Source organism: Dysidea avara, chromosome 4 (genome assembly GCF_963678975.1).
Source record: "Dysidea avara chromosome 4, odDysAvar1.4, whole genome shotgun sequence".
NCBI classification, from domain to species: domain Eukaryota; kingdom Metazoa; phylum Porifera; class Demospongiae; order Dictyoceratida; family Dysideidae; genus Dysidea; species Dysidea avara.
In genome coordinates, this window is record NC_089275.1 from 46,588,947 (window position 1) to 46,798,286 (window position 209,340).

Consider the following 209,340-nt stretch of genomic DNA (forward strand, 5'->3'; position numbering starts at 1 on the left):
AAATAGGATTTTATTTTACATAACAGACGTGATATAGTTGGTAAGTATAACTAGCTATTATTGTTGTGACCTTTTTTTTTTTTTTTTTTTTTTTTTTTTGGTCTTCAACTGGTTTTCAGCAAGTTTTTTTGGTCTTCAACTGTTTTTCAGAAAGGTGCCCCCCTCTTTCCAAACTCTGGATCCGCCCCTGTATTGATCAAATATGGTTTAAATGTGAACTTAGGGGGGTGGACAGATGGGCTTCAACCCCCATAGCCCCCCCCCACATTCACCCCTGGTAATAAGGAAATCAACTTTAACTGGAATCTCAGATAGGAAGATATCTGTAGTGGCAGTGCCAAGGATTGAAATTGGGCTTCCTTCTGCACCCACTAACTTGTGGCCAGGCCAAGTAGATAAACTTCTACCTTCTGTCACCTTCACCACACATCATCCTGTAAGAGGCTTACAGAGGCCCCCGTATCTAATATAAAGTGTACATTACTTCCATTTACCTGTCTTGTAATGTGGTATACATGGGTGGGGTTAACAGCAAGCAGCTTCACAGATTCGCTTGTGCTGTCAGAAGACACTAATTCTACTGAACCCACTTTAACGTCTTCCTCAATGCTACCACTAGAGCATTTACTTGTCTATTTATCATAGCCTCCAGTACTGCTAGCTCTTTCAGCTGTGCAAAATTGGTCTTGGACCACGTAATTCAATGAAGCCAGACTGATTTGCACTTGCAAGGCCTCACCTTTATTGCGCTCTTCAAGCATACCAATTGCTTTATTCAGCTTATCAACATGTTTGCTTAATGTATGTAGCATCTCACTATATGGCTTGTGCACTGCTTACTGCTTGACTGTAGATCATTGCTCTGGTGTCATACTGGATAGTAGTCATTCGCATGTGATCCACAAGAGGAAAGTAACAGGTTGGTCTTGATCTCCAAACTACGTGTAACTACATCTTCAAGTGTGACTGGGCATTGCTACCTCACAGCAAACACAATTTTTGGGTTGTCTAACAGGCTGAGTAAACAGTCTAGAGTGAGCTGATCCTTTGCGTTTGCTTGGTTGTTTAGTTCTGGAAATGCTTTGTCAGCTAGAATCCGCAGATCATTTGCAACTTCTGCAACTGCAACTTCATCAAAAACACTAGAATAGTGCACTGTCAGCATGACCCCTTCATGTAACTTTCCTGGTTCCATGCTGCATTGTCAGTACGACTCTTTTCATGTAAGTTTTACGGTTTCATGCTGCACTGTCTGCACAGCTATTTTCAATAGACTTTTCACTATTTTTAACCAAGTTACAACATCATTACAGCTGTACTAATGCATTATAAGTGTTTTTTTTCTGGAAAAATGTATTGCAAAGCTGTTTTATAAAGTTTACTGATCCCTACTACAGCTGTACTTAATGATATGTATACATGTGTCAACAGTGTGTAATAATAATTTGAAAATGAGCATACAACTTTTTAAGTACTGTCACAATGTCATTACCTATACAGTAGGACCTCCATTGCAGAAACAAATATAACAGTTGGTCACTGGACATGTGCTGTCCAAATAGCCTCTGTGTCTGACTTTAACTCAGTTTACTCAGACATAATGTCCTAGCTATCAAAAGAAAAGGGATGGAGCCTAAGGAATACAGTTTATCTGTTTGGTTTATGGCTTATACTGCTAATCATAACTACCACTTGGTTGCTAAGAGACACTATATTCTTACAACCCAAGGGGGGTGGCCATGAATGTGCTAGGCCTACTCCCATTCAATTAGCAATGTTACAGTAGCTCACAACATGAGCAATGAATGATGTGAACTGCTGATACCAGAATTAACCATAAACTTAGTCGAAATTTCCCACTCTGTCTTACCATGACCGATCAAGCCTGCACATGACAGGACATCATGACTAGTCTACTGTAAAACATTATATTTGTCTCTGCTCCATTGTCCAAACACCTGTGTGCCAAAAGGGTTCAGATAAATGGAGCCCCATTCATTTATATACAGAGTACTGTTCATAGTTCATGTAACAATGAAATACTCTAATAGAGCAGTCACTTATATAATTGAGATTTGGATAATTGAGAAAACTCAACCATAGCATTATTTTTTTTGCCAACAATTGAATTTCCAAGAGTATCCTATTGATTTAGTTTTCTCTTGCAAGTATAGACACTTCCCATTCTGGTGGTAGTTTGGGGATCATAGTCACAATGTATAACAGCCATGTATCCTAGTGTAGCTTTACAAGGCTGCAAAGAAGAAAAAATAAAATGTATTTAAGAAAAAGTAATGGTATTGTGTTTTTCTTTCACTGACTACCCAGTTATCTTGCCAAAACCTGCATCTCCCATAGCACATTTTTGTGAAACTGTTGTCCCTCAAATGTTTCTGTCTCTACAATACATATAATTTGTTTAGTGATATCAGGAGTTAGTATTAATTCTTGGTGATATTCATACATAGCAACATTTGACCAATCACTGGAGGGTATGATCACTGAGTTAGGTGACTGTCTCAAGGTAGGGTTGCCTTCTGTGACTACATGAGATGACGAGCTAGTTCTGCAGCAGCTCACAGCGCCTGCCACCATCCCAGCACTAGCAGCACTACTAGTGATAATGTATCACAAGTTTAGGAGTTACTATCAACATTTGTCAGAGCTAGAGAATACATGAAAAAAAAGTTAGTACAGGGGGTGTGTCATGTGAAATGTCTTATTTTCTGTGGACTATTGGAGTGTGTATACATACATGCTATGATACATTACAAGTGTTGTCATTCCTGTACCAGCTATCCTGACTTCTACCTCAGTGCTTTAGTGACATAGTTTAGGTCCCAGACATTGTATTTATGAGTACGAGTGGATTGGTCTTATGACCAAGCGAGCCATCCTGTAAATGGGCATTTGCCCATGATAATACTGTCATTACAAATCCCCATAGGCATTTATGTACATTCTGTGTTTTAGCTTTTAATCGATAGCTACAGATTTTCCAAAGGGATCAGGCGATGCGAAAAGTACACTACTACGGTATCAAGCAAGACTTGAGGCTAGTTGTTATGACAACATAGCTGAAGCCAGGTTGCTATGGCAGGAGGGGATGAAATCACACGGTCGCCATGCCAACTATTGGCTGGAGTATGCCAACATGGAATGACCAAATACTAACCAAGTGTAGAGGGCCAGTGACACAGCAGAGTGTTGTAAAGTGTTTCAACAATTCAGTCACTCAGTGATGATGTCAAGTTATTGTATGACTCCTTGTTGCAGCTGGAGCAGAATAAAGGTCTGTGTGTACATGTGTATACACACGGATGTGTGTGGTCCACTTGTACATGTACTTACATTGTATTAGAAAAATAACTTGCTGCAGTTGAGATTGAGTAGTTAAGCAGTGGTAAAATTCCTATCATGAATACCAGCAATGCATATTAGTATATGTAATAGGATGGATGGCTGTGGTATTCAGGATTAATAGTGCGAGCATTGTAAACAGGAAGGAGTAGAATAGTGCAAGGCGAAGCCGAGCACTATTTCCTTCCTGTTTACAGTGTGAGAACTATTAATCCTGAATACCACAACAATCTGTCCTATTGCAAATTAATCCGACAACCACAGCAACTGTTACTAGGCAACAAAAATAACCACTGCAAAAGGTCAATCACACTTAGCAAGCATTGCATGCCTAGCAACCATTGCTATAGTCTCAAAATGATGTTTACCTTATCAACCATATCATTGCTATGCTATGGGGCATCTATCACCATGGTAACACTAGTCAAGTTGGACATTTACTTTTAATAGAAACACACCACACTATACTAGCCAATCAAATTAGTATTACGGGTTTTTGTCAATTGCAAGCAACCTTGACAAACAAGTGCAATATTGGCTAATTGCTTGAAGCATTTCAATATAATATGTCAAGGTGCTATTGAAAGTATTATATTGTAACACATTCACTTGTTGGATTATGTATGTATAACAATGAAGCTCGTAGAACTTGTCATACTTCAAGATTTGACTGGTTGCAACTGAAGTAATTCCTAGGGATTACTGAATTACTGGCCATGGGGATGACACATTTATCCTTTTACATTAAATTTACATATGCAATTCAGCACATATCGGCCTACAGTGTAGCATAAATGTGCCCTTACACAAACTTTAACAAGTGTATCTAGCTGGAAACTTACACTGCTGTTTGTGCAGCTTATTGCTATATTATGCTGTTGTAGATCTAGCTTACTATATACGCAATTAACTTTTAACTATTATGAACAATAGAGCTCATTTTCCTTCCTGACTGATCACTACTTGAACAACTACTAGTAACTCCTGTATCACTCCAATAGTGTGGGGACTGGAGTTCAATTCATTCTGTGTCTTCTGGGCGAGGTCTCAATGCGTTGAACTGTAAGAAAGTAATGGTGTTCATAGTTACTAATATTGTTGTATAGGTACACCTGATTTGTGATAATTATAAACTTTTTACTGCCAGTACTTTTCTTTTGTGGTAATGCACCTGACCCTGCCCAACATTAATTTGGTCTATAGAAGTGTGATATCACTTGTTTGCCATGTGTGAATGTGCATGCTGAACTTGAAATTACAGAATCCATATCACATGCACTACCATGCTATGTTTATAGTCTGATTGTTCATTAGAATAGCTTGTGACTGCTCTATTAGGGTATATTGATTTTTCACACTCTGTTTCTTTTATGGATGTGCCAATTTTGTCAGCGAAGCTTTGGAAAAATACATTAGTAAAAGCAAAGCAAAATTCTGGAAAATTAGGTGTAAAAGTGGAAAAATGGGCACCAAGGAATGGCAACTTAGCACGTTTTGTATGAAAAGATCAAGATACTCTAATAGAACAGTCACACATAGTATTAGGACAACATAATTATGTTCATAGGAAATGGTGACTAAAGATCGAGATACTTTAATAGAGCAATCACTATGTACAAAATATCCTAATAGAGCAGTCATACATGCTTGCAAGCTTGAGATATTGCAAATAATTTTTATTGATGCTCAGCAAAGTAGAAAGACTTCGAGCAAAATAGGCGAGAAATAAAAGAATTGCTGGAAAGAAAAATAGGTTGGGAAAAAAGCAAAATAGACTCATCCCTAGTTGCTTTCCTGTTTGAGGCTCAACCTGAGGGATCTTGAGACCCATGGATCCACCCCTGTAGTGCATGTATAATATGTTATTTAATAATTTGGCAGAATCTTTATGAGCATTATTTATCCCAGCTACAAATTCACTAGTTGAAATATAGCTTTTGATAAAATCTTCTAACCAACCAGTGTGCAGTAAACCATAGTAAGCAAAGCATTCCATCTGTATCCGGGTAGTAAACTAACATGTTTGAACAGAAAAGAGTGTCACATTTAATTTGATTTTTGATTCAAAGTCATGACTTTTGGCAGAGCCTTTCTTCCATGTCTGAGCAAAATACATACAACACACAATAATAATACAAAGACACACACACAAACCGTATAAGGACAAGTACAAAACAATTAAAGGCAATATTATATATAGACACGCACATTAATCAGTAATAAGTAATTCTTGTACATTGGATTTTCTCCTTGTATTATTGATGTGTTCAACTTCTCTCTTCACATTATCATTATACTTAAGTCTATAAGGAAGCCACACTCTAGTGATAGAGTTGTTATGGTGTAGGCTCCTCATTATTATCATGGCTGACTGTTCATCTATTGTATCATCACCCCACAGTAACAGTTCTTTAGTGTCTTGTTATTAGTAATTGCTTGAGCAATTGCTGTGGCTCCATCTTCACCTATAGCATTGTTACTCATGTATAGTACCTCCAGTGAGGTGTTGTGTAGTAAACTGTTTGCAATTGCTGTAGCTCCTGTGGCTGTGATTTCACATTTACTAATGTTCAGTTGCTTTAGTGTCTTGTTATTAGTAATGGCTTGAGCAATTGCTGTGGCTCCATCTTCACCTATAGCATTGCAACTCATGTGTAGTTCCTCCAGTGAGGTGTTGTGTAGTAAACTGTTTGCAATTGCTGTAGCTCCTATGGCTGTGATTTCACATATACTAATGTTCAGTTGCTTTAGTGTCTTGTTATTAGTAATGGCTTGAGCAATTGCTGTGGCTCCATCTTGACCAATAGCATTTTGACTCATGTCTAGTTCCTCCAGTGAGGTGTTGTGTAGACTGTTTGCAATTGCTATAGCTCCTGTGGATGTGATGTTATTGTCACTGATGTTCAATACTCTCAGTGTGTTGCTTTTTGTTATTCCTTTTGATATTATAACTGCTCCATCATCACCAAGTTTGTTCCTACTGATGTACAACTCCTCCAAACAGGTCATCATATCAGATATTGCTGATGCTTCTTGTGATGTGAGGTCATTACTCATCATGTATAACACTTTGACTGTGTTAGTGTTTATTACTGCAGTGGAGATGTCCCTCACATTAGTAATATTGTTATGACCTAACTTCAGAGTATGTGATTGAAGGTGAGTGATGATATCACCAATAAGAGGTGATGATGCTCCAGAAAGAAAATTGCCCATAAGATTAATTGTTGTCGCTTCTTGTTTGTTTGTTATATCTCCACAAATGTAGTGGTATAATAGCTTTATGCCATGATCTCTAATGTTACACATAAACAGGTTTAGTTCTTTCCATTTCCTGTGTGATCTTGATAGAAAGAATCCCAGGGACACCACTTGGTGTGAAAGGAGCCTATGGTGATGGAGGTCAATCTTACCACTATCAAATGATTTGGACAAGATATCACATAACTTGTCATCCTGAGCCTCTTGGAAACATTGGAACAAGTAGAGAACCTTCACTGGGACCTTCAAGATGTTTTGTGAGATAGTTAGAGTGTTGGATATTTCCTGATCAGAAGTTGATCCTTGTTGGGAAGGAGCAGTCATCTCTTCTACAGTATTAGCAAACAATAGTGTAGTTTCAGTTGATGATAAGGAAGTACTTGATGATGCTATTAAGGAAGATGATGGTAGGGGATTACCTAGCCAGTGTGACATCACAGGTGTGGTAGATGATGTATCTAGTACTGCAGTTTGTTGTCGATGTGACATCACTGAGTCAGTTGGTGAATATATTGTGTTGTCATCAGATACTTCATCATCACTGAACATCACTAATGAAGATGATGAAATATGTGTTGGAGTTTTGTTTGTTCTAAATGGTGGCAGCACTGTTCTAAATGGTGGCAGCACTGTTCTAAATGGTGACAGCACTGTTTTAATTGGTGAGAGATAAAATCTTAAAGAATTACTTTGTCCACCGCTTATACCACAGTACATGATCCACATGTTGGAGAGGCGGACACTCTCACTATTAGGATGGAAATACCTATCAGTAGCAAGAAATGACTCTTTCATTAGTGTGTACACCTTATCCTCTGGTAAGGTTGCTACATATTTGGCAGCAAAATATTCTTGTATTCCCAAGTGTAGGAAGTTGAAGGATTTGGTTGGTGTACCAATTTCATCTGAACAATAACATTCAACAGATTGTAATAGTCCATAACAAGTGGGATCATCCCTGCACATGTCAGGTAAGTCATCCATTGTGAATACTATTTTGTCCTCTACAAGACCATCAAATGCAACTTTCTGTAGTTGTTGTAGTACTTGTTGGACTGACTGTGGTAAGTGTTCCATTTTATTAATGCGTTCATCCTCAGCAAACTTTCCTGTCCTCTTCAGATAGTGACAAATTGTGTGTAAGACAAAACTGTGATACATTTTAGAAGCAGTTGGTGGCAGGTCCTCTGGTTGACACATACAAAGGAATACAATGATGGACATTATTAAAGGAATATAACAAATGGCATCAATATTTGGATATTGTTGAAAATGATTCTGTAACTTCTCCAGCTTAGGAGTGTTTTGTAGGGCTTCTTTGATATACTCTAATCTGCTTATTTGGTCAAATCCAAGAATTTCAATTCTTCTATCTACAATATCGTGTATACAAGTAGAGACATGGGGACGAGAGGTCACCACCACCCTAGATTTTTGTAAAGTTTTCTTTTGAATTAAATGAACAAAAAATGATTCTTTACGGAGCTTATTACTCAGTTCATCAAAGCCATCAATGATCAAGGTGACATCAGCTCCATGATTGTCTTCTAAATAACTGTGTAGTTGTGTTACCTTACTGGTTGACTGTGTGAAGTGTTCTATCAGTTGCTGTACATTAGTAATTCTCTGTACATTAGGATCTCTTAACAACAGGAGGAGTACCAGTTTGTCAGTGGTGAGTAGCTTACCCTCAGCCCATCCAACACAAATCTCCTTAACAAGAGTTGTCTTTCCTATTCCAGGATGACCCTCAATGAGAATTGTGTTCACCTCCTTACTCGACATAGGAAGGAAAATATCTTCCAAAGTTAGCTCTTTGCAATGAATTGATTGAGGTATATCACTGATATTACCTTTTGTACGTATATGAGTTGCTTCTGCAGTTATTTTACTAGTTTGTAAATTTTTCTGATACATCAGTGCCAGGCTGACATAAGATTTCACTATAGTTGGTGGCCATGTATCCTTTTCTTCAGGAGATTTTTTAATTCCCATATTAGAATATGTAGCCTTCATCCCAGCAGCTAACCAGTCCACTAGTAAATGGAACATATAAGTTAGTACTTTTGATTGTTTCAGCAAAACCTGTACATTAACCAATTACATCAAGTGTAATTTTGGAACAAGTATAAGGAAAAATTAAGAATTTTAAGTTTGATTAGGAATCATAGGAAAAGTGGGGAAACAATGGAGATCGCCTACACCTGCAGATATACTAGTGGACGTTTAATCCGTAATAGGTAGGTAGACTAAATTAAGGATTAAATGTCCACTAGCAGTAAATCTTCACTTCTAGGCCCAGACATGGTCTTCATGTAGTGCTTATCCATTTATAAGCACATGTGCTAAGGATTGGCTAGCAACTACAAGTATTATAGATGATGTACTGTTGTACAAGTGTTCTAGAAATCTAATGAAGTTATGTAATAATAGAGATCCACCCTAGTTTACTGTCCTTACGCCAGATCTTGGAGCTCTCAGCTTTCAGTGTAAGCTGCAGGCGTTTATACCTACTAAGGTACTGGCTTGTAAGGCAAAGTTGGGGCATGCCAGCTGAATCTCTGTGAGTATGCATTAGATTACTGTAGCATGTGTACAACAGTACAAATAAGCGCTACTCAAAGCCTATCTTAGTGTCTGGAAGTGAAGTCTCTGTGTCTAGAAATGAAAACAACTGTACAGAACAATGTTAGGTATGAAAATTAAATGTTGTATAAATGTAAAAGTGTATTTCGAAAATGTCCATGTCCGTGTCCGTGTCCGACCATATCCGCCTTTTCCAATTAGAGTGGAAATTTGATTATCTGAACACTGATCACCGATTAACCAAACTCTTGATTATCTGAACACCAAATTGACTGCTCAATTAGAGTATTTTGTTAACAAGTGTATGCTTTATTAGAGTAGTTGAGCAAGCTCTGTATACAAATGTATGGAAGTTCGATTTTACATACTATTCGATTATATGAACACCCTTTCCCCAATTAATTCGGATAATTGAGGTTTCACTGTACCCTTCATTGTAACCTGAACTTCACAGCTTACTTCCATGTCCGCTTAACAAGCAATATGGGCCTAATAACTGGAGTTTATGACACTTGAAAATGAATACCTTTGTACTGGTTTGGTGGTAACATAGTGGTCTAGCACACTAGTCAGTGGGTCACCTGGGTCAGTAGTAGTAGTGACTTGGATATACAAATGTGTCATATTTTTTTCTCTGAAGTGCTTTGTTAGCAAAATAAGTAAAAAATAGATTGGATGTCTATATCTAGTATTTTGATTGGACAAAATATCACCTGTGTGACCTGACCCTGTTTTAATGCTGAATACATATTTGGCATTGATGATACTCATTGTCTTAATGCCAACTGTATAGTTCCCATTCAAATATTGCTGGAAGCAACTCGAAATGTCATCATTGTATATAGTTGTAGATAATGTACTATACAGTACGTATATCAACCAAAAGGGAATTCCACAAATTTATTAGAAGAATAGCCCATATATATATGCTAAAAAATTTTCCACTTGAGGATACAGTGAATATTTTAGAAATGATGTTTACAGAAGGTTTTAAGAATTGATTTAAGGTTGAGGGTATATTACTAGCGAAATTAAAGACTAGTTATAGATATTCCTCAAAGGAAAGTTGATAAGATGGTATGTTAACCTTGGTCACAAAACAAATTGGATCAAATGCTGTGATGTGGTCTGTAAGTTATATTTCACAGTTATACAGTCTGGGAGATTCCTTACATAGTGCCCCTATGAATCCTGATTCGCACTGTTAACTTTCGATATGCTAATAAAAACTAGGGCTGAAATGATCATGGTTTTTTAGACTCTCTAGAGTTAACGATTGAGTATTCGTTCACCAATACTAGCTACTTGTAGTCATACCCATGTGACAAGTTTTATACTGACTTTAAGCAGTAAATCCTTAACCAGTACTTGAGTATTTACAGTATTTGTTTTAGCCCTAAAAAAATCCCAGTGCTTCAGTATACCAATCCTGGTGTTGTGTTATTTTTAAAACCTTCTGTAAGGACTGTTTCTAATATATTCTTGGAAATTCTCCTCAAGTGGGAAATTTACGGGTTAGTATGTAGCTTCTTATATAATCACAGAAACCCCTATCCAGGTATACAGAACTGCAATTTCTATTACATACCTGCCTGACTGTTTTGTGATGCTGGACTGAGTTCACTTGTTAATTGTGATTTATGTTTCTTCCTCAGCCTAGTGTCTGTGTCAATACCTATTATAGTAACACAAGTCACTATCATATTATGAGCTAATTACTGGTACCACACAAAGCAAAGGAGTAAGGGAGGAGTTGTATAGTGTCTCCACAATTGGTTACGTGGCTTTGTACAGCATACAATTAACTAGCTGTCCTATTTTGTGATGGTATGTACTTGTGAGTATAAATGTTGTTGGGCAAGGGGTTGGTGGCCTTGAACCTGGGGTGGATAATAGGGATCTTTAATTCTGTCAATGCCCTGAGGTGGCATTTGCCTGCCTCTATTGGGGAGATAGGGAGGGTTGTTCGTCAGTGGGTGGATGGGAATGTGTCTCCACACAATCGGCTATGTGGCTTTGTACAGCATGCAATTAATTAACCATGCAATTTTGTGATGATGTAATTTATTGTAAGTATAAACATATGGAAACTCATAAGCTACAAATCGAATAGACAAATTCCATAATAAGGCTTTATAGCGCATAATAATAACTGTTGCCTCTCCTCTAGCAACCTGAATTTCCCATTATTTTTTGATGATAATGTCTAAAGTAACTTCTCCAAATTTTGAAAAGATAGCATATGTGACCGTCTCAGTGAAAACCCGTCTAGTTCGCACAAGCATGCATTGAGAAAAACAAAATTTAAAGAAAATGATGAAATTACGTGTGTTACAAAGAAAACTTTATGCAAGTTTTATTCGAGCCGTTACTCAGAGAAGGAAGACTCAAATCAATTAAACCTATACACCATCTTATTCGCCTACTCATGGGGAGTTTGACAACCTTTGTTTAATTTCTGTAGCCCCAATGGTTTACGTGTCACGTGTGTTTGTTTACGATGAGGTAGATGTAAACAAAATCATTGCTGTTTCTTCAATAAAACTGACTTCATACACCTATGTGCAAGTAACTGCTGGGCAAAAACTAATCCTTGGTCAATCTGCCAATCCATGGTGAACATTGTAAGTCAAATCCCAACTCTTTAGACTAATCCAAACGGAAGTTATGGCTGCGAATGTAAGCACCTGTAGTTTATTTTTAGTGTAGTCACTGTACAAATTGGTTTCCTTGCACTTCCTACTGTCTAGTGCTGTAATTCCTAAACTACTCACCATAATCGACTGAAACTTGGTGAACCATTCCTTGAACAATGCAGATAATGCTGAGAAAATAAAAAGAAATTTGGAAGTTGTGCAAACTATACGAGTTTTCACTGAGATGGTCACATATATATGTCATAAGATATAGCATTATAAAATTGGTGGTTTTCCCATATATATATCTATGTGAGGGGGCATGTGATTACCAAGAAGGGGCAATTGGTGTCCCTCTCATATACAATTAATGTATGGGAAAATTACAACTTCAAAAAGTCATATCTCGTGACTTATATGTGCTATCCTTTAAGAGACATTGACACCTACAAAAATTGTAAAATTTAGGTTGCTAGGGACAACAGTTAATTTTTTTTCTTATGAAATTTGTCTATTACTGCAGACCATACAGCTGAGTATCGCACACATATGTCTGACAGAGTTCATTGTAGCTTGAATGTAATTTTCTAAATTTCAGAATTTTTTGAACACCTAAAATTAGAGACCATAGGTTTTTTCAACGGTCCCTATTAAATTTTTAATTTTCTAGTTTATATGTACTTATTTCAAATCCATTTATGGATTATAACTTGCTAGACACATGAGTATAATAGATTCATCAGTTTTAAAGATTACCGAGATTATTAGCTAGATACTTTTATTATATTATTTTTTGGAATCTGTAGTTAGGTATAAATTAAGAGTATTGACACCCTGATTTGTGAATGAATGCACATAGCACACATTCCAATGAGCCAAGCCATTATGAACATACTGTCTCTAGCTGGGCTGATAAGTCACTGACTGCTTTGCTTAACTTACGCTCATCAGAGTTTTTGTGACAAGTATGTAGCTAGCTCAGTATAGCATATTCTGTACATGTGTATTCAGTAAGGACACAAAGTGTGACAACAATGATTGAGACCATAATCATGTACTGTAGTACAGGTGTATGGTCTATGTGGCACCACATGGTGGCACCCACAAAATGACAAGATTAGCTTATACAGAACAACGGTAAGATTGGAGGAAATGAGCTATTGAAACAGAGGTAGAAAGAAAGCTCTTTTAACACTGTAGCAAATAATTATGGTAGTTTAATCAAATCTGTTGTATTAAGCTCAAATAAGCCAGGAAGCTTAACCCCAAGGCTTGCTCCTAGATGTTTTTTCTTGGCGTGATTAGTGTACTAACAAAAATCTGAGCAAAGCTAACTCTTCATACTTTTGATTATATATGGCTATGGCGTCTGAGCAAGAAAATACGACCCAGTTTGATCTTAAAACAAAATAAAAAATAGGTCATGGACATGGGGAAGGACTCAGTAAGCATGGTTGTATACTTTTTATCGTGAAAGAGTTGATAACTTTTGCTGCACATGAGTGAAGCAAAATAATGTTATGAATAATATGAACCAAACAGCAAATTTCAGTTGTGTCACAAATACACATACTGTTTCCTTTTTGCTTGATACTCACTAGTGGACTAATACTCATTGCAAAGAACCACCAAATAATTGTTTTGAGTTAAAGGATGCTTTTCAAGGTGGTGTTTAGGTGTGCAATCTATTAGGATTTTTGCAAAAGACATGGGCAATCCCTATTATGAGCCCCACTATCATGATTCATGACAAAGTAATATGGTTGCAGACTTAATATTATTTTATTAGTGTTCCACCGATAATTGGATCGGTATCAAATTGGAGCAGATATTAGGCATTTTGGTATCGACCGGTATCGATTGTTTAGGTATTCCGATACTGATTAATTGCCACTCATGCCGATCGTCATCATTATAACTATCATCATAAATGCTATGCTAGCAAAACGTGGGGTATAACAGGCTGGAAATAGTGTTGAGCATAATTCTAGAAAGATGCAGGAATTCCTTTGTTAAACATTGAGCAACTGCTACTTACTATGTTTGCATGAAAAAGATCGAAATACTCTAATAGAACAGTCACTGTGCACAATAAAAATTCTAATAGAGCAGTCACACATAGCTAACTTGAGAGGTGTGTAAATTGTATGGCAATTATCGGTATCTGTATCGGTGAAATTTACTGTTAGGCATTGGTGTCAAATCAGTAGGTATTTTTCTGTGTCGGTGGAACCCTAATTTTTATTGTATAAAAAATAACCTGATTCAGTACTGACTGATCTCTTCCTCCTTTTAGTTCCTCCCTTCTTGGATTTAGTCCTCTTCCTTTCTCTCTTAGTAGCTACTGGTTCATCAGTTGAGTCATCAGTAGATGATGAATGGTTATCAGCTGGTATGGAAAATGATAAACTAACAGTAATTTCATCTTCCACACTGTACATATACCAGACATGGGGCCAAGTACATGAGTACTTACACTTAAGTACACTTAAGTACAGATTTGAAAGTACTTGTACTTTACTTAAATACTTCCTTAATTTCCCCAGTGTACTTGTACTTATACTCAAGTACTTTGCTAAGTACTTGTATGCACTTGAGTACTTAAGTACTTGTAAGTACTGCAAACATTGTACGTAGTTTGTACACAGTGGGTACTTAACAAAATTGCATGAAGGTGCATTGTACAATTCTTCTAGTGCCTTCACTAACCTTACTATGTATTATGTAGCCACGATTAATGATGTCATAGAATTCTGGCAAATAAAAACAATGCTGCTGCTAAAGTTAGTGCATTTAAATGTTTAAGAGAGTGAATAGTTGACAAAAACCTGAAAGTACCAACCCCACTAGGTACACTTACATACTACAATACACTGAATAAGTGTATATTTTGCTACTGCAAAATGTACTTGTACTTTACTTGAGTACTTCCAGCATGTACTTGTACTTTACTTAAGTACTCTCTTGATTGTCGCCAGAGTACTTGTACTTATACTTGGAAAATTCAAAAGTACTTGTACTTTACTTAAGTACTTTCAAATGTACTTGGCCCCATGTCTGACATATACCACCAATACAGAATTTCTATCTGTTTTTTATGGTCAGCTAAGATTTATATAGTTTATCATGACTTGTAATGTCATAGTGTTTGTTGTATAGTGTATGTGAAATTGGGAGTCAGTTAGTGGATGCTTGTGCACTGTGCATAACTAAGTGGAGGGGAAGAAGGTGCTTCTCCTCAATTATTTTGAAGAGTAAGGATAAAGGGAGAAAGAAAGTGAAGGAGAGAGAGACTATAAAGTATGACAACTATTTTGTCACACATACGTACAGTAGTACTGTATATTAGGCATCATCATTTTCTCACTACAAATTGACCAGAAACCAGCCTTGATAGTCCCTTGATATTAGTTAATTGTAATCAACTTGAAAAGTATGAGACTGGAAATGCTCATTCAGATAACCTTTCTACTGACTGACTAACTAATGCCTTCAGACAATCGATAACAACTAAGGCTACAGGCTTAATTCCCTCACTGAGATGTCGCTTTAGCCCAACAGGTGCCTTTTGATATACTGCAGAAACACCACGGACTTATGTTTGTCCTCCTTTGTGTCCCATTTCCTTTTGCTGACAACCCAAGGTGTCAATTCATGGTAGCTTCCCTGTGCTGACCATCACGTTTAAGTTGGGAATTGTCTGTATTCATTTACAACTGATAGCTGAAAATGAAGCATAATGGCCAATAATCAGTATCAGGCCGATATTGGCTAGTAGCCAATTAATCGGTTTTTTTAAATTAAGTCAAAGTTGATGTTAATCTCCACTGCAGTGTGTAGTGTAATGATGTGGGGGAGACTATAGACATAAGTTATTTGGCATTTTAATTGCATAATGTGTAGATGGTTTAGCAGTGACTCCAAGCCATGCCCATAGTAAACTGTCAGGTTTTAGGCCATGCCCTGAGGTTTTAGGCTTCTATGTAGTACCAGCCACTTGTCTCAACTGTATAGCAGCAGTAAAATGTACTTAAACCTTAAACCCGCATAATCCAGAAAAGTGGATTTGATAAAAAATCCAGAAAACTGGATTTGATAAAAAAATGCACAATACTTTTGCCAATTTACATAGGTGGTTACAAACAGGCATATCTCATGAAGCGCATTCATCCTATTGCTTAGAAAAACAGATTTTATTAATTGGCAAAGAGTAAGCTATCTATCCGTACATAAACTTTCAACATACAAACAAGGAACTCACCCACTACAATGCGCTCAATCATTTTGCATCCTTCCGCATTCGTATTGTCATTGTGCTCATCCGACATTGATGTTGTCACGTGATATCAATATATCAACTGAATTGCCATCATGTGAGGAGTAATATGACACCAAACAAAAGTCAATACGATGAAGTACAACCGAGTTATGGCCTTTTGTACATCATTATGTGAAGAAGGAAGACGGACGGATAGTTCTTTTACTCATTCAAAGTGGAGTGAGTATCTCTGGGTTGGATGGACGCAATGAAGTATGGGACCATTCAAACCAAAATTTAACGGTGAGTAAGATGGTGTTTGTTGTTGTTAGATAGCTTTAGCAGTTTTTGTGTTATAGAATTTAGTTTCACAAGGCATGCATGCAATCCAGATTACTGGATTATGCGTTTTCAGTGCTTGCGTTTTATAAAACAGCTGCGGGTTTAAGGGTTAACTTTTACTTGTGGTATATATCTAACTTTACATTTTAGCCTAGAATAAGCTGTATATCAATGCTTATGTCACTAATATGAGTCATTTAATAATGATGAGGATGAGTGTTAGTGTTATTACTGTATATCGGATCAGTTATCAGTACTGGCTAATTCTGTTGCTTATATCGATGCATTTTACACATCAAATATTTAGTTACAAAATAAGGCATGTATAGCATGTATAATGTAGAAATCTACCTATTGTTGGGTGGAATTAACCATAGGCACCAGCCTATTATGCCAGCATAATTTTGAGCATTATTATATAATAGGTGCTTTGAAATATCAAGCCAGCATAATAGGCAGAAAATTGTCTGTGAATCCCTCCCTCCACTGCCTCAAAGAAGTGGATTCGTGCTAACACATGGTGATTTCAATGCAAAAGTTTTCCTCACCCTTGTTGTTATACAGCATTGCCTGGTATGAGAAGTGTTCATAATTCTTGTATTGACTGGATTGATTGCAGCAGTGTTTATTGTACTGTTCTTCATTTACAATGCTGTATAACAGGTAGAACAAAGCTGAAAAAGAAGCAAAATGGCAACAACGCTTTCCAGTAATTAATAGTTGAAGTGTGCAAAATCATAAAAAAACAAGGGTGAGGAAAACTTTTATGCTTGGGTAGGGAAACAGGGGAGATCATCTACACCTGCAGTGGATATTTTAATTCCTACTTCAATCATAATACAAAGCCATGACTAAAGTAGGGATTACATATCCACTTGTATAACTGCAGGTGTAGACAACCTTCCTTGTTTCCTTGCTTTATGATCCCTATACTCAAATGTAAAATTTCTGATTTTCCTTACACATGTTTTGTTTACTTTCTATAACTGGCGAACCAATGCATACTGCATCAAAAAAAAAAAGAATGGTGTCAACCTGATATAATGCAGAGTTATGTACTTTTATATATGTAGGTGGACCCCAGAGTTTAGGATAATTGAAGTTCCACCGCATATGTAAAGAAGGGCATAAGAAATAGTGAGGTGTGAACTTTACTTTGCATTGCATGTAGTAGCTAAGTTGTGTTTTGCAAAATTGATGGAGTGAGAAAATTGAATCTACTATTCACAAGTGACATATAGTGCCATATAGGTCTGACACATCAAGCCATCTTCATCAACCCTTAAACCCGAAAACTAGATTTAAATAAGCATGCCTTGCACAAAGTGCTGTAAATTTTGAAGCAGCTGTCTTAGGGCTCAACAATACATCATTCTACTTGTGATGTAACAAGGATTAAAATGATACTTATCTGGGGGTTTTACTCTAACACTAAATGATGAGGCCAAAAGTAGCCATGTAAGCAAATGTTTGGTAAGGAAACAGAAACACAAAAAAAACTTTACATGCCTTAAATTTATAAAATTCATACTGTAACTTGATGGTGGTTGCTCCTAACATCTTGCAACAAGTTCCGTTTGCTCTGCCATTAAATTTTCTATCAGTCTTGGGCTCGGTCTGGCCGTACATGAGTAAGCCCACAATCAAAATTGAACACAGGGCAAGAATTTGAAACACGGAGATGCGACTCACTGTCGTTCATTGTAGTTACAGTGTTCATTTAACCTAGCCCAGTGAACAGACTTTCGATCAATGTTAGTTTTAGGCTATAAAGAATTAAGTTACCCCACCTAATGTCGCATAGTCTAGCAGTGTGGCTGCTCTTCTGATTAGAAACTTATTTCTAATCAAAGGTACAGCTGCGCCAGATTAAATGTTGCCATGCGTGCCCATATTGTGTAAACATACGGGTGCAACAATATGTTATAGTTATATCCTGTTCTGAGTGTAATAACAATGATATCATCCGAGTATACGGGATATAACTATTTTATATCCCAGTGCGTGGGAGTGCGCAGAAGTTTACGGATAGTAAATTAAGTTCCGGTTTGAGTTCCTATCACTGTGCTCAAGATTTCGTCCAAATTGTGTTGAGATTCTACTTCGTAGCTACAAGAGAGACCTTGCATACTGCCTATAAACTGCCGTGAAGGGCGGTGTTATGAAGCAGTAGTTCCAGGTACGATTCGCCTTCGTCAGAAGTTGGTATGGTGGTGTTGCGTGGTGTGCAAGAGAAAAAAATTCCAACAAGTGACTACCGTAGTCTGAGATAGAACAATGAAGCTAGAGGAAGTTAGTTCTTCACCATAGTGACCGTTGGGAGTGATTGCTGGAGCAAAAATCGTCACAGACTGTTCTTGACATTTGTTAAACTATCATATTGGTAACTTGTAGTATTACTGTGTAAAGGATTAACAGTTTTCTTTTAAGATTTAGCTGGTTTAAGTTCTGTATTGGCGTTTTGTATCAATATTTCCTTATTTGGCTCTTTGTTCCATTGGTAAACAATACCATTTGCGGTTATTATGATGTCATGAACGAGACTGAGTGGCTCAGCAACAGGGTGATAAGTTAGTTATCACTGGGTGATAACTAATATATCGTACAGTAGCAGCGCTGCTCTGTCTAGCTGTATGGTAGTTATAACCCAGCGTGGTACTTTGATACTCCCACGCACTGGGATTTATATTGATATATCGATATATTGCAATATTTTCTATCACAATACAATACAATATGTGTGATGAAACATATCGATAAATTGCTTATTGCATAATATTGCAGGGTTGTAATGAGCTGTGGCTTGTGGATAATTAGCCTATTCAGCTGTCACCCTCCTGGAGGACAGGCATCAAAGCCACCAGAATGTAATTGTTGATGTTTTTAGAAGCCACATATCCTAAACAAACAATGCTGGTTGTAGTACTGCCTACTTGTACTGTAATGCCGCTATTTATGGCCATTATAAGCAGCTTTTGACTGGTGGGTATTCACCACATGACACTAATGCTATCTGCTGTATCTTATGAAGCTTAAATCCGTCACAAGTTTAGCACTTTAACATCACCAAAGGCCCTAATCCAAATATTGCAATACAGCATATATTGCAATATTTTTTTAAGGCAATACGCAATATGGTATATACCCATATTGTTGCATCCCTAAAACATACATTCCCCAAAAGTCCTTTACAAGTTAAGGGTTAAAATTGCCCACACAACATAATCATCCCATTCCACCAGTCATTCACCTGTAGTAGAAATAAGTACATGCAATCTACATTAATTATTTTCAAAACAAACAATGCATAGCGTAAGCTCCCAATTATCAGCAGCATTCAATTATCGACACAAGCATTTTAAATCATAGGCATAAGATTATGGTATAGTGCTTCAATAATTTACAGTGTCTCTTGAACAGGTGGTGACGAGCAGTGAAGTGAAATCAAGGTAAAAAGTGTCCTATTAACTCCTGAAATCTATTACTACTTGTTGATATAGGACTGTATTGGTGTTGGGGACACTGGTGAGCATGGTCCAAAGGTGCCATGAAGTGAAAATGTGCCGAGAAAAGGACGGGGAAGGGAAAGACCTTGTTTACGCTCAGCCCCAGCAGTTTTGTCATCAAGCAGCCCCAAGGAAGCGAAAGCAGTGGACAGATGAAAGCATGCACTCCGCCATTGATGTCGTAAAGGGCGGGCAAGAGATCTGGAGAGCAGCAAAAGTACACTGTTCCAAGTCAAATGCTGCAAGATAGAATAAATGACCGTATCGTTCATGGCTGGGCCTAAGCCATATTTATCACATGTTGAAGAGACTGAACTGGCAGAGTTTTTGGTGGATACTGCTAAGGCAGGGTATGGCAAGAGCAGAAAGCAGGTACAGATGATTGCAATAAATGTAGTTCATAACAAGCAAAGGATGTCAGTAAGTAGAAGAATATCAAATGGCTGGCATTACAGGTTTATGCAGAGGCAGAGCCACCTGATGTTGTGTAAAGGTGATCCCATAGCCAACATTAGAATGGATTGCATGAACGAAGAAACCAATGACTGATTATTTTGATAAGTTGATGTATGTCCTGCAGAAGAACAAGTTGATGGATAGCCCAAGTCAGATTTACAATGTCGATGAGATCGGAATGCCGTTAGATCACAGACCACCAAAGATTGTGTCGAAGAGAGGACAGAAGAAGGTGCGTAGTAGAACTTCCGGTAATAAGAGCCAGGTGACTGTTATTGCTTGTGTAGGTGCAACAGGACATGTGATTTCATTTTTGATGCAAAGGACCTCAATTATGAATGGACCAGGGGGCAAGTTCCAGGTACACGATATGGTACAGGTTGGGTTGACACAGAATTGTTTAAAGGGTGGCTGAATAAGCATTTTCTGAAGCATGCTGTTGGAATTAGACCATTGCTTTTAGTGCTGGATGGGAACAGCACACATTATCAACCGAAACTGATCAAGTAATTGCTTAGGCAATGATGTTGTTTTGATGTGCCTTCCACTACATGAAAGCCAACCATTGGATTCTAGTGTCTTCAAGCCACTTAAACAGAATTGGCAAAATGCTTGCCACAAGTTTGTTCAGGAAGAGTTTTTACTACTAAGTATGATTTCTCTCCCCCGCTCCACTTCTTTGTGAAGCATGGAGCGTGCCTAATAATATAATTTCTGGATTCAGGAGGAGTGAGATATATCCATTCAATCCTAATGCTCTTGACAATGGTGCCAATAGTAGCAGCAATGCAAACATTAGTTGTCAGTCTACAAGGAACAGCACTGTCACATCCATTAGAAGTGAAGAGTTACGTCAGAGCAGATTGAATGGTTTGAGAGGAATTTTGTGACTTCCCAGATCCAGAGTATTTACGATGGCTAAAGGAAACTCATCCAACAAGAGCAGCACAATTGTCCCCACCTCCTTTGAATGCCACAAGGTGACACCACACTGGCTACCATGTTTAGCTTGAGTTGTGAAGAGGAACTGATTGGCTAGAACAGTCTGCTGTTGTTGAGCCATGCCGTGTTGGTGAGTCACCCACTGTGCCATTTGATGTTGCCACTGTTGTTGAACCGTGTTCTATTGATGAGTCACCCACTGTGCAAGATAAGATGGCTGACATTGCCACCACTGTTGAGCCATATTGTGTTGATGCTTCTCACGCCACACAAGATGAGACAACTGACACTTCTGATGCTAGAGAACCACCTCAATAATCTTCAACTATTTCAGCTACTGGTAATGCTAGAGAATCACCTCAGTCATTTTCAACTATTTCAGCTCCTGGTAGAAGCGTATCTGGTGTTGCTCCTCCTGATCATGAAGGTGAATTGACTTATATTAGAAAAAGGAAGAAGCAGCGAAGAAGAAAGAGGAAGCAGCAAGAAGGAGGACAGCTGCAAGAAACAAAGGGAGAAACAATGAAGATCAAGCAAGTACCGGTATATCATGTAAGATATGTAACAGTGCTGCTAGTGCTGTCAGCAACAAGAGGCCGCGATGTATTGAAGGTGACAATGACAGTAAATCATCTGATGAAGGGTTAGTTTCCTTTGTCGAATTATTGTGTCCCTTGTTCAGGTACAAGACACAACACAGTAAATGATGACACTGCTACTGGTGATACTGATAACTAGTGTTATTATGTTTTCGGACTTATGAAGAGGATCAAATACAAGAGACTGTATTTCTTTGGGTACAATGTGTTTGTGGAAGGTGGGTGCATGAAGGCTGTTATTCTGAGGTAGTGACGGATAAGAATGAAAGGGAACTGATTTGTCCTTACTGTGTACTGTAGACTCCATATTACATGACTTTAAGCTATCGTACATTTTTATTATTATACATGGCAAGCCATGTTTTTAAAAAAATTGTATCTCCCATGTAAAATGTTTTTCAGCTGTGATTTTTTCAGTGATTGATGGATGTGGTTGATAAAACATGAAGGATTTTTGTAAGGCTTGGAAGATTAGTAAACAGGCAGTTAGTTACGGAAGTGCCAATAATTGAAGCATTAATAATAATGGAGTGACGATAATACAGTACACTTGCTGATAATTGAAATCCTATGTCAGTACTTATGTGCCTGTAATTACCTGCCAGATTTAAGCATGTGCTTGTAACCAGACTATTTTGTAGAGGCGTTCTAAACATTTCTGGTGATATAAAGTTTCAATTGATATGACGCTCCTGCCAGATGTTATGAGGTTAGACAGCTTGTGTGCCGATAATTGGGAGATTACGCTATTTACAATATATGTGAGGCATACCATTACCATGCGAATTTACTAGTTACTGTAACTTAATTAAAGGAGATGGATAACTTCATCTTTCAACAAAATTTCACATGTGTAAGGCAGGGTACATGGAGGTCCCAAATGAACAGGAATGGCATTTGATGGCACTGTCAAGAGCACCTAATATAAGTTACAGTCTCAAACATTGCACCGTATGACTATCCATGGTACCACAACAGTTTTTCATGGGCTAATACAGCTTTGGTTGTATGTATAATTATTTAAATTTAGCACACACTTTGTAATAGATCTCAAAATTTAGTAACAAGATTCAACCTAAACACGCTTCGTAATTAGAGATATGTGTACCTTTAGATATTGCTCAAAATGTATGATATATTAAGCATAGTTTGTTTGGTAGAAAATGTTAACTTTCTCACACATCATCACTCACCGTTATCACTACCAGTGGATGATTGTCCACTGTCCAAAGCAGATCTGATAGTTTTAGCTAATTTCTTTAATAAATCATTACCACTATCTTCCATTACTGTCAGTAACTTCTTAAAAGGTGTAACATCATTGTTCTTAAGGGATGGCTCAATTATCTGATCCAAGAACTCTGTTGCCTTTTTTGCTGGTGTGGGCAGTGACTTTAATGTTGCTTTGATGTCTCCTGGTAGTAGATGTTTAGAATATAATCTTGCTATGAACATGTCATCATTGAGTGGTAAAGACTGTATCAGTGACAAATAGTGCTCTTGGAATACTTGTAGTAATGACATCTCTCATATCCTGGAGGTGTAAACATTCAGTTAGGGTTAACTAACAACAAACAAGTTAATATCTATCATAGAGAGTACAGTAGTGCTGTGTGTATATCAGAAAGTTCAGCCTTACTTTTTTCATATATATTATTACAACGTGGCAATTGGTTAGGTTAGGTATAATCATGCTTTTAGTGCTACCCAAAACACTTCCAATCAATAACTATCAAATATTAAAGTGTTACTAAAATTCTATAACTAACTTCCTGACGGATACTTTCAACTCAATAACGACTAATGCTATGAACTTGATTTCTTCACTATTCAATTTTGCATAGGCAAAAGTTGTGCCTTTTTGTCACTACAATACAGGCTTATTTTTATGCCAAACACCTGCATCTTTTACTTGTTACCCAACCCTAGATATTGATAACAAGATATGTGCGTTTGCCTACTACCGTATTTCTATAAATATAAACTGTGAGAAATTTTCACGAGTTAAATTTTCGTGTTAAAAAATTTTCACCTGTGTCCTCAAGTGACGAAATTTTTTAACAATGAATTATGTAACTTTGTTAATTCTACACGGCCTTTTTGAAGGAGAATGACAAGTACCGAAACTGAAGTGTGGCGTCTCCGTTCCATGGAGACTGCACCCCAGATTCAGAAGTTATCTGTCACAAATCAAGCGATGGACTGTAGTGGAATTGCTGTAGCTAGAAGCTCATTCCATGCAACTTGCATATCTGTGCATAATATATACTTCCTTTAATGTGTCCTGTAGTACGTAGCTGGCTATCACGGAATGGCATCCTACCAATGTGCAACAAAATAAACGAAGACAGCTCCCTCTCTTCTAGAATGAGGGAGATCTTTGTTTTTAAAAGACTGCAGCAAAGACATATGCTTTACATGCTAATGGCCAAGCCTCGATCCAGGTGACCAGAAAGCAGTTAACTGACTTCTTGAATATTACTTTGGTAAAAATTTTTCGCGTAATTAATTTTTGTCGGATGCTAGCTTCGACAAAATATTTTTAACAGTTTATAAATATAGAAATATGGTATCTCACCCTCTTACTGCAACTGTTGTGGGTGTGGTGCAACAGGTTTAGGCGTAACAGTCTCACAGGTGTGGAAGACGTAACAGTCTCACAGGTGTGGAAGGCGTAACAATCTCACAGGTATGATGACCTTTTAGAGACTTTCGGAATGGCACATAATCACCTCGGGCTTCGCCCTCGGTGATTATTGTGCCATTCTGAAGGTCTCTAAAATAGCAAAGATAACGTGGATTTGGGCGATAACCAATTTAGACTATGGCTCGTACAGCTCTGGCCACTGCCTAATGGCAGCTTCCTGATTGAATTAGTGTTAACACACTCACTGGTAGGCTTCCTAGATGAATACAATCATCTCTATTATCCAGCGATGTTTTCTTCACACTCTAGTGATGATTTCTGATGGCTGTTGTGACTGGAATCCAGCAAAATACATGACGCATGTGACAAAAAAATTGTCACGGGTATCTAACCAGTTTAGATACCTACCCGCAGGTATCTATTGGATTTTAAATACCTCATTAACAACAAAACTTCAAAGCATACTATGCGTACCATAGTCTAATTGTCATCAAAAAGAGCGTGTGTTTTAAGATACTGGTGGACTCCTTAGTTTTATCTTATTGAATTATGCTTTGCTTGTGTGAAGTACTTCATTAAGTTCACTTTTGATAAGCCGTCTTTTTCATCTTCACAATCAAGCTATTCGTGTTGTGTTTTGCTAGTGAAAATACAACCATGTCTCCACCTACCTTTCTAAGCTTGGATGGCTGTCACTTGAATCTATTATTCAATATCGATCATTGCTGGCAATGCACAAACAGTTTCTTAAGGACCACTGTCTGTTATTAAATCCTCCATTACAGTTTGGCACTCAGCATTGATACTGTACTAGAACTTTACCTACCTTTGCCAGTATTTATCACTATAAGTTATCTTGTTTAAATAAGTTTTTTTAGAGGAATGGCAACTATGCAACTATGTGGTGAAACAGTCTTCCAGCTGATTTGACAGTCTAGCCCAAATGTTTTCGCGAACTATTTATTTGATTTTTTGATTGCTGATTAATCAATGTTTGTAAAACTTTCATCTTGTAATGTATATGTTATTGTTTTGTTTTAATCGTATTGTTGTTTCTTTTTATACTTATGTCATGTGCCATGTTTCTGTGTATGTATCTGTATTATTGTATGTTGTACATGTAAACTCCGGCATGGAAGAATGGATAGTCCGTATGCTGAGAGTATAATAAACAATCAAAATCAATCATATCACAATAATGGATTACTGTGATACGATTATCATACTACTGATATTATTAATTCATTTTGTACCATAACCAGGACCTAAGGTAGACAACAGTTTCCACCAAACAGCCGGTCAGCAAGTGACCCAGCAGCAGCGTCATCAGCAAACCATACTTGGGTAGCTAGAGAGACCCACAGAGAAATACAATTAGTTACCTGCTTAAATTCTGACCACATTTCCATTTTTGTTGTCACAATTGGTCCAGCTGAACCATTTGTGCAAGATACAATTGGTCCGACCACATTGTTCATGCACTTGGACCAAATATTTCTTTACAGATCTAGATCCTCAACAGCATCTTACACATACTATACAGTTAATGGAAAGGAGACGGGCAAGATAATCAGCTTTCCAACAAGTGATACTTTTCCACTGTATGTTTTCAATTCTTTGTCATGTCTATTTATCATACACTACGATAGTAGTGTATAGTAGGGACTATAAAGGAGTAGGCATGGCTCACGAAATAATATCACCCAAAAAACAGCCTCAATTTCCCCTAACGACGATCAAGCAGTATTGGTTAGGTGAAACTAAGCCCAAAACAAGCTTTCAGATCGACCTGAAATGCTTTCAACAAGTTGATACGGAATTTTAAAAATAATTCATTTAACGGAATTTTCTACTGACTGAGTAAGTAAGTAACTGACTGACTAACTGATGCCTTCAAATAAGCATAACTCGATAACAGCTAAGGCTACGGGTTTGATTTTTTCACTGTTCGACGTCGCTTCGGCCTGACAGGTGCCTTTTGGCATACCGCAATACGCACAATGCATTCTTCATGGACTTACCAGTGTCCTACTTTATGTCCCATTCATCTTTGCTGGCAGCGAAAAGTGTTATTATTATTATTACTATTAGCATAATGGATACACGTACAAGAGTATAATAAAATGTTATTAGGCTGTAAGCCTTTGTTCATATCCATGGCCTGTGCTGTCCCAGTACTTGTCAAGCATTGCCTTGAAGGATGCAACAGTGTTTGTGGAAACTATTTCCTTAGGTAGATTGTTCCAATGATTGATAACTCGTTGAGTAAAGAAATTAGATCGGACATTCAATCTGGAGTGTGGTTTAAACAACTTCATGTGATGGCCTCTAGTGTTGGTACTAACAGCTGGTGTAAAAAATTCATTAGGGTTGACGTTATAAAAATCATTCAGAATTTTAAAGACTTCAATAAGGTCGCCACGTTGTCGACGACGAAAAAAGGTGTACATACCCAAGGACTTTAATCTCTGACAATAAGACAAGTTTCCAATGCCTCTAATCAACCTTGTAGCTCGCATCTGCAATTTCTCTAAAACGTCAATATCTTTAGCAAGATAAGGACTCCAAATAGCTGAACAATATTTCAGAAGAGGCCTTACATATGTTGATTTGGTGATAGCAAGTGATGGCTTCCCTTCGTAATGGAAATCGTCCATATTTGTCATAGTGGCTATTATGATATCAAAGGTGCTTTTCAAACAGTTCTTGATTCATACTGCTGTGTAATGGATTGAACATAGCCGACAACGAAGCATAATGGATACTTCACTTTTCAGACGATAATTGATATAACTGGGGTGCACGGCACCATTTCTTTCGGTAATGCTTGGATTGCAGAGGTGATTTTTGAACAGTTCTTGATTCGAAATGCTGTGTAACAGATTGAACATAGCTGACAACGAAGCATAATGGATACTTCACTTTTCAGACGATAATTGATATAACTGGGGTGCACGGCACCATTTCTTTCGGTAATGCTTGGATAACAGTTCTTGATTCGAAATGCTGTGTAACAGATTGAACATAGCTGACAACGAAGCATAATGGATACTTCACTTTTCAGACGATAATTGGGACATGCGGCGCCATTTCAGATGCGGTATGCATGGGTTCACCAGTCATAATTATTATTTACAAAAAAAGTTAACAAACAGATACACAGAAAAATTAGGAATTTTCAACTAGAGTAGGGACCATAACACACATCAATAAAAAGTACTGAAACAAGCAGGAGTAGTGCACGATATTAATTCACGGTAAAACAATAAGAAGTGTTATATCCCTACTGTGCATTTCCATTATGGTATCGTTTTACTGTGAATTAATATCGTGCACTACTCCAGCTTGTTTCAGTACTTTTTATTGATGTGTGTTATGGTCCCTACTCTAGTTGAAAATTCCTAATTTTTCTGCGTACTTGTTTTAATATGTATGTAGCTGTAAGGAACAACAATTAGAGAGATACACGAGGTGTTGAGGGATCATGGGTCAAACACGTTGTTACGTAGATTAGACAGAGAAGTCCTTGTTTGCGGTGTAAAACTTATGTTTGCTAAGCGACAACAATCATTTATATACTTAAAACTACCTGGAAGTACGGTGGCTAGCAGTGACTTACAACTTAGAATGGCCTGCTGACATGGACACTTCTGCCGCTTCATGCATATATACTAAAGTTACTTTTTTGTCTGATGCACTATAATTGACTAACCACAATAACACTATATAAAATGTACTATATCTACAAAAAAGCAAAATCTGACTAAATCACATGCACCAACCTATCAAGGTTTGATAATAGCCAAGCATTTCAGTGGACCTTTAACAGGTCCTGCAAAGTCAACTTGGTAGTAGTGATGCCACAATATAGATTTTTTTTTTATCACAATATAAATATCACAATCACGATACACATTTGGCCAAAAAAATCCAAACCTCCACAATCCAGTACTACCATACTGTATTATTGTATTTTGGAGGTTCCGGATACAAGGTACAGTGTTAAACAAGTGGTGTTGCCCTTGCTGACAGCACTTTAAAGCAAAATGTATAAAAGTGACTCCCACTTCCAGTTGGTGCTCTTTTCTCTAGCTTGGGCAGCACGTGATACATTCTTCCTCAGAGTGATGGATGACGATACTTTTCAGGGTCTATTTAACAAGCTATCCTCCAACGTATCACTGCATAGACAACTCTTCGAGGCCATCCAACCCGAACGAAATAATAATAATTTGTCAGGAGGATAACCTGGCGACCGACAGGCACCAGCAAGAGAATTTGGTGACCAACAGGCACCAGCCTGTGGAGCAACCACAAAGAGTTGATCCAACCAGGGGGAGTGAGGATGACACAGAGCTGTCCCAGGGAATACAACCACTAGTGAACAACTCTACAAAGGAATACGAAGATGGAAGCCATCTAAGTGGCTCAGGCCTCAGCACCTTTGATCCAAGCTGCCTAGCTACAGGTGATGTTCATGTGTTTGATGCTCCACATATAATTATAATAAATGAATATGTGGAAAAACATTTCTGCGCAGTGCTAGATAAGGAAATGAGTGAGACCCAGCTGCATACAATCCAGACAGCACTTCTGTCAGCAGCTGGACCCCTCACATGTCTGTGGGCGGACCTAATTTCAAACAATACTTTCAGAGGACTCTACAATCAATGTGCACGACATTCTGGGTGTGGTTCAACAAACATTGATGACAATCCCCTTTTCCCTTAATTATAGGTAGTATGCATAGTCTGTAGTCGTAGTAGTTGTTGTAGCTAGATGATGTATGGACTATGTTGTTTTTGGTTTCTTAATCAAGCATTTTACTGCTGCAAAAAAAACAACAAACAAACAAAAAAAAACAACAACGAATATTGGTTCTGTCAGGCAATGTTAACACATTGTTGACCCAGACGTGATGAGATTCCATCCTTCAGGCAGTGGATAGATCGCTTGTAAAACACAGTAAAGATTGTGCGCCAACTGCTGGCGACCACTTATTTGGAAAAGACTTTACATCCTGTAAAAAGGAAGTTGAGCAGGACGAGTCCCTATCGCAAATTGTTGCTTTTACACGTCGCCATCATCCGTATGAAAGACCTCGCCAGTCCACCCTCAGGCATACAAGTGAGCAGTTTTTTCCAAAAGGCCCTGTTGGCAGTCAGGGGTTCCGGCAGGGCTGCTACAACACTCCCTACAACAAACAAAGCTCTCAGAAGCAAGCAACCTTCATCTCAAAGGGTTCAGCACCTCACAATTTTCTCGGGAAATCTGGGAAATTTTAATGAAGCTTCCCCGCCATCAAACACATTCTTGGCCCTACAAATGGATCTGGCTCTACTTTCTCAGCATCCAGTAGGGGGAGAACACTACCTTTTGCCTCCAACTGGGTAGTGTTGTTCCAGTACTCAGTATTGGAACTAAAATAATTACAGTTCCATTTTTATTCCAGTTCTAGAACTAGAACTGGAACTGGAACAATAATTTTGCTTTCCTCAAAACTGGAACTAGAACTATTAAAGAAATTTCATCAACTACTGGAACTAATACTGAAACTGGAATTGGTCATTAAACCATATTGCCAATTAGATTTTATGTTCTTTACAAGACCACGATTTTTTTTCTGATGACAAAAACACACAATGCATAATAGTAGGTAACTGCATAAATAGCTGTATGTATTACAACCATGTATGCTTGAAACAACTGATTAGCTAGAGAATGCCAAAAGCAATGCTGGTTCAGTCACATTGTTATGTCTGGTTCAGTGTTTGATAATTAGCTCTACAGGTCTTTTGTACCATGCCACCATTCAAGTTACCTCAAAGGACTTGAAATAGTGGTGTTATAATAGTTGTTTTTCTAATAATTAGCTGCATACACGAAACGATTAAATCTGGCAAGACTAGCATATAACTTATTACTGAGCATCTGTGCACATAATTCATTATGAGCTTTTGGTAGCTAATACTTTAGTTAAAATAAGTGTTGTTATAGAAATTGAAGAATAATTCTAAAGGTTATGGTTCCAAAACTGGAACTAGAACTGTAATAACTAGCTGATACTGGAACAACACTACAACTGGGGCAGACTGACTCATGACAGCTGGGTACTCGACACAGTCAAGGGCTACCAGCTTCCTCTCAGCAGTTGGCCATATCGTCAGTGGGTTTTCACTCCCCAGTAGAGGACCAGTCACTGATCCTACAAGAGGAAGTGGACAAGCTGCTAGAAAAAGGAGCAGCCAAGATGGCCCTACAATCACAGGTCCTGGTGTCCTTTGTAGTACCCAAAAACGGAGGAGGATACAGGCCAATACTAGACCTGAGATACATCAACTCGTACCTGGAAGCCCCTCATTTCAAGATGGAGGGACTGTTTATACTGCCTATACAGTGGTCCAGCAAGAGTGGGTATTAGGCAAGGTAGACCTAAAGGATGCATACCTGACCAATCAGTAGCCCAGGAGTTTCACCAACTCCTTGCCTTCCAGACAGCAACTCACAGGTTTGTACAGTTCCAATGTCTCCCATTTGAACTCTGCACTGCACCGGCCCTATATCTTCTCAAAACTGACACAGCTAGTGGTGCAGTTCCTGCAACAGCAAGGCATCCACTCCATTCTGTACTTGGACAACCTGTTAGTGGCAGCACCCACTGTTCCAGGATTTATCCACAGTATTGTGGCTTCTGATAGCCCTGGGTTTTGTCATCTACATCCCCAAGAGTGTGACATCGCCCACCCACAGGTTGGAGTTTTTTGGTCACCAGGGAAATGATTATATCCCTACCGGAGTCGAAAGTGAACTTCATCCAGAAGGAAGTCTCCCTCTTCTTGTCTGCAGAGACAGTGCAAATAAGGAAACTGGCTCATGTCATAGGAACACTGGTAGTTACCAAGGCAGTGGTTCGTCCACACAACCCCTCTCCACTTTCGTGCATTACAGCACCTGAAGATCACCTCCCTACACCAGTTACAGTCCTATCAAGCCAGAGTGCAGCTTTCCCAAAAGGCAGTGGCCAACTTGCAATGGTGGAAAGATCACCTTCAGGACAATAGTTCGACCCCAATTTTGAAGCCAAATGCATCTGTGGTAATAGAGTCAGATGCATCGATGCTAGGATGGTAAGCAGTCTGTCAGGAGGTGAGAACTGGAGGGAAGTGGACTGCATAAGAGAGACGGAACTCCACGTCAATGTACTGGAGCTGAAGGCAGCTGCAGTACTTCTTGAAGGGCACGGCGAACATCTCTGTGCTGGTTCGAATGGACAACAGAGCAGTGATAGCACACATAAACAAGATAGTGGGACCAATTTTATTTCCCTTGTCCCGGATGGCCCAGGAGTTCTAGGGTTGGTGCCTGGAACACAATGTGCTTCCCCACGCGAAGCACTTTTCAGGCAAGGAGAATGTCCTTGCCAACTGGGAATCTTATCATCTCAGCAACAGCAATGACCAGCAGCTGCTGCCATCAGCACTTGAATCCATCCAGAGCTTGTTGGGGCCTTTATGTATAGATCTCTTTGTGAGTCAAACCAACCATCAACTGCCAGAGTACTGCAGCTGGAGGCCAGACCCCACAGCCATGGCAGTGGATGCTTTTTCAGTCTCCTGGTCCCTATCTTTTCCCTCCTATCAATCTGGTAGGGAGATCTTTGACCAAGATTCAGATGGAGACAATCACCTACGCTTGCCTAATAGCTCCAGTTTGGCTGGCTCAGAGCTGTTATCCTCGATTGCTAGGCATGCTTATGAAGAAGCCAATCATGCTTCCACCAGAAAAAGATCTTCTTCTGAGCCCAGAACTAACCCTTCACCTTCTGATATATTGGAAGGTCATTTGCTTGGGTTGTCTCAGGCAAACCTACTCTCTGCAGGGTCTTTCAGGCATAGTTATTGACATCCTGCTTCAGTCCTGGTGAAGCAACACACATGCAGCTTACGACTCAGCCTGGGTGAAGTGGTATTGCTGGTGTTGTGAAAGGCAAATCAATCCCCTTTCTGTACCTGTGGGAGATATAATGTAGGTTTTAACTGACCAATTTGACCAAGGCCTTCAGTACTGTACAGTCAACAGCCTGCAATCAGCTATCTCCATGGCCCACCTCAATGTTGATAACCAACCCACGGGATGCCCTACCCTGTTGTCAAGGCTGCTGGAAGGCATGTTTAATGCCCGCCCCCCCTTGTCCCACGCTACTCAATATCATAGGATGTCAGTAAAGTGGTGATTATCTGGGCACATGCCAATCTGATAGTTTGCTCCTATTAGTGTTGGCCAGGAAACTCGTCACTTTGATGGCCATGACAAATGCAGACAGATGTTCTGACCTGGCATCTCTGGACAGAAACTATTTGTAGGAGACCCCTTCGGGAACTGAGTTCACAGTGGTACAGCAGACAAAAACAAGAATATCAGGGCTTCCTAGAACCGTGTGCTACCCAGCCTTCATAGGCAATGTGGAGGTCTCTATGTTCCATGTTTATATCTCAAAGACAGCTAGTCTTGTGGAGTCCCTGGAACACCCTAGACACCATTGTTTATTACCTCCAAAAAGCCATTTAGGAGGCAGGAGTCCTTGGGCTTTGGATGAAGAGTATTCGTCTAGGTTGTTCAAGAGGTTTGTTGTCAAGTTGTGTCTTCCGATCTCACCTTGTAAAACCGAAGTGTGGTGACAGGACGTTGCACCAGTAATGAAACACTATTATCTACTAATAAGAGATCGCATCTAGAAAATCGCCTTTTTGTGAGTTTTACTTTATTCATAGCCATTTTCGAATACTGTTTTTAAGTAATTATGCAACTCCTTGATTCTGATTGGCCAGCCAAAATATTGGCTGGATAGCACTTCCGGGCTCAAGAAACTCGAGCATTGTCACCAGACGGTGTTTGCATATTAGCGCGAGCCCGGCTGGGCACGAGACTAAAGCAGAAGCGCCTTTCCACGTGGGCGCTTATACCGTATAGCCTAAATATTTCGAGTGGGAAAATTTTGGCTGATTTCGTGGTTTTGGGAGTTATCAACAAAAATTTTAGCTTTGAAATATTTAGACCACCATATAGTATAATACTAGGGATTTCCAACTAAATTAAAATATTTACATTCCTTAAATTCTTTGATATGGCAAATATTGTGCTATCTTTTAGAATCATTTTAGTGCAAACCCCACCTCTATTGATGGTTCCTATCAAGAGATATTAGCAAAAGAAGGTGATAGATCGGTGATTTTAGAATACAGCATTTTCAAGGATTTCCTGTACATTATATGGCACCAAGCATGATATCATAAGTGTCATAAAGTTGAATATGAAACTCCTAATGACATGAAATTTTCACCACAGAATCACTTAGTGTAGTAAAATGCACAAGCTAGGTAAAACCTCTCAAGAATGACCACTCCTCTGTAGAATGACCAAACGTAATATGTTTGATTTTGCTAAGAATACTGCATGTTTAGTGCAGAAGTAATAATACACACGTATACCACATTATATTCAGAGATAATTAACAAGTCATATTGTAACTGTGAACAGTGGCTTTCTCTCTAAACTGTTACCGGGAGATGTCGTCCTTGCGGATCGAGGATTTGATATAGAGGAAGATGTTGCCAGAATGCAGGCCACATTACAGATACCTGCATTTACACGAGGATGTACACAGTTGTGTCCGCTAGATGTCGAGAAAACCCGTCAACTGGCGAATGTCAGAATTCACATAGAAAGGGTGATAGGTGCTACAAGACAGAAGTTTTCCATACTCATGAGCTGCATTCCGATAGACTTTGTTAAGCCTAAAGTGCCAGGACAAAGAGCTACTATTGACAAAATCATTATTATTTGTTCTGCATTAAATAATTTATGTAAATCTGTTGTTCCTAGTAATTGATCATTTGTGCACACTACATTCAGACATAATAATTACAATTAACGAAATTACATTATTTTCTCTGTTTCTTTCTTAACTGAGGCAACTTGCGGCAATCCGGGCAATACCACTTGTTTGTACGAGGGGGATTCTTCATTTTAAGGCATTCAAGGTGGAACCATTGTCCATGTTCACATTCTTTGTAGTCACAGCCAACCATATCTCCGCCCTTATCATCCTTGCAATGACAATAAATGTACATATCAGTCGATGTTGAAGCTGCTGCAGTCTGAGCTGGCATGACTTGAACTCGAGAATACCACTTCGCTACTAATTCTACTTTGCTACTAATTCTGGAAGAAGACACAGTTCAAAAACATAAGTGCTTTTGTCAACAATATCTTTGATGAACCCTTCATCCTGACATATTCTTTGTGTTGAGATGTTCACATTTCCACCACAAAAAGTAGCCACAACAAAATCTGCATAATCTGCAGAACACACCAAGAGTTGTGTCTGAACTTGGTAGTAGTAAGTATGTGTTCTTGTTAGAGTCCCATCATCTTGGATGTAGGGAGCTGATGAAGGTTCCCCATTGCGAACACAATAAGGACACTTCACTTCCAGCACTCCTATTCCAGTGCAGCATTCACATTGAATACTACCATCAGACCTTGCCCCAATGAAGGGATGTGTGCTACTGACCACAAGTCCACTGTCCTTGCATACAAATCCAGTGTGAACATCTTTCATATTACCCACATAAGCAGACTTTGCTAAATCTTCATGGTCACACCCCCATTTAGTAGCCTTAGAGAAAAACTTGTTTAACTCAGGGTAACAAATTCGATGAATCAAACTCTGTGATGGATTTCCTGGATCTGTTGCACAGACCTGTTTCATAACAGATGCAGTTATTCTGCCGGCTCGCTGAATAAACCAGGCTGTAGTTTTGCTCTGCTCATGGGTTGCAGCCTCAATTACCCTAGTTTGTTCATCTGAAATGGTTAAACTTACTTGCTCACATACAGCAATTAGTTCAAGGTATGTTAACTCTTCGTTTTCTGGACGGTACAAATCTCTCAAGGAAGGTGGCAGATTGATAGCTGGTGAGCTGGTCTTGAACTTTTCTGAGAGTGGTGGCATAATTGAATTAATGGCAGGATCAAAACTTTCATTCTCTGTTAGGAATTCTAATTTGTCTGCATCAGTAGGGGGAACTTGCAACAATTGTAAAAAACTAAACTCAGCTGAAAATTGCTCATTAGGTGATTGTAAAGCATTATGCTGAGATGACTCTTGCCCTATTTCACTGAAAGGCAGCTCTGTACCCATACCATTTGAATCCGATTCAGATGCAAGTTCAACAACGGAGAAATTTTGTGTCTCCAAGGGTTTTGGCAAATTTGATAATGGCATGGTGTCACTATATAAATGGGCTCCTCTTTTCCTGTTAGAGCTTAAAGTGCCTTTTGGCTTGGTAAAAGGTATATCCATAATCCGGGCATATGGTATTGTCTCAACCAGACGAGGTTGCTTCCATGCACAGTCTGTCTGTGTGCATGTTGTAGTGACACGGGATGCTGATTCAAGATAAAATAGAATGGCTGCAACATGAGAGAAAACTTCACCAAGGCCTGCCATGCAGGTACAGTGGCCTGCCTCAACAGTACCATCAACCTCACACAATACCCAAGTGTTCACTGGTGGATCATTGGCACGCTGGGAATGCCTGACCTACAATATATAATACAAAGTGTAATCGCTATAAAGGATTAGCGTTTAGTGTACCTTTGCTATGGCAGCATACTTTCCATCAAATCTTTTGGAACTTAAGTAATTAACAAATCCACAAAGGAAGTACTTGAAGGCATCCAGGCTTTTGTGAGACTTAAACCGTTGCGAGGTACAGAAACTGTGCCCTAGAACAAGGTAGTTGAATATATCCGTGTTTGTCACAGGTGGGAAATCGCCGTTCCTCAATTCAGAAGCTGGAATCAAGTAAGGGTCTTGGTGAATTCCCGATGATATCTTCTCGAGATATCTCCTCTTATTACTGACTGACAACTCTCGAACATACTCACTCAATGGCAATTCTACAGCTGTCACCTCAGCCATACCTCAAAACCAGAGCAAAACAATGACAACTCGCATTCGAATACTGGTTCAACAATATGGCGTCTGTGGGTGTGCCCATAACGTCATCATTCGTTACTACGGAAATGAAAACGCTCTATTGGACAGCTGTCGATTGCCGCAGGGGTAGGGACGAGAAGCAATGTCAAATCCCCACCTGGGGTGTGGGGATGTCCGGGGGTGGGGAGGTGGGGCATGAAATTGACAAGTGCATAACTAGTCTGGCGCTGCATGCCCACCCTTCGCAAAGATTTGGGCGGCGCCAGACTAACCTTTTTTTTTTTTTTAATTTTTTTTTATTCCGGGCTTGATGGACTGCCCTTGCCTACCACCCCCAGCACATAAATGGCCTGTGCTGGACAAACCAGGACTTTCTTAGTCCACGGCAAACTGAGACTATGCCCGAATCAGCTCCACAATTGGGGGAGACTTAACATAGTGACCGATGGATGAGCGGGCTCCGCGGATGCATTGTATGGAGGACCGCAAGAGAGAAAAAGATAGACAGCACCTTAACCACCCCATGACAACAGAGTAATCATCGCCCCACTTATTTGAAAGTTGATGAGCCAAGCGTTGATAAAAAACAGAAGCCTCATGAGCCAGACCACCAGAGGCAGACATTACCAGGGGGGTAAAAGAGGCATGCTCCTCCTCACGAATTCTCTGAGCATACGCGCGTTTCTTAATGTTCTCGTGCCTCCGATAACAGGAGGCCAGTGATGAGGACGCATTAGTAGCAGCCAGAGGGTTGAACACCCGCACATCCACAAAACATCTTTCACTTCTTCCACCCCAAAAACCATTCATGGCGATGTCAAGACGGGCACCATCTTGGATATTGGCAGAAGCAGGGTAGTCCTGCTGTGAAACCGGCTGGAGCTCTGGTTCAACAGCTACCTGAGAGCATACCTCAGTCAACAGGGTAGCAGTTAGATCTCTGATCTCATTGTGTCGGATAGAAGGTAAGCCACCCTTGGGACAGGATAAAGCATGCTCCACTGAAAAGGAAATCCCACATGCACAGTGAGCAGGAGTCCGCTGAGGAGACCACCCATAACTTAGTGCCAGGGCATCGTGAAACGCGGACTAACCTGGGTCTTCCCTACGAGACTACTGGAGATTCTACGCAGTAACAAACACATTACAATACAAGTGCCTGTACATGCCAAATCTAGTCTTGGCGTCCTACCCTAAAATACTCTTTAGGGTCAGGCACCGCAAGACTACCCGAACACAACCAATGTACGTTACCTTCAATGATCAGAACTTCATTCACGGCTACAAGTAGTGTAGTTCACCGCTGTCTCTCTACATCGAGCTCTACGTAACACCAGAGTGTGGCTATGTAATGATCACTTGTGGGATTGAGTTATGTAATGGCTTCTCCAGTGAAAGACTCGCCTCAGGATGACGAAACGAGTAGTGAAAACGATTCCGACATGGAGGATGAAGATACCGCAAAAGTTGAGACCAGAATTACGACACTAAAAGCTCAGGTTAGTCCATCACGTGTTGTATTAGTCTCGCGTGCCAGACGGTTTGTGTGGGGGCGGTAAATAAACCGTCTGGTCACTGTTGCACACTTCCGTGAACTCACTGGAATGCAATTAGATTACATCACGGTATTGTTTTGCGCCAAGGATGATGTAATAATCGTTCCAATAGCAGACTAAGACGATAATTGCACTGGTAATGTCCTGATGACATATTCGAAACATTGCTGAACGTCATCCTAGACATTTTCGCCGTTTCTCAAATCCGTAGTAAACCATAATCGTTCTTATACCTACGCTTTTAAGAGCCCTGTACTAGGGAAACAAAGATCCTAAGCCCATGCCGTTGTTAAACTTTCGAAAAAGTAATTTGTAGCCGAGATTCAGTTCTTTATTACACTAAGAATTTGAATTATTAGTGTTTGTTTCGTCACAAAGTCCGCGGAGCGATCTGATTGGCTCTGCCAACATTCCGGCAGTGGTCCCGGAATGTGTGCAACAGTTACCAGACGGTTTATTTGCCGCCCCCACACAAACCGTCTGGCACGCGAGACTAGTGTTGTATAAACAATATAACTTTGATGACGTCATAGCTAGAGGAAGACGCTTACCGATATGATGCGCACGTGGAGTGTATCCAGTTGTTGCGTCAACTGGGGGACCTGGAGAGGGTTCGTAGAGCAAGAGAAGAAATGAGTAGGGTATCCCCCCTCAGTGAAGGTGAGTGACATTGCATGCTGACATGCTACATTACTACAAACACTACGTAAACAAAGACTTTGGCTGCCGTATAAATGGTCATGCCTCCTCACTACTTGCACAGTACTGTAGTCAAAATATCCAGACTACATAGTACCAGGCTTAACCATGTAGTTGGGGCTCCCACCATAACGTCAGCCTTTATGTGAGACTTTGGCATTTGCTTCCCATTTAGCACAGCTGGTACATACACACGTACACACAATATGCGCGCACTACACAATGCACATGGCTAAGGTTTACCATCTATACAACTACCTCTGGTAGTGTACCCCCATTTGTTTTTAACCAGGTGGGCACTGGAGGGCCAGAGCCTGTACAAGGTAATGACCGCTAGTCTAGGAGACTAAGTAAATATCTTGAACATATTTGGATAAGTTACCGAGATATGTTTCCCCCGTTACCTACACAACTGCTTACCGACATTGTTTTTTTCCACCAGTACCATCAAACAGTGGAGCAACCTCCCAAACTTGACTTTAGAACAATTCTATAGTTGAGTTTGAGTTGATTGCCTCCTGGATAGTTGTAAGCTAGCTGTGTTTTCAGTATTTTATTGTAAACATAACCTTAGAATGTACATGTGTTCTGGATACAGTCCACCATCTCTAGATACTCCCATTCCTTACCCAGGGATGCTGACTAATGTGTTTGCAACTTTGAATTTAGGCCATACCCCCATAAAGGTAGATGGTCCACAGGTACCACTTGTAGCCTTCTCTTATGCTGTAAAGAAGGCCAACATGCAAGACCAACACGAGGGACCCCTAACTCTGCCTCATCTCCGCTACATTGTATCCAATAAATTGTTTAACAGGTGACCTTTGGACTTTGTTATCACTGATAAGTGAATAGTGGGAAGATTTGTTGAATTATAGGAAAATTATGTATGTATGTATGTACAAGTCGAGCTGGATCCTATAAAACGACTAAAAATTCAAAGTGCATTTTTTTTTTCTAAAGAGAGTTAACATTTCAGCCAACCAGATGATTAGTAGCAACAGCAAAGGTGTCAACAATAGACACATATAGTTTGGCTCCATTACAAGTTTCAGAAAGGGCTGTAATTGACACTGTACTTTCATGGCTTCCCCATAGGAAATATATGATAAAAATTTTGATTGATCATAAATAGCTGCAGCACATGTTGCTGCCAGACCTTCAGTGCTGGTCACTGTAAAGCTTTAATAACCATAACAAATATTATGTCAGGTTTTTTAATGAAAAGATTTTCAAATATTTTTAACGGGTCAAGCAGTACTACACAACGTTGAAACCGGGTCACTACTGCTGACCCGGATGACCCACTGACCTGGATAGCAATTCGGGTCAGACCCGGATTTGACCCGGATTTGACCCGGATTAATTAAAGCCGAGACGTGTTTCGGCTAGTCTCGAGTGAGCGAACGGGTCTACATTTTGAGCTTTCGATTCGTGTTGAGTAAATATTGCAACTTCAGCCTAGCTGTAGGTTGAAGACCAAAAAAAAAAGATCTTCACCTACTGACAATAGCTACCCCTCACCATAGATACCCTCAATTTTGTGCTACATACTACACTTACTAACAAATGAGCGTGGCTGAGCGTATGTTGGTAATGCGATAAGTGGGCGTGGCTCACGAAAGAGCTACGCGATAGCGTTTATAAGTTTCCACGTTGTCAAACGAACAATTTCGTTTCTCACGTGATCCAATCCGGGTCAGACCCGGATAAATTGTAACCCGGATAAATTGTAAACCGGGTCAGACCCGGATGACCCGGAGAAAATGTGACCCGGATGACCCGACCCGGTTTCAACGCTGGTACTACAAATTAGCCAAAATTCTAAATCAATCCATTTTTTACTGTAGCTACAGGTATCCAATGCCTTGTCCTTCCCACATACACCACTGCATATATATCTAATCCAAAACAACCAAGCTGTAAAAAAAGAGTGCGGCCCTGAGAAAGGCTATGGTGAAAAAAGATGTGAAATCCAAGGTGGCGGCCAAGAAATGGCTGTGATGGTAGGTTAATGGTAAAAATTTTAATAACGACAATTCAGGTGAATTTTGTGCCAGGACCAAGTGGCACCAAATTCACCTGAATTGTTGTTATTAAAATTTTTACCATTAACCTACCATCACAGCCATTTCTTGGCCGCCACCTTGGATTTCACATCTTTTTTCACCATAGCCTTTCTCAGGGCCGCACTCTTTTTTTACAGCTTAGCTGTTTTGGATTAGGTTTCACATCTTTTTGTATTTGTATACCCCAAAGCTGGCCTATGGCCGGCTTTAGGGCTTTTTAACCTGTCATTTTTTCTTTACTACAGGAAGAAGAAAAGATGAAGCAGGGTGATTTCTTTGTAGCTGACCTCTCTGCAAGGTGATCTTTCTAGCTGATCTCTCTACCGGATAACTTGTTTGTAGCTGAACTCTCTACAGGGTGATTTGTTTGTAGCTGAACTCTCTACAAGGTAACTTCTTCTAGCTGATCTTTCTACATGGTGATTTGTTTGTAGCTGAATTCTCTACGGGGCGATTTGTTTGCAGCTAAACTGCTGAACTCTCTACAATGTAACTTCTTCTAGCTGAACTCTCTACAGGGTGACTTGTTTCTAGCTGAACTCTCTACAGGGTGATTTTGTTTGTAGCTGAACTCTCTACAAAGTAACTCCTTCTAGCTGATCTTTCTACAGGGTGATTTGTTTGTAGCTGAATTCTCTACAGGGCAATTTGTTTGCAGCTGAACTCTGTACATGGTAGTTTCTTTGTAGCTGAACTCTCTACAATGTAACTTCTTCTAGCTGAACTCTCTACAGGGTGACTTGTTTCTAGCTGATCTCTCTACAGGGTGACTTGTTTCTAGCTGAACTCTCTACAGGGTGATTTGTTTGTAGCTAAACTCTCTACAAGGTAACTTCTTCTAGCTGATCTTTCTACAAGGTGATTTGTCTGTAGCTGAATTCTCTACAGGGCAATTTGTTTGCTGCTGAACTCTCTACATGGTAGTTTCTTTGTAGCTGAACTCTCTACATTGTAACTTCTTCTAGCTGAACTCTCTACAGGGTGACTTGTTTGTAGCTGAACCCTCTACAGGGTGATTTGTTTGTAGCTGAACTTTCTACAAGGTAACTTCTTCTAGCTGATCTTTCTACAGGGTGATTTGTTTGTAGCTGAATTCTCTACAGGGCGATTTGTTTGCAACTGAACTCTGTACATGGTAGTTTCTTTGTAGCTGAACTCTCTACAATGTAACTTCTTCTAGCTGAACTCTCTACGGGTGACTTGTTTCTAGCTGATCTCTCTACAGGGTGATTTGTTTCTAGCTGAACTCTCTACAGGGTGATTTGTTTCTAGCTGAACTCTCTACAAGGTAACTTCTTCTAGCTGATCTTTCTACAGGGTGATTTGTTTGTAGCTGAATTCTCTACAGGGCGATTTGTTTGCAGCTGAACTCTGTACATGGTAGTTTCTTTGTAGCTGAACTTTCTACAATGTAACTTCTTCTAGCTGAACTCTCTATAGGATGACTTGTTTCTAGCTGATCTCTGTACAGGGTGACTTGTTCCTAGCTGAACTCTCTACAGGTGATTTGTTTGCAGCTGAACTCTCTTACATGGTGGTTTCTTTGTAGCTGAACTCTCTACAAAGTGACTTCTAGCTGATCTATCTACAGGATGACTTGTTTCTAACTGAACTCTCTACAGTGTGATCTGTTCATAGCGGAACTTTCTACTAAGTGATTTGTTTGCAGCTAAACTCTTTGCATGATTGTTTCTTTGTAACTGAACTCTCTACAATGTGACTTCTTCTAGCTGATCTCTCTACAGGATGACTTGTTTCTAACTGAACTCTCTATAGTGTGATCTGTTCATAGCGGAACTTTCTACATGATGGCTTCTTTGTAGCTGAACTCTCTATTAGGTACCTTCTTCTAGCTGATCTGACTACAGGGTGACTTGTTTGTAGCTGAATTCTCTACAGGGTGATTTATTTGAGCTGAACTCTCTACATGATGGCTTCTTTGTAGCTGAACTGTCTATTAGGTACCTTCTTCTAGCTGATCTGACTACAGGGTGACTTGTTTGTAGCTGAATTCTCTACAGGGTGATTTATTTGAGCTGAACTCTCTACATGATGGCTTCTTTGTAGCTGAACTGTCTATTAGGTACCTTCTTCTAGCTGATCTGACTACAGGGTGACTTGTTTGTAGCTGAATTCTCTACAGGGTGATTTATTTGAGCTGAACTCTCTACATGATGGCTTCTTTGTAGCTGAACTCTCTATTAGGTACCTTCTTCTAGCTGATCTGACTACAGGGTGACTTGTTTGTAGCTGAATTCTCTATAGAATAACTTGCAATGTAATATAGCTGAGTAAATTATAAATGCAGCTGAATGCTTTATTAGGGTGACTGTTCTATTAGAGTATCTCGATCTCGCATTTGCTGCACGTAGTTACCTTTCGAATCATAACTCAGTGATTTGTAATCCGATTCTTCTGTACTACTGCAAGAACTTTCTATGATGATTATTCCAGCTACATACTGATTTTCAGCTCGTTGCTCTAAGTGGTTTGCCTGGTAGACACGAAAACTAATAGTTTTTTTTATTCGTAAAATTCGATCGCGCAATTTTGACACAGGTTGGGTTTTGTGTCATATCTCCATGGTCTTTATCCCGATTCCTTTCAAACCACAAAAGGCACTCCTACGATGGTTGCTCCATCTACATATCAATTTGCAACTGATTCCTCCAAGGGGTTTACCCTGTAGGCGTGACAGACCTTCGACCTTATTTTACGCAAATAATTGGTCATAACTCCGTGAATGTTCATCGGATTCCTACCAAAGTTGGTACGGAGATCCGCCTTAATGAGCCCTTTAAGTGTGCCAAATTTCAGCCCCATCCGAGCATGCATTGGTGTTTTATGGCGAATTTTGCGAAGTGTGCGAAATGAAGATGAAGAAGAAGAAAAAAACGAAGAAATTAAAACGAAATTTTGTTCGCTCGTATCTCGGAAATGGCTGGAGTGATTTTCTTCAAATATTGTATGTAGACTCCCCTAACTGGGCGGCATGTCTCTAGCAAATTTTGTTCCAATCGGATAAGGGATCACAGAGCTACATAGGTGTGAAAATTGCGTTTTCTTTCTTCCTGTTAATGTACTCACGGTGTGGCACGCCGGCTTCTTGGGCTGCACGACACACTATCGTGTGTCTTGATACATGTAATAGTTGTAACATGGGTATGAGGGCTTTGCTTGATATGTATGCCCGAGGGCTGCAGGTCCGAGGGCGTACATATCAGGCAAAGCCCGAATGCCCGTGTTACAGCTAATATGTAACACTTATTAGGCTGATAGCCTGATCAATCACCCAAGCCAATACGAGTGCAGCCACTTGATGTATTATATATGCATACCTAAAATTTTCTATTGTGGATTACCAGCTAGTACATTCTGGTTACGTTCAGTTATGATAAACAGACATATCCTAGAGATATCACAGAGAATTTCTGTTACGCGAGTTTGATGTTTTAATCAGTGCTATTGAATCGTTTATGGGAAAACTACGCAGTTCACTAAAGGCCTAGACAGGTAAGCTTGCTTGTAGAGTGGTTACTCCATGCAGAGTGGTAACTTCATGATGGGGGTGTGTCCATATTCAAAAACGTGCGGAAACCATCGAATGAATAAGTTATAGTGCTAGTTCTCACCTTAGACCAACATTTTTCAACTCGTAGGATGGCGAGGATAACAAAACGCTCTCCGTCTGAGTAGTTTTCATGGCGAAATCCAAGTCGTGCATCCTAATCACGTGAGTATTAATCGATCCCCACAATCGATTTCAGCGTCTACGTCTATATAATCACTGCCCAGTTGTAGCCCAGTCTACATTTCGTATGTAGCCCGGCTAGCTGGGCTACATACAAAATGTAGCCCGGGCGGCTCCTTTGATCTGAGGTGTCAAAGTGTTACATATATATATATATGTACTGTACTACCCATTATGATGTTGTATCCTAGAGCACTGGTCGTCATGGCTACAAGATGAGATCCCATTGGCTAGTGTGGAAGAGGCATGTCTCAACCTGAGGATATTGTTTGATAGAGCAGTGGAGGATTACCTGTGTAAGAAAAGGGTGTGGTTAAGTTGGCATTGTTTAGGTGTGTGGGTGGTTGAAGCCATACAGGTGTGGGTGCTGTATTGTCAGTTTGCTGTTGACAAGATGGAAGTGTTTGAAGTAGGAGTGGAATTTGTAAGGGGCGTGTTTGAACGTGTGGTCACTGCATGTGGACAACATGTTGCCACGGTAACCAACTAGTTGGGATGCCCTAATGCGTGTTATTGTGGTGGCTAATAGGGGAGCATTATTGGGATGCATATCGTGAGTTTGAGGCTGCTGTGTTGACATCACCACAAGTGAGCTGGATCATGTGATGTCATGTGATGATATTGTTGTCATAGGAACTACAAGAACCAGAAAGCATCGATACTGTGTTACAAGAACAAACGTTAGTATCGCAGTGTACCCTGTGTATGCGAGTGTGTGTGTGTGTGTGTGTGTGTGTGTGTGTGTGTGATGTGTGTGTGTGATGTGTGTGTGTGTAATGTGTGTGTGTGTGTGTAGTGTGTGTATGTGTGTGTGTAATGTGTGTGTGTAATGTGTGTGTGTAATGTGTGTGTGTAGTGTGTGTGTGTGTGTGTGTGTGTGTGTGTGTGTGTGTGTGTGTGTGTGTGTGTGTGTGTGTGTGTGTGTTAGGGATCTGAAATAAATATCAATACGGCAATATATCGATACAGGAAATAAGTATCACAATACGATACTGTACTTAGGAAATATCAATATGTCAAACTTTTCAAGTAGAACAGTTGGTATTATTGTAACAGCTAGTGATCTAAATACTCTAATAGAAAGCCTACCTGTGCTATAAAATGCAGTATTACGAGAATCCATACAAATATGCATTAATAAGTGCTGCTGTTACTGTGTTATGGCTAAGATATTCTTACCCAGGTCTTCTAAAAACAATAGCTGTTACACTTTAAGTATAAAGAACTAGCAGTAAACAATCTGCTGTGTATACTAGCCATCTTGACAACACAGAGAAATCCGGACAAGCCTTTGTGGGAGCATGTATTAAAATGTTTGTGGTAGCTTTCCAAACTGCCAAATTTTCTGGCTATACGGTATAAGACTTATTAATTATATCAACAGATCAACTACATCCCATGACGCTGAAGCCTGAGCATTAAATATCCCGTACGAACAAGAGAAGACAACACAAGTTACCTGCTGAAGTATAAAATGTATTGTACTCTACAGTAGATGGCACACGTTAAAGTTCTGAACAAAAAGCTGCAAAACAAAGTCATGACACCAAGTGTATCTCCCTTGATCAAATGCAATGGAACAACCAGTTAAAACATGCAGAGTGACAAAGGGTACAAGCTGGACTAATTATATTCCAGCGAACTAGACTCAATGGTGTGGGTAATTATAAGGTGTCACAACCGACTTGCAATAAGAAAGTTGATTTTCAGGTAATCCATACATAGATATACTAACCCCAGGTTATAGTATGTTCACGTTGAGCGTGAATCCTGAAAAACAGCTAAAAATTAAAAGATTTTTTTCTCAATAGAGTTAACATTTCAGCCAATTTTGAAATATTTTTAGCAGGTCAAGCAGTGCTACAAATGAGCCTAATTTCAAGATCGTGTGTAATTGCATCCATGAGTTATTAAATATTTTTTGAGGATTCAGCTCAACGTGAACATACTATAGTACATCTGTGGTGTAATAGAGGCAGGTATCCAGGTAGAGATGTTTTTTAACAGCAGCTCTGTTTTTCCATACTAAAAATCATACCAGAACACACTAGCTATTTGTCACATCATGATCAGTATAATTATTACTGTAGTTTAGCAGCATTCATTGAATAAAGAAATTGTATACACAATGAATGTAGAATCAGTGTCGGCTCTTTAAGGCACAAATAAATTGGATATTGTTACAACTATTAGCTAATATGCCAGTCATAACTAGCCATGACCACTTTATTATAGTATCATGATACAGTATTGTATCGAACAGTTTATTAGTGGCAGTACATGATACACTGTATCGCAGAACACATGTGTGTGTGTGGTGTGTGTCATGTCCTTACCCCATGCATGCCCCTAATTAGTATGACTCAGCACAGTAAAGTGAACAGTTTGTATCGACGACAACTAGCCATACCTCTGATAGGTGAGTATCTGAATTGTGGTCAGATAGTACCACTATTCCTATTAATGCCCACTACAGGTATGGAGGATGCATTCAAGGAGTATCAGGAGTGGAGTGATGAGGTTGTCATGGAGACCAACCTACCACAATACTCTACTGCATTACACATGTTAAATAAGTTGATACCTTGTGAAACCAGTTTGGTAAGCTGCCTAGCAACTGTTACTATCCACCATATTTTTGACATAGCAACAGACCAATCAAGCTAGTGTAGAGTTATATCATTCATATCTGGCTGTTGTCAAGGGTGACAAATTGTTGGACAATCCAACACGTATCACCAGTTTGTACCAGCGAGCTGTTGCTGACAACTGTCTCCATGACAACCTGTGGTTGGAGTATGCTAATTATGTGGTTAGCATTAAATAAAACACAATATATGTCAGGTGGATATATGATAGGTTGGACTGAAAATGGATCATGTGAGCTGTAGTGTATTCAAGCAGGCAGTACATAACTGTCCTTGGTCATATGATCTCCAGATAGGTTATTGTAGAGCATTAGAGAGAAACCATGTTAGTCATCAAGAAATCACTGGTGAGTAGCGGAGGTGTAAAGTTAGGGGCATATATGTATGTAGTAGTATACACTGTACTCTAGTGTACTCAAATAAAACATTCGATTGCTTTTTCATTTATTACATGTACTTATAATTATGCATGTGTCAACAGTGTGTGATAATAATTGAAAACGACCATATAAGTAATAATGTGTTTATAAGTATTGTCACATTGTCATTGCCTATACAGTAGGACCTCCACTATCCGAATGCCTGTGTGCCAGTTCAAGCATAGAAGTGTTCAGATAAGTAAATTTGTTCAAATATATTAAGCCCATTCATTTATATAGAGTTCTGTTTAACTACTCTAATAGAACATACACTTTCTCTAATAGAATGTTCATCTTATGACTAAATACTATAATAGAGTAGTCACTTAGAATAATTGAGATTCAGGTACCAAACTTTTACTGTGCAACTCAACTATACCTTGTATATAACTTTTAACCAACAATTGAATTCCCAAGACTGACCTATAGCTACCAATTTAGGTTGATATGTTTTCTCTTCCAAGTATAGGCCCTTCCCATTGTGGTGGTACAGTAGTTAGAGGAATAATAGTCACATGTATATGTGATAGCAGCCATGCATGATAGCATCCTAGTGTAGCTTTACAAGTCTACAAAGAAGAAAAATTAGAATGTTCAGGTAACAGCTTTGTGTTTTCTTATCCAGTTACCTCGTGTCTCCCATGGCACATTTTTGTGAAATCATTGTCCCTCAAATATTTCTGCAGTATATTTGTTTGGTGATATTCTTCCATAGCAACATTTGACCAATCACTGGAGGGTATGATCACTGAGTCAGGTGACTGTCTGAAGATATGGGTTGCCTTTTGTGACTACATGAGACGACGAGCTAGTTCTGCATCAGCTCACAGCCCCTCCCACCCCAGCACTAGCAGCACTACTAGTGATAATGTATCACAAGTTGAGGAGTTACGATTAACATTTGTGACCGGATTTGCAAAAAGGTACCTTTTTCACACATAAAATTTGACCCATATTTTGAACTTTAAAGCTTCATAACATTTTGATCATGGCATATAATTGCTTGAAATTTTCAATGAATGTAGCAACAGTATCTGGCTACATATTGATACTAAGAGTAAGTTAATCAGTATAAGGAGTCAAGTGTTACATAATTTTGTTTGCTGGTATGTCAAATGTGTGGAAAAGGTACCTTTTCGCAAATCCGGTCACATTTGTTAGAGCCAGAGAATACATGAAAAAAAGTAAATATCATGTGATGTGTCTACTTAAACATTAATATCATTTTAAACAACAGACAATAGAAGTTATGACAGGAATTTGCAATGATGATGTCATTGTTGTAGTCTGAAAATGCTATTTGATAGCCATAGCCAATAGTTTTAGTGGCTTTTTCTAGTTGTAATGTCTTGTTGATTTGTGTACGCAATATCTTGATTTTCCTGAATGATACAGTGCCAAGTTGTGCGGATTATATTGGGGTGTGTTTACATTCTGTGGTGTTACAATGTTGTCATTCCTGTACAGGTGATCCAAAAAGTACACTACTATGATATTAAGCAAGACTTGAGGCTAGTTGTTATGACAACATAACTGAAGCCAGGTCACTATGGCAGGAGGTGATGAAGTCACATGGTCGCCATGCCAACTACTGGCAGGAGTATGCCAACATTGAACGGTAATAATCACCAAATAGTAACCAGGTGTATTATCACACACACCCTCAGGGCATACGGTGACATAGCGGAGTGTTGTAAAGTGTTGCAGCAAGCAATTAATTCAGTCAGTGGTGATGTAGAGTTATTATACGACTCATTGTTGCAGCTGGAGCAGGACAAAGGTCTGTCAGTGTGTATGTGCATATACGTAGATGTACACTGTAGATATGTGTGGTCCACTTGTAGTGGAAAAATTCTGCTGCAAGAGTATAATAATATTTGTATGGGGAAACAATTGTTATGAACTATTGCTATCAGACATGCCAGTAAAGCATATATGTGTACACTAAAGAACTCTTTATACTTCAAGGCTTGATGGGTTGCAACTGAAATACCCCAAGTAATTTAGTAAATTCCTTGGGATTACTGAATTACTGGGAGTGAAATGCTTCGCAAACATTCTGCATAACACCTATCCACTAAAAGATGGTAATTGAGAATAGCTGCTACTTGCAAGAAATTTGCTTGTACATCCATCACAGATTATATGTCCGTTTGTTGGGATGATCAATTTAATTATGCAATAATTCAGTTAGGTATCAAACACTACTTCTATATACAGTAGGACCTCCATTATCCAAACACCTGCGTGCCAGTTAAATCATAAAAGTGTTCAGATAAGTGAATTTGTTCAGATAAATGAAGACCATTCATTTATATACAGTGTAAATACCTTTCCAAGTAATACACCTTCTAGAGCAGACTAACTTCTTTGACATTAAAATTACGCTGAGCATTGTACATAAAATTACAGCTTTTTTTATAGCATTACATTATGTCATTGTTTATTGTTTAATTATCTGGTAAGTTCATTGTTTAATTAGTATGCAGTCTGGTAAGTTCTAGAACATTCTTCTCATCTTCCTCCCCTTTTTCTGACAGTTATTCGTTTGCTTGGTTTAGTTTTATTATGTCCTAGCCACATTTGATCAGTTGGAATACTTTCTTTACATCTGGAAACCTTCTGTAGGGAGACGCATCTTGCTTCACTGCCCGGTTCAGTCACTGGTTAACTTTGACAGTGGTATCAGTAACTTCATACACTCAATATTGTCCATGGTAGGATCTATCTAGCTTAAACTTGGGTTACTCATTACCAACCTGAATTGTTACCGGACAGGTAGACTTGTCATACTGTTTTTTTCTGAGATAGTTGAGCCTGCTGAATATTTTCCTAGCAATTTCACGAATAAACATTAATTCCTTATAAATAACTGCGCTATAGTCTCGAGTAAATAACAGGAGTCTTTGGACGAGGAGAATGGAAATCCAATGCTGACGGTAGCTTAGCATCTCTACCATATAGTAGGAAAAAAGGTGTTTCTCCTGTGGAAGAATGTACCATTGTTCGATAAGTAAACAACAATGGACCAAGTAACTTGTCCCAGTCACGTCCTTTGTTAGTTATTACCTTTGCTAGCATAGATTTCAGTGTGTGGTTGAAACATTTGATTAAGCCATCACATTGTGGGTGTCCTGGGGTGGTGGGGAGTTGTTTGATACCCAGAACAAAAGACGTATCTTGCAAAACATCTGCAAGGAATTCTGGAGCACGATCATGAATCAAAGAGGTAGGCACACCATGTCTGTATATCTGCTACTAGGCATTTAGCAACAGTTGCTGTAGTCCAGTCTGCCACTGCATATACCTCTGGCCATTTTGTTAAATAGTCTTGAAAGACTAAAGCATAGCGATTCTTATCAAAACTCTCATCCATTTCTTTAAACTCCATGCCAACAATGACAAAAGGTTCACCAACTGGGATGCTATGCAGCAGAGTTCTGTCTTCTCTCTTGTCCTTGCACTGTTGCACAGGTAAGACATTACTCTCACTTCTTAAAAACTGAAGAACTCATACCGGGCCAATAAAAATACAATTTCAATTTCTGTAGGGTCTTCTTTACTGAAAAGTGTCCAGCAAACAACAACTCATCATGGTGTTCTGCTACTACTTGATCTCTGAGTATCTCTGGAACTACAAGACGTCTTCGCCCTTGCACATCACTGCTTTCATAATACAGCACATTATCTAAAACAAAGTATCCTTTCTTAGCTACACTTAAAATTCTATGTGCTACTTCCCAGTCTTCTGGTAACTTCTTTTTTTCTAAATAATCAATGATACTGACTATCTCCTGAGCCTTTGTCACGAATTTGCTGAATTAACTGCTCTTTAGGACTAAAGGAAACTATCAGTACTCTACTATCAAATGACTCTTCATTCAGCATGGGTGCTCGTGATAGCGCATCGGCAGCCTCATTTAACTTCCCTGGCTTATGTTCAAGCACAAGGTCTGGTAGGAACTGAGCAATTTTCAGGTACCATCTCAACAATAATCCCTTTGATTGACCTTTCATAAAAGACAAATAATTGGATACAAGCGCTTGGTGGTCTGTGTAAACTGCATGTTGTCTTATGTCCAAGTAAATATACTTCAAAGTGATTTAAAGCAAACACAATTGTTGCCATCTCTAACTTTGTAGGAGGATATTTCTTCTCAGTGTCATTGGTAGCCCAACTAACAAAAGCTACTGGATGTCGCTCATTGTCATCACCAACTTGTTCTAATACAGCTCCAAAGCCATTCTCGCAAGCATCAACCCATAGAAAAAACTCCTTGTCAAGATCTGGTGACATTAGAACTGGTGTAGATATCAGTACCGTATATGACCGTATAGAAGCCCGGGCGTTTATTTCCTATAAATCATTTTTGACCCAGCGTTTAAACGAGACCGGCGTTAATTTGGACCCGGGCGTTTATTTCTTACTAGCCACTCGTTGAGAATGACAGGTGTCAGTACAAGTACTTACGAAATACGAAATCCATAGCCCATTACATACATAAACCCATTTGGACTCCTCTGCTGGGTGAAACATTGGAAGTCTGGTGGAAAGATGACAATGACCACGATAAATACGCTATGGCCATCACCAGAAGAGAAGGCATAGTTGAACAAGACAAGACATCATAAGAGTGGTGATGAGACATCACTGTATAGTTAGCAGCTGACACGGGTTTAGAACCCCTTTCAGTGCATATCATTAGCACCCCGGCATTTAAATTAGCCCCGGCGTTTATTATGACAGTCTCCTAGCTGTACCCGGCGTATATTTGAGCCCCTGCGTGTATTTGAGCCCGGCTTTAATACGGTCATATACGGTACTTACTTTATAGTCTGGAAGGCTTCCTCACACTGCTCATTCCATTCAAATGGTACAAGTTGACCAGATTGTTTGTCTTTCTTTGTTAAAGCTGTTAAAGGTTTACTGATCATTCCCATGTTTCTGACATACCTCTGGTAGAAATTGGCTAACCCTAGAAATAGTTTGACTTCCTTCACTGTGGATGGCCTAGAAATAAGTTTGATGGCTTCAATATTCTTCTCTGTAGGACTTACTCCTTTTGATGACAACACAAAACCTAGGTACTCAACCTTGTGCTCAGTAATAGCGCACTTTGAGGGCTTTACTCTGAGTCCTGCTTGCTGAAGCCTCTGCAATACTTTCTTCAAATGAGTGATGTGTTCAGAAAAGGTTTTAGAGGCAATGAGAATATCATCTAAATAAATGAATACAAAATCCCACCCAGCAAATAATTTATCCATTAATCTTTGAAACGTTGCTGGTGAGTTTGTAAGGCCAAACGGCATTCTACAGTATTGAAACAATCCATGATGACAAAAGAATGCTGTCTTTGCCTTAGACTTATTTTCCATTTTGACCTGATGGTATCCACGCATCAGATCAAGGGTTGAAAATTACTTTGCATTTTGGTTCTCAATAGCATCTATCAGCTCATCCACACGAGGTAATGGATAGCAATCTGGAACTGTATCCTTATTGATACTTCGATAGTCAACGCAAAGTTGAGGAGTGCCATCCTTCTTTTTAACTAGTACTATTGGTGAAGCATAGGGACTATTTGCCGGTTCTACACAATTGATTTGCAACAACTCATCTAGCTCCTCCTCTAGTTGCTTTCTCAAGGTGTATGGTAAACTTCTTGGAGCTTCTCTTACAGGATTTGCACCTGCAGTGTCTATTGAATGTTCTACTACATCAGTTTCTCCTAACTCTTCCATCACACAAAGCAAAAACTTGCTCATGCTCTAATAAACTGTCCAGTAACTGCCTTTGTTCAGTATCAGAACATTGATCATTGATCTTGAATTCTTTCACCAATTGATTCAATCGATCACTAACTTGACACATTCTAACTGACTGCTCTTCGGCACTTTTGGGTGGTTCTTCCCATTGGCTGTTCCACAATGGATCACCATGTTCTACTAGACTAGCCTCTTCCAACTGTCCAATGACTGTTCCTTTCTTGAACACTTGTGGTTGTGTTCCCCAATTCACCAAAGGGATTCTGCACAGAGTTTGACTTCCACAAATTCCATCAGCAAAATCACATTGTGCCTCACACATAATGTTTTCATTTGGAACAATAATCTGTAGACTATTGGGACCAGTGCTAGTGCTGGAATGCACTACATCAGCAATGGGTTTATATGTAGATTTCACAGTAAGTCGTGATTGTGCTGGCACAAGTTCAGTACACTCTTCAGGCATTGTAGCGTAATTTGTACACAGATGATTTTGTACACTGAAAAGTCAACAGCCACTTGTTTCTGTGATTGGCCTACCACATTAATCCACACAGTGTGTCCAGGCATTAGTTGCACAGTATGTTTCAAAACCATTGGAAGAACTTTTATAGATCTGCTTGACTGCTGTGTTGTAGTAACTCTTGCAATATCGAAGAAGCCACTGGTTTGGCTAATGACTCCCAAATAGGCCATCACATAGCAGGGAATTTGTAAGCTTAACCCAGTGATTTCAACAACATGTAACTTTACCAAAGCCTTGGCACCAAGTGGGGACCCCTCTGCTCCAATGGGCTGAGTATCAAGGGCTAAATGTCGGGCCAAACAATTAGAGACACTCCAATTTTGTTTTTCTTTAATGTAGGGAAGTAATTGTTTTCTGACAATACACACTTGTGAACCTGAATCAATAAATTCTCTTGTTGGAATACCTCAAACTATTACATCAACCTTGTAAACTGAACCAACCACATTAGTATTACAGCATGTAGATGATTTACTTACAGATAATATATGTCTCCATACCTCTGACACTGACAGGCTTTCACTGTTTTCATCAACTGGTTGATTCACAAGCTGGATGAATGTTTGTTCTCTGTCAATTAACTGGTCACATGATTGTTGACTGCTCTGCTGTTTAATATCAGCTGACTCATCATGTAACTGTTTACTGTTATGCTGTTTACTATATCAGCTGACCTTCTGTTACAAGTTTCACTACGCGACATGACCTTGCAAGATGACCCTTTTGCCACACTTAAAACACTTGACTGTTGACATACTGGTACTGCCAGGCTCTTGGCGGGACTGTGGGTAATTTACTTTTCCATCATACCTGTAACTAGACCTGCTTTGAAACTTTCTCCCTTCTGAACCTTTGTAATTAAATCTTCTCTTTCTTTAACTGTTTCTTCATGCAGCCTTCAACACCTTTTGAAACAATTCCTGCAAGGAACCTTCATTCATCTGGCCAACTTCATTCTGTAACTTAATTGTTCCACAATATGGACTCCAAATTGGCAGATAACTTTTGAGGTGCCATCCTCTGATAGTCTCTCATTGATTCTAAAAGTCCTTGCACTGAGCCAATTTGTCATATTGTAACTCATGACAGCGTTGATAGGCGGTTCTTGGGTCCATGTGCACTCCATAATAACCTCTAAAGACCTCAACTATCCTCTGCCATGATGCTCTGTCTTCTGTTGTATCAGTTCTTTGCCAGGTAACCTTTGCAGAGTCAGACAAAACCGTGAGAACCAATGAGTTCTGTCATCATCTGTCCACATGCAGTCAGTTGTGGCTTCTATGAAATCAACTAGCCAGACTTCAAAATCATTTTCACTGCTCTTTCCAGATAATTTATCAACTCGTTTCTGTGATTCTCTAAAACCTGGGGGACACTTGAAAGCAGGCACATTACCCTCACTTTCACTACTATCAGTATGATAGTCTTCTAAAGGAACAAACTGCTGCTGTACTGGGTGGTCAGAAGGCGGTGGCTGTTCAGCTTGCTGTGACTTTCCTCCCTTCTTCCCATCCAGCTTTTTTTTGTAAATTCATTTTTTGTTTCTCAAGTGACTGGAGTATCCTGTCTCTGTCTGTTTTTGCTTCCAGGCGTTCTTTCTCTTGTAGTGATAGTTCACTAGTATGTAGTCGCTCTTCCAGAACAAGTTTTTTGACACCAACTCTTTGTTACAGAACCTTGACTACGACAAATTGAACATACTACCCATAGAGCATTACATTGTGACTGACATAGAAGAGTATATAGTTCCTCTGAAGGCTTATCAGGTTCTCTCATACATGAAAGATGTTCCCATAGCCCACACAACTCACACTGTAGGGCTTGGTCCACGTTTTTAACATTATTCCTACTAGCACAGGGAGCTTGGGCCATGACTGAAAAGTCTAAAGTTATGACACTGACTAATTTATACCTGTACTATATCATTGACTATGATGACACACACTCTAAACTAGTCTTAGGAAACTAAACCACTATAAACTACTCTTACACTGAAGTGTTCCAATCTTCTTGAAGAGACTTGACAAGTTTCTAGTTCACCTTCCTTCAGTGTACTCAGGCTCTTCTGGCTCAGTGAATGTCTCAGTAGGACCTCCAAAAGTTGTAAACACCTTCCCAAGTGATGCACCTTTTAGAGCAGACTAACTTCTTTGACATTAAAATTACACTGAGCAATGTACATAAAATTACAGCTGTTTTTATAGCACTACATTATGTCATTGTTTATTGTTTAATTAGTATGCAGTCTGATAAGTTCTAGAACATTCTTCTCATATACATTTATTGTTAATGGAAATTTTGTTAACATTCTCCATTGAATGGATTCAATACTAATGGGAATTACCCAAGGTTTGGCTTGGATAAATCTGCTACCTGCAATCCTGCAATCTCCACTACATGAATATTACTGATCTCTTTTTGTGCTGTCGGCATCGGTTTTGTCACATAGTTTGTGTGGCACATTTACTAGGTGGTTTAGTAGAAAATTCTGCTCCACAATATCCCATGTGATCATTCAGCGAAGGAAAAATACTTTGTGTGTCATGGGAATTGTCCTTGTAAGTCCTTGTCAGTCAGAGTTATGCACTTGTCTCGAATTGCTTTATATGCCAATGCTAGTTGGCTGTCACCTTTTTGTTTAATATTCACTTTGGTGCTTGGAGTAGATCGAGTCATTGTTTGTGGATACATCTTCACACTGTGGTACCGCAGTTTCCCTAGCTTTAGCAACAATTTCTTTAAGATTAACAGCCTTTGGCAGAAATGGAATTAAACTAGAATCACGCTGCAGATATGAGAATTCTGCAAAAGCCCCAGTTGCCCCCCTCCCTCTCTTGTTGGCGGCCCTGTGTACATGTAGCTAGAGTAAGCCACCAATGTTCAACCACCATCGGTTCGGACGTGATTTTTCTTTAAACCCGCAACGAAAATTTCTCCTCTTGCTATGTCTTTGGAGAGGTCTAGGCCATAAACTCATGCATGCAAAATTTCAGACCTGCAGCTTTCTTCGTCTGGCTGTAGGAGCTGCAAAAGTGACCTGTCTCCGAATGTTCTCAATTCTTGGACAAAAAAATGTATTATCGGTCGAGTGGCACTACTCGTAATGCTTGAAGCTGATCAAGTCTTTCTGTACTTTATATGAAAGAGCAACTCTTATACTCTCAAAATATATGCAGATATTTGGCTCAGTCCTTATTGGCTGTGAATTACAAAGCTCCAAAGTCACCTCTGTCGTGCAATTTTAAATTCGGCCATGCATGAAGCTCGTGCAAGTCAAATAGTTACCTATATCGAATTCAAAGCTATTTGTATGAACATTGAGAGCATCAGCTACTGTTCAATAGTAAATAGATACATGCACAATGACCACACCTTGATTTTTGCCTGAATAGCTACATGCATTTAGGCTTCTCTGACAGTAGCGGCCTAGCTACTGCACCCAGCTCACATATACACCCATTTAAATGGGGACCCCTGTCTTAAAAATGGGTCATTCCATACCAAATCAACAAAAAAAATCCAGACCCCTTTCAATTTTCATGAAATTTGGCACAAACGTGGATCCTATCAAGAAACTTTCTCACACCAAAAGTTGGCTCATTTCATTGGTCTCCCTTTAAATTATGACCACTCAAAGTTTCTGCTGAAAATTTTATTTTGCTTACACATTTTCAATAAAATGGCCATAAGTTTGCTTGTGATTCACGTAGAAACTTCTGGTTTGGATTTTTGAACTCCTTATTAAAGTTTCGTTAAGGTGATATATAATGTTTTATAATTGCTAAAAGGAAAGGTCAAACCACAAAAATGTAACTTTTTCCTTTGATCTTAATTTTCAAAAATATATATTCTTTACTTAAATTTATTTTTGGTCAACATGTTGCTCTAATACCTATCATTCATCACTGTGAGTTTAAAGTTGGGACCAATAGTAGATCATGAGTTATAAGTGTTAATGTGTAGCCTTGTAATCACTGCTGTTTGTATGATATTTTTACAGTGTAATTTCTAATACCAATTGCAAGTAGCCTTATACTGGTATGTCAAAAATCATTTTATGCATTAAAATAGTTAGGGTTTGTACTGGCAAGGACTCACTACAGTGAAACCATATTAACAGAGCCACTATTAAAGCTAAGAAAGTTGGAGCAATAATAAGGCTGCCTAATAAAGGAATCACTGATTATGTTTTTGGTGTAAGTACAGTGTCCTATAAAATAGAGGTGGCCACTATAACAAGGTGGTCTTATTATAGAGGTAGCTATATTTATAAGGGATTTACTGTACAATTAATGATATTCCAATCTATTCTTTCAATTTTACTTACTGTATAATAATAATATTCGGCCACAGATTATGATGATAGTTTCCAATCTTATACATGTGTATAATGGATGCAAACTACACAGTTATTCATACTTAGGTACATGTAAAGTGGAATCGAAATGCCATGTCTTAGTGATATCCAAAGCTTCTTGGTCTTATTACCTAGATAGCTGCTTCATATAGTTGCATTAGAGTAGTTTTAAATTGGCCCTTATAAAAAGGTGGCCTATAAGGTAGCCGCTAAGATATGTTACACTGTATATCACTTTTGAATCATACTTTGAAAGGGCACGCCTACTACTGACCACTTTTATATGTTTGTACCTATAAACAATGCCTTTGCTGGAATAATGTACACTTCTAAAACCACTTACTCATCAAAACTTTGATGGAATAGAGTGGAAAGTAGCCACCTGTATAGAAAGGCCACCACTCCGTAAGGGCCAATTTTAAATTGTTGCTATACACTTATGCAAATGTATTAAGCAGCTACCTGCACAATAAGGCCCAGAAATTTTGGCCCTAAGGTAACTGGCTTAAACTCCATACATCATGATGAAAATAGCAATGTAGCTCTTCTATAATTGAGAATCGTAGAATCATAGAAATGTTCCATAGGAATTACATTGTACAAAGGTTCACTACAGCAATTGCACACTGATACATATCTATAGCTTTAAGTGAAATACATCAAGAATTGATTAAAGAAAGGGTCAAGGCAATTAACTTCAAAGTTAAATCAGAGCGTTATAGTAAAAGTTGAGACTGAAAGTGGTACATATTACATGACGGTCTCTACAATTATTCACATGTAACTTTGATATGCAATGAAATCTGATGCATTGATATCAGTACACAATAGAATTTTTGAAGGTGTAAGTTGAAAAGACTGTTAATACTGCATCAGTCATTCATTACTAGTTAGAAAATCCCTATAATATTGAAACATTCATACCTGTGTTAAGAACAAAGAATGCAGCTACATAACATTATGTTTTATTTGTAAGTGTTTCAAATTACAGTGGAACTAGTCTTAGCAGCCACCTGTACATAATGAAAGGCCACCTTTCTATTAAGGGCCAATTTTAAATTCTTCTAGTAAGACATGTATACACATCAAACTATATAAATAGCCACCTGTATATTAAGGTCAAAAAAATCGGCCCTGACTGGCTTAGACAGTTTTCACTATAGCTACATTTGTGTATCAAAATACATACTTGCATATCAACAATCAGCATTAAATGCTAACAGTAGCAGTAGCAGTTACTGTAGCTAGTGAAAAGGTCATCAAGTTCAATATTTCACTACTATATAAAATAGACTTGGCATCATAATCAGGAACAATATATACAAGCTTGATAAGGGGTGAGTTACTTGAGTATATATCAAGACTCACGGTAGTGAGTCACGCAGCCAGTAAAGCAGAAACGCGCGTCGCAGGCAATATAGCGTAGCGACCACTACCGTGAGGATTTTACAGGAACGAACGTTGTCAAATTTGGCTTGTCTATAACTCGCCCGTCTTTTACGCTATCGCTCTGAAACTCTAGAGTTAAACTCATCATGTCACTAGTAACTACCACACAAGCAGTGAAGCAAATCCATGCCGACTGTTTCGTGATCGAGATTGCCGACATGAAAGGGGATGTTTCATTTTTTTTGTTTTTTTTCGCATGCGGTTAGACACAACCGCAGGTGCATGCATTGCGTTCCTTTGTACATTCCGAACATTGATTGCCCTGCTATCGCTTCAGTACTATCTCGATCGCCTCAAGATTCACATCTTTGATTTCACCAGACATCATTACCCTACAGTCGTAATTTCAGCACCAAACGAAGTTTCAGTCGTCCTCAGTCGACCTAGAGGCCAAATACAAGCCCCATATTGTTGTTTTCCGAAATACTCGCTTGGCATGTAGGGCAATGTGTCTTTAAACTGTTCTAAAAATTTCGTTGAGATTGAATCATATGTTTTCGAGAATGGCTAGTTTGAAATTTGAATTTATAGTCGCCCCCACGTAATCTGCTCTCTGTAAGAATTTAACTCGGAATTTAAAGAATGACGTAGAGCACAACTGCGGTCACTGGTTATTGATGAACTGGCACTGTGTGTAGTTAATCAGTGCATGTTGCCACAAAGAGAAGTATGCTGCCATACTGGATTATAGTCTATAATCTATGGTGCTGCATACCATCATTCGATTTTGAAATTAGTGGCCCCCACATAATTTGCTCTCTAAGGGCGCGGCTTAAAGAATGGCACAAAGCACAACTGCGGTTACCAGTTGTTGACACAAGCTGTAAGTAATTAGCACCTGTAGCTGAAGGAAGTATGCAAAACCACCTGAAAAATTTACAATTGTCACCATGCATTTTATAGCACCCCCACACAAAATTACACATGAGATTACAACATACAGAGGACACATGAATAGCTACCAAATAGTTTTCACAACAATAATGTAAGAATTGTACAACAATGACTGTGATATAACTGCTATGAAACTCTTCTCCAGTGGCCCGCCATGGTAGCAAGTCTCACACGACGGCATGTATATTCATCCAAACACAGTGGGAGTAACGAGTAATAAGCGCAGTCACAAGTTGGTATGACTCCATTTGTAGAATCCAGATGAGTGGGTGTGGCTCCAGTATGTCTAAACAGTTAACAAACATTTCTGTTATAAATAAGTGCTAGAGTTGCAATATAATAGTATAGTTTACAACAATACATAGTCTCCATTGTATCACTATCAAACGACACTAAGTGGAGGATATTGTTGCATCTCTAGTATGTCGCATCAGTACAACCTGTCTTAATGGGTCACCAGTATAGAAATACAACCTCTCTTGAAAGGCCAATTCCAAATTGAGAATTTATACACTGCTACCTGCTTATTGAGTGAAGGTGGTAATAAACAAGTTCCGCCGTAATTTATGCAGTGATCTGATCTTGTATATTCTGTCAGTGGATGAGATCCACTTAGCCAGGACAAAATGTGACCCAAATGTCCTGGATGATCCATACTCAACCCATTTATGACCCAGTGGCACAATGGAACTGAGTATTTATAGAGAATACAGTTATAATTATTTCTAAGATGTGTGGACACATTACAACACATTACAACATGTGCATACAAGACATGCTACGTACGTACCATTTTAGCATTTCAAGTCACCACATTATGTACGGACCAGTCAACAATACTTCATAGTGCCCATCAGTAAACCTGAAGAAAAGTTACAAAAAATAAAAATGCACATATATACAGTGAAACCTCATTTATAGGGCCAGCTCTGGGACCAAAAAAATTTGGCCTGAATAACAAGGTGGCCTTATTAATGAGGTCATAAACTACTGTTTATCTATATTTTGAACCTTCCATAGGTGGCCAATATAATGAGGTGGTCTTATTGAAGAGGTGGACACTAAGTGAGGTTTCACTATACATAATATGGTTAACAATGGTGAACAATATTAATGGTTAACAATAATACGCTGAAACCTTACTCAGGTCACTTCTTGTTGCAGATTGCTCTGTACACAAAATGACACATTCAGGGATAGTATTTAGATGGATGATAAAGTAACGTATTATGACTTAAATACTCATGATGTGTCACTGCTAGGCAGTATCTGATATGGTTACCATATACACAGCACTGCCAAAGCACAACATCGCACTCGCTTGCACGCACAATTTTGCTCAAAATTTTAAAAATTTATAATTAAGGGTATGGAAACTGTTTCGCTTGCAAGACTGTGTGGCAGCTGTTCCTCTTCTGTACAGGTGGCCACCAAGACAGGTCCACTGTGGATGAAAGCCAGGCATTAGATAGTTGGTATTTCATGTGTTCAAGGCATTCCAGGGCTTCTGGTAGTCTCAAATCTCACCAGTTTAACTCAGGCAGTGTTGTGGTCACCACTAAACCACTGGAATGCTGTGTTATGTTCATCTTATGCTTGGCTACTCACTGTCTCATACACTGTTCACACTAAATCCATCTCTATAACCAGTTAGAACAGCATGCTTAAGGCTTCTTACCATTTTAAGGCCGCAAAATGCAGCCACCTCCTTAATAAGCTAGGTCAGAAAATTTTGTCTGTACCTGAATAATGACCAGTTTTCACTGTATTATTAGTGATTAGTGATCATGGAGGATTATTTATTAAGATACTAGATATACAAATGCTACAACCTCTAAATATAGCAGTAAAATTTTTATCCTGGTCCAATAGGGTGATAACTTTTACGTCACAAAATTATGTTAAAATGTGTAACCGCAACTTCCGCAGGGCAAAACGTGGGGCAAATTCAATGGCGGAGCACCTTCAAGAGGCTGCAATTGGCTTCTGGTGCTCCATTCGGCATGAAACTTACTCAGGACATAGATGAGAAACATGATGAAAAACATCACTTGGGCATCAGGTTGGTTTAAAAGGTAGCTAGTAGCTTTGATAATAATATAAATCAATAATAAATGCTCACAGTGGGCACAGAGACAAACTCTGCCCAATCTTGTTGTCAGGTTGGTTTTACCCAGGTTAAAAGGATAAAACGGCTTCCCACACAATTATCAGCCATAACTCGCCCAGCACGGATCAAACTAACCTGCACTACTTAAATATCTGTTATACTACTCTCTTCTTTGTTCCTGACAACGTGGTTTCATTTAGAAAGACAGTCTCAACAAACCTCAGGCAAAGTAAACTCGTGCCCCAATGGTATGCGTACATTTTCTGCCCCGGGGAAGTGATTATGTAACGACTGTGACGTCAGGTGTTACTACTCTATCTCTAATAATCGTGAGAGACTCTACTGTACAAACACATGTTTTATCATGCCGGTATGCACTAATCGCCTTTTTACAATTAAGTTTTACAACACAAATACATGTATAGTTAGACTCACCAATTGTGTCTCAGTAGCACTAAATTCCTTCAACACGAAAAGGCAAGCAATGAGGCAACAGCCTCTCAAAGATCACAGCCTATTCTGGTGCACTTATTTAGTAGTAAAATAAATTTTAACAGCGTTTATTTACAACAGGACATAATTACGCGCCCCTCTATTGTCTCTGTACATACTTGCCATTTCTCTACTATTCTTATTTCATTTCACAAGAGTTCCTATTGCAAAGGTGTGGTTTCTCCGCTTGAATTAGTCAATGCGTGAAGTAGATCGAGATACTCTAATAGAGCAGTCAATGACTCTAACAGAACAGTCACGTTTCTACAAGTGCTGTATTTTTATATTGTAAAGTCTGTAAGTAGCTAGTGATTTAAACTATACAATCCAGTGTTAGGAAGAAGTTGTAAATATGCTGTAATATTGATTGCTGTGTTACAGCTGTTTTGTGACTGCTCTATTAGAGTATCTTGATGCAGTACAAGATGAAAGGCAAAGTGTTACTAAGGGTTTACTAGTGTTAGTTGACTGCAGTTGCATGCCACTAAAATTACAGTTGTATTTTAATATTCTATCGCTGTAATCAGGAGTTTCTGTCAAAACCATGGAAACTCACCTATTGTTTTCAACAGTATATGCTTACTCTAACAAAAAGTATTGAAATCCCATCCAAAAACAGCTTGTTGCTGTAAAAAAGTGCGCGTCCAAGTAAAGCAGAGTTAACTGCGACAAAAAGTAATGATATCATAATGCGGCCTTGTGTGAAGTTGTAAAATTAATATTAGCTAATCAGATAATACAATATTATTGTTAAAGTGTTAATGAGAACTATGCGATGCTGCTAGTTTTTAAGTGTGTGAGCATCTTCACATAAATTTGATTCTCAATAAAGCAATGTGTATAGATTCTCTGATAGCAATAAATAGTTTGAGTTTGGCCGCTTTTCCTGTGTACGGCAATGCTATATGTGACTGAATTTGACAAAACAAGGCTTCGACGCACAAAGCTTTGTTAGGAGATATGGCGATTTTAAGGAATCATTGTGTAATAACTTCCCAGTGCCTACAGCTGTGCAAACAAAATTTGCACCAATTGTTCATCTATTCACTAGCTATCACTGAGTGGGTGTATACATTTCTGATACCCAAAATTTGCCCTGTTTTGAGCAGCTTTTTTTGAGCGGGTAATAATGTCACAGGCGGTAGTAATAGGGTGGGAGGGTGGGGGTGGATGGTGGTCTTAATATACGGGTATAAAATGAAGTAAGAAGACGATTGGAATCCAGAGGCCAAGTTTGGGCTCTCCATGGCCCTCCATGGCCCTCAAATTACTCCAAATTGACTGAGAACACTATTGGCGAGCTCTCTGTGAAGTCCCAGCTCACTACACACCATTATCACAAAGCCATGGCCATTTAATGGTGCCAATCTCACACTCGTGGCTTTGACAGGGTCGGAAGAAAGCTGCTACAGAAACCAGACTTGTCAGTGCTGAAGGAAGTACAGTGTGAAATATGATAGTGTATTAGACCAGCAATCCATTTCTGGTAAAATCGTAAGTTTGATTTTGTGTGTGTGGAAGCGTTGTTATGTGAAATCCGGTCACATATGAACAAAGGAAAGGCGGCCAAACTCAAACTATTTATTGCTATCAGAGAATCTATACACATTGCTTTATTGAGAATCAAATTTATGTGGCATTTATGAAGATGCTCACACACTTAAAAACTAGCAGCATCGCATAGTTCTCATTAACACTTTAACAATAATATTGTATTATCTGATTAGCCAATATTAATTTTACAACTTCACACATGGCCGCATTATGATATCATTACTTTTTGTCGCAGTTAACTCTGCTTTACTTGGACGCGCACTTTTTTACAGCTACAAGCTGTTTTTGGATGGGTATATTAATACAACATCAATATCGTGTCCTGTACAAAAACTCCAATAGCAGCTTGTGGTATATTTTTGATATACTACAGCAAACTAGCCAAAAGAATCAGTATATCACTTGTACATTTGATATACGTATCTGATTGGCCAATTTTTTTGATAGTGTTTGGTTGTTTTACCAGTTAGGCATGTCCGACTTGACAGCTACTGGTACCATAGTAACCAATACCTGTTACCTAGCAACAACATTGTTGCCTAGCAACCTTTGCTAGGTTACCACCACTAAGACTAGAAATAATTTTGACACTATAGCAATGGTTGCTAAGCAACCACCAAAAAGCATGTAACTACGTCAGGTTTAAATTTTGTTGCCTAGCAACAGTTGCTATGAATTGTTGGACCAATTTTCAAGAAGATTACAGACTGCAATACATGTGCTTACTCCTTGAGCACACTAATCACAAGGAATTACTTACCAGTACTAATAGCTAATGGTATAAAACAGTAGAAATTGCTGTTACTGCTTCCAAGCGGGAGACGAGATGTTGTATTAACATATAATACTACAGATATCATGGTATTCGAAATATATACCAAAAGATATACAAACTTAGAAAAGATATTATAGTGCGAGGCAAAACCTCGCACTATGGCACCCTTTCCTAAATGTGTATATCTTTTGGTATATATTTCGAATACCATGATATCTGTAGTATAACATTTACGTATATGTTAAAGCATAGCTGCGAGTGCTATATGAAAAATAAAGTACGAGGCGCGCGGCCGAGTACTTTATTTTTCATATAGCACGAGCAAGACTATGCTTTAAATGATTTATGGAACTTTCTAGTCGTGTAGCTTCACCATACACTAGGACTCGTAATTAACAAGCGTTGCACGAACTATTAGCAGCCTGAACGCGCACAAATTAGTTTAACAAAGTAACTCACGCGTATTTCACCATAGTTTGGCATAGTAGACGTTCATCGCGTCTTTTGGCAGGTTTTGCTCGCAACCCACAATCGATTCTATTGCGAGTCACATGGTGAAGTATTTCCGTGATATCTCCAGGACTTGTCCGTTTACATTAACAAACGTAACAGCAACGTTATCTTCTCCCACCCATCATCGAAGCATTTAGGTATGTCTATGAAAGCAATCCAGTGGTGGAACTCGTATCGGCTGGGGTGATTGATCACTCAGCGCGGCGAGGCTATCAGCCTTCACCGGCTTGGGTGATTAGTCGTACTGGCGCAAGCCCCGTAGGCTATTAGCCTACACTAAGGCACGTGGGCAACTGTGCTTTATTGCCCACGAAGAGTGCTTTATTGCACCGCAAAGAGTGCTTTATTAAACGAATAAAGTACTCTTTGCGGTGCAATAAAGCACTCTTTGTGGTCGATGAAGTAGTTGGCCGGCTGAGAGTGTGCTTTATGAAATTTAAAGTACACTTTTTCCTTTGATCTCGCCCACGCAAAGTTCTATAAATATATTTAAGTATAAGCTTTTACTGGGTTTTCTTACAAAACATAAACAAATTAACATTACTTACAAACCAACTATGATTAATTGTGACATAGTATTATACAAGTTACTTGTAATTGGTATTGCATCTTTGCATACTTGAACCATACAAACAACAGTAATTACAAGGCTACACATTAATACTTATAACTTATGATCTACTATTGGTCCCAACTTTAAACTCATAGTGATGAATGATAGGTATTAAAGTAACATGTAAACCAAAAATAAATTTAATTAAAGAATATATATATTTGAAAATTAAGATCAAAGGAAAAAGCTACATTTTTAAGGCTTGACCTTTCCTTTTAGCAATTGTACAATATTATATATCACCTGAAAGAGAATTTAATAACGAGTTCAAAAATCTATGCCAGAAGGTTCTACGTGCATCACAAGCAAAGTTATGGCCATTTTATGGAAGATGTGTAAGCGAAATAAAATTTTCAGCAGACCTTTGAGTGGCCATAATTTAAAGAGAGACCAATAAAATGAGCTAAATTTTGGTGTGAGAAAGTTTCTTGAAAGGGTCCATGTTTGTGCCAAATTTTGCAAAAATCGAAAGGGGTCCGGATTTTTTTTGTTGATTTGGTATGGAATGACCCAAATGTCAAAAGTTTCTCTATGAAATGTCTAGGACATTAGCCAGATCGAAACACTCTAATAGAACAGTCATGTACTATACAGTTGGGGCAGTCAGAAAATCTGAGGGCCACACCCAGGAATATTCACTTCAATAATAAGACTATTATTATGTAGATTTCGTTGATTACAACACTTAAATACTGATTACATGTGATAATACATTGGCTGATCGTTATATTAGAGTAATTGACTGCTCTATTAGAGTATTTTGATCTGGCCAAAGTCTTGGACATTTTAAAGAGAAACTTTAGACATTTTTAAGACAGAGGATAGTAAAACCCCATTTAAGTGGATTTGGATTGTGTATATGTGTGCTGGGTGTAGTAGCTAGGCTGCTACTGTCAGAGAAGCCTAAATACAATGTAGCTATTCGGACAAAAATCAAGGTGCAGTCATTGTGCATGTATCTATTTACTATTGAACTGTAGCTGATGCTCTCAATGTTCATACAAATAGCTTTGAATTCGATATAGGTAACTATTTGATTTGCACGAGCTTGATTGCACGACAGAGGTGACTTTGGAGCTTTGTAATTCACAGCCAATAAGGACTGAGCCAAATATCTGCATATATTTGGAGAGTATAAGAGTTACTCCTTCATATAAAGTATAGTAAGACTTGATCAGCTTCAAGCATTACAAGCAGTGCCACTTGAATGATAATACATATTTTTGTCTGAGAATTGAGAACATTCGCTAATGTCTTTGTATCTAATGTCTTTGAGCAGGCTGTAGGACCAGGTGTCCTACAGACCTTCAACACTTGTACTGTAAAGCTTTAATTTTAAAAAAAAATTTTTTTAATTCGGACAGGTCACTTTTGCAGCTCCTGCAGCCAGACGAAGAAAGCTGCAGGTCTGAAATTTTGCATGCATGCTTTTATGGCCTAGACCTCTCCAAAGGCATAGCAAGAGCAGAAATTTTCATTGCGGGTTTAAAAAAAATCGCATCTGAACCAATGGTGGTCAAACATTGGTGGCTTACTCTATTTGTGGATTTGAAATCAATAACCAATCATTGCTATACATACTGCTATGCAAGCTAGCTGGAAAATGCCTCCTGAAACTGAGTGCACGTGACTGTAGCTATGCATGACGATGAAAGGTGTCCTATTGATCGCTTCATGTTTGTCCCCGTCCCACTTTTACACTTTAATTCCAGATTTAGTCCCGCTTTTACCCCTAGTTTCCCCGTCCCAGTTTATGTCCCTGTCCTGCTTTTACCCCCAGTTTTCTCGTCCCTGTCCCCATCCCGGTTTTACCCCTAATGTCCCCGGTTTCATCCCACCCCACCGTTTTTTTGTGGGTACCACTACGTAATGTTGAGGATGCTTTGAAAATACATGAAAATCACTGTTTTTACACCATTTAAAGTATTTTGGGGGCATGTCCCTTTCAATATTATTGTATTATATTATTATTACAGGGAAAAAAGGCATAAGCCTGTGATTCCTGCTCATGTACAAAAAGAAAATAATCATTAGAGATAATAATTATCCAAATAAAATCTTGAAGTTATTTACAGAGTTAGTTGACACTACTTCGTTAGGTAGATTATTCCAAGCATTTATTGATCTTATAGAGAAGAAATTACTTCGAACAGATCTTTGTGCGTGTGGCTTGAACAATTTGAGACTGTGTCCTCTTGTTACACTAGACAATTGTTGGTGAAAAACATTTCAGACTGTAAGCTGACATTGCCATGCAAAATATTGCACACCATAAATCCCGTACTATGCAACCACAAAATATTTACCTGGAGTTTATTCCTTACACAATACGCGATCGCAGTATGGAATTTCTCAACGGATATGAAGTCCACTGTACTGTTGATTTCAGTTCCGTTTGAACATTTCCATCCATACCGCGAGTTATTCCATGGTGGTTTTTATAATGAACTAGCCACAAGAAGCTTTATGGATCGACTAAAACCACTCACAAGAAGTTACTATGACACTACAGTAATACAGCTTAGCTGAAGAAGGGTTTTAGCTTCACCTCGAACATAACGCGGATGAAATGTTCAAACGGAACTGAAAACAACAGTACAGACTTTTTTGCTTCCGTTTGCGTATTGAGTGGACCAAGTTCAGCTTTTTTCCACGAGTAATCCGTCAGTGGAATGCATTACCAAGTGTCACTGTCAATGCACCAACTCTACAACAATTCTCTACACTTGTACACCAGTGATCTCTTCAATTACTTAATTACTTATACTTAATTAATTAATTTACTTACTTAATTACTTACTTACATTCTGATTTAATTCGTAACTAATCATTGTACTATGCTCGTGCATATGAATCTTACTATAAAATATAATAATATAATAACCACGTGACACGTACATTACCGCAATACGCAAGTGTTCAAACAGAAGCAAAAAACGTCTATAATATATGGGAGACATTTTGCATAGGGTACACAAAATTTCTCCTATAGTATAGAGGGATGCTGCTTGGCGTAGGGGTACGCTATCTCAGTACAAGCACTCCTCTATATATAGGAGACATTTTGCGTAGGGGTAGGCAAAATTACTCCTATATATATAGGGTGCAAATCTAATTAGTGTAAACTTGTACATGACCCTGATTTACCACCTAGAAAATACCAAAACACATGCAACTGATATTCCAGTCATAAATCACACATACATACACGCACGCACACGCACTCATGTATGCATACACACACAATTAATTATCAATTCGCTCAGGTTCGCCCCACGATGTTATAAACATCTGTCTAGTTACAATACATTTGAGTACTCTATTGCAGTTTGCAGATTCCACTGACTGCTCTATTAGGGAGTATCGATCTATTTTAGTGGAATTAAGTTCCATAGTTTAAAATATCCACCTAATATGCTAGCGTTATGCTGGCATAGCACTCCAGCCTATTATGCTTTTTTTAATTATGCTGGCATATTAGATGCAGGCCTAGTGAAGGATATTTTATGTTTAGGACTAAAGAAGCAGTTTGTTTTCTGATCATGAGCTGTACAGTCATGCATGAGTAACTAGTTCAGCCAGGAATGGCATATGAAGGACCATGTGCATTTCATTTGCAAAATCTACTACCCTGGTGCATCCCGCTTGGATCTGCCCCTGCTCTGAGTGTTGGCATTATGAGCACCACATACAGGTAATTACAGCTGTATGTAGCTCGTGAGATATATGTAAATTCATAGAGTACAAAAAGCAAAAAAGTACACAGCATAATGTTTTTAATATGATAACTTGGTAAGGTTTCTTGGCGTTGTTAGTAATCATGGGAAACTACCAGTATAAAACAGTGCATAGAACAAATTAATATTTATGGCTTCCTGACATGGCAAGCAGAATACACTTGTACAATAATTAGCTAGCTGAAACTATACTGTACTCAAAGCTGCTAATTATGGGATGGCTTGTGGTTTTATGAAGTGACTTTACTTTCAATTGCAAACAGCTCAACTTGGCTATGTACTGTATAGCACAATTAAAAGTTCAACAAGAAAACTTTTAATGATTTTAATGTTTTGCAAATAATTATTTGTAAAAATTTCCCTCTTGAAAATTTTCATTTAGTGTACAAAGAAACATGATGCACTTTCAAACAGTTGCCATTTTGCGTTTATGAATCACAATCATGAATTTACTAACAAATCTAAGCTGCTTTGAAGTCTGCTAATGATTGAATCAGTTATGATTCACAGGTAAGTGGAGTATTTAGTTATTGTGCTACGTACATTAGTTTTATCGAAAAGGAATCCTGTATTACTGCATACTTGTGACGTAGCCACTAAAAATATGATTGTGATTTGAACTGGGTCAGATCCTTTTTCTTCTTCCTGCCCAATGCCTGGTCACTCAAGACTACCATGATAATTCAGCTTCTTAATGAGCAGCGGTTATATCATGACTACCCAACTGATATTAAATACAAAACAGCCCTGATAACGACATTAAACTACGTTATATGCGTCTCATACCTGTTTGTACAATCTTCACACACTCTGGCTGAGTTTATGATTGCCTAGATCTCACACATGCTTGTACCCCTCGATTATTTTTAAGGACGCTTAAAGTGATACTTTAAAATTTGCAATTTAAATATTTGCAGGAATTTGTTCCCCATCGATTTTTGGAGGTCGATGCAAAATCATCGATGTTTTTAGACAATGCTAGCGCTGTAACATTGACAACAAAACATCGATCAGATCAATTTAAAACCATTGATGGTGAAAAATCATCGATGTTTTTAGATCAATGCTGTAACCTTGGTTACAAAACATTGATCACATCAATTTAAAAAAACATTGATGTGATGGTTTTTATCGAATTCAAAATATTGATGATAAATAAAAAAATCGCCTGATTTTTGTCACATTTGGCATTCCATACTGCTGGGCACTGGAAGAGTTTCACAGAGGAAGAGCCTGTACAAGATGCATCACAGAAAAGTATAGAGGTGTACCGATATGGGTTTTTGGCATGTACCGATATCCGATATTGATGCAACCAAAGAAGCCGATAACCGATAGTCGATCCAATATTTGAATTAATATTTTAAGTACACGAAAATGTACAATTACCTACCCTATGTACAACATGTGCATGTATTCATTGCTATACTGTACCTGTGGTGGTATACAGCTTGAGTTTCTGTTGTGCAATCCAGACAATTAGGCACCCACAAATATTTTCCCATGAAGCCTAAAACTGATATTTCTGCATTACTCCGCATTCTAATGGCTTGTGAGGAAGCTGATACAGTAAGTTTCCTTGGTTATCCTGTGACCCTTCTTTTATTACAAAGGTACTCTATAACTGCTTCATTTGTAAAGACTGAACACTAGAATCGCGTGCATTTATATGGCTTCTCGTAGCGTAGCGCTTGTTGTTGCAGAGTGAACAATAAGCCACTGGCACTAATGAGCCACATGAATAACGTAGAAAACCAATGCACAATCTGTTTATGTACAAACCATTGCTACTGTATAAATATCGGTAGCGATATCGGTCCTCCTGCTGTTCTGTACCGATACGGATATTGGTTTAAAATGCCATATTGGTGACCGATATTGTAGCCGATTCGATTATCGGTACACCTCTAGAAAAGTATAAACTGTATACTTTATACATGTTGTAGATCTTAATCTTGTTTTGGGATTTGACTCAAGATCCAAATGAATCTTGAGATAGCCATTTTCAAAAAAATTCCATTTTGTGGTCTCCTTGTTGATTAAAAATTGCCTTACAATCCTTAATTTTCTTTCTTACAGTCCACTATAAAATAAAAATCTAGGTTTGCATGTACATATTAATTATATACGTGTGACTGGATCTGGGAAAACTGCACATGCCAGCAGATTTGATTTTTCACCAAGAACACAAGGCTACATGAATAATCTAATTTCACAATCAAAATCAACTAGACTTGAGTATTCTGTTTTTGCTGGCTGCTTTTCCCAAGCCCAGTGGTGATCCGTACGTGTGGTGTGGGCTTGGGAAAAGCAAACCGTACTACATGGACAGGCTTCCTTCAGGTCAGTAATAATGTAAAATTAATAATCACTTAATTGTGAATTTTGCTTATATACTACTAATGTGGGAAACACACATTCCCCAATGGCTTCACACTAAAAATTCTAAATTCCAATACCACATATGTGTACAAAACTGAAATTTATTTTTATATAGTGAAAAGTCCCTTGTGTATAGCTAGTCACTGAAAGGTTTCAAGGTCTTTAATAACAACATGTCACTTTAGGGGGAACCCTAGTATGACCCTACTGTTTGATAGACACCTTCCATTTTCTTACACTTATTATGTGCTTCTTAAGGATTGTTTGAAGGGTGTATATTCAGATGATTACCAAGAAAAGTCAAGGTTGGTAACTCAATTAAGCATATAGCACATATTTCATTACAGTAAATAAATTTTCAGATGCAGCCATGTTATGATAGATCTAGGGATGTGCATTGCACACAAAGAGTCATCTGGTTGTATAGCAAATGTTTGATCAGGCAAGTACAAGTATATTCTTCAATTAACACTTGCCCCACACAGAACTATAGATTCATACAGCAAGATATATTATCACTTCCTGTATTGGTAAGATACCTGTAACAATAATCACATATAGTTTATCAATTTCTTTGTGGTAGCATGTATTCAAAATTCAGCTACAGGAAGGACATTCAGTATTGATAGATATAAGTGTACTAATGACTGCCAGTCTAAGGAGATAACTGAAAGAAAGAAAAGTAACATAAATAAATGTGTTAGATTTGACTGCAGTGACACAGATGACATTTTGCAGCACATGTCACGTATACAGTTTTTTCCTTGTAGTACAGAGTTAATTGTACAATTGCAAAGCATTAAAATATTATTCTGAGGGTGTGTGCAAAAGCAACAACCTGGTTAAAGGGCTGATGGGATGCTAATACGGTGTTTACTAAACACTGGTTAACCGATACATGGGACACCCAAGAGATGTTGCAACTCTCACATTGAAGGTGTATACAGAAGAACTTTAGGGTACCACAATTTACAGAGGTGAAATAACACCCAGGAGTATTTGGTTGACGTTATGGGTAATGCTGTAATTCCCTAAAGGGACAAGCCCATCAGAAAAAAGGCACTAATATACTCAGTCATGTACTACAATTTAGCAGTGAATATTTATATAGTTTTCTCAGGGCCCATATCGGCAGTGATCAGTCTGGGCACTCTTGGCACTAAAAGGCTTCAGGTGGAGAGCTATGCATCATCACATAAACTTACCAGCTGGAAACTGCACCTTCTTCGCACAATGGCTTGCCAGGTGAGGCTTTCTCCCATCCCATACATGAGTGAAGGTACTCTAGTTACGCGAGACTAAAGAAACAAGACTATCAAAGTGTTTTAACCAACACAATCTAACCTCCAGCGATTAGTAGCAACTTCCAATCATACTGTTTATTAAGCAGGTGTAGCAACCACTCATCTTCCAATCGAAAAAGTCGCTGTCGCCCACTTTCAAACACAAATGAACAGTAGATCCATGAGACAGTACCATCCACTACACTACATCTTACCACATGTATCTACCACAGCATACCAAAATAGTTATTTTTCTTATTGAAGTTGTAGATGCTGACATTTTTAGAACTGGACTACAATCATTATTGTAATTGTGTTGCATGTATTTTGGGCAAATCTGAGCACACCAGCAGGGCTGACTGCTCAGTAATAATAATAATCATAATAATCAGTTCGCTTGTCTAGTGGGTGTCACGTGCTAACTGTTTTGATCAGCGTTAAATAGAATCGTCATACATTTCTATCACCTCCACGAAAACACCCGTCCATTATACGATTGTCTCTTCATACAACATGGATTCTATTCCCGGTGAGTGCGAAGCCTTAGGCCTTGTAGTTTTCTCAAACATTATATTATTTATTTAATTCATTATTAATGACGTAATTTTAACTGCATTTTGTATCATCTTGGTTGTATAATTATGATGTAATCTCGACCGCATTTCTTATTATTCTTAGTACTTGGTTGTATAATTATAGTATTTCTGGTGGCCAACAACCTGTGCTGGCAGCCAGAAAAAGTTACTTAATTACAAACCAATCACAAAAAGTTACATTACTGAGAAATTACTGGTTATTCCTAAGTTAGCTATACCAGTTTGAGCATCTACAGCAAAAGTGATAAGTACATGGAATGTCAGAAGAGAAATTGTTCTAAAAATTAATGTTGTTGCAAATAATAATATTGTAAATGGTGGATTTAATGGTTGGTAATGACTGGTTAAGATCAATGAATGGTAGTTTATTCCATAATCTTGGTAATCTGTTAAAGTAAAAGTTTCTAGTATAGTTGGATATGAACAAGTTTGTTGGTGGAGGTTGATCTGGTATTAATGGCACTGAAGGACACATAATGTGGTATGTTGAAATGGTCTGATGGTTGTTTTAGTGCTTTGATGAAAAATTAGATGTCATAGAAATCTAATAATACTATATACATTGAGGGTAGTAAATCCAACTTGAGCAGATGAACTGATCATTATGCCAGTGAAGCTAAAGAATGACCAGATCAAAGTTTATTCTGAGTCTGATTAAGCATCAAGTTCTAAATACTGCAGAGATAGAGCAGCAATTTGGATTTATCTACTGTAGAATAGTCATCATTTACCCATTTAATCATGGAGAATCACACTCATACATGATGATTCACCAAGGTTTACTTGGAAAATGGCAGTGATCAAGAGGAACGTAATATTTACTGTTTTATTAAAGGGCATGCACTGATTTAAGAATTAAATGTTTCCTCTCACCGTATTACAAGAATTCTGATAGAAGAGACAAAGGAAGGTTATCTCAACTAGCATTCCATTGAGATAGTAAGGGCCATGGTAGTGAGCCGGGCCAAAGTGAAAATGTTTGCATTTAGAAACATTAAATTTCAATTGCCACTGCTGCAACCATCTGTGAAGTAGATCATATAGCTAGTTATCCTTATTTCTAATGACACGAAAAAATTTTGTGTCATCAGCAAACATTAGTACAGGGTTTGACACAATTGATACATGGTATCTCATTCACAAACATTCACCATGCAAAACATTTGAAATACATAGGTGTATAACTGATGTATTATTATGATATACACCAAGGATACACATGTGTGGCACATCTGTTATACACCATGGTTGTACCTGTGTATAGATACCATTTACACTACTATGTATAATATATGAGTATAATTGACTTATACACTACTGGTTAACCACATGTATAACCTCTGTTTACATAAGTATAATATGTGCATATGTAAGAAATATGTATTTGATATACTCACCAATGTATAATTGTGGTGTAACTCAATGTAGTATATCTGATGTGAATATCTTTACTATTGTAAGATTAGAGGTTTCATATTAAAAAAATTAAAATTGTACAACATTGAGTAAACAACATGAAATGTGTCCAGTAGTGTCCACTTTGATAAAAGTAGCAGGTACATCATTCTTCTTCTATATAGGTCTCATCATCAAACGATGTCTACAGACAAAAGAAATCACTTAACAATGATTCAAATGCTCTTTTGTGGCCTTACCAATGAAACGAAGCTGATAAATTCACCAGATGTACATGTGTGGACATAATTCTTCTTCCTAGTTCACATCTCCTAAACTCCACACACTGTTCTACAATAGAAAAGGTGTATTCTCCAATAGACAACTATGAAAAGCTATTATACCTGTTCACTGCGTAAACACAGTTAACTCAATCATGATCATGTGCCTGGCATCTACACAATGAAGTATCAGTAGCATGTGATTCTACAATTCAGCCCTACAAAATGAATACTTTAAAATAGTTAGTCAGTAATACGATAACAGACATACCTGTAACTATTGAAATGCTGTGCAATCATAATAAGCAGCAGCAGTTCCATTGCCACTATCATTGAAAAGAAAAATTAAAGCTGGCAAGAAAGAAGCACTACTGCTTACCAAGATATTATTATGTCAGTGCATGATGCAGCAAACTATGCCGCCAAAGCAACTTCCATACAATACCTGCATTGAATCATCAGCCCGTAAAACAGTATAGACAACAAGTAAACTAACAAACCTTTTAAATATGCTTTTGTACCTAAAGACAAAACTACATAAACAGAAACTTTAATGAACCACACGCACAATTCATGTACGCTTACCGTGATACTAGTGGCGCACGACGCCTTGACCTAGTCTTGAGAGCGATACAACTACGCGCGTCTAGCTAACACCTAAAAGATTAATATTTAGTACACTACGGCAATAAGAAGTGAACATTAATACCTACACTGACTCACCTATGGAGGCGGTGCTCACATAAAAGTGCCTCCGACCCGATAGAACAGTGCGCAATGAAACAAAGTATCATCGATAAAAACTCGGATGAAAAGAACTGCGCTAGACTTCACACACTGCTAGTCTGAGCTCTCGGCAAAAGAGGTCTAACCGCATCCGGTTGTAAAACTAGTGTTGCTTATAAATTCGAACACTTACGAATCACGTGATTTGATAATCTCTGCTACGTAACTATTATTTTGCAATCAATAGCTAACATTATTTATTATATTATATCTGTGTATATTCTTCTGTTTGTGAAGTTTTCACAGCAAAATTAAATAATAATAAAGATACTCTGGAAGAGCTCATCGTCCTAGACCACCGCGCAAATAGACTCTTTCCAAAACCACGCCCACTTTTCGACCGCCATTTTGAATGGGGCTACTATGCCATGCGCATGGCGTATTCTCCGGCGTATTCAGTCTTTGCAGTGAAGTTGTTTCGTGTATTTTAAAGAAAAGAAGTAGGAAAAGGGAACCACGGATGCTTCTGACGAAATTTACGACGATGGCCATGATTCTCGGATTCTAACAAGTATAATTTCAGTCAAATTTCCACTCCCCATGGCTTTGTTATGAGCATAAATTGTTACTCGTGACAATCATTGTGAGTAAGGACAAGGAGTGGAATGTACAGACCGTAGATACTACTTTTTGTGAAGTTTCAATCTGGCAGATCAATTCAGTGCAACCCATCTGATCTTACTAGTAAAGGATAGGGACGGAGACCGGGAGCTCCTGATAAGACAGATACTGAGTTGTGCTGTAAACTGAATTTCTGAGACAAAGACAACATCATTTGAGGTGAAACTGCTGCCTCAGCAAACAGTATCGTGGGTACATCATTTCAGATAATATGGCTTGTTAAGTAACTAAGGCATTGTAACTAGTGTGCAGTGGTTAACTGTGCATTTGTAAGAACACATACAGAACTGGTAAATCACATTTCCATGTACGTAGCTTATATAATGTGGCATGATCACCTTATGTGACATCGTTATACATATGTTTGTGAAAGTTTCATACGTTAGTATGTATCTTCCAGCACAGCGGTGGCTGACTAACTAGACTCAGTTACTAGTGCTACAGACATAAAGTCCGATTAGACTGAATAGTTTAGATATCTTTCCTCTCTCAGAATGGATACCCACATTGCACAAATTCTAACCATATAATTATGTTACTCAGTGTTAAGTTTAATCCAAAGAGATATCCAGTGATGTCATCCTTGACATGATACAGTACCATATAGACCTTAAAAACATTTTGATGAGAAAACACTCCACTGGTATTATATTCTTTGATAATATGACTTACTTTTGATAATCAGGGAGCTTGCATGAGTCAGTATGACCAGCATTATATACTTATAGCAGATTTGTAAAGTGTAGTATTTGATAGTTATATAGCACACATTTTAATCGGACATGTGTCTAGCAGTCACATGTGAATGTTGTACTATACAGTGAAAATACTTGGATCTCATTGGCCGCAATTCTTTTCATATGAAGTACTAGGTGTGATTGCATGAACACCTTGGGATGAACTGAACAGAATACAAATGGGACCATGGAAAGGTATCCTTAGTAGAGGTGTATCCTAATTTCTTGAGAGTTTAAATGTGTGTATATACAAATGGGAGTACTGGTAAACATTTTTTTGGTGATTGATACCATTGTAATAGGTTGTACTTCCGCTCAACAATTGTCCAGTGGAGTGTGGCACTTGGCCAGTATCCGAGTGGCCTGCAGATCAAAGTCAGGCTATAGGGATAGATTTTTTAAAACCCCTTCTATGTATTTGTCCCGTTTCACATTAGTCAACAATTTTCGTCTAGGTTCCCTGTCTCATGGTAAACACCTCGTACAGGCTTTGCCTCCAGTGCCTAACTGGTAAAGCAGATAAAAACAAACAATTGTTAAAAGTACAAAGTTTGTTGATTCTGAAACTGTTGTTGCACACCCCTTATAATACTTCTGAAATGAGTATATACATGTGAATTAAAATTTTGCATTTTGACTATATATTCAATAACCACATCACTATGGTAGCTACTTGTATATCAGTAACTAGCTGAAACAGTATAAGCGAAGACCCAAGTGAATTATATTAACCATTTATACTCCTCACTGACTCTTGTACTGATAATAGTGACTGTAGCGGCAGCTGATCATGCAAACTTGATTGTATGGGCTGACAAAACCTCTGACAAAGCAATTACTGTTGTTGACTGCTGTCGATGTCTCATGCCTTGTTCAGCCATGATAACCAGCTGCCTTTAACCAGAAACACTGATTCTGCCACCCCAAAGTTATTGATGGGTTGTCCCTCAACAATACGACTCTGTTCAAGCTGCTGCTAACACCAGATTTCAATGGAGCGCAATCGAGATTATTTACCGTGGCCCCATTCAAAATGGTGGAAAGGTGTTGCCATAGCAATGACGTACTTTTGGAAAGAGTCTATTCCTACAGTTATGTGGCAAACTGGACAGACAGTAACTAGTTAGTTATTAGTGTTGATTTCGCTGTGAATACTACATTCACTACTACATTCCTCTTGGTGAGTGGATATGTTCATATATCCTTAGAGTGTAAAGGATCTATGATATGTTTGTATTGTCCTTTACAGATTACTTAAGCATGTTATACTTTATGTACTAGTCTCACCTGGCTAGACCACTTTATCTTTGTAGGGAGAAAAATGAGTGTGGTCCAGTTTGAATAGTGCACTCATTCTGGACACACCTTTAAGCATGACATCACTGCTTTTGCACGTGTTAGTCCCACTGTGTCATATTATGTGTCTCACTGTGCCATAATTATTGTATGTCTCACTGTGTCATTTTGTATGTCCCACTGTGCCATATTGTATAGCCAGTCACCATCATTGGTACGACGCTTTGATAGACCACCACCATCCGAAGTGTAGGTTAAGAGTGATGTATCAAGTATTATGTACAGATGATTTGGTTTGTATGTATGTTCAGGAGTCCAACAAATCTCGCATAGCTAGACTGACTAAGCCTTTCGCTATTGAGCAACATGCTTGTTTTGTATCCTGTTGTGTTCAAGCAAACACTGTGCCACATTTTAAACTATAATAGTCTCAGAACCTAAACAGTAAGAAGAGAATGGCTTTGCCAATTTGCACCAAGCAGTGGAACTTCCCCTGAAAAAGTTGGTCTAGCTATGTGAGATAGGAGGGTGTCCTGATATTCAAAATGAAATATAAATTCATTACAGTGGAACCTGTGTATTAAAGATCGACACCTTGGGATCAACCAAAAATGTCCTGATTATTAAGATGTCCTGATTTTCCAGGTCAGTTTACATGTAAAAGCTGGTACTTTGGGGCCTCAACTAAGTGTCCAGGTTATGCAGGTGTCCTCTGTAAAACAGTAATTGTATATTCAGTCGAACCTCTCTAATCCAACACCTGCATAATCCAGAATCCTCTCTAATCCGACCGAAATGTCATTTACCAACATTTTGTATAGAAAATAACCTCTGTAATCTGACAACTCTGTACCCCATAATCCGACACAAACTTTGATTCTCTAGACTTGGAAATGCATTGTTTTTGACCTTTGTAATCTGACAGAGAATAATAGCGGCATTAGAATAATCACAGAAAATAATTTTTAAGCAACCAAAGTATTTAATTGGTTGACAGTAATAGAAAAAAGCTGTAATACTTACAAATTCTAAAATTAATTCATGTTAAAAACATTGTGTGATCTGTTTTATCTATTATTTACTGCATGATCTGACATATTGTATAATGTCGGATTACAGAGGTGACTTGATAATCCAACAACCTCCTTTATTCAGCAAAATCTATGGCTCCCATTGAGCATCGCATTAGAGAGGTTTGACTGTATACTGTAAAACAATCATTGTACAAACTGTTTGCTCATGGCTAAAATGACAGCTAACAAGTATGTGCAATATGTTTCTGTAAAATTAATTATTGTGTACAGCCTACTTTGTGTCTGGTAACTTTTCAGGTGTGATATGTGTAGAGCAACCCTCTATGAGCACAATGATCTAATTCATGGAAATTTTGGCACCACAATGACCCAACCAACCTGGTGTAACAAATTTTGTATTGCAAAATGCAATAAAAGACATATCTCATGACACATGATAGATACCTCAGATTTTGTTGGAAAAGTAGTGCATGGCAATTTAAATGAGCTATAGAAGAAGGAAATTGGAGAAAATATTAGTGCATCGATTTTTTAAATTCCACGTAGGGCTACTACAGTAACTGAGTGTCATATGTTTGTACGGGTATGTGTGAAGGTCATCCTAGTTGATTACAGTGTTTATAGGGATTAGTGTGCTGCAAGGATCTATGTATATATGTATTCCTATTCGTAGTGTGGGTGGATACTGAAAGTTTTATGGTGTACTCTTGTTTCTACAGTACCTACACGATGTGATGGAGAAGGCTACACTGCAGGAGAAAACTGTGGTCTCCCCTGGAACTTACATCAGTGATCAAGCTTATCCTTTTTATGAACGAGATAAGTGAGCCTACATGTGTGTATAGGTAGGCTACAGTACATTACACATGCACACACACATATGCATAATAAATAGGGACCCGCCGATTATGCTCATAATTTTACCTATTATGCTATGCTGCACTGCTCAAAAATTCACCTATTATGCTTAAATTAATGCTCAATATTACCCATTATATGCTCGATTATGCTCAATGTTCATGCCTTAGTTCATATGCTTTGCTACTAGTTTAACACTATATAGAAAGAAAAAAATGAGTTGCTGGAACACAAATAATAAATTCTTGCTGCATGCCTGCATGTAAGAGACAAGATCGATATACTCTAATAGAACAGTCAGTTTGATGATTGTTCTATTAGAGTTACTGACTGCTCTATTAGAGTATATCGATCTTATTTTGCAATTGTCATTTTTCCAGCAAGAGTTTACACTATCGTACAAATATTTAACCTATTATGCTGGCATTATGCTCAATGCTTTTAGGTACCTATTATGCTCAAAATTATGCTAGCATAATCGGCGAGTCCCTAATAATAAATATTTATGCTACACAGTACACAAATGCACACACATATATGCATAATAAATATTAATGCTACACAGTACACACATGCAAATGCACACACACACACACACACACACACACACACACACACACACACACACACACACACACACACACACACACACATGCGCGCACACTGTTTTTACACTATGATGACTAAAATACTTGAAGTTGGCATTTTCTGGTTATACCCTGGTGACTAAATGAAACCAGACCAGTGAGTGATATGAAATCAGCCATAATTTGAGACAATTATGATAAATTATTGAAATTCCTCTATAATTCATCCTCAGAGGATCTACGAAATTTTCTTGGAGGAAGCAACAGCAGCCTGTATGTACCTCATAGATTGTCAAGTTTCACTTTGTCATGCTTCACGTTCCAGTGGTGGTCTGGTAAAATGGCAATCATTGCTGTAAACTGGCATTACAATGGATGTTCATGACTGTACACAAACAAAGAATGTTGGGTGTAATCACATACATATAGTTAAAGAATCTGTGAATAATTCTACACTGTGTGTAGTAAGTGACCAATCTACAATGAATCATTTTTATTATAGACTAAAGTCTCTATCACACTATACGAAAGTATGCAGCTTACTTTTTGGTCTCTTGTATGACTTAACTGAAATCATACCCATAGTGCTAAACATTATAGAGTTATGAAGGCGTCAGCAGAAAATTTGGCTAAATAGAAAATTCCATAGAAACGAGTTTGGTCTGGGATGTGCAGACATGTGGTCGCGCCTACCCAGTGAATCAGCATTTGAGACAATTATGATAAATTACTGAAATTTCTCTATAATTCATCCTCGGAGGATCTACAAAATTTTCTTGGAGGAAGCAACAGCAGCCTGTATGTACCTCATAGATTGTCAAGTTTCACTTTGTCATGCTTCACGTTCCAGTGGTGGTCTGGTAAAATGGAAATCATTGCTGTAAACTGGCATTACAATGGATGCTCATGACTGTACACAAACAAAGAATGTTGGGTGTAATCACATACATATAGTTAAAGAATCTGTGAATAATTCTACACTGTGTGTAGTAAGTGACCAATCTACAATGAATCATTTTTATTATAGACTAAAGTCTCTATCACACTATACGAAAGTATGCAGCTTACTTTTTGGTCTCTTGTATGATTTAACTGAAATCATACCCATAGTGCTAAACATTAGAGTTATGAAGGCGTCAGCAGAAAATTTAGCTAAATAGAAAATTCCATAGAAACGAGTTTGGCCTGGGATGTGTAGACATGTGGTCGCGCCTACCCAGTGAATCAGCATTTGAGACAATTATGATAAATTACTGAAATTTCTCTATAATTCATCCTCAGAGGATCTACAAAATTTTCTTGGAGGAAGCAACAGCAGCCTGTATGTACCTCATAGATTGTCAAGTTTCACTTTGTCATGCTTCATGTTCCAGTGGTGGTCTGGTAAAATGGCAATCATTGCTGTAAACTGGCATTACAATGGATGTTCATGATTGTACACAAACAAAGAATGTTGGGTGTAATCACATACATATAGTTAAAGAATCTGTGAATAATTCTACACTGTGTGTAGTAAGTGACCAATCTACAATGAATCATTTTTATTATAGACTAAAGTCTCCATCACACTATACGAAAGTATGCTGCTTACTTTTTGGTCTCTTGTATGACTTAGCTGAAATCATACCCATAGTGCTAAACATTATAGAGTTATGAAGGCGTCAGCAGAAAATTTAGCTAAATAGAAAATTCCATAGAAACGAGTTTGGCCTGGGATGTGTAGACATGTGGTCGCGCCTACCCAGTGAATCAGCATTTGAGACAATTATGATAAATTACTGAAATTTCTCTATAATTCATCCTCAGAGGATCTACAAAATTTTCTTGGAGGAAGCAACAGCAGCCTGTATGTACCTCATAGATTGTCAAGTTTCACTTTGTCATGCTTCACGTTCCAATTGTGGTCTGGTAAAATGGCAATCATTGGTGTAAACTGGCATTACAATGGATGTTCATGACTGTACACAAACAAAGAATGTTGGGTGTAATCACATACATATAGTTAAATAATCTGTGAATAATTCTACACTGTGTGTAGTAAGTGACCAATCTACAATGAATCATTTTTATTATAGACTAAAGTCTCTATCACACTATACGAAAGTATGCAGCTTACTTTTTGGTCTCTTGTATGACTTAACTGAAATCATACCCATAGTGCTAAACATTATAAAGTTATGAAGGCGTCAGCAGAAAATTTGGCTAAATAGAAAATTCCATAGAAACAAGTTTGGTCTGGGATGTGCAGACATGTGGTCGCGCCTACCCAGTGAATCAGCACTGCGGTGCACCATTACTCATGGAAAACAACAGCACTTGCATGTGTCCAGCTCATTAAAATTTTCATTAGAGATAGGTACTATAACCAATCATATCAAAGAGGTGAGCATATGTTCGCTTCCAGTGGTTTTACACGTTTCTCTACGCCTGAATAGTCTGTACTAAATGTATATTATGTAAGGCCTACTTGTTCTTTCAGTGTGTGCTATCAAACGTTTGGGTAGCTGGCCTTTGTAACAAAATTTATTAAGGAACAACAAGTAGCCAGGTGACTAGTGTTACTACAGGTGACTATATTAATATCACAGTCTTGGCCAAATGTATGTATGCTTGTTGCTAGCTACCACTGTGGCTTACATACTGTTCCTAAAAGTTAAATTGACTACCTACCTTATATAAGACTTAATAATAATTTTCAAGTACAGATCCTCCTAATACTTTGTGTATGATATGACGATGAAGCCAATGTTCCCGGTACTGCAGCGGTATAAATGTGGTGTACGACATTACCCAAAAGCATAGATGTTATGTACGCCAACAGTCATGTTCCACCAACAACTGTTAAGTATGCCTAAATACTGTATAATTAAAAAAGCATCGATGAAATGACAACAAATGCAGGAAATTTTTGAGGGATGAAATTCTTGCAAATTTGTGAATATTGACAGTTTTCTATATAATATTATATTGATGAAATCATTGAGGTTATTATAGTGGTCACCTTAGTGAAGTAATGTATAATGTTGCTCTCTAGATTTTTGTGAATTTAAAGTCATGTTTTACACAGTTTTGCAAAGTTTTGTCCCTCATAACTTATGGCCTGTGTGCACTTACTACTGATATTCTTGGTATGGTAGATTCAACCAGTAAAGTGTGCCAGATTCACTCAGTAGGGAGTATTCAAGTTGTACGATGACCTTTGTGCACTAACAACCGATATCCTTGGCAGATTCGGTCAGCAAAGAGTACTGAAGTTATAATGACAGACAATTGGTAAGTATGATCATGGCCTTTGCATACTAATAACAGCTTATAGTCTTGACAGATTCGGTCAGCAAAGTATACTCAAGTTGTTCAATGGACAATAATGACCATGGTCTTTGTATGATGGACAACTTGCAATAGCCTTTTGTGCACTAACAACCAATATCATTCGGCCATCAAGGAGTACCCAAGTTTACGGCAGACAACTGCTAAGTATGACCACGGCCTTTGTATAATAATGACCGATATCCTTGGCAGATTCACTCAACAGAGAGTACCCATGTGTACGATGGACAGCTGGTAAGTTTTCACTAGCATTTGTTCACTAACAACTGATATCCTTTGCAGATTCAGTCAGCGAAGAGAACTGAAGCTGTACGACATACAACTGGTAAGTACTGTATGTCTGAGCATTTACAACTTTGCAACTGTTCTGAGCATTTACAACTTTACAACTGTTCTTTTGCAGTTTCTTTCAGTCAGTTATAAAGTTGTACCATAAATTTTATACTGGTAATTGTAGCCTATAAGCTCTTTAAAATAACTATGTCTTGGCAGATGCAGCCTGGTGAAAATAGTACTACATGTATGGCTTGAATTGGTGTACAACAACCACCAACTGGGTCAGGCCTGGTGTAGATGAAGAAAAGCCACCGCGACAGGGAACATCTTAATGTGTTTTTCTATACAAATGTAATTCTACATAAAGGCAAGCTTAGATTAATGCCACTTGGGATGACAATGGAGCTGTTGTTGTGTGTGTTACAGTTTATTGAATTACATTTTTATACATAAATTCTTTAAAAATAGCACAGAATACATAAGAATTTAATAATAAGTTAGCTGTATGTACTGTGCCCACGTAACTATGCCAACAAGCTGTGGTAAGCTATACTACATTGTGTATATCTATTACATATGTACACATGATGTATACACACCAGTGTATAGCAGCCAATTTGTAATACACAGGAGATACAATAATAGTATACCATATTCATACATACCTGTGTAAATTGAATGTATAATTGAGTTATGCCTACTAGTGTGCACCTGAGTATATCAAACTTTTTGCACAGTGATTGTAAATATATAGTGGGGGCCCTAAATGGACTTAATTGAGGGACACCACTGGGATAGAACAAGACTTATGGCCATTTAGTACAACTTGTTCTTTTCTACCAATTAAAAGGTTACTGAGATTACCATGAATACCAAATGATGTAAGTATTGCAATAAACACTGGTGCGGCAGAACAGTGAAACACCACTTACCCATGACTACATACTTAACAATCACTCTGAATATATTTGATCAACATACTTGGGAGTCATACGCATACTCCATAAATCACTGTCTTGGTCACCACATATTTCTAATATGGTCACCAAAGCATCTAGAACACCTAATTTTCTGAAATGTAATTTAAGCAAATGCTCAAAGCAAGCTAGTCAAGGAATCTCCCTATTTAACAATGGCCAGACCACAACTAGAATACACATCAGATGTCTGGGACCCTCACCATGCTGGAGAAATTATGGATCTAGAGAAAGTACAATGAAGAGCTGCTCAGTGCGTCCTGAATGATCATGGCAGATTTAGTTCAGTTACTTCAATGTTAGATCAGCTATCATGGCCAACTCTCCAAATACATCACAGACTATCTAGCTAGATTGCAAACATTGCACAAGGTATTCTACCACCAATTATCACTTACAATTCCACCATACTATATACTTACCATCAACATGATCAACAAGACAATACCATCCACTACATTACATCCTACCCAACTCATCTACTACATCTTACCTAAATAGTTACTTTTCAAAAACAGTAAATGATTGGAATTTGCTACTGACATATTATCTCATTGAAGTTGAAGATGGAGTAACACTTTTAGAACTAGATTACAATCATTTTTAATGATTGCACAACTTGAGCACACCAGCAGGGCTGACTGCTCAGTAGTAATAATAATAACACTGAAAAAAGCTCAGAATAATAAGGTCTATAACAGTCTTATTATGTTAGTATTGGAATGAAATAGTACAGCATATATTAATAGATTAGGACTTTACTATAACAAGCTTATTGAATACATTTAAGACGGTCATATATTAGAGATTAAATCACTAGTATAGTGCAGTGTATTATCAGACTATACTAAGCCTATTTCAACCATATATTGGCTACTATACTACTGTACTTTTTTACTTTCCTACAATCTGTGGCTACCTTAATTAAATAATTTCTATAATTATATTTGTAATGAATTTAATTCTGTAAATATGTTAAAACCACAATAGGTACAGCTAGTAAATCAATGTCTCCTTGGCCATGACATATCAAATCAATTTCATTATTTATCAGTCTTTATCCAACTGCAGCAGGTAAGACAGTAAATACAATTCACAAGTTCCATTACAAATTACCTGTATTATCATCACTATGTAGAACTCTATGACAATCTGTCAGTTGTCTGGTAGAACTGTCCCACAGCTCTAATACAAAGATGGTAAATATAATATTTATTCTGGACAATCGTTGGACTTACAGTTTGTAACAATAAGAATCTCATAAAACCGAGACCTTGTCTGGAAACCTAGCATTACCATGTAGAACAGCGGCTAGGTCCCACAACTCTATTAAAGATGGTAAATATAATGTGTATACTGAACAATCATTGTACTTACAGTTTGTAACAATCTTTTAAAACTGAGACCGACAATCCATGTACAACTAAGACAAGTCTGATAAGATCAGGTCTCACAACCCTAAACGGAGGCAAACATAATTCATATTCTGGATTACTTAGTGTACTTACAGGTGTTATCAGTGAGTCTAACCAGACATAAAACGGCCACTTAGTATGTGACTTTGTTTGGGCTAACGTGTTACATAAGCTCACAAGAAGCATCTGATACACTTATAACCAAGTCCAAGAATCTTGTAATCACTACGTACAATTGAAACAAGACTAAATATAATATAATTTGCATACTCTCAGTGAACTTACTTTTGTTAGCAATACGAGCATGGTCAGTGAAATAAGGACAAACAAGATGGAACAGGTTCTTGAAAGCACTCAACTCATTTACAGTGCCAGACGAGGTAGCAGCCGTCAGCTGTTGATAAAAGTAGTGAAAAACATGAAGAAATGAGACCGGTTCCCAGAAGAAATGAGACCAGTTTCCACAAACCTAAACGAAGGTAAATATAAATTGTATACTGGACACTCAGTGTACTTACTTACAGATGTTAGCAATACGAAGAATCTCCTAGAACCGAGACCAAGTCTGTAATTCCTACCCTATTGAAAAGAAAATGAATAAAAACATAATCAGGCTTAATGCACTTACAGCTGTAAGTAATTAGAAGATGACGTTGAACAACTCCGTGAAAAAAGAACCAAAAAGTCCACACATGGTCGCTACCAGATTCTTTAACGGAAGCAGCTGCCATTGAAGGAAACTAACACTGCAGATGTTGTACACTGACAGCCTGTAGAACCAAGAGGTTCAACAAGAAACTGTACCTCTGAAGAGATAATATACAAAATCATAAGAGCAGACCATGCATACTCTTACCGCTGATGAACTGTGTCCACTCGTCATCCGCCATAAGCTGAGATAACAGGATATAAAACATGTAATACGTACACAGCAACACCAAAGTTGAATCATTTGCAGGCCATTGTCATACAATACACAATAAACAATTTAATACGGCTAAACCTATCGTACAAGCTATCATTTTAGTCTAATACTTACTCATCTAGAGCTGTTTTTGATGGCTGCCATTGAAGGAATTGTCCACTTGGCCGCGCCACTTCACCACTACCGTGACAGGCCAGCAGGGACAAGCAGGGATGTACAGTTGTGGTCCATAACTATCATCGTGGCTCATTGGACGATGGCGCCGATCGCGCACACTCTCTCCGAGAGATACACCGTCCGAGCGACACCACCATATCACTCACATTTACAACCTATGATACAACAATAGCGACAAAGATGGCGACTTAATTGCATCTAATACGCATGCGCACACCACTGACCCCTTCAATTTTAGAACGAAGTTTTGCAGGTGTGCTAACTGTGCAAGAAAATCTAGATTTGTATGACTCTTAGATTGAATAATTAATTTTTCTGGTATTATATGCTTTGCCATATGAAAATGTGTGCGTATGAAATTATCACAACAAACTGAAGCTAGTTAGCTAGATATAGTGATTAACAGAAGTGTAGCTACTTATTGTAAAATCATCATGACTTTGTTTGGTACGGTAAAAAAAATCTTAAGTCACATGGGATGGTGATAATGAGATGGTGAAGCTAAAAATAAGACAATAATGAGATCTAATGGTGAAGCTAAAAAGTTATCACATTTAGTTAAGTAAACAAAGCCATACAAAGAATGTGTATTAAACTAAAGTATAATCTGTTTCCCATAATATAAGATGGGGTTTATACTAAAGTATAAGATAGTTAGTATAACGCAAGACTATACTGAGATTATTTGTATAGTTTAAGCCATTAGATATACCATCTTATATTCCTCTTTTTTCACAGTGTGACTCGTGGCTTCTAAATTATACACTTATTCTTTTCTATCCTATAGGAAATACCATTGGAGTCTATGTCAGCATCAGTAAATATTAGGATGTCAGCTATTTCGTAAATATACATCAGTGGCATCATACCGAGTTGGGTCAATCTAGTCTAATATGTCAATCCTGTGTGATGTCTAGGAGAAGCTATACAGTAGCGGATCTAGAAATTTTCAGAGGGGGTTTCAGATTCCACTCAACTTCAGCCTGGCTGTAAGTCGAAGACCAAAAAAAAAAGGTCACCTGCTCTTGAACGGTGTAATTGTTATTTCAAAGGCAAAAGTTGAAGTTTCGCCAGTGGAAAGTCCTAGTGTCATAGGCGATTCTAAGGGGGGGGCCATGGCCCCCCCTGTTAAAAAATAACTTTTTAAAAATCTTGGGGAAAAGTTGCTGTATAGATTGGCATTGTTATTTTTAGCATTTTTCATGTTTTTAGAACAAAGTTTAGGCTGTTTTCAAGCCTTTAAATTGCAAAAATCCTGCAGCTTCTGGGAGTTGCACCCCCAGACCCCCCTGAAAATTCTACTTTATACTATAGTCAAACAACAATAGTTATGCTGTTCCCTACTTGGCCCCCCCCTGTAGGTCAGATCTAGAATCGCCACTGCCTAGTGTAACACACTATGTATAACCCGTGGTGATTTTATCACGCACACGACGAGTCGTCAATAAATTTGGGGCGCGCGCTATTCTCAGAGGGGTTTCAGCTGAAACCATTACAGCCCCCCTGTATCCACCACTGCTATATACTTGTATTCCATCTGCATACAAACCGATACCGTGTGAGTCAATGCAACACAGTAAAAAAACCAGTAGCTAGGGGCCCGCCGATTATGCTCATTATTTTGCCTATTATGCTATACTGCACTGCTCAAAATTTTACCTATTATGCTTAGATTAATGCTCAATATTTACCTATTATGCTCAAATTATGCTCAATATTTTTACCTCAGTTCCCATATTTTTCTAATAACTTTGCACTTTATGGAAAAGCAGTAAGTGGTTGAAGCACTGATTGTAAATCCTTGCTTGTCAAAATGCATGTCACAGAAAAGATCGATATACTCTAATAGAACAGTCAGCTACCTGATAATTTTATTAGAGTTACTGACTGTTCTATTAGAGTACATCGATCTTTTTGTCGGATATGTATTTTGATAAGCAAGAATTTATAGCATTGCACAAGTTTTCTGCCTATTATGCTAGCATTATGCTCAATGCTTTCAGGCACCTATTATGCTCATTATTATGCCAGCATAATCGGCGGGTCCCTAAAAACCAGTAGTGAATACTGTTAAAAAAATTTAATATATACTGTGGCAATTAGTGAACGTCACTGCAAATTCTTAGTGGCGGTCACTAAAATGTACAGTATTCGTCACTACTCATTTTTATTGTGAATGCACGTGCGCGGTTTATACACATGCGTTGATCTATACATGTACAGCGGTAGGTTGCAAATAAATATTGTGGTTTTATACATTATAGAAAGTTAATACTAACCGGCCGATCCTTCATGTGTTGAGTGAGTGTACAGGCTAATGTTATCTTCGAGTAAAGTGTGAGTGTGTTGTTATCATTTAAGGTATGTGTGCAGTAGTCTCGCGTATACATATAGCTGGCCAGACCGCCTAATTATCTTTTGTGTGGGGCACTTTTTACCGCTCCCACACAATAGAAAGAAAGTAGCTAGTACTTATTCGTCCGGTTCCGGACACCAACTTATCCAGGTTATTCATCCGGCACTCAGCCATCCAAGCACACTAGTTGTAGCTATGAAGGTATGTTTTTGGTGAGTTCGAGGCGATCATCCGAAGCTGCGTTAGTCTCGCGGCGCCCTACCCTAAATACACGTTGCGGGGGATCAAATCACCACTGGATCTGGGTTTTTTTCTGCATTCTTCACGTTTCAGCCTACATGTTTCTTACTCCCTGTATTCACAGGCTTTAAGCTTTCTCATAGGTCCCTAGTGGGATAACATTCACAGAATAAAGAGGGTCTGGTGAAACTGTGTACAGAAAGTTCGTCGCTGCCTGAATGTTGGCGGTTCCAATCCAGAGGAAGTTGGACGCGCTATAAAATATATTGCTCTTAATTGCATTCTTTTCTTTGGTATTTCACGTGACCATCAATAGTCACAATGCTAAACTGAAGAACTATGGAGTTCACTGGAGTTCGTTAGATATTCAGATCATCTTTCATGTAGGCTTCAAGGCTACGTACTTTGTTTTCTCAAGGTACTTGAGATTCAGGGTGAAATTAATAAATTGTGATTTGATGCATTCAACTTCACCAGACTTGTCACATACAGACATGCCAACTCTCACGCATTAGGCGTGAGTCTCACTCTTTGGCCAGTAATCTCATGCTCTCAACCCTCTGTTTCTCACTCTTTCAGCTTAGTTCTCACGCATTTCACACGCCTGATCAGCTTCACAATTAGCCCTGTGCTTAAAATTGGACAGTCCTGTGCTTATTTATGTGCTTTGTGCATGCAGCGACCTTTTTTTTTGGTGGGGGGGGGGGCCTCACTGTGGAAAATCCCGGAGCTGCACTTGAATTTAGTCCACATTGCTGGTAGTGTTTGAGGTCTCATTCCTAAAATTGTTCAGAGGTTGGCATCTCTGCACATACGTTTTCTATAATGAAACAACAACCCTTCACTGCGTTACACTGATATTACCTTCCTCAATAAAACTGATTTTGCATAATTTATTTTATTGGTGCTTTAAACTCTGGCTTTGTTATCAGCCAAATCAGTGGGGTTCGCTGGGGATTGCCACGCTGTTAGATTTAGAAATACATAAAATTTCAAATGCACTATAGTTTTAATAAAATTGTCTTGAAACAAAGATTTTCCAATGAAAATGCACAGCTCACGTGAATGCGTCCAACCTCCTCTGGCTCAAATCAGATTGCTCCATTTCAAATCAATTGTGTAATGTGTACATCAAATCCATACCGAAACAGATTGTGAAGCTGTAGCCTGCAAAATTAAGTTACCAGACAGTCGCATGTTAATAGTATTAGTTATACAAGTACACAGAAAAATTTGGAATTTTCAACTAGAGTAGGGACCATAGCACATCGATAAATAGTACTGAAACAAGCTGGAGTAGTGCACAATATTAAATCACAGTAAAACAATAAGAAGTGTTATATCCCTACTGTGCATTTCCATAATGGTATCAAGAGCACAGTAGGGATATAACACTTCTTATTGTTTTAATATCGTGCAGTACTCCTGCTTGTTTCAGTACTTATTATCGATGTGTTATGGTCCCTACTCTAGACTAGTTGAAAATTCCAAATTTTTCTGTGTACTTGTTTGTAAACTTTTTTTGTAAGTAATTATTATGTCTGGTGAACCCACGCATATCGCATCCATAGATTATCACCGTGTGCCCCAATTATCGTCTGAAAAGTAAAGTATCCATTATGCTTCATTGTTTGCTATGTTCAACCATAGATACTAGAATACATAATGGATTGGAAATGCAATACATTTTATGGTTACGGGCTCAATAGGATCACGTGATTTATGGCAACGTTACCAAGTGTACAAACTGCAGTTGTTCTTAACACTGAGACTACTATTACAGGTTTTACAAAGCGTTAAATCATTGCTAAAGGATTCAGCTATTTATTGGTTTGTGACTGAAGGTTAGTCGTTTTGTACAACCGAAGGTGTGAAGGAAGGAACGCAAAATTTGTGTTCAAAAACTAGTGTGGGGGTTTTAGTGCATAGGGCGTATTACATATGAAGTTTTAGAAGTGCTGAACAGTTTCACCACATAGTAATGAATACAAAATAATTATTTTTAGCACTGTACAGCAGTTACTTTCCGTAAGCGAAGCGAAAGAATGGCTACATGACGGTAGTGGCTGTGGGGGTTTTCCTGGCTTTGTGAAAACTAGTCTAGCGACAGTGTTGGGCAAGTTACTTTTTAAAAGTAACTAGTTACATATTACATATTACTTGCAACTGAACTATTTAGTTACAGTTACATATTACCCATAAAATAAAGTAACTATAATAATACATATTATATTACTTTGTGTCCACAGCCTTAAGCTGTCACGTGTGAAACTACCACCTTATCACGTGACATGATTTCGTTGTTGGGCAATGTGCAAATCTTGGTTATAAGTAAGAAGCTGGTGAATAAGCTTCATTCAGTAGGCTTCAATACTTCGTTGTGGCTAGGCATTACTCAGTGGATTACTAACGAGATTAATAACTTCGTTACTTGTAGTAATAATATTACGTAATATTAGACTCGTTACAGTAACTATATTACTTAGGTAACGCATTACATTTGTAAGTAAAGTAACTTGAGTTATATTACCTGTTTTTATGGCGTATTTCGTTATATTACTTAGGTACCACAAAAGTAATAATATTATGTAATGCGTTACATAAGTAACGCGTTACTCCCAACACTGTCTAGCGATACATGCTATACTAAAGAAAAGTTCATACCTTCGAGAGTGCTAAAAAAAGTGTGAACGAATTGAACAAGCCACCTGTTTTCGAGAAAACTCTGGGCAAATTCGACAAAAATGTATTGTGCCTATTGAAAATGCTGCTGTGCACCATAAATGTCATCACGTGACCGTATCAAGCCCATAACCGTAAAATGTATTGCGTTTCCATTCCATTATGTATTCTAGTATCTATGGTTCAACCCGTTACACAGCAGTACGAATCAAGATCTGTTTGAAAAGCGCCTCTGCTATAAAAGTAGCCACTATGACAATTACGGACTATTTCCGTTACAAAAGGAAGCCATCATGTGCTATCGCCAAATCGACACTTTTTGCTGTCAGCAAAGATGAATGGGACACAAAGGAGGACACTGGTAAGTCCATGAAGAATGCATTGTACGTACTGCGGTATGCCAAAAGGCACCTGTCGGGCCAAAGCAACATCGAACAGTGAAAAAATCAAGCCCGTAGCCTTAGCCGTTATCGAGTTACGCTTGTCTGAAGGCATCAGTCAGGCAGTCAGTAGAAAATTCCATTGGATAAAAAAAATTAAAAATTCCGTAGCAACTTGTTGAAAGTGTTTCGGGTCGATCTGAAAGCTTGTTTGGGCTTAGGTTTACTTAACCAATACTGCCTCATCGTTGTCTGGGAAAATTGAGGCAGTTTTTTGAGTGATGTTATTTCATGGGCCACGCCTACTCCTTTGTGGTCCCTACTATACACTACCATCGTAGTGTTTGATACAGACCACCAAATAGAGATATACAGTATATGCAAAACGTTTGTAATCTAATTGAACGCTTGTGCTGTGAGTATGAGAATGTTGTGATGTGGATCACAGGTGATTTCAATTTGTCCAATATCAATTGGGACCTTAACTCTGTCATATCCTATTCCTATCCATTAGAGTTATGCAATATGTTACTTAACACTTTTAGCACCTTTGGGATTACACAGTTGACCTTCAAGGGGAAGCAACATACTTAATTTATTTGCTACAAACAGACCTGGATTGATCCAGGAAGTTAAGGTTTCTCCTGGTATTAGTGACCACGAACTAATTGTTATTGAGTCCTCTCTCATTGCAACCTTCACTGAATCTCAACCTCGCATGGTGTATTTATGGAATCAAGCTAACTGGCAAGTACTTAGTGAAAAACTTTCTCATTTCTCAAATAATGTTGTATCTAATTATTCTGCTGTCACCCCAATCCAAGATTTATGGAACATTTTTAAGTAGGAATGTCACAGCTGCTTGGAACTGATACATCAAAGAAAACTTTCTAAATCTCCAAGACATCCCTGGATCAATAACCAAACAAAGCGCCTCTCCAACAAAAAGAAACATTTGTACAATAAGGCTCGCATTTCCTGCCTTGAATCAGATTGGAAAGCTTATAGAGACCTGAAAAAACAAGTTCAAAGAGAATGTCGTAAAGCTCACAATGCCTATGTATCCAAATTAATTGACAGCAATGGCTCATCCAGTAACAAGCGTTTCTGTTCCTATATTAAGTCTAAGAGAAATGACCAGCATGAGATTCCCTCGCTTGAGAAAAATAATCAGATTTATACTCAAAATGCCGACAAAGCTAATTTATTAAATGAACATTTTCATCAGTCTTCACAAAATCCAGTATTCCATCAAATCAATCCCTTCACTTGAGAATAGTCATTATCCTGATATTACTCCCCTTCTAATAGAGGTAAACGGTGTCAGACTTCTTTTACAAAATCTTGACTCCCATAAAGCTCAGGATTCAGATGGTATACCAGCAAGATTTCTTAAGGAAACCTCCAATCATATTGCTCCAGTATTAACTTTAATATTTAATACTTCTATTCAACAGGGAAAGCTTCCAACAGATTGGAAAAAAGCCTTTGTGGTGCCAGTTTTCAAGAAAGGTTCACGCACAGATCCCTCTAATTATAGGCCTATATCTTTAACCTGCATCTGCTACAAAATATTTGAACATATAATAGTATCTAATCCAAAACAGCCAAGCTGTAAAAAAAGTGTGCGGCCCTCAGAAAGGCTATGGTGAAAAAAGATGTGAAATCCAAGGTGGCGGCCAAGAAATGGCTGTGATGGTAGGTTAGTGGTAAAAATTTTAATAATGACAATTCAGGTGAATTTTTGTGCCGCTTCACAAAAATTCACCTGAATTGTCGTTATTAAAATTTTTACCACTAACCTACCATCACAGCCATTTCTTGGCCGCCACCTTGGATTTCACATCTTTTTTCACCATAGCCTTTCTGAGGGCCGCACACTTTTTTTACAGCTTGGCTGTTTTGGATTAGATTTCATTTCTTTTTGTATTTGTATATCCCAAAGCCGGCCTATGGCCAGCTTTGGGACTTTTTTAACCTATGTTTTTTTCTTTACTACAGGAAGAAGAAAAGATGAAGTAGATGTACTTTAAATATTTTATCAGTAAATGTACAAATTATATATACTGTATAATACATATGTGACCGGATTTGCGAAAAGGGGTCCAATTTGCCAACTTTGACAATTGATAACTTCAGATTGGAAAGAGCTATTGCCTTGATATTTGGGCAGTGGTGAGTACCACTATAGCTGAATACATGGTGAAATGTTCAGGTTAATATGTTACTTAAACACTGAGTTATGGTCTCCAACATTTACGGAATTGGATGTGTGTGGAAGACCCCTTTTCGCAAATCCGGTCACATATATTGATTACAGAAATCTCCATGGTGGTTTCTTTGTAACTGAACACTCTACAAGGTGACTTCTTCTAATTGCTCTCTCTACAGGGTGAATTGTTTGTAGCTGAACGATCTACAAGGTAACTTCTTCTAGCTGATCTCTCTACAGGGTGATGTGTTTGTAGCTGAATTTTGTATAGGTGATTTGTTTGCAGCTGAGCTCTTTACAGAATGGTTTCTTTGTAGCTGAACTCTCTAAAAGGTAACTTCTTCTAACTGATCTTTCTACAGGGCAATTTGTTTCTGGCAGAATTTTCTACAGGGTGATTTCTTTGCAGCTGAACTCTCTACATGGTGGTTTCTTTGTAGCTGAACTCTCTACAAGGTAATTTCTTCTAGCTGATCTCTCTACAGGGAGATTTGTTTGTAGCTGAACTATCTACAAGGTAACTTCTTATAGCTGATCTCTACAGGGTGATTTGTTCGTAGTTGAATTCTGTACAGGTGATTTGTTTGCAGCTGAGCTCTTTACAAAATGGTTTCTTTGTAGCTGAACTTTCTCCAAGGTAACTTCTTCTAACTGATCTTTCTACAGGGTGATTTGTTTGTAGCTGAACTATCTACAAGGTAATTTCTTCTAGCTGATCTCTCTACAGGGCGATTTGTTTGTAGCTGAATTCTGTACAGGTGATTTGTTTGCAGCTGAGCTCTTTACAGAATAGTTTCTTTGTAGCTGAACTCTCTACAGGGTGATTTGTTTGTAGCTGAAATCCCTACAAGGTAACTTCTTCTAGCTGATCTCTCTACAGGGTGATTTGTTTGTAGCTGAACTCTCTACAGGTGATTTGTTTGTAGCTGAACTCTACAAGGCGATACTTCTAGGTGATCTCTCTACAGGATTCCTTGTTTCTAACTGAACTCTCAACAGGGTGATCTGTTCATAGCTGAACTTTCTACTGGGTGATTTGTTTGCAGCTGAACTCTCTAAATGGTGGTTTCTTTGTAGCTGAACTCTCTACAATGTGACTTCTTCTAGCTGAACTCTCTACAAGGTGACTTGTTTCTAGCTGATCTCTCTACAGGGTGACTTGTTTCTAGCTGAACTCTCTACAGGTGATTTGTTTGTAGCTGAACTCTCTACATGGTGGTTTCGTTGTAGCTGAACTCTCTACAAGGTAACTTCTTCTAGCTGATCTTTTTCACTGCATATTTGTTTGTAGCTGAGTTCTCTACAGGGTGATTTGTTTGCAGCTGAACTCTCTACATGGGAGTTTCATTGTAGCTGAACTCTCTACAATGTGACTTCTTCTAGCTGAACTCTCTACAGGGTGACTTGTTTCTAGCTGAACTCTCTACAGGTGATTTGTTTGTAGCTGAACTCTCTACAAGGTAACTTCTTCTAGCCGATCTTTCTACAAGGTGATTGAGTTTTTTGCAGCTGAACTCTTTACATGGTGGTTGCTTTGTAGCTGAACTCTCTAAAAGGTGACTTCTTCTAGCTGAACTCTCTACAGGATGATTTGTTTGCAGCTGGATTCTCTACGTGGTAGTTTCTTTGTAGCTGAACTCTCTACAATGTGACTTCTTCTAGCTGAACTCTCTACAGGGTGACTTGTTTTTAGTTGATCTCTCTACAGGGTGACTTGTTTCTAGCTGAACTCTCTACAGGTGATTTGTTTGCAGCTGAACTCTCTACATGGTGGTTTCTTTGTAGCTGAACTCTCTACAAGGTAACTTCTTCTAGCTGATCTTTCTACAGGGTGATTTGTTTGTAGCTGAATTCTCTACAGGGTGATTTATTTGCAGCTTAACTCTCTACAAGGTGACTTCTTCTAGCTGAACTCTCTACAGAGTGATTGATTTTTTTTGCAGCTGAACTCTCTACATGGTGGTTTCTTTGTAACTTAACTCTCTACAGGGTGATTTGTTTGTAGCTGAACTCTCTACAGGGTGATCTGTTCATAGCTGAACTCCCTATAAGGTAACTTCTTCTAGCTAATCTTTCTACAGGGCGATTTGTTTGTAGCTGAGTTCTCTACAGCGTGATTTGTTTGCAGCTGAACTCTACATGGTAGCTTCTTTGTAGCTCTACAATGTTACTTCTTCTAGCTGAACTCTCTACAAGGTGACTTGTTTCTAGCTGATCTCTCTACAGGGTGACTTGTTTCTAGCTGAACTCTCTACAGGTGATTTGTTTGTAGCTGAACTCTCTACATGGTGGTTTCGTTGTAGCTGAACTCTCTACAAGGTAACTTCTTCTAGCTGATCTTTTTCACTGCATATTTGTTTGTAGCTGAGTTCTCTACAGGGTGATTTGTTTGCAGCTGAACTCTCTACATGGGAGTTTCATTGTAGCTGAACTCTCTACAATGTGACTTCTTCTAGCTGAACTCTCTACAGGGTGACTTGTTTCTAGCTGAACTCTCTACAGGTGATTTGTTTGTAGCTGAACTCTCTACAAGGTAACTTCTTCTAGCCGATCTTTCTACAAGGTGATTGAGTTTTTTGCAGCTGAACTCTTTACATGGTGGTTGCTTTGTAGCTGAACTCTCTAAAAGGTGACTTCTTCTAGCTGAACTCTCTACAGGATGATTTGTTTGCAGCTGGATTCTCTACGTGGTAGTTTCTTTGTAGCTGAACTCTCTACAATGTGACTTCTTCTAGCTGAACTCTCTACAGGGTGACTTGTTTTTAGTTGATCTCTCTACAGGGTGACTTGTTTCTAGCTGAACTCTCTACAGGTGATTTGTTTGCAGCTGAACTCTCTACATGGTGGTTTCTTTGTAGCTGAACTCTCTACAAGGTAACTTCTTCTAGCTGATCTTTCTACAGGGTGATTTGTTTGTAGCTGAATTCTCTACAGGGTGATTTATTTGCAGCTTAACTCTCTACAAGGTGACTTCTTCTAGCTGAACTCTCTACAGAGTGATTGATTTTTTTTGCAGCTGAACTCTCTACATGGTGGTTTCTTTGTAACTTAACTCTCTACAGGGTGATTTGTTTGTAGCTGAACTCTCTACAGGGTGATCTGTTCATAGCTGAACTCCCTATAAGGTAACTTCTTCTAGCTAATCTTTCTACAGGGCGATTTGTTTGTAGCTGAGTTCTCTACAGCGTGATTTGTTTGCAGCTGAACTCTACATGGTAGCTTCTTTGTAGCTCTACAATGTTACTTCTTCTAGCTGAACTCTCTACAAGGTGACTTGTTTCTAGCTGATCTCTCTACAGGGTGACTTGTTTCTAGCTGAACTCTCTACAGGTGATTTGTTTGCAGCTGAACTCTCTACATGATTGTTTCTTTGTAGCTGAACTCTCTACAAGGTAATTTCTTCTAGCTGATCTCTCTACAGGCCGATTTGTTTGTAGCTAAACTCTCTACATGATGGTTTCTTTGTAGCTGAACTCTCTACAAGGTGATTTCTTCTATAGCTGATCTTTCTACAGGGTGATTTGTTTGTAGTTAAACTCTCTACACGATAGATTCTTTGTAGCTGAACTCTCTACAAGGTGATTTCTTCTATAGCTGATCTTTCTACAGGGTGATTTGTTTGTACCTGAACTATCTACATGATGGTTTCTTTGTAGCTGAACTCTCTACAAGGTAACTTGTTCTAGCTGATCTCTCTACAGGACAATTTGTTTGTACCTGAACTCTCACATGATTGTTTCTTTGAAGCTGAACTCTCTACGAGGTGATTTCTTCTAGCTGATCTTTCTACAGGGTGATTTGTTTGTAGCAGAACTCTCTACAAGGAAACTTCTTCTAGCTGATCTCTCTACAGGGAGATTTGTTTGTAGCTGAACTCTCTATACATGATTTGTTTGCGGCTGAATTCTCTACATGATGGTTTCTTTGTAGCTGAACTCTCTACAAGGTAACTTCTTCTAGCTGATCTCTTTACAGGGTGAATTGTTTGTAGCAGAACGATCTACAAGGTAACTTCTTCTTACTTATCTTTCTACAGGGTGATTTGTTTGTAGCTGAACTTTTTACAAGGAAACCTCTTTTAACTGAGCTCTGTACAGGGTGAATTGTTTGTAGCTGAACTATCTACAAGGTAACTTCTTCTAGCTGATCTCTCTACAGGATGATTTGTTTGTAGCTGAACTATCTACAAGGTAACTTCTTCTAGCTGATCTCTCTACAGGGTGATTTGTTTGTAGCTGAATTCTGTATAGGTGATTTGTTTGCAGCTGAGCTCTTTACAGAATGGTTTCTTTGTAGCTGAACTCTCTACAAGGTAACTTCTTCTAGCTGATGTATCTACAGGGTCACTAGTTTGTAGCTGAATTCTCTACATGGTGGTTTCTTTGTAACTGAAGTATCTACAAGGTGACATCTTCTAGCTGATCTTTCAACAGGGTGATTTGTTTGTATCTGAACTCTCTACAAGAAATCTTCTTCTAACTGATGTTTTAACAGGGTGAATTGTTTGTAGCTGAACTCTCTACAGGGTGATTTGTTTGTAGCTGATCTCTATACAGGTTACTTATTTCTAACTGATCTCTTGAATTCTGTTCAGGGTGACTGCTCTATTAGGATGACTGCTCTATTAGAGTATCTCGATCTCGCACTTGCTACACCAAGTTGGATTTCGTGTTATAACTCCGTGGCTTTAAGTCTGATTCTTCTACACCATTGAAGAGCCTTTCTAAGATGATAACTCCATCTGTACAGCGATTTTGAAAGCATTACCCCAAGCGGTTTACCTGGTAGGCGTGGCAAGCATAATAATAATAATAATAATAAAATAAAAATATTAAAAATTAGCTAATCTCGATTGCGTAATTGTTACACACTGTTGATTTTTTCGCTGTATCTTCCTGGTTTTTAGCTCGATTTCTTTCAAACCACAAAAGGTTTGAGGTTCAATAGTTAACCTATTCACCCACCGATTTTCAGCTTCTTCCCATACGCGGTTTACCCTGTAGGCGTGACAACATATTGGTGTTATTTTTCGTGCATAATCGCTCATAACTCTTTGTCTGTTTATGGTATTCCAGCCAAAGTTGGTACCGAGATGCGCCTTTATACCCCCCTTCTGTGTGCCAAATTTCAAGGCAATCGGATAACGCGTTCGAGTTTTATAGCAGTTTTTGTAAGTGTGCGACAAGAAAAAGAAAAATAAGAAGAAGAAGAAGAAAAAAAACGAAGAAACTCAGCCAATTTTTGAAGTCGCATATCTCGGGAACGCGCGAAGCGATTTCGCTCAAATTTGGAATGTAGAGTGCTGCAGTTGGGGGGCATGTCCACAGCAAAAATCGTCTTGTTTCATCAAGGAAGCACAGAGCTACGGAGGTGCGAAAATTGCGTTTTCTTTCTTCCTGTCAATATACTCACGGGTGTTACGCGCCGGCTTCTTGGGCCGCACGACACACTACCGTGTGTCTTGATCCTCAATTTCTCAACATGCTAGCAATCTCAACATAATTTGTAATGAACAACATGGCTTTTGTAAAAATCACTCATGCCGTCATGCGAGACTCAACTACTCGAAACTGTTAACAACTTATTTGCATCTCTAAACTTTTATTAGACTTCTCGAAAACTTTTTATAAATTGTCTTATCCACATTTACTGCACAAACTGTCCTACTATGGAATTACAGGTCCTTTACTCAATTGGATAAGTGACTTTTTAAAAGATAGAGTGCAACAAGTATTATTACATAATGACAGAATCCAGTTTTGTAATGTTTTATCAGGGGTGCCGCAAGGCTCAGTATTAGGTCCTTTGCTTTTCCTTCTTATTATAAACAATCTCCCTAGTAATGTTACCTCTAAAATTAGACTCTACGTCAATGACGTAATTTTGTATAGAGAGATTCACAGTGCAGAAGATATTATTAGACTACAGAAAGACTTGGACATCATTGCTCAGTGGGCCCACACGTGGCTAATGAAACTTAATTTGATTAAGTGTGAACACCTGACTATTACAAATAAGAAAAACCCTATAAATTCAACATACAATATCAACAGTCATCATCTCCTCTCTAAAGTCAATTCTACCAAATACTTAAGAGTCATCTTTACTCACAACTTGTATTGGCATGATCACGTTGTTGCCATTTGTAATAAAGCAAACTCTACATGTGCATTTTTGCAAGAAAACCTCAGACAATGCTCTCCTACTATTAAATCGCTTGCTTACCTCACTTACGTATGACCAATTTTGGAGTATGCCTCTACTGTATGGTCCCCTTATGTAAGAACTGATATTGCGAGACTAGAAATGGTCCAACATAAGGCTGCTCGTTTTGTCTTCAACAGATTCTCGGCATACTCCAGTGTGACCTCCATGTTGTCTCAATTAAACTAGCAATCACTTGAAGTAAGAAGAACTAATGCCATCATCACCATGTTTTACAAAGTTATCATTAATCTTATTTGTATTGACTTCTCATGATCTCACAAGATCTCCAACCAGTATTGTCATCTACCCGGGGCTACCTTAAAAGATTCATCAGTTTACTTACTAGTATTATCGTTATTTTCTCCCACATTCAATTTGACTTAGGAAATCACTACCTACTAACTTAACTATAGTGCACCTGACTTAAACACATTTTGTCATGCACTTCATCTTTATAGAGAACAGCAATTTTAAGTTTACATCTTTTCACATGCACACAACACTCAATTATGAGGTATGTGCATTAAACAAATTAAATTAAACCAAAAGATTCACTGCTCATGGTTAATTACATCTGGTAACTTTGCCACTTAAAATTGTTGCGAAAACAGCCATACAATTCTGTTGGGTTTGTTTTTAGTGCTGTACACTGGTGTCCAATTAACTGGTGATTATTGGTGTTTTCTAGGTCAGCCAATAACTGGTGAAGAAACCTTTAAACTGGTTATTGCCCACCCACTTGGTAGACCATAAATTACCCCTGCTGACAAGTGTTAACATCATAACATAACCTCAAAGAATGTGTAAATATGTGATTGTAACAACTGTTATTGCAAGACAGGATGTTGATGGTCACTTTGGTACCACCCTAAACCTTCCAGCAGGCTTGTTGAGTTGTATTATGTCTGCCAATATACAAACAAACCAATTAACTGGTTATTGCCAAGTATTGGTAGGCAATTAACTGGTGACAAAAATTTTGTAGGTGTACAGCACTATTCGTATTAATGTTGTACAAATAAAGTAGCGCCATTAGTTTGGTGATGCTGTAGCTAAGCGGATCTGATTGAATCGATGTTGTGACGTAAACATTGCACTTATGTAACACGTAAACGTCATCCAATAAACATTCCAGAGCTCAAACATTTTGTACAGAGTTTCACCAGACCCTCTTTTAGGGTCGAGTGCGTCGAGCCTAAAGCTACGTACGCCCTTCAGCTACCAAATCAAATCTCGAGCAATTTCACCCACGCAAGTAATACTGATCAGCAGGATAGTACACAATGATTAGGGGAGTCTGTATTCCGCAGAATACGGAATAACGAATTAGCAGAATTACGGAATAAGCAAAAATTACATTCTAAATATTTTGCTATTGATTATAACCTCTATAACATTTTAATATACATTCCTCACCTCGTAGAGAACATAATTACGATGGAACCGATCCTTGGGGCGATCTTTAAATAGGATATGTACAAAGATATTCACTCTAGAACAATCTAACTAAGCCATTTCACTACACAATCGCTAGAAAACTAGAAGTTCTTTGTGCTATACTTACTCATACCAGCTGTCACACACGAGTAACCGCCTGAATTTATTAGAGTGATTTACGAAGTGTTAGAGCCGAGGTTGGGGCTCTAATGTTGGGAGCTGAAAGTAGTATTATTCTCCGAATTTATTTGAAACACTTTAGGAAATGGTAACAGAGTTATAAGAAAGGTCAGATTATTCCATGTATGCAGGGTAGCTACCTAGGGGGTGAATTGTTTTGTCCTAAACTCTTCGGCCAGTTAGCTAGCTGCTCGTGTGTGACAGCTGGTATGAGCAAGTATAGCACAAAGAACTTCTAGTTTTCTAGCGATTCTGTAGTGAAGTGTATTTAACAGTAGTTTAGCTTAGTTAGATTGTTCTAGAGTGATTATCTTTGTACATATCCTATTTAAAGATCGCCCTGAGGATTGGTGCCATCGTGATTGTGTTCTCTACGAGGTGAGGAATGTATATTAAAACGTTATAGAGGCTATAAACCATAACAAAATATTTAGAATGTGATTTTTGCTTATTCCATAATTCCGCTATTCCGTATTCCGCAGAATACAGGCTCCCAACGATTAGCTAGCTAAGGCCTACTCATGCTAATTGTCATCATAATCAGTGCCATGCTAGCAAAACTTGTGACAACAGGCATGAAATCGTATTCTAGCATGGCATTCTCTCAAACATCGGCAATATAATAACAAGATTAAAATTATTCTACAACATTATTTACTCATCATCAGTTCTTAAAATTCCTGGCTATTTATTTATTTATTATTTGCTTTACAGCATACATACAAGTTCCATAGGCGTAGGAAGCGGAGGACTGTGGGGGATATAGCCCCCACAGTAATTTGGCTAGCCATTTGAAGTTAATTCTAAGTGCTCAACAATCTACCTACCACCGGTACCAACAATTCAGATTACTATATAATTATTTTTCTAACCAATCAGCAATCCATCAAGTAGTTATGAAACTATCTACCTGTAGACCCAATTCCTCAGACACTTTAGAGTGACGATTGTGATAAGTGCCTCTAAAATTAATTTTCGTGTTCAGTAGTGTTGTTTGTATGGACATAAAGGTAATCTACACAAGAATGTATACACTACTGGCATGCTAAAAATACTCTGAAATTCAATTTCAGAGCATTAGTTTTAACTTTTTTCTTGGGGCATGCAGACCCCCCAGTTTAGCAGGCTTTCTCACTGCTTTGCATATTCAACCATCATTTTATCTTTACCACTGCCTAGCCCCCTAACCACGAGGTGCTAGCTACGCCTATGACAACAATATATGTGACCGGATCTGCGAAAACCCGACACAATCGTGCAAGCCTAAATTTTCAGTATAAAGCATTGAATACAATGGGTAAAATGCTTGCATATTATTGAAAAAATTCTGTAAATTTTGTGAACACGTCTTTCTTAGTGAAGGAGAGGCCTAACAACAAAACCCTGGGTATCACCTTATTCACCTGCTCAAGAGGAGTTGGAGAATCTTTGTTTCATTGCAGTAGACCCAAGGATACGGAAGTTATGAGCGTTTGTTTACATCATGTCGAAGCGATCGATTTTTCTTCACAGATTTTGCCTTTGTTTACAATGAAGAAGGGTTAGTAAAGGAAAAACCTACCCAGTAATTGATTCCCCTGTTCATGGCGAACATGATGGTGAAAATTGTAGCTCCATACCTTGATTCATTGGTAAGTTACAATCATTTTTGTACTTTGTAGGGCTGTAACTCCTAAAGCTATTGGCATACGACGCTGAAACTTTGCCAGAGGGTACACTTGGCTAAGTAGATTATAAATATTTAATAAACAGGAATTTGAAAAATGCACGATTGTGTCGGGTTTTCGCAGATCCAGTCACATATTATGTACAGTATTATAGTAGTCGTTAAGATCTAGTGTATGCTGAAGGTCTACAGTGCATGGCCAGGAGTAAGTAGTAATATAGTATTTATTAAGATTAGTTATACTGTAGGGCGAATTATTTTCGAGGATAAAAACATTTTGAAGATTTCGCAGATAATTTGTAAATTACGAAAATAAATATCCTAGAAATTCTGTTCTGTTGAAATCTCGGTTGAAACTGCCGCAGCGAAAGTTTTGTTGTCTAGGTGGTGATGAAAATTAATGGCTCTATCAAAATGCTTCGAGTGAAAGGTCAAGACTCCTTTTCCATCACCTACGATAGTTATACTGCTCAAATGCAACGTCGATCGTCTTGTGTGATTTTTTTTGCTAATTAGCTAAAGGGCAGGGCATTCATTTCATTCTCGAGTTTCCAAACGAAACAGGATGGTTCAACGCCCTTTAATTAGCGAGTTTTAAAAATCACTTGCTGATCACATTTCTTTTATTGAATTTGATTTATCTGGTATTGCCACCTTACTAAATGATCTCGATCCCACCAAGTCTTCAGGTCCTGACCGGATCCTTACCAAACTACTAAAAGTTCTAGCAACTGAGGTATCTCCTTATCTCCAGCTACTTTTTTCTGCCTCCTTAAATAAATGTACAGTACCATCAGAATGGAAAAAGACATTAACTGCCCACTGTTCTAAAAGGAAACAGAAAGGATCCATCAAATTATCAGCCAGTGTCTCTTACTAGCATCTGTAATAAAGTCATGGAACATATTATATACGTACAGCAATATCATGTCACACATAGAATCAAATAATATCTTGTCAGACATGCAATTTGGATTTCAGAAACGGCGCTCTGCTGAGTTACGGTTGTTGCAAACAATCCATGATCTAGCTTACGATTTAAATCAAAAAAGCCAAACAGACATGATTTTACTTGATTTCATTAAAGCTTTCGATAAAGTATCGCACCGTCACTTACTTCTAAAAGTAAACTATTATGGAGTTAGAGGTAATATACTAAACTGGATCACGTCTTTCCTGACTGGATGTACTCAGAGTGTTGTGTGTGGTGGATGCACCTCCACCCCCTGTAATGTTTTAAGTGGAGTCCCACAAGGCTCTGTACTAGGTCCTCTGTTATTTCTTATACGTATATGTGACCGAATTTTGGAAAATCACCCACATGGACGCATTTGACACCTAAAATATTGAATGATCAAAAAACAAACTTTATAGTGGAAATCTACTTGTGAATAGTTGTAAGTCATTCTCAATACCTTAAATTACTAGAAAATTATTGAAATATTTTTAAAACTGTGTCCTGCTCTTATTAGCAACTCACTAAACAGGAAAATTCTAACTATTTCATGTGCCCATAAGGGTGATTTTCCAAAATTCAGTCACATATATAAATGATGTTGTACAGGAATTAAGTTCTATTTGTCGCTTATACGCTGATGACTGCATACTATTTAGGAGAATTGACAGTTTTAAGATAATCTGCAAATTTTGGAACTGTGGGAGAAAAAGTGGAAAACGTCTTTCGACATGGATAAATGTATGGTTATATCAATAACAAATCCCAATACTGTAATTACACCCTTCATGGAAAACAACTTACTATGGTCGTGTGTGCCAAATATCTGGGGGTATCAAGTGACTCCAAGCTATCTTTTAACCGGCACATGGACAATGTGTGCAAAAAGGCAAACTCTGTATTAAGTTTTAGTAAGGAGAAATTTCACAAACTGCTCACATAAAATCAAAGAAGATCTGTATCTTACATACGTCAAATCCACTTTGGAATATGCAGCTACAGCTTGGGCACCTTACAGCAGACAGTCAATTAACAAACTGGAGTCTGTACAAAGATGAGCAGCTTGTTTTGTGATGCATGATTATTACCAAACTAGCAGTGTATCAAACATGCTATTACGTCTTAATTGGAATACCATGGAAACACACTTCAAACATCTAAGACTTCTAATGTTGCACAAAATTATTCATAGTAACGTGGATGTCTCACTACGTAGCTATATAACATATAGAACAAGGCATACTAGGGGCAGTGACCTTATACAGCCAGACACAGCTATTGACACATACAAGTACAGCTTCTTTCCTATTTCAATTCGATTATGGAACAATCTACCTAGAGATACTATAAGTTGTAACAATTTAGATACTTTTAAGGAACGTTTAAATAACACTACATTATAACTTAACCTAATTATTACACCTATTGTAACATACTCACTCATGTGAGTTCTACAATTATTACCTATAAATAATAATAATTATGGACTCCGTTAATGATTGCACACTGCTTATAGGGGTCCATACGTAGACGTAGCTAACTGGAATTACTCGTAATAATAATCATAATAATTTTAGTTAGCAGCATTGTAAATGTGGTGCCCTCGGATCACTAGCTACAAAATTGATCACACATCTCGAGAAAGTAGTTGGTACCCGTTACATAGAGTAACTCATCTAATATTGGACAGGCTTCAAAATCGGATGTGATTACTTGAGCTACAACATGAATTTTTGAATAACTTATATCTTCAGATAATTCAAGGCTGTGGGACTTTGGACACCAAGTATCAGCTTTCTCGGCTTCTTTGTCTGCAGGTGGCAGCAGCCCTCCAATGTCATTTCCAATTAATATGTATATTCCGGAAAAAGTCGATTCACGGACACCCACAGTTCACAAATCAGACTTACATCCAATCAACAGTTTTATATGTTCATGTTGTACATCATCTTGTATACTTTCTAAATATCCCCATCCTTTAAATCACGAATTACAAATAAAATAAAATGAGACATCACTGGAGTAATAATTGCACCATGAATTTAAGTTTACGGAAGTATATGGTACACATTTTCCGTATACTTAATCAAGTTTCCGTATACTTAAATTTATGGTGCGATGATTACTCCAGTGACGTCTCATTTTATTTGATTTGTAATTCGTGATTTAAAGAATTTGATTAAATAAACTGGGGATATTTAGAAAGTAGATGAGTTGATATATAACATAAACATATGGGTGGTGATAAGGATCTTGTGCAATATATAACTGTACATTTACTAACAACTTAAGTTCAATGTTAGTAAATGTACAGTGATTTGTTGCACAAGATCCTTATCACCACTCACTCATGACTACACACTACACAGTCACGTCCTAGATATATCTGATCAACATATGTACCTAGGAGTCTTAATTCATAAATCACTGTCTTGGTCACCTCGCATATCAAATGTTGTCACTAAAGCATCTAGAACACTCAATTTGTTAAAACGCAATCTAAACAAATGTTCAAAACAAGTTAAAGAATCATCTTATCTAACAATAGTCATACAACAATTAGAGTATGCATGCATCACCAAATAATTATCTTTTCTATGCAGAATATTAAACATGGGTGCTATTGAATATCAAGTGGATAAAGTGACAAGTAACTATAAAAGGATACTTGAAATACTTTTTGTGAGCTTTGTTTGTGGAATTATCTTCATTTGTTTTTGCATCCCAATCATCATTTATGCTACTAGCAGTGATGTTACTCCAATAGCAGACCTTGAAATCGATGATCTTGACATAGATAACTGTTCTCAACAGGTTAGTAGAGAATATGAATGTGACTATCTAAAAGTTTGTGCCAATTGCCTATATGTATACTACTGACACATTCAGGTTGAGTTAGCTATTTAGTCAATATAATTGGGCACATTTGGACTAATTAAACAAATTAAATGCAAAATTTAGATGCAATAGGCCATTAAATGCAATAGGCCATCATTTTGACAGACACTGGATACTATGAAAATTGCATGGAAATTAGTTTCAGACTGTCAATGTCATGATTATTTTCAGGTCACTTGTTGCTAGATACACAATCCAAACATTTACTTTTGGCCCCAAAGAATCCCTTATAGTACCAGTAGTGCATGTAGCTAGACTTTCAGTAGGGCCTAGCTAGGGCAGCTGCATGGGTTTCATGATATATACTAAGTTTGAACACAAAATGATCAATAAAGCACACCAAAAGTAAAATCTTTATAAAGGCTCCACTTCTTAAATTTCATGACGTAAGGTGTACTAACTATGTGGTGCTATACATAGAGAGTATAGGGTCATGATTCTCCAACACAGTTCACATAGTTATATATAATTATGCTCTAAATACAAACATTAGCTTTTGCTACAGTAAATCTAGGCCTTGCTACCACCTGAGTCTTTTTACAAACATCTAATTATATATACATATATATATATGTGTATGTGTATGTGTACGCTGAAAAGTTGTCTGTCTGTCTGTCATTATTCCTTTGGCATCAAACGATTTTCTTGCCAGCTGATGCCACTATTGAAGCATTTGTTGTACCAAACGAGCACTCATCATCTAAGAATTATCTCACTTTTAAATGAAGCTTCTAACTGCCGTTGTTCATCATTTACAGTGCAATTAGTACAAGGGTGTAGGCAAAAAATTGCTTAAACTTTTTCTGTAAATTGCTTGCATGCAAACCACAAGTAAACACCTATACCAGTCAATGCATACATGCCTTTTATAAAACAGTTTTTATACCTTCCCGTTAATGTTAGAGAGTATTATTACATGCATGGCGTGCATGACAGGTACTATACTACTATAAATTACATCATCATCTGTGTGGTAATACTATTTACCTTAGCTTGCTACACACAGCTCTGCTGTTAGTCCATCATGCACAATACATACATAAAATTAATGGTACTTAAGTCTAATGCTTGATTCCCATTACATTAAATTTATATAGTTAATGTGGAGATGATACACATAGGGCAATTTTAAGCTTAGTGTGTAACATATACATGTACAATATGGCTAGTCCTGCACTGTAAGGCAGGTACCAATGCTATGGTCATTTCTTTTTGATGTCAGTGAGTTAAAAGTCATTAAATAATGTTACAGGTATTGCCTGCATAATATAGGACAAGTAGCTACATGTACACACCTGTGTGGTAACATAATGAATACAGGCTCATGTACTTTAAAAGTGCTATATCACCATGCATGTTGTGTGACTACATGGTGCTGATATTAAATTTTAATGCTTTGACTTTTAGTTAGTGTGGACATGGTCCTGCACGTAGGGCAGGTACCAATGCTAGTATTGACTAAAAGTAACATTAGATACATCAAAAATATATTATTATAGCCATAATCCACCCTGGTTTGTAAAGTGATGACATTTTAATTATAATAAGTACTACCTCAAGTGGTCTACCCCTATACCGTACCACTGGGTTTCCTTTCATGACTCTCTCCCATTGCACATGTACATGTCCTCTGCAGTGCTTAAATGCTTGCTAAATACTTATCAAAACTGAATTAAAGACGAACAGAGAAGTTTCATACTTTTATTACAAAGTGCACAATTCACACTTGTGAATGCATCAAGTAAAAATCAGGAATTATTCACACCCAATATTTTTTCTCTTTATTTAATAATATCACTACACAAGGCATTAGCTACATAGTATTAAGTTTTGATGCAAATTTAATGTAATAATTGATGGCATCAAGTAAAATTTTGACTGCGTACATATTTTTTATTGAAATTCTTTATCAAAATACAAATGGCAACAACTTTCATATGCTATAGTGCACACACTTGAAATAACATTCAACAGCTTTGCTACATCATTTACAGCAAGGTGCCATTTAGTTTTTGTTGATAGGACCAACCATTCCAAAGGTATGAATATGTGAAAACAATGTATGAAAGTCGAGGTAATGAAGGACCAATTAACTTCAAGAACTTGTTCTCGGGATTTCTAATACGTGTTTTATTCCTGAAATTTACTTGATGCGTTCACACTTATGTATTTTTGAGTATGCTGTTCTACAATTATTTAGTACAAAAATTGACTTGAAATACCTGTACACTTTGGTTGTCACGTATGGTTTATGATCACCGGTGATTAATATATGTCATTTCATTATAGCCATTTCATTTGTCAAGATATGATGGGAATTGTTCTCACTATGATGGTGTGTGCAGTCATTCTTTGAAACTCTTAACAAATACTAACAGCACTCTTATCACTATGTCTAACAATGATGTAGAAGAAGAGCAAATCTTGGAGTTTCTTGATTTGTTAAAAATGTTTTCTAGTTCAATTAGTGAAAAATGCTCTGCCACTGTGATGTTATTCATTTGTCAATATGTATACCCTCCATGTGACAGTAATGGTAGTCCACTATTAATAAATAGAGAACAATGTGTTAACATTCGTGATGACGTGTGTGCTATTGAGTGGAAGATTGCTATGAATATGGAGCAGGGGTCATTGTTGCCAGATTGTAAGGGATTTGGAGAGGAGAATAACTCTAGTTCAGTTGGAACAATCAGAAATGATTCTGTGTCTCTTGACTGTCACTACCAATTTGATGAGTACTGTGGTGTATGTCTGCCATTGTGTGGAAAATTTTCACAATATCGTGTCCAGACCAAACTTGCTACAAGAGGCCTTAATATATTTTCTGCTGTATTGGAACTTGTAGGTGGAATCATCTTTTTAATTGCTTCCATAATTAGAAGAAAAGAAATGTAAGTATCATGACTATAAATATATACACTAACCTATGCAACACTTGGGAACACACACACGCACACCCACACACACACCCACACACACACACACACACACACACACACATACACACACACACACACACACACACACACACTCAATTCCATCCTCTTCTGGACATTTCAAAAGCATTTAACAGATTCTCCATGGTCACCATATTTCTATCGGGAGTTCTATAGATTGAACAAACTATTACGGACTGGTGGTTGTTAATGTAAGTTTGCTTGTAACTATTTAATTCAGTAGGAGAGTCTATATGAATATCATTACAGGTGATACCATTTTGACATGCTATAAGTACATCTCCAAAACCATCTGCTCTATCTTTATGAAATATTCTATATCCACTTGGAAAAATTCTGAGTTTAAAATGTCTGGAAAGAGCCATGTTTCAGAAATGATCATAACATCAGGTTGTATATAACTCATCTATCATAGTGCTCAAAATTGCTTTCTTGTTTTTGAAATACTTTGAGTATTTAAGACAATTAAACTAAGAGATTGATTATCAGTGATGTGGGAAGATCTAGTATCACTGAAATTTATATAATCAAAAGTAGTTCTACAAAATAATTCTGATGTACAGATCTGAGGGTCTCTCCTCTGCACCATCTACCTGTGTTTTGTTTTGAATTGATTTCCAGATTAGTTACATTTAGTTAATTCGGAGCACAGTTCCTTCCTTGTTTACTTCCCGTTCCCGTAGGGTAAGATCAGGGGTAATGAATATACGCCTTAAATGTTTTTAAGTAGAGGGTAACTTGAGCTTTTTGACATTTCGCAGTATTGCAGCTTTTTCTTCTTCTGTCTCAACAGTAATCTTCAGGAGTCTCGGTTTTGGGCCACCCTTTTTCCCTAGTGTAATAGCATTAGAAATGTGGGGTTGGAGTTCAAGCTGGGAGCTTAATTAGTGTATCTCGAATGTTAACTATATCTTGCTCCTTGCAGTTTGTGCCTGATCTGCACTATATTCTGCCATGTTATGAACTATAAGGTTCAATCTACGTTTCTGTTTTTCTTTTCCTCATTATTAATGGATGACACTGCATTTCTAAGCTCATCTGGAGTAGGTGGTTGTGTTTGGTCAGGTAATTGTGCCTAGACTGAGTTGTGCAGAGGAGCTCTCTGATGAATGTTGTAAACTGGGGTGGGAAGCTGCTGCATATGTAGGACTTTTGTGCAGATCGTTCAAGAAAGTTGTGACGATTTGATCTGCTTTTGTAGTAAAGATTGTTGTTGGAGATTAAGTCCTTAACTTGAGAGGTTGCACCACTTAACTGGACTTTCAATTCATTACTGGTTGAGGTAAGATTGTAAGAACAAACTGTATTAAACGTATTCTTTATTGATCGGAATCATTTTTCAAGTCCATTATCTAGCTTAGAATAGGTCTGGTAGAGTAATAAAGCTTCCATAACCTGGGGCAAGCAATGACTATAAAAGGCAACATTTTGGTATTCGAATGCCAAATGTTGTTAGGTCAGTTTCATTAATGTTAGCACATGAACTATGTTCCCATTCTAGGCACCAATCACAACAAATACAATTACAATCTTCAGGAACTAATTCACTACATTACACATAAACATATCCAACTTTTGCAGACTTATCTGAAGCCTTTTCAGGCATACTGTTAGGCGACCTTGGGCTCTTCAGCGGCATGCCTCCAGTTAGTGCTCACTGCTCACCCCACCTGACTGAGACGAGTCCTGAGAATAAAACGAGTGACAAAAAAAGCCTTTTTTAAGACGATAATCTCGCCTTGTTGGCTTGTTGGGTACTGTTTCCAGTTCTGAATCAAATGCCATGGTACAACAGTGTAAAAATAAATTTTAGATTTATGTCACTATGAAAATGTATACAGTATATGTTTGATTTGGCTTATCAAACTGTTTCTCAGCCCCAAGCTGTGCCTTTAAATCCCCATATCATGCAAAGGGGTACATCACTTGTATATGTATATATATATATCTAATCAAAAACAGCCAAGCTGTAAAAAAAGGTGTGGCCCCCAAAAAAGCCCATGGTGAAAAAAGATGTGAAATCCAAGGTGGCGGCCAAGAAATGGCTGTGATGGTAGGTTAATGGTAAAAATTTTAATAATGACAATTCAGGTGAATTTTGTGCCAAGACCAGGCAGCACCAAAATTCACCTGAATTGTCGTTATTAAAATTTTTACCATTAACCTACCATCACAGCCATTTCTTGGCCGCCACCTTGGATTTCACATCTTTTTTCACCATGGCCTTTTTGGGGGCTGCACCTTTTTTTACAGCTTGGCTGTTTTTGATTAGATATCACTTCTTTTTGTATTTGTATACTGCAAAGCCGGCCTATGGCTGGCTTTGGAGCTTTTTTAACCAATGTGTTTTTTTATTTACCACAGGAAGAAGAAAAGAACTTACAGAAGATTTTAATACTTCAATTAGTTTTGATTTTATTAGTATTTATACAAATTATATACATATATTTATTACATGCCCATTATTCCCCACAGGATATTTTTTAGCAGCTGATCTCTCTACTGGGTGACTTAAAATATAGCTGAACTATATACAGGATGGTTTCTTTGTAGCTGAACTCTCTACAAGGTGACGTCTTCTAGCTGATTTCTCTACTGGATGATTTGTTTCTAGCTGAACTCTCTACAGGTTATTTGTTTGCAGCTAAACTCTCTACATCCATGGTGGTTTCTTTGTAGCTGAACTCTCTACATGATGGTTTCTTTGTAGCTGAACTCTCTACAAGGTGACTTCTTTTAGCTGATCCCTCTACAGGGTGATTTGTTTGCAGCTGATCTCTTTACGTGGTGATTTCTTTGTAGCTGAACTCTCTCCAAGGTGACCTCCTCTAGCTGATCTCTCTACAGGGTGATTTGTTTCTAGCTGAACTCTCTACAGGTGCTTTGTTTGCAGCTAAACTCTCTACATGGTGCTTTCTTTGTAGCTGAACTCTCTACATGATGGTTTCTTTGTAGTTGAACTCTCTACAAGGTGACTTTTTCTAGCTGAACTCTATACAGAGTGATTTGTTTGCAGCTGAACTCTCTACATGATGGTTTCTTTGTAGCTGATCTCTCTATAAGGTGACCTCTTCTAGCTGAACTCTTTACATTGTGTCTAGTTTCTAGCTGATCTCTCTACAGGGTGATTTGTTTGCAGCTGAAATCCCTACAGCGTGATTTGCTTGTAGCTGAACTCCTTACATTGTGTCTAGTTTCTAGCTGATCTCTCTACAGGGTGATTTGTTTGTAGCTGATCTCTCTACAAGTTGATTTGTGTGTAGCTGATCTCTCTGCAGGTTAATTTGTTTGTAGCCGATCTCTCTACAGGGTAATTTGTTTGTAGCTGAACTATCTATAAGGTGATTTGTTTGTACCTGACCTCTCTGCAGGTTAATTTGTTTCAGCTGAACTCTCTACAGGGTGATTTGCTTGTAGCTGATCTCTCTACAAGTTGATTTGTGTGTAGCTGATCTCTCTGCTGGTTGATTTGTTTGTAACTGATCTCTCTACAGGGCAATTTGTTCGTAGCTGAACTCTCTATAAGGTGATTTGATCTCTCTGCAGGTTGATTTGTTTGTAGCAGAACTCTCTAAAGGGTGATTTGCTTGTAGCTGAACTCCTTACATTGTGTCTAGTTTCTAGCTGATCTCTCTACAGGTTGATTTGTTTGTAACTGAAATCTCAACAGGGTGTATTGCTTGTAGCTGAACTCCTTACATTGTGTCTAGTTTCTAGATGATCTCTCTACAGGGTGATTTGTTTGTAGTTGATCTCTCTGCACGTTGATTTGTTTGTAGCTGAACTCTCTACAGGGTGATTTGTTTGTAGCTGATCTCTCTACAAGTTGATTTGTGTGTAGCTAATCTCTCTGCAAGTTGATTTGTTTGTAGTCGATCTCTCTACAGGGTAATTTGTTTGTAGCTGAAGTGTCTATGAGATGATTTGTTTGTAGCTGATCTCTCTGCAGGTTGATTTGTTTTAGCTGAACTCTCTACAGGGTGATTTGTTTCTAGCTTATCTCTCTACAGGTTGATTTGTGTGTAACTGATCTCTCTACAAGCTGATTTGTTTGTAGCTGATCTCTCTGCAGGTTGATTTGTTTCTAGCTGATCTCTCTACAAGTTGATTTGTTTGTTGCTGATCACATTGATTTGTTTGTAGCTGAACTCTCTGCAAAGTGTTTTGTTTGTAGCTGATCTCTCTACAGGGTAATTTGTTTGTAGCTGAACTCTCTGCACAGTGACTTGTGTGTAGCTGAATTCTCTAGAGAGTGATTTAATTGTAGGTGAACTCTCTATAGGGTGCATGACTCGTTTATAGCTGAACTCTCTTCAGTGTGACTTGTAATGTTCTGAATCTCTACAGTGATATAATTGTAGCTTAACTCTCCACAGGGTGACTTGCTTCTTGCTGAACTGTCTATAAGATTAACTGTTTGCAGCTGAAGTCCCTACAGAATAACTTGTAATGTAATAGAATTCTATAATGGAGTAAATAAATTAGCTGAATGGTCTATTAGGGTGACTGTTCTATTAGAGTATCTCGATCTCGCATTTGCTACACGGAGTTGGCTTTCGAATCATAACTCAGTGGTTTGTACCAATTCTTCTATACTACTGCAAGGACTTTCTATGAAGATTATTCCAGCTATACACCGATTTTCAGCTCATTGCTTTTAGCGGTTTGCCTAGTAGGCGTAAAAACTAATACTTTTTTATTACTAAAAATCGATCCCATAATTGTGACACAGGTTGGGTTTTGTGTCATATCTCCGTGGTCTTAATCTCGATTCCTTTCAAACCACCAAAAGGCATTCCTACGATGGTTACTCCATCTACATAGCAATTTTCAACTCATTCCATGAAGCGGTTTACCCTGTAGGCGTGACAACAAATCGATCTTGTTTTACGCGAATAATCGGTCATAACTCCTGAACCATTCTTCGGATTTGCACCAAATTTGATGCTAGGATTCGCCTTTGGACTTCCTTTCTGTGTGCCAAATTTCAAGGCGATCGGAGCATACATTTGCGTTTTATAGCATTTTTTGCAAGTGTGCGAAAAGACGAAGGGAAAAAAACGAAGAAAAAAAAACTTTGGCCGCTCATATCTCGGAAATGGCTTGAGCGATTTCCTTCAAAATTGGAATGTAGACTCCCCTAGCTGGCGGACAACTCTGCAGCAAATTTGGTTTCAATCGGATAAGGTACCACCGAGATACAAAAGTGTGAAAATGACGTTTTCTTTCTTCCTGTTAATGTTTTTTTTTTCTTCCTGTTAATATACTCACGGTGTGGCGCGCCGGCTTCTTGGGCCGCACGACACACTACCGTGTGTCTTGATATATATTATATATACTGTACATGTATATCACATATTACAGGTTGGTTTATCCTCAAGTGCTAGAAGTGTGTCACGTCATTAGTGCTATGATCCTTTGTAAGTATACGTATATTGATGCTTATACAAATTCAATGTACATCAAGACTCATGGTTGAGTTGTGCCATTATGACAGTTTAAAAGCATGCAACACAGTGTATCCAACCAGACTTCTCCATATATATCCTCTCAAACCAAGACAACTGCTTGCCAACATAGTTACTTTCCTCGAACCATCAAGCAATGGAATAACCTACCAAACTCTATTATTGAAGCAGAATCTTTAGGACAATTTAATAATTATATTCTTGTTGTAACTAACTTTTACTTTCTGAGGGTTTACCCCTCCTGGATGTAACCAGCTGTATTATGCTGTCTTTCCAGTAAATAATCATAATCATAATCATAACCCATACAAACAAATGTGACCATTGTTATGAACTGTTTATGTGTTGCAACAACAGTTTTTCAATCCTCACCACAATTTGTGTAACATTTAGGAAGTTTTGCACCTCAATTCTTGGCTTTACAACAAGCTGTTTACTTGACATCGAGTTGAAAACTTTTCATACATCCATGATCTCAGGTATTTAAAATGGTAAATATCACTTGAATTGTCATATGCATGAAAATTGCAAAACTGTTGCTACATTAAAACAACTTGGCTAATCCTTATTTTTTGTGAGGTGTGCCCATTTTACTTTCTTGCCCCTGCAACTCATTACTGTGAGCCTTGATAACCTACTTGTATAGAACTATTAAATTGTCTCTTGAAAGTACTTAGCATGGAAACTGTGACGGTATAAACACATTTTAAAGGGAGTTTGTTTCATGCAGTTATCAATTACTCTTTGACTAAGTACATAGGCTAGTACGGTAGTACTGTATATTAGCGTTAGGATTTTCTGGCCACCCAGAAACCAGCTTCACTTTTCCTTCAAGATAGTTTGGCAGCATTGGTGAGGTATAAATAAGGATCCCAAACCCTTCCAACAAGTTTTGACATGAAATTTAAATTTTTAATTTTCTACTAACTGACTGCCTGCCTGCCCACCCGCCTGACCGACCGACCGACTGACTGACTGACTGATGCCTCCAGCCAAACTCAACAATGTATAAGGCTACAGGCTTGATTTATTCACTATTTGATGTTGCTTTGTCCCATTCGAGATGTGCCTTTTCACCGACCATAGTAGGTACAATACATGAGTGCATCATGGATTCTTTTCGCTGACAATGCAAGGTGTCAACTCAATTTGTGAAAGTGTGATATGACTTCCCCGTGAATAGCTGCCATGCTTCTCACCTGCATTGTCTGTACATGTAGTGACTGGATTGAGTGCAAAGGCACTTCTCATATGATCTTCATTCGTAATGCTCGGAACACAACTGAAAACAAAGCGTAATAGCCACCTCACTCGACTTTACAGTACATAATCAATTGTGGAGGCACGTGTGTTCCTTATGGCATGCCTGCATGGCATCATTCTTTCTTTTAATGCAGTATGTGCAGTCATAATTAGCTATGTTGCATGAAAGTATACAAGCAAGTAGAAGCAAAAATTTGAGGTTGGATAGAAATCAAAGGAAAAAGGGATGAAACAAGAGAATAACTAAAAGTGGTGAAACAAGGGCCCACAGGTTTCCTATAGCTGCAGATATACTAGTGGACATTTAATCTGTGGTTATAGAATGAAATGATGTCCACTAGTATATCTGCAGGCCCTTCCTTGTTTCACCATTTTTTAATCTATTCCTTTTTTTCACTGCTTTTCTTTTAATCCATCTAATTTTTCTTTCTACTTGTCCTTTAAATTCGCAGAGAACTTTTTGGAAATGTGTGTATGGGTATGCATGGCAGGTGCATGGCAACACTAGGTGGGATAACTTAATTCTTATAGCCTACAACAACACTTTGATTAAAATGTCTGTTCACTGGACAAGGTTAAATGAACAGTGTCAAGGGCGGATTTAGGAGGGTGCTTGGGGTGCTGTAGCACCCTCCTCCAAAATTTTACCATGTGTAAGCCGAAGGAAGCTTCTAGAAGTTACAGTAAAGATGCAATTGCATATTATACGTATGCATGAGCAATGAAAAGATGGAAAGAGAAGAGAGAATGGCTAATCTTTATTTAGAAGTACTAAGAGGAGTTCAAATTATACTTTTGGTGTGAGACGTAACCTAAAAGCCACTAAAAATCGAAATATTCTAATAGAACATCCATCATAATGTTTTTCAAGAAGTTTCCAGTGTGTTTGTGCACTGCTATCTTAACATTGCTTCAAACATCCTGCCATATACTGATCACTTTCTGAGAACAGCTTCTGTCAAATAGTTTAATATTATAGTGGGTATTTTCAGTTGTTGCTACATTGATGCTTGGGTTAACATGCTTATTAATTTTCTTAGCATGTATACAGTTAACAAGGCTGTAGTATCTGGGAACTGTTTGTTTTTGCTTTATCAGTACCAAAGTTCCATGCTGCATTTATCTGAATCTAACATCAATTGAAGCTAATAAAATTTAATCTCATACAGGGTTTGCATGCACTCCCAAATTCCTTGAAGCTCAACTTTATAAGCTCAAAAATGATACTACAGCATTACGCTGTCTCATTATAAGGGGTTAGCTGTGGTCAAAAACTAGTTGTATATGTAAGTGACTTTCAACTCCGGTTGTAAAAAAATAATATGGTGATGGGGCCATATAGTTGAAAAAGTCAGATCGAAATAGTAACAGAACAGTCTGTGGCTATATATACTACAAAGTTGAAGTCATTTTAAATCTCTACAGTGACCTTAAGATCCAATCCCGTGTATGTCTTTGACAATCCACTATTAGGGACCCACCGATTATGCTGGCATAATTATGAACATAATAGGTGCCTGAAAGTATTCAGCATAATGCTAGCATAATAGGTAGAATATTTTGTAAAAGTATGAATTCTTGCTTATAAAAATAGCAATCACAGAAAGATCGATATACTCTAATAGAACAATCACATAGCTGACTGTTCTATTAGAGTATATTGATCTTTTCTGTGATATGCATTTTGACAAGTAAGTTTTTGCTTCAGCCACTTATTATTTATCCATAAACTGGAAATTATTAGCAGAGCATGAGAACTATAATTGGGCATAATTTGAGCATAATTTTGAGCATAAATAGTAAATTTTTGAGCAGTGCAGCATAGCATAATAGGTAAAATTATGAGCATAATCCACTATTATGTATTACCTTATAATCCAATAGCTTTTAAAAGTGTATACTGTAGTTCTGCTTTTCTAAAATTGCTTACAACTGAACTCATCCATCCTGTACCTCCACAATCTTTTAGTACAATAGAGTATTTGGTTAAAAATAGCTTCCAGATTCAATCTTGTGATAGCTATATTCAAAAATTTCCCAAGGAAACATCACCCCAGACCCCCCTAGCTGGAAAATTTTACGTATGCATACTACACACTGCATGGTGAGTGCAAACTTGCCCTCTCAAGCCCTCTCTTCACTTACTGTTTGGATGTTATAGTTTGAGCCGTGAGACTGCAAAGCACACTAGCTATACCTTAAGCCAAGCAATGTACTAAATTTAGCGATTTTGCATATTGATGAATTTACCATATAAATTTTATTAATTCGTGAATTGATGTAATCAATTAGCAAAAAGCCAAACTCTAAAATTGCTAAATTTAATGTACCGCTAAATTAAGGTATTTCAAAAACAAAATTAATGGCAAGTATTGATCATGTATAGCTGCATTCTTCTCCTTCCTGTTCTTTATGTAAAGAATATACTTTTAGTTACTGGCTGTGCCCTTATATGACAGCTAGTATTACCGAATAATGGTATCATTTCATCATTATTACACTTAGGTGACTCACAATGCTTTACAGGCATTGTGAAAGCATTGTGAATCACTTAAACAAAGTGGCATCATTTTTCAGTCAATAATATTGCCAAATTTTTGTAAATTTTAATACTGAATAGGCTACATTTGTAAAAAGTATCTATGGTGGCATGCCCCCAGGACTGTGCTTCACACTCTATAGCTAATTGTATTAACCAGTTGTCACTTTTCTTAACCAATCAACCATTATGTTAGCACCCTCCTTCTGAAATCCTAGATTCGCCCCTGAGTGTAACTACAGTGGCTTACTTGTTATGAAGCGATGAACCACAGCAGCTGCATCTCTGTTTCTAAATTCTAGCCACGTGTTTGCTTTTGATTGTGGGTTTACTCAGTAGTATATGGCCTATTGGAAAATTTAATGGCAAATCAAACAGAGCTTGTTGCAAGGTGATAGGAGCAACCACCATCGAGTTATGGATGATTTTATAAAGGAATATAAAGGGTTTGCGTGTTTTCCTACTGAAAAGTTACTTACATGCAGGGGAGGATCTGGGGAGGGGGGGGGAACTCAAGGTATTAATCTCCCGGGTGGAGGTATGCAAAGTACACCTCCCAGCATGCGAAATGCAAGAACCAGGAGGCCTGGGGCATGCCCCACCCACGAAAAGTTTGAAAAATGGATGCTAAAATACTGCAATTTGGAGGCATTTCCATATAAAATGCTTATAATTATTTCCTGTATAGATACTTTATGTACTGCCCTTATGTTAATGGAAAGGTTTCAGTAGGTTCAGACAACCAACCAAGCACATGTATGATGCATCCTCTCACAATTACACAAAAATAGCTACATGTTAGAATAATAATGTGCAGTAGGTTGCAAAAAAAAGTTTACATTTCATAATTGTAATTACGGTGTGATTACTAAGTAATTACCATGTTTGTACTGTAATTACATTTTGACCGTAATCCGTAATTATGCAAAAAAGTGGTTTTTCACCAGCCATATATACAATATATTCATAGTTACCAATAGAGCATAATTCGTAATTACGCTTTGTAATTACGCTACTACAGCGTAATTACAATTACAAAATGTAAACTTTTTTTTGCAGCCTACTGTAATTGAAACTGGAAAATATTTGAAATTTGAATGATATGGGATTGAATCTGAGAGCATTTTCAGTGGCACATGTATTCTTGAATTAAGTATTGCCATACGCAATAACTACACAAAAGTAGATGAATCAAGCCTTTTAAATAGACCAATACACTTCATTATATGTATGGATACATAGGTGAAGACAGATTCCATAGCAGAACCAACTTTTATGTTTCCGCTAAATGTTCTATTAGAGTAGTTAGGTGACTGCTCTATTAGAGTAGTTAAGTGACTGCTCTATTAGAGTATCTCGACCTTGTACACTTCCAATGCTTATCCAGGTCCTTGTTCCATAACCCTTTAGCATAAAGTGGGTTTATGAGTATTTGTATTATTAGTGATCATATAACTATGCTAAGAAATTTTCAGTATATTAGTCAAGTAAAGTCCAAAAGTAAAGGAGCATAGCTCCCCCCCTCCCGGAATCAACCCCTGATGTGGCTAGTTTTGGCCTTACTGTTTAGCATTAGGGTAAAACCCTGGGTATCATTTTGCTCCTTGTTATGTCACAAGTAGAACGACGCAAATTGCAACAGGTGCTTCGAAAGTTACAGCGATTTGTGCAAGGCAGCCAAGGCTTAAATCCAGTTTTCTGGATTATGCTTATGAAAACTATCTTATTGCCTCTTGAAAGCACCTTAATGTGGGAACTGTGGCTATATACATTAAGTTTAAAGAGAGTTTGTTACAGGTATCGATTGCTTTTTTACTAAATACATGGGTTCTATTGTTACTTGTTGCTTGAATACCTTATATGGATGACCTCTTGTATTGCTGTGGTAATGTGAAATATTTGCTGATGCACAATATCTTGATTATTCAATTATTATATTTAGGGATACACCTTTCTGCACTTTGGTGGTTTCTCCTGTATGCTCACAAATGGTGTGATTTTATACTGTGTTACTGTTGTGTAGCTGGTTTTGTTACTGTTGGTTATGTTGGAGGACAGGAGAGATTATTTTGTAGCCACAGAACTTTGTACTTGTCTGTTCTAGAGCCATCAGTGTTCACTCAAATTATGGGTAAGTGTTATAGAAAGTGTTTACTACAAGATATAATGCATTAAAACTGTATATTAATAATGAATAGGATTGAGCCAATTATGCTTTGAAAATAACCTATTATGCTTTTTGAACAGTGCTCAAAAATCAAGGTTCTCGTGCTCAAAATTATGATTTCAAAACCAAGATTATGCTCAAGAGTTGGCTGTTTTATTAGAGTATATCAGCCTTTCCTGACTGCTGCATTAGAGTAAGTGACTGCTTTATTAGATTTTATTTCCATGGAATGTGAATAATCGGCTGAGAATAATAACAGTACTAAAGTGTAATGTTTTCAAGTTTTGCCATATTTTGGCATGTGAATTGTACATTTTAATTAAAAATCTTTAAAATCATAATGAAGCAATACAGCGTGGTATGGAAATAGCCTGGGATACTGAATATTGTACTTTATGTGGGAGGATCAAAGTACATCGTGTACTGTATTTTCATATAGTGCATAACTGTACTGTATGAGTCATACAGTACAGTTATGCTGCTATTTGGGCAAATATAGTACAGTTATGTGGATGATTGGTCAAATACAGTACAACTATGTGGAAAATTTATATTAAAAATGTTACGAAAACACTCCACTCAGACAGCATAATTGATCACATGCATGGCATTGTAAATCACTAAAACTAACCAATTTGAACCTATGATACCAGTTGTTCTACAACCAGAAATAGATTACACGAACACTTACTGCTAGTCTGATCTCCAAAAGTCGAAGCAACAATCCACAAAGACAGCACAATGGATCACGTACGTGACATTGTCAAATGTTAAAATAATCCTACCAGTTTGTTCTACAACTACTTTATGACAACTTGCTAAAAGAATTGAAGCGATGTGGGCACTCAAGAAAATTGCTCCGAGCTAGGCCTGAGCCTATTATGCTTTTGAAATTGCCTATTATGTTTTTGAGCATTGCTCCAAAATTTCCCCTATTGTGCTCCAATTATGCCCAGTTGTGTACCATTATGCTCCAAATATGCTCATATAAAATTGTGTCTTGACTGCTCTATTAGAGTACCTGATGCATCTGTGAATGTTCTATTAGGATATTTCAATATGCGGTGACTGTTCTATTAGAGTATATCGATCTTCAACTAGTCTTTTCTTCACAACGTAGCTGTAAATCTGATTTTTACCATGTTTGCACACTATCCCATTCTGCATCATGCAAAATAGGCAGAGGTTCGGCTTCTCACATAACCAATGCACAAACATTTTTCCTAATATGCTGGTATTATGCTGATGCTTTTGGCTTCCTAAAATTATGCTGGCATAATCGGTGCAGGCCTACTCCGAGCAAGACAACAATATAACACTTAAAGCACTCTGTGTATATAGAAATTATACAACACTCAGGGGTGCCTTGAGGAAAATACAGCACTCAGCTTAGTCTCATGCTGTATTAGCCTCTCGACACACCCCTTGTGCTGTATTTTCCATTCGCACATGCAGCAATGCTTTAACTATAATGTACAGTATGTTGATGTCTTTACAGCACAACTATTCCAAGATCTATGAGCTACAGGTACTCCAATGCCCAGCTCCTATGTACTGCACCAAAGAAAGGGCTGTACTGGATGCAATTAGGCAATAATAAACTACATCACTCTCCCTTAACACTAATAATTGGAAAGTTGCCTGAATTGTCATTTTAAGCTGCCCATTTCATAGTCTTCAATACATAAATTTTTCACTTACTGAGAATGGAAGGAAAATTATGAATGAGTTGAAATTTGTTGTAAACGATACTGAAGCTTGACACCTTTGCAGTAGAAGTGAAAAAGAAATGTGACACCAGAGGCGTGCTGAGGGGAATTTCAAGGGGTTTCAGGAAACCCCTACTGAAATTGTCAGTAGCAAGCCAAGCCCAGATCATGATCATGCAGTGTGTTGTTACTGATTTGTTGGCAAACGAAACTCAGCACGAGTACATCAGTGTAAATAGTAATATAACATTCATGCATCTACCATAACCTAGGGATCATCCATTGTTTTCAGCATGTTCACAAGAGTACAGAGAGTACACTGGGGGTAGGGGGTAAATTTACCTGTACACTTTTTAAAAATGTTAGCATCATACACAGCAAAAATAGTGTTCCAATACTACCTATTCTAACCCTGTCTTTATTCAGTATTGGAACAACTATTTTAAAAAACTCCGTATAACGAGACAAACTGAATCTCAAATCTATAAATGACTCTAATGTTATTCATTATTGGGGGCTGTGGTCTGTTTTTGTTTGAGCCAAGGTAAAATGTTTGACCATTAGTTCCAACACCTAAACATAGACGGAATAAATACAGTCAGTATTTGTGTATGAATTATGCTGTGATATAAAGTAATTAATCCACAGTAATTTAGTGCTAGTGTTTGGCTAGAATTTTAAGGTGGTGAAAGCTGTGTTGCAGCTGGACTTTAAATGGCTACTTCAGGAGCCGACTATGCAGCCAAGTAGTGTACACAAGGCTATATAGCAGGGTTTCATTTAAGCGGTTGGCACTTGCCCCCTTCACAAATTCTCGGGCCCCCTCCTTAAATTTAATCAACAGAGTGCCTCAGAATGCGCCAGAAGCAATCTACAAGAGTCTAAAATGCAAAGATTTCCTGGAGAAGCACGTTGTTCTCAAGTACCTCAGAATCCACCAGAAACAATCTAAGAGAGTCTAAAATCCAAAATATTTCTGGAGTTGCATGTCACATTCTCAGGTAACTGTGAATGCACTAGAAACAATCTACAAGCTGGAGCAGCACATCATTCTCAAGTATTTCAGAATCCACCAGAAACAATCTAAGAGAGTCCAAAATACTAGAGTTGCATGTCACATTCTCAGGTACCTGAGAATGCACCAGAAGCAATCTATAAGAGTCTAAAATACAAACATTCCCTGCCCCTAGATGCCATGGATGTAAAAGTACAGTACACACACAGATGTTTACACTATCACCACCCCCCTTACTCTAATAAACTGTATTTGCCCCCCCTTGAGTTATTTTCTAAATGAAGGCCTGTATAGATAACAATCAGCATTCTCTCAATGCCTACGTTCTGCAAGTCAGACGATTTAGCAGGTACAGAAAGCCATAAAAATTAACACTGATCATACAATAGCTATCACATCAACATTTTTATAGTACACTTTTGGGTAGGAGGGAGGGGGTAAACAAAAAGAGTACTCTCTGTACGCTTATGAAAATGCTGAAATTTATGGATAATCTCTTACCTTATTATAGCTTTTTCTGCACTCCAATATTTGGCAATCAAAATAAGATGTGTTTTAAAGTGCAAGCAATTTAAATCCAGGTAACAACATTATAGTTACAGTAGTAGCTAACTCCATGTTACTATCTAAGCTACTTGTCTGATTGTTAAATAGCTTATACTAAGCAAAGTATTTTAATGTTAATTGGTAGCTATCTGTCACGTTCACTGGCTAGGTACAGTAGTTAAAGAACTGGATGTATTATACATGTATGATCCTGTAAAAGATTATAGTGTAGATAAAAGAAAAGACGAGGCGCAGAGGGCCTACACTTGTTGGAAGCCCAAAAAGCACATCCCACTGGTGAGCTTGTTATTGTGGCATAAAATGGTGGCTTTGCACTGCTTCGTTTGGCCTTTAGGCTTGCGACTGTGGTCAGACAGGCAGTAAGGCAAGTAGAATATCAAGTTTTTGTGATTTTTTAAACATAATTCTGTATACAGCCACCTGTGTTTTCTCATTTTTATTGCTACATTTGATGTTAGATGGACTAATATTATTCCGTAAAGGTGATTTTCATCGTGTAAGATGTTTCTAAGCTGATTTTTAAAGGCATGCAACATTTTTGGCAGCACACGTTATTTTGGGCGATCCCTACTTACCTTTATCTTTTAGTAAATTGCAATTGCAATTAGCTAGCTAGGTAGTACAAGAAATAAATACTGACATAGGTCAATGATACAAGGTAGCTATGTGTGTAATCAGGCTATATAAAAATTATATAGGCCTGCCTGCTTGCCTGTCCTGCCTGCCTGCCTGCCTGCCTGCCTGCCTGCCTGCCTGCCTGCCTGCCTGCCTGCCTGCCTGCCGCCTGCCTGCCTGCCTGCCTGCCTGCCTGCCTGTCTGCCTGCCTGACTACCGTCATAAGGCTAGGGGCTAAATGATACTTTGTATGCATGCATGGCCACCATATTGCGCCACAATAACAAACTCACTAGTGGCATGTGCCTTTTGGGAATCTGACAAGCGTCTGTCTTCTGCGCCTTGCTATTCCGTTTTTCTTCAGTCAGGCTGTTTGTCATTTTATTCATGTCAGTATACTCAGTATCCCTCTGCTCAATAAAAACTTGTATAACTTCAGTGGCATGCAATCAAGTTCCGAATATGAATTTTTATTGTTGCTGCACTAATATGTAAAGCTGTGGTTGTAACCTTAGGCTGTAGTGAAGTGTACTCTGTAAACAAGATACTGTGTAAACCAAGAAGTTAAAAGGGTTCAATCACAGGTGACATATTAGCTGAGACCTTATAGCAAAATATATTTATAATTATGATTATGAATACTAAAAAGTGCACCTTTATTTTCTACAAAATTAATGAGCATGCCCAGTTTGTTAATGCTGTTCTGAAATTTGCAAACCCACTTGTTCAAATCCCTTGAATCCCCCTAGTTATGGTCCTGAATGACACTATAAATGGATAAAGTCTATAATAGTGGCCTATATGTGACCCAGTTTGGGAAAACCAAGCTTATTGCCTATTTAAAAGTATCGAGAAATGCCAGTTTTGAGTATTTGGTGTGTTATAGCTCGCCAATGATTAAAGCTATTTGTACCAAATTTTCACATGTTTTATACCAATTTCTTACCTTCCAGAGCATCCACTGTACAAGTAGCTAACAGTTAAGTTTCCTACCATTTTAGATAGTTGTAAACCTGTATCAGGCAAGTTCCAAATGGGTTTGGGCCAAGTAGGAGGGCTAGGGGCTGTTCAAAAAAATTGAAGAGGAAGCCGTAGGGATGAATTAGGCCACATTATGGGCCATTCAGGTATCAAAACTGGCTTAAATGAAAGGAAATTTACAGCACAGGTCTTTATTCGACACCACGGAGCTGTACAGCCACATGGTAACATATACACCTATATACATGGTACAGTATAGTATAGGTATACCATGTACCATAGTTTATTCATGAAGCTTTGTTTACTTGGTGAAAAATCAAATCTACAGACACAGGCAATAAGACCGGTTTTCCTAGATCCAGTCACATATAGCAAATCATGAAATCCATTACATAGCTATTAATATACTTACACAATTTCAATTTCACTGAATTTTATGATGTTTCATTACAGGATTTGTTACCCAATTTTGCTTCCTGTTTATGGCTATTACTTGGATTTTCTATGTTTTTCACTTGTTTATGGGATTAACATTTCCATTTTGGTCAGCACGACTTTTTGCTGGTGAGACACGAAAACTGAAAATATGTGCACTGGAAATTTTTGGAGCTTTAATATTCAGTAGTGTTCTACCAACAATAGTTTTATCTATGTCAGAATTCAGACTTGCAAGATTTCCTCCAGTTATAGTGTTTCCAACAAAAGATTTGGCATTGTACACGCTAATATTGCCTATTGTTATTCTGTTAATCATTGGAGTCAACTTGACATTCTTATCCTTCTGGAAAATACATAAGGTATATATAATTTTGCATGTTTTACATAATAATGTTTTCAGGTACATTATTGTCAAGAAATTAGTTTATGTGCTATAAGTAATAGTTATACCATGGTCATGAGTGCTTTACCTGGTGTATACGTATTTGTCCAAGGCCCGCAGACCCTAGGGCAAGTGCGTATATATCAGGCAAAGCACGAGTGCCTGTGGTATAACTAATATGTGCCACACCTACATATGTGGGAAACTGCTGGCATGCTTCACGAGTGTATTATATTGGGCTTTGTGAATATCAATAGTGGACACAGGAAACAACGTAAGAATAACGACAAGGCATTGCTGTGCTAATAGTCCAAATGTACACGCAACAACACAAGCATACTAAAAGATTGATTGTGGGTTTATACAGTGAGCAAAAAACACAGGACATCGAAATGCAACTTGATAATGATGGTTTAATGTTGCTTGTCAGTTTAACCCAGTCAGCAGGTCTTACCCTGTTGTGAGCGGGTTGCCACCGTCAACAGATGGTGGTTGTTTTGGTAGGTGTGCAGGGTTCCATGGATTCTCCTATTAATTCTCAAATAGGCCCCTTTTCAACAATTTTTACATGATGTATACAGCATGTTTTACTACAAAGGCTTGGAGGTAGGAATGCTTGGGGATTCTAACATTCTCCGAAGCCACAAGAATTTCCGCATGCCAAAGAAAGGCAACTGCCTTTCTCTCCAAGCCATAGGAACCATAAAACCTCTGGGATATTCCCTGCACACCCACTGCAAAGAATGTCCTCAAATCAAAACGATTTCCAGGTTGGTGTAAATGTTTACCGCATCGCACTGAACTATGTCGAACTGCTTGTATCAAACTGAACCATGTTGAACCGCTCTGGAGTGGACCTGCTAGGAATGGTTAGATCTAGTTCTACATACCCAATATAAACAGTTGTGACCTTGCAATTCAGCTTAGTTCTAATAAATAGAATAAGATGTGAAAAAAAAATACAGCTAAAATGCATATGGTGACTGTAATGATGAAATGAGGCGAGCAGGAGTTCTCCTGTGCATGTTACTCACTCCTTAACTCAAGTAGTAAAATTATAAGCACTGGTAACAGGGGGTCAGGTTATGCTCCCCTGGTAAAGCTAGACCATCTGAGATTGACTGTGAGAGCAATTTAAGTTGTTAAATTCTATCAAAGTATTGTATTAAAAATTTGCTTGACTGCATGTTGTATCAAGGTGAGTGTTCTGTATTAGGGTGACTGCTCCACTAGAGTATATCGATCTTGCTTGACCAGTTTCTGAAACGTAAACCTCAGTAGCTATCCACTTGGAGCTGCACTGGATGGACTCTTACCATGTACACTATAAGTTGAACTAAATAGCATACAAACCCTGTTAATGGATGCTTTCAATGCATCTAATGGTCCAACATAACTCCCAGTTCAGTGACTTCAGATGCAAATACCTAGTGAGGCGGCTGCCTCACCTGCCTACACTGTAGCTACACCTCAGTAGGGACACAATTAATATGTAACTGATGTTGGATCTACACCTGTAGTAATTAGAAGGTGGATTCATTGTCTGTACTAGCTAGCTCTATAAATGCTTCAAAGAATCTGCTCAAAGTGTGGTGTAAGGAGGTTTGTACTATGCATTATGCTGACTGCAGGATGAATGAAGCTATAGGTTGCCATTGGAGAATAAGTGGACTTCAAGCGTTGTGCCATTGTGATTAAAAATGAAGACTGGTGTTGGGTTATATAGTCTGCATGAGGAATAGTAAACATCAGTGCTGCTCAGCATTATAGCATCTCTCGAGTAGGAGACACTAAACCATTCATGTAGAGTACTGCACAGTTGCCTGGAGTGTGTGTGTATGTCTGTCCCATTTATCCCTCAGACTCTGCAGTCACAGATGAAGTAGTGGAGTTGGCTGGTGGCCGTAAGCAAAAGAACAAATGCAGGTTACCATGGGAGATGTGGTCAGCTGTGCTATTATTGTACACCTGCTTAAGTGTCTACAGGCTACACCAATCTCGAAATTAGTAAAACAAGAACCACAGGCTGCATTACACACAGGAAAAAATGTGGCATTTCCTGTGGCAGGATATGTGCAGGAAATTTACAGGACAGGTGACATTTCCAGCACATATCCGGGAGATGGAAATGTACAGGAAATTTGCAAATTTCCTGTACATTTCCTACTACATGATAGGGCACAATTTCCTGCAGATTTCCTGCACTGGACATATGAAATTTCCTACAGATTTCTTCTATAAGGTATTTATGAAATTTCCAATACATTTCCTCTATACAATATCTATGGAATTTCCTATAGATTTCCCCTATACAATATCTATGAAATTTCCTGTAGATTTCCTCTATACAATATCTATGAAATTTCCTATAGATTTCCCCTATACAATATCTATGAAATTTCCCACAGATTTCCCTTATACAATATCTATGACATTTCCAACAGATTTCTTCTATACAGTATTAATGAAATTTCAAATACATTTCTTGTACAGTATCAATGAAACTTATACATGTGGTAAAAACTGTAAACAATAACATCTACATGATATTACATTATATACATGCACACAGTTACAAGGGTATAGTATAGCTACAAGTTAGTCACGTAGTACAGTACCATATATCAGATTTTGTGACCCATCACGAAATTTCTTTTGCTTGGGACAAAGTGTGATCACCTGGGCTGAACCTGTTTAATTGACTACCATCTTTATCATCATATCAGCATGTTTACTCCTTAAGCTTGAGTTTTAACTTTCATTAGCTCATTGTGTCACTCCTTGCTAGATGTCTCTCTGCTCTCTTGGTGTATCGATGTCACTTAATATCTTCTTGATTGATAGCTACTCCACCTTGCCCTTAAGTTCGGCATATTACAGCTGCTCCACTTTATTGAAGTTTCTGCAAATTGTATAATGTAAATGAATGCACGATATAATACACATTAACAATAAAAATGTAACCTACACTACAATATAACTATTTTTCTTGGACATTTAAGAAAGTTGAACGATGCAAGATTACTGAAAACAGATCCAGTGTAACCATACGAAAAATGTTTGTGGTCAGGGCCAACAAATATGAAAAACTGAATACATTAATACTATGCATAGAAAACACATTAATAGTAGGACCTAATGTATTTCGCAGACTGGACTCGCAGACTGGACTCATGCACTGAACTAAACAGCTTCTTAACAGTTATCCAGGCATTATCTAGCTCCTGTACCACTGGAAACACCATTATCAAGCTAAAACTGTTGAAGCTGCTCTTCCTACAAAGTTACAGAGTTCGCGAATGCACTAAATTAATAGAATGTTTACAAAACATGTGTACTTGTGCATACTAGCAGTGGCGGAGGCTATTGTAGTTGCGTAGGATTAATTCCTTTGCTGCTTTACTGCTTAGTACTAGTGGATAGGCTACTGTGAATGACCAGAAGTAAATACTTAGTGAAGTTGTTAGTATTGCGCTATCTGCGTAATGCTGCCCGCTAAGATAGTGTACATCTAAAAATATGTTGTCACTATATAGACTGTGTAGAAAAGGCTATGTGTAGCCTATATCTAACTATTTATGCACTATTATAATGTCTTGTAAATATTCTAATAAATTAGTGCACGTGCGATATTTGTGACTTTGTAGGAAGAGCAGCTTCAGTAGTTTTAGCTTGACATTAGAGTCTACAGTGGTACAAGAACTAGGAAATTCCTGGATAATTGTTAAGAAGCTGTTTCTAACTTAGTGTGAGTCCACTCCACTAAATACATTAGGCCTATTAGTAGCAGGTTGGTAGCTATTCTTGAAAACTAGCTCCTTAAGTGGCTGAAATACAGCAGAATCAATACCAAAATCTTTGGCTGGCTGTTGAAGGCCACCACCACTGATTCTCATGAAGCGAGGTCCTCGTGTCAAAGCCAGAAAATGTGACTAGAGCCTGACAGGGCACCCAGAAAACATAACCTCAAGAAACCAGTTTTGAGCATCAAAATCGCTGGATAGTTTGATAGTGTAGCTACCCACTAGAGGTGGTCGTTCAATTTTCCCTGGTGTATAATTTGGATCCGCTTTCTACAATCAAGTTACAAATAATGGTAAAGTACTGTGTGGTATTATGTTCAATCCAAATGCACCTGGGAATGCATACATACTACTCAAGGTACTACTTAGCACAATTACTGTAGGCAAGATATGAGCAATGTAGGATATAAGGTTACACATATTTTGAACAGGATGTCTGTTTGTGGCCTTGTTTAATGATACACCACAGAATAAACACATACTACAAACAAATAAACACATAATTACAAATAAGACTTGTAATCACAAAAGAGAACCTCACCTACAGACCAGGTGACACATCAACGACATTCAGTAACAGCTCAAACTCAATTGTAGGTTGGCATCCTGAGGTCCGATGGACTTTTTCAACAGGTGCTATAGTCTTAATGATGTTCACCATCTTGGCAAAGCTACCATTCTCTTAATATATCTGGTGATACATTCTGCTGACGAGTAACACTATATTAATCTCCAGACATACTACTCTATTGATGAGTGCGATTTTGATAACCTGGATATAATAAATATTTGTGTACTGGACTAGGCGACTCTAAATGATGCCTACCTTGTTTTCCTGCACCCGAGTTGTAGTAAGAAGAGTTGTTTGTTTCCTCACATTAGAAGCAGTGGCAATAATACCATTCCTTTTCACATACCCATATGGAATTATAGCTATTAAGGTAGGCGGGTGATGTGCGAGTAGTGACTTGAGTCCAGAACCCCTCGAGTAGAGACGGCCGCTTCACTGGCATTCTTTTATTTCACTACTTGCTTGCGGAGTCTTCTCTTTCTCTATGTCACAGAAGAACGCTTCGATTCTCTCAAACTTTCTGCCAGCACCTGCCAACGTCGCCATTTTTAATGTTCCCGCGCAGCATAACAAACGCCTCAACTTTTGTCAGAAAAAACTATTAAGTTGCGCGCGTAGGTTAAAATCGATCGGTTAAAATTCTTGCTCTTTGCGACCCACCCAACCTTTTACTCTAGAAGAGAAAGAGAGTATTTTCCCTCATATTATGTACAGCTAGCTAAATATTATACGTAGCTATACCATAGATTATATAGAGGACTATAATCTATGGTTTTACTAGTGCACAGACTAACGTACGAGAAGCCATACAATTGCACCTAAGAGTTTGCTACTTGATATTATTTCAGCCCTTCAGTACACTCAGACTTACTTCAAAGATTCTGTTGAGCAGCATGCGACTGTCAGCACCCAACTAAATTACGTTAAAAATGCTTTCAGATTGCTGCATCTCAGGCTTGAGTGATGATTTTAAAAATTTTTCTAGTGGAGGGGGGGGCCTGCCCCCAGACCCCCTTGAAAATATGTTACAATTGCTATGCCCTCAACTGTGATGGCCCACCCACCCCTATTTTGCCAGAGCCAGCCCTGCTTGGTAGTCTTGTTTGGTTACACTTTGGTTCACACTTATCAGATTTGATCAATTTAATTGTTCAGGACAAGTAGTGCAATCTGGATCCAGAGGCAGAGATGGTTTCAGTGCCCACAGGTGATTAGTGCTGTGACCAACTGGAAATCTGGCTCAGTGCGCGAGACATGCTGAAACACGTAGTAGCTACTGTAATACATGAAGGAGTTGATTATATAATTACAGGGGAGGATCCAGACTTTTAAAAGGGGGGTTCCACTTTAAATTGCAACTTCAGTCTAGCTGTAAGTAAAGGTCATTACCTGCTGACAATAGCTGCCCCTCACCATAGATGCCTTCACCAACTACATTTCCTTATTTATAACTGTATACATATAGCTTGCTACACTGCTCCTCAAAAGACTACTGTGACTTCTCTATTAGAGTATCTCGAGTAAGAGAGGCTCTTCTTTCAAAAGGGGGGTTCCATGGAACCCTTTGAAACCCCCCTGGGTCTGCCCCTGAATTCGATACAGAATTTTGCATGTATTATCAGCTTTGGCTACACAGCATGTGCAATTCCCACTGAGTCAAACTGGAAATTGACAAATAGCTACACCAAAATCTTTTAAGTGCATTCTATGTAAGTAATTATGCATCAGATGTAAAGCAAAAGCACACATCACAATGTCGCCCCCATTTGATGTGGTGTCAAACTCATACATTATGTAGAGTCGTTTTTCTACGATAAAGTGTGTGGGAATACTACCTTAAATAGACATATACTTCTTGTAGCCAATATAGCTCCTAATGGTGTTCAGTCCCCTTCATTGACTCATTGTCAATAGTCTCTCAACGGACCACCCTATAGTTTGTGGCTGCTGATAGTAAAATATCTGAGTTGAGTTAGCTACATATACGTATGCTGGTGAGAATTTTATAAATTTATCCCAGAAATTTTATTGTAGTTGTAGTGGCACAATGGATCCTAGCCACTACTGTTATGATCCAGTAGCAGTAGTGGCTACTGGATGGTAGCTTCATTGGTTTCGTATACATGATTATGTGTTGACCTGGTTATAGTGGTACTCCTCTGGTAAGAGTAGAAATGAGTGTGCTGAAGTTCCAACAGGTACTGTAGAAAATGTATGGGAGATGAGTTTCCCAGATCGCTGTGTATAGAAAATTGTTCCAGCTCATCGATAAAATGATTTTTTGCTTATTGTGAGATGACACATAACAGCCTATAATATTATTTAATTTTATGGTGATCCTGTGTAATTCATAATACAAAGTGACGTAATTATGCAAAGGTTGCTTGTTTTCTGTTTTGTGCCATGGTTACCAATGGGGCTCAATAAAGAGTGTCTGGAAAGCCACCCATTTGTTTGTTTAACCATTACTAGCACTTACAAATTGTGGCAAACCTATTATATCAAACAGCATGTAGCATTTTTTGAGCTGTAACAATTTGTTATTACATATATAGGTATATTGATCACGAGATTAAAGTTTGGTGCATGGGTTAATTTCTATATTCTGCAAGACAACAAAAACTGTGAAGTGTGCGATAGAATTTTCAGTGGATGCAGATATATTCATGTAATAATTCTATCTTTAGCTACCAGTTAAACTGCATAGTACAAACTGAAAATAAAATTATTGCAAAATTCTACAGTAATTTGAGCTGAAGTGTAACCATATCAATTTAAAATTCCATAGTAACTTCAAATCAATGACAGTAAAAGTGGCACGTGTCAAACTTATATTACATGCCTAACTGCAAACTACCGTAACAGGTGATATGTACTAATACAGAAAATGCACCAGAAATGTAAACAAAATACCTTGAAATTTCCGCATAACTGGAAATCACCTGGACAGGTGGTATGTACTAGTACAGGAAATGTTCCAGAAATGTGAACAAAGAACTCCTTGACAAAATATGGTTGTGGAATTTCCTGCACAACTGGAAATTAGATGGAAGAGTGATATGTAGAAGTACAGGAAATGTGTCAGAAATGTAAACCAAAAAATTTCCTTGACATTTCCAGTTCCAGGAAATGTGACATTTCCTGCATGAGCGGAAATTGCCTGGAAAGGTGGCATGTATTAGTGCAGGAAATGTGCCAGAAATATGAACAAAATATTCCTTGACATTTTTGAAAGTGGCATTTCCTGCAAAACTGGAAATCACTTGGAAAGGTGATATGTACAAGTACAGGAAATGTGTCAGAAATTCAAACAGAAAATTTCCTGGACATTTCCTGTACCGATATAACCGCCGGAAATGTGGTATTTTTTGCTGTGACAAGTGTGTGGCAACTTTATAGTGTCTATTCACAACAGTGACAACTCTCTCTGTGGAATGGTCAAACTCAAATCGTTCCACAAAGCTCAAACAGTTGGATTTTTCTTTCTAAAATTACTATGACATTATATTTGACCCCATGTAGTGGTAGATGCCATTTTTTTTTTGTTTTACTTGTCAAAACACACCATAATCTGGCACCTCTGTTTGGATCAGATGATTGAGAGTCCGGGCAAATGTATGGTGTATTTGTTTCAAAATTATGCCTATTTTGATGGGTCGATTTTCTACAAAAACCAACCCATTTGCTTGGTGTGCCATTTGTTTCAAAATCATGATGCCTATTTTGATGGGTCAATTTTTGCAAAAACCAACACATTCGTTTGGTGTGCCGTTTGTTTCAAAATTATGCCTCTTTTGATGGGTCGATTGCAAAAATCGACTCGGTTTTTTTATAACATGTATAAAAACTGACTCGGTTTTTGTAAATAACTTGCAAAAATCGACTCGGTTTTTTTGTGACATGCAAAAAATTATAAAACCACGCAAAAACATTGACTCGGTATTTGTAGCTGACATGCAAAAAAATTCAAAGCTGCCTTCTCGCCATGGTACTCTGGTTTCAGTTGATAAAACATTAAAGGTCAGTCAAGGAGAGCCGAAGATGGCAATTGAAGAAGACGAGGTAGTACTAAGCTAGAACCGAAAAAAGATTTAACATTGTGAGGTACGGTTTATAGCTTGCTAGCTTCACTCCTCTAAGGTTCAGTGTGTTAATTAATCGGCCTAAGCAAAATTTTAACTGATACGGTTATTAGCTATATGTCAATATTACAGTATTGTCATGTCTGTTGCAGATGGCTTGCGTACTGGATGATCTCAACTAGCTACGCATTTATTAAGAGACTGCATGTGAGTGGCAAAGTCCAGGGACAAATACCTCAGTATTTAACGACTTCAGTCCTTCTACCAGCAGGGAATACAAGAACTTTTGCCGGGTCATGCATCAAGAGTAAAAGGAGAGACCAGGTATCCATTCCTTCACTTGAGTCCAATTGAAGTTATGGGACAACAATTAGTGACACCCGTTGACCATGCTGACATAAACTGGCCAGCAATTTTAATATGTGTTCACACAAAAGGAAGTATGATCATGTTTCTCAGCATCACAAGTCTTTATCATGGTTACCAGTTGCTGATCACATTCAATGTTGTAGTCTCTAACATACAGTACCATCCCTAAGCCAGAATGCATGGTATCATTCATCTTTATTATGATTACAGTACCTGGTAAAGGCAGAGCCTGTATACCAGAAGGCTTACAAAGGCCTGTGGGACACATGGTCCCACTAAAGATGTTTGTATTAACTTCACTAAGTATGTTTGAAAAGTAGGAGAAAGAAGATAAAATCCATGACTGGACCTGGGCAGCCCCGAACCTGCAGCCATCCAATTAACGCTCGAACGCTTACAGGAGTCTGCCAGGTGGTCAGGATGTTTTCTTCTTACTATTTTCATGTATTTGTATCCATAGGAATCCAGTGTTAGAATTTCTTCAAAGGAACCTCTATCATTGTTTGCAAGACTTAAATATCAAATTAAGCTTATCTAACATACATAGCTATGTCCGTCCGATTGTTGAATATGCTTCTGTCATTTGGTCTCCATGTCAGTACACAGTCACATCCATATCAAGTTGAAACGGTCCAAAGGAGAGCAGCCAGATTTATTTTCTTCAGTTTTTCTAGACACTTTTAAGTCAACTTGACTAGCCATCTCTCCAACTAGGTAGAAATTGGTCCTCCACAATTATGATACTGCTGACATCCCTCACACTTTCCTATGCTCTATGCTACTCCATACTCTAGTCGTGGTGGGCAGTAGAATTCATCCCGTGCATTTATGCACTTGTCAATTTCATGCCCACCCTTGGGCGTCTTCACACCCCAAGTAGGGATTTGACATCGCTTCTTGTCCCCACCCTTGGAGCAATTGACAGTTGTCCAATTCTCTGACCGATTTTCAGTAGTTGCATTTCTAAACAATAAAATCGCATTTTACTAGCCACAGGTGTTTACAAGGTTAATTACTAGTCGCATGCATGAAATATGCGCTTAGTCATTCTTGAGGTGTTGTCAAATCCCCTACTAGGGAGTGGGGATTTGACAGCCGATTTTTTCCCCAGTAGTGGGGAATTTGACACCATGATTTGTCAAATCCCCTGTATTCCCCCACCATCCCTGAGATGGGGGGGAGGGGTGAGGCATGAAATTGACAAGTGTATTAGCTACATGCATATGCAATCAAGAATTGAATCTTTCAAGAATTTATTTTTTCCCGCAACATTAAGGCTATGGAATTTTTATTATTTTTTTATAGCTAGCTAACAAGTACTTTATTTATTTTTTATTGTTTATGATCAATATGCTATGTTAATGTCCAAACTAAGGCTGGAGATGCCCCTCGTGCACAGCCAGGTCAATCATCAAGGGGTCAGGGAGGTGTCCAGGCAAAGCAACCATGCAAAAACAGCTAAGCGCATCAAAGAAAAACCAATATGGCATCGAAGCCAGCAAAGCATGTAACTGTAGGGCTTTCCCTGGCGGGTGGCAATGCAAGAATCCAACCTCTTAAGGACAACATCAACAGTTGGTCCACAGCCACCAGCAGCTGAAAAGACACGTGGTGAGAAACATCCCATCTCCACATCACACACCCGCTGGTCATAAGCCCTTCTCTTCTGCTGTTCATTACGGTGATAACAAGTCAACACTGGTACTGATTGATAAGATGGGGCATAGGGATTGAACAAACGTACATAAAGTAGGCATGCTGGTGTGAAATACCCCAAAAACCATGAGCAGCTATATCCAAGCGAGCACCATCATCTACAACAGCACTACGATAAGAAAGGTTCTCACCAGTCAAAGGCTGAAGGCCCGGCTCAACACAAACATCACGACAAATCCCCTTTAGCAAATGAGCAATAGAATCATGGATTTCATTATGACAGAGAAATAAGAATCCTCCCTGAGGACAACTTAAGGCATGCTCAACAGTAAAGGAGACACCACACACACAGGAAGCTGGTAGTAGAGCTGGCATTCAGCCATATCGCAAGCAGAGGGAATCATGAAAATCACCCTTATGTAGATGAAATTGATGGTCTCTCAGAGGCAAAGCAGACAACCAAGTGGAGGCACCAGGCTCACGGGCAATGTCAATTGAGCGGCTTAAGGCTGAAAGTGCAGATTCTTGAAATTTATGTAGAGGTCAAGCTGCTGCTGATGGTTAAGTGAGCACAGCTTAGCCTTTGCAGAGTGTTGTGAGTCCATAACCTCATGGGTGTAGCAACTGTTACAGGAAATCAGTAGGGAGACAAGAGGATTAGTGACAGCAACTGAAGTTTTGAATTGGACATCACTAACCAACAGAGGATTGATAAGTCCTAACCCTCCTAAATGCAATGAAAAGGCTAGAAGAGAGCGTCCTTGATTCTAACAAGTATTTGCTTATAGGCCCTTAGCTAGCACTAAACTCCAGGCGTGAAGCTCAAGGTGAAGTTAGCAATCTACCATACGCGTACCTCACATTGTTCTACATCTTCTTTCAGTTGTGCTACCTCGTTTTCTTCTTCACTTGCCATCTTTGACTCTCCTTGACTGACTTTTAACGTTTTATCAACTGAAACCAGTGTACCATGGCGAGGAGGCAGCTATTGAAATTTTTGCATGTCAGCTACAAATACCGAGTTGATTTTTTTGCGTGGTTTTATAATACCGAATCTTTTTTTTTTGCGTGTCACAAAAACCGAGTCGATTTTTGCAAGTTATTTACAAAAACCAAGTCAGTTTTTATGCGTGTTATAAAAAACCGAGTCGATTTTTGCAATGGACCCATCAAACGAGATATAATTTTGAAACAAACAGCACACCAAGCAAATGTGTTAGTTTTTGCAAATAATCGACCCATCAAAATAAGTATCATGATTTTGAAACAAGTGGCACACCAAGCGAATGGGTTGATTTTTGCAGAAAATTGACTCATCCAAATAAGCATAATTTTGAAACAAATGGTACACCATGCAAATGGGCCCATCTGGAATGTGCTAATGAAACATTGCACCACCTCTCTGCATGTCATGGGATAGCAGTTTCACACAACTATGAGCTTGTAGCACTTGCCATCCAGCAATTGGTATTGGCACCTAGTGTTCAATGGTTACAGTGATTTGAGGAGATTTTGCTGGTAGGGCTTCAATCCATTTGGAATGAACATCAATGACAATAAGTAAGTAGTGACCTTCAGAGGGTCCAGCGTAATCTATGTGTATTCTTGCCCATGGCCATGACGGCCAGTTCCACGGATTGAGTGGAGCTGTCGGAGGATTAGATTGGCTGAGCTGACATTCATTACACAGGCATACTGATTCTTCTAAATCAGTTTCTAGACCTAGCCACCAGACATACATTCTAGCCAGTGCTTTCATCTTTGTCATGCCTGGGTGCGCACTGAGTAATTCTTGTAAAACTGCATGTAGGCCATTTTCTGGCACCACTACTCTAGACCCCCACAAAATACAACCGTCAAGCACTGAGAGTTCTGTTTTATGAGAAGAGTAAGCTGACAGTGTTGAATCACAATTGTGTGGCCAGCCTTGTTCCACATACTGAAGAACCTGAGCTAGTATAGGATCACGTCTGGTCCAGGTACAGATATCCTCAACTGTCACTGGCGAATTTGTCAAATGATCCAGCAGTAAAACTAGTTCTGGTGCCATTGACACATCCATTGGAGTCGTTGACAATGGTAATCTGCTCAAGGCATCAGCATTACTGTGCTGTTTGGTACCACGGAAAATGACTGTGTACTCATATACAGACAGAGTTAGTGACCAACGTCTGATTCTAGCAGAGGCTTGAGCTGAGGTTGCCTTGTGCTGATGAAACAAAGACAGCAAGGGTTTATGGTCTGTGACCAGTTCAAATGAGTGTCCCAGCAAGTATGAGCGAAGTTTGTTTACACCGAATACACAAGCAAGCCCTTGTTTTTCAATTTGACTATAATTTTTTTCTGCACTATTTAGAGAACGAGATGCATAACCAATTGGTCTCTCAGAGCCATTAGGATATTTGTGGGTTAACACAGCCCCTAACCCGTAGACAGAAGCATCAACTGCAAGAGTGAGCTTGAGCTTTGGGTCAAAGTGAACTAGTCAACTTGATGACAACAACAATTCTTTGGAAGCAACAAATGCTTTGTGTTCAGAATCAGTCCATTTCCATATGGCTGATTTTTGCAACAATTGATACAATGGGGATAACACAGATGAAATGTTTGGAAGAAATCTACTATAATACGTCAACAGACCTAAGTAAGCTCTTAATTGCTGAACATTTGTTGGTGGTCGGGCCTTCTGAACAGCCTCAACTTTATCTGGCAGAGGTTGTAAGCCTTCACTATCAATTTTGTGTCTTAGGTAAGTAACAAAACTTGCAAAACAAATCACACTTCTCTTTTCTAGCTCTTAGTCCAGCTTTTTCAAGCCAATCCAAAACTTGGTCAAGTAATTTCACATGATCTGATTTATTGGCACTTGACAGAAGTATGTTATCTAAATACACTACAACATTTGGTATACCCTGCAACACATTCTCCATGACATGTTGAAAAATGCCTGGTACTGATGAAACACCGGAGGGAAGACAGGTAAAATGAAAAAGGCCTTTGTGTGTATTTATGACAACGTTCTGCTTAGATTCATCAGCCAATGGAAGTTGCTGGTATGCTTGACTGAGGTCACTTTTACTGAAAATTTTCCCCCTGCAAGTGTGGCAAACAGATCCTCAAATTGGATACTTGTCTAATGTGGAGACTGGGTTGACCGTTTGTTTAAAATCTCCACAGATGCGGACATTGATTTCATCAGGTTTTAAAACTGACACAATAGGAGAGACCCATTCAGACACTTCAACAGTTTCTAATGCTCCCTCTTAAATTAAACGATTTAACTATTTCTCAACTTTGTCATGTAAAAAAATAAGGGACTGTACGTGCCTTAAAAAATTTTGGTTGAGCTGAAGGGTCTACCACAATCTTTGCTTGGAAGCCTGTGAGGGTGCCTAAGCCTTCTTCGAAAAGTTTAGCATGTTTGTACAAAATGGATTCATCATTTACAACAAAAATTCTTGCCTGTCTAATTTGAACATTTGAAGCCAATTATGCCCCATTAATGTGATGCCAGAACCCTTAACCACTATCAGTGGCACAGTAAATGATTGATACTTATAAGTAACTTTAACATCAACAGAGCCCAACTTCTTACTCTGGTATTGACTCACCAGAGTAAGAAGATAGTCTGACTTGAGAAGATGAAAGTGTCCTTTGAGGCCAATGTTCTCTGAATGTGGTCTCAGACATGAGATATAGTGAGGCTCCTGTGTCTAACTGCATTGTAACTGCAACACCTTCTATGTCAACATTGACATTCCAGGGCATGAATTTTCCAGGTGAGGCAACATTAAACAATCCATACTCATCAGCTTCTTTGTCAACAACAGTGTGTATTCCTTTCTTAGAGCCTGACTGTTCTGTAGAGTTCTTAGAAATTGGCTGTTCCGTAGGCTTGGTTGGGTTAGTCTTCTTGCTGTGGCAGACTTTTTGCAAATGTCCAACCTTTCCACATTTAGTGCACACAGTTTCTTTATGCTTGCAAGTTGGAACATAATGTCCAGGTTTACCACAACGACAACAAACAACTTGTTTAAAGGTTTTAATCTGATGTACAGGTGCAGTTGATCTTGTGTCGGCAGGACAAGACATCAGTTCTTTGACATTCTGTGCCACTGATTCAATTCCCTGAGCTATTTTTAATGCTTTCTTATACGTAAAATCTTTTTCTGACAACAAGCGGCGTTGAATGACTGCGTCATTGATCCCACAAACAATGCAGTCTCTCAACATGGTCTCAAGAGAGCCCTCAAAATTACTACGCTTCACAATGGAACGTAGTTCAGACACATAGGAAGTGACTGATTCTCCTAGTTTTCAAAACCTTGTGTGAAACTTGAACCGTTCGACAATTTCTGAGGGAGCAGGAGCAAAGTGTTCGGAAATTTTCTCTACCAGTTGAGAATATTCTTTATTGCCAGGCTTATTTTGAGCTATGAGACTAGACAACAGTTTGTAGTTGCTGGCACTGATGACTGACAGAAAAAACTGCTCGCTTCTTGGGTTCTGTGGTAATCCCATTTGCAGTGAAAACATGTCCCAGTCTTTTGACATACAATGCCATTCATCCTGAGTTGGATTGAATGCAGAAACTTTGCCAAATGCTACCACCATCTTCATCGCCAGAAATGTAGTATCGTGATTAAGATTATTAAACAAAGTAAAAGCAGAATCATACAGCGTACAGCAACTATCCCTACACTGGCTATTCAGCAAAACAATTAATCAACATACAGCACTCCAGAATATACATGCGCATGCGTATATATGATCTTGTAAATACAGCCATATAGACTAATAAAGGGGTGCTATCATCGTGTTGGAGTAAATAGATTGTTAAGAAGTGTGGTCTCCACACTCAATTGTTATTAGTCAACTTAGATCGCTAATGGTTGTGGCATTGAATCTATTGTGGGGTTACAGGGTGTCCAGTACATCTTGCAATAGCATAAGTGCTTCAAATAATTTTGTGGCATCTAAATATGCTGCTCAAGAAAGTGTTGATATGGAAAATTAATGCCTCAACTATTATGGTTTTGTTGCATAAAGTAAATGATGGATTGAAGATAAAAGGAAAGGAAATGCACAGAGAGCACACACATGTTGGAACCCCAAAAGGTACATGGGTCATTCCATACCAAATCAACAAAAAAAAATCCGGACCCCTTTCGATTTTCATGAAATTTGGCACAAATATGGACACTATCAAGAAACTTTCTCAAACCAAAATTTAGCTCATTTTATTGGTCTCCCTTTAAGTTATGACCACTCAAAGTTTCTGTTGAAACTTACATGTCTTCAATAAAATGACCATAACTTTGCTTGTGATTGACGTAGACACTTCTGGTTTAGATTTTTGAAATACTTATTAAAGTCTCGTTCAGGTGATATATAACGTTTTATAATTGCTCAAAGGAAAAGGTCAAACCACAAAAATGTAGCTTTTTCCTTTGATCTTAATTTTCAAAAATGTATATTCTTTAATTAAATTTATTTTTGGTTTACATGTTACTCTAATACCCATCATTCACCACTGTGAGTTTAAAGGTGGGACCAATAGTAGATCATGAGTTATAAGTGTTAATGTGTAGCCTTGTAATCATTGCTGTTTGTATGGTTCAAGTATGTAAAGATACAATACCAATTGCAAGTAACTTTATATAATACTATGTCACAATTATTTTATACATTGTTGGTTTGTAAGTAAGGTTAATTTGTTTATGCTTTGTAAGAAAACCCAGACTTAAATATGTAATTTGCCCCTAATCAAGCTTGTATATACTGTTTCTGATTATGACGCCAAGTCTAATATATAGTAGCCTTGGTGACATTTTCACTAGCTACAGCAACTGCTACTGCTACTATTAGCATTTAATGCTGATTATTGATATGCAAGCACGTATTTTGATACACAAATGTAGCTATAGTGGAAACTGTCTAAGCCAGTCAGGACCAAACTTTTTTGGCCTTAATATGCAGGTGGCTATTTATATAGTTCGATGGGTATAGATGTCTTACTAGAACAATTTAAAGTTGGTAGATATTGTAATCTACTAGAACTTTTCTAGCGAGTAGTAATGAATGACTGATGCAGTAGAATGGCTTTAAAGTCTTTTCAACTTGCACCTTCAAAGATTCAATTGTGTACTGATATCAATGCATCAGATTTCGTTGCATGTCAAAGTTACATGTGAATAATTGTAGAGACCATCATGCAATATGCACCACATTCAGTCTCAACTTTTTTCTATGATACTCTTCTATATTACATGATTTAGTGTGCAATTGCTTGAGTGAATCTTTTGTACAATGTAACACATAGCAATTTCTATGGAACATTTCTATGATACTACGATTCTCAATTATAGAATCAAATTATGAGCTACATTGCTATAAATAAGTAGTTTAATCATGATACAGTTAATGTATGGAGTTACCTTAGGGCCAAAATTATTGGGCCTAAATGTACAGGTAGCTGCTTAATACAGTTGCATAAGTGTATCGTATAGCCTAAATATTTTGAGGGGCAAATTTTTCAAGGTTGAGCAATGTTGCTAAAAATAAAAATTTTGCGGATTTGCAAACACTTCCAAAATTTATTAGACTATATGGAGGTCTAAATATTTCAAGCATAAAATTTTCACTGGTAACACCCAAAACTGCAAAACCAGCAAAAAATTTTCCCTTTGAAATATTTAAGCTGTACGGTATATATAGGTAACTGCAATTTAAAATTGGCCCTTATGGAGTGGTGGCCTTTCTATACAGGTGGCCACTAAGACAGGTCATGGGTTCCACTCTATTCCATCAAATTTTTGATGAGTAAGACAATGCATAGTGGTTTTAGAAGTGTACATTTTTCCAGCAAAAACATTGTCTATAGGTACAAACATATAAAGATGGCCTTTAAGTGGTCAGTAGTATGCATGCCCATTCAAAATATGCATGATTCAAAGTGATATACAGTGGAACATATCTTAGTGGCCACCTCTTTATAATTATATATATATATATATATAAAGAACTTTGCGTGGGAGTATCAAAGCAAAAAATTGTTCTATATTCGCCATAAAGGCACAAGTGTTCTATATTGGGCAGTTATAGAACACTTTGGACAGTTATAGAACACTTTAGTAGACCACAGTTCTTTATCAGGCAGTTATAGAACTGCTAGGTCTATTTTGTAGGCTGATAGCCTACCTTGAGTGAGTAGTCACTCATTTTGGTCAGTACAACCAATCAACCAAGCCAGTGTAGGCTGATAGCCTGACTGTGCTGGCTGACCAGTCAACCCAACCAGTAAGATGAAAACCACTGGATTTTATTTATAGACACACTTGAAGATTTCGATGATGGTTTCTTGTGGTCAGCAGCAGTGAACGTTCTTAGTACGTTTTGCTCACATAAATGGACGAGTCCTAGGAATATCACGGAAATATGCTTATTAATATACCACAATCAAAAACTTTACGTATTGAGAATACGGACTAGACTCACAAAACGACTAATGAAGGCGTAGCACAGTGCAACGCAGGCGAAACACAGGCGCAATGCTTATTCTACCGATGATAACACTCCTCCGTGAGTTTCTAATTGTTTCGTGTGTCTTGTGTGTACCTCAAGTTGACAGTTCTCTATACCAGATAAAGCACTGCCTTTCACTCGTGCTATACGTGAAATATAGCACTCAAAGAGTGGTCTATTTCCCGTATAGCACTTGCGGCAGTGCTTTATCTAGTACACATATATATATATATATATATATGTACCACTCTGCGTGGGCAGTTCAAAGGCACCGCCAGTGCCATAATTTGTATATTGCACTGCTGCAGACCGCAGCGAGTGCATTATAACTTATAACGCACTGGTTACGGTTTTTTAGACCACAACGAGTGCATTATAAGTTATAATGCACCGACCGCAGTGCAATATACAGATATTGCACTGGCTGCGGTTTTGTGCAGCATAGCACAAGTGCCGGTGACGAAGACCACTATGACACCTCACCTAATAGGTGGAAAACACTTCACAGATCACTCGAATTCTTTTATAGCCTGACATGTAAAGGTCGATTGTGGGCCATAACGTCACCAATACGTATAATGTTTACAAGCAGCCAATGGCGATCGAAAAATCTGCCAACACGGGTGGCCACAACTCTAGTCTACATATATATATATATATATATATAAGCGTACTTATACACCTTACTAGTCTGGTGCCATCTTAGCCCAGATTAAACTGTAGCCCACTTCGACAATGACTCAATAAAACAAATATATTCTAAATAATACTAACCTTTACGTTCGATTGTGGTAACCAGTTTTGTCATGCCACCTGATTCGAGTTTAGCCAGTGTGAATAGTAAGAATTAGACTAGTAGTTAGGTTTTGTTTACTTAAAACGTCTATTTAGCTACTTTTTTTTTTGCTCGAGAGAATCACTATGGCGATTAGTCTGGCGCTTAGTCTATATGGCGATTGAGTGATCACGCTGGCATGCTGAGCACTACATGATGAGAGTCGAACAGCGAATACAGGTTAGTGATACAAGCGTACTAGCTTTCAATATCTCAGGTGGCTGCAGTACTGCAGGGGGAACGTCATCGCAACGTCCGGCTTGGTTACCCACAATCAATGTTAGAAACCTGGCCTTTATAAGTGTTACAGCTGTCTTGTGAGACTCTCCCCACCTATTAGGTGAGTGGTACATAACAGTTATACAACGTGCACTCGTGCTCTGCCTGTATAAACGCACTTGCCTTCGGGCCTAACGGCCCTCAGGCTCGTGCGTTTATATCAGGCAGAGCACTCGTGGCCGTTGTATAACTATATAATAAGGGCCAACTTTAAATAGGATATATTTCTGAAATTGTTTAATGAAAATGCCATGTCTTAATGGTATCCAAAACTTCTTGGTTTTAATGCCTAGGTAGTTGCTTCATATAGTTGCATTAGAGTAACACATATATACATACAAATGTATAAATAACTGTATCGTTTGCATCCTGCAGTTACTATAACTTATTATACACAATATAAGATTGGAAACTATCATCATAATCTGTGGCAGCATAATTATTATACAGTAAGATTGAAAGAATAGATTGGAATATCATTAGTTATACAGTAAATCCCTATAAATATAGCTACCTCTATAATAAGACCACCTTCTTACAGTGGCCACCTCTTATATAGGACACTGAACTTACAGCAAAAATATAATTAGTGACACCTTTATTTATAGGCAGCCTTATTACTGCACAAACTTTCTTAGCTTTAAAAGTGGCTTTGTTAGTATGGTTTCACTGTAGTGAGCCTTTGACAATACAAACCCTAGCTAATTCATTGCATAAAATGATTTTTGACATACTTTACTTGCAATTGGTATTGGAAATCACTATGCACATAATTATTTATACCATACAAACAGCCATGATTACAAGGCTACACATTAACACTTATAACTCATGATCTACTATTGGTCCCACCTTTAAACTCACAGTGGTGAATGATGGGTATTAGAGTAACATGTAAACCAAAAATAAATTTAATTAAAGAGTATACATTTTTGAAAATTAAGATCAAAGGAAAAAGCTACATTTTTGTGGTTTGACCTTTTCCTTTGAGCAATTATAAAACGTTATATATCACCTGAATGAAACTTTAATAAGCATTTCAAAAATCTAAACCAGAAGTGTCTATGTCAATCACAAGCAAAGTTATGGTCATTTTATTGAAGACATGTAAGTTTTCAACAGAAACTTTGAGTGGTCATAACTTAAAGGGAGACCAATGAAATGAGCTAAATTTTGGTGTGAGAAAGTTTCTTGATAGGGTCCATGTTTGTGCCAAATTTCATGAAAATCGAAAGGGGTCCAGATTTTTTTGTTGATTTGTATAGGTAATCACACACATTTGAGTGCAATTTTGGCTGTTACGAGTACAATTATTCCATAATTGCACAAAAATGTGTGTGATTGCCTACTAATCACATAGTGACCACCCTTCGTGGTTTGTAGTACACATCTATCCAGTTCTATGTGGCCATCAACTTCTACCAGGTGATTGCATCATCCTTCTTTGTATTACATCATTTGTTGTTGCACTTAAAAAGCTTCATGTGTCAGCAATTCTGATTGGCTACTCAAAATGTCTACATATGTTGCACTTAAAAGGCTTCTATTGTCAGCTTCTTTGATTGGCTATTCATTATATCACTTTCTTGTTGCACTTAAAAGGCTTCTGTTATTCCGCTATTTTATTGGCTATTTTACAGTGCAATTACAGAAACAAGGCCATGTGATTTGGGATTAATTGCACTCCTACTATTGAGACTAATGTATGGCAAATTAAATCACTATGTGACTAGGTATGGAATGACCCACATGCCACCAGTGAGTTTACTGTTGTAGCATAAAATAGTGGCCGAGCTCTGCCTTGTTTGGCTTCTAGCCTTGCGACTGTGATCAAGCAGGTTGGCAAACAGGCAGGCTGTGAGACCAACGGTTGAGTTTCGGAAAAAAACTTAAATTCTAGATCCAGCAGCCTATTCATGTTTTCTCAGTTATAACGCTGTATTTGATGTTATATTATTCCGTAAAGGTGATTTTAGTCACATAAGATGTTTCTAGGATGATTGTTAAAGGTGGCATTTTTGGCAGCACTTGTCATTTTGGGCGATCCCTACTTAAACAGTACTAATGTACTATTTGATAAAGTATTTATTTTGTTTTTGTAGTAATGTTGTCTTTGTGTCCTTTATTATAACTTATATTATTTGGTTTTTCAAGCTGGCATGAATAAAAAAATGAAATTAAACAAAAAACATCGAGGTGCACGACACGACTTGATAATGATGGTTTAATGCTGTTATATATGCTTCCAGGTATTTGTGGCCTGCTGAGTGAAAACCTGACTAGTTTGCATTTCTCTAATGATTTCTTTATTGCCTAGAAAGAAAAACCAATAAGCTATTAAAGTTTTAGCCTTACCTGGTGAGTACTTTGGAGTTATAGCAATAGAGTCTAATACAGTATTATAGAGCTCACCTGTATATCAAAGGAACTCCTCAGCATGCTTTGAGAAAGTACAAAGAAAGTTTAAGAAACTTAATCCCACAATCGTTCTCAAGATGTGTGACTATATAGTGGCACAAAGAGATAGTGAAGAACATCAAAGAAGTCTGAGGAATTGGTTAACGTGATATGTGTATACCACTCTGTGTGGGAAGTTCAAAGGCGCCACCAGTGCCATAATTTGTATATGGCACTGCTGCAGACCACAAGTGCATTATAACTTATAACGTACATGTTGCGGTTTTGCAGACCGCAACAAGTGCATTATAAGTTATAATGTACTGACCGCAGTGCAATATCATATAGTACAATAGTACTGTATAGTAGGGACAATGAAGGTGTATGCATAATGTGTACACCCGTGGACACATATTGTAGATGTTGCAGTGCTGGGTGAGCTGTCCAATATCATCAGTGACAAGTGTTTTGTTTTTAGCAAAGTTAACTTAACTACATGCATTTCTGAACATTTGCTGTGACTGTACCGGCAAGGCACTGTTCACTACATGTAGGCGTGCCAGGATGCAGGCTTCTAAAAGGGGAAGCTCCACTCTTAATGGTAGACTTCCCAGCATTGTTTCACTGTTAAATCTTACCATTCAGGCCTTTAGAAATGCAACTGAAGCCTTTAACAGTTGCTTTAGAAGATAAAGACAATAATTATTTTTAGAGGCGCTTATCACAGAAAGATAACCATTCCAAAATGATATTTAAAGTATTATTGCTGTAAACATGCTTTCCTTCATGACTTTCTTTGTGTTTCTTCACATGATGTGTCAAACAAATCACATAGTTATAGCTATAGCGACATAAGTGCTACTATTACCATGTAAACAAAGTTAGTAAGATAACTTTCAAGAACCGTTTACAAAATGCAGACACTAAAATTTTGTTTTTGTACATTAGCAATTTACCCAATGGGTTTTGCTAATCAATAATAAAAAAATTTAAAAATTAAAAAAAAAATTTTTTTTTAAATAAAATTAAAAAAACTTGATGAACTTCTAAGTGAATACAGTTTAGCAATAATAATTATGTGGTGTGTTATACATTTAGTTAACTGGCAAAGATTTGCTGACTACTTGCATATAGCCGTATATAGTGCTGTCATTAACTATAATATGTAATATTGTGACCGGTTTTGTGAAAAGGGGTCTTCTCACGTACACATCCATTTTACCAACTTTAATGATTCATAGCTTCAGACAGATTGAAGGAAACTAATGACATCAAATCTGGTCATGATCAATAGTTAGCACCAACGTTGCTAAATGGATATTCTATATACAGCTCTTATATGGATGAGTGTTAAAAACATGTTTTTAAAAATCCAGTTAGATTAATTTTCACTACTATACAGTGTGTTTAGTGGTCATGAACTTACAGAAAAAGTTTACAAACAAAGTATAAGAAAAATTAGAAAATTTAAACTAACAATGTAGTACCATGATAAAAAGTACTGAAACAAGCTGGATTGGAGTAGTATATATGTAATGTCCAATTGCTGTAAAACAATAAGAAGCAAATATCCCTACTGTGCGTTTCAATCTCCACAGCACAGTAGGGATATTTGCTTCTTATTGTTTTACAGCAATTGGACATTACATACTACTCCAATCCAGGTTGTTTCAGTACTTTTTATCGTGGTACTACATTGTCCCAACTCTAGTTTAAAATTTCTTATACTTGTACAGATATTGCACTGGCTGTAGTTTTGTACAGCATTGCACAAGTGCCAGCAGCCAAGACCACTATGACACCTCACCTAATAGGTGAAAAGATGCTTTACAATTCACTCGAATTCTTATACAGCCTAACATGTAAAAAGCCAATTGTGGGTCCATAACGTCACTAAATGTCACCAGATCAAAGGTCAACCAAGCAGCTAATGGTGATCAAAAAAGCCAAAACTCTAATCTACATATATATATATATAAACGTACTTATGACCTTACTAGTCTGATGCCATCCAAGCCTAGATTAGACCATAGCCCATCATCGACAGTGAGTCATTAAATTTATATTCTAAATGATGCTCACCATTACATTTGTGACCGGATCTGCGAAAAGGGAACATAATCGCACAAGCCTAAATTTACAGTATAAAGCATTGAATACATTGGGTGAAATACTTGCATATTATTGAAAAATTCCGTAAATTTTTTTAACCCCTGTTTGTTAGTGAAGGAAGGGACTAACAATGAAAACCTGGATATCATCGTATTCGCCTGCTGAAGAAGAGTTGGAAAATCTTTGTTTTGTTGCAGTAGACCCAAGGATACGTAGGTTATGAGCGTTTGTTTACGTAATGTCGAAGCAATCGTACGTGATCGATTTTTCTTCACGGATTTCGCCTTTACATGCAGTGAAGAAGGGCGAGTAAAGGACAAACTTACCCAGTAATTGATTCCCCTGTTCATGGCAAACATGATGGTAAAAACTGTAGCTCCGTACCTCAATCCGTTGGTAAGTCACAACGTTTTTGTAAGCGCCTGTAATTTATTTTCCCTATGCTTACTGTACATATCGATTTTTCTGTTGCTGCTACTTTGGAGGGCTGTAACTCCCAAAGCTATTGGCACATGAAGCTGAAACTTTGCCAGTAGGTACACCTGGCTAAGTAGATTATAAATATTTAATAACCAGGAATTCAAAAAATATGCGATTATGTCCTGTTTTCGCAGATCTGGTCACATTTGATTGTGGCAGCCAGTTTTTGTCTTGCCAAGTGTAGATAGTAAGAATTAGACTAGCAGTGATTCAGTAGTAAGGTTTTGTTTACCTTGACCATTTTTAGCTGCTTTTCTTTGAGTGAATAATCACAGGCAATCAAGTTGATCACATATGCTGAGCCGAGTACGAGAGCCAAACAGTGAATTCAGGTTAGTGCTATATCTCATAGTATACTAGTTTGGTCAGTGCAATATCTCAGGTGGCTGAAGTACTGTAGAGGGTGTGGACCACAATATACATCACCGCAACGTCACCGCAACGTTCGGCTCAGCCACCCACAATCGATATTAGAAACCTGACCTTTATGAGAGATGTAGTTGCCTTGTGAGACTCTCTCCACCTATTAGCTGAGTGGTACATAACAGTTATACAACATGTACTCGTGCTCTGCCTGTATAAACACACTCACCTTCAGGCCTAATGGCCCTCAGGTTCACGTGTTTATATCAGGCAGAGCACTCGTACCCGTTACACCTAACTGTGCAATATCTTGAGTTACAAGATATATATGCACTGCCTTTTTTACAGTGCGTATTAACTTTCCTTAACCAGTGCAATATGTGATATCTATTATATGTACGTATATACAGTGAAACCTCAGTTATCTGAACACCACTTATCCGAATTCTAAGTTAACCGAACTACCGAAATGACTGCTCTATTAGAGTAGTGACTGTTCTATTAGGGTAGTCTAAAATACAGAAAATGTCTAATAATTTACCAATGTTTTTTACATTATTTTTGTTTTACACACACAGTTTCAGAGATACAGACTTTTCAGACTAATGAACCACCCCTGGGTCCCAAGAGGTTCGGATAACTGAAGTTCCACTGTGTATCCTTTGATCTGAAGTATGAAAGTGGTACATGGGTACAAACTTTACATTTGTGAAAAATTTGCAAAAGGTACCATTTTCACACAAAAATCAAAATGCATTTAATGTCACAAACAATTAGCTAGGCTACTACACTAACAATTTCCACTGTTATCTTCTGCCAATCTGCTGAGTCCATTTTCTGTGGTTGTTTCTTTGGGGCTCTGTAAATCCACGTTACCAGTCTGACTTTGTTAGAACACCTCTTGTGGACTCAGCTGGACAGCATCAGTATATTGGCTGGATGGTTTTTGGGACTGCAACAAGTGCTCTCAGTGGATACACAGCTTCCTCTGATTTCAAACTGAACCAGGCAATTTCACTCATGTCTCTTGTTTGCCCACCCACTGCCCCCTTCTCATCACCCACTGCTCCCCTCTATTACTACCACCAGAAGCATTATTATAATACCAGATTGGAAAATCCCTTTAAAATTATCTGAATTTCATGTGTTACGTGGTACAAATGTACTCTACCAATGCAATACTGTAGATACCTATGAATGGCTCCACTTGCAGGGGTGACCACAACTTCACTTTAGCCATTGGCAAGCTATGATCAATCAAATACTTTCAAACTGCTATATCTACATATGTGACTGGGCCTGTGAAAATAGGGCATGTGGGAACATGATTTTGCTTACTTTTCCAAACTGTCATCACTCATAACTTTGTATACCATTGTGCTATGGCAATGCACTTTTTAGCTGTTAGGTAGCATTTAATTGGCTTTATTATGCAAGTTACAGAATGCAAATATTCTGATCCAATACTGAGTTATGACCTGTAGAGTGACGTTTTGTAGTTTGTGCCCACATGCCCTGTTTTTGCAGGCCCGGTCACATAGTATACAATGGTGAATAGCGCAGCTTTTATTGGTGCTATCATGAGCATGTATCTAGTAGGAATGCTATCTGGGTCATATACCATTTAGTGTGGGTATTCAAAGGAACCGGCCGCTCACGATTTAACTTGCATATTTACCGGGCAATATCTTGATATTGCATGGGAATTGGGAACACAGTTTACTCATGGCTTTGATGCCCAATCAGTTCAAAGATATGATACACTTTGACACGTTATATTGAGCAACACATGGCATTTAATTGTGGGTTTGAATTTACAAAATAGGCTAGGCTCAATGTAGTTGCTAAGTTTCAACTACTTACTAAACGATGAATGAAAATAACGACATGATCAGTAAAATAATTATTAGGGCAATGCATGAATGCGTATTTCTACCCACCATGTATCAGTCATTGAGCAGACCATGGAACAACACAGAGAACAACTAGATTTAAATAAGTGAGTAACTTATAGTCCTAACTACTTAACTTATTAACTTACTTACCGTCCCAATATTGAATTTAGTAGGCTTAATGTAGTACAAAAATGGTAAAACTAAAAAAAACTGGAACCCACAATCGCATTTTTTCTGGCACTGTGTGTAAAGCATCGTGATGTATAAATAATGTTCTAACGGCTATTAGCCCATGCTATTGACATTAAACCCAATGTTGATCATAAGATACTGATGTATAAAAGAAACAGGGTGGGTGCTCTGTAGTTCTTTCACCTATGTATCAGGTGAATGTACCTAGATTGATATATATCACTTACAACTGCATTGGGTTTTACTGATATATACACTTTTTAGCCCTCACATCTGCGGCCCTTGTGCTTTGGGCAGTGGCGTAGCCAAGGTGGGCCTGGGTGGGCACGTGCCCACCCAAATTTCCCTAGGACAACGGCGCCTGCTCACTATTGCTGTCACGAACAAGAAACAAGTAGTGTATACCTTCACAGCATGATATTTTCGTTTTAAATCAGCAGCTGATATTGAGATAAGTCTAATAGTTACATCACATGACCCAAACGTTTTCTATTTAACACACATCATCACGTGATCCAAATTTTAGCAGGAAAGATAGGAACATGAGGAAGAAGGGGATCCAGTGTATTTTTCACATCCAGAATACTCAGTTGTGATTAACAGCAGACTTTTTTGTGGCAAGGTTAATTGACCTAAGGCCCCTATTTGGTGATTATTAGTTTCTCATCCAGTCTTTCTAATTATTATGATGCGGGCAGGAGGTCATTACCATTAGGCCATTATATATAGTATTTACACACTAATGAATAGACCTTGTCTAAATCGTCTTTCTTTCCTTGCACAAATGTACATTGGTTTTTAGCTGCAATCATGCTCTATCGACTTGATCATAGTGGGATTTCAGTTGACTGTTGAAAAGCAGAATCCACTGCAGTAATTTTCCAAGGAAAACGACGATGCATAGTGCACTGTAGCGTTAATTTTAAAAACGCCATCTAGTTTCAATGCAGATTATGATGGTTTGGTATCACGTGTTCTTCTGAGCATGCACAGAGTAAATAATGGCTTACCATGCGGGTGGCCTAAGAAGGATGTAAGTGGTGGATGTGAAATTAATAATCACCAAATAGGGGCTTAAAGTGATAGAGGAAAACTTACTGAATTCTCTAGTGTTAGGCAAGTTGGGTTGGGAATGAAAATTTGGTGGCTCAATTAAGCCATACGATTATCTGAGGAGTCAGACTGGTGTATAAAGAGTTGTGTACAAGTAAAAAGAGAACAAGACAAAGAGGTGTAATAAGTTAGTTGTCATTTCTAGCTTCTATATCATTCATGCAGTAGCATTATCCAGTGAATAAGCTGCAGGAACAGCAGCATATATAGCTAGCTAGATACATTCACGTACTTTTGAAACAGTTTTGAAACCAAATGCATGTAGAGTCCACAGGGATGGACTCGCATTTTGTGCTAGTTAGTTGCATAGGGTGAAATGTGTGGGTGAGTGTGCCCACCCACTCCTGAAGCCCTGGCTACACCACTGGCTTTGGGTGTATAAATCAGCCTTACAGCAGTGGTATGCCTTGTAAGTATCATATGCATTGTAAGTATCATATGCATTGTAAGTGTGCAATGAAGTCAGAGCTGTGTATATAGTATGTTGTCAACTGAAAATGATGTATATATTATGTATTTGATATGGCAGAATATGGTTGTTCTGCTGAGGTAAGTTCATGGTTAGGGGTTTCAGTTTTACCTTTAGCACTGTGCAGTGTTAATCCGTTGCTGCTTATTATGATGCGTACTTGAAGGGTCATTTTTGTAAGTAAGTTAAGTAATAATTGTACCATGGGCACAAGTGATTTGCCTGATATACACACACAAGCATCAGGGCTGCAGGCCCGAATGCAATGTGTATATTAAGCAGATCACAAGTACTCATGATATAACTAATATATTTCACTTGGGTGACTCACAAGTGTGGGAAACTGCAGGAATGTGCTGCAAATGCATTTATTTTTGCCATGTGAGTGGATAACCCACGTAAGAATAACCACTAGGTATTACTGAGGCAAATGTTAGTTACAATCTTTACCAAGCATGATTCTTACATCAAAGAGCTTAGTTTTTGCAATGATCCATGCAGTAATGTAGTAGGAAGAGTGTCACTATTTGGTGGCCTATAGAATGAGCATATATATAAAGACTCACAGTAGTGAGCCACACAGCCAAGAAAGCAAAAGCGCATAAGCAGGTCAGTACTGGAGTAATTACGTGTAGTAACAGTTTTGCAATCACATCTCAGCTCATGGACATAATGATAAGCTTTCAATTTGATATTATCCATACTACTGTAAATCACATTTTTTTCATGTAAAATAATATCTAAACCAAAACAGCCAAGCTGTAAAAAAAGAGTGTGGCCCCCAAAAATGCCAGGATGAAAAAAGATGTGAAATCCAAAGTGGCGGCCAAGAAATGGCTGTGATGGTAGGTTAATGGCAAACATTTTAATTGGGGCCAGCCTGAGCAAATCCCACACTAGCAGGAGTTTCGTAGCATAGTTCATGCACAAAAAAAGTATGACAAAAATTGGAAAACTTACACGTGTGTCGTTAATAACACAAAGAATAATCGGTTCCATTTACTAATCATCCATATAAGGTACGTACGTCGTTGATAACACAAGATAATAATCGGTGCCATTTACTAATCATCCATATAAGGTACGTACGTCGTTGATAACACAAGATAATAATCGGTGCCATTTACTAATTACTAATCATCCATATAAGGTACGTACGTCGTTGATAACACAAGATAATAATCGGTGTCATTTACTGAACATCCATATAAGGTACATACATCGCTGATAACACAAGATAATAATCGGTGCCATTTACTAATCATCCATATAAGGTATATACGTCGTTGATAACACAAGATAATAATCGGTGTCGTTTACTGAACATCCATATAAGGTATGTATATGTCGTTGATAACACAGAGATAATAATTGGTGCCATTTACTGATCATCCATATAAGGTACGTACGTCGTTGATAACACAAGATAATAATTGGTGTCATTTACTGAACATCCATATAAGGTACGTACATCATTGATAACACAGAGATAATAATCGGTGCCATTTACTGATCATCCATATAAGGTACGTACGTCGTTGATGACACAAGATAATAATTGGTGCCTTTTACTAATCATCCATATAAGGTACATACGTCGTTGATACTTGATAACACAGAGAGTAATCATGAACAGAGAAGACCAGCTTAGAAGAAGAAATGAGCGTGACAGATATAGAAGAATGAGAGAATCTAGATTAGCTAACAGAAGAGAAAAGGACAGAATTAAACGGGGTGCAATCGCTATCAAACAAAGAGATGCCATCGTTAAGTACAGATGGATATCTACGTTTACACAACATTTCTAACATTACACGTTTACAAGAATGACTTTCTGAAGATCAACATTTACAGACTATCCAGAAGGCCTCATCTACATCACAAACCATTACATTACAGTCAACACCTAGCACTAACAATCAACCATCAATATCATCTCACTCTACAATATCATGCTGTACAACACCTATAATGCTACATGATACAACACCGTCTCCCCCTATAATGTCATATACTACAACATCATCTCCTGTAATGTTACATGACATAACAGTAACTCCATCTATGGTGTCAAGCAGCGTTGAAACTGGGTCAGGTCATACGGGTCAACCGGGTCACATTTTCTCCGGGTCATCTGGGTCCGACCCGGTTTACAAATTATCCGGGTCTGACCCAGATTGGATCACGTGAGAAACGAAATTGTTAGTTTGACGACATGGAACTTATAAACGCTATCGCGTAGCTCTTTCATGAGCCACGCCCACTTATCGCATTATAAACATACGTTCAGCCACACCCATTTATTAGTAAATGCAGTATGTAGCACAAAACTGAGGGTATCTATGGTGAGGGGTAGCTATTGTCAGTAGGTGATGACCTTTTTTTTTTTAGTCTTCAACCTACAGCTAGGCTGAAGTTGCAATTCCAAAGTGGAACCCCCTTTTTAAAAGTCTGGATCTACCCCTGTTTACTCAACACGAATTGAACGTTCAAAACGTAGTCTCGCTCACTCGAGACTAGCCAAAACATAGCTCTTATTGCATGCCTCGGCTTTAATTAATCCGGGTCAGTGGGTCATCCGGGTCAGCAGTAGTGACCTGGTTTCAATGCTGGTGTCAAGTAATGACACACCATCCCCCCTTATGATGTTACATGGTCGAACACCATCACCACCCTCGTTAACACACGATACAACACCATCTCTATCACATAAGAACACACCATCACCTCCTATGATCTCACATACTATAACACAGTCACCCTCAGCTCCATTTCTGTGATGACAATATCATAATACTTTAATCAAAAATAACTAGCAGTACAAAAATCACCTCTTCATGTTATGTATACTCACTATAATATATAACCAGTATAATATATATCTTCTAAAGATCTATTTAAATTAAGCAATTTACATTAAAGTACTACACTCAGTGTTAACCATTTCCACCTTATCCAGTATTAATGCACTTGTCAATTTCATGCCCCACCCCCAGGCGTCCCCACACCCCAGGTGGGGATTTGACATTGCTTCTTGTCCCCACCCCTGGGGCAATTGATAGTTGCCCAATTCACGGACTGATTTTCGGTAGTTGCATTTCTAAACTATAAAATCGCACTTGCTATAATTTTACTAGCTACAGCTAGGTGTATACCACATGCAGGTTTATAACTAGTTGTATGCATGAAATATGCGCTTAGTCATCCTTGAGGTGTTGTCAAATCCCCTACTAGGGGTGGGGACATAGTGGGGATTTGACAACCAATTTTGCCCCAGTAGTGGGGAATTTGACACCACGATTTGTCAAATCCCCTGTATTCCCCCACCCTCCCTGGTGGTGGGGGGATGGGGCATGAAATTGACAAGTGCATCAGCATTTAAACACACTACATCCTTTCCAAAATCCATTTAAATGACCTCCCAACTCTCTATTCTTGCTTTCAATTTCTACTTAGTAATACACACATTTTCCACTACCATTTAAATACTATAGTCTCAGTACATATCAAATTATCTTCTTCGCACAATTCAGATCACCACCTACAAAATATCAAAATACATCAATATTATACAACTGCCTATACCCATATAAAATCAGTAAATCACACTCGCCCCATGATGTTATAAACATTTGTCTAGTTACGACAATTCAGGTGAATTTGCATTGCCTCCTCCACTAGGATTCGGCACCAAATTCACCTGAATTGTCGTAACTAACATTTTTGCCATTAACCTACCATCACAGCCATTTCTTGGCCGCCACCTTGGATTTCACATCTTTTTTCATCCTGGCCTTTTTGGGGCCGCACTCTTTTTTTACAGCTTGGTTGTTTTGGTTTAGATATCACTTCTTGTTGTATTGCAAGCCACAACGCTGGCCATTAACTGGCTTTGGTGCTTCCTTCTAACTTGTTTTTTTTTTTCTTTTCTGCAGGAATTGTGGAACAAAGGAAGAAATGTTGTGTACAATTTTTTGTCTGATTAAAAATATTTGTATATTTAACAATGAAAGATAATCATACTGTAGATAATAAGGTGACTTCGTATACATAACTGAGCTGTAGCTAAAACTCCCATTGTTTGTAGCTGAACTCTTTTCAGAGTGACTTGTTTCTAGCTGAACTCTCTACATGGTGATTTGTTTCCAACACATATTTCTACAGGGTGATTTGTTTGTAGCTGATCCCTATAAGGTAACTTGCATCTAGCTGACATCTCTACAGGGTGATTTGTTTGTAGCTGAACTCTCTACATGATGGTTTCTTTGTAGCTGAACTCTCTACAAGGTAACTTCTTCTAGCTGATCTTTCTACAGGGCGATTTATTTGTAGCTGAATTCTGGTTTGTTTGCAGCTGAACTCTCTACATGGTGGTTTCTTTGTAGCTGAACTCACTACAAGGTGACTTCTTATAGCTGAACTATCTACACAGTGATCTTTTCGTAGCTGAACTCTCTACAGGGTGATTTGTTTGTAGCTGAGCTCTCTACAAGATGATTTGTTTCTCACTGATCTCTCTATAGGGCAACTTGTTTGTAGCTGAACACTCTACAGGATGGTTTTTTGTAACTGATCTCTCTACAGGGTGACTTGTTCATAGCTGAACTCTCTACAAGGTGATTTGTTTGCAGTTGAACTCTCTACAGGGTGGTTTTTTTGTAGCTGAACTCTCTACAAAGTGATTTCTTCTAGCTGATCTCTCTACAGGGTGATTTGTTTGTAGCTGAACTCTCTACAGGGTGATTTGTTTGCAGCTGAACTCTCTACATGATGGTTTCTTTGTAGCCAAACTCTATGCAGGTTGATGTGGTTGTAGCTGAACTCTCTACAGGGTGATTTGTTTGTAGCTGAACTCTCTACAGGATGGTTCTTTATAGCTGAACTCTCTGCAAGGTGATTTCTTCTAGCTGATCTCTCTACAATGTAACTTCTTGTAGCTGATCTCTCTACTGGGTGACTTGTGTCTAGTTGTACACTCTACAAGGTGATTTGTTTGTAGCTGAACACTCTACAGGGTGATTTTTGTAGCCAAACTCTCTTCAGAGTGATTTGTTTGTAGCTGAACTCTCTACAGAATGGTTTCTTTGTAGCTAATGTTGCTACAGGTGACTTGTTTCTAGCTGATCTTTCTCCAGGATGGTTTCTTTGTAGCTGAACTCTCTACAAGGTGATTTTTTTCTAGCTGAACTCTCTCTAGGGTGATCACTTCACAGCTGAATCCTGTGGCTTCTTCTATCTGATTTCTCTATAGTGTGATTTGTTTGTCTACAAGGTGACATTTTCTAGCTGAGCTCTCTCTTGTTTCTAGCTGATCTCTGTACAGAGTAACTTGTTAGTAAAGCTGAAGTCTTTACATGGTGGATTTTGGTTGTTAAACTCTCTGCATGAAGACTTGTTTGTAGCAGAACTTCTACAGCATGAATTGTTTGTAGCTGAACTCTCTACTGGGTGCATGACTTGTTTATAGCTGAACTCTCTTCAGTGTGATTTGTAATGTTCTGAATCACTACAGCAATATATTTGTAGCTGAACTCTCTATAGGGTGACTTGCTTCTTGTTGAACTGTCTATAAGATTAACTGTTTGCAGCTGAACTCCCTACAGAATAACTTGTAATGTAATAGAATTCTATAATGGAGTAAATAAATTAGCTGAATGCTCTATTAGGGTGACTGTTCTATTAGAGTATCTCGATCTCGCATTTGCTACATGGGAGTTGGCTTTCAAATCATAACTCAGTGGTTTGTAATCCGATTCTTCTGTACTACTGCAAGGACTTTCTAAAAAGATTATTCCAACTATACGCCGATTTTCAGCATGATTTAATGATTTAATGTAATGATTTAATGATTTGAAGGGAGACTACATCAGTTCTAAGAACTGCTTTTCAGCAGTGCCCTATACAAAGTACACAATATTATACAGCTCATTGCTCTAAGCGGTTTGCCTAGTAGACGTAAAAACTAATACTTTTTAATTCATAAAGATCGATTGCAAAATTGTGACACAGGTTGGGTTTTGTGTCATATCTCCTTTATCTCGATTCCTTTCAAACCACCAAAAGGCACTCCTACGATGGCTACTCCATCTACATAGCAATTTTCAACTCATTCCATGTAGCGGTTTACCCTCCATGTAGCGGTTTACCCTGTAGGCGTGACAACAAATCAATCTTGTTTTACGCGAATAATCGGTCATAACTCCCCAAACCATTCATCGGATTTGCACCAAATTAATTACAGCATACACATGTAAGCTAAAACAATAATTATACTAATTATCTAAACCAAAACAGCCAAGCTGTAAAAAAAAGAGTGCGGCCCCAAAAAGGCCAAGGTGAAAAAAGATGTGAAATCCAAGGTGGCAGCCAAGAAATGGCTGTGATGGAAAAGATTTTAATTACGACAATTCAGGTGAATTTGGTGTCGAATCCTAGTGAAGGAGGCAACACAAATTCACCTGAATTGTCGTAATTAAAATTTTTGCCTACCATCATAGCCATTTCTTGGCTGCCACCTTAGATTTCACATCTTTTTTCACCTTGGCCTTTTTGGGGGTCGCACTCTTTTTTACAGCTTGGCTGTTTTGGTATAGATATCACTTCTTTTTGTATTGCAAGCCACAAAACTGGCCAAATAACTTTGATGCTTCCTTTTAATTTGTTTTTTTTCTTTACTGCAGGAATTGTGGAATAAAGGAAGTAATTTTGTGTATAGCTTTTGTCTGATGAAATATTTGTATATTTAACATTGAATGATGATTATCACATACTGTAGTTAATAAGGTGACTTCTTACATAACTGAGCTGTAGCTGAAACTGTCATTGTTTTTAGCTGAACTCTTTTCAGGGTGATTTGTTTCTAGCTGAACTCTCTACAGGGTGATTTGTTTGCAACTGAACTCTCTACAAGATGATTTGCTTCTAGCTGATCTCTCTATAGTGTAACTTGATTGTAGCTGAACTCTCTACAGGATGGTTTCTTTGTAGCTACAGGGTGACTTGTTTCTAGCTGATCTCTGGATGACTTGTTTCTAGCTGATCTCTCTACATGGTGACTTGTTTCTAGCTGAATTCTCTATAGGATTATCTGTTTGTAATTGAATTCACCTACAGGATGGTTTCTTTGTAGCTGATCTCTCTATAGGGTGACTTGTTTCTAGCTGATCTCCCTACAGGGTGGCTTGTTTCTAGCTTATCTCTGGATGACTTGTTTCTAGCTGATCTCTCTACACGGTGACTTGTTTCTAGCTGAACTCTCTATAGGGTTTTCTGTTTGCAATTGAACTCTCTACAGGATGGTTTCTTTGTAGCTGATCTCTCTACAGGGTGACTTGTTTCTAGCTGATCTCTCTACACAGTGACTTGTTTCTAGCTGAACTCTCTATAGGGTTATCTGTTTGTAATTGAACTCTCTACAGGATGGTTTCTTTGTAGCTGCTCTCTCTACGAGGTGACTTGTTTCTAGCTGATCTCTCTACAGGGTGAACTTGTTTCTGGCTGAACTATCTACACATGATTTGTTTGCAGCTGAACTCTCTACATGGTGGTTTCTTTGTAGCTGAACTCTCTACAAGGTGATTTCTTCAAGGTGACCCTTCTAGCTTATCTCTCTACAGGATGACTTTTTCTAGCTGAACTCTCTACAGGGTGATCTGTTCATAGCTAAACTCTCTACAGGGTGATTTGTTTGCAGCTGAACTCTCTACATGGTGGTTTCTTTGTAACTGAGCTCTCTATAAGGTGATGTCTTGTAGCTGATCTCTCTACTGGATCAGTGACTTGTTTCAGCTGATCTCTCTACAGTGTTATAACTTTCTCTATAGAGTTATAACATGTTTGTATAGCTGAACTCTTTACAGAGTGGTTTTTTTGATTAGTTGCTGAACTCTCCAGCTACATGGTGACTTGTTTGTACTACAGAGTGACTTGTTTGTAGCTGAACTCTCTACAGAGTGACTTACTTGTAGCTGAACATTGCATAAAGTAACTTGTTTGTAGCTGATCTAGATTGAACTCTCTACTTGGCAGTTTTTTTGTAGCTGAACCCTCTACGCAGTGACTTGTTTGTAGCTGAATTCTCTACAGAGTGAATTGTCGTAGCTGAACTCTCTACAAGGTGACTTGTTTATAGCTGAATTCTCTTCAGTGTGACTTATAATGTTCTGAATCTCTACAGCAACATATTTGTAGCTGAACTTTCTACAGGGTGACTTGCTTGTAGCTGAATTGTCTATAAGATTAACTGTTTGTAGCTGAACTCCCTACAGAATAACTTGCAATGTAATATAATTCTATAATGGAGTAAGTTATAAACGTAGCTGAATGCTCTATTAGGGTGACTGTTTTATTAACTCTTTGCCAATAATTGATCATACACAATCACTAACTGTAATAAAACAGAAATTGAAGAAATTTTTATGGAATCATTTCCTAGCTAACTTTGACAATTCACCCTGTTGTTTCCATTACCTTTGTCCCTGTTCCCGTTGTTCCAAGAATCCTGCATCTAACAATTTTAACCACTTGTAACTAAGTATGTAGATGTTAGTGTATAGTTATTTTTTTAATGTATGTTAGGCTATCAGTGTAGGTCACTGGTAGACCCTCAGAATTATTATTCTGTAAAGCATTATTATTATTATTATTATTATTAGAGTATCTCGATCTCGCATATGCCACACGTAGTTGGCTTTGGAATCATAACTCGGCGGTTTGTAATCCGATTCTTCTGTACTACTGCAAGGACTTTCTATGATAATTATTCCAGCTACACACCGATTTTCAGCTCACTGCTCTAAGCGGTTTGCCTGGTAGGCATAAAAACTAATAGTTTTTTATTCATAAAAATCAATCGCGTAATTGTGACACAGGTTGGGTTTTGTGTCATATCTCGATGGTCTTTAACTGGACTCCTTTTAAACTACAAAAAGGCACTCCGACGATAGTTACTCCATCTACATAGCAATTTTCAGCTCATTCCTTCAAGCGGTTTACCCTGTGGGCGTGACAGACCTTCGACCTTATTTTATGCAAATAATCGATTATAACTCCGTGAATGTTCATCGGATTCCTACCAAACTTGGTACAAAGATTCGCCTTAATGAGCCCTTTAAGTGTGCCAAATTTCATCCCGATTGGAGCATGAATTCGTGTTTTATGGCGGATTTTGCAAAGTGTACGAAAAGAAGAAGAAAAAACAAAACTTTGGCTGCTTGTATCTCGGAAATGGCTGGAGCGATTTTCTTCAAATTTGGAATGTGGGCTCCCCTACCTAGCCGGCACTTCTGTAACTACTTTGGTTTTTAATCGGATAAGGAATCACGGAGCTACAAAGGTGTGAAAATCGCGTTTACTTTCTTCCTGTTAATAGAGGAGTTTCATCGCGTGATCAAAATCACGTGTTCAACCGGAAAACGCCATTTTGGTGTGCACAGTAAACGGTATGGTTATATGTGCAGTGATTGGTTGTACGAAGCAAAGTAAGAGAGCTTCCCTTAAAGGCCATGCCTCTAACAGCAAAGTGTCTTTCTACCGATTTCCAGCAGTGACTGATTATTATGGGGAGAAGGATTTCGAACTTCAAAAGAAGCGTTTAGCTGGATATTTAGCGGCTGTCTCCAGGGATGACATAAACCCTTCTTCAATAAAAGAACACGATTATAGAGTTTGTTCACATCATTTCATGTCTGGCCAACCAGCTGATCTCTACAATGTCAACAATCCAGATTGGCTGCCAACAAAAAACATGGGTCACAAAAAGCAGGCTAAGGGAGACCAAGTGAGTACTCAGAATGTTAAGAGGTATGAAGGGGCTGCAGAGAGAGGAAGGAAAAGGAAAGTCTTTGAGGAAATGGTAAATGAGCTACCTGGAATAGTGTCAGAACTAGTTGATGAAATTGTCTCCGAAGAAGCTGAATTGATTGCATCTGAAGAGGTGCAGATTGGCATGCAATACGTTAAAGTTGGGACTCATAGAGAAAGCAGTGAGTGTCCATGTGGTTGTGCAAGTAAGATTGATGATTTACAGAAGGAATTAGCTCAGTGCAAACTTACCATAGAAAGACTGACCAATCAGTTGGATAATCATCCGGCACCTTTCAGTGAGAAAAGCTTTGTGAGCGATGAATATACGAAGTTTTACACTGGGCTGCCAAACTTTAAATTGGTGAAGGCGGTATTTGATCATGTGTCTAAAGGTTTACCACTTAAAGGAGCCACGAAGCTTACTTACTTTCAAGAATTCATGTGTCTGCTAGTCAAGTTGAGGACAAATGTGCAAAACGAAGATCTTGCCTATCGTTTTAATGTTTCTCTGGCCACAATATCAAGAGTAATTTTGAAGTGGCTGAAAAGGATGGACATGCGACTGTCAGGTTTAATTTTCTGGCCAGACAGGAAAGCTTTGAGAAAAACTATGCCAGAATGCTTCAAAACATCCTTTGGGTCCAAAGTAGCTGTCATCATTGACTGTTTTGAAGTTTTTATTGAAAGACCCTCAAATTTGTTGGCAAGGGCAGCCACATGGTCTAACTATAAACACCACAACACAGCCAAGGTACTTCTTGGCATTACACCTCAAGGTGTTGTGTCTTTTGTATCTGATTGTTGGGGTGGATGAGTGAACGATAAACATCTCACTGAGCACAGTGGCTTACTGCAGAAACTACTACCAGGCGATGTTGTACTTGCAGATCGAGGATTTTACATTGGAGAATCTGTAGGGATTGTGCAAGCCAAACTGCATATCCTGCTTTCACCAAGGGGAAAACCCAGCTGACAGCTATAGAGGTAGAAGAAACAAGGAGCATAGCAAATGTTCGTATACATGTCAGCAAGTCATAGGACTTGTTAAGCAAAAATTTCCAGTTCTGCAGAGTACAATACCCATCACATTCTGTAATACTCAGAAAGGTGAAGACACTCCAAGCATTGATCATATTGTGCGGATTTACTGTGCACTGACAAACATGTGTAACTCAGTTGTGCCATTTGAATGATTATGCAACAGAAGTGCCATGCATGTATACTGTGAAAAGAAATCAAGCAACATTACTTTCTGAAGTTGATGCAGCAGTACAGTCCATTGAATCATCAGGAGCACTTGAGGATGTAATTATAGGTCGGGTATACCAATTCCCTAACAGCTCTGGCAACAGGCATGAACGAAAAAAAATTACTAGCCTTAAGCAAACAGGTTTCCTAGAATTCTTCATTCTTTTTGATGCATTCGATATGTGGCAAAGATCCCTCCTCTTTGGGAAAAGTGCAAAGACAGAAGTCACAGTATTCAACACCGCAGACAAACATCTGAGTCTGAACTTGATAATAGTATGAGTATCCAGGATCAAGATGTAGTGCACCATCATCATCTCTCTTTAGACAGAAGTTAGTATCATTTAAGGTAGCAGACAGCACAGTTTCACCACAATAAGAATAAGAGCATTTAATTTCCAATACACATTTACCATGACACATGCATTCCACAATGCCATCTGGAGATGCTCCAATGTATGGCCACTGTGGATTAATCACTAACCCACTGTCTGACACAACTAGATTGTCATGCTGTGGCATGCTTAATTTTATGTACAGCTCTCGGGAACTTTTCTCTTGCTTTTGACCCCAATCAGTTTGTTTACTTGTAAATGCAAGTTCCTTGGGGTAACATATGGATTTTATCAAGCTCTGTGCTGGGTTGGTTGAGTCGGTATGGCACACTGATTTCAAACAGCATAATGTAACTCTGCCAGCTCTGTATTTGTACCATAAAGTTGACTTGTACTGTGATCTGGTTTCCTTTTCGACTGATTCTGACATCTCCGGAGTGAAATCCAATGAAGTAGCTTTACACACTTCCATCAACTCATGACACTTTAAGTGGATAAATGATGGGTCATGAAGACTCTTCAATGGCTTTGGAAATGTTTTCTGCAAGGATTTCGGCACATAATTATCTGAGTAATGATCAACCAGTGATAAAACTGATGGCTTTGTGTTAGCAAGACTTATATTATAAAAAAGCTGACTCAACTCTTCTTCAGTTGATGGTGTACAGTTTTTAACACTTTCATCAGAAACTATCTCTTCTGGAGGCTCTTCACATTCTTCTACTGTTCCTTGTAAGATTTCATCAATCTTCCGTTTCTTTCCAGAAGCAGAAGTGAAATCAATTTTTCTGATTGGTTGATGATCAATTTACTTCATCTAGGATGGAATAATCCACGCACATCGTGATTGGGTACATGTCTTGGAACCCTCTATTCTCACAACAGCTTCCACATAGAAAAAAACAGCTGCAATGTGTGTGCAGGTCTCACCCAGGCCTGCCATACAATTACAGTGGGCGCACAATATCTCTCCACTCTGTTCTGCCACTGTCCAACAACTAAGTGGTGTCTCACTTAGTTTTTGTGAATGTCAAACCTACAGATACAAAATCAAGACACAATATAGCTAAGAGTAACAACAGGTATATAGCTACTTTGTGTAGGCTTAACTTAAAGCACTTACTCGAGCAGTAACCAGGTATTTTTCACAAACTTTACGAGTGCACACCTCCTTTACCCATCCGCATACAGACTGGTTATATGCTTCAAACCCTTTACGAGCCTTATATTGCTTGGCTGTTATATGGTTTGTTTGTAAAACTAAGTAAGACACCAGGTCAGATGAGTCAACATCAGGAAAGCAGTCAACAATCTCGCCAACACTTCCTGGCAGAAAAGTATCCTTCCCACTGATCATCGCCAGCTTTTCTTCATAGTAAGCCTTGGCATCACTGTGCAGATTCTCAGCGTAAGTAGACAACCATGGCATAGGCCACTAAACAAACTTCACGTCTTAAAACAACAATCAGCAGTGCTCAAAACTTGTGCACCAAAATGGCATTTTCCGGTTGAACACGTGATTTTGATCACGCGATGAAACTCCTCTATATACTCACGGTGTGGTGCGCCAGCTTCTTGGGCCGCACGACACACTACCATGTGTCTTGATACGGTCAAGTTGGAAGGGAGACGCTGGGCATAGTGGGGAAGGATGAATACAGGGTAAAGGGGGAAAAGTGGGAACTGGTAGGTACTAGCGGGTTAAATGAGAGATGAATGGATGGTAATCATTAGGATAGTGTGTAGCATTAAAGTCAGAAGTCAGTTCGTCAACAGATAGATCTAGTCCAGAAAGTGCTGAAGGTCTACAACTAACTGTGGGCAGATGATAAAGGGGCAATTCTAATGGGTAGTGAGCTTGATAACTAGAGTGCCTCAATCATGTGGTTACCTATCACACAGAGGTTCAGAAGCAATTCCATCAGCAACAACTAAAGGAGAGTTCACAGTATCTGGGGGTGCTGAAGTTACGAAATGTGAAGTCTTCTGCTCTGCAACAGCAGCAATGGCCTCCTCAAGCAACTCAACATCAGTTGGCCCAATGTTCTCAGTCGTAACAGCTCCTTGAGATGATGCAAAAGGGAACTGAATGTGTGAACCTTCAATACCAACATCTTGAGGAACTGCATCTTCGGGATCCAATGAAGCATATTCAACAGAGAGCAATGAAAACCTGTTGGTGACAGGAAATGCAGAAGGAAAGTTATTATCAGACACTGTGTTGTCCCTGCAGAGGCCAGATGATACTTTTGTCCAACTTTGTTCACTCACATTGGCACAGGGCTGACTGTCATCTCCCTCGACAACATCTTGGGGCAAATCCCCATCCTCCTCCACTGAACAACCCTGCAACCAATCATCTTCAGAGTGGGGGTGAAGTGCCCAAAAACGTAAAATCATTTTGGCATTATAACGGTATAATTGAACACTCAGCCATTCAACAAGGTGGCGAAAAGCCTTGCCTTGTTGAACGGCTAAGTGTTCAATTAAATTGAATCAAATTTGCACCAAATTTGATTCTAGAATTTGCCTTTGGACTCCCTTTCTGTGTGCCAAATTTCAAGGCGATCGGAGTATGCGTTTGCATTTTATAGCAACTTTTGCAAGTGTCAAAAAAATGAAGAAAAAAATCGAAATTTTGGTATATAGCTTGTATCTCGGAGATGGCTGGAGCGATTTCCTTCACATTTGGTATGTAGACTCCCCTGGCTGGCGGGAAACTCTGTAGCGAATTTGGTTCCAATCGGATAAGGGATCACCAAGATACAAAGGTGTGAAAATGACATTTTCTTTCTTCCTGTCAATATACCCACGGTGTGGCGCACCGGCTTCTTGGGCCGCACGACACGTCTTGATTTGTATGCTTGCATGAAACTTTTTTTGCTAAAGATTAAAATACTCTAATAAAGCAGTCATTCATGTAAAATCCAGTATATCGAAAGTATTTTACATGAAAATTTTCAAAATGAAAATAATATTAATGCTGCTGAAATATGCACAGCTGTTTGCAATGATTGACTATATAATACAGTATATAATTATAACTCTGTACACAGCTAGCTACAGCTATGTATGAGCAATAATAACACTACTCAGCCTAACTATAGTGTAGCCAGAAAAAGAAACTGAGGCAAACCTGATTGCTCTGAAGTATTCATTGTTCTATTAGAGTGTCTCAAACTTTTGCTGTCCCAAATTATCCCTCAACTTCTCAACATTTACCAAAGCTTGGTGGCTTTAATGGTAGCTACACTACTAATAATTATACAGTATATATTATGTGACTGGAAATTGGAAAATCACCCATATTGTCACACCTAAAACCAGGGGCGGTGGAGCAGGCCAAAGAGTGAGGGGGCCAGCCAGCTGTAAGTTGGAGACCAAAATATATATTAGAGTATCTAGATCTTGACTGTTCTATTAGAGTATCTCAACCTTTTTTTGCAAACTTTGTCTCCTAAAAGTGGGGGGGGGAGTAGGGGTAGCCCCCCCCCCTCGTCTCCGCCATCTATACATAAAACAATTAGAATTTTCATAACTATAGCACAGTGCTATTACTATCAGAAATCAGTTTCCAAAAATTTTCTAGTAATGCAAGGTATTAACAGTTTATTTCGCCCATAACTTGCTACAAATTGATACTTGAATGCTCTCTTTAGAAGCTAAAATTTAATGCGTCAAATACATCCATATGGGTGATTTTACGAAATTTGGTCACATAGTGTGGCCTATACCAGCCTTCAAGTCAGGGTTATAAAGTTGTGTATATGCCAAAAATCAAGCTACAATGAAGTGAATTTCAATACACTTATTAACAATTGACATTAATCACAATATTACCAGTGCCTGGATTTGAAAACTGGATCTTTTCTTTATAGCTTAAGCTTCACATCACTTTCCTCTTTCTTACCTCAATTATTAGCATTTGTGTAACTTTACTGCAAATACAATACCAGGAAGTAATGTTAGTACATAAGTACAAATAATTCACATGCACCAATGTTTGCTACTCTTTACAGACTTATGGTATATTCAGCAAAGAGAAAGGGAAAAGCTTTTGCAACATCAGATTCAGTGTTCCTCAAATTAAAATACTATTGATACTCAGCTATGTTGTTTTGTTTACAGTAATGGCACTTACAACCTTAACTGTCATTACCAATAAGGCTGATGATCTCATTCATGACGTGTTCAATTATTCTGTATGTAACCTACTTGGTTACGATCCAAAGTGTGAAGATATACGAGATGATTTTGAAAAGCATATATCACCTGCACTGGTAAACTCCACCATACTACTACTGGGATTCCTTTCATGGGTGCATTTATTGTTTGTCTTTCAAATTAAGCACATTCAAAGGGCAGCAAAGTGGATAAAGACATGGAGAGCATACTTATCAAGAATCAATGGCTCCTGAAGTTACTGTACATATAATTTGGAAACAGTGCTTACATACATTATAAGTTGAGTGTGATACTATATACCTGTACTTTAATCAATTACTTTTTCATATATACATACTTTAAACATTTACAACAGTTAGAGAGCATGCGTGGAGCAGGTTAAAGTGTAAGGGGCCAACTTTGGCAGAGTAAGTTACAAAGTGGGATTTGTAGCATACTGCAGATTAGATTGGATTCTGGGAGTCTGAGATTTTATAAGTTCTTATGTTCACTGTGATCTCTACTAGAGTGGTTGCGTGCTGTATTTCAATTGTTGCTTCAAACGTTGACCAATAAAGTGGGGAGCATGATATAAAGTACAATACAACCCAACTTGAATGCTATACATTCAATAATGAAAGATAAACATTGCATTCAAGGTTTACTGGTAACCAATAGGAATAATAGGTTTGATGTATGCCAATGGTCCTGGATTAACATGGCAGAATGAAGTATATATATATTAGCTGCAATGGCTTTGTACCTGGAAAGTTAATTGCAACCTTGGTCACAGGGATGGATTTATGGGGCATTCAACACAGCCCCACACAAACCACAATATTTATACCAGCAACAAACTCCTAAACTACAATTTGTAGGGACCCACAGATTATGCTGGCATAATAATAAGCACAATAGGTGCCTGAAAGCATTGAGCATAATGCTAGCATAATAGGCAGAACACTTGCTTATCAAATACATGATATTGTGACCTGACCTTGGAAAACCTACCTTTTTGGCACATTGGTAAATTTTCTGTTTTATAGCTTAAATGAGGTCTTGGGTGCTCATTTATCTTGTGTTAAAATTTCAGCTTAATATCTTTAAGCATTCCTGAGATATGGACAATTTTCTGTCCTGTAGATTATAAGCTAACTGTTATGGCAATGTATTGAGTTCTGTGTGTGATTAAGGGTGACAAATGGTGATAAATCACTTTGTTTACCAATAATTCCATTCTTACCATCTGAAAGACTTTAAAAGACATTTCTGATAGTTTAATGAAGCATTCTTGATACTTTTCTGCCATGTAACATTGTCTAAGACTAAGTTTTAGCCATTCCAGCAGCTGAACAAATCACCCAATTTTTAAGTTATCCCACACATGTGAAATTACTACATGGTCTGATATAATCATCCATATCTCCTAGGAAAAAGAAGCTATGGTATGAAACTTCACAGTAAGAAGGTTTAATAGTTGCTTTATCCAAATATGCAAAAAAAAATTATTTTAAAAAATGATGAAATTTTCATTTGAGTTTTCCCAAAAAGTTTGCTTGTGCCCAAAAGGTAGATTTTCCAAGATCCGGTCATCACAATAAAAGATCGTTATACTCTAATAGAACAGTCAGTAACTCTAATAAAATAATCAGGTAGCTGACTGTTCTATTAGAGTATATCGATCTTTTCTGTGACATGTATTTTGACTGGAAAGGATTTACAGTCTGTGCTTCAGCCACTTACTGTTTTCCCATAAAGTGCAAAATTATTAGAAAAACATGGGAACTGCATGAGGTATAAAATATTAAACATAATTTGAGTGTAATACATTAATAGGTAAATATCGAACATTAATTTAAGCAAAATAGGTAAATTTTTGAGCAGTGCAGCATAGCATAATAGATAAAATAATGAGCATAATCGGCGGGTCCCTAACAATTTGCATGACTACCTATAGCTATCAATAATTGTGAGAGAAATCTCCGATGTTTCATTTTGCTCTTGGCAGCTACCTCAAAATTAAATTACACTGATAAAATATTCAAGTGACATATAATATATATATATATATAATACTGTAAATATTCAGTCTCTAAAACAAGAATAATCTATACATAAAGTTTGGTTTGCATTTGTATATATACCAAACCATAAATAATTTATAACCTTCCCATTAATAGCAGTGGCGTAGGCAATTGCCCTGGCATCAGACTACTTTGCCCCCACCATCAGCCACCCAGAGTAACTAAAGACGTGGGCTGGATTTAAGTTAGATATTGTACAAGATAGATAGCATAACTTACACAGTACTAGCCAACAGTCCAGATGTCTCTCCAACTGTCCTTAACTCTCTATCTGCTGCTAAGGCTTCAGTTGCCAACGTTCACTCTGCTACATTCAAGAACCATGCACATCATGATTTATGTCATACTCATGTTGATTATTGGGAATCAAAGTTCGAGACATTAACTGTTCAGAATAAATCTTTAGACATTGTCCCTCTGGAGCACGCTTGTCCTTTATGGAAGAGATTGATGTATGGCCTCCCCAAGAAACAGCTGTCCTTGCTACATGCTGGTTGTGATACTCTACCAACTCCTATGGACCTGGCTAGGTGGAACATCATTACTAGCCCTAAATGTGCCCTTTGTCAAGCTTCCCAGCCCACAACAAACCATATCCTGACTGGATGTCCTATTGCTCTTGATCAAGGCAGGTATACCTGGAGACATGATTCAGTCCTACAGGTTCTCGTTCATGGACTCCAACAGCACTCACCTGACAGTATTAAACTATATTATGCTGACCTTCCAGGATATCTTGCTAGTGTCTGCCCTCCCAACACCATTCAAACCGATCTTTCCTCCACCCTTAGCAGACCTGACTTGGTTTTAGTTTCCAATAATTCCATCTGTTTGTTTGAGCTAACTATTCCCACCAATATCCAGCAACATCTTTTGGCTGCTAGAGCTAGGAAGGAAGACCGATATAGCTGTTTACAATATGACCTTCAGCTTTCTGGCTTATCTGTTAATCTCATTTCCATCGAAATTGGTTGTTTAGGCCATTTTATGCCAGACACGATTGCCCAAGTAGCCAATGCTTGTGAAGTGGCAAAGGAGACTATAAGATCAGGCTGCTCGCATTGCTGTCTCCTGCTCATACAGGAATTTTAATTCTAGAGCCTCCCTGGACTGGGGTCTATCAGTTTGCCTAAACTGAACTTTTCTGCATGCTATAATTATTGTTTTTGTATTGTAATTTAATAATGTAAGTATTGCCAGGGCTCCTGCACTGTCCACCCAGTGCATGGTACCCATGAGTCTAGACCCCTATACTTAAGTTGTATTTTGTCTTAACAATACAAGATGTCTCTCTCTCTTTAAAAAAAAAAAACTATTATTTTTGCCAACATTTTTCTTCCAACTAGTCAATGGACAGAGATGGGGTTATCCAAGGAATTTCCCTACAAGTAACTCGATTGTGTACAAATAATAGGAGGCAATAAATAGAAGCACCATCATGTGATTACAAAAGAAAACGTGCAGCATTGTACAAGGAGAGAAGGACAAGAATTGGTATTTAGCTCTTCCACTATAGTGGGATGGACAAGTAAAATTTTGGATTAACCTGTGTAAATATCAGTGTGGTCAAAACTTGGATCAGAGAATAGAGGCGAGGTAGCCTAGGCATTAGCACCTACCTAGCAGTTTAGATACTACTTAGTGATAGTTCAAACGGTATGGAGTACTTGTTCACCAGTTCAGTCAGCAATTGTTTTCTTTTTTGTTTCCAGGCTGACAACTCTAGTGGCACTGGTAGGTCATAGTCATCACGTGATACTACACTAAAAGTGCCTCGTGCTTTAAATCAGGTTTCTTCCTAGTCTGGCGTTAAGACACATACAGAGATTTAGTAAGGAATAAGAAGACCAATATAGCTAGCTAGCATTCACTTAAAGTAAGGTTAGTCATCTTGCATACAATAGTGTAGGTAAAAGTAGTGATGCATACACATTTTTAAAATGCTGTGTTGATGTGTCCATGAAGATAGGCATGTGTATGTGTGTTGCATGGTTGAATGGCTTGTCCAATCAATGCCCTGGCATGGCAAAAAGTCTGGCTATGCCACTGATTAACGTTTCATAATCCATGGTGCTCTTTAAAAGTATACTGTCAGAAACAACTACTTTTAGTGCAAAATGTTAAGATTGATATATTCTTTCTTCACTATATATAAGCTAATTGATTTAAAGAAGCCTGAAGGCTGGTCACGGCTCTGCGGCTATATAACATGTTTCCAATATATTGCTCTTGGAGAAATACCTTGTAGGCTTGACTCATTCTCCAGTGCTGATAATATCATTAAGTGCATGGCCTGTACAAATTTAATTACTGAGTGTGGTTCTTAGCCACTACCCAGCTGCTATAAGCTATAGGGCTGAAACAGATATATCCATATTATCTGGATAGTATTTCAATATCCAAATAGTAATTTGAAGCCATCAGGATAGTTGCTAATAATTTTCATGATTTCTTTGATACAAAGCTTTCACACTAAAATATTAATTCATTGTACAAATGCTAATTTATATGTTTGATTCTGAGGTATGTAAGCAGGTTTATGACAAATTACGTCAGCAAGTGATGATGTCACTATCCGTAGGATATTCGGTAGGCCTGCATCAAATATGCCAGCATAATAAACACCTGCCCTTTTCCTAATATATATCAATGACATAACTACAAACATACATAGTGAGTTGCGACTGTTTGCAGATGATATTTAATTTATAGGCCCATACACTCACCAAGTGATCAGAAGATTCTGTAGGATGACTTAAATACTCTTATAAAATGGGAAAATGAATGGCAGATGGACTTCAACGTATCTAAATGCAACATCTTACAAGTTACCACACATCACACCACCAAAACACTTACATATCAAATGAATGGAGTATCAGTAGAAAAGATTAAATATCTTGGAGTTTACTTGAACAATAAACTACCATGGCACGATCACATTGACTACATATGCACCAAAGCAAATCGATTACTTGGTTTTCTAAGATGAAATTTACATTCCTGTCATAAACACTTCAAAGGGTATGCCTACAAACACTTTCTGCTACCATCTTTTGAATATTGTTGTGCCATGTGGGACCCAAATGACATCTCTAAACTTGAAATGATTCAACATCGAGCTGCTCGTTTGTCTTAAATAAGCCTCGGAACAGACACCACCGTGACAGTATCACAGAAATATTAAATGAAATAAATTGTCCATCTCTTCAAGAACGTAGAAAATAAGCATGCCTCATCCTATTGTACAAAATAGCAAATCACTTATTACTTGGCCAAAATCACTGTCTACCATCATTAAACCAAACTGCTACCCAAGCTCATCATGATCAGAAATTTATTCAAAGGAACTAAGAAAAGGGGTCACTTGGGATTTTTTCAAAATCGTATTTTTGCTGAATCAACATTTATATTTAATGAAGAATTTGTACTACCAAGAGCTCTTATTATTAACTCTTGGTACTACAATATTTAAAGTTATTACTATTAAAAATTTTCAATATACGAAGACTTTTACGACACAGTGTAAAAATCATGCAGCACACATCATTCAGTGTACGTAAGTATACACTTAAATAAAAGAAGTAGTCAATAGTTTATCTTTTACTTTTGTTTTCCTGTAGGAGCTGTACGTATACAGGACAAATTGTACATGTGTACTCTAGTGGGTGACTCAGCAGTCACTTAAATAACAATATTAATGCATGTGAACTTTAACAAAATGATATACTGTGATATCCATGAAAACATCAGGCTTGGCACATTTTGTCCTGAATTTTAACCTTCAAAACATATCGGCAAAAAGTAATAAAACCTCAAAACTTCTCTCACAAATTTTGATGTACATGACCAATGTGTGTACAAGGTACAGCACACCTGAGAAACTTTTAGTCTGTATAGTTTTCAGTGTTACATCTTGAACTTTGACCCCGGTATCTTGATCCTGTATTGCTTGTAGGATGTCCCTAGCCAATGAAACAACATTACATCATGTTGGTGAGATGTTCTCACTTTTGACTGGCAGGTGGGGATGCCGTGTTACATCTCATACTCCCCACTCCACTAGCTTGAAGTGACTGAAACACAGAGAGAGGTATGTATGTAACACAACAAGGCTGGATCTGATCACATATCTATTAAAGGTCTTTCTACTGACAGTAGTGGGCTTTTCCACAGCAAACATTGTCTTGTTTCATAAAGGTAGCACTCGGCTATGAATGCATGAAATAGCATTTTCTTCCTGTCAATATAGGGTCATTCCATGTCAAATCAACAAGGAATTTAGGGTCACCTTTCGGATTTTAATGAAACTTGGTGTGTTTGTAGTACCTGTGGTACTTATCACTCCTGCAGATTTTTAGCTCCATACATTCCATAGTTTCTGATTTATGACCACAAATATTTTGAATATTTCATGAAAATTTGGTCCATCTCTAGTTATAAAATTGACTGCAACTCTGTACTGTGTAAATATTTGTAAACACAATTTTCACTGATAGAAGACTGTTGATTGACCTTTCCAGTGATCCCTAAATTATGGGATATCTACTTAATTATGGTTCAAAGTACTTCATTGAAAACCTTAATCCTTTATATTTTAAAAAATGCTGCTTGAAATTTTTCAAATTCTTTTGTGAATAATGATTGAGTCATAGTCTATGTTTGATAAAATTTTTGTGGTGGGGTCACAATGGTCTCAAGAGATATAATGAACTATGTTGTGGTATGCGGTGGAATTTGCAGGCTATTATTGCTGTATTGTAGTGTACACCTCCAATAACCACTCACAACAAGGCCATGCCAAATTTGTCTTACAGAGTGAAGGTGTCTAGGTACATTGTAACCTGTATTAATGACCACCTGTATTGAAAGACCATCTATATGCTGCAGTTAAGTTATACTTCGTTAATGTATAGCACCAAAGCATCAACCCTTTCAAGCAAATCCATAATGGTCCTTATTAGACAGGTTGACTATAAATTATAGATCTGACCACCATGTGTCCATAAACATCATGTAAATGTTGTACCATCTCTTCACAAGTACCTTCTTTATTAAGTTGAATCTCACTGTAGTTGACTTAGCCATATTTAAGTTCCGTATGTGGCTGCATAGGTACATACAACAGAACTCCTCAGAAGGGATACCTGGATACCTTGATAACCAGGACACCTGTTTATTCACTGTACTCCCACTCTATAGTATGTTCACGTTGAGCTGAATCCTCAAAAACATTTAATAACTCATGGATGCAATTACACTTAATCTTGAAATTTGGCTCATTTGTAGTACTGCTTGACTCGCTAAAAGTATTTCAAAATCTTGTTGTTCAAATGTTTGACATAATATTTATGGCCAATCAAAATTTTCACAATGCATTTCCTATGGGGAAGCCATGTAAGTACAGTGTCCATTACAGCCCTTTCCCGAACTTGTAATGGAGCCAACCCGTACGTGTCTGTTGTTGACAACTTTGCTGTTACCAATAATCATCTGGTTGGCTGAAATGATAACTCTGTTGAGAAAAAATTCACTTTTAATTTTTAGCTGTTTTTCAGGATTCAGCTCAATGTGAACATATTATAGCGGTGCACATACATTTAGACCAAGATACTTCTGTGGCTTCTGTAATATGAGCACTTTATTATAGTCTTAGCAGTGGAGGGGTTTTACCATATACATGCATTAATTGTACCTCAATATGTGAAATTAATTACTAAATTACTTTACATTCACGACCACTTTGAAGATCAAGTCATAAATTCATACACATACTCACGTAGGAAGTAAACATGTTGATCACATATTTAACATTTACCTGTACTGATCTTCAAAAACTTGAACACAAAATACTTTGAAAAACCATTAATTTTAGTAACTACAGTACTATAAATCATGCATTGAGGTGCAAGTAAGTGTTAATAATATAAAAACTCTTGGTACATGTAATCCATCTACTGTATATAGTGTAACTCTTCTATTGCCTGGACCATTGATAAGGTGTTCACTTTTGAGAAACCACAGACTTGTCTTGGGTCCAAAATGTACGTACAATTATAAAGTAAGATCATGAGGCTATCAAGGTACCCAGATATCCTTTTTGAGGAGGTCTGTTGTACCTATGCAGCCATGTATGTAACTTGAATAGTGTAGAGTGGGGATATGTATGTAAGTGCACTACGGCAAGATTTTACTTAATAAATAAGGTATAACTGAAGAGATGGTACACATTAATGTGTTTATGGATGCATGATGATCTCATTTATAGTCAACCTGTCTAATAAGGATTATTTTTGGATTTGTTAGAAAGATTGATGCTTTGGTGCTATATATTAAGATCCAATTAAAGTATAAATTAGCTGCAGCTTATAGATGGTCTTTCAATACAGGTGGTCATTAATACAGGTTGCAATGTACCTAGACACCTTCACTCTGTAAGACAAACTTGGCATGGCCTTGTTGTGAGTGGTTATTGGAGGTGTACACTCCAATACAGCAATAATAGCCTGCAAATTCCACCGCATACCACAACATAGTTCATTATATCTCTTGAGCCCATTGTGGCCCTACCACAAAAATTTTATCAAAAATAGACTATGACCCAATCATTATTCACAAAAGAATTTGAAAAATTTCAAGCAGCATTTTTAAAAATATAAAGGATTAAAGTTTTCAATGAAGTACTTTGAACCATAATTAAGTAGATATCCCATAATTTAGGGATCACTGGAAAGGTTAATCAACAGTCTTCCATCAGTGAAAATTGTGTTTTTAAAATATTTACACAGTACGAAGTTGCAGTCAATTTTATAACTAGAGATGGACCAAATTTTCATGAAATATTCAAAATATTTGTGGTCATAAATCAGAAACTATTGAATGTATGGAGCTAAAAATTTGCAGGAGTGATAAGCACCACAGGTACTACAAACACACCAAGTTTCGTCAAAATCCGAGAGATGACTCTAAATTCCTTGTTGATTTGACATGGAATGACCCTATACTCATAGTGTGGTGTGCCAGCTTCTTGGGCTGCACAACACACTACTGTTTGTCTAAATGTGCAAATCTGCCTATAACGCTTACAACTTAATTATAAAGATTTTGTAGAGCTCCAAAACTGCTAACAGTTCACTACTTACAGGTAATAGGTATATCTTCAACAAACACAATAACACTCAATGGGATAATTGTGTTTGCTGGGCCAACACTATACAAGTATATTTTACTACATTACTGATAAGCACAAAAATTAATAATCCAAAATGATGCACATTAAATAGGGACACACACACACACACACACAATGCATTGCACTAACTTGTATCATTGCAGTTCTTGCTTGCTCTTTACCTTGAACTCCATCTTTAAAGAAACATATTGAGGTAATATCCTACCATAAGGTATAAACCTTTTGTGATAGCTACCCTCTTATAGTGTTGCTATATATATCTAATCCAAAACAGCCAAGCTGTAAAAAAAGTGTGCGGCCCTCAGAAAGGCTATGGTGAAAAAAGATGTGAAATCCAAGGTGGCGGCCAAGAAATGGCTGTGATGGTAGGTTAATGGTAAAAATTTTAATAATGACAATTCAGGTAAATTTTGTGAAGCGGCACAAAAATTCACCTGAATTGTCGTTATTAAAATTTTTACCATTAACCTACCATCACAGCCATTTCTTGGCCGCCACCTTGGATTTCACATCTTTTTTCACCATAGCCTTTCTGAGGGCCGCACACTTTTTTTACAGCTTGGCTGTTTTGGATTAGATTTCATTTCTTTTTGTATTTGTATACCCCAAAGACGGCCTATGGCCAGCTTTGGGACTTTTTAAACCTATGTTTTTTTTCTTTACTACAGGAAGAAGACTGAAAAGATGAAGTAGATGTACGTACTTTAAATATTTTATCAGTAGATGTACAATTATATATATAATACATATGTGACCGGATTTGCGAAAAGGGCCTTCCACACATCCAATTTGCCAACTTTGACAATTGATAACTTCAGATTGGAAAGAGCTATTGCCTTGAAATTTGGGCAGTGGTGATTTCTTTGCAGCTGAACTCTCTACATGATGGTTTCTTTGTAGCTGAACTCTCTACAAGGTAGCTGATCTCTTTACAGGGAGATTTGTTTGTAGCTGAACTCTCTAAAAGGTAACTTCTTCTAGCTGATCTCTCTACAGGGTGATTTGTTCATAGCTGAATTCTGTACAGGTGATTTGTTTGCAGCTGAGCTCTTTACAAAATGGTTTCTTTGTAGCTGAACTCTCTACAAAGTAACTTCTTCTAACTGATCTTTCTACAGGGTGATTTGTTTGTAGCTGAACTATCTACAAGGTAATTTCTTCTAGCTGATCTCTCTACAGGGTGATTTGTTTGTAGCTGAATTCTGTACAGGTGATTTGTTTGCAGCTGAGCTCTTTACAGAATGGTTTCTTTGTAGCTGAACTCTCTACAAGGTAACTTTTCTAGCTGATGTCTCTACAAGGTGGCTAGTTTGTAGCTGAACTCTCTACATGATGGTTTCTTTGTAACTGAACTTTCTACAAGGTGACTTCTTCTAGCTGATCTTTCAATAGGGTGATTTGTTTGTAGCTTCACTCTCTACAAGGTAACTTCTTCTAGCTGATCTCTCTACAGGGAGATTTGTTTGTAGCTGAACTCTCTACAGGTGATTTGTTTGTAGCTAAATTCTGTACAGGTGATTTGTTTGCAGCTGAGCTCTTTACAGAATGGTTTCTTTGTAGCTGAACTCTCTGTAAAAGGTAACTTCTTCTAACTGATCTTTCTACAGGGTGATTTGTTTGTAGCTGAACTATCTACAAGGTAATATCTTCTAGCTGATCTCTGTACAGGGTGATTTGTTTGAAGCTGAATTCTGTACAGGTGATTTGTTTGCAGCTGAGCTCTTTACAGAATGGTTTCTTTGTAGCTGAACTCTCTACAAGGTAATTTCTTCTAGCTGATCTCTCTACAGGGAGATTTGTTTGTAGCTGAACTCTCTACAAGGTAACTTTTCTAGCTGATGTCTCTACAAGGTGGCTAGTTTGTAGCTGAACTCTCTACATGGTGGTTTCTTTGTAACTGAACTTTCTACAAGGTGACTTCTTCTATCTGATCTTTCAATAGTATGATTTGTTTGTAGCTTCACTCTCTACAAGGTAACTTCTTCTAGCTGATCTCTCTACAGGGAGATTTGTTTGAAGCTGAACTTTCTAAATGATGGTTTCTTTGTAGCTGAACTCTCTACAAGGTAATGTCTTCTAGCTGATCTCTCTACAGGGAGATTTGTTTGTAGCTGAACTATCTACAAAGTAACTTCTTCTAGCTGATCTCTCTACAGGGAGATTTGTTTGTAACTGAACTCTCTACAGGTGATTTGTTTGAAGCTGAACTTTCTAAATGATGGTTTCTTTGTAGCTGAACTCTCTACAAGGTAATTTCTTCTAGCTGATCTCTCTACAGGGAGATTTGTTTGTAGCTGAACTATCTACAAGGTAACTTCTTCTAGCTGATCTCTCTACAGGATGATTTGTTCGTAGCTGAATTCTGTATAGGTGATTTGTTTGCAGCTGAGCTCTTTACAGAATGGTTTCTTTGTAGCTGAACTCTCTAAAAGGTAACTTCTTATAACTGATCTTTCTACAGGGCAATTTGTTTCTGGCAGAATTTTCTACAGGGTGATTTCTTTGCAGCTGAACTTTCTACATGGTGGTTTCTTTGTAGATGAACTCTCTACAAGGTAATTTCTTCTAGCTGATCTCTCTACAGGGAGATCTGTTTGTAGCTGAACCATCTACAAGGTAACTTCTTCTAACTGATCTTTCTACAGGGCAATTTGCTTGTGGCAGAATTTTATACAGGGTGATTTCTTTGCAGCTGAACTCTCTACATGGTGGTTTCTTTGTAGCTGAACTCTCTACAAAGTAATTTCTTCTAGCTGATCTCTCTACAGGGTGATTTGTTTGTAGCTGAATTCTGTACAGGTGATTTGTTTGCAGCTGAGCTCTTTACAGAATGGTTTCTTTGAAGCTGAACTCTCTAAAAGGTAACTTCTTCTAACTGATCTTTCTACAGCAATTTGTTCGTGGCAGAATTTTATACATGGTGATTTCTTTACAGCTGAACTCTCTACATGGTGGTTTCTTTATAGCTGAACTCTCTACAAGGTAACTTCTTCTAGCTGATCTCTCTACAGGGTGATTTGTTTGCAGCTGAACTCTCTACATGGTGGTTTCTTTATAGCTGAACTCTCTACAAGGTAACTTCTTCTAGCTGATCTCTCTACAGGGTGATATGTTTGCAGCTGAGCTCTTTACAAAATGGTTTATTTGTAGCTGAACTCTCTACAAGGTAACTTCTTCTAGCTGATGTCTCTACAAGGTGACTAGTTTGTAGCTGAACTCTCTACATGGTGGTTTCTTTGTAACTGAACTTTCTACAAGGTGACTTCTTCTAGCTGATCTTTCTACAGGGTGATTTGTTTGTAGCTGAACTCTCTACAAGGTAACTTCTTCTAGCTGATCTCTCTACAGGGAGATTTGTTTGTAGCTGAACTCTCTACAGGTGATTTGTTTGAAGCTGAACTCTCTAAATGATGGTTTCTTTGCAGCTGAACTCTCTACAAGTAAACTTCTTCTAACTGATCTCTCTACAGGGTGATTTGCTTGTAGCTGAACTATCTACAAGATAACTTCTTCTAGCTGATCTCTCTACATGGTGATTTGTTTGTAGCTGAATTCTGTATAGGTGATTTGTTTGCAGCTGAGCTCTTTAAATAATGGTTTCTTTGTAGCTGAACTCTCTCAAGGTAACTTCTTCTAGCTGATGTCTTTACAGGGTCACTAGTTTGTAGCTGAATTCTCTACATGGTGGTTTCTTTGTAACTGAACTCTCTGCAAGGTAACTTCTTCTATTGATCTCTCCACAGGGCGATTTGTTTGTAGCTGAACTCTCTACATGGTGGTTTCTTTGTAGCTGAATTCTACAAGGTGATTTTTTCTAGATGAACTATCCCTTTCCATAGTTGCATGAACTCCCTACAAGGTAACTTCTTCTAGCTGATCTCTCTACAGGGTGACTTGTGTGTAGCTGATCTCTATACAGGTTTCTTGTTTCTAGCTGATCTCTTGAATTCTCTTCAGGGTGACTGCTCTATTAGGATGACTGCTCTATTAGAGTATCTCGATCTCGCACTTGCTGCACCAAGTTGGATTTCGTGTTATAACTCCGTGGCTTTAAGTCTGATTCTTCTACACCATTGATGAGCCTTTCTAAGATGATTACTCCATCTGTACAACGATTTTCAAAGCATTACCCCAAGCGGTTTATCTGGTAGGCGTGGCAAGTAGTCGTTTTTTTATTAGCTAATCTCGATTGCGTAATTGTTACACACTGTTGGTTTTTTCGTTGTATCTTCCTGTTTTTTTAGCTCGATTTCTTTCAAACCACAAAAGGTTTGAGGTTCAATAGTTAACCTATTCACCCACCGATTTTCAGCTTCTTCCCATACGCGGTTTACCCTGTAGGCGTGACAACATATTGGTGTTATTTTTCGTGAATAATCGCTCATAACTCTTTGCCTGTTTATCGTATTCCAGCCAAAGTTGGTACCGAGATGCGCCTTTATACCCCCCTTCTGTGTGCCAAATTGCAAGGCAATCGGATATGGCGTTCGCGTTTTATAGCAGTTTTTGTAAGTGTGCGACAAGAAAAAGAAAAATAAGAAGAAAAAAACGAAGAAACTGAGCCAATTATTGAAGTCGCATATCTCGGGAACGCTTGAAGCGATTTCGCTCAAATTTGGAATGTGGAGTGCTGCAGTTGGAGGGAATGTCCACAGCATAAATCGTCTTGTTTCATCAAGGAAGCACAGAGCTACGGAGGTGCGAAAATTGCGTTTTCTTTCTTCCTGTCAATATACTCACGGGTGTTACGCGCCGGCTTCTTGGGCCGCACGACACACTACCGTGTGTCTTGATATATATAGGAATAATGATTCCATTATTGTCAGGGGCATAACCAGGATTTCTTGAAGGGGGGTTCCAGCACCAGCATTGAGTTACTAGAATCAGGGGTCTGGGGGCGCAGCCCCCAGCCGCTGAGAGACTTTTAAGATTTTAATAAATTAAAACTCAGCAAATTGCTATATTTTATGCAAAACGTACATTAATTATGATGCATTAAGTGCCCCTGGGATGAAGGTAGTACTCAGGGGTGGATCCAGAGTCTGGAAAGAGGGGGGGGACCTTGCTGAAAAAAAGTTGAAGAGCAAAAAAAAAAAAAAAAAAGAAGGTCACAACAATAATAGCTAGTTATCCTTTACCAAATATATTATATCACGTATGTTATGTAAATTAAAATCTTATTTATAGCTTCATAAATAAGTTGCACTGCCTCATGAACATTGTGACTGCTTTATTAGAGTAATTGACTGCTCTATTAGAGTATCTCGATCTTGTATGCAATTTCTTGAAGGGCGGGGGGGCATTTGCCCCAAATTCCCCATCCTGGATCCGCCATTGGTACTAGATAAAGTCACCTAGTGGAAACAGACAGCATAACACATAGAGACACATATAGTAATCTGTAAGTGATGGTTATATCTCACTGTGGTATAGGGGCCATGAATCCACCGATACAAATGTACAATCAAAACAATATAACTATACAAATATGCATAGCATGAATTCATTTCGCATAACACAAGTGATAAATTACTGGAGCTCTATATCTTTAAACACTGCACACCAAAGCTATAGCAGTATAAGGTCATGCTAAGTTTTGCATTTAATGTTGGAATGTCTGAAAAACTTCATATGGACATGGATATTTACATGCATGTTCTATTAGAGTATACCTGACTGCTCTATTAGAGTATATACCTGACTGCTCTATTAGAGTATATCGATCTTTTTAACAAGTTTTGAAGAGGGCTCATGTTACCTCTGTAAATCCTTCCCTGAGAGATGAATGTAAGTTTTATCAATTGTTGTGCTGTGCCATTACACTATATTGCTCACTTATTTTGTCCTGCCACACTAAATGGTGTGTTAGGATCCTGCTTGCAGAAGTCTAAATTTTACAGGGGGGTTCCTGAACCCCCCGGAACCCCCCCTCCCTACGCCCCTGAAATTGTATTGCCAATTGGCAGGTTAGTGATGAAAAGTAAGACTTACATCATGTGTGTATAGTAGTATGTGTATGTGTAGTATGGTATGATGTGTAATAGGTCATTTAGAAGTAGAGGTGGTTTAGCAGTACACAGATGCATGGGACCAGCAAAAGAACTTGTCAAAACCAACTGTCATTTTTGCTTCCTTCAATTTGGAGGACCACATGACCTGTCCGATGAGTGGCAGTGGACAGACAAGTGTGCATGCAATATCGAGAAACATATTACACATAGTCAAATGTTTGTTTTTAAATGCTCATTCCATTAATTTTTGGATCAGAAGAAAATTAAATGTGTAACCAAGCCTACAAAAAACATTGCATGCAGGCACCATAAACTTGGTAAAACTCTTTCACCATTGGTGGCTCAAGAAATTTCAGTGACTTGTTTCCAAACTTTCTGTTGCATGCACACTTAAATGTAAGGGAGTCTGGGGGCATGCTATCCCAGGAATTTTAGAAAATCATTTACCGGATCTGCAATTTTTAACAAATATCTTTAAAGCTGTCATACCCATTTTATGTTAAGAATTATTGACATAGGTTTAGTGGTTTGTTTTGCTGGCACAGTATCAGTAGCAGGCCAAAGAGTTAAGGGGTGGAACAATGTGAAGTTTGAAGCACACAATAGACATGGATGCCATTCTGGGGGTCTGGAAGAAAGCCCCCAGGAAAATATCAGGTTTTAAACACTCTGAGGTAAGCATTTAGAGTGTTGGTACAGCAGCTACTTAAAAGTTCTTAAGACACAAAATGTTTCTGTTCTATTAAGTTGTTGACTGCTCTATTAGACTTAAAGTTGCTAATCAATAAGTTTAATTACCTGAATAAGTTTCTGGAAACCTAAGAACCACCCATGGAGCCACCCCTAATTGTGCTATAACAATTGTTAGCACTTATTAAATGTTTAATTGGCTTTGTTTGCAATACAAGTTACACTTCAGTACTGCAATAATAGCCTGTTACTGTAAACGACAAAGATTTGGAGTGACTAAAGTTTGGTGAATTTGGTGCATCAAGGAAATTTGCCAAACTTTATTCACCAGCTATTCAATATTTTGTTCTATATTAACTGCATGGTAAATTTGTCAAACTTTTGTCTGCCAACCTGCTTTGCATGCTGATTTGCCAAACTTATTAATAAGTGACACCAAACTTCCATCATTCACAGGATGTGCATGGGGTTTAGGTTATGTGTCCGGTTTGAATGCAAGCCTAGCTAGTTATTGATTAAATGTCATATCATTAATAGCACATCTTAGCACATGCTACCACAGACTAGTACATACTACATAGTTGTAGATCAAATTTTCATACCGTGGAACCTCGATTATCCGAACTAATTGGGGGAAAGGGTGTTCATATAACAGTACATAAAATCGAACTTCCATAAGTTTATATACAAAGCTTTGCTCAACTACTCTAATAAAGCATACACTTGTTGACAAAATACTCTAATTGAGTAGTTGATTTGGTGTTCGGAAAATCAAGAGTTCAGTTAATCAGTGTTCGGATAATCAGGGCTCCACTGTACCATAATTTGCTATTTTTGTTGTAAAATAATTTTTGTATGCAAAACCTGTACAAAAAAATTTTACACGAAAATTACATAAGATTGAAATACTCTAACAGAGCAGTCATTCACATAAATCATACAAAAATATTTTACACAAAAACTTTTTGCACAAAATAAAGCAAATTACAGCAGAACTTGTTTGTAAGCTTGTGCAATTAGATGCATGAAATTATAAGCAACTGGTACCATACAATGGCATTATGACATAGACAGGGATTGAACCCAAGCAGGTGAATAACTTAGTGTTAACAGATTGATATGCGAACACCATTTTTCAGCTAGGCTTTCCTAGACCAGAGCAAAAGCAGTCATTGATTTACAGCAGCAATATTTGAGTTCTAAGGCATTTAATTTTGCTAAAATTCCTATGAGCTAAAAGTTGAACTTTAAAAAGTAAAGGTAAGAAAAAAAATTGTTCCACCAGCTGGATAAGAACCCAAGACACTCTGTCAACACTTTTGCAGTTTGTGCTGTTGTTTTCAAAGGAATGTAGCTCAAGTTTTCTCTGGACCATGATGGCTTTCAACATGTTGTTGTAGACAAATGAAAACACATGGAAACTTGCAATAAATATCTTAATGATGCATGAGCACTTCATTAATAGAATTGGAGACTGGAGAGTAAGCAGTGTGACAAACAGACAGAAGGTTAGACAGAATTTCAACTTATACATTTATAATTCTTCTAGGTGGGGCACCCTGGCTATCTATGGCTGCACCAACACTATTATGTGTCTAAATGTATAAACAAGTTTTATCACATTACTGGCTGACAAGTGCTCAAACTTCAAAATCTCTTTGAGGTATAGGTTGTAATTACCACAAACTACTCATAATTCCATAATTAAATGCCTTAATGACTGTCTTTGTAAGGTTTCTATGTGGAAGTAGTGTTCTCAATTATCCAGACATTCAAGTAATACTTTAGCTTGGGTATTCAGAGCACCACTCAGGGTTTAACTTGTATATTGCCCAGGCAATATAATGGGAAAGTGGTTTGCACATGGCTTTAATGCCCAACCAGTTCAAAGATACGATATACTTTGACTTGTCATAAATTGAGCGACACGAGTGTTTAATTGTGAGTTTGGGTTCACAGGTTAGGCTAGGCTTAGTGTAGTTGCTACGTTTGACTAGTTGACAGTTACTAAACGAAGAATGATCAGTAAAATAATTGTTTGTGGGCTATGCGTGGATGTGTATTTCTACCCAACATGTGTCACACATTGAGCAGACCACTGAACAACACAAAGAAGACAACTAGATTTAAGTAGTTGTTATAGTCCTAACTACTAAAGTTAGTAGGCTTAATGTAGTACAAAAAGTTAAAACTAAAAAACCTAGATCCGACAATTGCAATCTTTCTGGTGCTGTGTGTAAAGTATGAACAACATTAATCTAATGGCTATTAGCCCACGCTATTAAAACAATTATCAATCATCAGATGTATACAAGGAACAGGGTAAGTGCTCTGTAGTTTTCACCTATCAGGTGAGTGTGCCTAGAGTGACATATATCACTTATACTTCAGACATATGCTCCCTTAACCCTCGGCCCCATGGCCCTCATGCTTTGGGTGCATGTATCAGCAAAATCCCTTGCAGCCATGGTATAACTATTATATGTAACACTTTCACAAGGAGCCGCCTGGGCTACATTTTGTATGTAGCCCAGCTAGCCAGACTATAGTATGTTCACGTTGAGCTGAATCCTCAAAAACATTTAATAACTCATGGATGCAATTACACACTATCTTGAAATTTGGCTCATTTGTAGTACTACTTGATCCGCTAAAAATATTTCAAAATCTTGTTGTTCAAATGTTTGACATAATATTTACGGCCAATCAAAATTTTCACAATACATTTCCTATGGAGAAGCCATATAAGTACAGTGTCCATTAGAGCCCTTACCCGAACTTGTAATGGAGCCAAACCGTACATGTCTGTTGTTGACACCTTTACTGTTACCAATAATCATCTGGTTGGCAGAAATGTTAACTCGGTTGAGAAAAAATCCACTTTTAATTTTTAGCTGTTTTTCAGGGTTTAGCTCAACGTGAACATACTATAATACGAAAATTTAATGTAGCCCACTGGGCAATGATTATATAGACATTGAGGCTGAAATTGATTGTGGGGATCAATTAATACTCATGTGATTAGGATGCACAACTTGGATTTCACCATGAAAACCACTCAGGCGGGGAGCATTTTGTTATCCTCGCCATCCTAAAAGTTGGAAAACGTTGGGATATGGTGAGAATGAGTGCTACACCGATTGTTTCCACACGTTTTTGAATATGAACACACCCCGATCACAAAGCTACCACTCTGCATGGAGCAACCACTCTACAAGATAACTTATCTATCTAGACCTTTAGTGAACTCTGCACTTTTGCCATAAATGATTCAATAGCACTGATTAAAACATTCAACTTGCATAACAAAATATTCTACATGATTTCTCTAGGATATGTCCGTTCATCGTAACCGAACATACTGGCTGCTGACCCATAATTGAAAATTTTAGGTATGCATATAATAGTACCGTATAGTAAAAAACTTTAGTAGTAAAATACCTTGGCAAATTTGGAGAATAGCATTCAATTTGCCAAAGTTGTTTTTGTCAATTATTTTAGATGATCACATGAGCATATTGAGTGACCAGGTTGAGTTGATGTTGATCATGAGTTGAGACTGAATTAAGTTGATTCTTCAATACTATAAGCCGGTACCCGCCAAAGAGAAGAAAGAAGACATTGTTTTGCCTACTCTGCATGGATCGTTAAGCAGCAAAATACCACCAGGAGTAACCAAAGCAGCCAATGAACAAGTGTCATCTAAGTTACAACCCTCACCCACAGAACCGACCAGTAGATAGTGAAGCACACCTTTGCTAGCACGTCGTTAGATCAGTAGCTATAGAAACACAAAATACAAAAACCATAAAGATTACAAAGTACTACTATAACAACAACACTAGCTACCTATATACTTACCATACTACTTAACTGATGAGTTGATACCTTGTTGTTATCCTTACGTACCGTACAATAAAAATTTCAGCGGTAAAACTTTGGTGAGTATTATTTCAATTGCCAAAGTCTTTTCCGCCAATTTTTAAGTTTCGACACACCTTTTTTACTGCCAAAGTTTTTTACTATACAGTACATCCAGTGGCTGCACCCGTATTGGCTTGGATGATTGATCACCCTGTACAGGCTATATCAACCTGATAAGTGTTACATATTAGTTGTAACATGGGGCATTCAGGTTTTGCCTGATGTGTATGCCCTCTGCCCTCAGGCCGCCAAAGCCCTCATGCTCATGTTACAACTATTACATAATATTCAAACAATAACAAAGTTGACCAATATTGACCAGAAATTGTCTGGTTGTCAAATATTATTGTGTATAACAGGTAAAATGTACATCATGTGTGCTAGGAAGAATTGCGAAGCATCTACAGTAGGAAAGATCTACTACTAAATCACATAATTTGATGAGAAAATGTATTTCAAATCATACTAATCAATTTTGTAATGCTAAAACCACAATACCACCTAGTGCTAAGCAACATATCAAAACTATGTCATATAGTTGTATGGTAAGTACAATAACCATCTTCTTTTTAGAAGTGAAATAAAATTGTATTTGCTAGACTGGTAGTATATATACAAGTACACAAAAAATTGGAATTTTCGACTAGAATAGGGACCATAGCACATCGATAAAAAGTACTGAAACAAGCTGGAGTAGTGCACAATATTAAAATAATAAGAAGTATTATATCCCTACTGTGCTCAAGATACTGTAACGGAAATGCACAGTAGGGGTATAACACTTCTTATTGTTTTACTGTGATTTAATGTCGTGCACTACTCTAACTTGTTTCAGTACTTTTTATCGATGTGCTATGGTCTCTACTCTAGTTATAAATTCCAATTTTTTGTGTACTTGTTTGTTAACTTTTGTTGTAAACAATATTATGATTGGTGAACCCACCCATACCACAAAAAAATGGCACCATGCACCCCAGCTAATATCGTTTCATCAAGTATCCAGGAGCGAGCTCATCTCACAGTTTTGTCTCACTCATCAGGCACCAATAGTGGGTGGCTTAAGGCTATTCCTCAAGTTTCTCTTGGTCTTTCTATTCCTGGTCCTGAGTTTATAGTCAGCCTTCAATTATGGTTGGGGGTATCCCTATTTCCACCGTCACCATTTTGTGCCTTAATACCATAGACTGAAAAGTGAAGTATCCATTATTGTTCGTTGTCAGCTCCGTTCAACCCGTTACACAGCAGTATGAATCAAGAACTGTTCAAAAAGTACTTCTGCAATCAAAGTAGCCACTATGAAAAATATGGACAATTTCCGTTACGAAGGGAAGCCATCACGTACTACCACCAAACGACAATTTTCGTTAGCAAAGATGAATGGGACACAAAGGAGGACACATGAAGAATGCATTGTACATACTGCGGTATGCCAAAAGGCACCTCTCGGGCCGAAGCAATGTCAAACAGTGAAAAAATCAAGCTCATAACCTTAGCCATTATCGAGTTACGCTTGTCTGAAGGCATCATTCAGTCAGTCAGGCAGTCAGTCAGTCAGTCATCAGAAAATTCTGTTTAATAATTTAAAAAAATTCTTGTTGAAAGCATTTCAGGCCGATCTGAAGGCTTGTTTGGGCTTAGTTTTACCTAGCCAATACTGCCTCATCGTCGTCAGGAAAATTGAGACTGGATTTTGGGTGATGTTTTTCATGGGCCATACCTACTCCTTTGTGGTCCCTACTATACAGTACTATCGTACTGTATGATACTGTATGGTTCATCATTCTTTGTCAAACTGTACATTTTTTGCATTCATATATGATCTCATTATGACTGAGTATAGTATGTAATAAATATTTCATTTGCCTATTGTAAGATATTAATTTTATTGGCTGTTAATAAAACTAATTATAGTTGGTACTTATTAGCATCACCTGAGCTCTTGTTTTTTTGTTAATATAATATCTTGTGACATGGGCCAGCTGCCCAAACATATAGTAGTGCTGTGAAGCCCTTTGCAGTAAACACAGAACTGTTTATCAAAAACTAGTGCTTTGATACAGCCCAGAACAATTGAGTTATAAGGCTTTAAAAATATATACATTTAGTATGGATGATTCAGGCACACAAACATGTATATAAAATGAAAACATGCTTGTTCCAGTACAAAACCATTGAGAGTGAACACTCATTTACCTCTTTGATATCACCGTACTTGGCGGGGTTCAGGTACAGGTACATGAACCTATTATTACCTGTTTCATTGTTCACTTGGGGTAGGTAGAAACAGTGGACCCGGGGACCACAGATCCGGGACCAGGGGACCCACGAGGATCCAGTTATTTTTGAAATTTTATACACTTCACAATATTCTATACTTGTACTAGGTACCTCTGCAAGTAGTTTTGCATGGCCAATCCACTTTTTTCCCCATCATGGTGTCTCACATAATGTTTATACCAATTATTGTAAGCACCTCTGAAAAAGTGTATGAAGCTGACTGCATTTATAGGCCACTTTCCTGCTGCACAATGAGCATACTACTATGATACTAGTCTATTATGTTGCCTAGCTACTAACATTGTGAAAATGCACCAGAGGTCTGGTTGTAGAGTTCCCAGGCTGAAACTGGCCGGCTACTAGACTTAGCTAATTTAAGCTAGTAATTGTTATTTCCCTGGAATAATTGATTGCACAATGTTCCTAAATTACTCTAGTAGCTAGGTGACATAGTAGACTAGTATGCTCATTGTGCAGCAGGCAGGTGGCCAACAAATGCTGTCATTTGTAGACACTTTTTCAGAGGCACTTATAATTAATTTCTAATTGGCATAAACATTGTGTGAGACGCTGTGACGAGTTGGCCACACAAGACTGCTTGCAGAGGTACCTAGTACAAGTATACAATATTGTGAAGTGTACAAAATTCCAAAAAAGTTGGATCCTCGTGGGTCCCGGGTCCTTGGTCCCCAGGTCCACTGGTTACACCTAGGCATTTATTTGTGTTGAGATAATAAGCCACAGCAGATAGGAAATGTCATACAAATCATCATACAGTGGAACCTCCCTTATCTGGACCTCTATTATCATGACATCACCATTGTCTGGACAGCTCAAATTGGTCATATGGCTTGTAGTTTATTGACCATAATGAAGTTTGGTTTAGATGAAAGCAGGAGCCTAAAGATTGCTGTTTACTTGTTTGGTGGCTTGTTTACTCTAATAACTAGTACATTAAAAATTAAATTTAAAAATGAAGTAGGGATCCAAGCCAGTGAAACAAGAGATGAACGATGGTATCTATTACAGCATAGCTTGGTGGAAAATCCCTACTTTGGCATTGAACACAAAATAATTGCTATACCATGCCAAAGTAGGGATTTCCCACTGAGCTATGGTTCATCTCTTGTTTCACTACTTTTTATCGCTTGGATCCCTACTTCATTTTTACATTTATAATTTTTAATGTACTAGTTTGTTTAGTTTTTTGTTAAGGCATACAGCTAGCCATAAACATGTGACTGTTGTATTAGGGTGACTGCTGTATTAGAGTATCTCAAGTCAGTCTGCAAAAATGTGCATTTGCCCAAAAGGGGCGTGGTCATCATGGTTTCGATCGATTATTAGAGTATCTCAAGTCAGCCTTCCAACTTGAAGGTGTGTGGTCACTGAAATACAGCTAGCATTAAAGGGATGCATCTCAATCGATAGATCGATAATGCGTAGAATAAAGAATGGGCGCGATCTTGTGGCCTATCGTGAAAGCTATCTAGTACCGGTACCTCTGTACAGTAGCGCATAGTCTAAGCTCCTTATATAATCTTGTGGCGTCTATTATGCTGCTTAGAGAAAGTGTTGATATGGAAAATTAACGCCTCAATATGGTTTTGCTGGATGAAGAAGACAAGCAGCTTGATTGAAGATAAAAGAAAAGACAAGATGCAGAGGGAACACACTCATTGGAACCCAAAAGGCACTTCCCACTGGTGAGTTTGTTATTGTGGCGTAAAATGATGGCCATGCACTGCTTCGTTTGGCCTCTAGGCTTGCGACTGTGGTCAGTCAGGTAGTCAGACAATCAGGCAGTCAGTCTAAAACTCAAGTTTTGGCGATTTTTAAAAATTTTATATCCGGTGACCTGTAAGTGTTTTGTTGTATTCAATGCTGTTGTATGCATTATATGGACTAGTACTATTCCGTAAATGTGATTTTCGTCTCGTAAGATATCTCTAGGTTGTTTTTAAAAGCAGAATTTTGGGCAGCGCACGAAAATTTCACCAGGATCCCTACTTAAACGGTACGACTGTACCGTTTGATAATAGCTAACACTTGGTTGCCAGGTGACAATGCATTTCACAGCCCTGGAGAGTGATCATGAATGCTCTGTAGTGACTTCCCCCTCAGCCCACTATACTGCATAGCACTAACTGATAGCCAGAGATGGGGTAACGCGTTATGTAATATAACGCGTTACGTAATATATATTACAATTTGCGAGTTGAAGTAATATAACGCGTTACATTGCAAAATGCATGTAATATAACTTAAGTTACTTTTAGAAACTATTAACTCGTTACTAGTAATGAACAAAGTAATAATATTATGTAATGAGCAAGGTAACGAGTAGCGATCAGCGCGATGTAACGAGTAATACTATGAGCAACAATGAGTCAGTAATGCATTACAAGTGGCTTTTATATTGCTATTCACTATCCATTAAACTACTCAGTGATTCATTATCTCAATCCATTAACCTTTCACCTATATTAAAGGATGCTGCCCGGTCCATTGGACTGACGCGTACCACGTGACCACATAGACCATTGCTATTAATGCCCACCGTCTGTGTGAAAACAAGGGGTTTGCATGCATATATGCTGAAGTCTTAATTTAATTTATAATATTAAAGTACGTAAAGTTACTTGCATTCAGTAACTTTAATATTTACAGCTAAAAGTTACATTTCACAAGTAACTTAATATGTAATATTATTAAGTTACATTTTATTTTAAGTAATATGTAACTGTAATATATTTCATTGTGTAGAAAGTATTATGTAATATGTAATATATTACTTTGAAAAGGTAACTTCCCCAACTCTGCTGATAGCAATAAGTTAGTCACTTTAGCAAAATAGCATGTTATTCTTAGTTATGGACATTTCTGAGATACGGATGGTAGAATGTACCAGACCGCCTGGATAAGAGAGGTTCCACTGTACTGTAACATTGTACCACTCTTTAAACTTTCACTGTCACCCACTACTGCAATAGGCCTGAACTGATCATGCTTTAAAATTACGCTTTTAATCAATTTTTCCTATTATGCTCAAATTGTGTCCTAACTATGCTCTTAGAAATTTGCATCTTGATAGCTCTATTAGAGTAACTGAACGATTCAACATGTGGTGATCACGTGCATCTTAATCTTCATTCACTTTTCCTAAACAAGAGGCTATAAATGACATTTTACTGTGTGCACCTGTGTTTATTATACGTAAGTATTCAACTCTGCTTCTTGCAAAATATGTGGAGATACAGTTTCTAATTCTAAACACACAAAATTTCTACCTGGCACTATATTATTATGCCTACGTATATATTATGCTAATTGCAGGTTTAACTACTAGTTTGAACACTAACTACTGGTATAGCCAAATGGTACCACTGGCATCCAACCTATCATCTTGTACCCTACATTCAGTAATCCTCCTCAACTGTCACGATATACACATGATGTCTCCAACTGTGCTATATGTAACTAACTGACTTCTGGGATGGTGAAAGTCTTCAAATTCAATCATAGCCTATCTCTCTCAGAGTACTACAAGGAGGTTTACAATAGGATAAAATGTGTAGCAGCCTTAACCTGTGTAAGTCAGAGGTGTTGCTGGGTGGTAGTGGTGACTATTTTATTTGAATACTGATCATTGCTGACCACCAGTGTTGGGCAAGTTACTTAGTAAAAGTAACTAGTTACATATTACATGCAACTGAACTATTTAGTTACAGTTACATATTACTCATAAAATAAAGTAACTATAATAATATTACATAATATTATTATATTACTTTGTGTCCACAGCCTTGAGCTGTCACGTGTGAAACTACCACTTTATCACGTGACATGATTGTGCTGTTGGACAATGTGCAAATCTTGGTTTTAAGTAAGAAGCTGGTGAATAAGTTTCATCAAGTAGGCTTTGTTACTTCGTTGTGGCTAAGCGTTACTTAGAGGATAACTAATGAGATTAGTAACTTCGTTACTTGTAGTAATAATATTACATAATATTAGACTCATTACAGTAACTATATTACTTAGGTAATGCGTTACATTTGTAAGTAAAATAACTTGAGTTATATTACCTGTTTTTATAGCGTATTTCGTTATATTACTTAGTTGCCACAAAAGTAATAATATTACGTAACGCGTTACTTATGTAACGCGTTACTTATGTAACGCGTTACTCCCAACACTGCTGACCACCGTGCATTGTGGGCATGCTCAGACAAAAACCAGGCTAAGCCTAGTTGACTAAAACATGACAGATAAACTGGGGTCTGGAACAACCTCAAGTTTTACAATAAGTAACTATACTCCATAATCTCTTGTGGCCACCTGAGCAACTATAAAAGCCAGCAACATAATTATGTTTTTATCCAATGATGGAATAATCAAACATATTTGGTACAAGTTCACTGATATTAAGAGAATGGGATACCAAAGCCTACCAATTAAACAACTTACAAAATTTAGGGTTTTTTATTGTGCAGGCCTCACAAAAGGGCATGCATGTCCTTGCTGATAGCTTCTTGATAAACAGTTCAAGGGATTCATAACACTGCTAAAGGTTTTGCCAGTTTTCTAAGGAAACACAAAGGCTTCAATCGGATAAACACAACTACCTGTTTACAGCGCAACAATGCACAGGATTGTATACACACAATTAACTAACTCATCTTCACTATCACATCAAGATTGTTTTCAAGTGTATGTCCTTCCAGAATAGATGGAGCAACTGCACAAACACGGATGCTGTGTTTAGCAAGACTCTTTGCTGCAGCCCTTGTCATCCCACAGACGGCAAATTTTGAAGCACAATATGCAAAAATTGCATCAATTCCCACCAGTACAGCAACACTGGACACATTAACAATGACACCTTCTTTGCCTGCCTCAATCATCTTGTTTGATACATACTTCATCATCAGGAATGTCCCATATATATTAACATCTTGTGTCTTTTTGAACAGTTCATCATCAGTTTCCTGCAGTCGACCTTCAGTTATTGCAGCAGCACAGTGGAGCAGTATGTCAATTCCTCCAAACTCATCCACTCCACGTTGTACTGATTTCTTCACATCTTCAACACTACTGACGTCACCACATACATATATCATACCTTGACCACCCAGTTCTGTTACTAGCTGTTTTAGTTTTGCGGTTCTGTGTTGGGAAGGTCGCACAGTACAAGTCGAGCTCCTTCTTCGGAAATCAGTCGTGCTGTAGTGCTCCCGAGATCTCCAGCCGTACCAGTGATTATCGCGGTCTTGCCTTCGAATTTCTTATGTCTTTGCTGTTCCTTTTCGCTCATGACAGTAGCACAGTTGACGTTAGTTTTCTCCTTTTGCCACTTACACTTGCGCCTTTAAATAACTGAAAGGGTATTCCCCATGTAGCTGGCCATGTAATCAAATGGTTTCTGCGTGTCTATTATCTATGGTTTCTCTCAACCAAACGGCTGCGCCGGCTGCCCGTCCCTTACTTTTGCGATGGGCGGGCGGGGACCGAGACCGCATATAGCGTAGTCAATGGTAGCGCTGCACCCAAGTATGGGCGACCAGAAGAGGTGACCTGAATGCCAGTCCCCATGAATACATGATTAGCCCTCTGCAACAAACCTTCCTTGACAACTAACCAGCACTGCTTAGTTTGATGGAAGGAAAGCTCAGAAAAAGCCTCAGATCCATATGAAACTTGCGCTGTGCATGAAGTGACAATTAACTAAACTATATTGCTGTATAGTGAAAGTTTGTGGGTTTTCCTTTTGTTGATTGCTGGGTTGCTCCGAATCCAAAAACGTGATTTTCGGCAAAGAGCAGCTCAGTACAAAATCCACAGTAGCAAATCGTTTTATTTCTGTTGTGGGTTATAATCATATATGCCAAGTATGGGAAGGCCCATGCTTCATCTGGAGAGCACGCAATTTTTCACGATTTCCAGCATAAAACAATCGCGATTCCCGTAGTATGGAGAAAGATAAATAAGTTTTATTGGTACGTAGAAAAATACTTAGATATTCCCTACAGGTTGAAATAGTAGGGGGCAATTTTGTGATTATCGATTTTTTCATTGCGGACCCTAGCTATAGTATGAAAATGTACTGTTTGTTCAATTAGAATTTTAAAAAAAGCTGATTCTACAAAAGCCTAGCAACTTTTCTATGCTCACCTGTACAGCATGTATACCATATAGGGGGTGGGTGGAAGGGTGCGGAGGGGAGCGGTTGGGTGAGGCCGCCCACACACAAGAAGTAGTTGACTGTAAAAAATCAGCCTAAAAGTATCATGCAACTGTGCATTCTTTATGCATTAGTTTGCCGGTAATAGTTATAAACGGCGAACAGAATGTAATAAATTTCCCGCCCACACACAGTTTGCGCCTTTGTTAAAATGGCCTTCCTCAAAGAAGATTAAATGTCTAGGACGTAGTTTTCTGTATAAATACTTTGGTTTGTTTATCATGCTGTAATATTCTGTGTTATGCTATAATAATGATTATATTATTTAATGATGTTTCTATTACTTTAGTGCATGGTGGTATAAGTGGAAGCGCCCATGATGACGATTGGGCAATGTGCAAATAAGGTGAGCAGGGGCGGATCCAGGGGGGGGGGGGGGCTTTGGGGGCTGAAGCCCCCCCCCCCCCCCCCCCCCCCCCCCCTTCATATTTAGACTTTACTTGATCAATATGCTGAGTATTAGCTATAATGAAATTTTGTCTTAGCATAATTATATGATCACTAATAATACAAATACTCATAAAACCACCTTATAAACATCTTTCCAAGGTATTATCAGTGGATTTATGCTAAAGTTTATGCAACAAGGACCCGGATCAACATTGGAGGTGTACAAGATCGAGATACTCTAATAGAGCAGTCAGCTAACTACTCTAATAGAACATTCACTGGAAACATGTAGTTGGTTCTGTTATGAAATTTTCCAAATCTGCCTGCACTTATACATACAATGAAGTGCATTAGTCTGTTTAAAGGGTTTCATTCATCCATCTACTTGTGTAGTTAATATGTATGGCAATACTTAATTCAGGTACACAATTTCCATTGAAAATGCTCTCAGATTCAATCTTGTATTATTCAAATTTCAAAATTTTCAACATTATTATTCTAACAAGCACCTATTCAGTGTTGTGTAACTGTGAGAGGGGTGTATCATGTACTTGGTTGTCTGTACCTACCCAAACTTTTCCATTAACAAAATGCTTCAGAGAGACAGTAATCTATAATCTAAAGACAGTATATAAAAGACAGTATATAATCTATAATCTAAAGACAGTATCTATAATCTAAAGACAGTATATAAAATATCTAGATATGAATTTTATGTGGAAATGTCTCCAAATTGTAGTATTTTAGCATCTATTTTTCAAAATTTTCCTGGGGGGGCATGCCCCCAGACCCCCCTAGTTCCAGCATGCTTTGCACAGCTCTACCCAAGAGATTAGTACCTTGAGTTAGCCCCCCCTTTTATAAATCCTAGTACCTATAATCTAAAGACAGTATATAAAATATCTAGATATGAATTTTATGTGGAAATGTCTCCAAATTGTAGTATTTTAGCATCTATTTTTCAAAATTTTCCTGGGGGGGCATGCCCCCAGACCCCCCTAGTTCCAGCATGCTTTGCACAGCTCTACCCAAGAGATTAGTACCTTGAGTTAGCCCCCCCTTTTATAAATCCTAGATCCGCCCCTGGTGAGTGTATGCTTTGTACAAACAAGCCCACGTAGCTGTGCAGGGCTCATCTTCTGTACAGGCTCAGCTTCTGTATAGCTACTCTTTTTTTTCCCGAGGGGTAGCCAATGCCCATGCAAAACACCGAAATGGTGTACGAGAGGGGTTTCCAATGCCCACGCAAAGCACCCAAATGATGTGTACGAGAGTCCCAATCTTTATGTATTTAAAAGCATTTAGTGAGATTACTAACTAGTAACTACCTGTACAGTTGTTGATTTACATCTTGTTCTAGCTATTCGTGATCGATCATTGTCTACTTTGTTAAACTCACTTTCTCCATTATTTTTACATGATTTTGTATTTAGGATTTGGTTTCTAAAATATTTGTGTATTTCTTCTCACATAGTGTACAAGAGTCCCAAGGCATTGGCTAACCCTCACTTTTTACCAAAAGTCAGTTCATCTCTAGTTGACAAAGGTAGTCTGACCATCTAATTATGATATTAGAATCTAAATTAAATTCTTGATCACAGATACACATTTCCCTTGTTGCTATATGTGGTGGACCACAAAATTAACTAATGTAAACAACCCTTACCATACCTTGTAGTGTTTTATTTTTATGTGAATATGTAGTGTAGTGTAGTGTAGTGTAGTGTAGTGTGTGTGTGTGTGTAGCGTGTGTGCGTGTGCGTGTGCGTGTACGTGTGTGTGTGTGTGTGTGTGTAGCGTGTGTGTGTGTGTGTGTGTAGCGTGTGTGTGTGTGTGTGAAGCGTGTAGCGTGTGTGTAGTGTGTGCATGATAAAGATTTTTTTTGAATTTACCAATTAAAATGTAACCTTTTTTCCACAGGTTTACATGCTGGAGATGTGCAAACAGCTAATTTGACAGTTTTATATTGACCATTTTGTTTTACTATTATTGCTAAATTCATGCTTCCAGAATAAATTTAGATGCATGGGCTGTAATTTTGAGGCAAAGGTGTGGTTTTTATACAGAACTGTAGTTAGATGGGACCATGTAATTACTATTGTATTAATAATAATAGGGTCCTTTAATTTTTGGTCTTGTGCTACTGCTGCTCCCAGTACAGCACACAAAGTTGGATCACGTGATCAAAATAGTTTAAACTTGTTATTAGCATAATCTATAAGGCTTATTGAGCATTGAAAAGTTGATGAATTAAACATTCACGAACAGAATGCTTCTCCATTGCAAATCGCCCACGCAATATAGCGCGCACGTCATTAATAATCAGTGCTCAGCCGGGGTATACAACTATTCGATTGAGATGGTGATTTTTATAAAATTATTTGTATCGTGTAAACCGTTCGTCACTAACGGAATAACTAGCAGAAGTATTCAAGAAAGGAGCAATCTAGCCTTGTATAAGGCCAATGAAACTTGATTACCAGTTTCTCGCTCAGATTTTTGAAAATTTGATTCGGGCGGGCGGTTATTATTCATTATTTTTCCAAAAGCACAACACATATCCAAACATGAAGATTTCTGCCAAAAAAAACAGTGAGATCTACACTGATTACTCTTGCATTAAATAGCTAAAGTTCGTTACTAATCTATAACAAGTGATGTTTCCATTAGAGTATAGCTGATTGCTCTATTAGAGTAAAAGTGACAGTTTTATTAGAGCATTTCGATCTGAAATACCTAGTCATTTTCAATAATGGTACAGAACTGTGTTGAAAGCCAATTGCAGCATTTTCATATTCATTCATATGTACTTCTTCACACAGGCCTAATTGTTTGAAGAATTGTGTTTTAGAACCTACGTCACATAGTAAAGTAGCTTAGCAAAATTATTGTTACAGGGTGGATAAGAGCACCATTTTTGGTACACAAGTTCTTTATGGTGTACTTATCAATATTAGAAGGTGTGTCCACCAAACCTAATTATGTGTTGGCTGAAAACAAAATGGCCATCAAGTAGCCCCATGCAGTATAGTACATTTACAGTGTATCATACACTAGAGTATGGAGTGAAATACACTTACGTAGTATCCTATTTTATATTAATTTTGCATTCAACATGTACACTGAGACTTGTCAAATGAATTAGCAAATGACACTGTAAGTTAACTTTTACATGTGTGCAATTTGAGTAGACCAGTCGGGTGGCAGTAATATACCAATGTTTAAAATACATGTTCACAACCACGCTGGTCAATGCATCAACAGACATTTGGATTAGTTAATAATACACAAATTTTGGCTCAAGCTACATATAGACAGTGCAGTACGATATAGATAATGAGTGCTAATATAGACCCATAAAGAAGACCACTCATTGCATACATGCATGCTTACAGTACAATGTACTAATTCATTTGACAAGTTTTTACATATTGAATGCCAAATATAATTCAATTAAAATAACTCCATATTCAAGTGTATGATACACAGTAAATGTACTATGCTGGGGCTGCTTGATGGCCATTTTGTTATCAACCCACACATAACTAGGTTTATACAACCTTTTAGATTTGCTGAACAACCTCAGTATACCCTTGCATCTTTAAACTAGCCCATCATAGAGACAATACTAAATCTTTCACATTGGTGGAAACTTTATAGATCCTGGGAAAGATACATGAAATTGTCTAGAATCTAGATGGCTTTCTTGGATAGCTACTATAACTACACTTGCCACCAAACACACACTCTTACTTTTCCCCTGAAAGCAGGTCAGGTTGTAATATTAGAAAAGAGTCTGCTACATTGGCTTGTTTTCCAAATTGCCTTCAATATTATTAATCTATATCACTGTTTGAGCCACAAGTGTAGCTAATTAGATACACTATATATGCTATGCACTATACTACAATAAGATGGCTATGGCTTTTCAAGCATTTACTTCGCATTGGTCTGCAAATCTTTCCTGGGTACACATATCTGCATGCTGTATTATTACTATGTGGCATATTAAGCACCACAGAGCCACCACCACTTTAGTATAGATTGTCTTGATACAATGTTCAGTAGTAGACTAGTCTGCATGGAGGATCATAAGCCCCAAAGTAACCACATGGACAATTCAGTCTGTTTACTACTGTGCATTTCAAGTACCTCCACTATAACCAGGTATGTAGATTTGTTTGCTGACATATACTGTATGTTTCTGGATGTATCTTTTTGAATCTTGTGTTGCCTTGTAGACTGTCTATTCAAGTGACACTCTATCGTGTCATCTAAGATTGCATGGTGATAAAATTGCATTTTGTAGTCATAACAGGGTTGACCAGGTTGTAATCAATTACTACACTATCCATGACATGCAGTAGCTGAATGTACTTTTAAAAGCTCACAAAATACTTACAAACTAGACTCCCCAGCATAATAGGATCCTCATCAACGTAATTATGTCACATATAAATGTTAGTTGGAAGTACACCAAAGATGTAAACTGTTGATTTATACTGTGCTGTGCTACCATGGAATTGACAAGTTCAAGGGCGAACAGGTTAAAAATTAGACTTATTGTACACTGAATAATCTACTTAAGAGAAGCATAAGAAAGTGCCTTCCTCTATCACTACAAAAATAATTCAAGTTTCCATAGCTTTCCTGGTCATTGGAAAGGTACTGGAACAGCTGTATTTCTGCACATTTCCATACCTTTCCAGACTTTGCTTATAAAAACAATGAATACGGCCCAATGACAAGGAAAACTATGGAAGTTTGAACCATTTTTGTAGTTTATATTCTTAACAGCAGCAAGCCAGAGAGTGGGAGGTAGGTAACTTTGGAAATGAAATTACATATAGTGAAGTTTGAATAATATACAGCAAATTTGGATGCCATTCTGGGGTCATACTTCCCAGGATTATAGAAGGTCTATAACATTTTTAACTGTTCTTACATTTGACAGATAATTATAAATTATTAGCTACAGCTTATCAAGGAGATATTTACAATAATATTTGGTAGTAGTTGACTGCTCTATTAGAGTGTTTAGATTGTTTTTGCTACAAGCAGTGACCAATAATAATGGGGGCGTAGCACCTTCAAAAATGGTCCAAATGCTTCAACAAACCCTCAGAAAAAATTGGTGCTTTTATCACATCATAACGATTTCCTAAAATTTTTACTGTACTAACAGTATTTGCGGTAGTCAAATTATTGGATGGTATCAAAAACAGATACTGTGGATTGATTAAAATATTGGTCAGCAATAGATGAACACATTAATGCAAACTACAGTGGCATCCCTCTTGAAGGAACCTGTACATTAACCTCCCTATAAAGAACAGTTTATGAGGCCCTGTAATGACAAGTATTTGACTATTCAGTCGGCTTGACCATTTTAATTCATTCCTACACTATTTGAATATTCATTAGTACTTTTAAACTGTGGTCATATGGATGAAGCCACCTCTAAGCTTTAGACAGTGAACAAGTGGCAGTGTAAAAATTCTAGTTTAGCCAGTTGTGAACAAAATGACTGAATGTTTACTTATTCTTTAAGCATGATTTTTAAATAAGTAAAGCCTGAGAGTTGTTTCAATTGCACTAATTGAATAGCAAAAAAAAAATATTTTTTGTTTCATCACTATTATATAGACCTCTACCAATACAATTTTACTTCTGAGAATTGACACAACTTCACAGTAACATTTCATCAAAATCAGTTGGTCTCAAAGTGTCAGCTGCAGGTTCCACTGTACAATTAATTCTAACATACTGTGAATGGTATGTATACATCATCCTGTTGGAGAAGATGATGTTCCCAGTATAAGTTATAGTTAGACTTCAGACCACAGGGGTCTAAGTAACTTAGACACCTCCACAAAAGGGTCTAAGAAGCCAAAGAAGTTGTCTTCAGACAGGGTGGATGATAAGAGTGTACCTATGGCCAGTAAAGCTAAACAAGAACCAGCCAATGATGTTGCAGGAGAGGGGAGTGGTGGAGCTGGTGATACACGCAATACAGAGTACATTGGTTTTGCTAGTAATCTT

The 209,340-nt window shown here is 38.0% G+C and overlaps 6 protein-coding genes and 5 long non-coding RNA genes across 20 annotated transcripts; 4 read left to right on the top strand and 7 right to left on the bottom strand.

Annotated features, from left to right (window-relative positions):
• Window positions 1-5,408: 5,408 nt before the first annotated feature.
• Window positions 5,409-7,231, bottom strand: LOC136252471 (leucine-rich repeat-containing protein 74B-like). Its single transcript, XM_066044904.1, has one exon. The coding sequence runs from the start codon at window positions 7,168-7,170 to the stop codon at window positions 5,740-5,742; it is 1,431 nt and encodes a 476-aa protein (XP_065900976.1). The 5' UTR covers window positions 7,171-7,231; the 3' UTR covers window positions 5,409-5,739.
• A 24-nt stretch (window positions 7,232-7,255) lies between these two features.
• LOC136253918 (protein NLRC5-like) lies at window positions 7,256-38,090 on the bottom strand. The gene is made up of 6 exons (XM_066046577.1): window positions 37,852-38,090; window positions 23,140-23,480; window positions 14,104-14,232; window positions 10,796-10,882; window positions 7,337-8,657; window positions 7,256-7,271 (listed from the first exon to the last, which is right to left on the bottom strand). Exons 2-6 carry the CDS (start codon window positions 23,468-23,470, stop codon window positions 7,256-7,258), a joined length of 1,884 nt encoding a protein of 627 aa, XP_065902649.1. The 5' UTR covers window positions 23,471-23,480; window positions 37,852-38,090.
• Window positions 34,798-36,666, bottom strand: LOC136253919 (uncharacterized). The gene is made up of 2 exons (XM_066046578.1): window positions 36,253-36,666; window positions 34,798-36,198 (listed from the first exon to the last, which is right to left on the bottom strand). Exons 1-2 carry the CDS (start codon window positions 36,577-36,579, stop codon window positions 34,798-34,800), a joined length of 1,728 nt encoding a protein of 575 aa, XP_065902650.1. The 5' UTR covers window positions 36,580-36,666.
• LOC136253920 (squamous cell carcinoma antigen recognized by T-cells 3-like) lies at window positions 37,937-49,610 on the top strand. The gene is made up of 13 exons (XM_066046579.1): window positions 37,937-38,096; window positions 38,687-38,813; window positions 44,864-44,968; window positions 45,023-45,150; window positions 45,207-45,260; window positions 45,306-45,352; window positions 47,030-47,091; window positions 47,149-47,273; window positions 47,320-47,484; window positions 47,532-47,667; window positions 48,455-48,662; window positions 49,407-49,527; window positions 49,584-49,610. The coding sequence occupies exons 1-13, from the start codon at window positions 37,977-37,979 to the stop codon at window positions 49,608-49,610; spliced, it is 1,425 nt and encodes a 474-aa protein (XP_065902651.1). The 5' UTR covers window positions 37,937-37,976.
• A 22,970-nt stretch (window positions 49,611-72,580) lies between these two features.
• Window positions 72,581-74,018, top strand: LOC136252475 (uncharacterized). The gene is made up of 3 exons (XR_010699583.1): window positions 72,581-73,212; window positions 73,270-73,437; window positions 73,491-74,018. It is a non-coding gene; the product is annotated as an uncharacterized lncRNA (long non-coding RNA).
• A 2,241-nt stretch (window positions 74,019-76,259) lies between these two features.
• LOC136254261 (uncharacterized) lies at window positions 76,260-77,382 on the bottom strand. Of its 4 annotated transcripts, XR_010700402.1 has the most exons (8): window positions 77,186-77,380; window positions 77,048-77,119; window positions 76,963-76,995; window positions 76,842-76,907; window positions 76,734-76,788; window positions 76,586-76,680; window positions 76,442-76,532; window positions 76,261-76,386 (listed from the first exon to the last, which is right to left on the bottom strand). It is a non-coding gene; the product is annotated as an uncharacterized lncRNA (long non-coding RNA). The 4 variants fall into 4 exon arrangements; XR_010700401.1 differs by having other exon boundaries at window positions 76,734-76,907; XR_010700399.1 differs by having other exon boundaries at window positions 76,260-76,386; window positions 76,734-77,119; window positions 77,186-77,382.
• Window positions 77,383-79,688: 2,306 nt separating this feature from the next.
• LOC136252469 (uncharacterized) lies at window positions 79,689-86,279 on the top strand. Of its 3 annotated transcripts, none has more exons than XR_010699576.1 (7): window positions 79,689-79,786; window positions 80,101-80,151; window positions 81,656-81,781; window positions 85,519-85,654; window positions 85,707-85,945; window positions 85,994-86,036; window positions 86,204-86,279. It is a non-coding gene; the product is annotated as an uncharacterized lncRNA (long non-coding RNA). The 3 variants fall into 3 exon arrangements; XR_010699575.1 differs by having other exon boundaries at window positions 81,656-81,759; XR_010699577.1 differs by lacking the exons at window positions 85,519-85,654; window positions 85,707-85,945; window positions 85,994-86,036; window positions 86,204-86,279 and adding an exon at window positions 82,615-83,475 and having other exon boundaries at window positions 81,656-81,759.
• Window positions 86,280-87,902: 1,623 nt separating this feature from the next.
• On the bottom strand, window positions 87,903-90,194 carry LOC136252470 (uncharacterized). 4 transcript variants are annotated; one of them, XR_010699581.1, is made up of 10 exons: window positions 89,419-90,194; window positions 89,236-89,272; window positions 89,008-89,185; window positions 88,902-88,958; window positions 88,665-88,773; window positions 88,473-88,604; window positions 88,342-88,422; window positions 88,203-88,290; window positions 88,081-88,149; window positions 87,903-88,029 (listed from the first exon to the last, which is right to left on the bottom strand). It is a non-coding gene; the product is annotated as an uncharacterized lncRNA (long non-coding RNA). The 4 variants fall into 4 exon arrangements; XR_010699579.1 differs by having other exon boundaries at window positions 88,473-88,625; window positions 88,665-88,848; window positions 89,419-90,190; XR_010699580.1 differs by having other exon boundaries at window positions 88,665-88,848; window positions 88,898-88,958; window positions 89,419-90,189.
• Window positions 90,195-91,733: 1,539 nt separating this feature from the next.
• Window positions 91,734-174,863, top strand: LOC136254272 (uncharacterized). Of its 2 annotated transcripts, none has more exons than XM_066046939.1 (7): window positions 91,734-91,842; window positions 110,400-110,610; window positions 112,984-113,588; window positions 119,019-119,074; window positions 124,948-125,055; window positions 130,432-130,775; window positions 174,345-174,863. In XM_066046939.1, exons 2-7 carry the CDS (start codon window positions 110,410-110,412, stop codon window positions 174,741-174,743), a joined length of 1,713 nt encoding a protein of 570 aa, XP_065903011.1. In that variant the 5' UTR covers window positions 91,734-91,842; window positions 110,400-110,409; the 3' UTR covers window positions 174,744-174,863. The 2 variants fall into 2 exon arrangements, with proteins under 2 accessions (XP_065903011.1, XP_065903010.1); XM_066046938.1 differs by lacking the exon at window positions 91,734-91,842 and adding an exon at window positions 105,175-105,283.
• Window positions 133,260-135,871, bottom strand: LOC136254263 (uncharacterized). Its single transcript, XR_010700403.1, has 3 exons — window positions 135,428-135,871; window positions 135,143-135,373; window positions 133,260-133,700 (listed from the first exon to the last, which is right to left on the bottom strand). It is a non-coding gene; the product is annotated as an uncharacterized lncRNA (long non-coding RNA).
• A 5,494-nt stretch (window positions 174,864-180,357) lies between the features above and the next one.
• LOC136254273 (2,5-dichloro-2,5-cyclohexadiene-1,4-diol dehydrogenase-like) lies at window positions 180,358-201,942 on the bottom strand. The gene is made up of 4 exons (XM_066046941.1): window positions 201,343-201,942; window positions 183,895-183,938; window positions 180,585-180,649; window positions 180,358-180,538 (listed from the first exon to the last, which is right to left on the bottom strand). The coding sequence occupies exons 1-4, from the start codon at window positions 201,785-201,787 to the stop codon at window positions 180,358-180,360; spliced, it is 735 nt and encodes a 244-aa protein (XP_065903013.1). The 5' UTR covers window positions 201,788-201,942.
• Window positions 201,943-209,340: the final 7,398 nt, after the last annotated feature.

What these genes read in the sequence shown, in the direction of transcription:
- LOC136253920 (XM_066046579.1), top strand. Translation starts at nt 37,977, where the DNA reads ATGGCTTCTCCAGTGAAAGACTCGCCTCAGGATGACGAAACGAGTAGT. An exon ending in ACTAGCCATACCTCTGATAG is followed by an intron (nt 47,092 to 47,148) that starts GTGAGTATCTGA and finishes TGCCCACTACAG; the next exon opens with GTATGGAGGATGCATTCAAG. An exon ending in TACCTTGTGAAACCAGTTTG is followed by an intron (nt 47,274 to 47,319) that starts GTAAGCTGCCTA and finishes TTTTTGACATAG; the next exon opens with CAACAGACCAATCAAGCTAG.
- LOC136252471 (XM_066044904.1), bottom strand. Translation starts at nt 7,170, where the DNA reads ATGTTCAGTGATGATGAAGTATCTGATGACAACACAATATATTCACCA.
- LOC136253918 (XM_066046577.1), bottom strand. Translation starts at nt 23,470, where the DNA reads ATGTCATTACTACAAGTATTCCAAGAGCACTATTTGTCACTGATACAG. An exon ending in ATCCACTGGTAGTGATAACG is followed by an intron (nt 14,233 to 23,139) that starts GTGAGTGATGAT and finishes TTTCCATACCAG; the next exon opens with CTGATAACCATTCATCATCT. An exon ending in ATCACAAAACAGTCAGGCAG is followed by an intron (nt 8,658 to 10,795) that starts GTATGTAATAGA and finishes TCCATTTACTAG; the next exon opens with TGGACTGGTTAGCTGCTGGG.
- LOC136254272 (XM_066046939.1), top strand. Translation starts at nt 110,410, where the DNA reads ATGGGTGCTATTGAATATCAAGTGGATAAAGTGACAAGTAACTATAAA. An exon ending in ATAATTAGAAGAAAAGAAAT is followed by an intron (nt 113,589 to 119,018) that starts GTAAGTATCATG and finishes CACATATTACAG; the next exon opens with GTTGGTTTATCCTCAAGTGC. An exon ending in AGTGTTCACTCAAATTATGG is followed by an intron (nt 125,056 to 130,431) that starts GTAAGTGTTATA and finishes GTTTCATTACAG; the next exon opens with GATTTGTTACCCAATTTTGC.
- LOC136253919 (XM_066046578.1), bottom strand. Translation starts at nt 36,579, where the DNA reads ATGGCTGAGGTGACAGCTGTAGAATTGCCATTGAGTGAGTATGTTCGA. An exon ending in AGTATGCTGCCATAGCAAAG is followed by an intron (nt 36,199 to 36,252) that starts GTACACTAAACG and finishes TATATATTGTAG; the next exon opens with GTCAGGCATTCCCAGCGTGC.
- LOC136254273 (XM_066046941.1), bottom strand. Translation starts at nt 201,787, where the DNA reads ATGATATATGTATGTGGTGACGTCAGTAGTGTTGAAGATGTGAAGAAA. An exon ending in TGATGTGATAGTGAAGATGA is followed by an intron (nt 183,939 to 201,342) that starts GTTAGTTAATTG and finishes GTTTCTTTAAAG; the next exon opens with ATGGAGTTCAAGGTAAAGAG. An exon ending in CAAGAACTGCAATGATACAA is followed by an intron (nt 180,650 to 183,894) that starts GTTAGTGCAATG and finishes TCTGTGTTTCAG; the next exon opens with TCACTTCAAGCTAGTGGAGT.